General features: G+C 38.5%; 8 protein-coding genes and 2 long non-coding RNA genes across 16 annotated transcripts; 4 read left to right on the top strand and 6 right to left on the bottom strand.

The window, feature by feature from the left end:
• Positions 1 to 9,853: 9,853 nt before the first annotated feature.
• Positions 9,854 to 38,570, bottom strand: tle5 (TLE family member 5, transcriptional modulator). 2 transcript variants are annotated; one of them, XM_084417293.1, is made up of 7 exons: positions 38,191 to 38,570; positions 25,454 to 25,542; positions 18,677 to 18,740; positions 16,990 to 17,034; positions 15,058 to 15,120; positions 14,823 to 14,897; positions 9,854 to 13,742 (listed from the first exon to the last, which is right to left on the bottom strand). In XM_084417293.1, the coding sequence occupies exons 1-7, from the start codon at positions 38,215 to 38,217 to the stop codon at positions 13,512 to 13,514; spliced, it is 594 nt and encodes a 197-aa protein (XP_084273419.1). In that variant the 5' UTR covers positions 38,218 to 38,570; the 3' UTR covers positions 9,854 to 13,511. The 2 variants fall into 2 exon arrangements, with proteins under 2 accessions (XP_084273419.1, XP_084273420.1); XM_084417294.1 differs by having other exon boundaries at positions 13,367 to 13,739.
• A 513-nt stretch (positions 38,571 to 39,083) lies between these two features.
• LOC311295568 lies at positions 39,084 to 42,492 on the top strand. The gene is made up of 6 exons (XR_014628353.1): positions 39,084 to 39,532; positions 39,636 to 39,709; positions 39,811 to 39,896; positions 40,162 to 40,242; positions 40,492 to 40,601; positions 42,112 to 42,492. It is a non-coding gene; the product is annotated as an uncharacterized lncRNA (long non-coding RNA).
• Positions 42,493 to 44,090: 1,598 nt separating this feature from the next.
• Positions 44,091 to 73,682, bottom strand: LOC311296275 (guanine nucleotide-binding protein subunit alpha-11). 3 transcript variants are annotated; one of them, XM_084417964.1, is made up of 8 exons: positions 72,730 to 73,682; positions 60,679 to 60,863; positions 60,159 to 60,313; positions 56,747 to 56,875; positions 56,270 to 56,398; positions 49,344 to 49,473; positions 48,203 to 48,356; positions 44,091 to 48,040 (listed from the first exon to the last, which is right to left on the bottom strand). In XM_084417964.1, exons 1-8 carry the CDS (start codon positions 72,863 to 72,865, stop codon positions 47,850 to 47,852), a joined length of 1,209 nt encoding a protein of 402 aa, XP_084274090.1. In that variant the 5' UTR covers positions 72,866 to 73,682; the 3' UTR covers positions 44,091 to 47,849. The 3 variants fall into 3 exon arrangements, with proteins under 3 accessions (XP_084274090.1, XP_084274091.1, XP_084274092.1); XM_084417965.1 differs by lacking the exon at positions 56,747 to 56,875; XM_084417966.1 differs by lacking the exon at positions 56,270 to 56,398.
• An 8,893-nt stretch (positions 73,683 to 82,575) lies between these two features.
• Positions 82,576 to 94,326, top strand: LOC311295634 (guanine nucleotide-binding protein subunit alpha-14-like; the record flags this gene model as incomplete). The annotated part of the gene is made up of 5 exons (XM_084417101.1): positions 82,576 to 82,615; positions 89,883 to 90,141; positions 90,755 to 90,883; positions 92,379 to 92,505; positions 94,150 to 94,326. Exons 2-5 carry the CDS (start codon positions 89,885 to 89,887, stop codon positions 94,324 to 94,326), a joined length of 690 nt encoding a protein of 229 aa, XP_084273227.1. The 5' UTR covers positions 82,576 to 82,615; positions 89,883 to 89,884.
• A 2,191-nt stretch (positions 94,327 to 96,517) lies between these two features.
• On the top strand, positions 96,518 to 114,683 carry LOC311295553 (guanine nucleotide-binding protein subunit alpha-14-like). Its single transcript, XM_084417009.1, has 8 exons — positions 96,518 to 96,642; positions 97,633 to 97,791; positions 109,074 to 109,258; positions 110,904 to 111,058; positions 111,221 to 111,349; positions 112,497 to 112,626; positions 112,713 to 112,866; positions 112,979 to 114,683. Exons 2-8 carry the CDS (start codon positions 97,647 to 97,649, stop codon positions 113,179 to 113,181), a joined length of 1,101 nt encoding a protein of 366 aa, XP_084273135.1. The 5' UTR covers positions 96,518 to 96,642; positions 97,633 to 97,646; the 3' UTR covers positions 113,182 to 114,683.
• Positions 114,684 to 117,395: 2,712 nt separating this feature from the next.
• On the top strand, positions 117,396 to 135,624 carry LOC311296042 (guanine nucleotide-binding protein G(q) subunit alpha-like). Of its 3 annotated transcripts, none has more exons than XM_084417698.1 (8): positions 117,396 to 117,861; positions 118,630 to 118,785; positions 122,865 to 123,049; positions 123,622 to 123,776; positions 125,392 to 125,520; positions 127,200 to 127,329; positions 128,869 to 129,022; positions 135,003 to 135,624. In XM_084417698.1, the coding sequence occupies exons 2-8, from the start codon at positions 118,635 to 118,637 to the stop codon at positions 135,209 to 135,211; spliced, it is 1,113 nt and encodes a 370-aa protein (XP_084273824.1). In that variant the 5' UTR covers positions 117,396 to 117,861; positions 118,630 to 118,634; the 3' UTR covers positions 135,212 to 135,624. The 3 variants fall into 3 exon arrangements, with proteins under 3 accessions (XP_084273824.1, XP_084273825.1, XP_084273826.1); XM_084417699.1 differs by lacking the exon at positions 135,003 to 135,624 and adding an exon at positions 131,193 to 132,593; XM_084417700.1 differs by lacking the exons at positions 117,396 to 117,861; positions 118,630 to 118,785 and adding an exon at positions 120,694 to 121,138.
• LOC311296043 lies at positions 128,836 to 143,928 on the bottom strand. The gene is made up of 3 exons (XR_014628465.1): positions 143,705 to 143,928; positions 135,118 to 135,241; positions 128,836 to 128,967 (listed from the first exon to the last, which is right to left on the bottom strand). It is a non-coding gene; the product is annotated as an uncharacterized lncRNA (long non-coding RNA).
• Positions 143,929 to 175,390: 31,462 nt separating this feature from the next.
• LOC311295786 (C2 calcium-dependent domain-containing protein 4C) lies at positions 175,391 to 179,626 on the bottom strand. Its single transcript, XM_084417295.1, has 2 exons — positions 179,517 to 179,626; positions 175,391 to 176,811 (listed from the first exon to the last, which is right to left on the bottom strand). Exon 2 carries the CDS (start codon positions 176,769 to 176,771, stop codon positions 175,521 to 175,523), a length of 1,251 nt encoding a protein of 416 aa, XP_084273421.1. The 5' UTR covers positions 176,772 to 176,811; positions 179,517 to 179,626; the 3' UTR covers positions 175,391 to 175,520.
• A 5,129-nt stretch (positions 179,627 to 184,755) lies between these two features.
• Positions 184,756 to 198,146, bottom strand: cdc34a (cell division cycle 34 homolog a). The gene is made up of 5 exons (XM_084416146.1): positions 197,552 to 198,146; positions 187,432 to 187,518; positions 186,434 to 186,531; positions 186,116 to 186,250; positions 184,756 to 185,984 (listed from the first exon to the last, which is right to left on the bottom strand). The coding sequence occupies exons 1-5, from the start codon at positions 197,735 to 197,737 to the stop codon at positions 185,759 to 185,761; spliced, it is 732 nt and encodes a 243-aa protein (XP_084272272.1). The 5' UTR covers positions 197,738 to 198,146; the 3' UTR covers positions 184,756 to 185,758.
• Positions 198,147 to 198,613: 467 nt separating this feature from the next.
• ap3d1 (adaptor related protein complex 3 subunit delta 1) lies at positions 198,614 to 228,586 on the bottom strand. Of its 2 annotated transcripts, XM_084416885.1 has the most exons (33): positions 228,251 to 228,586; positions 222,477 to 222,572; positions 222,307 to 222,387; positions 221,894 to 221,974; positions 221,705 to 221,812; positions 221,493 to 221,622; positions 221,263 to 221,402; positions 220,427 to 220,500; positions 220,262 to 220,311; positions 220,116 to 220,165; positions 218,891 to 218,939; positions 217,054 to 217,199; positions 216,802 to 216,950; positions 214,992 to 215,222; positions 214,684 to 214,915; positions 212,869 to 213,014; positions 212,653 to 212,794; positions 212,491 to 212,562; positions 212,220 to 212,292; positions 211,945 to 212,141; positions 211,789 to 211,862; positions 208,925 to 209,087; positions 208,707 to 208,838; positions 206,901 to 206,954; positions 206,121 to 206,222; positions 205,404 to 205,568; positions 205,260 to 205,307; positions 202,613 to 202,802; positions 202,451 to 202,539; positions 202,270 to 202,355; positions 201,168 to 201,289; positions 201,000 to 201,079; positions 198,614 to 200,858 (listed from the first exon to the last, which is right to left on the bottom strand). In XM_084416885.1, the coding sequence occupies exons 1-33, from the start codon at positions 228,344 to 228,346 to the stop codon at positions 200,763 to 200,765; spliced, it is 3,744 nt and encodes a 1,247-aa protein (XP_084273011.1). In that variant the 5' UTR covers positions 228,347 to 228,586; the 3' UTR covers positions 198,614 to 200,762. The 2 variants fall into 2 exon arrangements, with proteins under 2 accessions (XP_084273011.1, XP_084273012.1); XM_084416886.1 differs by lacking the exon at positions 206,901 to 206,954 and having other exon boundaries at positions 228,251 to 228,584.
• Between the last annotated feature and the right edge of the window lie 335 nt (positions 228,587 to 228,921).

The following is a 228,921-nucleotide window of genomic DNA, read 5'->3' on the forward strand; positions in this document are numbered from 1 at the left end:
CAGTAAGCTATGTAACTATTGCTTTCCTACTGATACAGTAAGTTGACGTGCTACAATTTCTTATACAATGTTACTTTTTTTCTGTAAAAGGTGTAACTTACTTGTGGTAAATGCAGTGCAAGGATGCCCACAGAACGCGAGAACATGCTGCAAAGAGACGCCCTAGGTAAACTTGTAAAAAATATGAACTGTAGGGACTGCAGCATCTTTGAGGAGCAGCTTCTTTGAAAAAACGGCATTGAACTGAGCCTGATTGACGAAGCAGTCACTTGTGAAATGTGCAGAACAGACGGTTAAAGGTACAATATGTAATTTTTTTGCTTTAAAAATAGCAAAAATCACTATATCTATGTTATATTTATTTTTTTAGTTGTGTACTTACATTATCCCGACTGTTTCCAACAACTTTCAAAACTGGAGAAATTTGTAATTTAATTCGAAGACACGGACCGTTTCTTTATTTCCGTTTTGTCGCTGCCAATGGCGTCATATCCGCGTTCTCCCTGGTTTCCGCTCGTACTGCCATAGTAACCAGAGCCCTCTGATAGTAACCAAGGCGACAGACGTGGACAACTGTGTAGTTCGTAATGTCTATCTGCATGCTGTTGTTGTTTCGTTCAAACATTATGGACCATGGCAAGCAGACTTTGGATAAAAAAGGAGAACTAAAACGAGAATCAATATCAGCGCCGTGTTTTCGAGATGCCGAGAGCTCCACGTCCGAGACTTCGACCGCTCCTACATGTACTTTATTAAACAGGTGAGCACATTTACATAAAACTAATCAATGTTATATAGTTCAACAATGATAAAATGTTAGAATATGATCTGTATGTTATTCTAATGTTGATCTAGCTTACTGCTAGTCTCATACAGACAAACTAACACAAATTTCAACACATTTAAATGCAGTTTAGTGTGCTAGTGTAATGTTAGACCAAGTGAAACAGCGCTGCGTTACCTCACAAGTTTAATTTGTCAAATAAACTGACCTGTGAGTTGTAATTCTGCACTTGCGTGTAGTTCGGTAGAATGAAATGTCCATATTCCTTTTATATGCGCGGGACTCGCGTCGCGTGTGGAGCTGATAGCTGTCTCTTAGCAATCCCGACCTGCTTCAGATCACAGTCATGATAAAAACATCAATGTATTTAACTTACTCATCCATAAACATTATTAGATCGGTCGGCTTGACGTTGACGACAAGATCCATAATTCTTAGCAAATGTTGCGTCATCAAACTACGCCTTTGTTATTGTAAGAGGTTAGCGACCCCTAGCGGCGAAAAAAATTACATATTGTACGTTTAAGGTTGAACTAAATTGCTGTGGTATTTCTGAATAAATAAACATTAGCCACTGTTCTCTTATATTAATGTTGTTCGGAAGCCTGTGCAATGATGTAGTTTCCTGATGGTGGGCAGTGCTCGGGGTGGGACTGAAGCGACTGAGCAGTTCTGACGTCACATTTATACGGAAGTCACAACGGCTCGTGAAAAGGCACAGCTACTTTATGCAGGCTGTGTGCATTTGTCTGTGGATTGACTGTTTTGAAACTTATATGGTAGTTACATAGCCCCTAGACCTCTGTTATCATGGGAAAAGCCAGGAAATTTCAGTTTTGTCAATATGGGACCTTTAAACAACCAAGTAGATTGTACTTAATTTAAGGCAGCAACTATAACTAATTACTGTGCTTTTATTTTATTTATTTTTTACATTTAATTTTATTTAATTATAAATAGTGACAATAAGAGTTCATACCTTAAGAAACTATCATATCATTTGATGTTTATGCACATTGGTTGTGCCACAGTACCAGTTTAGAAGACAAAGGTTTTTCAATATTTATAATATTAAATACCGACCCACACTTTGTACATATTGTGTACATCCAAGACGTCAGGGGTTGTTAGCACTGTGAGGTAAATGTCATCTATACAGTATACTATAGTATACTGTATGGGCCTGAATAAAATCTTATGTTAATATATATACTATATATTAACATAAGAACAGAAGCTTTATGTGAAGTGTACTGAACCAGCTAAACCATATGAGCAGAGTCCTTGAACTTGGCCAGGCTCTCCGTCTTACTCAGAAACATTACCACTCCAGGCCGCCTGTGACTGTGACACAACCACTCCAGCGGTGTAAACAGACCACACAATGACCACATGCCATTAACCCGGCCTCTGCTTATTGGCGGTAGCAAAGAGTGCAGCCTTGTGGGAAACCATTTGGAAGGAGAGGCGAGGGCGAGGTCGAGGCGTCCAGTAGGGATTTTATTCAGGCCCATAAGCCCCTCCCATCATTATTATATTCGGCACATGAACCTGTCCAGTAAAAGTTAGTCAGGCTTTTGTTGTATCAGGGTTGCGCACCATCCAGAATTGAGAATGACTCATAAATTGCAATTCAGAGAAAGTTGGGAAAGAAGGGGAGACGAGGTGTAAGAAAAGGAACAGAGAGGAGAGGTGAGAAAGAGTTGAAAAGTTGAAGCAGAGACAGACAGAGGCAGATGGAAAGAACAATATGGGAAAGAGTGACAGATCAGGAGAGGAAAGGATGGATAGATTGACAGCAGACGGGAGATGGAGAAGGGCAAAAGGGCAGTATTGTGCTGGTAGCCCGAGGTGTTTTCCTACTTCAGACGCCTGATGGATGGAGGAGGCGGTAAACGAATGAATAAAGAATGAGAATTTCAGATGAAAGAGCTCTCCAGGAATAACAGATTCTCCTCCATCAACACATCCAGGCCGAGAGAGAGAGGAAGAGAGAGAGATGGATTATAATAGTGACTTAGGCCAAAAAAAAAGCTCAGTTCAGTTCTGACTCCAGCTTCTACTACTAACTGATATAGGATTTAAAAAAAGATTTTATCCAAAAATGAAAATTGTCATGTTCTCTCACTCATGCTGTTCCAAATATTTATAACTTTCTTTCTTCTGTTAAATATGGGAGAAATTTCGAAGATTATTCACACGACAATGAAAGCAAACAGTTGATTGGTGATTGGTGAACTAAGTAACTACATCTATCCATTCCTCAGGTGTGACAGTCAGGCTCCTAAAAGTATCAAAGGTGTCATAAAAGTAGCCTAACTAACTAACTAACTAACTAACTAACTAACTAACTAACTAACTAAGCTTCTAGGACAGAAAAGTATCTTAAAAGTAGTCCAACCAACTAACCAATTAACTGACCAACCAACCAACTGATCAACCAACCAACCAATTAACTGACCAACCAACCAACTAACCAATTAACTGACCAACCAACCAATTAACTGACCAACCAACCAATTAACTGACCAACCAATTAACTGACCAACCAACCGATCAACCAACCAACCAACCAACTAACCAATTAACTGACCAAACGACCAACCTCAATCCATTCAGAATGACACAGTCAAGCTTCTAGGACAGAAAAGTATCATAAAAGTAGTCCAACCAACTAACTGACCAACCAACCAACGAACTGATCAACCAACCAACTGATCAATCAACCAACCAATTAACTGACCAACCAACCAACTAACTGACCAACCAACCAACCAACTGACCAACCAACCAACCAACCAATTAACTGACCAACCAACTAACCAATTAACTGACCAATGTCGTGGAAATTTTAAACTGTATATTAAACTAACCATGTTTCTAACATCTAACCTTATTTAACATCTAACAATGGAACAGGATGTACTGTATGAAACCAATGGAAAACTTGTGTCTTTGACTATGTGCGTATGTATGTAAAAATAACACAGTTTTGGGAAATGAAACTAGACAGTCTGTTAGAATCTTGTGATCACAGATGAAGTCACCACAAGATCAGAGTTTGCTTTACCTAGTAACAGAGGGGTTTGCATATGAAGAACCAATCAGATAGTGGGGAAATTATGTAATGCAGCCTGACATTATGTCATACCTCTATACTATAAAAACTGTTGTATATGTGTTTTACGGTGGGATGTCTCAATGGAATTTGTCTGAGATCCTCCGGCCTTGATTCTTCTTGGGAGAGTTTCTCTGAGAACTGCTCGAAGACTCTCCCGGCCATTATTAAAGCATTTAGAGGACATTTGCTGAAAGTCTGTCTGTTCATTTCTGCTGCGCAGCAGGTCAGTTTAGGGAATCAAGTAAGTTAGGTTAGTAGACTCGGCCAGTTGTCGACTGAAGACGCAAGAGCTAGAGTATAAAGGTTATTAAGTGTCGATTGTAGACGCTCTGTGTTGATGAGTAGACGCAACAGTTTTATTATTTATTAAGTGTCGATTAGTAGACGCTCTGTGTCGACAGTAGACGCAACAGTTTTATTTTAGATAGTCAGGTTAAAGGAAATTCCTTTACACCAACCAACTAACTGACCAAACGACCAACCAACCAACCAATCCATCGCTCTATCCAAGATGAGTGGCAGTCAAGCTCCAAAAAGGACATAAAAGTATCATAAAAGTAGTCCAACTAACTAGTATCTATCCATCTAAGACAAAGGGTAGTCAAGCTTCTAAAAAGGACATAAAATGATCATAAATGAAGCCCAGCTAACTAAGTAACTGACTAACTAACATCTATTTATACATCCAGTATGAGTGGCAGTCAATCTTCTAAAAGTACATCAAATATCACAAAAGTAGACCAACTAACTAACTAAAATCGAAAGAAAGCGAAAGATTCAAGCTTCTATTAGGATTGAAAAATATCTTAAAGGTCGACTAACTAACATCAATTCAACCATTCAGGATGAGGAATGGTAGTCCTTATAAAACAGAAAAGTATCATAAAACAATTCTGACTAATTAACCACTTAACTAACTAATATCTTCCTATACAAGACAAGAGGCAGTCAAACACCTAAAAGGACATAAAGCAATCAACCAACTCCAATAGTACTCCAACCAACTAGACCGCTAACTAATTTATCCATTAAGGATACGGGACAGAAAAGTATCATTAAAATAGTTTAACTAACTATGTATATAATATAAAAAATAACCATGTGCATCTAAAAATGCATCTTAGCAAAACCAACCCCAAAATTGCAGTTACCTTACTAGTGCATTGTGGGAAAGATGTGTGCAACCAGGAATTGATTTGATTCCAGACCAGTATATTTTAAGGTCATACTTCTCTCTGCAGCCTGATTCTATTGTTTAGGGGATTTTTCTTTTTTTGAGATAAATGCTCTCAAATCTCAGAGCTGTCGGCCAAGTAGTGCTTTCTATTTACAGGAGAGGTAGAACGAGAAAAGGAGGAGAGGATGGATGAGAAAAGAGAAGGATTAGAAAAACAGTCTGACAGTCCTACTCTCCCATGGCTCAATTCTGCAAGCAGTGAGTCAACGGAGAGAGAGAGAGAGAGAGAGAGAGAGAGAGAGAGAGAGAGAGAGAGAGAGAGAGAGAGAGATATCACCGGACAAGAGGGTGAAAAGAAAAATGAAGATTAAGATGAGTGCTCTGGCCATCGCCGGAAAGAAAGGAGGATGGGGAGGAAAAAAAAAAGAACAATGGGATGATGAGTCTGGTGTGAGCCTGAATGAAATAGAAAAAAAATATAACTGAAGACAGAACGAGAGAGAAAAGGATTCAATCATGATTAATCAACAGCCTCTCGTCTTTTAATAATCACCCTTTCGAGTTCCGCCCATCTCTCTTTCCATGCTTGACACAGGAAACCTGCCAACCTAAGCAGAAAATGCTCTAAGTAGACAGTCACTATACAGACGAATCTCAAGAAATGGGTCAAGAACATGTCCATCTATCTATCTATCTATCTATCTATCTATCTATCTATCTATCTATCTATCTATCTATCTATCTATCTATCTATCTATCTATCTATCTATCTATCTATCTATCTATCTATCTATCTATCTATCTATCTATCTATCTATCTATCTCTCTATCTATCTATATATCTATATATATCTCTATCTCTCTATCTATATCTATATCTAACTATATTATATATTTTTTTTTATATAATTTTTTACATAATGTGTTGATTACTTAACCAAATTAAAAGGCTGAGAAATTACCCCCAAAAGATAAAGTCATTATTGTGTTAAATGAGAAAAGTATCAAATACACATCACAAAAAGTATAGCTTTAGAAAGAAAATTTAATTTATTCAACATGGCATTTATTATGCAAACTTTTAGGCTACAACGGCCCTGCTTTTTTCATTTTTTCATTTTTTTCAGATGCTGCATCTGAATTGGTATTTAGATATTTTCAGACCATTTATTGTGGCTCAGAAATGGCATGAATGCATTTACACTGCAATTACAATTAAATAATTCAATGAGATTAATGGGTTTTAAATGGGTAGGAAAGGTATAGTTTATTGAAAAATGAAAATCTGTCATCATTTACTCACCTTCATGTCATTTCAAACTTATATGACTTGCTTTCTTCTGTGGAACATACAAGAAGATAATTTGAGAAATGTCTTATATTTGTTCATACAATCGAAGTCAATGGTAACCAAAATATCTTTTTTTGTTTGTTTTTACTTTTAAAAAGTCCACAAAATATTTCCTTAAAAGTATGTCCATTAAAGCCGAAGTGTGTAATGTTTTCAATGTCAGATCTTTTGACAACAATTATGACAATTAAGCACAATTATATAATAAAATATCAGTTTATTGCTTTGTTTATAAATAAATTATACTTAATTTCTTAAAAGAATAAAAATGCAATGACATATTTAATTTTATATTACTTAAACTATTTTATAGTAGCCTTTAATATATTAATTAGAATTTAAAATAAAAATATTACTGTAATAAAATTACTTTATTTCAGAAATAAGTATCTAAAGAAAAAATAAAAAAAAAAAACCTCAACAGTAACATGTCCAGGTGCGTTAAAGTTATTAAAACTAATTATGTAAATATGTTATGTTGTTTTAATATAATATATAAAACTACATTAAAGGCACAACAAATACTTTTATGTAAATTATATATATATATATATATATATATATATATATATATATATATATATATATATATATATAAGATTTAATTATTTTTTGTTTGATTGTTCTTTGATTTTAGGGCAAATGTAACCTGAACATGTAGCTCGTTTCTGTGAGATTCACCCGTACGCTTGCAACTTTATTTTATATTGTGATCCATTTTAATCTTTAAAGCTGGCTTGATCTCATTCCGCTCTGTAAATTGATCACAACAGCTTTTAAGCATTAAACCATTGTGCTAAACTCGAGAAAGTGAAGCGAAATAAACAAAACCCTGCCTTTCTGACAGCGTTCTGACAGAAAATAGGGCACTTTCATATTTATTTAAGCACTGGGCTCAGATCCAGAGAAATCCTGTGAGAGTTTGAGACAGAATGAGCGAGAGAGAATGAGAGAGAGAAAGAGAGAAAGAGAGAGAGAGAGAGCTGCCAGCCGCTTATACACAGAGACAAGGGCAGACTGTCATTCAAAAACCACAATCACGAGGGAGTGTGTGAGTGTGTGTACCAGAGAGACGCAGAAAAAAAACACACAAAAAAAACACACAGATCACACTGTCACATTTAGATATGACTGAGAGCTGACGGCGGCTTATGAAACCAAATCAGGCTGAGCATCTCCAACACCCTGATTAAAACATCATGATGTCTGGATTTCACAAATAAACACGATTCATAACGGGAAGAAAAGCCATCCGTCTGTTACTGTAAAGGAAACTAGACTGACATAGAACCAAAGACTGTAATTTTTCAATGAACAAAATCCAGAGGGGGTTTGATCTAAAGTGTTAACGTCAAATATAGACGTCATTTTAGTGAAACATCTGGTTAGCCACTGTGGAGAGTTTATCTCTCAATGATTCTGATCAGTGCTATAATTACTCTACTGGCAATTCATTATTTATGGTGATAAAATAATGATTAAAAGCATTTAAACCCAATTAAACTTGAGGTGAAAAACATCTTGCTCCGTTTGTTGAATACTCTGTCCCAGAATGGTGCAAAAATGCTTTTAAGCAAATAGCAATTTGCAATTATTTGCAATATAATTACATTTTGTTTTAAGAAACAAATTGTCATGACATAAAAAAATTATATATATACACTCACCTAAAGGATTATTAGGAACCCCTGTTCAATTTCTCATTAATGCAATTATCTAATCAACCAATCACATGGCAGTTGCTTCAATGCATTTAGGGGTGTGGTCCTGGTCAAGACAATCTCCTGAACTCCAAACTGAATGTCAGAATGGGAAAGAAAGGTGATTTAAGCAATTTTGAGCGTGGCATGGTTGTTGGTGCCAGACGGGCCGGTCTGAGTATTTCACAATCTGCTCAGTTACTGGGATTTTCACGCACAACCATTTCTAGGGTTTACAAAGAATGGTGTGAAAAGGGAAAAACATCCAGTATGCGGCAGTCCTGTGGGCGAAAATGCCTTGTTGATGCTAGAGGTCAGAGGAGAATGGGCCGACTGATTCAAGCTGATAGAAGAGCAACTTTGACTGAAATAACCACTCGTTACAACCGAGGTATGCAGCAAAGCATTTGTGAAGCCACAACACGCACAACCTTGAGGCGGATGGGCTACAACAGCAGAAGACCCCACCGGGTACCACTCATCTCCACTACAAATAGGAAAAAGAGGCTACAATTTGCACGAGCTCACCAAAATTGGACAGTTGAAGACTGGAAAAATGTTGCCTGGTCTGATGAGTCTCAATTTCTGTTGAGACATTTAGATGGTAGAGTCAGAATTTGGCGTAAACAGAATGAGAACATGGATCCATCATGCCTTGTTACCACTGTGCAGGCTGGTGGTGGTGGTGTAATGGTGTGGGGGATGATTTCTTGGCACACTTTAGGCCCCTTAGTGCCAATTGGGCATCGTTTAAATGCCACGGCCTACCTGAGCATTGTTTCTGACCATGTCCATCCCTTTATGACCACCATGTACCCATCCTCTGATGGCTACTTCCAGCAGGATAATGCACCATGTCACAAAGCTCAAATCATTTCAAATTGGTTTCTTGAACATGACAATGAGCTCACTGTACTAAAATGGCCCCCACAGTCACCAGATCTCAACCCAATAGAGCATCTTTGGGATGTGGGGGAACGGGAGCTTCGTGCCCTGGATGTGCATCCCACAAATCTCCATCAACTGCAAGATGCTATCCTATCAATATGGGCCAACATTTCTAAAGAATGCTTTCAGCACCTTGTTGAATCAATGCCACGTAGAATTAAGGCAGTTCTGAAGGCGAAAGGGGGTCAAACACAGTATTAGTATGGTGTTCCTAATAATCCTTTAGGTGAGTGTGTATATATATATATATATATATATATATATATATATATATATATCATATATATATATATATATATATATATATATATATATATATATATATATATATATATAACTTTTTTTTTTTTTTTTGATAAATATATAAATTTTAATGTTGACATTGAAATTTGTTTCTCACTTGTTACCATAAAATAACAACAAATTACTCACTTTATATTGTATTACAGTAATGGAAATTTGATTTTTTTTTGTTTTTGGTCATGATTTTTTCCCCCTCAAAATTAACATGAAACGAACAAAAAAAGCATAATGCAATTACCATAATAATACAACTGCAACAGTAGTATATAAATATATAAAATACTGACTTAATATAATTTGTCTTAATTACATTTCTTTGGGGCTTAAAATGAACATGACTTTAAAATTAAAGCTGTTGATAGATTCCAAAAAATAAAATAAAATAAATTCAGAAAAAATTACTACTTCATATCTAATCCCAATTCCCACAAGGACACAAACACAAATAAAAACATTGACATTTTCTACATTGATTTGATTGATTTTATTTGTAAGGCACCAGAAGCATTTCCTTACTGCAGAAATTTCCATTTATGTATAGTAAATGTTTATGTACTTTGTTTTAATATGGAATGAAGCTATTTTATAACACAATTATCTTTGCACTGTAGGTTGTACAATATACATAAAATTAGGAATTGAAAAACAAACAAACGAAAAGACTTTTATAAAGCACAGAATGCTTACAATGCTTGTAAGAAATGGCAAAAGGCAAGCAATGAATTCTGGAAAGAGAGAGGGCTGTCGGGGTTCAAGAAAGAAAGAAAGAAAGAAAGAAAGGATGATGGGGCGACAACCTGCTCTCAAGTGCCTCACGAGTTAAGAGTCCCCTAAAACACAGACGTATCATCCAACACTGACACGAAAGCATCCGTTTGCACATAAAGCTTTAGGGTCTATGTATAACGTACACATGCGGTAGACCTGCGGCCCACCTTTATAGCAAAACATTTTGCGTTTGGCTAGATCCGATTTTGTACTCTTAACGTTTACGCAGCGACGACTACTCTGTCCTTAAAAAGAAAAACGTCAACAGAATAGATTTGAGCATATGTAGCAAGCTACGAGGAGAAATCCTGGCACTTCTATCATAAATACACTGGCAGAATCAAACAGAAAACATTGTACTAATAAACACTGTGAGCAGATTTGTTTTGAAAGCACTACAATATCATTAGGAGGCCTTTCATTTATGTATTCTTATGTTGGCACTGCCATAATTCAGACAATTTAATTTAAAAAAACGGTGCACTGTCCCATTAAGACAAGTTTAGGAAGCAGCTTCACTCCTTAATCCAATACGGTTTAAAATAGTGCTTATAATCGTGATTAACAACATCTAACATAAAAGTTTGTAAATATGCGAGCATGTGTATACATACACACACATTATACACTTACAAAGTTTTACGTTAGATGCGATTAATTGCACTAGTTTAAATGCGTCTACGGTTTTGGAAAGCAAACATTTGGACAACCCAGATCTAAAGTCTCCACACAATGCCAGTAAAAAAAAAAGCATAGCGTTAGAAGAAAAAGACGTGTTAAGTCTAGTTTTCATTTCCAGAATACATCAAAATGAGAAAATGGGGGGGGGGTGACGACTATCTATGACTCGAATACTGCTATAGCTGCAAGTTACGGTTTCAATTCGACACAAATTGCAATCTAGAATAAATGTTAGACCGGTTATTTATTTTGCGGGCTTGTCAAAAGAAGCATATTTTATATCATATGTTTGCAGAAACATACATAGGACACCTAAAATAGCACAACTCCAAACTAAAGTGACCATGAGGGTGTTAGTGTGGACTTGCTATGGACTTACTGCCCCCTCTTGGTAGAATCTCATACTACAATATCACACTAGGAGATGTGACTATAAAAAAAATGCTTTTACCTTTACCTTAAGACCACTTAAGGAAGCAATGTGCTAAATTTCTTTTCTCTTTGCTGGGATCATTATACATATGATTTCACATACTTCCTGTTTCTGTAGTGCGATCAAAACAACGAAAAATAAATGTTCAAAGAAGGTGCTTCTCATTTTTCAAATACCTTTCTCTTACAACTAAACTTGTAAAGAAAACAAAATGACTTTCACCATGTAGACAATCAACATTACTATAAAAGAAGACCAAAAAATCTCTTTTAAACAGCATCCCTTTTCACTTGGTGAGCAGGTTAGCTAGCTTCTCAGAGGATTCATCTAATATTCTCTGTCTAAGACAGCACAACACAGCTTCCAAACACATTAGAAATCAGGCAAACGGGTATATAGATATACAGTACGTTGAAGAGCCTTGCAGAAATGTTCTTTCTTCATTTCAACACTATTCATCACGTTTCGTCAAGCAGTTTTGAAAGGACAGTTCACCCAAAAATGTCATCATTTACTCACCCTCATGTTGTTCCAAACCTGTATGACATTCTTTCTTCAGTGGAACACAAAAGGAGATGTTTTGAGCAATGTCCAGGCTGCTCTTGTCCACACAACAAAAGTGAACGGTGACCAAAGCGATCAAACTAAATTTTCAATAAATAACGACTTAAAGTATTCACGTTTCTTCAGATAAATAGCTTCAGAATATAATACAGGAGTCATATGGACTGGTTTTATGATGCTTTTTCCATTTTTGAAGCTTGACAGCTTTGGACCCCATTGACTTTCATTGCATGGAAAGGAGCAGCTTTGACATTCCTCGAAACATCACCTTTTGTCTTTCACAGAAGAAAAGTCAGACAAACAGATTTGAAACAACAGGAAGATTCAATCATCATTTATTCACCCTCATGTCGTTCTAAATCAGTATTACTTTCTTCAGTGGAACACAAAAGGAGATGTTTAGATGTTTTCCCGTTTAATGAAAGTGAATGGTGACCACAGCTATCAAGCTAAATTACCAGTGAATAACACCTTAAATTTCTCAAACAAATGGCTTCAAAACACTTGGAATGGAATACAGGAGTCATGCGGTGTAGTTTATTTTTTGGTCCCTATTCACTCTCAAGGAGCAGCATGACCATTCTTCAAAACGTCTTCATTTTGTGCTCCACAGAAGAAAAGTCAAACAGGTTTGAAACCAGATTTGATCATCATTTACTCACTCAAATGTCATATGTATGACTTTCTTTTGTTAAGTACAAAAGATGTTTTCTGTGGAATGTCGAAGTTGCTCTTTTCCATACAAAAAAAATAAATGGTGACTACGCTATCAAGCAACATTTCCAGTGAATAACATCTTAAATTTTAGTTTTACACACAAATGGCTTCAGAACAATTCAAATATAGTACGCAAGTCATATGGACTAGGATTTTTTTGTCTGTACCCATTCATTGTATGGAAAGGAGCAGTGTGAACATTCTTCAAAACGTCTCCTTTTGTGTTCCACAGAAGAATGTAGGTAAAATAATTTTGGAACAACATAAAAATAAAACGAAACCTCATTTTTACTTGAACTATCCCTTTAAGGTAGGATAGATGCAACAGCCGTGCCTTCGAGAAATAACACCGATCCTTTAAACTCTAAATGGATTATGCTGCGGCTAAGTTTTTAGATGCAAAGTTGCTTTTAGTCTCAGAGTTACTGCCTAGGGCCAAAGTGCTTTTGACTCAGTTATTGTAGATTGTAGCTTTAAAAGGTGAAAGATTTTAAGAGGAAGAGAGTGAGCGGGGGGAAAAAAAACAAAAAGGAATTATTACTGAAGGGTCGATGGTCCATTAATGGTTGCACCATTTTGTAGACCATTTCCACAACTAGCATAAGAAATATACAATTATATATACACATCTATATCTATATATCTATATATATATAGATAGATAGACACAGATATATATAGATATATACATACACGCAGGCAAGAAATAGTGTAAAGAAAATCAAATCAAGCATCCGTAACACAATAAAAAGGTGGATTGGTATCAATACATATAGAAAGCTGCGGGAATGAACCAGAACGAATGACGTTAGGCATGTGAGCACAGTAGCAATTTAGAGGGGAAGATAGAAAGATGGAAAAAGAGTGGAAAATGAAGGAAAAGAAAAAGGGAAACAAGTGCCTCTGCTCTACGTTGAGCTCTGGATGATGACCGGACGAAGGAACGGGTTTGGTGGCGGGGCGACTAGTCGGACTTGTCTCCGTCTTCCTCGCGGTGGCTGTCGGAGGTCTCGCGTGTGCTCTTGTCCTCCTTGGCCAGCTGGGCCTGAGAGGCCAGGATGCTGGAGAGGGAGAAGAGGCCGGAGCTGGAGGTGACGGCGGGGAGGCCGGCCGGTTGGCTGAGACCCAGAGGGAGAGGGGTCATGGGCAGTGCCAGCCCCTGCAGCTGAGAGAGCTGGTGAGCCTGGAGCTGCTGCTACACAACACACACATACAGGGATTTCTTACTTTTACTGTTACGCTTTCTTAGTTTACTTTGCACTTACAACATTATGATGAAATGCAGTTTCAACACAAAAGTTTGATTGGATGAACCTGCCAATTCTAAATTAATGAATCAAATCTACATACACTGAATCTTACTGACCCCAAATTTTAATGCAAGGATGCATTACATTGATCAAAAGTGACAGTACAGATATGTATAATGTCAAAAAATGACTTCTATTTCCAAAAAAAATGCTGTTCTATTCTAATGGCTGCTGAAAATTTAGCTTTGCAATCATAGGAATTTTACAATATATTAAAATAAGAAACAGCTATTTTAAATTGTAATAATATTCCACTATATTACTGGTTTTTCTCCTAAATAAATGCAAACTTGGTGAGAATAAGACAACTATTAACTGTGATTATTATTTATTAATAAATGTAATCAGTAATGAATTATTGAACACTGGTGTTTTTAGATCACTGCTGTGATTTGATAAAATATGGTCTTTTATGTTTTATTTAATACTCCTATTAATTGAGGTATGGCCTCTCATGGTTTTATTTTATTGGTTATGTCATTTATAATATTGCTTGTTTACTCCATTTGCACTGTGGTTATTTTTCTTGATTTTTGGATTGGATTATTTTGCGTTGTCACTGTACAAAGCAAGAGCTGCAAACGCTTAATGAATGTTGTTTTTGTCATGCACTGTAAAAAAATATATATATCAAAGATTACTGGTGTCCATTTTACAAGACAATACTATTCATTCTTTCTACTTACAGTTTTTGCGTTTAACCCAATGCGCTGCTTGCCGTTTCTTTGTAATTATTTGTGAAATTTACTAGCAATTTCTGTGAAAATTGTTTCTACACTAAGAGTTAAGATATTCAGAGAGCCATATAATTGCACAGCAACAATGCACAAAACTAATTAATCAAGCCTTTCTTTATACATAATTAGACTTCCATAAACTCATTCAGTTGCATTTCCATAAACAGCCTTCTGTATAAACCTGTGTGTCATCCACATGAGTCCCACACACACACACACACACTTTACCCGTATGATGGAGTTCATCTCTGGTGGGGTGACCTGTTTGGCTCTCTCTATCGCCCCCAGAACCTGCTGCTGGTGCTGAAAAATAATAATAATCTGAATCACAATCACATCTCGTGCTATATGCTCCTTAAGATCCCACATTCACATTAAAATCAAATCAGAATAACTGAGCGTTTAAGACGGAAGTGTAATGCTATAAACTAAATGCTGAGGTAGCGCTGCTATCTCTCTGTACCTCTTGAGACAGGTAAGGCAAGACTTGAGCACAGATCCCATTTAATCTCTTCACGATCTCTGCCTGCAGGGAGAAACACACACACACACACACACACTCAGCAAATTCTTCCCTTTTAAATGAGCCACAAATGGCCCAGTTATTCAGCTCCAAAAAATATAAACAAACATATTCCTGACTACGTAATTGACAGCAAAAATAAAAATACAGAATAAATAATAAATTATTATAACTTATAGATATATGGCTTGCCTTGATAACACTTGATGGCTCACAAGAAAATTTAATAAATGGATTATTTTTATATATATATATTATATATGCACACGCACGTATTTAGGTAAAAAAACCTTCTAAATAAAGAGATTGATATATAGATGAATATAGAGAAAGCTCATGTCAGTAAACGTGATTTTTCTGAGCACTGAAAAGCCTGCGAGAGCTTGAGAATTTGTTTTTTTGGAGAAAAAAAAAAACATGCAGTGGGACAAAGAGAGAGGCAACAATAACCCTGTTTCAATAGCCTGCCATGCTGACACTTCTTACAGCATGCAGAAGAGAGAGAGAGAGAGAGAGAGAAAGAAAGTGAAATGACTGCATACCAAACACTGGCATGCCTTATTCTTTGCATTCATGCCCTGTATTTCTCTTTCGCACACACTCTTCCGTGGCTGGCTGACTTTTTTAAAACATATTTCACCTGTGTCACATAAAGGGTCAGGGACTGATGAATTGTGTTCTCGAGACTGGCTGCAGCGGCGCAATGGCACGTGTTTAGATTTCGACGCCCTACTAACCACTAACTGTTCTGCAAATCAACACTTTTTGGAGCATTTCTCATTTTGAGGGGATAAAAAAACAATTTCAGTCACTGCATGATTCAAACACTCATTTATATATCCGTGATGCCAAAGCTGAATATTCAGCATCATTACTCTCAAGTCTTCAGTGTCACATGATCCTTCAGAAATCATTCTGATTTGCGGTTTCGAAATCAATGTTGAAAACTGTTAAATATTTTTGTGGACATTTTTTCAACACAAAGGTCAAAATAAATCTTTTGTTATAATGTAAAAGTATTTTGATCAAATCAATGCATCCCTCCTGAATTAAATTAATTTCTTTAAAAAAATTGACGTAGAAATGCAGTGTACACAAAATAAATAGATAGAGCCATTAAATATTAGAAAGGCAAGCCAAAAACAACAACAAAAAAAACAGGTAAAAATGATTCATTTCTATGGATGAATGGAGTTTTTGTGTCCCATATTCATCAAAAATCTCCCAGCTATCACAGCCTATAAAGTGTAGTCAAAAAGTATGCTGTGAATAAACCAGTTGTCATAAATTGTTAAAGGGATAGTTCAGCCAAAAATGAAAATTGTGTCATCATTTACTCCCCCTCATGTCGTTCCAAACCCGTAAGCTTTTGGTTCATCATCAAAATGAGGGTATTTTAAATGTCAATGGAGAGACAGAAATCTCTCAGATTTCAGTCCACTGAACAAAAACATAAATTCAATCTGTTCATCATAGAAAGCGATCTAGTCTCTTCAGAAAATTTGGACTAAACCGCTTGATTCATCTGGATTAATTTTACAATCTCTTTATGATCTTTTCGAAGCGTCAAAGTGGTAGTTGCGAAGACTGTCAATGGAGGGACAGAAATCTCTCAGATTTCATTTTAAAAAATGGTGTTTTGAAGATGAATAAAAGTCTTACGGGTTTGGAACAACATGAGGGTTAGTAATTGGGTGAACTAACCCTTTACTGCATAATTTGGCCCCCTACTGACACTTCTGTGTTTAGACAGTCTCAAACTAAAAGCATCAGCATTCAATACCGTTGAGCAAAAGTGATGAAGATGTTGATGAGAGTGTAAACTGGATGGGCGTAATTTCATCAGATTAGACGTCGAAGCGACGAACTCACCTGCTTGTGCATTTCGATATTCAGCCCATAGGACATCTCATAGTACTGCAAAGAAATAAACTTTTTTTAGTATTACAGCACTGAACATCTAGAACCCCAGTGTAACATGTGCGGGCATACTAGTGCGTACTACGTGTTAGCCTCGCTCATCATCCACACGTCAACGAGCAGCGTAACACAACCTCTGCAGCTAAACAAGACCGGGGAGCATCAGTGATGGAGCCAGAGTTGGATCAGGGTCGGCTTTGCCAAGCAGCAGTAGGTCCCTAAAGCAATTACCACCCACGCAAAGCAGACGCCCACCCTCCCCATCTTCCAGCGGGTGCGGACAGAGCGGGGGAACCCGATAGGCTATTAGAGGGAGGGAGGGCGCTCTGGCTGATGCGCGTGAGAGCAACGCCGCACAGATTAAATGAGATTAAGCCGCTCGACGGATCAATTAGAGGCGGAATATCAGACAGCAACACGAGGCCCGGCCCGGAGACAACGAGGTTAGAGTGGAGGGGAAGGAGGGAGGGGATATCATCGGGGGGATGGATGAGAAAAGAGAGAGCAGAGTATGGACAAAAGGAGGAATGGCAGACAAGGTAAAGAGGAGTGTGGGGGGGGACTAGAGAGGAGAGGGAAGACAAAGCATACATGATGCCTCAAAATCACGGCCAGATTCAACATGAAAGATTTTTGAGCCAAGTGGATTTTTAATGCAACTTCTTCAAACATTTATTTTACTTGCATTCTAGAAAATTAAGTTGCACAATTAGTGAAAGTTAAATATTTAGTGAAATATAAACTGAAGAATTATTGAACAAGTAAATAAAAAATAATATAATATCATCATTAATTTGTTTGTCAATAAATAAACACATATAATAAATATACATGTATAATATATAAACAAATAAATATATAATATACAAAACAAGTGAATATAATATATAAGAATGAGAAAAATAATTATGATAACCGCTAAGTTGTACCTAATATAACATAATAGATTAATATAAAATATAAAAACCACCAAGCTGAACAAATATTTATAAACATATAATATAAACACATATTTACCACATATAAGAACCGCTAAGCTGAAAAAAAAACCCTTTAATATAATAGTTTAGTTGTTTGTAAATAAGTAAATGCATACATGCACAATATATAACAAAACTTTTATATAATGTGGCTTTTCTTATATTAAGAATCGTGAGATAGAGATATTCATATATATACACACACACACACACACACACACACACTGTTGTTTGTAAACAACAAAAGAAAAGTAAATAATATAACAATCTTATAAGAATATAAGAACAATCAAGCTGAAAATTAATAATATAATATTATGAACTGCCAAGTTGTCAATAAATAATAAATGTAATATAATGTAATATAATATAATATAATATAATATTAGTCAAGTCTAATCTCATCTATGATACCAAGTAGGTCAGGTATGCCACTGGCGTCCCCTCAAAAGAGAGGTGCATGACGCCTCTGGGTGGACAGGAGGTAGGGAATGTTAATAGAGCAGCAGAAAAGACAGTGTTGAGGCAGACAGAGAATAAGACACAATGAAATCAGACAGGTGAGGGCTAGGTGAGTTTCTTGCGGATGTGAATATGTTCCGGCACATCCAGCCTAAGGCGCGTCCCTCTGGAGGAGAGTGCGTTCTGTGCAGACTTACCATGATATAATGACGTTGCATTTCTGACTTCTCGCTGGCCAGCTTGTCACATTCGAGCTTCAGACTGAAAAGAGGAAAAAAAGACTGGTCAATATAAAAAAAAAGAACAGACACTGACTAGACATATATTATGCAACAGATCAGTTGAAGAGTTCAGACTGCTTCAGAGACTTTTCGGACTTTTTCACATTCTTTTGGCAGAGTCGGTAGATGGGGAGAGGAATTTAGTGCTAATAGTCAGCTAAAAACACTCTTAAGGCCACTCCATTAAATGTCACATCTACCAATCAGAAAACTAGCCAATCAGAAAAGCTCTTTGCCTGCAGTATTTAACAGTAGCATTCAAGTAAGAAATTGAATAAACAAAATGTTAAAATAAAACACTACATAGACTTAACTGTATAAATGATACATTGATTCTAGGGCTGCACGATTTGGGGAAAATGTCATATTGCGATTGCGATATGCGATATAATAGTCAACTTGCTTGGTTCTCAAGGAAAATCAATGCACACACAGATTAGTGATAATCTGCCTAAAGAAAAAAGTTGTTTAGTCAAGAGCAGTGAGTGTTTTTCTCTGTTCCCTTTGCTCTTTGATTAACTTTAGCGACAGATATAATTAGTGGCTACTGTGTACTGTCCCTTTAAGACCAGCCGCTGCTGTCAGAGACGCGGATCTCACACGCGCCTCATTCTCTCACGAGTCACAACTCTTCACGTTCATCATAAGACTACTCTTATGTTATGAAGATACTCGACAAAAAGACATTTTGGCATAATTGTGTGTGTTATTGTTCGTTCAAGCTCGAAAGAGAACTGTATTCTGGCATGCGGTTTTGTGCGCACGCACGATATTAGCGCGAGTCTTTCTGTGTGTCACAGTCAGGACATTCACAGGCAGCGCGTTCTTTTTTGTCTCATCGCGCATGAATGGTTTAAAAGCATTTGCATGAATAAGAGCGGGATCATGTAACACTAGCCAAAGGATGGCAAAAATTAACAGATGCTGCGTTAATTGCGTTAACAGCGCTAATTTGTTTATTTAATATAAAATCGCAGCATTTTGCGTCATATAATCACGTAGGCTTGACATCGCGATTGCGATACGAACTGAACAACAACATGCAAATTAAATTAAAAAAAATTTAACTGGCAAGGCTTTAAAACGCATGCAAATAATAAACGTTCATGATTGCGAAGACCTGCAATGTCACTTGAGCGTAACCCTTCCGCTGTGTTACTAAACGTGATGTGAATGTATGTGGCATTGTACAGCATCTTGAGGTGCCAGAACTGCAACTGACAGCATGTGCACTGTAGCACGATACTACGGTATTTTGAGTTAAATTGATTTATTGGATGCAAAAATGTACATTTTGTTCAAAAATATTTGATACATTTTTATCATTTAGTTGTGGCATTGAGGAGAAAATGGCAGGAACTGGTTTATCACACCACGCAAACTGGAATCGAACCAGAATTTCCCACCATGCACCATGGCTCGATGTGATGTCAGCATGTGTACAAACCGCTAGGCCGTGACTCCCATCAAGACACATTATTTCATTTCTACCCAAAGAAAACAAAGTGAATAATCAACTAGTAATTACATATGAAAAAAATTAATTGGGAAAGCATCTGACAAAAGAAAGCCAAGAGAAAGCATCTGATCTCTATACAAATAAAGTGACACGACATACTAGAGGTTTTTGTTTCGTTGGCGTATGACAAGCATTCTGTCTCTTCATACCTCTCCAGTCTGCTGCTTCCACTTATCCCAAAAAAGGGGGAAAAAAAACTGGGCTGTTATGACTGTGTAACATATATTGGGTGTTGTCATGGTGACCATCCTCCCTGCTGCCAGGGTACCTGTGATTGGCCATGCCAGCCACTGATTGGCCGAGACCTCCTGAAGGTTCTAAAGATGCTCTCGGAGAAAAAAAAAAGACGCCAAAAAAACGACACATTGATGGAGTTGTATTGCCGTTTCTTTCCGCCTCCAAATCGCTCCTGCTGTCATCCTTATTTTGATTTATGTATTCCCTGATCTATTTATGCATTTGTAGAAGGGAGCGACAGCTCGGCGAGGCTCTGGGGACCGCCTGCAGTACATTTCCTTTAAAAGGCTGAACGCAGCACCAAAAAAAGCCCTTGTCTGTTGAATCTCAATTGAAGTCAATGGCGGTGAATCCATGCTCTGAATACACATACAAAAAAAACGTAGGGCCTATTCTTCTGTGAACCAGGGTTAAATGAGGGTTTGCTCGTTGTCATGGGAATAGGGAGGGAAAGACATGTTGCCTTAAAGACGGGACAGTAGCAGCGTCTTTGTGTCTTTAAAGAGTCTTCCGTCTCCATTTACAGGAGTTAAGGCATCAGACGGATCAGATCACAGTAGCCGCTCCGTGTTAATCGGCATGGGAATGAGGCACTAGGGGAAGCTTGTTAGAAGTGATAAAACAAATATGCCGGCTAATAGTGAATTTAGTCACACTGCTTTGTAGAGGACCACCCTAAGGAAACGGTTAAAAGGAATGTTGTTTTGAACCCGATTGGCTTGCTTTCTTCTGTGAAACCTTTGATAATGTGCTGGTTGCTCTTTTCTGGAGTATGAACTGGTTCTTTTAAGGAACTGGTGATTCCTTCACAGGATTAACTCACTGAATCAATCAGAGCAGCAACTGAATTAACATCTGACTCATTCACACACAAGTCATTACTTTCATTATAGCCGCGTTTCCACCGCAGGAACTTTCCCCAGGAACTAGGAACTTTGGGCTGGTACTCGATGTGTTTACACCGCAGGAACCAGGGTCTAAATGAAGTTCCGGGTAAATATTTCCCCCTCCGATAGTCCCTGCTCATGAGGTAGTACTTTTTCAAAGTTCAGGAACTTTCAGGGGTGGGACTTGTGCGCTGCACAAGCTGATTGGTTGTGTTCACGCCGCATTTTGGTTGGATGACTCCACGCAGCATTTTCTTTATTTTTAACCTCCCTTTTAAAAAGTGGCTTCATGCAGTAAAGTTGTCTGTCTGCAAATATGGAATTTAATAAAAAAAACTGGGGGACTGGCGACGAGTTTCAGGCTTTATTATTTGGGTATTTGTGGAAGAGGAAACTTTCTGCGCGTTCGTCACAGCCATCTCACGGCCAATGTCCGCAATAGCTGATAACATACAATTTTATATCTAACGTTAGCATTACGAGCTCTGAATACGCTTTATCAGTGCTCGTCTCTTTTCTGCCACAGCTTTTAATATTAAGTCATTATGTTTACACATTGTCATCTATTGCAAGGCAAACCATGTTACAAATTTACTAAAACAGGATTGAAATAGCGCTTTGAGGTTGGTAACAAACAACTATTTACAAGACTGTCACTATTTATGATTGATAGACGGGGTTCAGGCTTTTTTTAAGCGTATTTGCTTAAAAGGAAATTTTTGCGCGTTCGTCCCAGTCATCTCACAACATACCTTGTCTAATTTTATACGCATACGAGCTTTCTGAACACGCTTTAGTATCAGTGCTCGTCTATTTTGTTATGTTAATTACCTCGTTAGTAAACCAATAACTGCAGCACAGTTTGAATCTCCTCCATACTTATAAATGTGGCGCTCAAAACTGATTACTGTCCGTCGCAGACTGGGAGGAGCAGTTGCGCGCAGTTTACCTTCCCGGTACTTTAGACCGCGGTGTAAACGCAGAAAGCAACCGGTCTGGGGCAAAAAAGGTTCCTGGGAAAAAAGTTCCTGGGACAAATTGTTCCGGGTAATTTTGGTGGAAAAGCGGCTTATGTCATTACTTTTTGACTTGTAAGGTTCTGGTTGCTCTGTTCTGCTTCTGAATCAATCAGAGCAGTTACTAAATAGGTCTTTATTAGACTTCTGTATTCGAAAAGCAAGAGCTTAAAATAGTAGCGTAAAATTATTTCTGTTGTAGCCTGTATCAATGGAAGTGCCCATAGCACAGGACTGTTGTGATTTATTGATGTACAGTTCATCATAGATACTTCATCTATGGCCCTGTTTACACCTTGGATGCATTTTGGTCGATCAGATCACAAGTGGACGACTCTAAATACAGGTGTAAACCGGGTCTAAAGCGTTTTGAGTTTGTCCACTTTCGACCACTTCCAGAGGTAGTCGAAAACACATTCGACCGGATTGTTTACGTAGTGTAAACGCTCATGTGGTCGAACAGCCACAAAAGACAGTCTACTCTCCGCCTACTGACCTCATGCATACATATTATGGGAAGCGCTCTAGCCAGACGGGATTTAAACTTTTTCGGCTGAAGTTTGATTTGAAGATGAAAAACGTACCATGCACTAGGGTTGGGCGGTATTACGGTAATATCGGATACCGCGGGATCTTAAAATAGCACCGGTATCAGTTTCAATACCGTCATTACCGGCACTTATATAGCCTATAATATATATAATTTATTTATTGCCTAAAAAATGCTTATGTGTGGTTGCAGTTTGGCAATATTTCTGGTTCCAACCGAATGAGAAGGGAGAGGCGGTAAATACTGACGAGGCAATTTGTATATTGTGCAATAAAAAGGTGACCGCGAGAGATGTAAACACCTCTAACCTAATGTCGCATCTCCGAAACAACGCCCACTCACTGCTGCCAGGATGCATTTTGTTCTCGAGTTCATTAAATAAGCCCATTAAGTTTCGTATTTGTTAAAATATTATAATGTTATTTTTTCCATCTTTGTTGATTATGAAAAGTGAACAGCACAAATAAGATGGGATGCATCGGGAGTCAGACGATTTGACCACTTCAATAAATTTCGTTTTGTAAAAGGCCTCTTTAAAACGAATTTCGTTTTGTGTAAATTGTATCTAAATTTTAATACAATTTTCATCAACCAATTGCCTGGATTTAATATAATCATGACATGATGGGCGCTGGCATGCCGCGGTCACTTGCATTGAAATCTCATAAATTAACCGAAACTCAGTGTAGGCTATGCCTCACAGACATGACAAATATATATAAATAAAGCTTGAAATTTCTTTAAACGAAACAATTAAAAACGAAAGAAATAGGCTACTCACTGATTAGGCTAAGTAATCCATGATGTGCATTTCTCTCTAGGCGCGTTCATACGGAGATGCGATCGTCAATTTCATTAAACGAAACAATTCAAAACGAAAAGAAATATAGTCTGATTAATCAATGGTGTGCATTTCTCTCTATAGCGTTCAGTACAGAGATGGCGATCGTCAATTTCTTTAAACGAAACAATTCAAAACGAAAAGAAAAAGGCCACTCTCTGATTGTGTAATGATGTGCATTTCTCTCTATATGCGCGTTCACTACAGAGATGGCGATCGTCAACTTCCATCTTTGCAGAAAAGTTTTATTAATAAAAATCAATGGACACGCGTCACCGGATTACAAAGGCACTTCTTGCTTGTTGCACGCACACAGATATTATGTTGAATAATGCGGGCTCGGGCTCATAATAACAGTTAATGCCGTCGGCCGGACTCAGACACAACGTGCAGGGGTTGGGCTTGTTTTTTTTGTTTGTTTTTTTTTGCCCGATCTGGCATTCAGTTTCTGAACGGTGTAGGCACAAGCCAACAGTTTGGTGACGCCGTCTGAGGCCATTATGTCATAATTTTTAATTAGTCACGTAATACCATATACCCCGGTAAAATAGGGAGGAGGTTTGACGGTATCAAAATTCGAATACCGCCCAAGCCTACCATGCACAATGTTCTCTCAGCATTCCTGATTTCTAACACGCACTCACAGCGTTCGCCGTGGTCAACACCGGCAGCGCTGACAATGGCCTCGTTGCACATTAAAATGGAAGACGACACAAATGGCAGGGTATCATGTAAGGCTAAATAAACCCATTTGAAACATCTACAACTAAGTGTAGTGTAATTTTCTTGTCAAAACTGGCGATCGTCCATTGACAATAATGAAGGCGGGAATCCAATTACGCTACTAATCAGGGAAGTAGCCTATATGACAACACGCAGACTGTGATAAAGGTCTATTGACATCTGACTAACTCACTGAATCACAAGTCATTACTTTTCTACTATAGTCGGATTCAAGAACAAATGAGTCTTATGAACGGTTCTTTTAACGAATAGAACTACTTATGAGTTATGGGTCTGAATCAATCTGGCAATTCCCTCACAGAACAAACTCAGTGAATCAATCAAAGCAGTTGACTACATCTGACTACTTTCCGAAACATACTGTGCTGGTTGTTTTTTTCTACTGTAATCTGATTCAACAACAAATGACTCAAACAAATTATTTTGATGAATTGCACAAGACGACTCATGAGTTATGGGTCTGAATCAAACTGCTGATTCCTTCACAGAATGAACTCACAGAATCAGTCAGAACAGTTACTAAATTAATATCTGAACGAGACATTGTATTTGCACCTAAAGCTTCAAAACGGACGCAAAAGCAACTTCATAAAGTATCATAAAACAGGTCCATACAGTTTGAATGTTAAAGTCGTTAAATTCAATAATTTTCTCAATTAAAAGTACTAAAATAAAACTGAAATAAAGCTACAAAGAAATATAAAAAACTAAAATTACAAAAGCCAGAATAAATGACTCAAACTTAAACTAAAATTAAAAGGAATTAATAAAATATACTATAATAGTAAATAAAATGGCTGCCACAGAAGAAAGTTTTGAACGACATGCGAGTAAAGGATGACCATTTTCATTTTTTAAGTGAACTATTCCTTCAAGGTGTTGCAAGTGTGAGCGCATACCTGTGGTATTGTGCTTGAAGGAACTGGAACTCGTCCTTGATGCGGTCGCACGAGTCTGACGTTGTGAACTTCAGCTGCTGCGATGAAGCCTGGAACGAAAGCAATTTACGGCGGTCAATTGCATTATTCAGAAAGCGTGAGTCGCAGCATCAGCTGGGCATCCAGGGGACGGAGCATCACAGCAGCTTCAATGCCAAGAACAGAGAACTCCGGCCAAAACAGATGCAGCTTTCTAAACAGGAAATTTTGTAATCAAGAGTGAATTCAAGTGTACTGTATAAAAATCAGCAAATAAAATCTCACAGGGCTTATTGCGATATTCAAAACTCATCATTTAGAAGGCGTCAGTCATGTCTGGAGCTCGACATCACCCAAGGTTTTTGAATTACATGTATTCGGCTTGCAGGTGAGCTTATTTCCCTAGTGTGGGGGCCACACCTGCAGGGAAAATGCAGATGTTATTGGAACCATTTTGCGCTTTTCAGGGTAGATTTTTCCTAGACTTGGTGATATGTTGGCGGTTTCCCCAATAAGCAACTGCCACACTTGAATTTTGATGAATGCAGACCTTCCAGCTGTAATTCTAGTAATGCTGAAAAAAAAAAGATCTCTGCTATTAACAATGTTTCAGATTCTGGCTATTGAAAATGAACTCTAAAAATGGTCATTTTGACTACTTCGACTGTTCTCTGGGTAGAATGAGGGTCGACGATGAGCAAATTATTTTATTTTTAACCAGTCCATGTAGACATGAGTCAAATCAATTTGAATCTTTGGTGAATTAATGTGAATGACTCACTTACTGAACCACAAGTCATTACTCTCAGACTCAAAAACGAAGCGAAACTTGAATTATAGACAAAATGTCCTGTGGTCTCTGTGTATTAAGTTTCGTTAAAATGTGTCAAATGTCATTTAATTTAACAATCACTTTGCAAAAAGCAGGGCTTAAAAAAAAAAAAAATTATAGACAGAAATTGGGAGATATAGACAGTGTTCCCACGGGTCCTTGAAATCCTTGAAAGTTTGTGAATCTGAAAAAATGTGGAAAGTTTTTGAAAATAAACATACATAGAGACAGGTCCTTGAAAGTGCTTGAATTTATTTTGTGCAATAAGTTTTCTGGAAAAAATTCCATATTCACTCCAGTCCCCTAATGTGTTATTTCGCCAACACTTCATGGCCTATGCATACTAGTTTGCTTGATTTACGCGTTACGTTAAGTGTTTCCCGCATGAGGTACTTTGTGTTGTACGTTGCCATGACGTTCACGCGCGCATGAATCTACGATGGTACCTCAACGTTTGTTGTTGGACACAACAAATGTGTCCCCACATTAAGTCCTTGAATTTGAGGGTATTGGACCTGGAAAGTCCTTGAAAGGTCCTTGAATTTGAAGTTAACCAAGGTGTGGGAACCCTGTATAGAGTTAGGGCTATACATTGTAGGGCTTGACTAGGATTCAGGGGGAAAAGAAAAAAATTTGCTTCTAGCCCTTAGGGTTCCAAAGTTATGACCCAAAACGCAAATCACCTTATTATAGTGCCACCTAGTGTCGGACGATTGTGTGTTTGTGCGGCAAGATTAGAACCATTCTGCTAATTTTGGTGTCTCTACGGTTTGAGGTCTCTGACGTTCACACACTTTTAGGGCAGAAAGACGAAGAAGAAAATCAGTACAAACACAATGATAATAATTATGTTTTCATGTTTGATCTTGTGGTCCTACAAGTAAAAAGACGAAAGAAAACAAAATTCAGACGCTAGTCATCCATCAGCATGCTGGACTCTGTTGGGTTTTATTTGACGCTCTGATCTCTTCTGAACAATCTAGCAGCTAATTCATCACGTTATTTTCCAAATTGCCAACCCGTTCTTGACTCCTTTCGAGTGTTTGCGTTTTTCCGTTTCAAAAATCCTGTGCCGCTCTGCAGGGTGAGAGCTCGGGGCATGAAATTCTTGAAACCCATGGTACGAACGGACCAACCTTTAACACAAACTGTGTACTTAGCCCGAGAGCTCTGTGCTCCACTGCATATGAAAGAGAGGCTTGTGTCAACAGCGAGCACTTAGTGCCCAAACAGTCAATCTTTTTCAGACGCCGCTAACAGTAGTCCTCACATTTCTGCGTGACCACTGGAGATACGGTTTCCTTAGGGAATGCTGGGGGAATGGGGCAGATCGGGAAAGTTTTCGAGTCGATAGCCCCTGCCGGAGTGTCCGGCGACGGGGAGATCACGGGTGTTACGTACGCACAATACTTGCTTTCAACAGAGGCCATTGCTGACCTGCTTGCTACAGCATAACGTCATCCATGCGGTTTAAGCAGGCACTGAACAGTGTTAGCTGTGTGCTAAGCAAAGAGAGAGGACTTTAAACCGGTCTTTAATACATTAATACAAGTGTGTTGAAACTGATTTAAACATGCTGCGTGAATGAAAACGTGCTTTAGAGTCCTAAAGAAATAAATACCGAGCAGAATTATGGTTCTTTTTTCATAATGACTGAACTTTGCTACTTTGACATTTAAGTGATGTGTTTAATCAAAGCAACTTCAAGAACACTTACAAAGCCAATCTTTATATTGAGTATCCTGGAGTTAAATGCCTGGACCAAGTAGGCAATGGTGATTTAGCTACATTTACAGAAACGTAGTCACTTAAAATGTAATATTTTAAATATCTTGAATGTAAGCTTTAGCAATTAATCAGGTTTTAATAGTGATGCCGAAGTTCATTTTATTTTATTTCTACAAAAAAGTAGAAAATGTCAGTATCATCCCATTTACTTATCGGTCTAATAATTATTAATACTCAATACCATTTTACCTTTAGTGTCTTAAACTTGAGTGGTCATGTGCATTAGCATTATACAAGTAAAATATTTTTTATGTGTGAATTGAGCAAAAGAATCACAATTTATGATGCCATTGTTGTCAGATTTTAGTGCAAATTTGAAATATGTTATTCAAACAAACATTTCACACAGGAGATTTCTGTCTTTTCCCATTAAAGTAGATATGAGCTGTACGTGTAGAACTGGAAATAGCTTCTCAGAAACCTTGCAAAAATAGCCACTGAGTGATCTGACTTTTTCAAAATGACTCATGGCTCTTCTCTACAATTTGAGCTACAGATTCGGTTGTTGAACCGCAAGTATACTTGCAACCTTTTGGTTACCAGGTCAAATCTTTAACCACTAAGCTACACCAGCCTTAATGAAGCGATGGAAACCTTCAGGGTTGCGAAGCTTAGTCTAATGATTTTAAGCTTTAGAGCAAATCCCATATTCACTTAAAAAAAGAAAACCACACACAGACGCACTCATGCAGCACAAGAGCCAAAATATGGGACAATCCCTAATTTGACTCTGCCTCTGTGCGCTTCTCCTTTGAGATGCAATTAAACCATTAAAAGGCTTTATACGCTGGTGGGCAAATTGTGAGTCTTCTGTGGCTAAATGGGATTCATCATTCCAGTAATTTACAGTTGTGCCTCCCACCCCACCGTTTAACAGAAAAGGAAATGTTCTAGAAAAATCTTTCAACTCTAACGTTGGCAGTTTTTTTTCCCCCATCCCAAGGGATTACATACAAAGACCCAGATGTAGTTATCTGAAGAGGAGAAGAGAGTTTTTATACTTGAATTACAGCGAATGCGGTTCGGTGAAATGCCGGCAAACCAAGAGCCACTAGGATAACTACAGCCAAATCCTCACCCCTAGTCTTCCTGTAACTGATGCTATGTTTGGAATAGCATACTACTTGTACTATTTCTGTAGTATATAGTATATATATACCACCCAGAGTATACATAGTCCACTGGATGTTGTATATGACATTAGTCAAACTGTGAAGTATGCAAAACAATGCATGCTGTGAGGAATACAGTATCCCACAATGCAATGCCCTCAACTTGAACTTCAATTTCTTGATATTAATTATTTGACCAAAAATGGTCAAAGACTCCAGACTAGTATAAGGCGATGTTCACAGTCAGATAATTTGTTTATCCGATTGGAATGTGATCTGAAATTATTGACTGCCCACATTGTGTATCACAAGCAACTGTTCAGATCCAATTTGTGTGTCCCATGCTGCCCTTTCGTTTTCCGGAATATCTGCATTGGTGTCTATGGCAGTGACATTGCGTTGGTATACGCCAAAAACAACCACCACCACCACAACAACATGGAGGGGCAGGCAATACAAATGTTGTCTTATTTACAACATGACAGAGTGTAGCCGCCGCGCTGAACAACTGCGTCTTCTGAGGCAGCGGCAGAACCATAGGTCAAACATGTCTCCTATTTCACCATTTTCTGCGCGTCCTACACTTTGTATTAGGGATGCACTGATACTAGTATCGGTATCGGCCTGATACTGAGCTCACGTACTCGTAAAAATGCTCCGATACAGTGCGTTTGTACAGTGTGTGTGTCCAGACAAAGAAACACTGACAACAAAGAGTATAATGGGGATAAAAAAAGAAGGCATTCTATGATGTAAATGTATCTTATTAGTAGAATATTAAATGAAATATAGAAACACCTATAGCTGTGGTGACTACAAATGTGCAGTGGAATGAGCGCGCAGCGGCACAGCTGGTCGAGCGCATCACTTTTTAACAGACGTCAGTGGAAAGTTTGTAGTTCAGTCAGATCACTCGGATGTCAATGGCAAAGAAAGTAAAACGAGAGAGAGAGAGAGAGAGAGAGAGAGAGAGAGAGAGAGAGAGAGAGAGAGAGAGAGAGAGAGAGACTTCTGTTGAATGCTCTTGATTGCTGATCGTTCACTCAGCACGTGTTATTTGGATTAAAACTAAATTGTATATGCAAGTAAAACATGAACTGTTACCTGATTTATAACGAGTGCTTCCCTACATTATTACTTACAGGATGTTTGCAGGCCAAGAAGTGTCACATACAAGAAGTTCCAAAGCGCGCGCCCCGAAAACCAACGTATCAGACAGCGCGAATACTGAATTGAATAATTTTAACGTCTTGCGCTTGAACTGACGAATTCACACAAAATTATGTAAAAAAAAAAAAAAAAAAAAAAAGGATCTTGGCAAGTATCCTAAACAAAGTCGGTTATATCTCAAGTGAACAGACAGTATATTCAAACGGGGTCCGTGCGTTCGGTCTTAAAGGGGCAGCAGTCTAATAAACCTGCTGCTATGTTTTAATGTTCAAACATTGTTTAATGTTTAATCAAACAAAGGACAAATAAATTACTCACTGCTCTTGACTAAATAAAAAGTGTGAATGTAGCTCGAAACAGACTAACAAAAATCGTATTTCATGTGATTTTTTTGCCGTTTACACTTTCTAAATCTGATTGGATTTCAATCGGATATATACACAAAATTAGATTTGGCCTAATAGCCTAAAAGTTGTACAGATAGAGGAGGGCCTGGTTATTATGGTGATATTAGTGTATTTATTGCACCAAAAAGTCCATTTAACAATAATAAAGCATGATTTGACCCATAAACACAGACTAAATACTAAATCACTGACTTGTTTCTCATTTTTTACTGAAAATTTGGGGTAATTTACTGAGGTTCAGGTTTTAAATTGCACATTATTCATAATTTTTTTTAAACTTAATGGGACCATGGTAACCACAGGTAAAAACCACACATGAATCCCCATTACCATAGTGGGATGTAAATTTGGTTTCTCTAAAACAAACTTTGTATTTGTATTCCCACTGAACAAACAATCCGAACACAAAACGAAAAACAAAACAACAGTTTAAAAGGTTAAGGCTCCTAGGTTTATGTAAAGTTTGATTCATTTGAGGTTCTGACAGGGGTTTGTAATGGAGATTTCTGTGCCAAATTTCATGCCACACCACGCTTAAAACTGGTTCCACAAAAAAAAACATCAGGGCAACTAAACATTTTGTGGCACCAATGGGAACCAGTTGGAAAATGCAACTCAGCAATGTAAGAACTTGATGATTTAACAAGAACAGACCTCTTACTGTATCCAAACCTGTATCCACATTAGACTTAAGGTACAGTGTTTCTTCAGACAAGGCAAAAGCCTCATGGGGGCTGGTGAACCGGAAGCCACGCTGCCAAATGATGGCGGCGGCTAATCACGTTAAGGCAGGAAGTTGATTTGATGATTATCTCTTCGCCCATCCTCAGTCACTGCAAACCCTCACCCCCTTTCACTTTAGGAGAAATGGTGTTATCCCACTTCCCGGCTCCAATCCATCCTCATCGAGTCGTTTGGAAGGGAATTATTCAACTTTTATCACTTCAGGCGCCGCACACTCCCAAACACAAGCTTCCTCTCGCTGGAAAGGCTGACGGTGGCAGTCAAATTACAGACAAATAGCTGTCACACAGCATAAAGGATACACAACACAGCGGGTAGGGGGTAGTGAAAGAGAAGGAGGAATCAAGAGAGCGAGCGATGGGAACGTCAGTCAAGAAGAGAGCTCAAACAGCACAGCGGCTCAAGACTGGAAATTAAAAGCAGGCGGGTCAAGGTGATTGCGAGATTACAGATGGAACAGTAGCGATCGTGATTGATGCCTTGTTGGTAAAGAGCTCGGCATGGGTCAGAGACTCCGGAAGACAGCCGATTACTCCCGACTCTGTAACAAATGGCACAGCTATGGGAGGCGAGCGGCTGCCCACAAATAATGACCCCTTGGAAAGAACCCTGGAGACTTATTCACTTCACGTTTCACAGTTAAACCAAAATATCATATAAGATTGGTTAACATTCTACTGCAAGTCCATTTATTTTAGGTATATAAGGGTATTTTGAATTAGCTTTTAGTTTTCATTTTAATGACAGTTTAAGGTTTAGTCAATTTGTTTTGTGCTTTTGTTATTTTCATAATAATTTCATTTAAATAACGAAATTTTTTATCATTTTAGTTTTGGTTAACAATAACAACACTGATGCAAGTTAAGTACAATCCCAAAACTCTGTGCAAATTCTGACAAATACCAGACAATGGAAAGTGTGTTTGCATTAGCGCACGTATAATTGAACAAAATATATAGTCTAATAGACTAAACTGTAAAAATCTGTTGTAAAATTTGAATCAGACATGATGGAAAGTTTCGGGTAGAAACGACAACTTTGTCAAAACAATCCCTGTACACACGGATCTGCGAAAATGACTAAAAACGCTGAATTTATACCAGGCCAGTAGTTAGCGATGTCACTTTGTAAAGAAACGCTGCGCGCATATAGACTTAACATTTAATATGTATGCACATGACATCACCGTTTGCACAAATTCACATTTTTGTAGTTTACACTGAGACGATATCGTTTTTAAAAACTTTTCACTTCACGAAAGTTTGCGTTTTCAGGCCCCCAAAACACCATTGTTGTGTAAATGAACGCCCAAAATGTATTAAATGGGTACATTGTGTAAATGCCGCCGAAAAAAAAAAAAAAAAAAAAAACTTCAACTCGACAACGCATGATGCGAATATCGCAGCAATAGTGTCGCCCGGAAAGTGTGTTTACATTAACGCATGTATAATTTAAAAAAATATATAGTCTAATAGAGTAAACTGTAAAAAACAGTTGTTAAATTTCAATGAGACATGACGGAAAGTTTCGGCTAGAAACGACAACTTTGTTGAAATGACTAAAAACGCTGTATTTAGCCTATATCAGGCCAGTAGTTAGCGATGTCACTTTGTAAAGAAACGCTGCGCGCATAAAGATTGAACATTTAATATGTATTGCACATGACATCACCGTTTGCACAAACTCACATTTTTGTAGTTTACACTGAGACGATAAAGGTATATCGTTTTTAAAAACTTTTCACTTCACGAAAATTTGCGTTTTCAGGCCCCCAAACCGCCACTGTTGTGTAAATGAACGCCCAAAACGCATTAAATGTGTACATTGTGTAAATGCCGCCTGGAATAAAAATAAAAAAAATAAAAAAAAAACTTAAACTCGACAACGCATGTTGCGAATATCGCAGCAATAGTGTCGCCCCAATTCGCGTCGCCCGGCGATTATTTACATTGACTTCGTATGTATGTATCTACTCACGCAAATAATTAAATTCGCTTTTGGTGTGCACACACCATAAGAAGAGAGCAGCTCGTGTTCTTTGGTTGTAGAGGCGGAAGCACTTTAGGAAGGGTTCTTCAGCCCGGTGTGTCTGTCGACAGGCAGGTCTGAGCGAGGTGCTGCCACATTAAACAGTCCCCCACCAGGCTGCTTTGTTCCAGACCGCTGCTTTACTCTGGGGCGCAGCTTTCCCACAGCGCAAGTCCATCACTGCCAGAGAATACTGATGCAGCCCGTCTGTCTCAGTGCACACACACACACACATCCAGAAACATGTGTGCAACATACAAAGCCTCTAAGCCACAAGCAACTGGCAAAAAACCTGCGCTAGTAAAAATAATCCTGCGACGCAATTATCCCAGCACGCGTCCTTCACACCAAAGGCCAGGAGGAACACAAACAGTCAGACAAGCTAATTAAGCCATCCGTGCCTCGTCCTTTCACCACAGTACAGGCCGAGCCCATTCACGGCGGATGCCGTATTGTCAGCGCCTCTTTTGAAGCGGCCTGCATTTTTCATTTAATGCTAAAAATCAGGGAAATAAAGGAGTCAGTGACACCTATGGGCACTCTTTTTCTTTGTCTCCTCCACATACACCTTTTCAGTCCAGAAAGGTGTTCGAAGGCCTATTTGCGATGCTAATGAGCAGATTTGCCATCAACAACCAAGACATCTGCTCAGGAGTGTGTGTGTGTGCGTTACAATTTCAACCTGCAGAAATGAACACTGAATTTGTTGCTGCCTATTTACTTAATTGATCAAAGACTATTAGTCATGGTTGCAAAGGCAAGAATTAAAATTGCTACATGTTCATTAAAAATTTCTATATTAAAGATTATATTTATGTTTTTATATATTAGCAGTGCTTGTTAAGGCACAAATTATTATTACTATATGTTAACATGCTTGAATTATTTAAATGACTTTATTTATTATGTGTGTGTATGTGTGTGTGTGTGTGTATGTGTGTATATATATAAAAAAAACTAGTGTTATAATATAAAATACGCAAATATAAAAAAAAATTGTGCTGTACATGAAACATTAATATAGTATCGCCAACAACCTCACTATACGATACAGATTGCAATACATATGATACATGTATTTACAATATGATTGAATTAACCTATTCTATTTAAGATATTGAGTCACATCTTAAACTGTAACTCTCGCAACTTTCACTTTATTTTTGTCGAGTAGCACATCTAAATGTTAATTTCAGAGTTTATTAATTTAAACGACCCACTTTTAATTGAACAGAGAAATTACACCAAAAAAAAAAAAAAAGATTGAGGGAAAAGCCGCAATATAGTGAAACATATTTGAAGCACATTTTTGTCCGAATTACTTCTTTTTTATTATTCATATACTTGTTACTTTAATATTATTTTTATTTGCTTTTCCTTTTAAAGGGACAGGAAATGAAAAAAATACTAAATCGGCAAGTGACGTGAGCCAGATTTAAACTTTCACCACTATACAAGCAAATCAAGTCATTTTTTTAATCTTAGCGTGGCAAAAAAAAGTACTTGCAGTACGCAATACATTTTTCGGCGTGCATGCATCAGCGAGTGTGTGTGTGCGTGTGTGGCTGTGAGTGTGTGTAAGAAACAGAGTTTATTTAATGAGCAAGATGTGGGATTATCCGCCGCGTTGAGGGATCTGGGGAGGGAAAGACGGAGATCTGTCCTGCTCACTCGACTTAATAAATCTGACCCGAGTGCCCCACCCAAAGCTTCAGGTCGGAGCAACACACACACACATAGGTGTGTGTTCATTTCTGTGCCAACTCTCGCTTCTCTTTCAAGCCATTACCGCAACAATGGCTTTCAGAAATGACTCCTTGAAAAGCCACAATCAATGGCGCACTCCAATTCACAAATCCCCACCATTATGACATCACTCGTCTGGATCTCGACTCAACAAACAAAATGGAGGACAAAACGCTATTAAGTGTCATCAGGCACACAAAAAACGAGATATGTTTGCAGGTACTTACTAGAGTAACGTTAGTACAATACAATTTTAGAGCGCACACAGCGGGATGCGTTTCCCATATGTAGGGTTTAAATCTGTAATCCCTGATATAACTTGGTGCATTGGGTCTTAATACTCCAATTTAGGAGGGTAAGGTTCGAAAACGTCGTCACGAGAACACAAACATCATTAGATGACCTCGGAAAAAACGGTCGCGGCGGGCTGGCACGATTAAAAAGGCTTGTGTGCGCAACTACACCGGGGTGAACAATTGAAGTCATGAACTGTTCAGGCTGGTCAGAGTAAACACCTTCTGTGTCAAGTCTGGTGAGAAGTCGTTGCTATGGAGTCACAGCGCCGTGGCAACAAAGTAGTGCCGACTACAACTGGGTCCACATTTTCACATGCTCCCCGTCGGCCCTTCATTATCAGACTGTAAAGGAGCCGTTCAGTTCATCATCTCCCAGCTCAAACACCTGGAAAATATATGATATGATATAGTTGGATGAGCTATTCATCCAACATTCAGCCAATGCAAAGAAGTCCTGATGTTAGTCAACATCTAAATTTACCCCATTTACTTTCTTAACGGGTCAATGACATGAAAATGTAGTTTAATACAAGTGCAAAGTTCTTATGCTCTTCACGTTCACGTTGTTTCGAGATTTTCAAGAAAAGCTTTTCAAAGGATTATTTAATGACTCAAAAATTAGTCTTTTTTTTTTAAAATCTATTATTCAAGGACAAAAGTTTACTTTACACATTTCAAATTAATTAAAAATCCTTTTTTGTGTGTGTGTGTGTGTGTGTGTGGGGGGGGGGGGGGGTCGAGCCACATGACATTTTACAAACTAAAATAACCTTGACTTGCCTTAAAAAGGTAAAAATATGTGAATTTTATGTGATGCGAGATAAAAGACTTATATGACGCACAAAAAAAGAAGAAAAGGAAACCTTAGCCCCTTTCACACAGAGATTCCGGAAAATACACGGATAAAGTGACACGGGATTTGACCCGGGTTCATTTGATTTTGGTTCATTCACACTGCCAGTGATTTTCCGGAATCAGAGAGCGCGTTCACATACACCCGTGTATGTCCCGGACAGACACGTGACATCGATGTGACTTGTACTGTCTCAGCAGCGTCTTCAGTTTGCTTATGAACTGCGATTTCTCTCTCGAGAAATCACGCTTGTGCATTTATTTCTCTGATTCGATCATAAACTTGCGCATTACGTACCGCTTCACTAGCTGGCGAACGATCCCGCGCTTCAGCGTCATCACTACGACACGGCATTATTACGGCTTTTGTTCACACAGCACGCGTTCCGGGACTGAACACGGCAATGTTACCAGGTCCCCAACCCGGCATCGATGCCAGCATCAATCCCGGGTCGTGTTTGCGTTCACACAGAAGATGTTCCGGCAATTTCCCGGGTTCAATGCGCTGTGTGAAAGGGGCTCTTGTTATCGCTGTTGGAATCTTGTTTGACTTCAAATAAAAATGAAACATGCTCATCACAAAAGAGATGTATTTATTATGCATTTATTTTTAATAAATTAATAGGCACAAAAATAAACATCCATGTGTTCCTGGTCTAATCTAAATCTTTAATCAAAACAAACCGCTCCGCCACTGAAACGACTTTCCTCTCCGCATGACATCACCAAGTCCACTTCGCACCAACCAATCAAGTGTCACCCTACATTTTTGCTCATTTTTACTTCATTATTGACATAAAACGGGATGCCACTATATGTTTATTTTAAGTGGCGATCAAATGTAACAAGATCATTTTAAAGCAAACCAGATCATGCAGCTCATCGACATCTAGTTCCTTACTATTTCCAGCCTTACGGCTTTAATCAAGAGCGCCTAATCAAAATATCTGTCATATTAGCTCATTAATCAGTAACAGCCAGCAGGAAACTTAACATGTGATGAGGTTTCACAGTCTGGGCATATTGCAAATACTCTAAACCCACTTTTAAATCACTTACCTAGGTTAGTCAGGCTGATAAGGAAGCAACTCGTTATGTGCAACTCAATCATAAATGAGTTCTTAAGTAGTGATAGAGACACACACACACACACGTTTGCTTTGCCGCAGGGAAAACATCTTGCATAATGCAAATGCATGTCATTACAGATTTACACCTTTGGTTTTTGGCAAAAGTAAAAAAGAAAAACAAAAGAAGTGTTAGTTAACCGATGGATCTTGAGCCACAGGCAAAATGATGAGAGTTCATCAGAAAAGACTGAAAGATGTCAACATAAACATCTGAAATCTCCTAATTCCATGCGTTGTGGCAAAGTACAGACTAATAAAGAGATATGAACGGTTATCCATCACATTTATGAGGTTTGAGAGTGAAGTTGAATATAATAAAACACAATTCACCAACTGTTAAATGTCACAAGCACACAACATCTACATTGTTCCCATTTGCGAACCCAGTTATGCCCTGCCAAATCACGCATTAGTGGATTTTTAAATCAGAAACGTGTGGTTTGGAAATATAAAAAGGTTATAAGACGATATTATGAAATATATGTTACATTTTTAATCTTTGCGATAAGTTTCAGCATACACACACTTGCACGGATGTCTCTCCTGCCAATGCTAAGCTCAAGCCAGCTAACAACATCAACACAGCGCCAGCAAACAGCTCGATTTACACTCACCGAGTGCCTGGATTGTGGAAACATCATGTCAGTTTTGGTCTTCGAGGTCTTGCCTTCTCCTCCTTAAAGAACAGGGAAGCAGTTTGCTCAGTAGACGTGTATATTTAGTGAGTGTTTCCTTTGTTTCGTCGCTAGCTCCTGTGCCAGCTACAGGCAGCTCGCGCTGCTGCTATGGCAATAAAGCACAGCCTGATGATGTGTGCCGCACTGAGCGCGCTCTTTAACACGCATTCGGCATGGGAAATGATCCGTAGATGATTTGCTGGAATCTGGTGATTTGATATGGTATCTTTCCCGTCCTTTTCCACGTTGGGAACGAGCTAAGACAAGGGCTGGTGTGTCTCTCTCCTCCCTGGTTGGAGGAAACCGAGTGGCTGTGCAAGAGCTGAAGTGGAGTTTGGGAGCTGATGGCTGCTGCTGTTTTTTTCTTTCTTTCCATATGTGACGATATAAAAACGGAACCACCAAATAGCTCAAATATATATATATATATATATATATATATATATATATATATATATAAATAAAATAATAATAAAAAATAATAAAAAATATATATAGCTAATATAATAATATTATCAAAACAGCTCCAGCAAATAGCTAGTATAAATATATAAAATTTTATATGATCTACTTTTTATTTACATAATTAATAATTTATACAAAACTGTTTTAATACATAACAATATTAAAACAAACCACCACATAGGTTTGTATATATGTATGTATATATATATATATATATATATATATATTGTTAGTATATAATTAATATATGACAGTATCCAAACAGCACCAGAAAACAGCTCATATAAATATATAAATATTATAAAAAAAAATGTATATACATTCTATTTACATAATTTATATTAAAATATTTAATATGTAACAGTACACAGCAAAATCTCCAGTGTTGAAATCCTGGTGTTAAGGACTCTTAGAGTAAAGAGTTCAATTTCTGGTGTTGAATTTCAAGGGATTAACACTGCTAGTGCAAACCGCACCCTCTGGCTGGTGTAAATATGTAGAGTTACTAAATTTACACGGAGAGAGTGTTATTAGTTACATCCGGGACATTTACGCGCTGGGCGCGACGAAACAACCTGAAACTTTTTTCACAGACGCCATTTTCTTTGACTCGCGATGCAAGGCATACGAGGAGGGAAAACGCAGATATGAAGTGTTTTATCGCATTTATATATGCATTTTATTACATCATATTGTTTTATTACAATATGTATGTGCTGTGAACGGCTAAATCGTTCTCAGAAAGGCATTTTCGTTGACGCGCGATGCGGAGCAGACCAGGATGAGGTTGCTTTTAAACAGAGAAACGACGAAAGTAAGTGTTTTATCTAATTTACAATATGTATTTTATAACATATTGATTTATAGAGAAATTTAAATGTTCTGCGTGTTTAAACGAGCCGAAACCTTTCTCAAAGGCGACATCTTTGACTCAATACGGAGCTGACGACGAGAAGGTTTGCTTGTAACGTCAACAGGGAAAACACCCAAAGTAAGTTAAGTGTTTTTAACCTAATTTACAACATGTATTTCATGGCATTATAATGTTTTATAACGATATTTATGTGATGTGCGCCTAAACCTTTCTCACAGACTAACATTAGCTGCTGCCCTGCATCTTCTTTGACTCGTGACGCAGTGCAGACGCGGAGTTTGCTTTTTAACGGTGAAAACACAGAGTAAGTGTTTTAACTCATTTACAATACGTATTTTATAATGTTATTTTGTTTTATGACAATGTTTGTGATGTGCAAATATCATAATGTGTTTATCCTCAAACTATCTTTTACTTTCATTTTATCTGAAAAACAAACTTTCTTAGAATGTGTAAGTACTTCTTTAAGATTATGTTTATGAAAATGTATTTATCAGATTCAATTTTGGTTGATATTTGAATATGCTTTCATGTTTAAATGTACTGATTGTGTTATTTGTGTTTGTTAGGAGCATTTCCATGCTGGACCAAGTGGCTAAGGCTAACCAGGCTTGGTCTTTAAAGGCTGTAACGTTACAGACTAGAACCTGGTGAGGGTCAGATTTTACAGATAACATATGAGATAATCATGTGCATAAACATTTTTAAAAAATTATAGCTTTGTTGCTAATTGGTATAACGTTAACTAGATTTTTTGTGTTTCATAACAGTCATTTTGAATTTGTCCAGTCAAATTACTTTACAAAAGTTACTTTTCCTTTTCCTTAAATAAAATTAGTTTTCAAACCAATTGTTTTCATGATTTGACAGGTAGATGTTTTCTTGGTTTTTAATTTTAGACTCAACTGATTGGGAAATCTCTGCCCATCACCTGCCTCCGACATCACAAAGCCACAAGAAGGGAACGAAGATTCTTCTGTCAGCTGACTATTTAGTGAGGTTTCTTAAGGTGCGTGTCTAAATTTATTCCTAAAGGGTTAGTTCACCTACAAATGGAAATTATGTCATTACTTACCCTCATCTCGTTCCAAACATGCAAGACTTTATTTCATCTTCACAACACAAATGAGGATATTTTTAATGAAATCTGAGAGTTTCCCGTCCCTCCATTGACAGTCCACGCAAATACCACGTTCAAGCCCCAGAAAGGTGTAAAGGTACATCATTAAAGTACTCCATGCGACTCCAGTGGTTTAACATACATTTTATTAAACTATGCAAGTGCTGTGTTTGAAGCAAAAAATCATTTACCACTTAATTTATAAAATATTAATTTCCAACATGCGTTGTTAAGTGAGCGTGCATCGAAGATTAATAATTTGTAAATGAAGTTGAGTTTTTGTTGTTGTTGTTTTTTCGTGCAAACAAAGCACTTTTGTTGCTTCATAAAAAATTTTGAAGTTAAACCACCTGAGTCACATGGATTACTTATGATTTCCTTTATACCTTTCTGTGGCTTTGGAAGTGATAGTTGAATAGGCTGTCGATGAAGGGACAGAAATCTCAGATTTTATAAAAAATATCTTAAAGGGATAGTTCGGCCAAAAATTATATTTAACCCATGATTTACTCGCCCTCAAGCCGTTCGAGATGCATATGTCAATCTTTTATCAGACGAACACATTTTCAGTTATTTTAGAAAATGTCTTAGATCTTTCAGTGGTTATAATGTGAAGCAATAGGGTCCACCTCCTTCAAGTCCAAAAATGTGCATGCATCCTTCACAAAAGTAATCCATCCGGCTCCAGGGGGATAAACGAAGGCCTTCTGAGGGTAATCCGTGCGGTTTTGTCGTAAAAATATACATATTTACTGGCTGCGCTGTCACGTTCGTTTTATGTCACAACGCTTCCTACGCTATACGTCCTACGTCATACGCCAGCATCCATCTCCGTAAACGCGCGTCGACCGTTGCCGGAAGCCAGTTATTTTCGTTTATAAAGTTTTAAATATGTATATTTTTACGACAAAACCGCACTGATTACCCTCAGAAGGCCTTCGTTTATCCCTCTGGAGCCGGATGGATTACTTTTGTGAAGGATGCATGCACATTTTTGGACTTGAAGCAGTGGACCCTATTGCTTCACATTATAACCACTGAAAGATCTAAGACATTTTCTAAAATAACTGAAAATGTGTTCGTCTGAAAAAAGATCGACATATGCATCTCGAACGGCTTGAGGGTGAGTAAATCATGGGTTAAATATCATTTTTGGCTGAACTATCCCTTTAAGTGTTCCGAAGATGAGCAAAACTCTTACTGGTTTGGAACAACATAAGGGTAAATAATGACAGAATTTACATTTTTGGATGAATTAAGTCTTTAATTTACTTGGAAATCAGAAAAATTCAAGTCTTAATCTAACCAAAATAGTTTATTGTTTGAGTCACCTTGCTGTATTTATAAAACACAAATAGTATTAATTGTAAATGGTCTGGTTTTGTGTTGTCTACTCTAGGGAACCAGCACTCCAGGATTTTGAGAAAGTTGGATCTGCACAGCCTTTCCTGCTCTGTGAAACAACTAGGCTATGCACTGAACTTTACTGTCAGCAACTGGACACAACTGATCCACTCATATCCTGCAACTGTTTTTCATCTGTTGAATGTTGTTGCTGTACTGTTGCAAAGTCGAAGGTATTGACTCAACTTCACTGACACAGGACTTACATTCACTGACATGTACAGGACTTGAAGTATTACAGAGATACAGACCATTTGATGAGCAGCTTTCACATAATTCTGATGACAGAAATGCCTATATTTTGCCTTCATTTATTTTAAAAGTTAACATATGTAAAGGGACTTGTTCGTTAATAAAAACTAGCTTGTTAAAACAACTGTTTGCATTTTGCCTTTATTTTTAACTTTACAATGAACCGAATTCTAACTTTCTGGATTGTTTTGATGTGCATTCAATGTTATCAATAGGTTAAATGCTTTGCTTTTATTTCTGAAAAGATTCCTTTTGTCAAAAAGCACATCTCATAAATACAAACTCAATTTGAGTCAAATTTAACACTCCTGAAATGTATATATGACTCCCTCCATTTTGGAGTTAAAATAACACTTTTGAAAGTGTGAAATATGCACATTACTCACGGAGTACATTTTAAACACTGTAAGAGTTCAAATGTACTCCATGAGTAATGTATATTGACTCAAATTGAGTTAAATGTACACTGGCTTTTTTGCTGACATGGATTTTTTGCTGTGTACCTTAATAAAGAGTGTTTGTGACATTTTCTGCCATTTGTCTTTAGTAGGAATGGAAGCAGCTCTAGAGGTAGCCTATTGGTATTGACACTCAATAATGTTATTGCTGAACAGTATTTTAACACTTAATGTTGTTGTATTCACACTACACTGGTGTTGGTGTAAAAATAAAAATGTTACTCAATAACACTGTAATTTAACACTAACACTAGTGTGGTGTAAAAACAACAATGTTAAGTGTTGAATAGTGCTAACTTTTAACAATATACAGTGTTGAATTAACAGAAAATTAGTGTTAAAAAATTAACACTTTCAAAAGTGTAAATGTTACATTGTGTAGTGTGGACACATATACACACTTTGCTGGTGTTAAATTTGACACTGTAGGTGTTGATTTAACACTGGGGATTTTGCTGTGTATTAAAACAGAATTTTTTTATTATATATATATATATATATATATTGTTATATATTATCTGATATCAATAATATTATTGAATAATGTAAAAAATATATTAATATCAAAACAGTGGCAGTAAACAGCTCACATAAATATATAAAATAACTTTATATATTGTTTTATTTTATTTGAAATAATTTTTATTTACACCTCACAATTTATAAAAAATATTTTAATATGTAACAATATTAAAACAGAACCACCTGGAATATTTATAGAAATACATTTTTATATTTTAATTTCATTTTTATTATATATAGTTTTATGATTAATATATAACAATATCAATATATATCTTAATTTCATTAGATTTTTTTTTACATAATTCATTTATGCATTATGCAAATATATTTTTCAAAAAAATAAATGTTTATACTGTATATATAAACATTTATTTTTTCGTTTTTACTCAATGTGCTGACGAACATTAATGATTTTTCCAATGTTTACATAAATTAAATAAGCGCATGTGACAGTCATCCAATAAATATGCAGAAATGAGACTCAATGATATCTCTGCAGCTGAGGTTATATTATAACATGAGATCTGTCGAACAGTGTGTGAATCATTTTGTCATCCATTTAATTCTTCATGAGAAGGAAGGGTAATACCAAGCTCAAATATGGCATTTTGGTGAAAACTAGGATTATCGTTACAACTACAAGGACTCTTAATGTAGTTCATATTTCACCAGGAGAATCATCTACCTTGTTCATCTCTCATGTAATAAATGACAAACAAAAGCTCAACACAGACCCAAATGTATAGGAACAAATTTTATTCCAATTTAAAATGGATATTTTTTTTTCTTGAAAGGAGAAGGCTATGAAAGTCATTTTCATGTATGAATGAGGTTCAGGCAACAGTGGTTGAAATGAAACATACAAAAAGAGAAATATGTCTAAAATACTGTAAATGAACAATAATTAAGCCCCTTTGTCAGCAGGGTTTTGCGTTAATACGGTTTCTCCTTTACCTAACCCTCTCCACCGAAAACAAACACATGCAATTAAAATGTCATTTCTTTTTAAAAACAGCAGTTTGTCATCTTTAATCTTAAATACAGAATAAAATTGTCCTTTTCCTGTTGCGCATTTACCATAATCACATACTTAATGTTTATTTGTTTTTAAAAACCGGACCATAAAATACACGAGTCCTTTTTAAATGATTTCCACAACATTGGCACTTGTAAAGAGTCTGGCTCTACAAATCAAAGGGATTGGCACACTCAATATAGTACATCATTTACATTTGGTATGCTTAAAAATAAAAATAAAATAAAAAGAAAGAAAAAAAAGAGCAACCAACTGAACAATACATTACAAAGTAATACAATACTTTGATTTTATACACCACTACACAAGTTTATTTTTACCGGTTTTATCAAAAACAAATGTATTATATTAAAGTGTCCTACATACAAGTGTTCAGGTAATGCATCGACGTCAGAAGAAAAAGAAAAAAAAAGTAAAGATAGCTTCATATTGTACGCATCCATCACGTCAGTGTGGACCTCAAGCGAAAGCGTCATTTCTATTCATTAGTGTCTGCATCTCTCAGAGTACCAGGAACAAGTTTGGAGGAACAGATACATCACATGAGTGGAGTTAGTTTCATTACTGCAGAGTAGGTTCAGTGCATTGACCCAGGGAGGAAAAACGTATCAAACTTCATCGCAAATTGTTGAGGACAAAAAAAAAAAAAAAAAATACCTTAAACACCAGTTGAATAGCATAATCAAAGCTATTTTTACCATCAGCACAACATACGATGTTTTGGTACTTTTGTACTTGATGGGTACGAAATGAATGGCTGTAGTGTTTTAGCTGGATAAAGAAAGAAAGAAAGGTGTTTCTCAGATTAGGCCTAGCCCTTTAAAACGAAAGCTGTATGTACAAGCTTCAAACGTTCACATGTTCAAAAATGCCGTCATAATTTGCAGGTCCACTATTTGTACAACAACGCAACCGTTTGAAATTGGCATATGACGACTGACAGTACCATCCCACCCAAGTAAACATACAGTTTAAAATGAATGAAACCCCGCCCAGAAGCATGACGGTATGCAAATTCTGGATGTTTGAGAAACGAACAAAATCGAAACGAAACAAAAAACAAAACAAAACAATGAAACAAAGCAAAACAACAAAGCGATGAAACAAAACAACAAAACAAAACAACAAAGCGATGAAACAAAACAACGAAACAAAACAAATGAAACAAAGCAAAACAACAAAACAACAAAACGCTTAACTGGCCTGGCACGGGAGGATCGTTTAGTTAAACAAAAATGTTTGTTTTTTTTCGCAATTTGGCAAACAAGTCTTACAATGCACCAAAAGGTCCAAATGTACGTAAAGAAGGCTTGCAGGATTAAACGCAACAAAACAGCAAATATACAGCTGCGGTTGGGGGGGAAATGCGTATAAATAACACCTTCAAAAGCCTTGTGCACTGACCGACACTTCCAAACTCTAGAATTCGTCACAAATAGAGAAACCTCTTAAAATACATTCAATTACAGGTTTAAAACAAAACAAAACAAAAAACTGCGGCAATAATTGTGATTAACGTGAGATTTCGCTATTTTCGCAAATTCCAACGAATCAGGTTCTCTCGAGCTATTTTGTTTCAATAATACAAACAAAAGCCAATAAGACTGTACGAGTGCTAATGTGCGATAAATTCAAGGTGTGCGATAAATGAGTAAACGGGACTCAAAAGCGATACCGTCATGGCCCCCGAAACCAAACATGGCAAATAGAAATGTGCGACACCACCGCCACCGAGTAAAACAGTTAATACTTCATCCATCAACTTACAGAATCAAAACAACCCATCCAAAAAGTCGCTTAACTTACGGCAAGAAATAGCGTACTTTTTCCGAGGATCACAAGGGCCACACAAAAGGTGCTCCCTGGATGCACTGCAAGTCGAACCTACGGAAAACGGCAACTCCTGTGGCGTCACCCGCGCTGTCCCTGATTCAGATACCCACTTCGGCGTACCTATTGCTCTATAGTCTCCATAGAGTCGGTTCATTCTCCGCCCACAATTAGCCCTTGTAATGAAAAGTATGAAAACTCACCTGAATTACATCATAAAGATCCCAAAAAAGCCAGCTAGCTATGGAATCCAAAAAGCTAAATCAAGTGAGAACTAAGATATGATACTACGAAACCAAGAGCGAACTCTCAAAAAAAAACAATGCAAGCAGAGACCAGTTAAGAATTCAACCACTGATAAAATTCTCAATTTCCTATTTGCATAAAGCGACGTTGATGAAATGGAAAAATTCAACTTCCCATTTTCAAGCATTTCAAATATTCGGGAAAAAAAAACAAAAAAAGAACAGAACGGTGACAATCAATTTATCAATACCAAAAAAGAAAAGATCACTTGCCAATGGATTTTTTACAGCAGTAGAGACTCAACCCCCGCTTTCGTTGTAGTGCGCTCATGCGGAAAAGTGAGTCCGATTACATATCTGGTCCATAAATTACATAAATAAAAAAAACTAACCGATTTCACCCTATAGAGCACTTTTGTGTTGTGCTGCGTTGAGTGTTTACGAACATTTCAATCACTGGATATTCATATTTTTATAATGTAATACGGAGTAAAGTGTATATGAATCAGCTGGGAAAGGCGTTTATTTGATTCCTTCAAAGATTCAAAACTGATTTGTGTCGAAGCATGTAAACAAATCACAATCTTTCGGTTAATATCTTTGAATACTAGCTGGATCCATTTAATTATACTGATTAAACACCCAATACTGCCAACTACTGGACTGGAGGAAACAGTTTGGCGCCTACATGATAAATTTTAGCGGATACAGATGAAACCTGGGAATTAATTTCAGAGACAGTTGAACACAATTCGATCGAAATCACACATTTCAAATCTGCGGTGGCTCTCGTTACTCATTTTATCTTCCTCACATCTCGGAAAAAAAAGTCACATGGTCTTCTCCAAGTACTCAAGTAGTGATGGGAAATCTCTATACATCACTCCTAAAATAGTATTAAATCAAATCATCCAATCACCTTCACCTCTAGTGTTATAGCATGTGATTGCACAACTAACACCTGGTTAAATTCAGTGATGCGAGGTGTAAAGTCTTTCAAGAATGTCGCCCACTCTTCGTTTACGGACACGTGCGCCTCCACCGAGTGTTTCCGTTAAGTTCGTACCTCAGTTTCATTCAGGTAGAGCCCACCTACAGCCCATCTACAGAGCAAACGAATGCTCTTTATCATTAGGCACCGGTTTAGCGGCCCAGCCCTCGGGTTTGAGGAAGAGTGGATGATAAAGCTATCAACTGGAGGGGGTCGACACTCAGGAAGAGAGGAAAAAACAGGCAAAGAAAAGGACTACATGAAGATCCAGTGCCAAATGGGAGTGAAGGTGTGTCCGCACGGTTCCCGTGCGTGTGTGTTTCTGCGTGTGAGGTGTGTAGTGCTTTCGGCCGTATGTGGGCTGCAGGTGTCTCGCTCTCTTTCGGTCTCTCTCTCTCACACTAGGTTGTACTCTTTTAGGTTGTGCTGCAGGATGGTGTCCTTGACCGCCGCGAAGACGAAGCGGATGTTTTCGGTGTCTGTGGCGCAGGTGAAGTGCGAGTAGATGATCTTGTCGCTGTCCGGGTTCAGGTCCACAAACATCTTCAGGATGAATTCGCGGCCCGCCTGGGCGTCCCTCTGTGGACCTGCGGAGTCGGTGGATGAGGCAAGTAAACAAATCACTGATTATGGAGACAAAACAGGCTATGGAAGTAAAACAAAATGTTTTTTTTTGGAAGTGGCTGCAGTTTACAAGTCTACCACATGGTGTCAGTGTAGGCTTCATCTGAATTTTAAGAGGATGTTACCATCAAATTCAGGGAAGTAGTCCACTAGGTGAGAGTACATAATCTTCTCCTCCAGAAGGTCTTTCTTGTTCAGGAACAGAATGACTGAAGAGTTCTGGAACCAGGGGTAGGTGATGATTGTGCGAAACAGAGCTTTGCTTTCCTCCATGCGATTCTGCAGATTTCAGAAACAAAAATACCACAATGAAAGGGCGGCCCAGCTTCGACTGCGCTGAGGACTAATGCATTACTGTCAAGCATCATTAAACATGGTTAAATGCACTTCTAACTGTTCCATGAACACCAATTAAATTAATTGACGCATTTCCGAATATACTATATTGTAATGTTATACTACTCTATAATGTACCATTTAAAAAAAAAGGAAAAAGAAAAAAAGACTTTACTTCAAAGATTTAACATTGCTCTCAAGATAATCCAGAGCTAAATGTGGGGTCAAATTTAAGAAATGTTTAAGTTGACGGAAAAGGGCCTTCCCATCATGCAGTTGAGCAATTTATTAGAATGCATTTGAAAGAAAAGAAAAAAAATTATGAAAAATTAACAACTAAAAATAATAATATACCATTTTATATTATATTAATGTACATTTAATATGTTTATACATTATAAAATATGTAATAATATAATAATAATAATAATAATAATAAACACATTAAAAATCTTAATGTAAACAACAAAAATATAAAAATATCATTTTAATTTACAATTGTATATTATATTAATTTGTTTTAATATTTGTATACATTATAAACCAAAATAACCTATAATAAATAAATTAAAAACCTAAAAAAACAATGACAAAATTAATAAAAATAATAAAATACTTCATTATACATATATATAACAGTAATAATAATAATTAAAAAAAAATTATATATATATATATATATGTGTGTGTGTGTGTGTGTGTGTGTGTGTGTGTGTGTGTGTGTGTATTATACTCATACATTATAAAATATATATAAAGTAAATAAAAATAACAATAATAATAATAATACAAATAAAACATTACAAAATATAAATATAACAATAATAAAAAAAATGATATGTATATTACACTCATATATACACACACATACATATATACAAAATAACACAAAATACACACAACAACAAAAAACTAAATCTAAATAATCACCTCATTGTCAGATTCAACAAGGACCTGGTCGTATTCGCTCAAGGCAACCAGGAACATGATAGATGTGACATTCTCAAAGCAGTGGATCCACTTCCTGCGCTCTGATCTCTGCCCTCCGACATCCACCATCCTGAGACAGACGCAACAAAGTATGAGCAGACATAAACAATGGTTTGATGAGGATGACAATGAAAAAGCAGAGAAAAACAAAGGCTACATATATAGTCCTTTTCCACTTGCATAAGGTGACCAATCTGGACATTGAATTAAAATTACTAGTCCTTAAAACTAAGTTTTGTTGGTCGTCGTGAAAAAAAAAGGACTCAAATCTCAAAAAAGAGATTTGCTCTTTCTATACTTCTCGAAGAGTAACAATATGACCCGTTTATTAAATCAAATTACATCTAGTGGCCCTGCAACGGCAGCAAAATAAATGGGCACTTCAGGATGGGAACCACTTGTCATACAAAATTAGATGCACCTCAAAAATCACATGTCGGTTATCATTATATTAACATTTTGGCAGGAAAATCATGAGGTTAATCGCATTACATCTGGAATTCATTCTCACAAACATGCACAAATTAAGTCGTGACACTGCACGGTTTCCAGGTATCAACTGTTTGGATAAAACGTGAACCGAACAAGACCAGCTCAAAACATGACAGCAGAGGTAAACCCTTCCCAATTTAGTACAAAGAATTACAGGAGTATCAAAACAAGAAAACAAGCGCGTAATTATGATTTCATCATGCGACTGGAGAATGAATCTATGGTCAAGTATGGAGCCGGCCGTCTTCAGTTCAGTTCTGAAAGAACAGTGACATTGTTTCACAAAGGAAGCAAAACTTACACACAAACACTTATAGATGCGCCACAAACAAAAAAGAGAAGTGTAGAGTTTCAGATGCACGCTGGGATTAATAACATCCATGCAAAGACAATGAGAAAAATGGACATGACGGATGGGGTGGATGAGCGAGGAAATAGCGTGCTCAGACTTTGGCACTGTGTCAGTAAAGCCCCCGGACAGATGGAAAAACAGATACGCAATTATGAGGTGCTCCAGGAATAAGAAAAATGCTTTAATGACACGCTAAAAGCTTATTCAAGGGCGATTATTGAAGATAAACTAAAAGTATATTCCTAGGCCTTGGTATATCATGGACAAAAAGTAATATGATGACGGAGTGGTTGTAGATTTTTCTTAGAAACCTCACTGACCAATCAGATGTGAGCTTTTGGCTATGTGGACATTTCTACAGGCTCTTTTGGCCCTGTGGACTTTATAAAATTAATAACATTAACACACTAATTTAATAACATCATGTTTCATCTTAAGCAAGCTCTTTAATAACACTTTTAGTGTATGGTAAGCAAGTACCCTAAAAAAACATTCATGGGGGGGGGGGACTGTTCGGCGTGGTGTAAGTAATGCCACAGTGGGACAGTCGTAATTAATTTATTGGTAATTAATACAAACAATAAATAAATAAATAAATAAATAAATAAATTTAAAAAAATAATAAAAAAATTATATATATATATATATATATATATATATATATATATATATATATATATATATATATATATATATAATTATTATTATTATTATTATTTTTTAAGTCACTTAAAGGTATAGCGGAGGATTTTCCCGAATTTTAGAAAAGAACCGCCCTCTCCACTTTTTGAAAAAATGCACATGCGCAACACTCTACCTGCTCCCGAAAGGGAACGCCTATTAAACGTGTGCACGAGAGAGCATGCACGAGCTAATCATAGCTTACATTAACTTTTACTAGCAGTGATTTTAAATGGATTTCTCCAAATAGCATGCCAAACTTGACCTGTCAAGTAGAAACTTCGCGACGGAGGCATCAGTGGGAAGCCCAACCTGTGTTTTGAGCGCACGCCATCGCGTGAATCGTGTGCACGAGCACGTACGACGGCCTTACGTAAACATATCACCAGAATGATTGACACTTAGGAGGACCAATAGTCTTGATGATCCACCCGGAAAAAGAAAATCCTCCGCTATACCTTTAATTATTTCGATTTTATTATTAACACTATATTACTTAGATTATATAGTTTGAAACATGAAAAAAAAATCATTTATCTGCAGATTTCTATATTTTAGTTTAAAAAAAAATTAAAAAAAATAAAAATAAAAAGACATTCGAGTTTTACCTCAGATTTTAAAGGTGATTTGAAGGTTTTATTAAAAAAATATATATATATTATACCTCAGAAACTATCAGAAATATGTATTTTTTTTACATTTTATTTCAAGTAATTAAACTTTTATCATCATTAAATGCCTCATGCTAATCTGCTAATACATTATTCAAATCAAACGTTGTACGTGATGTTATTTAATGGACCTGAGCTAACACTAATAATGAACATAACATTAACAAATGTTAACAAAGATTTATAAATACTGTAACATAAGAACTGCTCATTGTTAATGTTAGTTAATGCACTTAACTGTTGTTAACTAATAGATTACATATTCCCACAATGGCAGTAAATTATTCATAATTTACTGATTCTCCCTTTTGGGAAAGTCCTGGCATAATGTAATGCTTAAAGCATTCATGTTCATAAAGAATGGAACATATTTTTTGTATTCATCAATATGGTGCACAATCCCATTCAAGTGATGAACAAAGCGACTGACTACATTTAGATTACTTTTGACCTAATTTACCTGAACACATAACCTAAAATGAGTAATCATTACATTACTAATCATTTTCGTCATGTAATTTGTAATCGGTAACGGACTACAATTAGCAAGTAATCAGCCCAGCACTGATTATATCTTGCGTTAAAGCAGGCGAATGATCAAACTGCTTTTCTGTGTCACTCTTAATGTGAACAGACCTTAACACTTCGCCTAAAATTACAGCACATTACAAGAATATGGGCCATTCCCAGCTCAGCAGTCGGGTAACGCTCACTGCTCCTGAATTAATGGAAACGTACGGAGACAACTCACAGGAGATTCCAGCTAAAACAAGGGAATAATCAGAGCAATTCTCATCTGTGCTATTTCCCCCCCCCCCCCCGGCCGCCCATCACACCTGCACTCAGGCTCAGTAAGGGAAAACATTAGAGAAGGGTTTTATTTTATGTAGGCAACACAGTCTCGCTAGCTCAGTCTCTAGCGGCCAGGCGTAAAGCTTTGATAAATGGACTCCTTCAGGAGCTACAACCTAAAATAAAGCCTCTTCAGCCAGCCTCCATTCCTGCAGGAGGTACAGCTGACCTACTTACGAGGATAAGCTCTCTTACTCTGGAGGACGAGGAAGACAACTCAACCTTGTTACAGAATGTTTTAACGGCTGGGGTTGGGTTAAGAGCGTAACCATGTAGGTTACTTAACCAAAACACTTCACCTGTATTTCGTAACATCGCTTACAGGTTATTTGCATTTTGTAATATGCATCACCTAAAACCACAAGAGGCCTTTGAAGGTACTAGATCTACCTCAACATTTACCTGGAATGTGCCCCAGCCACCTTTCCTGAGCCGTTTAGACGTGTACGCACAAATAAATACAAAATAAACATTCACAAATACGTTATTTGTACTTGTCAAGCAAGATCAAGAGGGAACCTTGTTGTAAGTGAAGTTATTTCTGGCGCCAGCGTGCGTAGGAGGGGTTTGACACGCTGGCTTCCAATCGATTTGTGGGCTTTTGTGATCACCTCTCTTCAGAGGAACTCTCTCTCTCTCATCTCGGCTCTAAACAGGGGGGGGTTGCGGAGGGTTTCTCGTATCCGCATCACCTGCGGTTCGGAAACGTTCCCCCTTCACAGGCCTGAGCTCAAACTCCTGCCTGTGCGCTAATGTGCTCCTTCAGTTGCAATGTGTAAAAGGTACATTTGATTATTGTCAAAGAACTCTGCCGCCTGGCCACCGTGAACTTCAAAACAAGATCATCGCCACTATTAAAGCAGCGATACCATGATAGGATTTATACGGATTCTGTAGCATGAACTCACTCTGGTATCTGGGTGATAAAATTACAAATCTTACAATGGCCAAATTTGTCATTATGCAATTAATAATTAAGAGCAAAGTCTTTATTAAAAGTAGACTTTATTAAAAGTAGATGTGCTTTCTGAGCTCACAGACAAAAAAGAAAAAAAAAAATTTGTGGGCATTCAAGACCGTCAGACAAAAGGCAAAATTGAAACAAAACAAAATAAAAAACAAATGCTTTAGAAAATTATTATCACCGCATCAAAAAGAGACTTTATATTACCTGTTTATTTGAATTTGATTGCTAAACGTTAATTAGGATTTAAATACTAAAATGTTATATTCAAAACAAAAACAAAAGGCAAACCAAAACAAAAGCTTTGGTATCAAAATGTAAAATAGATTATATAAAATAGGCCCCGCTTACACCCGGTATTAAGATGCGTTTTGGTCGATCGGATCACAAGTAGATGTATTTCAAGTATTTAAATTAGTCTCTTTTGTCCACTTTCGACCACTTCTGTCCAGATTTGGGGAGGGTTTATTGGTGGGTAAATGTATGTGTTTTTTCAGATCTTTCAATCTAATGGACGAAATAAGAATTTAAATATGAACGCGCCCGGAGATGACGGAGAAACATACGTGGAGCAGCAGCTTTAGTATCTGCTCTGACAGACACAAGACAACGCCAAACGCTGAGAGTGTGTTCGAAATCAGAAATGGTGAGAGAACATTGTGCTTGGTACATTTTTCATCTTCAAACCAAACTTGGGACTTCAGCAATAATTGATGTTTAATTAATGTAATCCCATAATGTTGCAATAGGTCAGTAGGCGGAGAGAAGACGGTCTTTTGTGGCTGTTCGGACTCTTTGGACAACATAAGCGTTTACACTGCGAAAGCAATCCGGTCGAATGCGTTTTCGATTACCTCTGGAAGTGGTCGAAAATGGACAAACTCAAAAACGCTTTATACCCCCGTTTACACCTGTATTTAGTGTCGTCCACTTGTGATCCGATCGACCAAAATGTTAATACCAGGTGTAAACTAGGGCTGTCAACGAATATTCTAAATTCGAATATATATTCGAATTAGGGCTGCACGATTAATCGCAATTTCCATGTAATCGCACTTAAATCGAGATCGCTTATCGCGATTTTAAAATCGCAAAGGCTGCGATTATTTTTTATGCGCAGTTTGTCATTGATGTACGGCTCTGTAAACGCTGCTCCATCTGAAAGCACTGTGAGTTTGAGTCACTTATAACGTGCATTTGAAAAAAACAACACGAGTCAAATATCTTTCCAAACACGAGAATCATTTATGAACCTCGTTTTAATAACATGCAACATTTAATAACATGCATTTACTCCAAACTCACTTCATAAGGACAGTTGAGCTCCTCCTTCTGTGAGATGATGAGCTTCTGACACAGAATAAGGCAGTCGTGCATTTATAAGACATGTTTAATCAAAGCGTTTCAATCTTCTGACTATTCAGCTACAGCGACAGGGATTTCCTGGAATGATGCGCCGTTATTGTACTTCTGCGGCGGGGCATATTTAGCGTGTTTGCGTGAGAGCGCCCTCTGGTGTTCAAATGGGGCAGTGTTTACTACCGATCAGCCGCACTCCACTGACAAGCTGCGCTTAAAATAATCGCAGCCTTTGCCAAATCGCGTGCGGTTTTATTGCGATTAATCGTGCAGCCCTAATTCGAATAGTTTTAAAAAACAGAATTTCGAATGTGAAAATTAATATTCAAATGTGGAAAAACGCCCGCACTGGTTTGATTATTTACCGTTTCATGTCAAGGAAAAGTTCTATGTTTACCACAGCACAGCTCGCTCGGAGCGTTCAATGTCGGATTCGCGTCTAGTTGGATTCTTGAACATTTTAAATCCATTCGTGCGTCAAAAGCAAAAGTTTGAAGCGAAATTGACGCGCGGAGAGCGTGACGCTTCATTCGCGCCGCAATACCCCCAGACACGCGTAAACGCGTCTTTACATTGACTTAACATTGAAATCACTCGCGCCAGACGCTCTATTCGCGTTTGGTGTGAACGCAGCATGAGCGTGAGGGCGAGAGAGAGAGAGAGAGTGCCTGCGAGCGAGCGAGAGTGAGGTCTGCGGTCTTGGCCATTAGGTGATTTACTTGTTTTTGTGTAGGTAATACGTTGTCAAATATGTTTAAACTTAAATAAACTACCTATACAAGTAGTTATGTCTCTTTGTATTAATTTGTCCTGTTATTGACGTAATGCGCGTCATTGACAAAATGCGCAACCAGATGTTCAAATAGTTCGAATATTCGTGTGTTTTTTAGAGGGAATATTATAACGTCATTTTTGAGCAATTTTGACAGCCCTAGTGTAAACAGGGTTTAAAAGACTTCATATCACCTTGTTTCTTAAATTAAATTTGATTGTTACATACAGCTAAATATATTTAAATAAATATATTTTATATTCAAAACAAAAACATTGGTACCAAAATGAAAAAAAAAAGTTGAAAAAAAAAGTACATTATCCTTTTTTAACTCGATTGCTAAATAATGCAAAATATTTAAATAAATTTATTGTATAATAAAATAAAAATGAAAGGCAGTAAATTTGGCATTTGACCCAAGAACCTGTTACTAGTTTAAAAAAAGAAAAGAAAAAGGATGACCCCAAATCATTCTACAATCCCCTCAATTTCATACGATAAAGACAAACAAACGGATGAATGTTAATGAAGTTAATGATGCAAAGAGGTTAATGACTAACAAGGACATTAACAGCCAATAACGTCACAGAAAAGTGGATGAACCTATCGAACCTCGTTCGTTCAGCTGGCCGCAATGGACCAGATCAACGCACTGATTTGCAAAATGTTACAAACATGGAGACATTGAAACGGGGAGGAGTCCTCGCCGGCATTATAATCTACCTGAAAATGATGCTTTGCAAGTCGAAGGGATATTCAATAATCCCTGTGGTAGGGATGCGAACCCTAAGCACGTCTTGCTGGGTCGGCAGATACGACGGCTCTGCGATACGGTCCAAATCGCTTAGATAGCTAGAGACAAGGAGAGACGGAGAGAGAGAAGGAGGAAGAAAACAAAATAAAGCATGGCAGCAGATCCCTTTTAGAGCTTGAGAGCTTTGGAAAAGCAGTGAGAGAATGCCGCTCAAAGGATCCTGGGATGCGACGGCACAACCTTCTGCTTACTCCGGTGAAGATCTCTACCGAGTTCCCCCGAAACAAAACTCTTTAAGAGTAGCAAAGAAACAACAACAGAAATAGCTGAGCCCCGGGTGGGTGTGAGAATGCGATCAGGGAAGGCAGCAGTGCAGTTGCAGCAGCAGGAGGTTAAAGGTCAGGAGACAGCGGCGGCAGTGAGGGTGTGCCGTGGATTGGCGATACCTGAAGATTATATTCTCTAGGTCAAAGGGATACTCTATGATGCCAGTAGTGGGCACTCGGACCCTCAGCACATCCTGCTGGGTGGGCACGTATCCCGAAGTTGATATACGCTCTAAATCATTAAGGTAACTGTGGGAATGAACCGGTAAGAAACAGTACATGTACATGTGCATATACAGAACTACAGAAGTAGACCCACATGGAATTCACAAGCTTTTCATATTTTCCAGCCAGTTTTGGAAAAGCTCACCCTCGTCATTCCAAACCTGTTCGATTTTGTTTCGTAAAACAGAAGGTTCAAGGATTTTTCATGCTGCTCTTTTTTTCCCCATTCTGACTTACCGCGACTCATTCGGTTACGAGCCACGCAAGAGTCGATAGCAAGTCAAACCTGACACAACGGGTTTTAATATGAGATTCAAGGGGATTTTCAGTAGTGGTCGACCGATATATCAGCATTTTTTTTAAATATCATCCTCGGCCGATAACTTTGGAATGTGTTGGAAGTGGGACTTTTATTTTGACGGTCTTTAGTTACGTTTTGGTACGTTACTAGATATAACTGTTAAGCAAAGTAAACTGTGTACGAAAAAGTTTTATAGCGTTTGCTTTTATATTATTAGTAACAAAGGCAATCCAGCTGATATTCTGAAGTGCGCATTTGTAGCACGCGTTACTCGGTGCGTGGCGGTCGGTCCGCGTGAACTGAATGCGGACAGGAGAGTTCAGCTTCACTGGAGACACACGATCGACAAACTTCAACCCTTGATTTCAAATTATGCTGTGCTATATTCAGCTGCCCATTATGTCATATTAATGTCATTTTCACTGTGCTGTATGTAAAATTACTGTTACTTTGTCTTTATTTGAAAAAATATGATTCCCAGAGTGCACAAATTTAGAGTGCCGTATTGGTTACAGTGTTGACACTATGTAATTAAATGTCTTTATTTGTGAAAAATACTGAAATATGACAGAGTTAATTCAGAGACTTATTTTTTAATTCATTTTCAAATGATTTATTAAATATTAATTCCAATAAATTTTATATATATATATATATATATATATATATATATATATATATATATATATATATATATATATATATATATATATATATATATATATATATATATATATATATATATATATACAGTGCAATGCATAAGTGAATACACCCATGCTAAAGTTGACTAAAAAGAGGAATAAAAAAATCATATTTTGGAAATTGAACTTAATGCCTTAATTTAAAAAATTAGGAAAAATCCAACCTTTAAGGACACCAATTTTCTTTGTGAATGAATAATGTATCGTAAATAAATAAATGTTCTTCCTTAAAATACATGGTGCATAAGTGAGTACACCCCTATGTTAAATTCCCATAGAGGCAGGCAGATTTTTATTTTTAAGTATTTTTTTATATATTTTTTTAGGATACTATGCATCCTGATAAAGTTCCCTTGGCCTTTGGAATTAAAATAGCCCCACATCATCACATAGCCTTCACCATACCTAGAGATTGGCATGGGGTACTTTCCATAAGATCATCTCTCAATGCAAATCAAACTAGCTTTTAGGCTAACTGAAATAAAACCATGCCAATCTCTGGGTATGGTGAAGGCTATGTGATGATGTGGGGCTATTTTAATTCCAAAGGCCAAGGGAACTTTATCAGGATGCATAGTATCCTAAAAAAAAATATAAAAAAATACTTAAAAATAAAAATCTGCCTGCCTCTATGGGAATTTAACATAGGGGTGTACTCACTTATGCACCATGTATTTTAAGGAAGAACATTTATTTATTTACGATACATTATTCATTCACAAAGAAAATTGGTGTCCTTAAAGGTTGGATTTTTCCTAATTTTTTTAATTAAGGCATTAAGTTCAATTTCCAAAATATGATTTTTTATTCCTCTTTTTAGTCAACTTTAGCATGGGTGTATTCACTTATGCATTGCACTGTATATATATATATATATTTTTTTTTTCAGCCACTCTGTTCTTTAAGTTCAACCTGTTAAAAAAAAAAAAAAAAAAAAAAACTAATCGGTCGATCACTAATTTTCAGATCTGTAGTTTGTTTAATTTTTGTGTAATTAGTGTATTAAACATTTTTAATACAAGTCTCAATTGAGTAAACTGTCCTCTCATTGGTCAGAAGTGTGTCATTTATAAAGATATTGGTTCTCTGGTCCGTTGAGTCAGACTTTCTGACTATACGCGAACTACTCCAGAGTTAGTCTTCATTTGGCCAGAAAACACCTCGTTCAGGTGATCTTGGACCAACTGGTTTGATGCGTATTTGAGTGCAACTGCCGTGTGCGTATATACATCAAATTTTAATTTAAATTTAAATAATTTTTTTAACCAAACAAGCCAGGCGTGAAAACACCCTGAAGCCACAGTCACACCAGACATTACGCACATAACATTTCTACAAACGCAATAGTCGAAATATGACGTCAAACTCTACAATTTCTTTTAAAAAACAATTCCATGTATAATATATCCATCAATAATGTAAAATTCAAACTATCTGTCTTCTATTGGGCACACATTTTCACGCGATACAAATTCTACATGAACTTTGGACCGCAGCAAATGCAGTTTTCCATCCCCTGTATTCGCATACATGTAGATAGAAGCTAATATATTCAAAAAGCGCAGTGTGACCTTATGAGCAAAGATATCATATAAATTTAGAAGACATTGCTCACAATCACATGGGCTTCTTTTATGGCATATTCTTGAATCCTGACAGCCTGTTCTCATTAGGAGCTTTTTAACGTATTAAGAAAAAGAGCAGCGTAAACATTCTTCAAAGTATCTTCTTTTGTGTTCTACCGGGGTAGAAATATTAATTTCACAAGTTTTTTCGGAAGAGCGTAGATTCCATGTGGGTGTAACAAACTAATTATGCCATTTGTGATCAAAATAAATTATACTACTGTATTGTAAAGGGCCGTTCACACCCACACCAAAGATGATAATTATAAAGAATATTCTCATTCTATGAGAGTGGAGAAGCCCACACCACAACTATAACGATAACGACACAGAGAAACAATATTTTTGGAATCACTTTAAGAATGATTTAAACTGATGAACACTAAAACCTTGACAGCCAATCAGAATCCACCTGACTTTGAAGAGCTCAACCATTTAAAGTGGCAGGCAACATAACTGCAGTGCGCGCTTATAATAAACAGAGCATAAGTGCTTGTTGATGTGGATCAGTTATACCATTGTTGTTGATGTGAACGGGCCTTAATACTGCATTCATACATGAAAAGAAATATGCTTCTAACTGACCTCAAGGATTCAAAAGACAGAGCATTCAACAACTCATTTAAAAGCAATGAAGTTAAAAGGATCTAATGGCTAATGACAGCACACACACTTACTATTTAGTGGAGTCGGAGAGCTGGTACTCTCGCCTGCGGTCATAGGCTTCCTGGATGCCTGGATCCGCCCAGAGCATCTTTATTGCATTGATATAGGGCTGTTCAAAGGAGCAAACCTTCTCCACATCAACATCTCGCACCACCAGAGCGTTGGACTGTGGATAAAGACACAGTACACAGTAAACAACCCAGTTTATGACTTAATGGCAGTGTAATACTAATGACTTCCAGAGGGGTTTAGAACCAACTAGGTCACAAGTTGTCGAGTTAAAGTTTAAGGATCTTCTTTAGGAAATATTAACTGATTCTGTAAAAGCAAAACATGAGAATAATTAACCCGTAATCCTTCACAGAAGAAAGACAGCTGACCATGGTGTGACAGCAATAAAATTTACAAGTGAGGCTCGCAGTGCTTTTTATAGCCACGTTTATGGCCTATCTGGGTTTGATTTGCATCTCGACGTGCACTCTGGGCATCAAATAGATGATTACGGCGCAGTGACGGCGCAGGGATTGTCACCTTGTTCTCTTCGTATTTGAATGGGATCTTGAGGTGCTCGGTGGCACGGATCATGGCCTGCATGGAGGTGAAGATGTTCTGGTAGACGAGTTTGGTGAAGCCGCGCTTGTCCTCGTCGGTGTAGCCTGTCCCGTGAATGATGCGCATCTGTTTGATGAACGTACTCTTGCCGCTCTCTCCCGTGCCTAGAGAGAGAGAGAGAGAGAGAGAGAGAGAAAGAAAAACACAAATTTCGGAATAGGGTTAGATAATATTTTGGCTTCAGTATGATAACAGCCTCTTATCATCATTACTTTAAGGCAACAAATTATTAAAATGATAATAATAATAAAAGACAGCACCCCAAACAAACTACAATAATATATTTACTACATTCATTTATTATTATTGACAGAACAAAGATCACTAAAGCCATTTAGGCAAATATTGATTTGTTAATTGTTTATTGAAATTTCTACACTCATTAAATTAATAAGTAACATTACACACACACACATTTAATAACAGCCTTGCAAAAGTATAAAAAACAGTGTCACAAACAAACTACAATACATTTATTAATATTACATGTATTACTATGATTATTATACATTGGATTTTAATATATAGTAATGTGTTAAACTGAACTAAGATCCCTAGACACTTATTGGTAGCAGAATGTATTTAATAAGCCATGTTGTTAAAATATTGTTTTCTACACTTAAATAAAATGAATAGAAATAATTATAAACATACACATATTTAATCACTTAAAAAGACACCTTGAAATTGTTTGATTCACATTTAAGATTACTAGACACTAACCGGTATCAGAAAACAATTATCCAAAATGTTTAATAATAATATTAATTAATTGTTTTTATATTTATGTGTGTATGTGTCCTTATTGGTCTTTACACTTTCTACACTTAACAACACACTGCCTGAACTGCGAAACTGCAAAATCATTATTGTACAGTAACGAGTTATGCAGAACTTTAAGTTGATATAATGACAATCCTATATTGGAATTGCAATATATATTTAAAAATAAAATAAAAAAATAAAGTATGCCCCCCCTCCCCACAAAATCAACTTTGAGGAGATACAAACTTTTATTAATTCAAGTTCAGGATCTAATCTTGCGGTAAACAATATTAACATTGTGTAAACACATACAGCACTTTAAAACAGAAATCCTATAAAAAAAGACCATCTCCCCGTAAATTGCTTTGGTCCTGATGACTCAAGCCAATAAAAATGTTTTAGCCATCCCCAAAGTTCAACAGTATGACTTCCCTGGAAACTTGGGAGGTCTTGGACCGGCAGGGGGAAAAACAAGTCCAGTAACTGTTCCAGTTTTCAAAATTTATCACGTTCTTGACAATACAATGTCAACAGTTTGGAAAGTCACGCTTCGATTGGTATGATAACCAGTTCCACAAGTTTTATCTTGGCGTTCATACGATTGACATCCTTGACAACTGCCATTTATTTAAATAAACAAGTTAAAAAAAAACAGGCCTATCAATATTTAATTGCTAGAACCCACTTTTCAGGTAAGGAAACAAACGATTTTTACATGGAAAAGTTGCCTGTGATGTCATTTTTGCAACTTTAAACATGCGTTTCAGAGGAATCAGACATTTTTTGTTGTTGTGAATTTGTAATTAAATGCACCATAGTTCTGGGTTTCTATTCAAACAAAAGGTGTTCTGTCTGGGCTTCAAATTTCATGAGTCACAGACACAAGCTTTTTTAAATTATATTAGTCTCAACCAGGCTTTAGAATTCTTTTCTAGAAGGCAAGGCCGAACGGTTGGTTCACACGCTCGAGATGCGCTAAACCCGTAACGGGTTCGATTTCCCATCAATTTCCTGTCCCATCTCTCCCTTAGCCGAGTCATGGGTAGTTTTAACTCCAACAGCTGGACTGTCATGCTCCGGCCTCCCTGCTGACTGTCTGCTCCGTCTTCATCTCCGTCTGCCGGTGGTTTGCTGACAGGGGAAACCCAATAAAAAAAGCCTGGTTGCATAACCGCTGCACTCCTGGCTCCCTCAGCTTGCCAAATAGCTGCACCTCCCTGAAGCTTTCCAACAGTTGCTCCGTAGAAATAGCACCACAACTGTTTGAACATTACTGGAGCACCTTGATATCAGGTTTTCCTCCATATTAGGTCATTTTGAGGGTAACAAACACACTACAGTTTGGTTGAATGACAATACTAAGACCATAAAAAGAAACCGGAGACCTGGTAGTGAAACCGATGCATGCGCAAAACAAATAGTGAGTTTAATTTTACAAAGTAAAGAAATAATAGATGGATATTTGTCACCGTAAATTGCTGTTTGCAACCAATTTATTTCCGTAATTAGATGCATTTAATCGAAACGTGATGGGCAACATGGTGAGGGGGGAATCCTACATTTTATCCTTTGGGAATTGATTGGATGGCGAAAATACATACCCAAATGGAGGCTAACTGATTAGGAATTTTAAAACAATGGCTAAAAAGCTGTCTATTGGTTAAATAGGCTATTATCCAAACATTAACCAAGTGGCATCAACAGAGAAGATAAAAATTTTTGGCTATTAATAACACCACCACCAACTAATTTTAAAAGATTTTACTTAATATGTACACTACCAATCAGAAGTTGAGGCAGTAAACATTTTTTTAGAAAGAAATAACACTTCAATAAGGACAAATAATATATTTAGATAAATTAAGAATCCTGAAAAAAAATGTATCACGGTTTCCATAAAAATAAATTAAGCAGCTCAACTGTTTTCTACATTGATTAGCATTGATTAGACTGGAGTGCAGATGCTGAAAATTCAGCTTTGCCATCACAGGAATAAAATACATTTTAAAATATATTCAAACAGAAAACAGTTATTTTAAATTGTAATAATATTTCACTGTTTTTACTATATTTTTGATCACATAAATCCATCCTTGGTGAGCGTAAGATACTTCTTTCAAAAACTTGTACAGACCCCAAACTACTTAAAATGTAGGCTAGTACACGCCACGGTAATCATTAGTTCCAGGCAAAAAGTATGATATTGGATCAAATATTATGAAATGAAAAAAAAAAAATGTAATAGTGTAAACGGATGAATTGTGCATAAGACCAAGAATATGTAACGTAAATGGTGCCAATTTTGATTTCATGACAGCAAAATCTTCTAAGAACTACACAGGCATTCTTAAAGATGACAGGTCAAAACTCAAGGTGACGAGGCCCATGGTCTCTTTATTAGGGAAGGACACAGCGTTCAACACCAGTGAGACTGGATCCATCCTATATTCAAGTCTGTGAGCTCACAGTGCAGCAAAGCAGGTTACCATGGCAACATTTTTAAAGCATTTACCACACAGCAATGATTCAAAGAGGAGCCATACATTAGCAAGCCTTACTCTTCTTCCACCATCAAATGTGTCAATCCACCAACAGAAACAAAATGGCAAGCAGGAATTAGCAAATCTGCAAAACAATTTCTACATTTCAGCCATGCCGGGTTGCTGCTTGCTACAAGATAATATATAAAGCCAATAAAATGGCGTTGCAATAATAGCAATGCATGTTTTGTATTGCGAAACACTACTGGACAAGGAAATGAGGTGATGGACCTATACTCAACTCCCTGACAAAACTTAATGACGAATATAGCTAAAAGAACAGCTACAATTACAATCAGTTATTGATTAGACTAAAGTGAAACAAGATTAAAAATAACCAAAAAATAAACTCATGTAAAAAATAAACTGACTATTTCAAAGACTGTTGTATGTGCCATACATCCTTTTAATACAAATAAAAAATTAATTTCACTTTACATTAAAGTAACTGTTGATTTTTAACCCGTTTTGAATTGTTACAATGTCGGTAATATATCTAATGTGATGTAAATGTACAATGTTTACATTATACTGTGTTAAAGCATAATCTAGAAATCATTTGGATGGTTAAACAACCTGTTCTGGTGATATTGGTGACTTTCCCCAGCGTTCCCAGGCGGAAAACCAACCTTGCAACTTGGGGACTACCGTCCCGGCAAGATAGAAATTGGAAGTCTCGTGAGAAGCGAGAGCGAGAACGAGCGCGAAACACGAATTGCTTTACGGCAATTCGACATAAACACACACTCATGTATGATGTATTACCCACCTCGGTAGACATAGCTCCACACGATACAGTTGGCTTGCTCCGATCATAACAAACCAGGGGGGCAGGGTTTCTTATTATTTTGAAGCTTCCCCGGGCGCCGCCATTGATTAGCGGACCCCCACCTGCTGTTAGCATTCCATTGACTCCCATTCATTTTGGCGTCACTTTGACAGCGAATAACTTTACATCTGAGGCGTTTAAAGACTCCATTTGTCCATTATTTATTTCTAAAGAAACACGAAAATGTATAAAAGGCTCCATTACCTTGTATCTTACGTTATGGCCCCGTAGAAGCAATTTTTGTAAAAATAGGACAACGATTGCGCCATAACCACGCGACTCTCTGTCGCACAGTAGAGAGATTACCGTATGGACAGGAGGAGAAGCTCGCGGGCAATCGGGGGGACGTGGAGGCAAAATGACAAAATAATTAATCAGAATACTTAGCAAAAGTTGCTCCTGCTCCTAGCTCATGGACAGCTCCTACTCACGCTCTCCGTCTCTGCAAGTTTCGGAAGGGAATGATTCAGATTTCTCTTGGCACAGCTACTAGAAGACAGACGGGTTACTCACTTCACATCTACGTCGTCAAGCTCAGTTTGAGTCTGCACAGTACGCTCAGCCATCAGGAAGTGAGAGCTTCTAATTGACTTCACTTGTCTCCATTGAATCCAATGGGGTCGCTGTGTCCAGTTTATATACTGTCTATGTAACAAACGCACATGAGCAGCGGTAGAGAGGGGGAGGAGGCCGCCGCAAGTGAGTTTTTAACGACAGTGTTGTGAAATATACGCCCCACAGCTGTAGGGGGAGCTCGTGGGGAAAACATGCGACAACAAAAGGGAAAATCAGCGAAAAACTGACTAGAGTTCGCTAGAGTTGCCGAGTTCTGCTTTAACTGGACAGAGAAATATTGGCTGTGATTGGCTACAGTCAGGAGTTAGATCGTACCATAGTACTGAGACAGCTCTCATTAAGGATCACAAATGATTTTGAAAGTCACGTTTCTAGTATCTGTAAAACCGCATTCTTCCATCTTAAAAATATATCTAAATTATGTCATATGCTCTCAATGACAAATGCGGAACAATTAGCTAGATTATTGTAATGCTCTTTTGGGTGGTTGCCCTGCACGCATAATAAACAAACTACAGCTAGTCCAAAACGCCATATTAGCCCGGTTCTGTCAACACTGCATTGGCTCCCTATTAAACATCGTATACATTTTTAAATATTGCTGATTACTTACAAAGCACTAAATGGTTTAGCTCCGCAGTACTTGAGCGAGCTCTTAACGCATTATAGTCCGTCGCGTCTATTGCGATCTCAAAATTCCGGCCATTTGATAATACCTAGAATATCAAAATCGACTGCTGGCAGTAGATCCTTTTCCAATTTAACACCAAAACTTTGGAACCGTCTTCCTAACATTGTCCGGGAAGCAGACACACTCTGTCAGTTCAAATCTAGACTAAAAACACATTTCTTTGACCTAGCATACACATAACACATTATAAACTTCTATAATTCACAATGTTAGGCTGCATAGATTAGGTCAGCCAGAACCGGGAACACTTCCCATGAATCCTGATGTACTCATTTCATCATAAGAAGAATGGCATCTACGCTAATATTATTCTCTCTGTTTATCCCGAGCTTTACCGCATCCGCCGGATCCGATAAATTCTGTATTATAAATTAAGGCCAGACAAGTAATTTGTTGAGGTCAATTTGTAAAGAAACACTACACGCCTGCACACATATTCTGTATACCGTCAGTGTTCTCACAGGTTTGCGTTGTTTAAGTTTGCACAGATATAATTCTATTTTTCTTTTTTTTCAAGGCTTGCACCTTGGAAGCTATTTCAAGGTTTGCGTTCTCGAGCCACCAGGCGCCGTTGTTGTACGAAAGAGCGGGCCGGAGCGCGTTAAGGGTTTTCTGTTAGAACGGTGTCGTGTTAGCGGCCCCTAAGTTAATAACTTATGATCTTTGCGACGGAAGTGAATCGATCAAAACTAACTTTAGCTGGACAATAACTTTATTCTAGAGCTGCTGTAAAGCCAAAACAATCTCTGATACTTAAATTTCCTATTATCACTGTAAAGCTGCTTTGAAACAATCTATATTGTTGAAAGTGCTATATAAATGGTGACTTGACAAAGTCTTAAAAAACATGTAAATAGAAACCTTTGACGCACTTCGATGAACACAAAAGCGACTGAAAGCAGCTGCCTATAAGTGGGTACCAAATACCAGGTACCCGGTACTACAGAAATGTTGGTAGTCACGTTTTCAAACATTTCAGTACCAAATAGGTACTTTTGACAACCCTAGGAGCAAGTTAGCAAATTTTGACGTACACCCACGAGTAGTGCACAATAAGACCAGGAACACGTATTAGAGTACATTTTGAATTTAATGTCGAACTTTTATTTTTGTACTGTCAAATATATTGGTATTATATTGGCAAAACTCAGATAACAGCCATGATGTATGGCAGCAATTTAACTGAGGCACATTTTGTAGGAAATTAGACAATTAAAATCATTTTTCATTTCAACCTATATTCTATAACTTACACAGCCATCTGATTACACTCCAAAATTTATATCAGTTCAATCAAAAGTTCCAGCTCTACATAACCGGTTTCCCCTGCTAGTGTAAAATGGCGGATAGTAAAATCAGCTCACATCAGCTAATACACCCATGTCGAGATACAAGTGTGTGTGGGTGCTTGCTAAACACACATACTGGAGAACTGGAAGCGAGGGTAAGACAAAGCTTCCCTATCAACAGATGTAACATTTGAATCTTGCAGTGAAACCAGATTCTGCAATGTTTTTTACAGCATATTTACCACTAAAAGTCACTATAGTCCAACAAAAGCACATAGAGATGCCTTCAGACATGAACTTACAATAAATAAATAAATAAGAAATACAATAAAAATAAAAAATAAAAACTCTGCTCTGCCAGTCCCTCCTATTTTAATTAAATTAAAATGAAAAAAACACAAACAATTATAAAAAACTAAGTAAAAAAAAAAAAAAAAAAAAAAACACTGGGTTTTATAAAAGAAACTAATACTACTTTGCCCTCCTATTTCACAGAATAATAAAAAAAAAAGCTAAAATAATTTAATAATAAAATTAAATAGAATTTATATATATATTTATACATAAATATATACATATACATATATATATATATATATATATATATATATATATATATATATATATATATATATACACACATATATATATTATATATATATATTAATATATATATATAAAGTCAAATTAAACACAAATTAACAACAAAAGGCACTGGGGTGATTTTAAAAGAAAACCAGCTAATTCTACTTTGCCGGTCTCTCCTTTTTCACAAGATTGAACCCGAAACCGGAGCATTGTTGAACAAACACAAACACTTTCTACAGCCTCTGCAACTCCAGCTCACTGGTTTGAACATGGAAATCATGAGGTGTGTATTAGCGGGCTATTTGCATGGTTTTAAACTTGCATGCAAATACTGAATCCTTATCGTCATGTGGTTGCAAATGTGAACCCGGCGTTTAATAAACACCACCACCACAGTGGTCAGATTGCTTCGCTTGAGTGAGGAGCAGAGTTTGAAACAAATCAGTTTTTTTTTCCGAGAGCAATTCATCGCGAGTGGGTTGAGTAATACTTAAAATTCGGATTCCGAGCGGTTCGTATAGAAGCGCTGAACGACACAAAAGGGCAACATGGACTTTATTTAGCAATAAAGTGAAACGAAAACAGGCCATATGTTGGTTGCATGAGAACAATGTCAGCTTTGTGCTAGGTGTGTCCAAAAACAAACATTCTGTACAATCTTTATGAGTCATCGAGCTCCTCCACAACACTCAGGTGTTATAGACTCTATACTCCAGCGCGCTTTCGACTCGGCTAGGTAAATATTGGCTAGAGCCGACCGTGTGGCGTAACAAGAAACCTGGAAGTCCGGCTTGTCATTCAGACGTGCCCGCGCCAGAAACAAGTTGCTTAGTAGCACGTTTTCGTGAATAAGGTATTCAAGTGAGTGACGGATGAGATCTTTTCCTTGCTTTCTTTCTCTCTGGATCTCTGCCTCCAGATCATGTGACACAGCAACAGCGTGCATTCATGTGTGCAGCAGAAGTGTGGGCTGAAAATGAAGAGTGGTTGCCCTCGGCTCAAGTCCCTCCAGCAGAGAACGCCAACACACACACAGGCTTCTCTCTGCCTCAATCAGCCTGTATCTTCGGCTCCTGCAGCAGAGAACAAAACGCAGCTCATACGCGCTGGGCCGCTACAACAAACCGGTCAAAACCATACAAATCGATGAATGAAAATAGCTGACGAGGAATGTTAAAGGTGATTAATTGGCTCTGTGCTTAAATTTTGGTTGCACAATATCATTGCTATCACGTCAGTTACAGATTTTTATTCTATTTATCGGTATATATATTGGATATAAAATAAATTAAATAAAAACTTGAATGACTTTTTCAATCATCTAGCAGTCATTTAAAATGAATCTTTAGCAAATCTGAAAATGAATATCCACTTTTCATACTGTACAACGCCAAAATTTTGTAGGATAATAATGTAGGATAATACATTTTTGCCTTTTGTAGGATAATTTTTTTTTATTTTACATAAAAAAACAAAAACAAATGAAAAACATCATTTTCGCAAACCATGAATAGTTTGCCTTTATTTTATTTTTAAAAAGTGCTAAAATGTTAAAACAGTTCAGTTGGGTCTGTGCATGAACGATATGTCGATACCATATCAGTTAACACTCAATATTATGAAATCTTTTTGATTTATTTATCAGTAGATATTGGATATTTGCACATTTCAGATATTGTACGTTTTGATTAACTCTGCCATAATATCCATTTTTCATACTGTATATTATAATGCTGTGATGCCACAATTCACTAGCAGCATTTAAAATAAGGAATTAGAATAACGGCCATAATTTATCTGCAAAAATTTCAATATCAGTTCATCCAATGTCAACACACACACTAGGAATATAGTTTCTGTTCAACGGCTGTTAATTGGATGAAGGCAGATATGAATGCGAACTTGCAGTCGATTGGAGGAAAGGAGAGTTTGAGTGGACAAAATGATTGGAGAAGTCCTGCATACATCACCAAAGAGAAGTCTGTCATTTCAAGACAAAATCGAATTTTAGTCCAAAATTTTGATATGGATATGAGATCAATACCACGGTGAATTTTCATTTCATGCCTCATTTAATTATCAAAGCTACTAAAAGAAACAAACTAAAGTAAATGACTAAATATTTTACACATTCCAAGAAATGAGCATGGAGAAAACACTGACGGAACATTTAAAACAAATCACAAAAGTAATCTTACGAATTGGTTTCTAGTACAATAAAAAGCGTGTTCAAACAGAAGGCATTTATCTTCAGTATTCCAACTAGTGTTTGAACAAACATCAGATCTCACATGAATGTTGAACATCACATGCAGCAAACTCTTCCAACACATTACTCTGGAAAGAAACGACAATATTAGGAAAGGTTGTCACGCTAACAAGCTGATCAAATATTCAGAGCGAGGTCAAAGGCTTCAAATAAGCCATATCATGTCTATTTAAGCACACTTTAAGAATCCGGTTTAACCAGACATCCAAAACAGACGTTTTTCTTGGAAAGTGGGGGGGGGGGGGAATCTAAGTGCTGGAAGACTTCTGAGGAACACAACACAATGAGAAAAAATTTTTATAAACCTCAAAAAGAAACTCAGCCCTGGTTTCACAGACTAAAAATGCATGTCAGAACTGTTTTAACTGAAAGCAACTTGCACTGGCATATCTTCAAATATGTCAGTGCCACTGTTTTGCCTCAAGATGCACACCAGTAATGTTTTTTTCAAAGGCACGTTTATAAAAGCTACTTAAATGTCCAAATTGATCCAAGGCCTAATCCTGGCTTAATCTAAGCCCTGTCTGTGAAACCGGGCCTGAGCACACAAGTAAAACTGAAATCTGTTGATCTGTGAGAACATGGTTCCCCCCCCCAAAAAACACTGAGAGATGACAACTTCCTGTCAGCTTTCAGACAGAGCGCTCGAGAGTCTACCGAGACAGAAGCAGGAGGTTAACAGCGTTCGTTGGTCACGCAAGGCCCTCTTCCTCCACCGAGGCGTATCTTATTGCCGTCTTTCCTCTGAGAGTCTCGGCACAAAGGCTGGTTGTGTTGCACGCAGCAGGGCCAAAGCTTTCTAAGGACATGCATTCTATGAAGCACTTTTACGGGTCAGCCCACACCACACAAGCGCCCGTGTGACCGTGTCTGTTCATCTACGCAATTTGAGGATCCCTTTCTGACCAGATCAGCCATTTTTAACAGCACCGGCTGCCAGTTTTTGCCATTTTTGCGAACCGGATCGGCTTGTAAAACCACAATCTGGTCACAATAGGTTTCATTCTCCACGTTAGCGCTGCGCGTTCTCGGGAGAGCCAAGTATCGGGTTAAAGATACTCAATCAGAAAAGATAAGAATCTGGACTCTCTTTGACTTTAGCAGCGATTAACTGGGATGCAAACACCGTCCTAAATAGATTTTGCAACCCGAGTTTCAAATTAAGCCTCTGATCTAATTATTTTCATAGTTACTGCATCTCTCCGTTCTGAGAATAATGTAAGGACGCGTGTTATTGAAGGGCTCTGCAGTACTGGAATATTCAGATACAATCTCTTAGGCTTAAATTGCTGACAATTTAGCTTTGCTTACAGCCACAAATGACCTAATGGCTCTGACACCAAAACGAAAGCAAAGAGCAGACTAATGGTCAGATCACGAGATGAATGTAAACTGACACTCATGCAACTCTAAAACACTAATGTTCAGTGCTAATAAATTAACATCTAGACTTTTAGTGAAAGTTTAACGGGTGAAAAAACACTGCAATTGTTGGGGTACTTTCCTACTATAATTTGGGAACAATTGAAATAGGATTTGAGCTATCAAATAGGAACTTTTCTGATTCTTTGAGGATTCACGTTTGATCCTTGGGAATGTAACCAAGAAAAAAAATACAAACACATTCCCTGTGTATTTGGAATAGCCTACAATTTACAATATTTTTCCCTAATATAACCAAGCAAAAATGTAAAAACACACTCACTATACATTTTAAAAATATTTTCCCTTATTTAACTAAATACATTCACTATATTGAATATATTTTAAAATATTTTTACCCATGAAGGCAAGCAAAAACTGAATAATTCAAAAATATTCCATTAAGTTCCTTCATATTTCCAGGTTTCCTTGACTGGGATATTGCGGAATATCACAAAAAAACACAATGCCTATAACACATAAAAGTCATATGAATGAAAAAAAAGTTATATATAATATTTTTTTTCCATTGTAGGCAAGCAAAAATGTAAAAACACTATTCATTTTAAACATTTTTTTTATATTTTCCCCATGTAATGAAGCAAAAACATTCACTATACATTTTTCCCCATGTAATCAAGCAAAAATGGAAGAAGAAAAGAAAAATCACTATAGAATATGCCATGAAAGTCCCTGATAGTTCTATGACCGTGGGAACGCCAGATCCTATTAGAACTAGGTCTAATTAAGATCAACATTCCATCAGCGTTCTCTGTAGGATTTTTGACAAGGACATTTCGTGGAACAATCCTCCTAAAAGCACAATGCGACACACGTGCATGAATTACATAAAGTGAAAATGTACACGAAGCAGTGAAAGTAGTAACACGTTCGCCTTTGATTTGGACTTTTCACCGCATGTCAGCATCACTATGCATTAGATCCACAAAGCAATATGCGTTTCTGCGTTCGCCATCAGCAGCTGTCAGAGATGCACTTACCCAGTAAGAGGAGTTTGAGCTCTCGCCTGGAATCTCGCTTGTCTCTCCGGAGCTGCTTGTCGATCTCGGCGTTGATTCTTTTGGACTCCTTCGCCTCTTCACTCATGCAACAGGCCATCATGGACTCCAGAGTCATCACCACAGCGTTTGGAGATCCCAACCCTGATCTGACACACTTCTACGGTCCGCTTCCCTTCGCAACCGTGTCGAAAGAGGAACAGGATGGATTTGGGGGAATGTTGTTTAAAAATGCAGCATGCGATCCAGGATGCCTTATGATGGTACACGTAAATCGATGAAGTAAAATAGAGCACCACAACCTCAGCCTGCTCATACAAACGGGTCTATCAAACAAGGCCAAAGACTGGATGAGATTGGAGGCCAGATGTGAATCCAAAGATCTCCCCACAATCAGACCAACCCAAGCCCTGTTTTTAATAATCTGCGATGACTACCAACTAGAGTCCCGAAGGGACAAACTAGCCTGCCACGACATCCGTGCTGTCCTTTGCTGTCTCGCTAAGCTAACCGCCCCACTGCCCAGAATCACCGCAACACTGTCCATCAGCTACCCGGATCTCTGGCTAACACACGGCGACAGGTGGCAGAAGACAGCCATATGCGCTTTTAAAGACGCTGTGTGCACATCCAACACTGACTACAGTGCAAACATTTGATTCTGAGCATACAAAACCCGATAAGTTAATTAGCTAAGCGCACTAACTAGCTTAATTGGGTGGGCTAACCTGCTAGCTAGCCGGAATCTTTATTTACACTACGCGCGCTGATTTCACCGCTCATTTCTTTGCATCCGATTGGGGTTAATGAATATTTAAAGACGAGAAATGGACGAAAAAATGACACAGGTGTGGGCTCCTAAAAAAAAATCGACGGAGTGAAAAAATTTCCAGATGATCGCACCGTCCAGTCCGGTGTGAGTCGCACACAAACCTGGAGCTGCGACAGCTGGAAAATGGAGCGTGAGTGACAGGGCGCGGAGCCAATCAGAGGTAGGGACGCGGGAGGGGGCGGGGCCCGGAATGAGGCAAGGTTGGTGGAGGAACGACTGTGGAGCTCGCGGGGCGTGTCTCGCCACAAACCCTGCTATTCGACTGAATGGACAACGCCCATTCCTAGTCAAACATATCTGGTTAAGTCCTAAGCCTCTGTAACACCTCTAATAGTTTCATAAAATATATAACGCATATATACAAATGCGTATTACTCAAACCACTCACAGACTATACACATGGTGCTTCTGTTCCGTTTATAGTTGAAGTGACTTGACTTGAGTGGTGCCATTGTCAAACTCTAATAAGAGAGACTCAACGTCCAGATTTGCAGATGATTCCTAGCTCTTTATCGACACCATGTGGAAACTGCTTGGAAGAAAAGAGTACTAGGAAATTGTATAATTGGGGCATTGTTAAAATTGTGTCCACCCCCCTGACTATGGGACGTTTTCATTTAAACGGAAATGTAACTCCTAATGAACAAGGTCCAAACAGTTTGTTCTCACTTCCATCACTTCATCAACTACATGTATATAACTATTAAAATGATATTTATTATAGTTGGAACCATTTAAAAGCTGCTACTGAGCCTGTAGTTGCATGTAACCTATTTCAGCACTTGTCTAGTCAAGTCAAGTCAAGTCACCTTCATTTATATAGCGCTTTTAACAATATAGATAGTTTCAAAGCAGCTTAACAGTGATAATAGGAAATTAAAGTACTTTACAGCAGCTCTAGAATAGTTATTGTCCAGCTAAAGTTTTGATTGATTCACTTCCGTCGTTTATCAAATAATTGCTTATAATTGCATTTCCATATTACTAGTAAAATAACAAATTAAATAGACTAGTTGTCACATAATTGACTCCATTGAATATTTCTCAGGGAAAGTGTTTTGTTTTTTGTTTTTTTGAAAATCTGCACTTCTTAAAAGTCTTAACCAAACCCCCCCAAAAATAATTAAAGTCCCACTGAAGTGCCTTGAAACGCGCAGCATTATTCAATGTGTTGACATAATTTCCACTGAAACAGGAAAACGGGGCGGGACATATCGAACAGCTCCTCCTCTTTTTTAAAACAGCCAATGGCGTTTTGTTTATATCACAGCTCAGCCAGAGCTGTTGAGCTTTGTAAAGCCGCAGTTTCCGCGTAATCTCCTCCATATCACTTTAAAGGGGTCATGTGACGGTTCTAAAAAGAACATTATTTTGTGTATTTGGTTTAATGCAATGTGTTTACGCGGTTTTAGGTTAAAAAAAAGTAATTATTTTACACATATCTTACATTATTGTTGCTCCTCTATGCCCCGCCTTTCTGAAATGCGGTGATTTTTACAAAGCTCATCGTTCTGAAAAGCGCAAAGTGCTCTGATTGGCCAGCGATCCAGTGCATTGTGATTGGCCCGAAAACCTTAAAGGGGTGGTTCAGGATTTTCAACATCGGACCTCATTTTCAAGTGAGCCTGGTTGTTATTCATCAGTGGAGACAGTTTTCAAAAAAATTCATCCAGTCCTTACTTTTGGATAGTTCGCCGGTGCTAGGCTAGCGCGAGTCAACGGTGCACGCGTTAGCCTGCCATTAAAAACAGTTTTACCCACTCCACAGTACACCAAAAGCAAATAAATTATAACGCCAGACTATCGATGTAAATGTCTGTTGAGAGAATAATGTTAGAAATCAAACTACCCTTTCATCACATTGCATTAGTTATAATTTGTTCCCTGTATTTATAAGCAGTCTACAGCAGCGGCGGAGTTATATTTGGTTACCTAGGAAACCGAGAGAGCCACGGTCCACATAACTATCACGCAAGTGTATTTACCTGCCGCTGACAATGTGATGAAAGGGTAGTTTGATTTCTAACATTATTCTCTCGACAGACATTTACATCGATAGTCTGGCGTTATAATTTATTTGCTTTTGGTGTACTGTGGAGTGGGTAAAACTGTTTTTAATGGCAGGCTAACGCGTGCACCGTTGACTCGCGCTAGCCTAGCATAGGTGAACTATCCAAAAGTAAGGACTGGATGATTTTTTTTGAAAACTGTCTCCACTGATGAATAACAACCAGGCTCACTTGAAAATGAGGTCCGATGTCGAAAATCCTGAACCACCCCTTTAAGCGTGTGACGGAAATCAGCTCCCCAGGTGATAATGTCAGTACTACCTTATCAATTCGAGCCTGAATCTGATCCGAAAAATGCAGATGACCAAGCTGATCAATCAACTTTGCCAGCGCGACTGGACTTGAACGTTTTAGATTGTTAAGGTTTTATTTCATTGGGGACATAATTAATGATTATAATGACTTATACTGTCTTTTTACCCGTCGCGCCGCGCTACAGGGGGGAGAACACTATGTAAACATGAAACATCAAAACTCGTGTTTGAACAGTCAGTAGCAAATTCTTAAAACATGAAAACATACTTACAGGCCTGTGTCTGTGAGTCAGAAGCGCCAGACTATACTTGCAAAGATGGAATTTCCCCACTTTTTAGAATCAGGCTTTGTGTACAGCCGGCCTTGTAATCTCCCAGGTTCTGGAAACAGTCCTCTGAAAAATGCGCAGCACACAGTCGAATATTTTGGTTGAACTGTTCTGGAATATGGCAAGCCGTTTTAGCTTAAATTGTACCCAGCGTTACTCGTCGTAATTGCATTTTTACTAGTAATAATTCAATTACAGAGCTCTCTAATTCAATTCTTACTAGTAACAATTACAATTAGAGAGCTCTACAAATGAATTTTTACTAGTAAGAATTACAATTAGAGAGCTCTACAATTGAATTGTTACTAGTAAGAATTGAATTAGAGAGCTCTGTAATTGTAATTCTTACTAGTCATAATTGAATTAGAGAGCTCTCTAATTGTAATTGCTACTAGTAAGAATTGAATTGTAGAGCTCTCTAATTGAATTCTTACTAGTAAAAATGCAATTACGACGAGTAACGCTGGGTACAATTTAAGCTAAAACGGCTTGCCATACTGGAACAGTGTTGTAAATAAAGTTTAACCACTGTTTTCTAATTGTGTCCTCTTTTGGAAGGCCAAACAAGGTAGTTTGGCTTTCGCAACGAAAAACACATCGTCTCCACAACATGGCGGCGCCAGCAGCAACAATAATACATTTGGACCGGTGTTATGAAATTGAAGCGTTTTAGGAAGGCGTGGCTGAGCCTTAACTTTTACAAAGAATATCTCTTTGCGTTTGAGACTTTGAGCTTTGTAACTCTGCAGATCTTATACACGCACAAGCAGCTACATAACACACTAAAGAAAAAGGAAAACAAGAAATCGCATATTATGACTTTAAAATATAGCATTCTGTGCCGAATTCAAATGGATCCGATATGTTTTGTGGTCTGCACCAACTCGCACATATGATCCGCTCTGTGCTATGATCGTGTCTCTGGACTGGAGCAGACTGTGTGTGTGCAGACTTCATTCGCCCCAATGGAAAGCATATTTTCACTGTCTGAATTTGTTTCCTATCCCCTATATAGTGCACTATGTGCCATTCAAAATACTATTAACCATTAGAAAATACTAAATGTGTGAACAAGTGACCGATTTTAGCCGCAGCTTCAGCGTCCAATTATAGTGTAGGGGCGGGACACTTCAGATTCTAGAGAGCATTTGACTGGAAGGAAAATCTTATGAGAAGATGAAGTGCAGAGTGATGTCATCAAAGTCATTAATCCATATTGGCGGCAGTGAAAAGACTCTATGTTTTGAATGCTTATATCTTCTAAATGCAAATTTTGTCATTGTTTTGGAGCACACTTGCTTATAGATAACAGTAAGGCTAACATATTCATACTAAAAGCACAAAACACAATTTTAATTTCATGTGGACTTTAATGCTATTGTGTGCTATGAGAAATAGCGACCACTTGTGATCGGATCACTGAAAACGCAGGAAACAGGGCCTGCCACAACACAGCTTGTAATACTTTTCTGCTACATTTATACAGTACAATAACATAAAACATAAATAGCCCGTTTAAACTACAGTAAACCATTGTTCTGATCAGCAGAAAACGTAATTAATAAATAGTGACAAACAAATGTGACAATCAGTCCCGATATACTATAGCTATAACTTCCCTGTGTGACATCTGTGTGACATCTAGCCCGGTTCTCCCCTACCAAGTAATCTAATAAATGAACACAAACAGATTCTAAACATTATGGAAACAGCTACTTTAAGTTGAAAACTAGTGTCAGTCACTTTAAATGTCAGGGCACATTCCAGTGACTTATTCCTATCTGCTCTGCATGACTGAAACATACCCAGCATACTATGCACTTTCGGGAAATTCAACTATTTGTCTTTAGTGACCGAACGTGACGCAATTGACAGAAAACTGCATTTGGAAAAACTCCTTCACAGCCATTGTTTATTTCAAGGAAGATTTCGCCATCTACGCCGTAGGTTTTATGTAGTAAAGTGATTCGCCTCTGTTTTCTCAGTTTAAATTGTGATATTTGTATATAAGCATATTTGGGGGGAGCGGGTCTATATTTTACCTCCCGCTCAAAGCGTTCTGTTATCAAACTCCACACAATGTTTCCTTTTCCAGCTCCCCGCATACTAGTGCAAGAAAACCAGACTGTCCGGATTTGCATTTAATGAAGGAATTACTTTTTGGCAGTTAAACTTGGCTCAGGGAACCAGACTGAGACCAAATGGTCGGATTTGGGCGAAAAAATGTTCTTGCCGGTGCGAGTAAATTTTGTTAGAGAACCGTGCACGTTGCCCAACTGATAAGAGAATATGAATATAATATGAAACAGAACTCATTTCTGAGAGACTGTTTCCCGGCGCTGTCTGCACACGTGAAGCCCGCTGCTCAATGAGCGAGTGTGTCCTGACTTATTTGTGCCCCTTTATTGGCCTTGAACAGCTAAATACACACTTGTAGATGTCAAAATGCCTGTCTTTGCAAGTATCCTAGTAAATACATTCATTTATGTCTTAAGTGAATGTAAACACAGTTGAGAAAGGAAACGCATGTGTAACAGTATGTTGGATCCGGGAAGCTCTTAAAGTGACAACAGCCTAATATTCCTGCTGTCTGTCATTCATGTTAAAGGGGTCATTTCATATGACATTTAGGCTATAGGCCTATGCAATTATTTGTTAATTATATTAAAATATGTAGATTACTTTTACTATTTATATAAGCTGCATATACTATTTATGTAAACTGCTTTTATTTATATTCCATTGAAACTTTAAACAGGTCTAAGGAGTTTGTTGTTTTCATGTAGCCTTGGCAACTAGCCGGCCTGAATAATATGCACATGAAATGAAACTTGTTGAACTCACCTCAACATGTCTTTTACAATAATGGGAAATGCTGAAGTCAGTGTTACAAACTGTACAGTGTACAAGACTGTCATTATGTTTTACTCTTGTAAGACAGGGGTACACTTTCATGTAGTCTGGCGTAAAATGTGTCTTATACTTTCGTTTTTTGTGGCACTCTCCCTCTGCCATGGCGCTCCTGTTTCTAGTTACACTGAACTAATTCATTCGGTTCTAGAGAAGAGATAAAAGCCCACCCACACTGACAATTGATTGGTTGACTTACTGAAACAGGCCAATCAGGATGCTCTCTGTCTTAAGCTTCATGAGGCACACACGCAAGGTCTCTCGCTCCCTCTCCCTCTCTGCCGTGCGCGCTACGCGGTTTTTGGAGCACAGTCTCTGTCTCGCATGCGCGCTCTTGCTCGCTCGCTCTAGATTCCGGGAGATTTTAACTAATTTTCGGGTATCAGGGAGCCGCTATCAATATGCGGGAGACTCCCGGAACTTCCGGGAGACTTGGGATGTCTGCTGTCGAGTCCATATCGTAAAAGCCTGCAAAGCCTGCGCCGAGTTTGTGGACTGATTTACCAAAGAATCCAGTGAAATGTACCGAACACGAATAAATAATGTTCAACTGAGACAACCGAGACACCCTGTGCTCTTCTCTCTTCCTCATCTCACTAACGCCAGTGGGCAGGGCCTAAGTTGATTTTCTTCCAGAGGCAGTCTTTCACTACCTTATTACGTCATAAAGAGGCACATAACCAGGACGAAGCGTTCGCTGGGCCTGGTAACAATAAAAGCTGATTTTGGACTAACAAGGATGTTTTCAGTTCTAAAACTTGCAGGATATTATTATAATATGATGACCTCTTGTATGTCAAAACCTCAAGGTAAATTTGATTCCTCAGTTCATGACCCCTTTAATCAAACAACAAAGAAAGAAAATCACTCACTTTGTAACTTTAATAAGAACAAATGTATATTTACTTGACTTGACATTTTATTATCTCTGTGGGGAAATGTTTGTTGCTTGAGTTTCAACATGCGTACACACAAAGAACCAACAATGTACATAAATATAAAAACACAAAAGCACACATTATAAAAAATATATATATAGTTTTAGTTTTTGTGTGGAGTTTTAGTTGATTACTTTATACATTTTAGGTAGCATTTCTTATTCTTATTTAGTTTTTCAGGTCTATTTTAGTTGTCTTTATTCTATTGTTGTTGTTTTTGTCCTATTGCTTGTAATTAGTGTATTTGTTCTTATTTTATCACTGACTGTTTACATGTCTTCAGTAAATATGAAAACCTTATTTAAAGCAAAAATGGCTATATCGTGAAATAAAATTATTCATGTCGTGATATAAGATTTTTGTCATATCGCCCACCCCTGCAAACATATGGCTGAATTTAACCAATATTTACAATTGCCAGCATTTACTACAATTCCAATTGTAGCGTTTACTACAGTTGACCGAGTGGATCAGGTAGTCTGAGCTGGTGCAATTGAGCAGAGGCGGGGACTATTTGCATATTCATTGATCCCCATCTACTAAATGAAGCAAGGGTGTAGAATTCCTTTCAAGCTATTTTAAGGCGTGAAGAAATGTTCACAGGAAGAAATGTTTAATATGTCGTTTTGATTATCAAACATGAGTTTAAGGGATAAAATGATTGACTGCAGGGGCAGTTTACTTTAAAAGTGTAAAAGTGTTTCATAAACTAAGAAATGTGCTACAAGTATTTCTATTAACCTATAGTATACCTATAAGTTCACTTGTAGTTGCAGTACAAACTAAAAATGTAGTTGTAAACTAGGTGTGTACTCCGCTTACTGTTACACTTAAAATATACTTAAAAGTATACTTTTATACACTGACTAAAAAGTAGGACAAGTTAGTCCCAAGTAGTATTCAAATAGTGCACTTATGTACACTACTAGTTCATTGATATTAGTATACTTACTACATAAAGTATATATTATATACTGTATTCTAGAATACTTTCCTGAATTTAATGGTAGTTTGATGCACATTAAATTTAGTTTAAGGAAACATTACAGGTGCTTCTCAAATGGAAAGATGCATCCTAGTAACGCTGTGTATTAAGAAGAAGCGATGCGATAAGATTTCAGCGACATACATTTTTGTCTGTCCACATCAAAAGAGACAATACTACAAGAGACAACAAAATAATTTCCAAAAAAACAGTCAGCCAATCAGAAGAGCATGTGTGCTGTGCTGTAAGAACACTGCTGCCTCTCACCCGCAACAAAATGGTACATTGGTAATGGTAAAATAAATAACATATTACAGCATTCATTAGCAATTGACTATAAAACTGCAATAACTGTGACCATGTGGGTAGAATTATTTCATTCTAGCATTCAATAGAGTGCTGCAGTGATGAGTTTTTGATTAAATGCGTAAAATAAGGTATGTGGTGAACTCAAGCTCAAGATATATTCACGTTTTATTATACAACATAAAATACATCAGAGACATTATCAGCCGAACAGGTAAACTAAACTCATCTACTCACTAGTCCACTTTCATAGCCTCGTTGTGTTTATAATCACGCTCTTGCAAACTACTATAACTCGAACTCTCAGGAAAATATTTTTAAACAAAGACTGAAAGAGTTGTCTGAAGCTTAGTGATGGTGGCGTTGAAGTCATGTGACCGTAGTGTAGTTTGTTTAGCTTTTTACTTCTGCCGATTATATTTCAGCTTCAAAATTCATAAAGGTTGTATTCATTTGAGAAGATTATGTGACTTTTTTTTTTTTGCTATGCCTGACTTTATTTGTTGTCTATAGAAGAACTTTCACATTTGCATTCCAGTAAGCTATATTTTATTAGAAACAATCTGAATGTTGATTTTGAGTGTAACATTGTTTTCATACATCAATTAAACGAGTAATTACTATCAAGTCAATTCATTTTCAGACAAAAACTGGCCAGAGAGTATTATTTCTGTCACCTGGCAACGCTAAAACCGGTGTGGATAAGCATAAATGAGTAGAACCTGCCGCTCAAAGCATTCTGTAATCAATCTCCACTCCGGGTTTTCCTTTTCCAGCTCCCTGTACATTATTGCTAGAAACTCAACTGTCTGAATTTGCATTTAATGAAGGACTTACTTTTTGGTTTTTATAAACTACGTGTTGCAGTAATACAAATCTCCTACACTGTGTTAAAAATAGTGCTAAATATTGATGTTTTTTGTAGTTATTGTATTTCTGAAGGAGAAATGGGGGATTACTACTACTGTGGATGTTGCATCTGTTGCTTGTCTAAAAAAAAGAGGAACGCCATTGCCAAAAATAAGGAAATCGACCTCATCCTGGCGGAGCAGAGGAAAAGTGAATATAGAGAACTCATATTGCTTTTATTGGGTGAGATGATTCTGTCAGTCCTTTATCAGAAATGTCATTAAAACTTCCAGACAATCTCATTCATGTGAAGTGATCATGTGTGCTTATATTTGCTTTCTCACAACAAAATAGATTCCTCCCATAGGGACAAGAAGTGAAACATTTTGAAATAAGGTAAACTTAGGGCATTATATGTTATGACACAATGCGGTTAAATACCATTTTATGTTTGTTACATCATCTTTTGAGGGGACATTCATGACCTGTGATCATCAGCTGAATATTCCTGTGACTCTCAAAACTAAATTCACTCTTCTCATAGTGGATGTATGACTTCAGTTCCCCTTCACTCAGGTGTTTCATGCTCAATAAAGGCTCAGTATGCTCAAGGTTATATATACAGTATATAGTAGTTACAGGCAGTACTGTGAAAGTGAAACATTTTGTTACATAATTGCTTTTCTTATTACTAATATGTAGTTCATCATGTCATCTTCAACTTGCTTTTTATCTTTCCAAACACTAAAGCCGGAACATTTATGACATATTTTCTGATTCCCTTTCAGTCAGTCACGTTCGACGTAGTTGACATGTCGACTGATTGGGAGCCTGTCATCTTTGAGTATTGTAAAAACGAGCTGAGGTCACGATAGATGCATCACGTGTTTGGGCTTACAGCACACTGATGCAGCTCTCGTGGATGATTCATGCTCTCACTGTGGGAACATGGTCATCTCAGTGTTAAGATCGAGACTCGCCTTCGTTAAACGGGAAGGTGGAGTCCCCACTCCTATGCCCCGCTCTAGAGCTCCCTCTGGGTCAACTTCACAGGGGAAGCCTGAAGTGCTGCATGGTTTGGGTGATCTGAGGATTACGGTGAGGGGGACCCGCCCGGCAAAGCCCCGTGGATCCCTCCCTCCTCTCTTACACCGCAGCCGGTAGCGCTCCCAGAGGAACGTGCTGGTCCCTTTGTAGTGGATCGACCAGCCGTTTCGTTTGGGGGCCCCTCCAGTCTGGAATTCTCCACCATGTCCCAAACCATCTCGTTTGGTTGATTGGTTTCTCGGGGCGGGAGGGGCTGGTTCTCAGCCATACCTTTCTTCCCTGAAATGCATGAGGAGCTAACTAGGTCGTGGACGGCACCTTTCTCTGCCAGAAACCGCCTTAGTAGTTCCGCCTCCCTCACTACCCTTGATGGAGGTGCGGCTAAGGGTTACGAGGCTATCCTTCCAGTCGCGATGCAACTGTGTCCGGTGACCAGTACCTCATGGAAGGGGGATCCTTGTCTCCCCTCTAAGGCCTGTAAGTTTTAGTCCGGCCTTATGGGTAAAACTTACAAAGCCTGTGGGCAAGCTGCATCTTCACTGCATGCTACGGCATTGCTTCAGGTCCACCAGGCCCAAGCACTCATGGATATGCATGAGGGTAGCTCAGACCGTGAGCTCATGGATGAGTTCCACACTGCAACTGACCTTGCCCTCCGGGGTACGAAGGTTACAGCTCACACGATCGGTCTGGCAATGTCCACGTTGGTGGTCCAAGAGCGCCATCTCTGGCTCAACCTGGCGGATATGAGGGAAGTGGACATGGTTCGGTCCTGGACTCCCGGTTTCTGTCCAGAAGCAGACGGAGGCAATCCAGCACATCCTGCCCCGGCGGCCCGCTGCTGCCTCCACCCGTCCGCCCGGGGCAGATCCTCCGCCTGCTTGTCGCAGAGGGCGTCCGTCTGCTTCCGCCTCTGCTCCCGCTGAGTAATCGCAGCAGCCTCCAGGTGGCAAGCGCAAGCGCTCCTGAAGCGGGCCCCTCAGGGATGGAGTAGAGAGCTCTTGGAGATGGTCACCGATCCACTCCCTCCCACCGGTGGAGGACCGGGAGGAGTCTTTGTTTGTGTATGACTGTTCCACCGCTGGCTCTCGTAAAAGCGGAGCCAGTGGTACCTACATTTTCAAAGAAAGAGCAATTTCCTCTGTTCCTAAGTCCATAGAGGTTCAGGCTGTTGGTGTGCGACCCTGTACAGCCTTGCAACCTTCAGCTACCTTCGCCAGCCAACAGTTGGGTGCGGTTCGAGGACCCGGTTTCGCCTTCTCAGGAGGTCTGAGGTCATCTAGAGACAGGTAAGAATCGCACTACAAACTCAGACCCTGTTTCGGGCCGCCTTCGGGCCTTCCGAGCTGGTTCCGTGGTTCTGCTGCTTCGCTCAGTTGTAGCACTACATGGTGCTCCTGGCTGATCCAGAGGTTCCCACGTACCTACAGACTCGGCTTCATTAGCTGGCATTGAGTGCGTTCGAGGACCCGGTCACGCCTTCTCAGGCATTCTCTGCCTCTACCTAAAGACAGGTGTTTACAACTCAGACCCTGCTTCGGGCCGCCTTCGGGCCTTTGCAGCTGGGTCCCTGTCTCTAACCCGCTGCCTCACTCTGAGTACGTCTCTGATACCTTGGGCCCCCTGTGTTGGTCCATTGTAGCACTGAAAGGTGCTCCCGATCGACTCAGCCGGTTCTTGTATCATCAGACTCAGCTAAGACGATTCAGTTCGTCCGGCACCCTCCCATGTGCAGCGCTGTTTGTTACACATCTGTGTTCCGAATTGTGCTGCCGTGTGTGCGGTCGTCACTTCCTACTGGCGAAGGTTGCGATCGAGCCGTTCCTCCAGCCGATATGAAGATAGGCTTCTAAGTGAGACCTGTTCTTCATTGTACTCAAATTATAGTGAGATAGACCATCAGGGATCTGTGTGCTTGATTCGGGCCCTTTTTCAAGCCTCCATTCAAGTTACTACACAGTACGCATTACTAATGCTCATCCCTATGAATGGTCAGTAACATGGGATCTGAAGGACGCGTACTTCAGATATCCACTCCTCCGTAAACACGGGCCATCCTGTGTCTTACGGTGAGGGGTCGAAGTCTCAGTACAAGTCCCTCCCTTTGAGTGCTACATAGCCAGTTGGGTTTTCAGGTCAACTGTAGAAGAGTAACTCGTCTATAGCTTGTTTGCATATGACGTCGCGTTACTGCGTTGCCATGGCGCGAAATGCAGATGGAGGGCAGGAAGTGATTTGCTACATTTAGAACCACTATAACAAACTCAAAATGCCTATGTTTTGCGTCGTTTATGGTTGCTCAAATCGATGAAACCACGAGGAGTTTTTATCGAGTACCAAAAGTTGTTGTTCATAAGGGGGAAAAAGGCAAGAAATTGACCGAAAAACGCCGGAAAAAAATGGCTTGCAAACCTACGTCGGAAAATGCCTGTGTGTGCAGTGATCACTTTGTCAAAGGTGAATTAACTTATGTGGCTATGTTTGTGTAACGTACCAGTTTCTGAACTTCGTAAAGTGAAAGTAATTGTTTCTTCTTTTCTTTGAGTTTGTAAGTTACCCCTGTAACTGAAGACAGACTCGTAACGTTACAGGCAAAATCTTTCAATTCAGTTGAAAAATCGCTCCTCTTCATAACGTAAGGATCACGTCCAACATATGTTTTGATTTTTTGTTGTATATTTCTCTTGTAATAGCGTCAAAAGTAGTCCAGTACGGACTTTCCGCCATCTCGTCCATTCCGCTCTTCACTTCCTGCCCTCCATCTGAATTTCGCGCGTCATCAGAATCACGTGACTGCAAACCACCTATTGACTGGGGAGCTTTTTTCCAGTATGGAGGTGGACTTGGTTTACACGTTTCTCAACTGGAATGTGTCCGGTCGGTGCTTAGAGGTAAGAAAGGGTCACACTGAATAAACTTCAGAGGCTCCTGGGGCATATGTGAGACGCAGCCGCATGTAAACAGTTTCCTCCATATGATGACCGCTTCAGCACTGACTTCATGACCAAGTCCCTAGGTGGCCATGGCAGAGCAGCATGCTCCGTGTGTTAACAACACCTGGTATGCTGCCAAACTCTAAGCAGTGTTCAGACCTTTTGTTTCTCTGGGCTAATCGCTCCTAGAACAGAAGTGTCTACAAAACACTAGCTCAGGGGCCATGTATAACGGGCATGCAGTAAGAAGGGCTTGGGCATACCTCACACTGCATTGGCATTCAATTGCCTTGAGTTTTTAGCAGTTTCCTTGCTTGATGCCGCTGCTCAGCAAGATGCACTGCCCAGTACAGCGACCGTTGCTCATACGCTTCCCTCGCATGTCACAACTCGCCTGCCACCTCCTCCTATGGAGTCAGAAGCTTCTGAGGTCGCTTCTTCCACTTTCAATTCCAGCCTGCTCAATCGTGCCGCCCATGTGGCCTCACGACAGCCTGTTGCCAAAGAGAGTGGAGACTCCATCCCCAGGCGTTCCAGCTGTCCGGGATATCTTCGGGGCCGCACATTTACATCTGTTGCCGCTCTAATCTTGTCCCCTTGCCAGTTGGTTACTCCCTTAAACACGGAGACACTGGCTTACAGCTGATGCCGGGGCCAACGCAAAATGCGTTAATTCCCCAGTGAGCCCTCTTGCACATCACTGTGTTAAGTCAGGTAAGAAGGAGCAGGTTCTTTTAGTTGCCCCATAATGGCCCAACTAGGACCTCGTTCCCTAGACTCATTCATCTGAGACTTCTCAGGGATGGGGCATCGTGGGCACCCGCATCGAACTGGAGAAATCCAGGTTCCGTTGCGGTGGTTCAGCTATCTACCTCTGAAAGAACATAGATATTATTACTTCTGCGAGAGCTCCCTCTAAAGAATGAGGCTTGCTTATGATCTGAGGAAGAACCTGTTCGTTGTTGGTGTTCTTCTCACGAGAGGACCCCTGAGAGGGTTCGCTCACTTCTGGGCTTCCTTCCTGCAGAAGATGGGTCGGAGCGTGGCAGTTCTGCTCCATCCTCAAAATGATGTTGCCCTTAAAGCACATCAGGATGCGGTTTAGATATAGGAAGTACGACATGATCGTCAGGTTCCTGAGCAGTGCAAGGAGTTGAAATCTCTATACCTTCTTGGGACCTATCTCCAGTGCTACTGCATTCTGAGACCTCCCCTGAGCATTACAAGTAGTTGAGTTAAACATCTGTTTTTAAAGAAACAGTTCTCCTGCTTGCTTGCTCTGTCAAGAAGGTAGGGGACCTGCACACATTTTCGGTCAACAAATTGTGCCTGGGTTCGGGCCGGCTAACTCTCACTAATGTGAGACCCCAGCCTGGATATGTGCCCAAGGTTCCTACCTCTCCCTTAAAACGGAACCAGTTGCACCCCTTTTCCACCAAGGAAGAGCTGGTGCTGGTTCGGAGCCAGAGCCTAGTTTCAAATCGGTTCTTTGTTTTTCCACCGCCAAAGCACCAGCTCCGAACCAGTAAAACTGGTTCTTAAGTAGCACCAAATCATTGCAGGGTCTAGAACGGAGCCAAGAAAGAACCGCTTGCGTCAGAGGCTGGGGGCGGGGTTACCGTGGCCAACAAGACTGAAGAGAAACTTGTGACCGCCATTTTCAAATAGCAGCTAATCGAGCTAACAGCAGCTAAACACGATGGACGCGATCTAAAATATAAATCTAAGGCTAAAGTCGGCATCTTATTGTTAAAAATAAATGTTATGTACATGCCGTTACTCTCGCTTGTAATCTCCGTCTGTACTAATGGCGAGCCGCGCGAACACGTTGGATCCGCCGTGTTTGGATGCCGATGTAGGTCCGCAAAGCCATGAACATCAATAGCAAAGCAACGTGCGCCATTGTTGATGATGTGTTTGTGTTTGGCGCCGCCGCGCTAACGTTGCTGAAAAGATGAGACGTAGCTGTGTCGTAAGACCTGGCTCTGCGTTGGCTCTTTTAGCCTGTGGAAAAGCAAACCGGTTCTTTGGAGGCTCGTCAGTCGAACCAACTCCGAACCGGCACTAGCTCTAGCTCCGAACCAGCACCTGGTTCTTGTTGGTGGAAAAGGGGTATTGGTGAGCCTGCAAGCACTGCCCCGGAGGAGGCAGACCTAGCCCTGACTTTCTCTGTTCTTCCCGCCTTGCGGTTATTCAGAACATAATGCAAAGTCACAGGACCTCTCCACCTCTCATCTGTTTCGGAAACCAGCAGAAGGGAAGGCAGTTTCCATGCAGAGGTTGACCCACTAAAAGATTAGTGTTGCCATCATCTTGGTGAAGTTCCCAAGGTGCACCGTGCCCACCTGGGTAGTGAGCTCCTCCAAAAAGAGAGTGTAGCTCCTTCCTGGGCGTTGACACGAGTGCCTTGCTGACAGATTAAGAGCTGTGAACTGGGCGACACCAGCACATTCACTAAGAAATTAGCCTATGTGTCGAGCCAGTTGCTTCCGTAGGCTCCCTTCACACGAAGCCAGCTTCACCTTAGCCCGGTTTGTAGTGATTGCTGCGCCATCCCCCTCCTTTGGACTGGACAAGTGCGCCTTTTTGCTCCAGTTGAGTTCCCTCTTCGAACCCTGTTGAGTTCCTCCTCACCCCATTGGTGTTCGACGTGGCGGAGCATCCGATGCTAGACCAATCACTTGTATGCTTGTGTAACTTGTGTTAGGTGGGGTCCATTTGTTGTGATCCCTACGGCGATCCCATATGTGTATTCTTCCACACTTCCGTGTCTTCCCTTGGCAGAGCCCGCTCTGCCGTTACTGACCGGATGCGTCTCCCCCCTGTTATATGCTGGAGCCACCTCAGTGACATGCCATATATTGTCCTGCTCACTAAGTCGCTCAGTCCATTTGTGTTTCTCCACATGTTACCTCCTTCGGGCAGGATGTGGTTTCCGCAGCATTTGCCTTCCAACGAAAGGTACGCTTTCCCAGTGGTCCTGTGGAACAGCAGTGACTTTCCTGGCCTAAGCCCTGTCCTGTTCACTCAAATTGCGGGAAGATCAGGAGGCTTTTGTCTAGGCACTGGAAGGTGGCAGCACTAGTGGTGTCTTAGTAGGGATCCCAATCAGTCGACACGTCGTGTCCGACTGAAAGGGAACGTCTCGGTTATGTATGTAACCCTTGTTCGCTGAAGGAGGGAACGGAGACATAGTCCCCCAGCCACTATTGCTGTACCACCACTGACCGGGGCCCACTCGGCTCCTCAGCGAAAAACAACTGGTGCGTGCATCCACTTCCGTATTTTTACCCGCACTGCGGGGCGGGGGCGTGTGATGCAATTCACACACGCCAATGTCCATTGGCTCGTTTTTACAATACTCAAAGATGACAGGCTCCCTAGCGTGATCCCAATCAGTCGACATGTCGACTACGTCTCCGTTCCCTCCTTCAGGGAACGAGGGTTACATACGTAACCGAGACGTTTCATACAGCTCAATGAAGAGCTTTCTGAAAAGACAATTCAATTAATACACAATTAAGACATCAATTATTCTTATACAGGACAGATTGCATAATGGCAAATTACTATTTTTAGAGCAGTGTAAAGTTATGTAATCCACAATTAAGCGCATTTATTTTCAGGTGTCCAGTCAGCAGGTTTTCAATGCTGAAGCACATGATTCTTTTGCTTTCATTTAGGCATGGGAGAAAGCGGAAAGACAACGTTTACGAAGCAGATGAGGATTATTCATGGCAAGGGCTTCTCAATTGACGAGAGGCGTAGCTACTCTAAACTGGTTTTCCAGAATATCTTCCAAGCTATGAGTGCAATGATAAAAGCCATGAACACGCTAAAGATTCCCTACTCCAACCCACAGAACGAGGTGACCAAGAGACTAAGTGTGTTTCTGTTGAGCCTGGAGATTCATGAGGAACTATCATATTGGTGGTGGGATTGGTGAGATTTTATAAAAAATATAATATATATATCATATTGATGTTTATTATTATTCATAATCTAATAATAATCTAATTATAATTATTATAAGAAATATTAAATAATTATTACATTATTTGTACATATACACTAACAGTAAAAAAAAATATCTGCATGCTTGCACTAATTTAATAAAGATTGAATGTTGTACTGTAATGTTTTTGCAGTCTCATGAGTTATGTGATATCTGTAGATTTATGCCCAGCGGTTCCAGGATCAGGACATACATCAGATAACGCATCTGCAGAGAAATTACATAGAGGCTATTCGTCACCTATGGGGAGACCAAGGCTTTATGATCTGCTACGAACGGCGCAGAGAGTATCAGCTACTAGACTCCACTAAGTAGTAAGTGTGTTTAAGACAATTCCTGTCCATTCCTGTCTTTGACTGACTTCCTGCATGTGTCTTCTCCCTTCCTGATGCTACTAAATGAATGTTATGCAAGTTAGTTAAGCAAATAATGCCTTCATAAGCAATTCTACGCCACACATGGTTTTCAATCAAAGTGATATTTGTTATTGCATTATTTTCACATCTTTTATTAATAATAATAACAAATATGTTTTTAAAGCTTTATTGAACACTTGGACCGCATCACAGCCAAAGACTTTATCCCTACAAATAAAGACATTCTACGTGTCCGATGTCCCACCAACGGCATCACAGAGGAGCGTGTTATTATCGAGAACATCACTCTGAGGTACGCCAATGACCAACCAAGCTTATGCTGGCATTTAAAAGGACAGTTCACCCAAATACTGTCATTATTTTTTTACTCAAAATCAAATGTTAGAAGAAATCAAGTGAGCCGCTATGTGTTTCAGAAGACGACAGGTGCAGGGCACCAAAATACTCACCCAAAACCTCTTTATAAACTGAATCAATAATAAATTATATAAGTGTTCAGCATTCTGCAACAAATATTTTTCAGATTCTTGTCTGTTTTAAAGTCAGCAGGATATATTAAAATTTAGCCCATGGATTCGGCAGGCATGTATCATGACACTAAGCAAGGCAGTCGGTCTTGGAGCCCTCACCAGCTCTACAGCACCCCACAATTTTCCTATGTAAATCTGTGGTGAAAAATGGAACTGCAGTGCACTTTAATTGAGAGCCATTGGGGCAGATTTCAGACTGCCCCGCTTATTTTCACATCACCTTATGTAAACCTCGCAATAAGTAATAAATAAGTATAAATACTTTAGATAAAATTTGCTAATGTGAATAGCCTTTATATACAGGGGTGCACACAACTTTTTTGGTCTGGTCCTCAAGGAAGCTGAAGATGCTGCTTGGTACTTCATCACTTTCCTCCTGACTGCGCTCCTCACTATAACACTATCTGTTCACTTTAGAAATGAAATACAGGTTCATCTTTGTTAAAGCTGTATTTTTATTTTATTAACATTAATGGCACAGCCATCAGCAGGAATATTATGCTGCTGTCACTTTAAGACCGAATGCATGGACCAAATATACTGACACACATCTGGTTTCGTTCTTAACTGTTCACTTATGACATAACCGAGAATACTTGACAAGACAGGTATTTTTGACATAATTTTGTGTGTATGTGTCTGTTCAAGCACAAGTAAACGCAAAAGAGTAATCAATTCAGTGTTTGATCGCTGTCTGAAATGAGCCACTCATTTCAATGAGCCAATCCATTGCACCCCTAATAATTAATGAACACACTTATCATCATGATTGCTTTCTTACCAGAAAAATCCTACTCCAGTAAGTAAACGTGTCCCTGTCCCCAAAAATGTTGGTACTCAAATGCACTTCCTTCCATGTTTTCTGCTGCTCATCGTTTATTTTTACCATGCATGCGCATCTGCGCACCAGTTATGTGCACCCCTGATTATATACTATATTATATATAGTTATGTTGTGTTTGTTTTATGTTTGTTCTGAGAATAGAAATTACTTTCTTTTCCTCACCGGAATTCCTCCACAACTTGTAACATTCTAAAACAGTATTCGGAGACAATAAATACTACATTAAGGCAAGATAGCATTCTATGCGTGCCTATCAATCAACATCAGGAGCCGCTACTGGAAGACGTTATGAAACATGACAGAAAGAAAGTAACAACTTATAGGGACAAATCCAGGTCTGGTATGAATGATCAAATAATAAAGTGGATGAGATGACTAAACTTGATTTCTGGTCTGTCTGTCTGTCTTTTCAGGATTGTAGAAGTCGGTCAGAGGGGAGACAGAAGGAAGTGGATCCATTGCTTTGAGAATGTGACGTCACTCATATTTCTAGCCTCCCTCTGCGAGTACGACCAATTTCTGGACGAGAATAACCAGATTGTATGTTTTTGTCTCTCTCCTTCCCCAAGGAAAGTCAGTTTACAGCAGCCATATATTTCCAAAGCTTCCAGGAATCTATTTCAGCCACACTCACATTTAAATAACATTTCAAATCAGCAACAAAATTGAAAGTGAACTGTCCCAAAAATGTTGTTTCTTATGGTCAAATAGCAGGTGCTTCTGTGGTCTCCCAGCGGTTTACATTATGCACAGTTTAGCATTATGTGATTAATTTACAACAAAACAAAACAATGGCTTCATCTCCAAAATATTTGTTTTGTCTTGCATTATGTTGTGAAATTGGACATTGTCCATTCATTCGCTGCTAATTATTTTTTTGTGAATTGGAATGTGTGCAAAGGATTGTGGGTGTTTGGAGGATGTGATGGATACACTTGATGCATCCTTCAAAATAGGCCAAATTAAGGACGCAAAACCAGGGCTGCCTTCAAAGGATCCTTTAAATTGAGACATCCTTTGACGGAGCTTGACGATGTGGCAGCCGAGATATGCAGCCTTAGGACTGAGAAACAGCCAGCGTATATTTAAAGTTGGTCCAGCCAATGCGCATGTGCAGTCCTAAGTGTGCGTCTCAGGACACTGGTTATTTATATGGCCACTGGAGCTTCTAACGGCAGTTGCTCTTTCTCCCATTGACAGTGGCATTCCGAAATTCTGATCAAATAAAGATCATTTTATTAGTCAAATTTCAAGTTGAGTGTATTGCATTGTGTACACTTCACACAAAATTAAGCCCATAATTCATATGTAATGAGGTGGCAATCCTACTATTTATAAAAAAAAAAAAAAAAGTATTCCGCAATCAGTACACTAGTATTCCATTCCAAAAATAGTCACACTCTGAATTCTGAATAACATACTAGCATACTATAGGAGTGTAACAGTCAGGTTACGGAAATAAAAACTTGAGGAAATGAAATTGATTTTGAATAGCAGACTTACAGTTGGAGGGAAGTGGTAAAGCCTTTTCAACTCAAGCCGTCACACTGACAATATAGGAAAAGATTTTGATTAAAGATTACAATGACAAACTATTTTTTTCGAAAAATATTTCATGAGGACTTTAAATGCTTTTATATATATATATATATATATATATATATATATATACATATATTTATATATATATGTGTGTGTGTGTGTGTGTATATTTTACAATACATTTAAAATCAATGTATTGTTTTTATACATATATAATCAACATTTGTAAATGAGTAGTTTTATATTTCTCCATCATTTTTAATTCTACTATGCTGTTCGCAATGCTTCATGGGATTGTAATTCTTTTCCTCCCAAAAACAGTTAAGTACACAGTCTTGTACCTTTGTATTTTGGTCCAGTTTTCAAAAACTTTTTTGCTTCAGATCAAAGTTTCTATTGTTGTGATTCACCTCATTACAAGTTGGCTTGGTTCATGGCTTATAACTCTTTAACAATGACTATTTTAAAATCCCTTTGGGAAAAATGAATGCAAAAAAAAAAACTTCTGGAACCAGCGCTGCTGAAAAAGGGGACGAGCAATGTTGCACTCTACCTCTTATGTCAGTTTGTTCTCATATGTCTCCTGTCCTTCCTGTGTAATACATATGTTAATCTGTGTACCCTTCCTCTCTTTGGCTACAGAACCGTATGGAAGAGAGCTTGTCACTGTTCTACACTACCATCCACTCAACATGGTTTGCTCATTCCTCTATCATCCTGTTCCTGAACAAAATGGACATCTTGGCCGAGAAGATTCTGCTCTCGGATTTGAAAACATGCTTTCCTGAATTTGAAGGTATTTTGGTGCACATTAAATGAAAGGAAAGGCTGCATTATCTGTGTGATCTATGTTCTTTGTTGTACCTGATTCACTCTTCCTTTACCTTCCTTTGTGGGTCGGCGCCACCTTCAGGCAAACGCCGGGACATTGAAGATGCCAAGCAGTTCATCAGAAAGTTATATACACAGAAAGCAGTTAGCAATGAGAACTCCAAACCCATTTACTCTCATTTCATCTGTGCCACGAACTACACTGACGGCCGGATACTACTCAGCTATGTGAAAGACACTGTGTGGATGCAGTATTTGATTAAGTTTAAGAATATAATATAAAGTGCTATTATTAGCCCAGAACGCACCTTCAGTTGCACTCACTCAGTCTTCTGCACAGTCAATCTGCATTTAAAGACACTACTATTTTATAAAGCAACATTTGCATGATCAACGTTTTAACATTATTGATGACAGAGCATGCTTGAAAGAAATGAAATTAAGGTTTTCACTAAACTTTTGTTAAAAAAATAATATATATTTACATGCTCACACTTTTGGGGTCCATTTGCAGAAGCAGATCTATTGTATATCTATAACCTCATAGCCTATATATTCAACATACTGTAAAATGAAATAGTAATGCGACAAAATTCTGAATTTCACTAACATCAATAAGGGTTTCTTTATTGAAAACCTTCCATTCCAATAAGAAAAAAAGGTTATTTTTGATTCATGTATTTTAAAATATTATATTATTATTATATACTGTATTATTATAATTTTTTACATGTGTATTATTGTGTACACGTAAACAGGTCTAGAAAACGTGTTCTCATTTTAATCAATGTATATAACTAATATTTTATTGTACCAAAAATATTTTAATTGTTGCTAGCAACTATTTAAAAGTTGCTACTACTGACCTGTAGTTGCTATTAGTACTGGGTCGATCATGACTGATTTGTTCATTTTAAACAAACCTGTGATATGACTTGGGAACAAGAGGCTGCATCCTTCAAAAGGGCACAGACTTCAATTCTACGAAGGCCATGAAGGTCTAAATGAGCACTGTTAAATGGGACAGTCTAGCCTACTGGGGATTGTTCATGTCGCCTAGCAATTGTGACAGCTGCCTTTGAGTGACTGTAACGTTTGTACTGGACTTTTTTGAAAGTTATATTAAACTGTCTGAAAACAAAACAGTGTTCACAAACTGTCTAAATATGTTCACCATGGTCCTTTTCTGTATATAATTAAGAGTATAGACTATAATCGCATCTTAGTAAGATATGTAAAAAGTTTCTTTTTTATTTTTACATTTATTTTTGAGTAAGTTGAAACCCAATACTTACGTTTAAAAGTGTAATTCGGCAATTTCTTTCAAAAAAAATCCTGTCGTCACTGGCGAGCAATGAATTCTGGGGTAGGCAAGGCAGCGAAGGATCAAACTGTTGTATCCTTCTTTGCACGGGAAACGAAGGACCCATTTGAAGGAGCCTTCGAATAGATTGGTGCAGGGATGATGCATTTTTGTTGTCCAAAACCTGGAAAAGAGTTAGCATTTTAGCATTTCCAGTTCCATAGTCCCGAAGTCATCAGTTTTTTTTTAATGAGTTTTTGGTTAAATGGCTGCAATAAGGCCTGTGAGCATAACAAGCTCAAGATGCCTACAAGAAAACCCTTTATATTTCCACCATTATTGCCAAGGGGAGGAGAGATCCCCTGATATGATTGTAAATCGATTTCGGTGTACAGTAGCTAAAAGCCTCATTCATTCATTCAAGGGGAAAAAAATAAACAGTTCAGTAAACAAAGTTTTTAAGACTTTTGTGACATGCCCAAATAGCGGTGCTAATAAATAGCGACCACTTGTGATCGGATCACTGAAAACGCAGGAAACGGGGCCAATGAGATAAAAACCTGTAGGCTAATTAATAAATTGTGGCAAAAAAAAGAACAGAAAAAAAAAGTGACAACCAGTCCCATGTAGCTTTTAAGACTCCCTGTGTGACAACTAGCCCCGTTTTCCCCTAGCAAGTAACTAATAAATCAACATAAACAGATCAACAATATGGAAAGAGCTACTTTTAGTTAAAAAGATGTGTCAGTCACTTTAAATAAAAGCTGGGAGGAATAATGCCAGGGCGCATTCCACTGACTTCTCATTGGTTCTCTTCTGCTCTGCAACATACCTGGCATATCATGCATTTAAGTCAGACTTTCGGGAAGTGCAACTGGTTAATCTGAAGTGAACGACCATGACGTGATTGACAAAAAAACTGCGTTCAGGAAAACTCCTTCAAGGTGCCACGGACACTGTTTGTTTCAAGGAAGATGAAAAGCCTGCTGTTGTGAATGAAGGTGAGTGATTCTCTTTGTTACCCCTATTTCCCTAGTTTTTGCTGTTGTCAAATACGATATATGACTGTTTAGCCTACTTGTTGTCCACAGAAGAACTTTCAATTTTTCATTTAAGTCAGAGACTACATTTTTGAAGTGTAGCCTAATATCAATTCCGTTAATAATTTTAGGCCATAGACTACCTGTTGTAAGTAGGGGACAAAATAATGTTTTCTTGTTCTAGTTTGGGTTTAAGGATTAAAGTTCTAGTTAAATAATTTAATTTCCGTTTATGTATTTTGTCATGTAGGCTAACATTTCAAATTGCAAAATGCTCGGCTCACGTCAATTATATTTTCAATTCAAAACGGCTACATTTAAAAACATTTAAAAACAAAACGTGTAGTTTGCTTCACTAAATATTACCGTCGTCCATTTAAAATTGATATCGTTAAACAATAGGCAAATATTAAATGTTTAGCAACCTCGGATCGCACTGGCCGTTAAAACTAAACGGTAGAGCGCTGAATTCGCGCGCTGCTTCTGTTTACAGTAAAGCCCGCCTTCTTGGATTTTACTGGTCATCCAGTCATTTTAATATTGACGAGCGCTGTTAGACTAGACCACCCTAAAATGTAGCTTTTTCAACCTTTTCTAAAGAATAATCCGAACAACACACTATGGTGGTTACAGCCCTTATTTCGAGTTATACAGGCTTAAATTACGTGTCACCTGGCAGCGTACAAACTAAAAAACCGGTTTGGGTTAAGAGTGGTTTACATCTCTACAAAACGTTTTGTAATTACTCCGCTCAAACTCAACTCCGGGTTTTCCATTTCCATCTCCCCGCACGCTAGTGCAAGAAACCTAAACTGCCAAATTTGCATTTAATTAAGAACTTACGAATATGGTGGATTCAGGTGGACTGCGTCACTTAACAACAACCTGCATTCACCCCAACTACATGTTCAAAATATAGGCTAATGCTGGTTTTTTTTTTTTGTTACTCAGTTTCTGTTGGAGTAATGGAGCAGTACTACTGCTGTAGATGTTGCCCCTATTTCTTGTCTGAAGAGGAAAGGAACGCCATCTCCATAAATAAGGAAATCAAACACATCCTTGCAGAGCAGAGGAAAAGAGAACGGAGAGAAATCAAGTTGCTTTTATTAGGTGAGATGATTCTGTCAGTCTTTTTTGATTTATCTGAATTGTATTAAAACTTATAAACACGTTGATTCATTTTAAGTCATCATGTGGAAAAAGTATAAAATAAGCACCAAAAAATTCTTTATTTGACTATATTTTTTTCTCTGAAAGTGAAAGTAAATTTAGTCAGAGCATGAAAAGTGGTTTTTAGTAAATGCCATTTTGGGCCATTTCTCTTGAGGGACTTTCCTGAAATGTGATTATATAAGAGCTGATTAGACCTGTGACTCAAAAGTAACTTTCCTGGTCCTGAGGTGATGTTTGTCGTCAGTTCCCCTTCACTCAGGTGTCATGACTTTTTTTTTGTGAAATGTTTTGCTTGAAAAGTGTGCTTATGATGTCTTTCTTTAAAATCAATGGCAGTTAGTTTGATATTTTGTTATATTTTCTAATGCAATTACGATCATACACTTTTTTTTACCCTATATTATAATTAGGCTATTGCTATTTTGTTTACCAATATTATACAACTAGAAATAGTGTAGATATGCTCTATATAGGTTATATATTTAATTACACTTTACTTTAAAAGGTCAAATTTATTTTGTCTCATCATCTTTGCATATTTACTGTAGTTCAGATTTTTTTTGTCTCATCATCTTTGCATATTTACCCTAAAAAAAAGAAAAAAGAAAACCCCTGTTTTTACCCTGTGGTGAACATCAAGTTTTTAATGTTGTTTATATGTCTATGTGGTGTTTTTATAATATGCTTTCAGAAAAACCATGTGCAAATTCATAAGTCAACACCATTGCTGAATATTTTCTCCTTAAAGGTGCAGTGTGTGAATTTAAGCGGCACCTTGTGGTTTGGTTGCGAATTGCTACCAACACCCCCCCACCCCCCCACCCCCGCTCACCCCTCCCTTTCGAAGAAGCTACTGTGGCCAAAACAAACATGTTGTCGTCTGAGACAGCAGTGAGTAGCCAGTCAAGCAACGAGGTTTCTTTACAAAAATAAGAAATATTGGCCACTGACAGATAGCCAAGAGTGTGTACCATTGTCACTGTTTCTGTACCACAGAAAGTGCTAAAGTTGGACTAACTTACCTGTCCAGCAGAAAACAGGCAACTTCGCTGTCGTTTTTGAAACATTTTTCCTGCTTCAACATCTTCCATCTGGAAAAAGCCCCACCGATGTTAAAACGCGATTGATGCCGCCATATGTCCCGACTTCGCCTGGCTGCATCGTGTTTTCTCTTCTTTGCCGACGAAGATTGCCTCTCTGTCGGCTCTTGTGCAAAATGATACGTGTGATCCTCCATTTGTTAAAAGTTCACTACTTACAATTGTACTTCGTTACTACTTCTACTAACGCTAATACGCTTCTTCGTGTGTATTCAATGTAGTGACGGTGCAAGTTGCCTCTAAAAACACCAACAAAGAAGAAGATAAAACAACAGAGTGACGAAACGTGCTCTGTAGAGAAGTTTGTCCGTTTAGGGCTACTGTAGAAACATGGCGGCGCAAAATGGCGACTTAACATGTAAGGTGACCTGCGGTGTATGTAGATAGAAATGGATCATAGATAATAAAAACATAACGGTTCATTTTGTAAGGTCTTTATACACCACTCTTATTATAATGGATTTCTGAAAATAGACACTCATAAATTTTACACATTGCACCTTTAAAACTGCAGTGAAACAAAGACAGTCTCAAAAACGCAGTTTGAAATCGCTGGTGTTTCTGACATCTTAAACTACCGTGTAACCAATCATGTCAACGTGTGATCATAAACGACTGGATCTCTGAGCTGGTGCGAGTGAGTGGAGGTGGGGATAATTTGCATATTCATAGAACCGCGAATACTAAATGAGGCAAGGGTGTTGATTTAAATTCAAGTTATTTTAAGGCATGATTTAAGGCTTTTAAATATGTAATTTGTTGATCAAAGATGAGTTTTAAGGGATAAAATTATTGGCTACAGGGGGACTTTAAAATCTTTGCTAATCTTTGCTAAGCAGGAACAGCATATTTGTAACACAATACATAAAGGCATATACACAGATGAGCCATTACATTATGACCACCCCAAGCCTAGAGCAATCAGCAAGCCTGGCAAACTGCAGGTGCAGTTCACAGATCAATATACAGTGCATCCGGAAAATATTCACAGGGCTTCACTTTTTCCACATTTTGTTATGTTACAGCCTTATTCCAAAATGGATTAAATTCATTATTTTCCTCAAAATTCTACAAACAATACCCCATAATGACAACGTGAAAGAAGTTTATTTGAAAACTTTATTAAAAATAAAAAACAAAACAAAAATCACATGTACATAAGTATTCATAGCCTTTGCCATGACACTCAAAATTGAGCTCAGGTGCATGCTGTTTCCACTGATCATCCTTGATGTTTCTACAACTTGCTTGGAGTCCACTTGTGGTAAATTCAGTTGATTTGGAAAGGCACACACCTGTCTATATAAGGTTCCACAGTTAACAGTGCATGTCAGAGCACAAACCAAGCCATGAAATCCAAGGAATTGCCTGTAGACCTCCAAGACAGGATTGTATCGAGGCACAGATCTGGGGAAGGGTACAGAAACATTTCTGCAGCATTGAAGGTCCCAATGAACACAGTGGCCACCATCATCTGTAAATGGAAGAAGTTTGGAACCACCGGGACTCTTCCTAGAGCTGGCCGCCCGGCCAAACTGAGTGATCAGGGGAGAAGGGTATTAGTCAGGGAGGTGACCAAGAACCAGATGGTCACTCTGACAGAGCTCCAGCATTTCTCTGTGGAGAGAGGAGAACCTTCCAGAAGAACAACCATCTCTACAGCACTCCACCAATCAGGCCTGTATGGTAGAGTGCCAGACGGAAGCCACTCCTCAGGAAAAGGCACATGACAGCCCACCTGGAGTTTGCCAAAAGGCACCTGAAGGACTCGCAGACCATGAGAAACAAAGATTGAACTCTTTGGCCTGAATGGCAAGCGTCATGTCTGGAGGAAACCAGGCACCGCTCATCACCTGGCCAATACCATCCCTACAGTGAAGCATGGTGGTGGCAGCATCATGCTGTTGGGATGTTTTTTAGCGGCAGGAACTCAGTGGGAGACTAGTTAGGATCGATCCTTGATGAAAATCTGCTCCAGAGCGCTCTGGACCTCAGACTGGGGCGACAGTTCATCTTCCAACAGGACAACGACCCTAAGCACACAGCCAAGATAACAAAGGAGTGGCTACAGGACAACTCTGTGAATGTCCTAGAGTGGCCCAGCCAGAGTCCAGACTTGAACCCGATTGATCCTCTCTGGAGAGTTCTGAAAATGGTTATGCACCGACACTCCCCATCCAACCTGATGGAGCTTGAGAGGTTCTGCAAAGAAGAATGGGAGAAACTGCCCAAAAATTAGGGGTGTAACGATACGCGTATTCGTATCGAACCGTTCGGTACGAGGCTTTCGGTTCGGTTTTCGGTACGCATTACGTACCGAACGGTTCGTTGGACCATTTTTTCTGCCGACCAAAATTTCAATTTTATTTCAAATGAAGGCGCGTCGCGGGTGGCAAGCGCGCTCATAGAGGTTGGCGCGACCACAACATCAACTGGCAAATGCAATGTAAGGAACGAAACGGAGCTACTCTTATTGTGTTTGTGTGGACCGTTTATCAGTTTTGACCTGTGAAGCGGGACTCGCGAGCCCTATGCGCGAGCCTGATTAAGCAACACTACCACACAGCGCTAAGAGATCCAGACCAGTAAAGAAAGCATTTGAATTTCAAATGCTTTTTGAATTCACCACTGAAGTAATAACATCGCTGCGAGATCTAGTGAGAAACATGCACATTTCTCTGTTATTAACGGATCAAACAGCGCTGACGTGGAAACCAGGAAGAAACATCATGCCATGAATGAATGAACTGACCGGTATCCACAGATCATCTGTCATGACAAATCACTGGAAGCAATAGCAGGTGAACAAGTGTTTATTAGGACTCAACACTCAATACAATGAATATCACTCAAAGTCAATGAGGAAGATCCTTCTCAGGTTGAACTCGCGAAGATGCTTCTCTGGCCACAGGGCTGACGGAATACTCAGGGGGATGACGCTCAGGCTCGGTCACACAGGGACTTCGATGGTCAGGTGCTCGGTGCTCAGTGCTCGGTGATCGGTGCTCGGGTGCGGTGAAACAACAGGAAAACATCCACAGCAGAAGACGACAACAACCCGGAAGACGGCACGAACAACACGAGAGACTGCAAGCAACGGATGGACACTGGAATGGAGAGATGAGTGAGTATATGTAGAGAATGGTAATGGGAAACAGCTGAGGAGGGGAAATGAGATGATTGCAGACAGCTGGAGCACTGAACAAACACGCGAGCGGGACAACGCCCACTCACGCAAACTCACAGACATGTAAACAAACAGTGACACGCGACACAGAGGAAACAATGAATTATCAACCGTGACAGTACCCCCTCTCCTAGGAATGCCTCACGGCATTCCCAGACCTCCTTACCTGTCGATTGTAATCATCGATAAGGGAGTGATCCAGGATGTCACGAGCAGGAACCCAACTTCTCTCCTCCGGACCGTAACCTTCCCAATCCACCAAGTACTGAAATCCGCGTCCCCTCCGCCTAGAATCCAGGATGCGACGGACCGAATAGGATGGTTCCCCGTCTACGAGTCGCGGCGGTGGGGGAACTGGGACAGGCGGATTAATACGTGAAAAAAACACAGGCTTAACTTTAGAAACGTGGAAGACGGGGTGAATCCTCCTGTACGCCGGAGGAAGATTGAGGCGGACTGCCACCGGACTAACAATCTTGGTGACAGAAAACGGGCCAATGAATTTAGGAGCTAGTTTATTCGACACGGAACGGAGAGGAATGTTCTTGGTAGAAAGCCACACTTTGGAACCGACGACGTATACGGGAGGCCTTGACCGGTGGCGATCGGCCTTGGCCTTGGTGCGCTCCCGCACTTGGAGGAGTGTCTCTCGGGCCCTCGTCCAAGTACGGTGACACCTCTGGATGAAGGCGTGGGCAGAGGAGACCGCAACTTCGGATTCAGCACTAGGAAAAACAGGTGGTTGGTACCCTACACTACACTCAAATGGAGATAGGCCCGTGGATGACACTGGCAACGTATTGTGGGCGTACTCCACCGTAGCAAGTTGTTGACTCCAGGAGGAGGGATTCCTGGAGACCAAACATCGTAACGTTCTTTCCAAATCTTGGTTGGCTCTCTCAGTTTGACCATTGCTCTGGGGATGGAACCCAGAGGACAGACTGACCGTCGCCCCCAGCAATCTACAAAACTCTCGCCAAAATCTGGACACAAACTGGGGTCCCCTGTCAGAAACCACGTCTGTCGGGAGGCCATGTAACCGAAAGACGTGGTTAACGACTGCCACTGCTGTCTCCTTGGCTGAAGGTAATTTAGGCAAGGGAATAAAGTGGGCTGCCTTCGAGAATCGGTCCACCACGGTCAAAACTACCGTGTTACCCTGGGAGGGTGGGAGGGCGGTGATAAAATCTAGAGCGATGTGGGACCAGGGTCTCGAAGGCACCGACAGCGGTTGAAGTAACCCATCTGGGGGTCGATTGGACGACTTACCAGTGGCACAACTAGAGCAAGCCAAAACAAAATTGTGAACATCACGAGCCATAAGAGGCCACCAGAATCGCTGCTTAACAAGAAATATGGTACGACTCACCCCTGGATGGCAAGCTAGACTGGAACAATGACCCCACTGGATAACGTCTGATCGTAATCCCTCCGGCACAAATAAGCGGTTAGGTGGACACCGGATCGGAGGCGTTACCCCTTCTGAGGCCTTCTTGACCTTCGATTCGACCTCCCAAGTGAGCGCAGAGATAATTAGGGTCTCTGGAAAAATGCGCTCGGGAGTAGATTCGTGTTCGGGACGATCAAAAATACGCGACAAAGAATCGGGTTTGATGTTCTTGGAACCCGGACGATAGGAAAGAGTAAAATCGAAACGGCCGAAAAAAAGTGCCCACCGAGCCTGCCTGGAGTTCAATCTCTTGGCGGTTCTAATGTACTCCAAATTCTTGTGGTCAGTCCAGACTATAAAGGGTACCCCTGAACCCTCCAACCAGTGACGCCATTCCTCCAAAGCTAGCTTGACTGCCAACAACTCACGGTTACCAATGTCATAATTTCGTTCAGCAGGAGATAATCGATGTGACAAAAACGCGCAGGGATGCATTCTGTCGTCTGAAGGAGAGCGTTGTGAAAGCACTGCACCTACCCCCACCTCTGACGCATCGACCTCTACCACAAACTGACGTGATGCATCAGGGGCAATTAAGATTGGAGCTGAAACAAAGCGGCTCTTGAGTTTGGCAAACGCAACCTCAGCTGCGTCTGACCACCTGAACGCAGTTTTGGGAGAGGTCAAGGCAGTCAGGGGTGCGGCTAGTTGGCTGAAATTGCGAATAAAACGCAGATAGAAGTTGGCGAATCCCAAAAACCGCTGCAGGGCCTTGCGGGAATCTGGGATTGGCCACTCTACCACAGCCTTAACCTTGTCAGGATCCATCAGCATACCTTCAGCCGACACAATGTGTCCCAGAAAGGGAACCGACTGTGCATGAAAAACGCATTTCTCCGCCTTGACAAAAAGCCCATTCTCTAACAACCTTTGAAGCACTAGTCGTACATGTTGCACATGTTCCTGGAGAGACGAAGAAAAAATCAATATGTCATCCAGGTAAACATATATGAATTGATCGATCATGTCTCGCAACACATCATTGACTAGTGCCTGGAAGACTGCGGGACTATTGGAAAGCCCAAAAGGCATAACCAAATATTCAAAATGCCCCCTAGGGGTGTTAAAAGCAGTCTTCCATTCATCCCCCTCCCTGATGCGGACCAAATGATAAGCATTACGCAAATCCAATTTTGTGAAGAGTGAGGCTCCCTGCAACCTCTCGAAGGCTGAAGACATTAACGGCAAAGGATAAGTATTCTTTACCGTGATGTTATTCAACCCTCGGTAATCAATGCAAGGTCGCAGAGATCCGTCTTTCTTCCCCACAAAAAAGAACCCCGCCCCCGCTGGAGAAGAGGAAGGGCGGATGAACCCGGTTGCCAGAGAATCAGAAATATATTTCTCCATAGCCTCCCTCTCCGGAACTGAGAGCGAATAGATCTTGCCCTTAGGCGGAGACTTACCTGGCAGAATATCTATAGCACAGTCATAGGGACGATGCGGAGGGAGAGAAGCAGCCCTTGACTTACTGAACACTTCACTCAGGTCCCGGTACTCCTCGGGCACGTTTGATAAGTCCACGGCTTCCTCCTGAAACACAGGGACAGAAACAACAGAACAAGCAGACACTAGACACGACTTCTCCAAGCTGAGATGGTTCTGCCTTTCCAATCGATACGTGGGTTGTGCAAGCTAAGCCAGGGGTGTCCTAAAACTATGGGGGTGAGTTGTGAGTCCGTAATGTAAAAAGAAATGGTTTCGGCATGATTTCCTGATGTGATGAAGGTAAGTTTTTCGGTAGCTTGAAAGATGGCAGGTAGAGTTTGTCCGTTGAGCGCATTGACAGTAATTCTCTGGGGAAGTGTTCGGAGGGGAATCTGTAACTGTAGTGCAAACCGGTGATCCATGAAGTTACCTTCGGCTCCAGAGTCTATGAGTGCACTGCAGTGGTGATCCTGGGTAGACCATCTCAGTCTTACCGGGAGGATGGTGGAAGTGGATGAGGTCTTTCCTGCGGAGATCCCACCCGATAGTAGCCTCATACTTACTATCGGGCTGGGCCTTTTACCGGACAACTATGAGCAAAATGTCCGGCGCCACCACAGTACAGACAAAGGCCCTGGGATCTCCGCCTTTCTCTCTCCTCCCGGGAAAGCCGAGCTCGCCCCACCTGCATGGGCTCGGGATCGTGGGGACCGAACGCGTCCAGACCACTGGACCGCTGGTTCTCCATCCCGCCGCGAACCAGATTGGGTGACGTCCTCTGACCAATCCGAGACAGTCGGGCGTCCACTCTCAAGGCCAGATCCATGAGCTCGTTGAGGGAGGATGGGAGGTCCAGGGCGTAGATCTCTCTCTGGACACGTTCGGCCAGCCCATGCAGGAAATGATCCCACTGCGCCTCCTCGTTCCAGCGACACTCGGCCGCCAGGGTCTTAAACTCGATGGAATAATCCGACACGGAACGATCTCCTTGGCGTAGATCCGCCAAGACCCTGGCAGCTTCCCTTCCCGCGATGGCTCGATCGAAGACACGTTTCATCTCCACCGCGAGTGCCTGGAACGAGGAGCAGCACTGGTGTTGGTTCTCCCACACTGCAGTTCCCCAAAGCGCCGCTCTCCCAGTCAGCAGCGTGAGCACGAATGCTACCTTAGCCTCCTCTCTCTCAAAGGTTCTGGGCTGCAATGAGAAATGCATACTGCAACGTGTTAGAAACGAACGACAAAGGTTAGGCTCACCGGAGTACAGCTCAGGAGTGGGCAATCGAGGCTCAGACTGGGAGAGAGGCACAGCTGGTGTAGGGGGAACTGCAAGTGCTTCCAGAGGTGCTGGCGCAGTGGGAGGTTGCAGCTGATGGAATCGCTGGGTGAGCTCGGACACCTGTGTGACAAGAGCCTGAATCGCACGTCCAGTCTCCCCCTGGTTGCGATCCTGTGCATCCATCCGGCCGATGCACCCGCGAATGAATTCCTCCAATGAAGCAGATGAATCACCCGCTGCTCCCGTTTCTTGGTCCATCCGTTCTGTCATGACAAATCACTGGAAGCAATAGCAGGTGAACAAGTGTTTATTAGGACTCAACACTCAATACAATGAATATCACTCAAAGTCAATGAGGAAGATCCTTCTCAGGTTGAACTCGCGAAGACGCTTCTCTGGCCACAGGGCTGACGGAATACTCAGGGGGATGACGCTCAGGCTCGGTCACACAGGGACTTCGATGGTCAGGTGCTCGGTGCTCAGTGCTCGGTGATCGGTGCTCGGGTGCGGTGAAACAACAGGAAAACATCCACAGCAGAAGACGACAACAACCCGGAAGACGGCACGAACAACACGAGAGACTGCAAGCAACGGATGGACACTGGAATGGAGAGATGAGTGAGTATATGTAGAGAATGGTAATGGGAAACAGCTGAGGAGGGGAAATGAGATGATTGCAGACAGCTGGAGCACTGAACAAACACGCGAGCGGGACAACGCCCACTCACGCAAACTCACAGACATGTAAACAAACAGTGACACGCGACACAGAGGAAACAATGAATTATCAACCGTGACATCAGCAACATTCACCATGGATTTACTGTAGTAACACTAACTGCAAGGTATGGAAGTTTGTCAGGAATAGTGGGCTATAATGTTTCTAAGTAACATTACGTCGGTTTTATTTTGACATTATGAATACAATTGCTGCCCTCAAATGTTACTCTGAACTAAAATAAACCTTTGTTTAACTAGCCTACTATTATAATATTACATTTCATTTTGTCCAAGGAGCTGTTTTGTTTTATATGCTCATAAGAAGAGTCAAGCTCCATTATTACTCAGTAAAAAAAAAGCAAAAAAAAAAGCAAAAAAAAAAGCAAAAAAAAAAATCATACTTTATAATGTTAGTTTCATTAAATAAAAAATAAAAATAAAAAATTATTTCAAGGAAATTTCTCTGGGATTTATTTATTTTTGCTGTATGGAAAACGTACCGAACCGAACCGTACCGAACCGTGACACAAGTGTATCGTATCGAACCGAACCGTGAATTTTGTGAACCGTTACACCCCTACCAAAAATAGGTGTGCCAAGCTTGGAGAATCATACTCAAAAAGACTTGAGGCTGTAATTGGTGCCAAAGGTGCTTCAACAAAGTATTGAGCAAAGGTTACACAAATACTTATGTACATGTGATTTTTTATTGTATTTAATTTTTTATAAATTTGCAAAGATTTCAAACAAACTTCTTTCACGTTGTCATTATGGGTATTGTTTGTAGAATTGAGGAAAATAATGAATCCATTTTGGAATAAGGCTGTAACATAACAAAATGTGGAAAAAGTGAAGCGCTGTGAAAACTTTCCGGATGCACTGTATATACCACCAGCGGATTAGTCAGTAGAGTGTTCAGTGTCAGGGAGTTTGATAAAGGACAAATTGTAAAGGCATGGTGCCTCGGAACTTCGATCGCCTTGTGGGTTGTTCATGTGCCACTGTAGTGAGTACATATAAAAAGTGGTGCAACAATGGCCAAACAATGAACCGTCATCCAGCTGTGTGTCGTCCACAGCTCATTGATGCCAGAGGGGGGCAGAGACTGTCGTGCATTGTTCACAGCGACCACAGGGCCACAGTGCAACAAATCACCAGCAGCTACAACAGTGGTGACCATGGCAATGTGTCACAGCACACAGTTCATCGCAGCCTTCTGCATATGGGCCTGTGTAGTTGACGACCCAGCCGGGTCCCCATGCTAACTGCACGCCATCACCAACAACACATGAAATGGGCCCAAGATCATCGAGATTGGATGATTGGAATAAATTGGCCTGGTCTTGCGAATCAAGATTCCTGGTGCATCACGTCGACAGCCGAGTGTGGATACGCCGATTTCCAACAGAGGCTATGACACCTGGATGCACTGTTGGGCGGACACAGGCCGGATGCGGCGGTGTTATGCTGTGGGTGATGTTTCCTTCCCAATAGCACAATCCCTGACAGCTGTCAGGTATCTGAACATTGTTGCGGACCAAGTGCACCCATTTATGGCAACTGTGTTCCCTGCTGGTGATGGCCATTACCAACAGGATAATGCGCCATTCGAGGAACCACTGTTAATGCCTTGGCCTCCAAGTTCACCTGACATTTACCCAATCGAACATTTGTACTTGGAAAATTCGACTTGGAAAAGCAGGTTTGCGCTACATAACCACCGCCCTGCAATGAATGGGAACTGGAGGACCTGCTGTTGACATTATGGTACCAGATACCCCAAGAGACATTTCGCCACCTCGTTGAATCAATGCCTCGCTCCTTTAGGTCCTAAAGGAGGTCCTACAGGTTATTAGGTAGGTTGTCATAATGTAATGGCTCATCTGTGTATTTTCTGAGTTCATAAAACTTAAGGAAGAAATATCAAAACACACTCAGCGCTGAGCTTTCTGAAAAGACAATTAAATGAATGAAAAATTTAAAAGAAATTACCAAAAAAAATATATATATATATATTTAAAAGAAATTTAAAAAGAAATACATTTTGCTTTCATTTAGGCACGGGAGAAAGCGGAAAGACAACTTTTACGAAGCAGATGAGGATTATTCATGGCAAGGGCTTCTCAACTGACGAGAGGCGTAGCTACTCTAAACTGGTTTATCAGAATATCTTCCAAGCTATGAGAGCAATGACAGAAGCCATGAACACGCTAAAGATTCCCTACTCCAACCCACAGAATGAGGTAATCAAGAGGCCGAGTGTGTTTCTGTTGAGCCCAGAGATTCATGAGGGCCATTTTATATCAACTATCCTGTGGGTAGTAGTGGGTTTGGCAAATGTTAATAAATTACAAATGTAAATAAATTACAATTTATTTTTTTGTATTTATTATTATAGATAAATAATAAAAGATTATAAAAAATATTAATTATTAAATAATTTATACATATATAATAACACTAAGAAAAACTCACAATTTTTAGATGCCATTTAGGACAGGGCCATTGTCTCCCAAAAGAAAGAACCGATTCTGAACTGCCTGAAATGAGTCGAGTCGTCAGTAATTAGTTCACCCAAAAATGAAAATGATGTCATTAATGACTCACCCTCATGTCGTTCCAAGCCCGTAAGACCTCCGTTCATCTTTGGAACACAGTTTAAGATATTTTAGATTTAGTCCGAGAGCTTTCTGTCCCTCCATTGAAAATGTATGTACGGTATACTGTCCATGTCCAGAAAAGGTAATACAGACATCATCAAAGTAGTCCAAGTGACTACAGTGGCTCAATCTTAAGTTTATAAAGCGATGAGAATACTTTTTGTGTGCAAAAACAAACAAAAATAACGACTTTATTCCACTATTCATTTCCTTCTCTCTGGGCCTCGAGTTAGTTCACGTAGTATAACTGCGTAGCGCTTCTGGGTTGTACGTCACACGCATCACACACATGCCCAGCGTCGGCCAATAGTGAGCCTACGTGTGACGTACAAAACAGATGCGCTACGCAGTTATACCACGTGAAAAGACTCGAGGCCCAGAGAGAAGGAAATGAATAGTGGAATAAAGTCGTTATTTTTGTTGTTTTTAGCGCACAAAAAGTATTCTCGTCACTTTATAAACTTAAGATTGAGCCACTGTAGTCTGGACATGGACAGTATACCGTACATACATTTTCAAGGGAGGGACAGAAAGCTCTCGGACTAAATCTAAAATATCTTAAACTGTGTTCCGAAGATGAACGGAGGTCTTGCGGGCTTGGAGCGACATGAGGGTGAGTCATTAATGACATAATTTTCATTTTTGGGTGAACTAACCCTTTAAATATACAACCATGTTGAATTTCAGCCCATAAAAATGCAAACCCTAAAAATACAATGCATTAAAATGCAAGCAATGCATATTTTTTCAAGTAGTGCAATTCAACAAGCTTTTTTGTTTCAAAAACATTTGTCATTATTTTACTTCCATAGGCCCAGTAGTGCACAATACAATGCCAATTTTAAAAGCAAATATAAGTTTACTACACAACAGAATCATGCTCCCCAGAGTAGACCAATCACAATAGACCAATCAAAACAGACTGGGCCATCTGACCAATCAGAGCAGAGTAGACCAATCACATAAAACTGGGCCATCTGACCAATCAGAGGAAAGGATGGGTTTAGAAAGTACGAATCCTTTATTGAACCGTTTCAGACTCAGTGAGAAAAAGGAGATGCTGCAATGTATTATAAGAAAAATTCAAGTTTTTGACCTTGGATGCATGTAAACCTTTTTTGGAGGAGAAATTTAGGAACCTTTAAAATAGCATAATAGGGACGCTTTTTAATAAAGATCTTGCACTGTAATTGAATTTGCAGTCTCATGAGTTCTGTGATGTCTGTAGATTTATGCCCAGCGGTTCCAGGATCAGGACATACATCAGATAACGCAACTGCAGAGAAGTTACGTAGAGGCTATTCGTCACCTATGGGAAGACCAAGGCGTTAAGGTCTGCTATGGACGGCGCAGAGAGTATCAGCTACTAGACTCCACTAAGTAGTAAGTGTGTTCAAGACAATTCCTGTCTTTTATTGCTTCTTTATTGATATTAATTCCTTCATGTTTGTCTATGAATCATTATGCAAACAATGCCTTCATAACCAATTCCCAGCACATGGTATGGTTTTCAATAAAAGTGTCTGAATTACGTGTTTCTTAAAGCTTTATTAGTGACTTGGATCGCATCACAGCTGAAGGCTACATCCCAACAAATCAAGATGTTCTTCAAGTCAGATTCCCCACTTCCGGCATCATAGACTATTGCTTTGAATTGGAGAAGATGACTCTCAGGTACGGCAATGAAAAACCTGTCTCAACATTATAAGTTATGTGGGCATTGAAAGAGACAGTTCACCCGAAACTGTCATGACTTTCTTTCTTCTGTGGAAGTAGAGGTGAGCAATATATGACCAAAATCACGTTATGAGTCATTTTATAACACAATAATGACAATGTATCACGGTTTCCACTTAATAAAATGAATGTATACTTATTTTTTGAAAGAATACTTAAGTAAAGTTCAAATATATTTTAAGTATACTTTATGTAGTAAGTTATACTGATATCAGTGTACTATGTATACTTGTATGTGTACTATTTCAGTACTAAGGATTAAATTGGCCCACTTTTTAGTGTATAATAGTATACTTTTAAGTATACTTTAAGTGTAAAAGTAGTCAAATTTGAGTACACAACTAATTTACAATTACATTTATCATTTGCACTGCAACTACAACAAGTGAACTTATAGGTATACTGATAGTTTACTATTTAAATACTTTTAGCAAATTTGTTTAGTGTATGAAAGTACACTTTGAAGTATACTCTCAGTAAACTACTAGTTTAGTAGTTTTACACTGCACATAAGTTTTCTTGAAGTGAACTTAACATCATACTTATAGTTTACTATTTATATATTACTTTTTGAAATATACCTTTAAATGTTTATTTAACTCTTTCCCCAGCGTTTTTTTTTTTTTTTTAAGTTGCCAGGCAGCGCCAGGATTTTTCATTTTTTTCACAAAACTTTTATCGTTGGAACATCAGAACGATGATCAAAACATAGATGGAGTAGATTAAGTCCATCAACATCCCCACATATTCCTGAGGTGTATTCCAGAAAGCAAGGTTATCTTACAGTCAAACATACCCTGAACTCCCTTGTTTACTCGAGGTACGCGGGTTCCAAAAACATGTCCGGGAGTAAGTGTTTTCTGGAATACCCCCCAGTATCTTGTTAATTACCTCATTTAGTCCCTAGTGTTTCTGTAAATAAAAAATCAAGGTGAGAAGCCATCTAATTCAGAAGAAATGTGATAAAGGAATAAGGAACAGATTTTAGGGACAAATCTAGGCCTGGTGCAAATCCACCACACCAGATGAAATATAAAAGTGGATGGGACTAAACTTGATTTCTGGTCTGTCTGTCTTTTTTTAGGATTGTAGATGTCGGTGGTCAGAGAGGACAGAGAAGGAAGTGGATCCATTGCTTTGAAAATGTGACATCGCTCATATTTCTAGCCTCCATCAGCGAGTACGACCAACTTCTGGAGGAGAATAACAAGGATGTATGCTTCCTAATACCTCTCCTGTCCTTCCAGTGTAAAATTTATACATTTCTTAATCTTTGTTCTCTTCCTCTCTTTGGCTACAGAACCGTATGGAAGAGAGCTTGTCACTGTTTTACACTACCATCCACTCAATGTGGTTTGCTAATTCCTCTATCATCCTGTTCCTAAACAAAATCGACATCCTGGCTGAAAAGATTCAGTTCTCAGATCTAAAAACATATTTTCCTGGATTTGAAGGTAGTTTGGTGCACATTCAATCAAAGTGAAAGGCAGCATTATCTCTTGTTTGTCATACCTGATTGACTCTTCCTTTCCTTTCCTTTCCTCTGTGGTTTGATGCCACCTTCAGGTAAACGTCGGGACGTTCAAGATGCCATGGATTTCATCAGAAGTTTATATCTAAACAATGCAGTGTCCTACGAGACAAAGATCTCCAAACAAATCTTCCCTCACTTCACCTGCGCCACGGACACCAAAAACATCAACAAAGTCTTCACCGATGTGAAAGACACTGTCCTTGTCAAGGCCTTAGAGGACTTTGGAATTATCTAATGAGCCCTAAACGCACCTTCAGTTTGCATACTCATCAGCAAAATGAATGTTTTATAATTATTTATAACAGAGCATTCCTGGACAAAAATGTAATTATGAGTTAGTTTTCTATTGGTCTGTTTGTATGCTTGGGCTGTTGGAGAAAATGTAAAAAATGACACAAACAAAAATGATAACAATACAATAATTATACCTGTAAACAGTCAGCTTAAGGTAGCTACAAGTATGTTGGTTAAGTATGTGGTTAAATGTCAAAATAACCTACACTAGAGTTATGTGGGGTGGGGGTAAATTAAGCACGATCTGCTGTGACTTCACAACCGTGTTGCATTGTGGTCTATGAAGTGTTGCTGCGCTCACGCCATGTCGTAATTACCATAATTTCGAGATGACGACACGTTACGTTCTCGGACTGGGAATTATTTGTTTCTATGGCAACAATATCACCGCCTAAATAAATCTGCAGAGGTCAGGTGGTACAAGCTGAAATCTATGGTAATTATGAATGCACCTTATACATATTGAGTAGACTCGCTCCCTCAGTCAAAATCGAGGGGTCGATGGTCTGTCCAAATAAACTTCCCTTGCCTACTTAACAAAGTTGAAAACACTTCAAAATGGCAGCAGGGATTCCCCCGAGGGGAAGGTCTTAGGAAAGTTGTGTTTGTTAAATGCAATCAAGGTCGCATTTTGCAACCTTTTTTCGTGCCAGTGTGACTAAAAGGTGTTTGAGGACTATGCACTATGTCGGCCACAAAAATAGTTCCAATCAAATCTGACAAAACACAATGCAGGTCTCTTACAACAAGCAGATACACATAAAAGATAATATATGGTCATTAGTGAAAACACAGTGTTTTCATTACACAAGGGTTAAATAGGCAAACATGACCGAGATAAATCACATACAGGTGGCAGGAATCAGAACATAAGTCCAAGCAATGAATCATGGGAAATGCAGTTCATGGTATGATCAAGGAGACAGGAGGTGTGCCCTCTGGTGGCTATCATCGGCACTCCATCTGACAGACGTGACAGTTGCTCACTATTACTGTCTCATTTCGGAGGCGTCATTGAGGATGCTTCATTTCAGTAAACTGACCACTACATTCCAAAGTCATTAAGAAATTACAACAATTTATGCTTCACTAGGAATAACGGAATTATTTTTATAAGGTTATGGTTCTGAAATTATTTATCTTGTAACGTTATTTATGCAATTATAATCGCTGTAAATGCATGTAAACACTGTAAACTTCAGATGCAGCTTCTGTTCCATCTCTGCAGTGCAAGCATGGATTGTGTTGAACTTGATACTGATTTCATTTGATTGGTAACAGCCCTAGTAGGGCCGGACTGGGACACAATTTAAGGCCGGGAAATCCTACACCCATCCAGGCCATCCTATGCACCCAAATAAAATGTAGATTTTTTCCTAAATTACATTTATTGGTCTAAATCCTTAGCCAGGGGCCGTGTAAAATAATTAAAGGCTTTCTCTTGAACGGTATCCTCACTTCCCTTTTCCTTCTCTTCATTTACCCTAATATCTCTCTGTCTCTCCCTTCCACCAGTATCATCAGCCTCACACACTAAGTAAAGTGGAGTGTTATATATGTATGTATGTATAAAGTGTGCGTATTTTTCTTGTACCTGTCTCTTCTTCACCTGTCACTTCTTCACCTGTCACTTGTTCTGGCCTCATGTTACAAACAGAACTGTCTCCACCTTGGTGTAAAACAACCACCTTATTGTAATTTGTTTGCCCAGAATCTACATTTATTTTAGTAAAAAATCATAGTATTATATTTATGACAAAATGTTGTTGTTTTTATCTTAAAATGACTTAAATATCCAACATTTAGCAACACTATATTTCATACAATATGTTAAAAAATATATATATTATTTTGCTTCTACATGTCATCTCACTCCCTGGTTGAAATGTGTGATCATTGCACCACAGCTAGTGCTAGGTTGACTGTCTCCACCTTCATTTGATAAAAATAAAAAATAAAATAAAAAGGAAAGGAAAGGAAAAAAGTTTTATACCTCACAAATGGGCAGACATAATTTTCTAAATTGTCTAATAAAATGTTATTGCATTCTTTTTGTTGATGTCTGCACTATCACTCCTGTCTCCCTGCTCCCAGTACCACATAAATGTTAATATTTGTCTGCTAAATTACTAATGTAACTTTACACTAAATAATATTAATCTCCTTTAGCATAGGCCTACAGTATTTTGAATGACGATAGTAATAGGGGCGCTATACACCGCTTAGATAGCATTTCAGTTAACGAAGAAAGAAGTAGGGGCCTACAGTATTTACAGATGAAACTGACCTGCACTTGAAGCCCTGAACAGGTCATTCATTTTGCAACATTTTGATGCTTGTTCTCTGAGTGCTTTCTTTTTCTTTGTCCTTTCCCTCTCTGCTCCACCTGGCCGTTTTCTGTCCATCATCGGGTGATGCTCGCATTTTCTGTGTAACCGTTTGGCTGAGGCTTAAAGTCAAATCGTAGCCTTGCCAGTCAAGACTAACAGATTCATGATTTTTTTAATAATAATAATTTTATTGAATGACGAATTTGAAAATGATCACTGGTAAAGGTAGTAGTAGCCTATAAAAAAAAAAAAAAAAAAAAACGCAAATTAGTCGCCAGGCTATTCTGGAATTCTCCCGGTGCTCCCGATGGCCAGTCCGGGCCTGAGCCCTAGTGTCTTATTATTCTAAATGAATTTGATTCCGTTTAAGAATCTGACATAAAAAATGGCAGGTATAGGCTACATTTAATAAGATGAGTGATACAAACAGTGAAACGTCCTAGTGCTGTTAGAACACTGCTCAGCCAATCAAATTCGAGAAACCAAAACTAACTGTTTTATAACAGACTGTAGCACCAGTGTGACACTGGACCAGTCAAAAATGTTCAATTAAATACAATGTCAGGGATTTCCAGGAACCCTACACATACACATTATCACACTATCCTCTATTCATAGGGCAATAAGGACACAGTGTCTTTTTGTAACCAAAAAGCCACAACATCTCATGACCATTTAAATCTATAACGCAAAAATAGAGGATACATTTCCCACTGAAAATAGGCCACTGAACAAAAGCAAAAAAAAAGTCATACATATTCTTGTAAATCGAAGCACATGTTTCGATTCGATGTCATTTAAAGCAGTTCAACAAATCCAACACATTTGAATGGTTTTAGTATCAAAGCTAAATAATTCTTGAATGCCTGGATCAATATTGCATTGCATTTGGAGGGAATAGCAATTCCACAACTACAGCTTTCACAACAGATGGTGCAAATATGCTTCACAAATAGCAAGCTATACTCCAAAAAAGATCCTCCTCATCCTGGAATTGAAATGTATTTTTATACTATTATATTATATTAAGATTAAACTGAAAGTAACAGCATGCTGACCTTTACAGGGCACAAAGCAGCCAAATTTCCTCTAAAGTGTGTTTTGATTCTACTTGCATGAATGCAAGCTGTCATCTTCCTTCAAGTCCTTTCCAGGTCACTTGTTCAGCTGAGATGTTTATATAGGCTATATATATATAGGCCTATTTAAAAAAAAAAAAAAAAAAAAAAGTTAAGTGTAGCCTACTTGAAAATGAAATATATTGGCATGGGACTATTCTTAGGTCTTTGATGGCACCATGTGGCAACTGCCTGGAATAACAAAACTAGAAATAGGTGCCAATAGGTAATTTGCCAACAAATGGTTGCTATAGATTATCTGTTTAAAAATATAGGCCTACCGAAATCATTCTGACTTTCTCCAGGACTTTGACTTACTTACCTGGTTCCCATGGCGATATGTGGACTATAGGCAATCTCGATATCTCACAACACTGCGAAAGGCCAGATAAACCGGTTCTGCCTGCGAAGACAAAAGACTGACATCCACAGAGCTCGAGAGAGGAGTGTCAAATACCTACAGCTATTCAAGAAATTAACACCACTTGTGACTTAGAACAGGTTTTGTATAATCTAGAGCCTTATGTAGCCTATATACTCACCTTCTTGGGTCAATGTCAATGTCAATGGGTTAGTATACAGCTTTTAGGTTTATGGTCACTTTAGCGTTCATTCCACTTATTAACGGATGTGTTTCAAAACTTAAGATGCTGTCCACTAAGACGGCATTTCTGGGCGATATGATGCCTAAAAATGCTGACTGGTGCACGCCTAGGGGGGCGTTCACACCGAGCGCGTACTATACGCATGCGTCAGACGAACCTTGCGTCGCGGCGGCGTCTCGAGCGTTTTTCGTCGAGCTAAAAACTTTTGAAATCGCACCTCGAGACCCCTCCGTTCTGTTCCGTTTTGCAGCATTTAAACACAAGAACGCTTGCTGCTAAATACCTCAAACCGCTGTCTAAGTAGGCAGCTGATTTAGGTTTTGAGACAGCACATATTCACAGAGTTCAAGAAGGACTTTCCTGAATTGCAGGTAGATCTTTCTGAAGCCAGGGGGGGAAATGATGTAACGTTTACAGATAAATCTGGATTTTTTCATGGGGGAAAACCTCTGAGAAACCTTCTACAGGAGAAAAAAGTTGGTTCAAATCCAGTTCGGCTCAGGGAGGAAAATGGATCGTGTTTCGTAAAGGCATAACTGACTCCGTACAGGTGTGTCGACGAATGCAGGTAAGTGATTCAACGCATTTATGTTGTCTCTATTTAATTATATTCCCTTTTTTCTTTATAATTATAATTAGGCTATAATAAAAGGCACTGCCCACGTAATTATAACTATTAGGTTTCATATTTTTCTTCTTAGGGGAAGTCCGAGATTGTAAAATGTATTTCTTTCAAATGGAGCTTTAAAACAATATCATAAAAAACAAGAGTTGATTTTCCCCATAATAGTCGATTAATACATAGCCTAAGAATTCATTCGAATAGAATTTTATACATTTAAGGGTAGCCTACACTAATGATGAAGTTCGGCTTATTTCCGCGAATCGGTTCTTTCGAGCAGTGTATAAAACTATTAAGTGATTCTTTCATGTCACAACGCAATTAGCCTACAGTCTCTAGCACATTTCAAGCTCGTGTGTCTCAGTTCAGTTTGTTGCAGCCAACATGGCTCTTAAAAACAAAGTACATTTGTACGTAAATACAATTTTATATAGGCCTAATTAATTTACTTCTTATTTTTTAGCTACAAACATTTCTGCACTTAATGCTATTTACTTACTAATCAATCATTAACTGAAGAACCGATACAGTCATGAACGAATTGTTCAGACGGTTTTGTGAACCGGTTCAATTGATTCTTTTTGAAAGATTCGACTCGCAATCGTAACCTATACGTTGTAAATTTCTTAATTCCCCCTTTTCTTAAGAGCCATTATATTAAAAGGGGAACTGAAATCAAATGCGCTCTTCGTAAAGTTGAATTCTGTCCTATAGGAGAGATGGGGAGCTGTTGGAGATGGTGCTATACAACGTGCACCTGTTGCATGTCTGAAGATGAGAAGAGCGCCTTGGCCATTCACAATGAAATAAAAAAAATCCTTGCTGACCAGAAGAAAAAAGAACGGAGAGAAATCAAAATACTTTTATTAGGTAAGATCTTTTTACCTATTAAAATATATTTAAAAGCGCAACTATGGACACTGAAGAAATCACTCAAGGAGATGAGATCAGGTGAGTGGATCTGGAGTCATCTTAACTGTAAAGGGAGTAAACCATAATTTGGAAAATACATGTTTATGCATGTTCTTATTGACACGGTGAAATGGGCATTTTGAAAAAAGGCTAGGGCCTGTATATATATATATATATACTGTCAAAAAAATTTTTTTTTGGTTTAACTTAAGTAAGTTAACTGGTTGCCTCAATTTTGAGTTCATTGAAATTAAAAATGTTAGTTAATACAATGAAGGAGATTACAACATGCAGTAATATGTTTTTTGCTATAATATTGATCATTCTTAACTGCATTACTGTTGGATACAATCACCAAGCAAGAATGGCATATTATTGTTGTGACTAATTAAATGGAGGTAATTAGGGTGTTGTAAAGAATATCACAGCATGACAAGTCATTGTTGTTGAGCCACCTATGGAGATAGTTGTCAATAGCAAGTTAGTATGAATGATATCAAATTTGTCTCGTGATGTCTTGAGTGACACATTCTTGAAGTGCTCAAGAACATTAGAAGGACATGCCTGAAATGTGTTTTCTTGTTCTGTCGATTCCCTTGCACTGCTCACACTGATTTGATGATGTTATGTGTGATTGTTTGCCTGTCAAATATTTGCAGTTTGAGTTACCGATAACTAGTTAACGCTTATCTGCTCAAATCATCAAATGAAAACAATAAGAGAAATAGTTGTAGACTTTACAGCAGAGAAAGTCCCCCGATGGTGAAGGCATCCAAACACGTCCGGCCACATGCTTTCTGACAGGGCACGTCTCCAAATGTCAGTCTGAGATTCAAACATCTCGCTTTGTTACATGACAGATAACATTCCTTTGTGCATGAGAAAAGCCTCAAATGCTATCATCTGCACCTTGAATTCTTTTCGGTTCTCTTTTTGTCATGCCGTGACCTGGTTTCAGTACTAGTGTTTGACATCCCTTTTCTTTTTCATGTAATATTTACTTTTTTTTTTTTTTTTTTTTGGCCTGACTTTATATTAGGTGTCTTTAGATACTATTGTACTTATGTCAATGCACTTATTTTTTTCATCTTGTATTGCGAAACACTTTTGCCACCAGAGTGCAACGGGCGGGTTCCGGAAGTAAAATCTCCATTCATTTTCTCCATAAGAAAATTGATTTTGAAATTAACGATAATTTATAAACCTTTAAAGACAGACCTACAGTGAGCCACGAGGTTGTTAATCCATGGTATTTGCTTCTGCTGAAGCTGCCAGCCAGCATTATTTCAGCTTATTTTTAAAATAAGAGTTTAACAGTGGAATTCCTGATGAAAAACCACATTGCCCATGATGCTGTACAGAAAGCTCTAAAAAGCTAAACGCGCCAAAAGAGCTCTTTAGCTCTGCCCACTCCCATGAGGCATTGCGAATGATGTAATCGAGTCGGTCTCCTTGAACTCTCAAAATACTTGATCCCCCTTCGCACGGATCCAACGACTAAAAAAGCTGTATTCTGCTGCCAGGGCCAGTAGTTGGCGTTGTCACTTTGTAAATAAACACTACATGCATATACTTACTACTACTTATGCAGTCCATCGATTTCGAAGATGACGTCACTTCTAGGATGCGTTGTTGGAGTGTTGAGGCAACCGCTGCTGTCGGCGGTGCCATTGAAGGTGGCTGTGAAGCCCAATCCGGGAGCCACATGTCCTGCCGCAGTCTGGACATGTGAGTGCTGAATCTGAGGATGGGTGCAGTTGTGGCTGGACGCAGTTGTGGCTGGACACGTTGGTGTCTGCGTTGACATAGCACAGTTCTGTGTTGGGACTGAAATACAGTCACAGCGCGCTGTGATTCGATCTGTTGGGCCCCCAGACCACGTGCAGAGCTCCATGCCTGGCGGTTGGCAGCTGTTGTTTCCAGGACTCCAGGGTTGATGCCGCAGCTTTTCAGGGTCGACTTGAGGTGGTCCTTGTAGCGACGCTTCTGACCCCCAGGTCTCCTGTTGGCTGCGTATATCTGCCCATAGAGGACCTGCCGGGGTAGGCGGTGGGAGGGCATGCGGATAACATGTCCAACCCATCGCAGTTGCAGCCTAGCAAGGGTTGCCTCCATGCTGCTGGAGTTGGTGCGCTGTAGGATGTCCGTGTGGGGGATTTTGTCTTTCCATGTGACACCTAGTATGCGCTGGAGGCATCTGATGTAAAAGCCCTCGAGACACCGAATATGCCTGCGGTAGGGAGTCCAGGCTTCTGCACCAAACAGCAGGGTGGAAACGCAGACTGCCTGGTAGACAGCCGCTTTGGTGAAGGTACGGAGATCTTTATTAACAAAGACTCGAGATCGAAGTCTACCAAAGGCAGAGGAGGCGAGGTTTATGCGTGCCTGGATCTCGTTGTCTATGAGGCAGGTGGGTGTTAGGATGCTTCCGAGGTAACAGAAGTGCTGAACAACCTTTACTGGTGTGCCATGGATGTAGAATTCAGGAGGTGTGGGGGTGGGGACCATGGTCTGTGCAATGATCTCAGTCTTTTTGATGTTGACTTGTAGGCCACAAGCTTGGTAGAGATTTATATTTTCGACCGCGTAATGGGATGCCTTGACGACAGCGGTGGGCCGCCCAGGAGTGTAGGGAACAGGTAATGTTTGGGTCACCTTTTCTAGACCCTCCCCCTGGCAGGGGGTGAGCAGTGCGGACCCTAAAGAGGGCTGCTCAGTCACACAAGAAGCTGCCGAAGGTGGACGCTGTTCCAACCCATCCACACAACGACCATCACGCATGTGCCGCCTCCGTGCAGGGCTCAGGCTAGAGGCTGCCAATCTGATCCAAGACCTGCCTCTGTCACATTTACCCTGTCGCCGAAGGGCTTGTACGGTGAAGTGATAGCATACGCAGAGAGTGGATTAATGTGAAGAGAGGGGGGCGCAGACCCTATCTCCACAGCTTCACTCCAGAATCCAATATCCAGTGGCAGGAGATGAACTCTAGACAACCAGATGGACGGTGGAGTTGCAGGGGGCTGCCAGGTCTCTGTCTGTTGAGCCTGCCTCTCGCGTGTCCCCAACGCGGCCTTGTCTTGAGGAGACGAGATGCTCACGGAAGACTACCCACAGAGCAGTGGAGGCAGCAGTCTTAGTTGATGGCGGACTGTACTCGCCATGTCGAGGAGTATCATTGGCATAAATGGAGTTTTTGCAGCGGATCTAGTGATGCCACTCAACTAGTCCCTCCATACCTGATAGACCTCCGCTGTTGGTCCACGACTACTTATTCGTCTGGGGACCACCGCACAGAGCCCCCAGCTTATTTCGTAGCTTACCTTCATATCTGAAGGGCTGTCCATTATCCGCCACCGATGGACGTGGTTGGTAGCAGTCAGCTCTCGCATATAGACTGAACACTTAATACACAAATTAAGTGTTTTCACAAATTTATGTTTTTGTAGTTTACACTGAGACTACAACGGTATCGTTTTCAAAAACGTGCACTTTGAAACCCGTTTTCAAAAGTTTGCATTTTCAGGCCCCCAAAACAAAGTTAAACGGCCAAATGAACGGAAAAGGAAATGAACGGCCAAAACGCACAAAAAGTTTTCCATTTTTAGTTGAAAACGGTGTCATATAAACACCCCCTTAATCAACATTTGTAAACGAGTAGCTTTATCTCTATCGTATTTAATTTAATTACGCTGTTCGCAATGCTTCATGGGATTGTAGTCCTTTCCCTCACTTAAATCCGTCAAACACACTGTCTTGTACCTTTTGTATTTTTGTCCGATTTTCAAATACTTTTCTGCTTTAAATCAAAGTTTGATTCACTTTGTTACTGGTTGGCTTAGTTCATGGCTTATAACACTTAGTAAGGATAGGGTCAACAGTATAATTATGGGTGTAATTACAGAATTAATTACAGATGTAATTACATAAAACATGTACACAAATAACTGCATTGTATCAAATGATTAAAATAAATGTTTGTACATAGTAGTTAAAGGCATTTAATATGAAGTAGGTCCTTTTATTCTTGTGGATTTCAGGCACTGGAGAAAGCGGGAAGACGACTTTTATTAAGCAGATGAGGATTATTCATGGCAAGGGCTTTTCGGAAGAAGACAGGCGTGGCTACACTAAAATGGTTTTCCAGAATATCTTCACAGCTATGAAGGCTCTGACAGTGGCGATGAACACCTTAAGGATTCCCTACGCTAACCCACAGAACGAGGTGAGCTGCCAAAGAAAAGCTCTAATTGTTTTTGAACCTCTCCCAGTTACAATATACTGTAAATTACTTTTTTACTTTATAAAAATGTATAATAGTTATTGTAAAATGATTATAAATTATTGGTATATAAAGTATTAGTATTACTAATATAAAATATTCATATTTAAATTAATTGTGTAAATATTTAAATCAATCTATATAAAATATATATAAATATAAAAAGGTATAATCATAATATAATACTATAAATATATATGATACACTTGTATTCATGTACAGTATATTGAAAAAAAAAATATATATATATATTATGTATATTATGTACATAATGTACATTAAAATAAAAATGATGAAATCCTATAAAAATGATGTAATATATTTATACATATAAAATGTATAAGCATTAAAAAATTATATATATATATATATATATATATATATATATATATATATATATATATATAATGTTAAAACAGAATAACTGTAAGAGTTCTCCTTTCCGACAGACCAGGATTACAAATTACAACCACATTATATTCTTATAAACAAGCCTCAATTGTTTATATCCTTAGGTATATGGGCAACAGTTTCAGGAAGTGGAGATACGTCAGATAACACATCTGGACAGAATGTATGTGGAAGGTATCCGTCGACTTTGGGCTGACGCGGGTATCAAGGCCTGTTACAGTCGCCGTAGAGAGTACCAGCTTCTGGACTCGACAGAATAGTAAGTATCTCTAACAAAAATTCTACTTGGACAGGGTGATCAGGACCCTGACATGAAGTCTTATATCATTCTGAAGGGTTTGATTTTTAAATGATGACCAGTTGACTGTACATTAGCATGTTTATTACATGAAAATAAATAAATAATATGGCCATGAAATATTAATTTAAAAGCCAGCTGTCACACGTATGCTCTGTTTTGTTTAGTTTCACTTGTTAGTCTCCCTGGTACTTAAATAGTTAACACCAGTTTTGTTTTAGTCAGTCATCCTCCATGTATTTAAACCCTGAGTTTCCTGTTTTTCTTTATCTGGTATCATCTAAGTTTAACGTGGATGTGTTTGTTTATTCTCCTGCGATCTCCTGTGTGTTCCCGGTTGGATGTATTAAATATTTTTGACTATTTTTGTTCCGTCGTCCGCTCTTTACAGCCAGTTCGTGACACCAGCAGAGTAATGCATATTTGTAAAACATATTGACCACAGAATGTGAACAATACTGACCTATCAGAATCAATTATTTCAGCGAGCTGTGAAAAAAATCTAGACATAATTATTAATATAAATAATTAGGATATGAATTATTGATATAATAATCAATATTATACTAACCTTTATTAATATATTATTATAATAATAATAATAGTTATTTTCTAATATTAAATTAATTAATAAAAAAAATCTATTTTATATGCATTTATTAAATTGAATATGCATTATTATTTATTCAGTTTTTACTAAATACATTTTTATCTAGATTTTTAAAATTAGAATTATATTTACAATATTATCTCATATATAAACATTAGGTCATTTGTTTTTTAAATTATATTATGATATTAATTTGCATTTATTGAATATTAAATGATTACGTTTATATAATTACATTAACTAATATATTTCTAACATATATATATATATATAGATATATAAAAATACTGTTATTGTATCAATAGTACCATATAATGTTAATAATAAAATGTTGATATTAACAATAATTTTGACCGTTTCATTTTAAATTGTCTAATTAAAAAATCACTTTAATTTCCCAGTTAAACCGAGCAAGTAATTTTTGTGTCAAAAGCATAAAATGTTGAAAAAACCCTGAAATAGTTTGTGCAGATCCAAATGGCACCATTGGAGGGCAATACAGTTATATCTTTAGACAAGCATGCAGGGCAAGTCAGTATTTCCCTCCATTCTCTTATATTGACGATTGATGCTTTGATGCTTTTCAGTTCTCAGATTGTCATAGTATGTTTTTTTGTTTTTTTTAATGCCGTTGACAGACCTGAAGCCCTTTAAATTAAGTCAGTGCTGCATTTTGTTAAGCAAATTTCCTGTAAAGTACATCAGGGTGTTCTTGTTAATCGTTACCTAATCACTCCTTTACACAGTTCTGCATGTCCTTCTCATTCTCTCCTCCTGCTTCCCCGATCCTGTTTTCAGTTCTACAAACCTGGCCGTGATAAGAAACACAAACAAACCTGGACGTTTAATTAAACTGCCGTTTAAAGCACAAACACCAATAAAGCAAAAGGCAAACATCATGGCACTTTATCACACTCGCACAGTTCTGAAATGTAACGCTCAAGTATGTTGCGTTTTTTTTTTTAGCTATATGACGAATTTGGACCGTATTGCGGCCCCAGACTACATCCCATCAGCCCAGGACGTGCTGCGAGTCCGATTCCCCACCACAGGCATCAACGATTACACCTTCAGCGTGGAGAAGATCACCCTCAGGTACCGTAAGCATATTTCCCCCCAGTTTCACAGACGAGGCTTAAGCTAGTCCCAGACTAATGCATGTTTGAGCTGAACTTGCTCTGACATATCTTAAAATATCTCAGTGCCATTGTTTTGCCTCAAGATGCACACCAGTAATGTTTTCTCAGGCACGTTTATAAAAGCTACTTAAATGTCCAAACTGAACTGAGGCATAATCCTGGCTTAATCTAAACCCTGTCTGTGAAACCGGGCCTTCATATTTATAAAATATTTAAGTTTTTATTTTTCAAATTATTTATTCATTTTAATTAAAAATTTGTATGATTTAAAGTCACCAGGAAATTAAAATGGACAATTCTTATTTTTGTATGGAATATTGTGGTATTTATTATAATTGATTTATCCACATAATTTTTTTTTTATATATATATATACATGCGCCCTCGTAACTGTTTACTGAAGTGTTTGCTGTCGAGAGGGCGGGACAACATGTCACTCACATGAGATCGACCAATAGCAAACCACAACCATCCAATGGGCAAAATCAAGTCCCACCCAACATTTTGTATTGCTCAAGAAGCCATTTCATAAAAAAAAAAAAAAATCACAATAGGGAAGAAAAGACTGTTGCAACTTTGCAGAATTTATAGCTTTTCATAAAAGGGATAGTTCACCCATAAATTACCCCATGATTTACCATAAAACTTTTGATGGCCAAACAAGATTTTGAAGCCCAAAAAAGTGCATCCATCCATCATAAACCTACTCCACACGGCTCCGGAGGGTTAATAAAAGCCTTCTGAAGTGATGCGTTTGTGTAAGAAAAATATCCATATTTAAAACTTCAAAAACTAAAATAACTAGCTTCCGGCATACGCAAGTCGACTTACAAGTAACCCCTGATGCGATGTATGACGTAGCGATGACGCCTCTCGCGGTTCAGACAAACAGGGCTCGGCAACAAACTCAAGCTCCTCCAGCATTTCTTTTTAAAAATCCTCGTTTTAGACTTTTATTTTGTGACCGGTGTTTTGTTTTGCTCTATCCTCTGCCTTTATTAACCCCCCGGAGTCGTGTGGAGTACGTTTATGATGGATGGATGCACTTTTTTGGGCTTCAAAATCTTGTCCTCCATTCTCTGCCATTATAAAGCTTGGAAGAGCCAGGACATTTTTTTTTTTTTATATCTCCGATGAAAGAAGAAAGTCATATACACCTAGGATGGCTTTAGGGTGAGTAAATCATGGGCTAATTTTCATTTGTGGGTGAACTATCCCTTTAAATCGTGAACCCCCTGCAGTTCCGTCACAAACCTCTAGGGGTCGCAAATCGCAGTTCGGGAAACCCTGCTGTAATAAAAATAAGATGATTTACTTTCTGCCTGGCAACCACCTATAAAAAACACCTTAGCAATAGCAATGATTTGACAAGCTTAGTGAATATTCTAGCCTTGTTGTGGCAAGTTTCAGAAAATGTAAATTGTGTTGAAAAATGTGAGTTTTATAAACAAGACGTGAGTTGATTTCCTGATGCTGTCCAGTATATTTTGAGGTAGACAGGTTTGATTTATGACAGCAAGGAAGTAGGAACAAATCAATAGGGGTTTACAGTTAGTGTTGAATGTTTTTGGTTTAGACAGAAAGTTTCAAGAATAAACAATTTAATCTCGATCTTACCACTTTTGTTCCCCGAAGGATTGTAGATGTTGGTGGCCAGAAGTCAGAGAGGCGGAAGTGGATCCATTGCTTTGAGAATGTGACATCGCTCATATTTTTAGCCTCCCTCAGTGAGTTTGACCAGGTGCTGGAGGAAAATAACACAGAGGTGAGCATCTCCATCGCCCCGGTCTGTCTGTATCTCTCTCCTTCCTTCTCATACTAATCAATGGCTTTGATTAGCATATCTTGGGTCGGTTTCGCCCGAGTCCCGAGTCATATTTCACATCAAATCCAAAGAAAAAAAAAGAATGTGCATAACTCTCAAAATCAGTGTTTCAACTGCAGAAAGAGGTCAATAAAACGGCTGGAGAACAATGTCACTTAACGTTATTTACCTCAGGAAAGCCATTTAATTACCATAGCATGTTAGTTAGCTAGAAAAATTAACTATATAGAGGAGTATTTTGCTAAGTATATGCACTATATTACATATTATATTTTCACTCATATCATTAAAAAGTATTATAATGTTATTATTGTAAAATCCACATCATATTAATTTGAGCTGTTAATTTGAACCTTTAATAATAATGCCAGGTTTCACTGTTTGTTTAGAGCATTAGTTGAGAGATTTTTTTTCTTGAGAAAAATTAATGTAGCTACTGTACCCGATATGTATCCAAATTAATCGATATTGAATCAAGATCGGAATCAAATCGCAAGCTTATGAATTAAATTTGTGTCAAGCACTAATAAAAACAGTAGCCTACCAGTCATTGTACCATGTAAACATTGTGACATGTTGTCACTAAACTTAATGAAATTCCATGAATTCCAAAATGTTTTGACAATCACAATACACTTATTTTAACCCCCCTTTCCTTGTTTCTCACTCCAAGCTAAACTCAAAAGTTGGCAGCCCTGTATAAATCAGTACTGTTAACTAAAACAACTACTGTTAACTATACAAACTAATATTTTGCTATTAAAAATAGTTTTTGTTAATTCAAATAAGGCTGAAATAAAATTAAATACAAACATTCGATGAAAAACTTAAAAAATAATAATAATTAAAATTACTAAAACTGATATTAAATAAAGCTAAATATAAATATATAAAAATGACGAAAGCACACAACAAAATGACTAAATCTTAAAAAAAATTAAAAAATGTTTTTATTAATATATTAATAAATGATATAATAGTATAAAAATACTATACATTAACATTACTTTAGTATTATAAATAATACTCAAATAACACTTCATAATCTAGTCTGGACACATGATTTTTTTCCCATGATAAATTAAATAAAAATTCAGTACAATAAATATGAATGTATTTATTTTATTCAATTAGAGTATCATTTTCTTATTTTGTATGGAATACAAAAAACAGGCTTCATTTTATTTCAATCATGACAACTCTCTGGATAGATTTAAAAAGCATTTATTAATTAGAATGGAATGTACATTGGTTTAGTCTTGGCAGACTAGATCTGCTACACTGCTGCTGCATGAGTGAAGGCTACTGCCGAAACATGCAAATAAATACGGTGAATAGAATGTGAGCTGCTGCAAGGAAAATAGGGAGAAACCACTAGCAGATCTAGGCAGGTGGTGCTGGGGAAGGTGGAGGGCTAGGAAAATTCCCATGACGCGCTGATTAACCTTTGCTCTGAACGCTTCCTCTCTCCGGCTCCAGAACCGCATGAAAGAGAGCTTGTCGCTCTTCTACACCACCATCCACTCGCCGTGGTTCGCCAGCGCCTCCATCATCCTCTTCCTAAACAAGATGGACATCCTGGAGGAAAAGATCAAGACGTCTGACTTAAAAAGTTACTTCCCAGGCTTTGGAGGTATGGAAAGAAGGGTTTGCGCACTAACAACTTAGTAAATAGGCCCTGACCTGTCCTGCCCCTTAGGATGGGAGTATGTAGGAAACAGAATTGATAGAGCCGTTGGAACAGGTTTTGCTTCACAGGAGATGGGTAGGACAGATCTCTAGCCAATAAAAATGCTTAAAACTATTACCTCAAGCTCCATTTACAAAAATGGAATGCGAAGTTGGCCTCTTATCCATAGCCATGACCACGTCCATATTCTCCTCTTTCACTTCCTCCTCTTTTTTTTCAGCGCACATTAAAAACCACAAGTGTGATTCATCTATTTGTTTACCACTAGTGCATGCTGATGACATTTTATCCTTCTATACTAATTTGCTTTGTAGTCTACGATTCAATGGGTGTCATCATCGTACAGTCTACATACATGTACCCAAGTTTATAGATCCATGTCGTTCAGTGTGATTTGTAATGATCTTATAGGATTGCTGAAATCACACATTTTTGTGTGAATTTGTCCATTCAAGCGCAAGACTTAAAAGAGAACTTAATATTCTGTCTGAGACGCGGCTTTCCATGTGCGCGCAGACACAAATCTTTACACAGCACGAGTTCTCTTTTGTGTATTCTTGCGCTTGAATGTTTAAATTGGCGAGGCTTAATATATTTTTGGTTTAACTTAAATAGTTGAGTTACCTGGTTGCCTTTATTTTGAGTTCATTGAAATAAAAACATTTAGTAATGGAGATTGGTTCAATCAACAGAAACTCAAAATATTATGTTATCTAAACCACATTAATTAAGTTGATTTGACAAAAGAAAAAAAAGTTGATAATCATGAAAATAATTTTTAGTGTAGTAATAACAGTAAATTATGCATAATAACAAGTAACCCTAAACCAAACCATAACCGTAATGCCGCTTTTCCATTACCAGTACCAGCTCAACTCGACTCGTCTCGGCTCGGCTCGCTTTTCGGTCCGTTTTCCATTGCAGATAGTACCGCCACAATAGTACCTGGTCGTCATAGCGACGCCGCAGGAAACTGCCGTGACTTAATCTTCTACGCGACACACACCCGCTACCCACACACACAGGACAATGGAGGAAATCGAGTGTATGCTGTTTTTGGATGTTTTTGTTTTTGTTTTTGCTGTTTTTTTATTCAGGATACTCCGTCTGGCGCGTGCAATGATGACGCAGTGAATAGTGACGATTCTCTCTGACCAATCAGCAGTCTGCCGTGTTTTCACGTCACATTTTAGAATCGCCTCAGCTCGCTTAGAACCTCGCCGGAGGTGATACGAAAAAAAGTACCTGGAAGCAGGTACAGGTACAACTTTTACACAGTGGAAAACCAAACAAAGTCGAGTCGAGGCGAGCCAAGGCGAGCTGGTACTGTGTAGTGGAAAAGCGCCAAAACTCTGTAGTAGATAGCAACATGTGCTGTTCAGGTCTCACCTGCGCTCGTGCGCTATCAACACCAATTGATGACCATAAATGACTGGTCATATTAGAGTATACGGCACGCCTGTTGAACAAAGTTTACAGAGAGTGACTGTTTTGTCCACGTTTTTTTGATCATCGCTGTTGTAGTGTATTGGGAAGCCAGAATGCGAATGTTTTTTACTGAGAATCATTGCACCCCTAATATATACATATATTACATGTTTACAAACTTTTATTAGATGTGATTAATTGCGATTAATAGATTTTATATATATATATATATATATACACACTGTATAATTTTGTTTTTATAAATAATTTTATATAATATTATATTACAAATATTTTTTGTGTTATATAAATAAAAATATATAAAATATTTTTTCACAATATTACTGATCAAATAAAGAAATAATCCAATTATTTTTTATCAAAGAAAAGTCAAATTAAGATGTATAAGGAAAGCATTTTCCTTTTTGAGTGAACTGGCCCTTTAATACAAACGAACTTTGAGCTCCACTGACTCTAAAAGGGTTAAATATTAATTTTCAAGCAGAAGCTCTTGACAATAGTGATTTTAAAAATGTTTGCCTAGTCAGATTCTCTCTCTCTCTCTCATCTTACCTCATTCTTCCCCCTTCTTCAATTTGCTTGTGCTCCTCCTATTTCAATCACTCATATCTTTTCATACTCGTACTAACCCCTCCCCTCCTCTGTGGTTTGGTGCCACCCTCAGGCAAACAGCGGGACGCACAAGACGCCAGGAACTACATCAGAGAGATGTATAAACAGAAGGCCGTGAATACAGAGTCAAGGGATTGCAAAAACATCTACCCTCACTTCACCTGCGCAACGGACACCAATAACATCCGGATGGTTTTCACTGACGTGAAAGACACGGTCCTGATCAAGTCTCTGCAGGAGTACGGGGTGCTTTGAGCGGCCCGTGAAGCACCAGTTTTTGCCAATCTAATAAATGACTTTGGAGGGATGCACAAAGGATGGCTTGAATTATTTTTCCTTGTGCATCCCCTATGCTTTTCTTTGTCTTTCTCTTCATCTTTTCTTATATACCTACTTCTGTTTGTTTCATCATTTTGGTGGATAAAAACATCTGCATGTTCTTACGGTGTGACACACTTTCCCCTCGTTCCAACACTGACAGTCTGCTTAAAGTGACATCACTCTGAAAGTATGAGGATTTACACCTAAACAGCTGACGGATTATCAGCGAGTTCTAGTTTCGAGGAGGCGGCGAGGAGAATACAACACCGTAGCTGCCAGCGAGACTGACCTGAGACTGATCTGATATTTGACTTTACTGATCACTTAAATAGAGCAAGAGTCACTGCACTGCTTTCTTTTCGAAATGAAGCAAAAAAAAAAGTCCTTTATGTAATATGATCTACTATTTTTACCACACAAGCAAAAATGGTAGTTAGTGGAAATGTTTCTATTTTGCTTATTTTGGTCATTTAAAACAATTATATTATTTTAGAGCAATATAGTCTCAAAATGGAGCTTATACTGTTACTTTCCTGTCATGCAAGTTTAAGTTGTGACTTTGTGTATATATACAGTAGGATGGGTTACACTTTATTTTAAGGTGTCATTGTTACAGTGTAATTAAACATATAGCCTAAGTACTGAGTAATATAGTAATATATGAACTATAGGGTTTGGTTCAGGGTTAGTTGCATGTAAATCCATAATTTATTGTAAAAACTCAAAGTAAAAAGTGATTAGTTGACTCAACTTAAAAAAATTGAGGAAACCCTGTTGCCTTAAAATTATTAAGTAAATAAACGTCATACTTAATCGAAAAAATGACGTAACGTGGAATTGTCAAGTTCACATAACTTAATTTTTTCAATTAAAGGTGCATTGCGCAAGTCTCTGAGTTTTTGCAGAACTATGCCCCCTTCTGGTGACACACGAAACTGCAACCAGAGTTGTGCACGCGGTTACGTGGAGTTTGCGTTGGAGAGGCGAATCCCTCTTATTTATTTTACTGTACAGGATTATAGAGGCAATCACAGTGATCATAGAAGGGCTCATTCAGCCCATCAGGCAATTGTTTAAGCATGTATGGGTTAGAAAAACGGGTATTTTTAACATGAAAAGTTGCTTAATGCACCTTTAAGCATTACGTTTATTTAAATAATGATAATTTTTTTAAGTTAAGTCAACTGATCACTTTTTACAGTACGTACATGTAACAAGGACTCTGTAAAATAAAGTTTTACCGTATGATATATATATATATATATATACACAGTGGTGGTCAGAATTAATGGCACCCCTGGTAAATATGATAAAAAATGTCTGTAAAAAATAAATCTGCATTGTTTAACCTTTTGATCATTCATTAATTTTTTTTGTGCAAAACTCTAACCTTTCATTGAAGTAAAAGAATTGAAAGTGTGTGGGGGGTGGGGTGGGGTGGGGTGGGGTGGGGGGGGGATTAATCATCCATCACAATGAGTAATAACATTGTACAATTTAATATACCGTTGGATCTTTAATGTTGTGGGCATATGTTTTTTGCTGGAGGTCCTGGACATCTTGTTCAGATACATGGCATCGTGGATTCTATCAAATATCAACACATAAAAAATCGAAACCTGACGGCCTCTGCTAGAAATCTTTAATGGGCCGTGGTTGGATCTTCCATCAGGACAACGGTCCAAAACAAACATCAAAATCAACACAAAAATGTGTTACGGAGCACAAAAGGAAGCTTCTGCCATGACCGTCCCAGTTCCCTGACCTGATGAGTGGAGTGAACTGATGAGGAGAAGCACCAACATGGATCTGGGAATCTGAAGGATCTGGAGAGATTCTGTATGGAGGAATGGTCTCTGATCTCTTGTGAGGTGTTCTCCAAACTCATCCGGCATTATAGGAGAAAATTCAGAACTGTTATCTTGGCAAAAGGAGATTGCAAAAAGTATTTAATAAAAGGGTGCCAATAATTATGGCCAACATGTTTTGGAGAAAAACTTTTATTTCATAATGTGATTTCCCCACCCCCATTTCAATTGTTTTACTTCAATGAAAAGTTAGATTTTTGCCAAAAAAATTCATGAAAGATCAAAAGGATAAACAATGCAGTTTTTTTTTTACAGCCATTTTGGATTATATTTACCGGGGGTGCCATTAATTCTAACCACAACTGTGTATATATATATATATTAGTATAGTTCTGCTGAAAGTTCTGATGGTTTATTTGTTGTGTATAAACAAATGCAATAGTATCTTTAAACATAAAACTCTTATTAGTTCAACCACACTGGAATATATATGTATTTATTTAGTATTAATACATAGAAAACTCTACTAATTAGGCAGGGTTAGCTGTTATTTAAGCAATTAAATGAATCGAATCAGTCCATCTGCTGTTATTAAAATTAGAAATCATTTCTAATATTAGTGTGTTCACTGTGAATCGGTCAGGAAAGATATATGCCATCTGTTTATAATTACTGATAAATAAAAGAAAAAACATGTTATGTCCTGAATTATAATAACAAAAACTGGAAATGCAACAAGTCTAATATTTATGCTTATAATCATCACCAGCATCAAACTAGAAATGAGGCATTTTCCATGAATAGGGTATTCAAATATACTAATACAAATACAAACGTTTTTTTGTTCCTCAACAAATGGTTGATGAAGGAGGTGGTTAATCTTCAGAAAATACTTATTGTGAACCTCAGAAGGTAAAAACTACATTTTACATTTTTATTGTCTATTCATTTTACATGTAGTTTGCCATTTTTGCAACCCTGTTACCAATAAATTATATTTAAATTGTGTCTAAAAACGATTTGAATACAATTTGTCGCTGCAATTTCATACCAATAAGCATGAAATAAACATAAAAGAAAAAAAAGGGTCGCACTAAATGTCTAAATGAAGCTGTTACTCAGGAGCTACATTTTAGGTACTGATCAACATATTTCCCATGAATCAAATAAAAATAATTTCGCACAAAAATTTGGGTAACAGTTTTGTGCTTGATGATTGAAGTCAACACTACAATTTGTATACAAAATTTGATCTCACTTGCTTCTCTGCATGCTGTAGAAAGACTTAGATGTGTTATGTAAAAACAAGGTTACACTTTAAGGTGTAACAGTGTAATTATACAGGACTGAGTAACGAGTAGTACTAATTAACTTGATGTACTTATAGAATAAGAGTTTGTTTTAGGGTTAGTTGCATGTAAGTATGCCTAATTTAAAGTAATTATAGTAGCTACATGTGTAAAAAGGACATTGTAAAATAAAATAAAGTGTTACCAAAAGTTACTCTAATTATGTTTCGCCTCTAATGCAAAAAAACAAAAACAAAGTGTACCTTATACATGGAAACTGCCTTTAACTTTAACATCATTAAACTGGTTTTCTATAGTGAAATGTTATACCTTTTGTTTGTTCTTTTCCTTTTTTTCAAATCCAAATTTCGGTTGAATTTTATTTCCCTTTTCCTTGTCTTTTTTATCTCAATGTTCTCCAACTCCACCCTATTATGATGCCAGGCCAAAAGCAAAACCAGGATGAAGCGATGGACTACATCAGTGATCTGTACCTTAAAGAAGCTTCAAGCCGTGAAAAACGAAGGCAAGAACGGAAGCAAATTTACAAACACTTTACCTGTGCAACCGACACTGACAACATCCGCAAGGTCTTCTATGATGTCAAGAAAACGGTTCTCATCAAGGAACTGCAGTCTTACGGTATGCTTTAAGATACTGAGGGGCTTCATCTGAACTGCTTCCTGGAAAGACAAAGAAATTGTGAAGCTCACCAAATAAGTTATAGGTTGAATGGATATGCCTATGAATGGATACAGCTAATTTGAACTCTACTGACTGATTCATTGCATTCAGCAATATTTTGTGTCATTTTTTGAACCATTAAACGCAAAATGGGACTGTCATTACACTGAAATAAATTAGTAATATTCTGTTGAAAAAGAATATCACAAAATATCAATAACTGAAAATAAAGAGGCACTACTGGCTATGCGTATAAGACAATATGACAAGGATTTCAAGAAATGGACAAAACGTCCCCTTTTTATGGTATAATGCTAGATTGTCCCTGAAATGTATATACTGCAAGTCTCTTTGAATAAAAACGGTTTGCTAAATGACAATTAATCAAGTATTCCATGCGTTTATTCCATATTTGCACACAATAGACCCAATATTGCACACTATAAATACATCTATTTCAGTTGAACGCATAAAGAGGGTCAGATTGACCTGGCATGCAGTGATTTCTTTTAATATTTTATCAATGAAAACATTTATTTACTTGGTATTCCATGAATTCTTCAAAAAAAAAAAAAGGGGGCCTTTTTTTTCTGGCCCTCATCAATATAATTTTCATATTTCTTGGTCATAGGATGAGGAAAAAATATTTTTGTATCATTACCTCAAGAATGCATAAAGGGGGTCTAATTGACCCGTATTCATTTCCTATGAAATTTTGTCTCATCATTATTTTTGGCTACATTTTTGTCAATGATAATATTTATTGTCTTAAAACTTTATGGATTACTTAAAAATCTGTTGGGACTTTTTCTACTCTGAGCCAAGAATGTGCCTCAGACACTAACCCTGTCTCCTTAGTCCTTCCTATATACACTATAAAAATGTGTATGATCTATAAGTTCTGACAACATGTGTTTTACATCTCTTTAACTCATCAAACTAAGTTATTCCAGATTCAACTCATTTTAAGTCAATTTAATGTAATTTAAGTTGAAATGACTTAAACATCCAAGTTGATTGTACTTAAACATTTAAGGCAGCAACTTTTTTTTTTTTTACAGTATAGTAGGTGAAAACCAGAATGTGAAATGAGTTGTATGTCTGAATTCACATTATTCATAAAACAGTATAGGGTAGTAATAAGTATCCAGATGACCTACTACTTCTGACAGGATTCTGGTTCATTTCAAATCCAAAAGGATGCAAAAAGTCAACATGTTGCATTGTTTGTTTGTTTGTTTTTTTATTTCAAGGAAAAATAGAAATAATTTTCACACAATAAATATTAAAATTAATTATTGGTAGTTTACGCAGCATACAGGATATGTCACCAGATAAATAAATAAAAAGTTAAGTCATCCTAAATTAAACTTTTGATCAAAAATTTTAAAGTATGACATGACGAAAAAAATGAAACAAACAGCCAGGGGGGAAAAAGCCAGAAATGTATGCACCTCTTGATGGAAATAAATGTTGTAATGTTGTTTCCATCAAAAGGTGCACATTTTTGATTTTGTATTGTCAATGCAAGAGTCCAGCACTCTGTAAAGTCTCCTCCAGCACATCCCAAAGACTTTCAATGAGTATAAGATCTGGACTCAGAGGTGCCATTTCATGTGTGAAAATGATTCTTCATGCTCCTTCCCAACCATTCTTTCACAATTTGAGCCTGATGAATCTTGACATCTTGGAATATGGCCATGATGTTTCTTCCAACATGGTTTATTAAGAAATGAAAAGCTACACACTCCATAATTTAGGGTTAGATGAACTGTTGGCAAACATGCTAGAAACATAAACACTGCAATAATGATCCAATCATAGAATCTTAAGCATTTGCCTATTTAAATACACACAGTGACTTTTGCATAAACGCACACAACCATTCAAAAGTTTGTGGTCAGTATGATTTTATTTGAAAGAAATCAATACTTCTATTCAGCAAGTAGACATTAAATTGATCAAAAGTGACAGAAATTGTAGAGTAATGATTCTGAAAATTCAGCTTTGAATCACAGGAATACATTTACATTCTGAAACAGTTCTTTTAAATTGTGATGATATTCCACAATATTACTGTTTTTACTTTGTTTATGATCAAATATATGCAGCCTTGGTGAGTATAAGAGACTTCTTCAAGCACATTTAAAAAATCTTATCGACCACAAACTTTTGAACGATAGTGTTGGCCTATATATCATACAATTATATAGTCAGTATACCTATATAATATTAAAGAAGTGTAAAAGTCTGTGGAATAGCACAACAATTTATTAATATATGATTTAAAATGAACGTATGTCTTGAGACTACAAGACAACAGAAATAAACACCTGTATTAAAGGATAACTGTCACCAAAATGCAACCTAGGGTATTTTTGTTAATCTACCCGAGGCAAACTTTCGTTTGAAAGCATAATTAGGATGGAAACGCCACTTTTAAGTTTGACCGTACTTTCGTTTTTGGTCAAATTGCCTTTTGAATGGGAGTGGTAGGGGCACTACTATGATAGCATCAAAAATAGCTATTTTTAAAACACTAAGAAGGCTCGACACAACATGAAACTTTACTCGGAGTATCACCAGGGGCTCTACACATGAACTCGAGCATTGAGAACATTGTTTGTGTACACAGAGTTTACTAAAAAGAAATATTTTGAACAAATTCACTGTAGCTGTGTCCGCCGGCATTTTGACAGTCAAAAATAGTCGATCTCCGAATGCGAATGAACTGACGCTGAATTTTAGTATTGTTTCTTATATGAGCATCCTTTTTCAAATACAAGGTCTATATTGATTTTCACTAACGACAAAACAAAAAAATTATCCGTGAATTTATATGGAACTAAGGTTTAGGAGCTTTCCATCTTTACTCTCCTCCCTGTTCCGTTGCATTCGGAGATCGACTATTTTTGACTGACAAAATGGCGGCGGACACAGCTACAGTGAGTTGCTCAAAATCTTTCTTTTTAGTAAACTCTGTGTACACAAACAATGTTCTCAATGCTCGAGTTCATGTGTAGAGCCCCTGGTGATACTTCGAGTTTCATGTTGTGTCGAGCCTTCGTAGTGTTTTAAAAATAGCGATTTTTGATGCTGCCCCTAGCACTCCCATTCAAAAGGCAATTTGACCGAAAACGAAAATACGGTCAAACTTAAAAGTGGCGTTTCCATCCTAATTATGCTTTTAAACGAAAGTTAGCCTTGGGTAGATTAACAAAAATACCCTAGGTTGCATTTTGGCGACAGTTATCCTTTAATACGGAAAGTATCTGCGTGGTCTGTTTCCAGAGGGATCCGTTCAGCTCCATCATAAACCACTCAAGCTTGAGGATATTCTTGCTTCACTTTCTCCTCTACACTATAACTTCCAGAGCCATAACCTATATTTGCAGAACCTACCAGGGGTCCAAGTGCTCTCTAAGCAATCTACAAGCTCTTTTCTATGGGTTTTAGACAGTAATAACAGGGTATAGGTTGTAGGTCTTCAACTGGAATAACTGGAAAAATGACATCACACCAAATTTCACCTCTTCTCCTCTCTATTTATTTGATAAATGGGTGAAAGTACTTGAGCGCACATGGGTGGTTTGATATTCATTACTATAGAGTCCACTTGTCACACTTGTACAGGCTCTTTGTGACCCGAGTGAGAGAAGAGCCTCTAATTGCTTATAATTTTAGCATGATGTAGAGCACAGTGACATTCTCACATGCTTTTAGAAGGTGTTTGAAAACAGACACTCACACTTGCTGTGATTCACTACTCTCTATTTGTCTGATATGAATGTCTAACAAACATCACAGGAGAATTTTGTCATTCTGAAAGCCATGAACATCATCATTTTGAGCATATCTCAAATTATGTACTTGTGTTTAATAGCATTCTGTAGTGGAAATAACGACGATAGAAATTTCATTTTTTGAATAAAATTATTTTTTTTGCGCTATGTTGGCTTTGCAACCTGCAAAATCATGCTAGCAACATGTTTAAATCATGTTAGCAATGTGCTAAATCATGCTAGCAACATGTTTAAAACATGGTAGCAATGTGTTTAATCATGTTAGCAACCTGTTTAAAACATGTTAGCAATGTGCTAAATCATACAAGACACATGCTCGCAATGTGTTAATTCATGCTAGGAAAATGATAAATCATGCTAGCAACATGTTTAAACATGCTAGCTATGTGCTAAATAATTCTGAAACATGCCAGCAATGTGTTAAATCATGGTAGCAACATGTTAAATCATGTTAATAACATGCACACATGTTAAAGTCATGCTAGCAACATGTCAAATCATGCTGCAATGTGCTAATTTATGTTATAAACATGCCTGCAATGTACAAAATCATGCTAAAACATGTTAGCGACTTGAAACATGATAGCAATGTGATAGAACGTTAACAAAACTTCTTTGAGAAAAACCTTCTATTTTCAAGCTTTAAGTTATTTTAAGGCATTGTCAAGCCAACATCAACGTTTTTCACCAAACTTTACTCATCTAGTCTTAAAGCTAGTGTTTTATCTGCCCTAAATACACAAACTATTGAATAATATTTAGAAAAATTTTGCATAATTAAAATTGTTAGTTAATGCAATGTGACCTTGCATGAACATTTTTAAACTAACATTAACAAAGGTTAATAAATACTGTAAGAATATATTATTCATTGTTACTTTAATGCATTAACTAATATTAACAAATTAGACCTTATTGTAAAGTGTTACCAAAGAAATAAACAAACAAAAATTAATTATGACAGTAAAAAGTTTCCAAGAGTGTGATATTTATATAATTAAAAGAAAAACATTGAAATTTGTTTTTGAAATTAGATTTATACTTTATACTACAAGACATTAATTATTTAGCATTGGAAGAGGTGCTATTTAACAAATTGAACAAAATAAATATTAAATAAAATAAATTAATAATAAAAAAATCAATAATAATGATGCAAATTTCAGGAACTTTTGCTTGTGGCAAGTGAAGCTCAGGTCAGTTTAGACAAACATACAATTGTATTTTTTCCTACTCAGTTTCATCTCCCACTGGGTTGCAATCACTTTGAGACCTCTAAAGAAAACGCTACAGATTGGAAATGCTCAGTGTCATTTTTCTAATGAGCCGCCCCATACACTGATTAGCTCATCTGGAAATGCATTCCATGGCCTGCTGACAATCACCCTAAGCAAGCTGTTCAAGCTCATGTCTAGAATCTAGATCTTTCCTAAATCCCCAGACCCAATTTAAGATGAAATTAGGTGAGAGAGAGGAGTCCGAAGATGAGAGCAACGAGGACAGCAGTTCGGAGTGAACATGGATGTCTCGGCTGCTTTCTTGGGTTTGGTGAAAGCCACACAAAGGATGGTCCACAATCTTGTTGAGTATGTCAATTTTTCTAGCAAAATATATGGAAGATGAAAAGTGTAAGCCAAATTTATGTAAAAACAACTGAAAAGAATGACAAAGGCTTTATTGAAATATTACTAATTTCAGCACATCAGCCATATAGTCGTGGCCAAAAGTGATGTCCGGCCTAAGAAAATGGACATCTCCACCCTTTATTCTAATATTATTAAAAATGAGTTAAAGATGTTGTAAGCATATTGCATAGTTGTGCTTGAAGTCAATTGTTGTATTTATTATAACGCAATAAAACATACCAAATTGAGCCGACATCATTTTTGGCCAGGCTGTCATACAAAGAAAATATGAACACACGCAAAAAAAAATTAAGAGAACCAATGTAATATTAATAACAGATTATGTTGTGGTAATTATTATGTTTTTCAATGCAATTTTGCATTGTAAAAAAAAAAACCTGTAGCTTTGGTTTGTCTTTTTGCCAAATAATTTTGTCAGATAAATAAATACCTTAACCAAATAGAATTTTTCTTTCTTCATATATAGAATATTTCTGTCATGACAACTCTCTGAGTGTTTGGCGTGGTAAGGGTATGACCAGGGTTTGAAAATAACACCTGCCAACCCGCCAAATGCGAGTAAAGTAAAGCCAGTAAAGTAAGCCAGACATGCGCAGATTCTGCTAAATACGCTGTATTTAATATATCATGATGACTCGCGAGTTGAGTATTTGCGCAGATTTGGATTACACGAACTTCCCCAGCAAAGTGAGTAAACATAATAAGTAACAGGCCAAATTGGCAAGTGATTTGACAGCGTTACCCGCCACAGCTGATTTTGACTCGCATTTGGCGGGTTGGTGGATGTTAATTTCAAACCCTGATTGCAGCAGCTGCTGCTGCTTTTATTCCTTATGCTACTATAGATTATTACTGCTGCTGCTTATATTGCTGCTGCTGTAGATTATTGCTGCTGCTGCTTTTATTGCTTCTGCTGCTGTAGATTATTACTGCAGCGGCTTTTATAGCTTCTGCTGCTGTAGATTATTGCTGCAGCATTTATTACATTTTAGTCTTGCGGGATCTCGTCACACCCCTACTGCATATTATTCCTGCTACTGCTGTAGATTATTTCTGTTACTTTTATTGCTGCTGCTGCTGCTGCTGCTGTACATTATTGCTTCTGTAGATTATTGCTTCTGCAGATTATTGCTGATGCTTTTATTTCTTCTGCTGCTGTAGATTATTGCTGCTGCTGCGGCTTTTATTGCTGCTGCTGTAGATTATTGCTGCTGCTGCGGATTTTATTGCTGCTGCTGTAGATTATTGCTGATGCTGCTGCTTTTATTGCTTCTGCTGTAGATTATTGCTTCTGCTGTAGATTATTGCTGCTGCTGCTGCTGCTGTAGATTATTGCTGCTGCTGCTACTGCTGTAGATTATTGCTGCTGCTGCTGTAGATTATTGCTGCTGCTGCTTTTTATTGCTTCTGCTGTAGATTATTGCTGCTGCTGCTGCTGCTGCTGTAGATTATTGCTGCTGCTGCTGCTGCTGCTGCTGCTGTAGATTATTGCTGCTGCTGCTTTTTATTGCTTCTGCTGTAGATTATTGCTGCTGTTGCTGCTGTAGATTAGATTATTGCTGCTGCTGCTGTAGATTATTGCTGCTGCTGCTTTTTATTGCTTCTGCTGTAGATTATTGCTGCTGCTGCAGTAGATTATTGCTGCTGCTGTAGATTATTGCTGCTGCTGCAGTAGATTATTGCTGCTGCTGTAGATTATTGCTGCTGCTGCTTCTGCTGCTTTTATTGGTGCTGCTGCAGATTATGGTTGCGGCGGCTTTTATTGCTTCTGCTGTTGTAGATTATTGCTGCAGCTTTTATTGCTCCTGTTGTTGCTGTAGATTATTGCAGATTATATATAAAATCATATGTATATTTACAGCACATATTCTATTTAGTATGTATATACAGTAAGTTATATTGCACCTTGCTTATGGTTGTTCTTTAATTGGTTGACATTAAGTTGCTAAAAAGATAGAAAGAAAATTGATCTTGCAGGAGCATTCAACATAAAGTGCATAAAAACACAGGTAACACTTTACAATAAGGTTTCATTAGTTAACATTAGTCAACTACTTTAGCTAACATGAATTAAGAATGAACAAGACTTTTACAGCATTTATTAATCTAAATTAAAGTTAATTTCAACATTTACTAATACATTATTAAAATCAAAAGTTTTATTTGTCAACATTAGTTACTGCACTGTGAACTAACATGAACAAACAATGAATGACTGTATTTTTTAAACAAATATTAACAAAAAAATAATAAATACTGTAACAAATATTATGTTCATTGTTAGTTAATTTATTAACTAATGAAACCTTATTGTAAAGTGTTACCAAAACAGCTATAGAAAATAGGGTAACACTTTATTTTACAGTGTCCTTGTAACATATGTTACATGTTCTTACCATAGTAATAACTATAAATTATACATAATTACATGCAACTAACCCGCAACCAAATCCTAATCCTATAACCCTATAGTAAGTATCCTAGTTGCTTAATATTTCTCAGTACTTAAATATATAATTACACTGTAACAATGACACCTTAAAATAAAGTGTAACCGTAAATATTAAATAGGCTACACTGAAAACGTCGTTTTCTTTCTTGGTCTATTTTTTAAGAATTATCTGAAGAAAACGCAAACATAATGATCACATGACAGTGCACGCCTTGACTTTGACTCACTGGAGCATCTGCAATCACTCAAAGTGTCATGAAAGATTTGCTCAGCCGATTAGCATGCGAATGTACCCAAGGAGCAAGTCAGACCAGCCTGAAAATACTTCCTTATTGATTTATGAACAGAAGATCCATTTATTCTGAAGCGCTGTACAGCGTTCTGCCAGAAACGCACCTAATTGCATGTTTACAGATGTTTAGGGTGATATTTGATACAGCCGATTATTTTTATCATGGTAAATGTTCAGTAGTTTATGCCAAAATACCATAGCCATGGTAAACAATTATGTGTAAAGCCTAATAATAGGCATATTCGCAGACATGGCACCAGTTTACCTACCCACGCGCACTAATAGACAGCGAGCCGGAAACGCGCACTGAAGTGCGTCTTGATGTGTGATCCGGCGGCACTGGTGACTGTCATTCTCCGTTAGTTGAGCTGACACTCTCCCCGCTGGGCACCTCCTGTGTGCGTGTGTATCAGCTTCCTACAAGCGACAGCCGTGGCACAGCCAGCCTCACTGGCCCTGTCAGAGCTCAGGACGCCTCGTTAGATCTGCTTGCCACTCCGACAAACTCTGCTGCCCTTCTCCATTGCCTGAGATCAGGGTAGATGTGATAATAGTCTGAATTTAACAACGTGGCTTAGTTCAAGAGAGAAAATCTGTCATCATTTACTCACAGTGTTCCCAACCTGAGCATTCTTTCTTTTGTTGAACATAAAAGAAAATGTTCGACAGAATGTCCAAGCTGCACTGTTCAGTACAATGAAAATGACAAGCACAACAACAATACCATAACATTAATATTTCATGTGTTTTGAAGCTAAGCAAAAAGGACAAAAAGCTAAAAAAAGTATAATATAAAATGTCAATTATGACATAAGTCACAATTGACATAAAAGACAATAATGAGATTGAAATGATCAAAAGATCATTTTATGATATAAAATTCGAAATGATAAAATTTTACATGCATAGAAAAAAGTCAGTATTATGATATGCAAAGTCATAATTATGACCAAAAAGTCAAAATTATGAGATAAAAAGCTACAATTATAACCAACATTTCAGCGTTTATGACTTTTATCTCAATTTCGACATTTTAAGTCAATTTTGACTCATCTAATAATTGAGTAGGCTATGTCATAATTTCAACTTTCTATCTCATTATTATGAATTAGGGTACGTTTACACTACAACAATGTACTAAAACGCAAACATTTTTCCTTTGCGTTTTTCGTGTACAGCGTTTTTGACAAAATTTTGACAGTGTCAAAACAATCCCTGTTCACAGGGCTCCGCAAAAAAAAAAAAAAAAAGCTAAAAATGCTGTATCATTCATGCCAGGCCAGTAGTTGGCGCTGTCACTTTGTAAAGAAATATTACACGCATATAGACTGAACGCGCATGACGTAACCATTTTCACGAATTTGCGTTACACAGAGACGACAATGCTATAATTTACAAAAACTTGCACTTGAAACCCATTTTCAAAAGTTTGCATTTTCAGGCCCCCAAAACGTAGCCTGGAAATCCAGACCTAAATCTGAAAGATTAAAGGGTAACTAAACCCCTGGTCAGAGCCTGACTCCACCCACTGGCAATATTTGAAAAATGCTAGAAAAGTGGGCAGACCCCAACGGAGATAGAGGGGACGAACCGTGAGCGGAAGGGCGTGCACCTGAGAGTCCTGCTGTCAGACTGTCTAAAATGGAGAGTTTGCTCACAGGGTCGCAAGACGACGTAAATATGCATCTGATGAGTTTTATCGAGTTGATGTCAATAGCGCGCGCTCTGTATAGGCATATTCATATTTTGCAGCTCTGTGAAAAAATCCAGCAAAATGCGCCGACGCGTTTGTCGACCCCACAGGATTAACTTTAGCCTAACCATAAATTGTGATTAAAATATATATGATCACTCACATCAAGACGCCGCTGCGGTGGTGGAGTCCATGCAGGATCGAGGAACAGCGTTTGGCACTGCGTCGCTGTTCAGCGCGAGCTGTGTGGAGAAGCCAATTTCCACCTCTATTGCGTTGGAAAAGCAATTCCGCGTAAAATGCAGGTTTTACACTCACGGTCTTCCAGGCCAAGTGCATGCAAACACTGGCGCCTAATTTCCAAGTCTGCTGGAAAGCTATGCAGTTGCACCCAGCAACAGTACACCTACTGTACTAAAATACAGATAAATCTACGCTAGCTCATCCAAGGGCGTGGTGAGCTCGTACCAAGGGAGGGCGTGGTGAGCTGGAACCAGCCTACGTCACGCAGTACCGTTTACGTCACGCAGTACCGCAACATCCAATAGGAAAATTCAACTGCAGTAGCCACCGTTCAACCTGAAGAGGGCAGCACTCAGACGTTTTTACACCATATATTGTAGAATTAAAACACTTTATACCCAAACGTCAAAAAAGTTACTCGAATCAATGAACAATACTAATAAAGCCCCATTCTTACAGATCATTAACAAAAAAAAGTTGGTTTAGGGTTTAGTTACCCTTTAATGATCTGGCGTCGACTAATGAAAATCGGCCAGCTTGAGGGGCGGCACCAAGCATGCATTTGAAAATCTCACTGCACGCAATTGGATAAAACTACGACCAATCACAACAATAAACCCCATACGCTTAGCTACCAGCGGAGCTAACTGGTAGATTAGACTCTTACCGTATCCGGTCGGCAAAACAGCAAAAACGCCCTTCTTGCAAAGGAACGATTTGAGCGCCGTCTTCTGTTCCTGTTTTAGATAAGTCTAACTCGTTCATTGTAGCGGCCAAAGCCGTTTCAAACAACTGGTATTCATCCATAGCCATCTTGCAATGTTTACTAATGACTTCGACATCACAGCGCTGTCGTCATCTGTTTAGCTCGCCTCTGGCCCACCTATATCAGATAACCCGATGTGATTGGTGCAGCTCAGATCGAGGGGCATATTTAATGAGCATCATTACTGGACACCAGAGTAACTCGCTGAGCAAATTCAACTTGTGCTCTCGCGAGAACTCTGGATTACCAGGGTATACCAAAGCGCTGGTGTCGTGTAAATGAATGGCCAAAACACATACAAAGTTTTCTGTTTTTAGTTGAAAATGGAGTTGTGTAAACTGCCCCTTAGTATTAGCCTGGGTTCCCCCATGCTGCCTTGCGCGCAGCGCGATTTTATTCACGCTGCTAAGCAGCCTGGACACCATGGACCAGATTTTCCCCTCAAAAAGGGAACCAATCACAGAACGGGGAGGGAGCAGCAAGACGATGACGACGTCTATGCGACACACCGAAGCAATTTGTTTATATCTATGGATCCAACATGGCAGCAGACGCGAAGTTACCTTTCGATGCAGCCTTAGATAGTGTTCTAAGTAGTTTAGTCGCTGAACGCCATCGTGTACACATAAATCTCTGACCCATCGTCTTCTTCCTCGTCGAATTTCTGTCGCTCTACATACGTCATCTGGTATAATTGAAACGATTGGCTATGAGCTACGTACAGGCGCATTTGATAGACATTCGTAGCGCCCAATAAACGGCTCTGGGCATTCGTAAACCACGCCTCAAATACGAGAAAATGAACATGTGGTTCCCAGACCACGTCTCAATGAGACGAGGTCTGACGTTAGCCAGGCTACCTTAGTATCTCATAATTTCAACTTTTTATGTCATAATTATGATTTACCATAGCATGTTTTTTTTGTGGTAGAAACAAAGATATTGAACAGCTTAAAAAAAACTAAGTAAAAAACTTGATTGAGATTGAGAGCTGTTTGGACATTTTGCTTATCTTCTTCAAGGTGATACAGGTTCATTACTGCAAGAGGATGAGAAAATACTGAGAGAATTGAAAGTTTGTGAACTATCCTTTTTTAAATCTTCTCTCTGTCGCTCTTTAAATATTTGTGCCAAACCTGTAAAACCCCAAGCCAAGTCATTTTGAGACTGTGCTTGCACCAGGTTTGATTAATCCCAGGGTTACTTTGGTGCCTATTTAAGACTATCAGACGGTTATTATCTGACATTTAGAAAGATTTATTCATCTGCTGCATGAGATTGATTAATATGGCAGGTTTGTGTGACCGTGGGCTAGACCGAAGATTTCCAATCTCATTTAAAAAACAATTATTTAACCAAAGCTTTCGTTGATTTATTGAGCCAAACATAACATTATAAACCCAGTATGATAGCTCACCAAAAATGTAATTAATAAAATACGTATAGCGTACTGTGGCCAAGCCGCTGGAGTTCAGGTAGCTTTAGAGTGTGACTTTGCAGAGATGCTGTCGCATTAGCTGCATGGGCGGCCATGGTGTCAATGTGGCGCGGACTGCATTTGCTGATAAGACGCTGCCAAATCCGTCCTGCCTCACACACACACACACACCTACAGGAAGGTACAAGCAATTTAGGAAAAGAAATAAACTGACTAAAGCTGGTTTTTGAGGTTCCTCTGTGAATTTATCAAACAGTTTCTGACTTCACTGATGTTTGGAAAGTGTCTTTCCACTTCAGCTATATGTTCTGACCACCTACTGTATGCAAAATATCAATATTCGACTGGTAACGCAGTGTCAAAGTCAATGTTCTACGCAAATACCTGATGACTATCCTCATGAAACCTTAACTGTCCTTTATTCGCATGAAAATGCATCGCTTTCCTCCTTTTCTTCTTACATTAGCGGTGCAGGCATTGTTGTTGTCCAAAGTGAACTGCAAAACAAACAAATATTTATGTTATTAATACTATTGCTCATACTCGAGTCGAGGCCCTATGATGTCTGCGATGCGGAAAACGCGGGCGGAATCTTGAAATCCAGTCATAAAAATGTTTTAATAAATAAAAAATGCGGCTGTACACTTATTTAAATTGTGATATGGACTAAAATTAAACCGCAAAAAGACTATTTAAATATTAAGTCTGCATGTCTTCACTACAGCACGCCAAAATAAAAGTTCAGTTTAAGTTGAAGAAATTATGACAGAAATATATTACTATTGTAGAGTAGAATGTACTTTTCAATGTAATAATAACAATAAAAATACAGTTTCATAAAACATATTTTTTTAAGAAATATCACAAAGTTTCATCCATGTTTTCATTTAAACTGTAAACCTAGGCACTTTGTTTGCAAAAAATAAATAAAAATGAATGGAATTTATTCCATTTTAAGATTAATTATATGTTTGAGGTTTTATGCATTCATTTCATCACCCCAGTTTTTGACACAAATTTTTTATTAAATCATAAAACACTGAATCACAAAAAATGTAAACAAACAACAGAATTTCTTAAGAAAAAGAAAACATTTCATAAGGCACTAATATTGTTAATAGTTTAATAAATTATTAAATCATTAAAGTTGTATCAATTCAGTTGATTAGAGATCCTTTTTGATTACTAAAATGTAATTATTAAAAAATGGAATCCAGAAAATTGAAAACAGAATTTTTTTTTATAGGGCCCCACAAACTTAAGTGTTAAATTTCTCAAATCAGTTTCACTTGGTTGGCCTTAACGAGCGAATAAAAATTATTGAAGGAGGGACCTTCATCATACTTAAAGGTGGTACTTTTGACTTTGCCAGTACTAACTACCTAGTAACCACCTTGAGCCCCCTAGCAACCACCCAGAATACCCTTGCAACCACATAGCAAAGCTTGTTTCGCACTGGCAAGTGCCACTCACATTTTCTCGTCGTGAAATTCTAAAAATCTAGTTTCTACTCTATTTGTCTTCATTTAAGACCCAATCTGTCTGTTCTGCTCTCGCTGGAACACACACAGAGACGCAAATGCACCTGTTTTGAGGCCATTAATTAGATTGAACCAAAACAGCTCAGGGCTTTTAGATTATTAATGCTGAGAAGCACCAAACACAAAATGTTCCCAATTAAAATGAAGATGAATGGCAGGGCATGTCCTCCTGTTGAGCCTCTGCGTCTAAATTATCACAGTGCAGACAAACCATTAAACACACAGCCCTAACCCCGTCCCGACAGACTGCGTCCACACCACCCACTGCGATCTGTCTTGTTTTTTATTTATGTCTCTTTCAGTCTTTCAGTTACTATAGGTGATAAGCCAGCAGTCATAACAGCTTAAATAAAACACTCATGTTTTGTAAATGAGCTGCATATAAAAAGACTAGATGGCTAACAAGAGATAAACAGTGTAATAAACACCTCAGATCGATAATGAGTTTAAACACCATTTATCTCAAACTTGAAAGGATATCAGATGAAAGGACACCTGACTGAAACTCTTTTAAAATACAAAAGAAACTTCAAATAACATCATGCACAAGGAACCTAGTCAAAGCACAAACTTTAATTTCCTTGATCTTTTCAGGGCAGCCACAATTATGTTGCTAAACATCCTGTTTGACTCTCTGTACCACATCCTGAAAGGTGCATGAATAAACTATCCAACCAATCCAAGGCTAGTTGTGAAATGGTTGCGGAGAAACTGTTATGTTGACACAAGTGTCGTTGGAAAAGCAAACATCACGAGAATAAAATGGTGCCACCGAGACGTTCAAACACCACATGGAGGCGGGACAGTTTTATCTGTCTCTCTTTTGCCTTGAGGCACCGAATCTGTTTTTTTGCTAATGTAACTTCTGATAAGTGCAGAGGATAGGACTAATATTGTAAACCTAAGCTTGTGACATAAAACAAAAACAAGTAATCTGGTTATTCAATGCATCGCATTCACCTCTGGTTAACAGAACTACTTTTTGTATTCACCAGTGTATTGCAAGATAACAGCCAGAATTTATATATAAAGCAATATGTACTGTATATATATATATTATTATTATTATTATTTAAACTTTTAATAATTTAATAATTAATAATAGTTTACTTTTATGGAAGACTGCTAATGTTTTCAAAAATGGCCTATTTATTTATTTATTATTATTGTGTCTTATTATTATAAGATTATTTGTGTCAAAATATAAATTTAAATACAATGAAATACTTAATTTCACAGAACTGAACAAAATTAGAGCCACAACTGAATGACAAAGGTCATTTGTGTAGAATGTAAATGAGCTAAATAATCTGTACACAATAAACGTTGAAAATAAATGTCAAGTATTAAAATGCAATAATATTTCTATAGATTAAACTATAAGATTTTCATAGTTTGAGACATAAAGTGCATATATAGTGGACTATATTTACTATACTGTCTGAACAAATGGTTCAGTGACATAAATCCCTCTCTGGAAATCAGTCCTGGTGGGTGGTCAAAGCCGAAACTGCCTTTGGTTGGAAAGAGCGAGCTCTCGTATTTCCATATTGAATATTAATGAGTGTTTGAATTGAAGGGGTGAACGAGACTGACCTTTCCTGCCACACTATTCCAGTGATGAATCCCACAGACATGCAGAGACTCTAATTGTAATGGAGAGACACCCAACAGGGACACACAAACAAAAACATGCGATGGATTTTGGGCAGTTTTAAAATGAAGATAACTACATGCACACAACACGGTTTTTGGGCATTTTCACCCAGAAAAACAGAAAACAGTTTGGCCAAGCTAGGAGACCAGTTTAATCCAGCTAAAAACCAATTTAGGCTGGTTTAAGGTGGTGAGTCAGGTTTTTGGAACTTGGTCGATGGCTTATAAACTGGTAGACGCCCACTAGTCTAAACCAAGATGATCTACCAGTTTTAATCTTGATTAAGGTTGTGTTCACACGTGGCAGGTTGGGTTCAACTCTGGTGCGACTGATCTGTTAGTGTGGTCTATTTGAATAAAGGTGTGTTCACTTGTTTCTTTTGGTCCGGGCCAAAAAAGAAAATTATACATTTAGTCCTGGTAACCTCAACGTAGGTTTGTTTTAAGACCGAACCTAAAAAAAAAAAAAAGAAGTATGACGTATATTTCACAATGGAAATATCATAGATAGAACATCCAATAGAACATCCAAAACAATGTTGTGTGCTGGACTAAATGTGCTTTTTGTATGTGCGTACATATGATGGTATACCCTGGTAATCCAGAGGTCTCGCGAGAGCACAAGTTGAATTTGCTCAGCGAGTTACTCTGGTGTCCAGTAATGATGCTCATTAAATATGCCCCTCGATCTGAGCTGCACCAATCACATCAGGTTATCTGATATAGGCGGGCCAGAGGCGAGATGACGACAGCGCTGCGACGTCGAAGTCATTAGTAAACATTGCAAGATGGCTATGGATGAACACCATTTGTTTGAAACGGCTTTGGCCGCTACAATGAAAGATTTAGACTTTTTATCTAAAACAGGCACAGAAGACGCCGCTCGAATCGTTCCTTTGCAAGAAGGGCGTTTTTGCTGTTTTGCCGACCGGATACGGTAAGAGTCTAATCTACCAGTTAGCTCCGCTGGTAGCCAATCGATAACTTGTTGTGATTGGTCGTAGTGTTATCCAATTGCGTTCAGTGAGATTTTCAAATGCATGCTTGGTGCCGCACTTCGAGCTTGCCGATTTTCATTAGTCGACGCCAGACCATTAATCTTTTAGATGTAGGTCTGGATTTCCAGGCTAATGATGGTATGTGATAGAGCTGAGAAGTCGTGACAGGCTTTTAAAAGCGGCTGGAATCCCTCCATCACACACACAAACAAAGACCCGTCTTTTCAGTGGTCTCGGTCCGCTTGTTTGGTGTGCACCAGGGTTCGTTCGGCAGCGTTCACACTTATTCAAATGAACCGCACTAACAGAGAAATCGCACCAGAGTTTGTTTTAATCGAACCAAACCTGTAAAGTAGGAGAGTGTGTTGGTGCAACTGTATTTTGGAACATAATAAAGTTTCTAACTGGTTCGAGCTGGTCATTTGCTGGTCAACCCATATGAAAAAAATTATTAAAATTTTCCAGGCAATGCTATTGATGCAACGACACAAAATTAGCAAGCTCCAGTTATAATGAACTTGTTTGCGATGTAGACCATTTTGTTGATTTCAACAGAAGCATTCTAATGTTGATGCCCGCTTGCTGACTTAGACACAATGTATAAAGAGCGCGAGGGCGCACACCATCACGCCTACATTTAGAGACCGATATGGACAAAAAGCACATAGATATGTATTTATACACAGAAATATGAGCCCACACAGACTTTAAAGCAGACACCGAACAGAAGAGAGTGTTTTCTAATGTGTACATCGCAAGTAATTTTCTTGTTGATGGAGTTCCGAGGTGAGGTCAATCTGCCATAATGTATTCTGTAATTTCAAGGCTGGTTCTGTCAGCAGGTCTACAGGGAGGCTTAAAAGCCTAGTTGACCTTTCCAATAAGACATTAGCCAGCACTTAAAGTGATGGGCCGCAAAATCAGGATAGTTTATAGACAGGAAAAGGAGATCTTTTTCAGCCTTGGGGCACTGAGGATAGCATGAGGCTAATGCTAATGGATAATTCCCTACAGTCAATGCCATTACTGGAGTTGTACAACTTAATGTTGTTGTGCTAAGAGGTTAAGACAAGGGTGTTTGGGCACAGGTGTTCTCAGATACAACATTTTTGTCATTTATGCTTTCCTGAACTCTTTTGTTATGCCAGAAATGCATTCTACGCAAGTGTAAATGCTAATGCTCAGCTAGTGCATTGCATCTGTGCTATTAAACAAGATTCAACTTTTTTAAAAGTCAGTTTAATGTAATTTAAGGTGAAATGACTTAAACATCCAAGTTGATTGTACTTTAAAATTTAAGGCAGCAACTTTTTTTAGTGCATGTTATTCAAGTAGCTATAAACTTGTCAACATTAGAAAAGCTTTTGAAAATGTTAGCGACACTATAGGCTGCTAACAATAATTCGCTAACTACAATGAAACTACTAATATAGTAGTTAACCACAAAGAGGGGCTTTAAATGATGCACAAAGTCAAAAGTGCATATAGATATTGCATTCACATACAACTCCGCACCGCTCACATACTCTGGCCCGGTGGGATGATACAAACAATCCCAGCGTTGTAACTAAATTATTCATGAATTGTATTCTGTGAAATTCAAGTTAATACCATCTTGATTCATTAAACTTTGCAAATAGAATATGATCAAATTAAAAGCATATAAATGCATCTAATTAAACCCCCAGCCATTAACAATTATGGGGGCAATCATCAAAACTGATAATGTGTTATAATTAGAATTTCCATGAGACTATTGTAACTATAATTTTCCACTCTTGTGGCTGATATTCCCCAGTAGATTATCCTTTTTCCCCTCCAGAATGAGGAAGCCATTTGATAGTGTGATAATGAGCCAAACACACGGAGACACACACACACTCACACAAAGGCACTTTCATCTCAAGAAATCTAATTAGTCAAATGCTATTTGAGTGGAGAATTGTGGCGAGTCTTCATCTTCCTCAGGCACAGAAATCCTCACCAGCACTCCCACACTGATTTACTCGGAAAATGGAAAAATGAGACCAATTACAGCACAACAGAACTGAAAGATGAACATTTGCGTTTTCTAAACCCGAACGGCGTAAACAAGGCCATCTAAAGACCAAACAGAGAAGGAAAAAGAAAAGAAAAACGCTTAAAAAGCATCAACAAAGGCCCAGACTACAGGGACTGCTGCAGAGATAAATAGCCCGGCTTCTACGTCCGTCCATCCATCTCTCTCTGATCTTCTCAGCCTTTATGGAACCATCTGTATAGTTCTGATGTCCTTTACTGGTGACCATCCTGAGATGAGAGAAAAAACCTAGAGTGTGATGATAGGTACAAAGAAAAGTACAACCCAAAATTTCAGCATAGCCCAAAAAAAACACCTCAAAACATATAAGACAACATAATGTTATTATTAGAATATTATTAGAAATAACTCAAATATATTCAAAACGAATATGGTTATGGAATATGGTGATGGTTTCCAGTGAATAATAAATACAGCATGTTGCAAATTGTTGCACAACACTGTGTCCTCCTTTGACCCGAGGCAGTCTCTCTTTTCTTCACGCATTCTGCCTTCACTGCCGCCCATTAGAGCTAATGAAAGCAACAGGGTCTAGGAGGTGAAAAAGAGCTTCATTAGCCGTATTAGATTATAATAAAGATTTAAAATCACTTCTCGAGCGTATTCAATTGGTCATGCCATCCTGGAAGCATTCAGCATCTAATGCCTCTTGCTTATGTTTTAGACTGAGCTTCGGTAAGTGACAGAAATCCAGCGGCGGGAGCTTGGCAGAAATAGAGTGGATGGGGAGAAAGATAGAGAATGTGTTTTGAGAGATCTCTCATTGAGATTTGCTCTTTTCGCTTTCGAGCGAAGGTGGATCATGAGATGGCGAAGCAAATCAGGAATGAAATTAAAGTTGGACCCGGAGGAGGACGCGTTGAAATGATTGGTGAGAGGGATGGAGAGAGGAACGACAGGGAATTGAAGAAGCAGGACAGAACAATCCGGGGGAAAGTATGTTTTTTTATTCCCCTTTTGGTATATTAAAGGGTTAGTTCACCCAAAAATAAAAATAAAAACTGTCATTAATTACTCACCTTCATGTCGTTCCAAACCTGTGAGACTTTCGTCCATCTTTGAAACACAAATGAAGATATTTTTAATGAAATCTGAGAGATTTCTGTCCCTCCATTGACAGCTACGCAACTACCACTCTGACGCTTCAAAAAGATCATAAAGAGATCGTAAAACTAGATCGCTTTATATGATGAACACATTGAAAATAGGCTTTTATTCACATATTTATCACTAGCACATGAGTCTTAATGGCTATTTTTATGTTTTTGTGATGCTTTTCTTGAAGATGTGTGGATGATAGTTCAAACAAAACTGTCAGAATTGGCTGCATAGTTCCAGAGCGTTTTCAAAGGTACCTTTTGGCATTTTTGTACCATTTTGTCCCAACGGAGGCAGAGAAGAAGAGAAGTAAAGATGAAGGACGATCAAAGAGCAAATGAATGTCAGAGAAGCGACAGGTGAGCAAAGAGGAAACAACATCTCGGCAGTTACCTTAAAAGCACAGCTGTGAGAGCTCAAGCACACGTCATCAGACTTTACCCCTTGAGGAATCACTACAAGGAGCAAAGCAAACACATATTTTCTTTGTGTCGGGTGCAATAAAAAGCCGAGCTGTTATTGGCCATTGGCAGGAAATCACAGAGAATGGAATGGAAATCAATACAGCTGCCAGCAGGGATTTCATGCGGCCAACAGTCGGAATCTGAAATAAAGCTAATCCTCTCACAGCCGGCCCAAAGTTGCTAAAACGGGACAAGAGATTTCAAAGTGAGATTATGATCGACACAAGAGGGAAGCTATGATAAGAGGGAGATTAAAACGCAAGGGAAGCAAAAACTGACTGAAAAGTTCACCCAAAAAGTTCACCTTGGCTGATAAAATCAGGGGCGGTTTACTCGACGCTGTTTTCAACTGAAAAACGGATTAATTTAACTATTGAAAATGCAAACTTTTGAAAACGATACCATTATTGTCTTCGTGTAGACTACAAAAACGCGAAATTGTGGATACAGTGACATCATGCGTATTAGGGATGTGGCCGAAGCCCGAATACTATGTTCGGAAAGAAAATGGCGCATTCTACGGAGTCCTGAAAGGGACATGGTGATGGAAAAAAATATGAGATGGGAGGAAAAATATATTTCAATGCTTTTGCATTAATTAATATTATCTATATTATTACAAATAACAATATTAAATATTAGAAAATGTAATTTTATAATTAAAAATGTTATTTACAACAAAAAAAATTACACTGACCGATTGACTATTGTTAAAGGGATACTCCACTTTTTTTGGAAATAGGCTCATTTTACAACTCCCCCAGAGTTAAACAGTTGAGTTTTACCGTTTTCGAATCCATTCAGCCGATCTCCAGGTCTGGGGGTTCCACTTTTAGCATAGCTTAGCATAATGAATTGAACCGGACAAGACCATTAGCATCTCTCTCAAAAAAAATTAACAAAGAGTTTCGATATTTTTCCTATTTAAAACTTGACTCTTCTGTAGTTACATCGTGTACTAAGACTGAAAAAAAATGTAAAGTTGCGATTTTCTAGGCTGATATGGCTAGGAACTATACTCTCATTCCTGCGTAATAATCAAGAAACTTTGCTGCAGTACCATGGGTATAGCAGGCGTAATGATATGACGCAGCGCCTGAAAATAGGTCTAATAGGTTAGACAAACTTAGTCCCGGTCACGTTGGAAGTTACCGAGCTGGGGACTATTTTCAGACGCTGCGTCATATCATTACGCCTGCTGCACCCATGGTACGGCAGCAAAGTTTCTTGATTATTACGGATTGAATGGATTCGAAAACGGTAAAACTCAACTGTTTAACTCTGGGGGAGTTGTAAAATGAGCCTATTTCCAAAAAAAGTGGAGTATCCCTTTAATATTCATTTAAACTACAGTTGCGCATATCTTAACTTCACACAAGCTTGTCAATTACAAAAAGAGTTTCTTTTCAACTGTGACATAGTCGCCAATGTCAGCACCTTGAGGACAAACTCATTGCAAAAATCGTGTACAATCAAGAAACTTTGCTGCAGTACCATGAGTCCAGCAGGCGTAATGATATGACGCAGCGCATGCCGCCTGATAATAGGCTACCGAGCTGGGGACTATTATCAGGCGCTGCGTCATATCATTACGCCTGCTGGACTCATGGTACTGCAGCAAAGTTTCTTGTTTGTACATGATGTAACTACAGAAGAGTCAAGTTTTAAATAGGAAAAATATCGAAACTCTTTGTTAATTTTTTTGAGAGAGATGCTAATGGTCTTGTCCGGTTCAATTCATTATGCTAAGCTATGCTAAAAGTGGAACCCCCAGACCCGGAGATCGGCTGAATGGATTCCAAAATGATAAAACTCAACTGTTTAACTCTGGGGGAGTTGTAAAATGAGCCTATTTCTAAAAAAAGTGGAGTATCCCTTTAACATTGATAAATGTCCACAGTTACGATTGTTATGGTAGACTATGGTAAAGAAATTCATACTTTTATTCAGCAAGGATGCATTCAATTGCTCAAAAATGACAGTAAAACATTTCAAATGTTACAAAGGATATCAATTCAAATAAATGCTGTTCTTTTGAACTTTTTAATTATCACAGAATCCTGAAAAAAGTATTACGGTTTCCACAAAAATTTGATAGTAATGAGAAATATTTCTTGATCATCAAATCATCATTAGACTGATTTCGGAAGGATTATGTGACACTGAAGACTGGAGTAATGATGCTGAAAATTCAGGAATAAATTACATTCTAAAATGTATTCAGATAGATTTAAATTGTAATAATATTTCACTGTGTTTTTGATCAAATAAATGCAGCCTTGGTCAGCATGAGAGACTTCTTTCAAAAACATCTCAAGATATGCAGGGGAAAACAAGAACACTGACTGACCTCATATATGACGGCACTTCAGGCTGATCCGGGCCTGTTGCCTGCTCTGATATTGTCAGCTTGCCGAATCATCTGGGAGTAACAGTGGGAAATCGATTGAGCAAACATTTGGATTTCTGGGATTTAGAGAGAAAGGAAACAGACAGGAAATCAGAGGTTGATGAGAGGATCTCAACAGAGAGCTTGACACTGTCATGTTCTTCTCCCATGAGCGCTGTGAGTTGAAGCTCTTGGTGTGTTGCGATGCTATTACGTGCTATGTGAGCCGAGTACAGATTCCACTTGTTAGTGAGATGAAAACTGCACCTGTGGCTTCAAGCATTTGGGCTCCGTTTAGTGGGGAAACTCTTTTCGCTGATTCTCATGGGCAAACTTGCTCAAGGGACCAAGTTGACTCTCTTAGGGGCCGTTTACACGATGTTGTTTTCAACAACAACAACAAAATAGTTTTTGCCATTCATTTACACAACAGTGGTGTTTTGGGGGCCTGAAGACGTAAACTTTTGAAAACGGGTTTCAAAGTGCCGTTTTTTAAAAAAATAATACCGTTATCGTCTCTGTATAAACTACAAAACCGTGAATATGTGAAAACAGTGACGTGTTTCTTTACAAAGTGACATCGCCAACTACTGGCCTGGCAGCAGAATATATATTTATTTGTATAATTTACAATTGATTCAAAGAGCTAAAGTTATCCATGGATTACTCAGAGTTTGCAAAAACACATAACACCACAGAATTAATTAAATCCATTACTAATACTTACTGTGTTTGTTTTGTTATTTTCCCTCCAAAATGATGTACTTCCTGGAGGATGTCATGAGGGAATTTTATTTATTTAAAGGGATATTACACAAGACTAACAGGATGGAAGGAAACTGTTTTAATAGATAATCAATCAAAAGAAAATATTCCAAATAGAAAATGTAGAAATGTAGTTTCTACCCGCTAAATTGTAGCATTCTTCACACGAAAAATTATATTAAAAATTCACAGACAACATATGTTCACATTCATGGCAAAATTCAAACGGCACCAGAAAATAATTATTTTCTCACATTTACTTGCATTGACGATTTTTCAACCTATGCTGCGTTCCAGTCCAAAATTGTCATGCCCTTCACTTGCTAACTTCCCTCAGTCTCGTTCACTCGGATGTACGTCATTGCGAGTGCCCACTACTGGTGGAAACGGCAATGGGCTGAATTGGAACGTCCTAAGCCCTTGATCACTTGGAATCAGCTATGTAGTTGATTTATCATTTACATTTGTTTTCCCTTTAAGAATTTGTTTAATGCAGCATCCAAATGTATATGGTGTTTGGGTTGTTTCCAATTTAAAAAATTGGAATTAATATATCATAGAGTTGTTTGTTGTGGTGGTGATTAGACGAGATATGTGGTGACGTCACAATCGTACTGCATTGTGGGACATATAGGTGCCTGAAGTGTACATATGAAGTAGACTCGCTCCCTTGGTCAAAATCGAGGGAAAGAGGGTCTGTCCATCTAAACTTCCCTTGAGCACTTCCAAATGGCGGCGGGGATTCCCCCGAGGGGAAGTGCTTAGGGAAGTTCGCAAGTGCCTGTCTAAAAGTGGACTGGAACGCAGCACCTGTCTCTCTCTTGAAACCAACACGGAAGTGAATTAAACGGCAATTCATCAACTGGCCGCTTGAGGCTGGCTGCAAAAGTGAGTCAAATCTGCATCTCCCCCATGTTAAAATGCCCAACTTTACAGCAGAAAAAAACATGTTTACAGCCTGGAGCAAAAAGTGGCTTTGGTCTATACAGCTAATGTTGCCCTTCATGACAACTGTGAGGGGGGTGAATTTTTTTATAACTCATCCGTTTAAATTATATTAAGCCTTAAATTTCTGCATAATTAAGGGTGTCCACTTTTGAGTGACAGGTGGATTCCCGCTGCAGTGGTCATTAGTCATCATTAGCCGTTTGTCTGCTGTCTGTTAGCCGTCACGTTACCTCAGCTAATTGTCTGACTGTAAAAATAAATAAATTCGGGAGTGACGCGCTACCAAGATGGCGACGGTCGGCCACGCCCACTTTAGGCTTCAAAAACGGTCTTCAGAAACCTACGGGTGACGTCACGGACACTACATCCATATTTTTTTACAGTCTATGGTTCAAACATTATGGACCATGGCAAGCAGACTTTGGAACAAAAGGAGAAATAAAACAAGGATCAATATATATTAACTTTACAAAAACGCTATTAAGGGTAAACTGGCGGAAATCACACCACAATTGAGGGACACAAACCATAATTTGTGTAAAACTGATATGAATAATTGTTAATAATAAATAAGGAAATGGCATATGTTTATTTCACTCTTTATTTATCATATTTGATGGATAGATAGATATTTTTTATATTTGCAATTGCAAGGACAAGGGTAAAACAAAGTAAATACAGTTTTAAAGTAACATGTATATCTTAAATAAAAAGTAAATGATAGTTTCAATAAAAATCAACCCTCTTGGACATAAATGTAGTTTAACATACTGTGCCATGTATGACCTATATAAACTGCACAAACTATATGTTGACCTTTCCAAGATTGCCATATTCGGATCAGGCGAATGCAAGTTATTCATATCCATGAAAGTCCATGTAAAGTCACCACGGGTCTGAGGAACTGTTATGCTGCTCACCGAGAGCATCTCCCGCTAACACCGTCTTTGTTGTGTTAATCACTCTCTCGGCATGAGAACGACCACACTCTTCAGAACCACACACACACACAGACACACACACTCATTCTCATAACACAGACAGGCAGAGCAGAAATTAGCCTCTACAACAGCAGAATAATGACACGGGGAAGCAAACATCTCCCGTCTTTTCAGCAAATAATGAACATTTCCCCTCACAAACACCTTTTCATTTAAATGGACTATTTTTATTCAGATACAGCAGCAATTTTGGGTTAATTAAATTTGTTTTTTCCTCCCCTCTCTCTTTGCTAAATGACTGCTAGTTTTAGCAGCTGACATCAAATCCTCAGCCCCATTTGCGCATCATGATTAGTTGTTTTTGTCAGTAGCTCATATGAACTTGTTGAGAGCAGCTTGTTTTCTTTCTATCTTTAGATTCAGGTTATTATAGAATGGGTATGGATATGATGTTGGAGGCTAGGTCATCGCTGACGCTATACAGCGTGTGATATTGTTTTCATGCTATTGAATGTAACAGCTGCAGAGACTCCAATAAAACCAATTTTCTTGGAACACGACTGGAATAGTTATGCTCTCCAGAGGAGGCTGTGCTCCTTGGTGCTCACTGTGCACAGCTGTGGTGTTTTCCATAAAAGAGGAAACGTCAGGACTTCATCCTGCTGATGATCATAGCAGTAATAATCTCAGTGTCATGCTGATTCGTTCTGTTGCCTCCTTCTGGTGAGCTTTGCAACGTTGTGCAATGAATATGAAGACACTTTCCACAGTGTGGAAAGTATTAGAAACACAAATGGTTCCCATGTTTTTGTTTATCTGACATAAAATGAACCTAACTTGAAATGACTGTCTCCAGCAGTCAAAATCATTAAAGAGGACCCTATTATGCTATAATGACCTGACTTTTTTTTAAAGGGTTAGTTCACCCAAAAATGAATATTCTGTCAGTAATTACTCACCCTCATGTTGTTCCAACTCCGTAAGACCTTCGTTCATCTTCGGAACACAAATTAAGATATTTTTGATGAAATCTGAGAGCTGGCTCACTCCTCCATAGACTTCTAGGTGACCGAAACTTGCTGGCCCAGAAAATGTATTAAAGAGATCGTTAATATAGTCCAAGTGACTACAGTGGCTCAATCTTAAGTATATCAAGCGACGAGAATACTTTTTGTGCGCAAAAAACAACAAAAATAACGACTTTATTCCACTATTCATTTCCTTCTATCTGGGCCTCGAGTTAGTTTACGTAGTGTTTTTGCGCATCGCGTCTGTGTTATGCGTCACACGCATCACACACATGACCAGCGTCGGCCAATAGTGAGCCTACGTGGTGACGTGTAACACTGACGCGCTGCGCAAAAACACTACGTAAACTAACTCGAGGCCCAGACAGAAGGAAATGAATAGTGGAATAAAGTCGTTATTTTTGTTGTTTTTTGCGCACAAAAAGTATTCTCGTCGCTTGATATACTTGATATACAGAATTTTCATTTTTGGGTGAACTAACCCTTTAAACTTCCTTTAGTGTATAATGTTGCTGTTTGAGCATGAAATGGGTCTGCAAAGTTACAAAGCACAAAGTCCACTTTTGAGTTTTCTACCGGGAACAAACACGTCACAATATCCCTAATTTAAATAATTCCAGCCCAAGACCTTCGCAAAAAAGGGGCGGGGTTAATGTAAGGGGCGTGGCTTTTCCAAAACACATTTAAAGATGTTGACCAATCACAACACACTGGTGCTGCCGACCAATCAGAGCACATTTCACCTTTCATAAGGAGGGGCTTCATAAAGACAGGAACTAAACAGAGTGTTACTGACAGACTGGGAAAAGAGGCGCTGCAACAATGAAAAATATTTTTGAGCATTCAAGCGTAAAAACCTATTCAAGTAAACCCCAAAAACTAAATCAAGACTTTGTAAAAGGGCACAATATAGCCTGTTGAACTGTCTATTGAACTGATATTCAATTAATTATAGTAAAAAAATAATTTAATTAATTAGTAATTTTGGTAAACATTTTTTTTTTTTTAATTACCATTAAGACTATTAGTAAAGTTTTCATTGCTATGTTATATTTCATTCATTTATGAGAACTATAAGTTTAATTTAGGCCAAACAACAGCATATATTTAATAATTAATTTAATGATTTTGTATTCTAATTTAATTTAAAATTACAAATGTAAAATATAAAATGTAACATAATTTATTTATCAATTTAAATATTTATATTTAATATAAATGATTTCATTTTGAGTCATTTGGCCTTCCATAAAATGAACGGCAAGTAATACTAAAATGAAATATAATTTGTTTTGTAATAATTTGTAGTGATTTAATGATTTTATGGTTTATTCACACTTTAATTATATATTTAATAATGAATGTATTTCTACAGATAGATAGATAGATAGATAGATAGATAGATAGATAGATAGATAGATAGATAGATAGATAGATAGATAGATAGATAGATAGATGTGCTGACTAGAATTATGTTTCATATAGAATTAGGATTATGCATTCTTAAAGGGTAAAACTATTTCTCCTGTTCTCTAAAGTTAAAGCTGGATTGTCCACCAGGCAAGTCAATTCACAAGATTTCACGTATATGAGATATAAAGAAAAACGCATTTTTCCAACTCAGCTGTCCTCCGTAAAGAACAGCTCACTCTTGATAAGAGGTCGGAGAAACACCTGTCGCTCTTCCTGGCGGATGCAGTGGAAGTTTCCATGTACTGTATATCGCACATGACGTCAAAGCAGCCTGTCACAATAGCCTAGCCACAAATAAATCCCATTCACTGGATTTTTTTCAACAAAACCTCTGAACCCCAGATGCATTGTGGACTGATTCACGGATCCGCAGTACTGCGTCAATTTAGAGCATAATCATGGGATTTGCACATAATTTCATGCTTCTTAAAGGTGCAGTCTAGTTAACAAATATTTGGTGAAATTTCTCAGGAAAAAAAAGGTCCATTGTCTATTGTCGATATTGTAGCAATTTATGAAGCTCAGCTAACACAGAAGTCACGGTCAAAACAATCAGCTTTCTGTCAGACCAAACTTGAACCTGGGGCGAAATTTGCATGAGGAAAACAAACATTGCATTCTTGATTTCCGATCACGTGATTTCCTACATAAATTACTGGATTTCACCTGCGAAAATCCCCCCCAACAATGATATGTAACCAAACGAATGTTTAGCATTTAGCTGCTTTCAAGTTCAAAACTGGTGAACTCTGACCTGCAAATTACGTACAAACTGTGTTACCAATAGAAGATCAATATGTCACGGCATGACCTCATAGCTTGTATGTTTTCAAATTTTGGATTCATTATTATTTGCTATGCAAAGAAATTTAGCATGCTCAAAGTTTAGTGGGACTGCGGCTTTAGGTAACGCCCTAGATGTAATGAACACCGAACGCTAGCAGTAAAATAAAATATCACTGCTCACATGACGGAGATTGAATGTGCTACAAATTTCAATATATTTTGGTGTTAGCGTGTTGCTAATCTACACTTTGTCCACATCGAATTAATTAGCCTATTAGAATATTCCTCTCACTTTGTCCACGTTTTGGATTTTCTTTACAGCGCTAAAAAAATACATGCGATAATGCCTAATGTAGCATTTTGCTAAGCTAATGATAATAACGTGATGTTCTGAGCATAAAAATATACAGCAAATACAAATATTGGTAAATAGTCCATTTTAAATTAGATTGACTATTTTATACTTTCAACGGATTTAAGTCAAACTTTTTCATCATATTCACTATCAAAAAAAAATTGTGCTTAAAGTAGGACTACAAGCAACTTGGATGTTTAAGTCATTTCAACTTAAATTACATATACTGACTCTTGAATCTTGAAAAGTTGAATCTTGTATAACAAAAAAAAAAGTTGAAAATTGCTTAGCTTATAGTTAAAGCAACGTAAAAACATGTTGTCATAACTTATTGATCATATCATTTTTTACAGTGTTGGAATCATATTTTGTTTGCCACAATGCATTCTGGGATGGACTTCTTCACAAAGTATGTGACAATGCCTTAAAGTGATAGTTCCCCCCAAAAATTCTGTCATTATTTTCTCATCAGCAAGTGATTCATGCTGTTTTGAGCCATTTGTATGAATTCTAGGAGGTGGCTAATTCGTACGAATTCAAACGACCTCACTCGTACGAATTCGTACGATATTTGCTAAATCGTACATATTTTACGAATTGCCCAATTCGTATGAATTCATACGAATGACCTACCCTGACCCCGCCCCTAACCTACCCATCACGTGGGTTTAGACAAATCGTACAAATTCGTACGAGTGAGGTCGTACGAATTCGTTCGAATTAGCCACCTTTTAATCACTCGTACGAATTCGTACGAATTGTTCGTGAGATAGCGTTGAAAGTTCTTCCAAATATCTTTTTTTTGTTTGTGTTCCATGGAATAAATAAACTCATACAGGTTTGGAACAACTTGAGGGTGAGTAAATGATGACATAACTTTCATTTTGGGGCTTGTTATCCCTTTAAAAATATCTTCGAAGGCAACATATCTGATAATCCTCATAGGTTTTGGAACACAGCCATCAACTTCACACAAGGAGCGAAAGAAGAAACTATAACTGAAATCATAGATATCTTGGTCTTCAATTCGCTCTTAAGAAGAAGACCGCAGACAGACACCTGGAATTAACAGAGGTGTTGGTATATTGTGCGCGTCTTGAATAACATGAAAGATTGAGAGGATATAGCCTTGGCACTTTGTGGACACCTGTTCAATTGTGAGATAATTCTCTTTGATTTTATGGAAGCAGTGCGTTAAAAGGGATGCCAAAATCCGTTTCACCGTTTGTCATGTCCCCCGCCCCATACTCTAATTAAAGCTTCGGCTGTTGTTGCTCGCAGGCAGGCGGTTATTAATTCACAGGTGTCCGCGTCGACTGCGTCTCCATGGCAACGGCTAGGTATCCAATTAATCCCCACACATTTTATCAATGCTGATTAATCCCGACCGCAAACAATGACTGCGAGCTCACCTCGCCCCATTTCTTACTGGAAAATGAGAAAGAGTTGATTGCAATTTGAACGCATTCACGTGGAAAGAGTGGAAGGTTTAAATACAGTATTGGGCTGGATTTTGATTTGCATTCTCGTTATGATGTGTCAAATATGGAATGGCCTCGTGAAGCTAATATTTCAGCCAAGCCTGATTAGGATATGCAACAGTGCATTGAACCCTGTCAAATCAAGTGAAAAGTCCAAACAACTCTTTTAGTCATAGTTCACCCCATTTACTCACCCTCATGTTTTTCCAAACCTGTATGACTGTTCTTCTTCTGTGGAAAACAGATTAATTTTGAAAACATTGTCGATACAATGAAAGACAGTGGGGTTCAATGCTGTTTAACAGTAGGCCTAGTAATGGCGTTCTTAAAAAATATATATTTTGTGTTCCACAGGAGAAAGAAAGTCATACACGTTTGGAATGACATGAGGGTGAGTAAATGATGACAGAATATTCATTTCATAAATTAAACCTAAATTGTATTGAAATAATAATTGAAATAAAAGCTGCTTTTTCAAATTATTAATAAAAACTAGGCTATAGTAGTATATAAAGAATACTAAAAACACTGGCATATAGCTTTTATTTTGCCATTTGCCATTAAATGTCAAATTTTAAGTGACATTTAGAATCTAAAACTCTTTATTAGCATTGTTCCTCCACTGGCATCTCAAATACACACACAAATAAAATGTAACTGTGTTAATGATGCACTCGAGATTGACAAAAATGTGTTATTTGGAGACCCTATTAAAATCTTAAGCATTCAAATTAGTGGCTGTTTTTTATTTTTATTTTATTTTATTTTAAATATGACCATTATGAATTTAATTTGTATGACCTGCTTATTAAATAAATAAATAAACCAATACGACTATGATTTTCTTCTAGCAAATGATAATTTTGGTTAAAAAAAATGTAAAAAAAAAAAAAAAATCCCAACCATATCTGAGCGCACTGACACATGAGGATATATTTGTCTTGTCTAAACACTAGCAACCAAATAAATAAATATGTTCACTCATTTCTGTTACTCAGCATCATTTTCTATGGCTGCACATATGGCACAATCTTCATTAAAGAGAGAGGAGTCTTTCATGGAAACACCACTCCAGGAATTGCCTATCAGAATGATGGGTTTTTGTTTTTTTCCCCACAGGCTGTACAGCTCAGAGTGATTTCTCTAGGAGTCTCTTTTATCACAACAGACATTGTGTTCCTTTTTTACATCTCAGTTGTAAGTGTAGGGCTGCTGTGATCTGTACTTTAAGTGATAAGTACATCATGCATGACTAAACTCTCTATTGACCTCTCAACCTCTCTACTAACTCTACTATCGTCATGCATAAAAACACTATTAGTGCACATAAAAATATGAAAGTTTAAGATGTATTTGAACTCACTGCCACAATGTGTAGTTGCTAAGGTATTTTGAGTGGTTGCTAGGGTGGTCTGGATGGTTGCTAGGCTTGTAAAATGCTTAAAGCTGTTGCCACAGTATCCCGTTTTTACCATAATGCTGTTTAAAGAGTAGACAAAGTACGAAACAATTTTCAGTGATAAACCTGCTCTGATAATAATAACTGTTCTGTTAATAACCCTCTGCCGATCAGACTGATTGTGGGCGGGGACAAAAAAATGCGGAAATATATAAATCTAAAGTTTTCACAAAAGCACTGGAGCGTTTATCATCATACTTTTACTGACAGATAAATGTTAATTTCTCCGTCCAACACAAGGGACGAGTAAACATTGTTAATTTACAAATAATACCGCGACATTGTAACGATACAAAGCGAGTTAAAAATCCGTGAAGTTACACTTGGTGCGATCACATTTACCGTTTGTTTGGCAAATTTGAATGGGCGATATCCAGTGATTTCAGTAGGAATCCACGTGATCAGGAATTTAGTGTGAGGCTGAAAATTTTAACTACCGATTCATGGATCGACACTTATAAATTTGTTTGGTTTGAAAGTTACTTTTTTACGCACAAAATTTCGCAAATTTGGTGGACACAACTAGAAGCCACACCCCAGACAGCAACATAATGTTGGCCCAGATCCGGGCCACATATACATGTGGATTACACTTGTACCAGATGTGGGCCAGATCTGGGCCGACACTATGTTGTTGTCTGGGTCAGAACACCCTGGTAACCCCAAGCAACACCCTGGCAACCAAGCAAAACACTCCTGCAGCATGGCAACGAGTTTTGCATGGGGAATTTGAGACCCAGCTGTGAGACCACATATTCATGTGCTTCCCTTTGGTTTCAGGGAGCAAAAGGTAAGGGTTGTTATTGGCTGGGGGATTGCTATGGCAACAACAGAGTCGGGGAGCAAGTGAAGGGGCTGCTGTCTGTCCGTTATGCATGTGCTGGAATGAAATGGGGAGAGACGGTCGTCCAAGAGACTCCGACAAATCATGCAGGAAGATCTGCAACAGAACAGTTTGTTCGTTTTTCTGCAACATAACAGCTTGTGTAGTTTTTCTTTGATGAATATCAATGAATTATAAAGTATCGTATAGAATACAGTATAGAAACCTGCCAACAATGTCTGTATATTCAGCACTTGCATACTGTGAAAATACAGTGGCCCAATTGCAAAAGCCAATAAGATTACAGTAAAAAACTCTAAGTATATACACATACTCTTCCTCCTCTCCCTCTTGTATTGTTTCCTTCCATTGTTGGTATCAACATTCAGTGCAACATTTTGAGTCATTTTTGGCACTCTGAACTGAACTTGTATTATGTACAATTGGTTTGGTCACACCATTAGAAATAAGTGTGAACAATTTTGAGTCATTGTGTTTTATTTGACAAATAAGAAAAACTGTATTACATGTTGCATGTGGAAAAAAGTTAAAATAGTGAAACAAAAAAATTATAGAAGTTTAAGTTTATTATTATGAAAAAATGCATAAAATTAATTTTATTTTTATATGAGATATATATTTTCTAAAACACTGAGAAAATCAAAGCCTTAAATCTAAACAAGTTTTGTTCCAAATTTGAGGTTGATATCTCAAAAAATGAGTTTGGGCGCAGTACCAAACCTTGCCACTAGATGAAATTTGCTTCCCTTTCATTCCCAATGCGATTTCCAAATCACAAACAGTAAGTGTGACTATTTCCATGACCATTTCCATGATTTGTGTGTGTTTGTTCACATAGCAAGAGCCAAAACCTTTACCAAGTTCCGTACCATTCCGATGAAGTAAAAACTTCAAAAAAAAAAAAAAAATCAAAACGTACAATTTCTTTTTCACTCAAAAATGATTTAATGATTATTTCATTTTTTATGCCTTTTTATTGTATAATTTTACAAATATTTTATATTAAATTAATAATTCAATCCAGGATACAATATTTACCATGGATCACATTACAAATGGACCATTTACATGGTCATTTCTGATATGTCCAATTGTCTTTCTTGACAATCTTTCCATGACCTTTTAAGATGACCTGTACCATCTTAGATTGTCTTATCATCCAGCGTGATTAATGAAGCTCACTCCAGGGATCCTCCTCACAGTTCAGGTTTATTGCACCTACAGGCATCAACCGGCCAATGGAAAGTTCGAGAATGGAGAGTGACGTGCGTTCCCATGGAAACCCCAGGAACATCTGCACCCGATGATAACAGAAGAAAAAACATATGGCACAGGTTTGATGATCTGATAAAAAATTCCAGATTTCTTGTGGATGCTTTCCAAAAGCTAAAATCGCCCCCACCAGCAAGTATTCCAACAGGAGAGATCACTTATCATTCCGTTATGAGCCATGTGAAAAACTAATTCCAGCAGATGTCAAAGAGTTCATGCTGCAACAGACAGTATATTACCCCCAGCTTCCAATATAATAAAACAAAAAATCAATTTCTGAACTGTGTGAGAGGGCATTTTCAAAGAACATCATGTCAGATTTAGAGAAAGGCTGTAATCCTACACAAATGTCACAAGTCTTGAACAAATCACCATGTTGATAAGGAATGAAGGGCTTTTAATCTCAACAAATGGTGAGGAAGTAGTTGTCGTCTGCACCTGAATAATGTGCCATTTCTGGTGACAAATGAAACCGTGTCTTCTGAGACGTCTTATCAAGATTAACACTCTACACACAAATGAATGTACGCATCAGTCAGGTTTCTAAATGAAGAATTTTACAGAACTGATTAATTATTTCACAAAATACATTCCCAGCTAACATTTTTTTGTTCCCTGAACGTTATTATTTGGTTTCCAAAAAATATCCAAATGTGCAATGATTTTATTGAGTGATAATGATTGAACATTATTCGGTAGATTACTTACCAAATAAATAAATAAATGATTGAAATATTGATCTGAGTTGAATTGGTTTTATAATATTACCTGTAGAGTATTTAAAAGCTGATTCTGAAAAGTACAAATATTTCACTACAATGAACAAAATCAACTAGATGAACACTGTAATAATATAAGCACAAAATCGAATACTTCCCTACTATATAGCATGCGAAAACAGTACGCCAACAGAGAAATATGTCTGAATACATATTTGAAAAACAGTATAGGTAAAAAGTGCCCGGATGACCTACTACTTCAGGCGAGATTCTGAGATTCACCGCAAATCCACGGTGTGATTAGCCTGGAAATCCAGACCTAAATCTGAAAGATTAATGGTCTGGCATCGACTAATGAAAATTGGCCAGCTCGAGGGGCCAATTTGAAAATTTCACTGCATGCAATTGGATAACACTACGACCAATCACAACAAGCCCCATACGCTTAAGCTACCAGCGGAGCTAACTGGTAGATTAGACTCTTGCCGTATCCGGTCGGCAAAACAGCAAAAACGCCCTTCTTGCAAAGTAACGATTCGAGCGGCGTCTTTTGTTCCTGTTTTAGATAAAAAGCCAAGGCCTGTTCACACCGGGACGAATTTCGCGCGCGATATTCGCCGACGTTTAACACATTGGCGTCGGAAGAAAAAAAAAAGTGGGTGGGTCCTCCCCCAGAAAAAATGTTTACTGGAGTAACTGTTAAATACCATTTCATGTATTCTGGTGCCTTTTAATTAAAACAAGTAAACTAAACTCCACTTCACGTCAGGCGGTTCTTTGCCTCCACGTCGTGCATTAAATGCACAGCTATCCGTGGATTATCCCGCTAATACCATGGTCATTTGCCAGCAATGACAACTTAAAGCTGTTATTGATGTTTGCAACGCAATATTTGACTGGAAGGGTACAACGGGCGGTTACTTTCGTCAGTTGCGGCTCGTTGAGAAATATAATGTAGCGATTCAGCGGAAATGGAGTTTAATCTATTAGGGAATTCCTCAAGTGGAAAGAATTTGACTGACGGCGCTATGAAAAGAGAAATGCGCTGAATCAGAGACGGTAAAAGTAAGTGGGTCCAATATCATTGGTCTTAAAAAGTGGGTGGGTCTTGTCCCACCCATATACAATGGTTCCGACGCCCATGGTTTAACGCCTCGTGACTAAACAAAGGGCGCCAATGTGAGTGTGCACTCCGATGTGAAAAACGGCACGCGTAAAAGCGTCATTTTTAAAAAAATGCCTCGGGTTTGTTTTTTTGGTTTGACGCGCCGCGTCAAAAACTATCCGACCAATGAGATTGGCGCTTTTGCTCACGTGTCTGGAGCTTCTGAAGTTACAGTAAAACACAACTTGGGGGCGCTCAAACACAAAACGGTCTTGCCGAGCACACATACGTAACGGCGAAGAAGATATATACGCCAAGTAGCGTCTACACTGCCAGGAAGAAATAAGACGAGGAAGATGCAAGGCAAGATGAATGTAGAGCTGCTGGTCTCGTTGGTGTCGGAACATAAAGAACTATATGACAAACGCGACAGCGGAGTATTTCTGTTTTACATTAAGCGCCATCTAATGTCAGGGAATGAATTTGCATGTTCACTCGGCTCATCGTCAGCGAAAATCGATTGGGTGTGAACACAAAAAACGCGTTGAAAAACGCTGGCGAATAACGCGCGCCGATATTCGTCCCGGTGTGTACGGCCCTTAACTCGTTCATTGTAGCGGCCAAAGCCGTTTCAAACAACTGGTGTTCATCCATAGCCATCTTGCAATGTTTACTAATGTCTTCGACGTCGCAGCACTGTCGTCATCTGTTTAGCTCACCTCTGGCCCGCCTATATCAGATAACCCGATGTGATTGGTGCAGCTCGGATATAAGGGCATATTTAATGAGCATCATTACTCGACACCAGAGTAACTCGCTGGGCAAATTCACCTTGTGTTCTCGCGAGAACTCTGGATTTCCAGGGTACGGTGTGATACGAGAGACATGAAAGTATAGCGACGGTTTCAGTTACAGTTAAAGCTCTGTGATCAACAAAAGTTTATGATACTTACACTTCAGCTTACTGCTTCAAAATATCACGAGTGGGGTAATACTGATGTATGTATTTTATGTCTGAGAATAAACCGTGAAAGTGTCTTGTGCTTGTGTTCACCACAGACCTTATTTCAGCCATTTAACCAAAAACCCATTGAAACAACTTTGGGACAATGGAACCGGAGGTGCTAAACTTCGAACTCTTTTCCACGGTTTGGCCTACAAAGTGATGTCATACCTCTGAATACAAAGTGATGTCATACCTCTGAATAAGATCTATGAATTAGTATTTTTTAGTAACGCTTGCTAAGGGTTGGCGGCGGTTTCTCATTGTTAAGTAGTGTTATTTCTATGTATGTAATGTTATTTATAGATGCTACTTTCGGTTTCTGTGAATATTGTATGAACCTCTGGATTTCCATATCAAGTCTAGTGAAGAAAAGAGGCAGAAATGGATAATATTATGTATGGCCATCATAGAGACAGGCTCAGAGAAAGAGGGGTGAAACTATGGATGGCTCATTTGGAAAAACAGGTATGCTCTGTTACCTCTCAGTCTTTCTTTCTGCTCTACTCTCGCCCTCTTTTTTCCTCCGGCCTAATGAGGTGGAGGCCAGGCGGACAGCGAAGACAGATGACCCACTGCTGTTATCTGTTTACCAGAAAGAGATGTCTGGTATTTTCAGCCCCCTTTGAACCTTTCGGTTTGCTCAGAAACCTTTCTAGAAGCCTCAGAAACTTTTGGACAGGTTTCCCTTGGTGACCATTGACACGTACTGCATTAAACTTTGCCTTCTCATAGCACAGAGTTCACATTCTTTTTAGGGGACAGAGAAAAAGTCTCAGATGCACATATCTATCACAATGGCAAATAGCGTTAGAAGTTCCATGAGTGTTGTTGAAAACAATGAAATGAACAAAAATAATTATAACAGAATTAAATAGCCTACATTTTGTCGCATAAAAGATGTCAATTTTCTGACAATTATCAGAATATAAGACAATGTTCATTTCCCCATTTATCACCATGATATTTAAATGGGTTATATTTTAACTTTTCCCCCTAAAATTTGTTTTTACCTCTTTATCCCCAATTTATGGTTTAACCCCATTTTGCTGTGATATTTCCTCTAAAATAAGTTGATATTTCTGACACCATATTTAAGAGTTTATGATAGTTTTGACCACATGGTTAAACTGAAGTACATTGATCAAACAAAATGAAATAAAATTCAAAATGGCCACAAAAGTTTTGTTAATTTTTATTATTTCTTTCATGACTTGCAAACTTTGTCCATCTAAGATACAAATACACCAGTTGAACATCCATGCAGAGGTGCAGAAAAAACACTGAAATTTCCATCAAACACTCACACTCACAAAAATATTATTGATTGATTACCACAGTGAAAATATTATCCATGCACACAAGTTACAAACACCAGAGTTGACGGGATCCACTATGAAAAAAGCATACTGAACGCCAAGTTAACAGTTCACATCCATATCAAGTACATAGGATTGGCACTTTTTTTCATACACCTGTTAAAACAGGAAGACTCCAGCATTCGAGTGGTTTAGGATATTAAAGACTTGATGAGACACCTGAATATAAATGAAAAGCTTTGTATGCTTTATGCACTCCAATAATTACTGCACAATCCACAGGTCATAAATATAGAAACATTCTTGCCCATTCCCTGCTTTGCTTGTGTAACCAACCAGCAATTAGTTAGTATCAATGGGGCCATTTGTGATGTTTTTAAAAAGAAAAAACATTTTAATGAGCAATAGCCAGAGATCATTACCTCAAAGATGCCTTTTCTGCTCTTCTTCTATAAAATGGAGCTAGGAAAGGAATAAATGCTTACTAAATTTATATAATTTATTATGAAACATCAAAGGAGGCTAAATATTTCTTCCAATAGCGTAATAGCCATTTGCCAGATTTTACTAGAAAAATAATATCTCAAGCCAAAAAGATCCATGCATCCATCCATTATCATACTCATGTCATATTTCATTCTATTCATACGGTTTCTGTTTGTTGAAAAAGCACATTGCACATCACATCACTCAGTTGCATAATGAAACATGCAGCATATATACCTCCATTTCCTTTCCATATGAATTTCACCTACAATTTGGCTGTTGAAAGATTGGACTACAGATGGAATGTGGCATAGATTGGCATTTAAATCTTTATATAACACAAATATTAGTTGATATTTCACTTAGTACTTTCCTCTGGGTAAGTAGTGTGCATGGAAAGACTTTCAAAGAAAGTGTTTCATATGGACCATGTTGTAGTCCAAGCCAAAACACTCATTTCATTTGATATCCAACAAATAGATACAGATAATGACACTTAGTCAAACAATGATCCAGTTTGAGCAAACCTAAACATGCAAAAATCGCTCTTTAGTAAGGCTTCTGGGTTTCACCAAATGACATTCTGCACACTGTTGCAAGAATACGTCATCACATTTACAAGTTTACGCAAACACATGCAGTGTGACACAAGATTGTTCAGTCTTTTTATTTATCCCTCAAATTAAACAGCAGATGCATCCAGGATCAAAGCTAACATTAGCACAGAGGGCCATTGTGTAGCTTCAAAGGACTGCGTAGCTCTGGTGAAAAAAGTATTTACAATCAAAAAGGTAAACACTTGGTTTTAATTAGGCTAAATGAGTACAACCGGAATACGGAAGGCAACATACACAAAGACTTTGTCATAGTTTCTTGTCAAAGACTCTTTTATATTTACAGGCAAAAAATTCAAAGCTATGCTAATACCTTGATCTATCATTGGCGTAACTTGGTTTGAAAAAGTGGTTTGGACAGGTGTGTTGGGGGGTGGGGGCTTGGGGCTTGGGGGTTGGGGGGTTGTTAAAACAAGGCTATATATCAAAAATGTACAATAACAAATGCGCAAAAATAACATTAAAGTTTCCAAAAATCAATTTCAATAGTGCACTGAGTTTAATTTATTGAAATGAATTAAACCTATTCATCCTACACCTATTTGTCTTTAGAGTGAATATAGTGAATATGTGAATATATATATATATATCACATATAGAGTCTTTATCACATAGTTTGCAGGTGATGTTCATGTGTCAACTGCCTAGTGGTAGAATTTTGTTAAGCATGTCGAAGGTTCTGGCTTCTAATCTGCCCTTTTTCTCATTAAAACCAAAGACGTTCATCAGTGATATCAAGAGCAGGGACGCGTTTGTGTGCATTTTGTTTTGCGATTTCACCGAAACGAACAGAGTCTGGATTTCAATAACAACACATTCCAGTGCCAGATTGCCTCTTATCACACAAACAAACTAAATTAATACTTTGGAGTTGTTTACTTTGTATTAGGTACAACTGTGCTGGGAAATGTTTCAAAAAGTGGTGGGGACAATATCGACCCCCCCCATCCCACCCGCAAATTACGCCTATGTTGATCTTGAACCGTTTTTTTTTTTTTTCTGAATTTGTGAATATTATATCAACCATAGTGTTAGGCCACATGAAAGACAACGAAGCAAATAGTACAGAAGACCCCTTTTACCCTATTGAAGACGGTGTCCCATTGTCCCATTATGAAGGCCTAAAATCCAGACAAGAGCTTGCACAAAGGGACCTCCCGTTCACCTAACAGCATGTCTCTTTTCAGGCTAGTGCCTTTATTCACAACCTTGATCTTCAAAGCTAGGTTCTTAACCTGAGCCGAAGTCACCGAATCAAAAAAGAAGTCCTCGTTGAAGATGGGATTGCGGCTGTTCTTGATTATCGTGCTCCTCTGCTTCTGCAACTTGCCTGGATTGAGGTAGAGCGACACGCAACAGTTGATGCTCTTAATATCAAACATGGGATCATACAGGTCCTCAGCCGCCATAATGCGGATTCGCAGGCGGGCTGTACCCGCGTCGTAATCTGCACAAAGTCGGACGGTGCCTCCTTTGTGCATGTTGATGGTGTGCTCCTTGTGTTGAAGATGCTCCAGAGCTCCACCACCTTGCAAGGAGGAACAGTGGCTCCGTCTAGGAACGTTCGGGCTGGGCTCCGCCGAACTGCACTCGTCTGTGGACAAGGAACTATGCCTGGCAAATGTCCGCTTGCCTTTTGCAACCTTGGCCTGTGTCTCATGTGTGAAGATCTTGAGTAGGGAGGCGGAACGGGATAGCAGTGGTGAGCTAAATGGGGAGGACTCTGCCGAAGAGCAAGTGTCGCTCTCGCCACCGCTAAAGTATCGGTAGGGGTTTATGTGCGAGCTGTTGAAGTCCGGAGGGTTGAGGTGATTCCCCTCGTTGGTGCTCTTGCTTTGGGTCTTGCGTTGAGTGTTGGGTGACGTTACTGGGCTGGTGTGGTCACAGTGGAACAGGGATTCTTTTCGCCGGGTGTGGGGACTCTCCATCAATGTGGCAAAGCCATAAGAAGTCTGAGTCTTTGGAATGTAAGGAAGTGACATGGCGGTCTGGGATTGAGGGTCGGCGTTTGTGTCACCTGCTACAACGTCGTCCGCACTCTCGATCTGAATGATGTGGCGGTTTGCCGCCCTAAGCAGGTTCTTGGTGTCTCCTGCCAACTTGCTGACCAATCGTGGGCTACGAGGGCTACTGATCTTCTTGTTGTTGATGGTTTGCTCAGACGTTGAGGGTCTCAGACTTTCTTTGGACTTGACGTCAGAAGCTTCGGTCTCTGGTGGGCAGCTTACCAGCTTTGGAGGAATGAAGAAATCTGGAATCTTATCAGGTGTGAGGACATTGCTATAGACAGGCCCCTTCCCCTTGTCACCTGCCTCTCCTTGCCGGAGCACGTTTGTTTCAACTGAGTCCCGGATCTTCTCCAGAACCCACATGATCCCTCTGGGTTTAACCCACTGGGTGATGCGCCGTCGCCTGTAACAAGTAATAAAACGTTCAACAATGAGCCTTAGATACCCACAGCTAATAATAACTTACTGTTTACCATTAAAACAACAATGTACCATTATATCATGAACAATCGTCCCACATATGTAAAGTTGTAGGGTGACATATACAGCAATTTTCAGGGGGGACTGTGAGGTGGGTGGAGGTTCAAGCCCCTGCTTGACTTCTTGACTTGAATAAAACAACATGCTAGTACATGAAGCTCATTTACAGTATATAGACTTTGTGTGACATGGCATTCAAAGCAAATTATCTGACAAAAGAAATATCAAGATCAAACAAATCTAATGATATTTGAAAAACTATGACTGTAGACAGAAAATCGAAGAAAAAAAAGTGCCTGACATTTTTTTTCTGGCACCATGCAGATTATATTTGTTTCTTTATTGTTCTCAGTCCTGGTCCTGAATTACTCAATCATAGGACATTTTGTCCTTATGACACACACCTGATTAATATCATCAACTCATGAGAGGCTCTGAAGAGACCTTTACTGGGTGCGTCAGATAAGGGCATCCAAAATAATGTGCACTGGGGTACTTCGGACAAGAATTGAGAACAACTAATTTAGGTAGATAAAAAAGTCACCTTTATATAGCTTATACAATACAGAAGCTTTCAAAGAAGCTTTACAGTGATAACAGGAAAATTATGCATTTCGGCTGTCAGTTCAATGTTGATTCAGATCCGTTGTAAACAGTGGTGTAGTCTACGTGATACGCAGGTATACGCCGTATACCCACTAGAAAAGGCCAAGGATTTGCGTATACCCACTTAAAAAAAGCGTGAGGATACGTATCAACTTCGTTTTGTGTCAGAACTTTCACACTTTCATTCATAAATTCACCCCGTCTGTGTTTGCGAAGCGACGGATCGAATCGCGGAATCCAGTCACAAATGGAACTTGATATATAAAGCAGCTAGACCGTCACGGAATTAGGCTATTTTTGAATGAATAAATCAAAAGTAGCTGCTGTACAATGAATCAAATCTCGATATGGACTAGTGTCTATGAATATTAAAGCTAAAAGAGACTGCAATTGTTCTACGCGTCTCTGGGAATGAGCGCTCAGTGTAGCCTATGCTCCACTAACCTACACACACACACACACACAGAAGCACGCGTGACTCACGCTCGTGGTGTTTTCAGCGTTTCACTGTATTGAGACATGATGTAAGCTACACATGTGCATTTCATCGCAGAGCTGCTATGAGAGTCACTTGATGAGAATTTCACCATTTCATTTGATAAAACTATCGTCATTCATTCGTTTCATATACACACAGAAACTGTTATGTCTTTACGACAACCTGTCAAAATAAAAGTTCTGTATAACTTGAAGAAATTATAACAGAAATATATTACTATTGCACAGAGTATACTTCAGGCCTAATAATAATAATAATAATAATAATAGTTTATTAAAACACACAGAAACTCAAATGTCTACAACCCACCAAAATAAAAGTTCGGTCTAACTCAAATTAATTAGAAAGGAATTGCACAGTAAAATGTATTTTAAAATAACATTTTTTTCAAAAACACCATTTCTAAAAGTAAATTTGTATTTGTGCCTATAATGTTTTTTTTTTTTTTTAATTGTTGATAATTGTCAACTGATAAAACCTGTGCTTCAGGGACCATATTCATATAACAAATAAATAAGTTGATAACACTTAGTATTTCATAATGCTCTCAATTACATGTCGATGCATACCGTATGCATTAGTGAGTGTGGTGGTGCTTATGGGGTGACGCCCTGGGCTGGGTGAGTATGCGGCGGCGGGGGGGAGCTGGGGGTGTTATATTAGAGTATACTCACTACAAAAAACTAGACTACACCACTGGTTGTAAAGATCATCAATTATCAAATTAGTTCATAGTTCATCTATAAAGCAGTTCTTCAGAAAACAGTGATGTCATCGTCCAGCTCAGTTCAGTTCTCCTCTGGTCAACGAACGAACACGGTGCGATTATGATTCAGGCAGCATTACAAGTCAGAATTCAGATCAGGATCGGTAGCATTAAAATAACAGCAACGTTTGGACATGATAAGCTGTTAAGATTAACACATAAGTGACTCAATCATGTTGATTATTCTTATTTATTAAATTTCCAAAACTGAGACTGAATGCTCAGGGATAGCAACAGGTTGCACTGAACATGCTGATGGTTTGTCTGATTCATTGTTCGCCTTCTCTGACAACTGCCACTCACTTACAGCAGAATTAAACAGAAATCATTTACAGAATTTCTCATTTAAAAAATGGTGCTTGAAAATCAAAATGACATTTAATTTAAAATATGTAACATCCACAACATCCAACTTTTCCTCTACAAAAGTACAAAATGAGTAACCAGATGGTGAGAGTTGTAACAGTTTCAAATGTACCTGTATTAAAAGGACAGTGAAAGCATCATAAATGTGTATTTTGACTTAAGCATAACTATAAATTACTGGAAAACAAGACAGAGACAACAGCTTACGATAAGAGTTTCAATAGACTATGAAATAATTTCTTGAAGGTCTAGGTGTATCCTTTTTTAAATGTAAAACAAATCACTAGTTTCTAATTAATCGTCTAATATAGCCTATCAAATAATAGCAATTCTTAATTACAATGAAGTTCAAGAAAAGTCAACTTTTAAACCTGTTGCATAAATTACTTACTGGATTTGTTAATGGTTTTCCTCTCCGTTGCGAATCCTCACACGGTTTTCACCTTTACAGGCACTTGAGTGTTCATTAGTCTGTGTGCTGCAGTGTTTCCCCAGCCCGCGGTGAGAGAGGTGCAGATCCGCAGGGCTCCTGTTGCGCTTATATAGTCCGACTGCAGACGCGCGCGCGCCTGAACGAACCAATCAGAGGAAACGATGCTCTTCCGATTGGAGATGAATCGATTCAGCGAAGCCGAGGACTGAAAACTAAAGCTAAATAAATGCTGGGGTTAAAAAACACACACACACACACACAGTAGCCTACTACTGTGCCTGTTTGATTTAAAGATTATGGTTTCAAATATTGTTAAAAGGATATGTATGTTGATTGATGTTGTAGTACCTAAAAATTCAGGGTTTAGCCTACTGTAAACGGAGAATTCGGAACAGTTTCCGTTAAAAAAATATATTTTTAAATTATTTTATGTGTCGGTTTCCTTAACGTCATTAAAGTCATTATAAACAATATTTTGTCTTATATTCTGGATTTGTTTTTTAATTAAAATTATTTATAACTATGCTATAATATATTTGTTCTTTTCTGAATTTGAAATGTTCTCATTAGCCTACCAGAATCGTTCAAATCATCATTAATTTGTTAGACATAGTCGCAACTGAATAGCTTTAGTAATAGCAATAGGCTTCAGACAGTAGGAGTTGATTAAATCTGTTCTCATAGAAGAGGATGTGCAAAATAAGTAGGGTAGAGTGGGGGAAAACGCCCCCCTTAAGGAAAATGTGACATTACAGTGAAACAAAACATAAATGTGACTAGAATTGCCATCCCGGTTTTGAGTGACTATGGCAGGAGTTATTCACCAAATATAAAAATTGCTTAGCCTTCATAATTAATTAGCATTTTGACTGAAAATATTTTTGTACAAAGGGGGCGTTTTGCCCCAGCGGTGGGGTAAAACGCCCCCCAAGGTGGGGTAAAATGCCCCCTTTCTTACAAACCAGTTTGCTTGATAGATCAACAGCAAAATTAACAGACAATAGTTTTTAATCTCTAAAAGTAAAAGGCAAGTAATGTATCAACATGTATATATATTAATATTTATTTCAGCAATGTCCAAAATAGCCAAATTTAACTACCTTCCATCAGTGAGCTAACTTTGCTAGCAAGCTAGCTAGTTAATGTTCACTTGAGGTAATTTTTTCATGTTTTGTTCAAATATTTTGATTTTACCACCTAGTTATACTGCATTAAGTGTAAAACAAAGGATTTGATAGACAGAAATATTTTATTATAGTAATTATGATAGAGAGAAACTATGCTCCCAGGGGGGCGTTTTACCCCTCAGCGTAGGGGGCGTTTTACCCCACAAGCTATGACTTTTTTTAAAAATGTTTAATTTTTTTTATATAATTATATTCCTTATAAATAACATATGATCTCAAACTACAGACTTCACTATTCATCTATCATACATCACTGCGATATCCTGCAGAACAATATTCTCTTAAACACTTATTTACTAATATCTGAAAATTATAGCATTTACCCTGTAATCCTCTTCTCTTCAAATGTGTCGCTGGTGTCAGCTTATCCATAGAGATTTGTATATCCCCGTTATCAACGTAGTGCATAGCAACAGTAAAAACCTATATTGACTACTTTTAGTGGTTATTTTGGGAAAAACAGGTGGGGGGCGTTTTACCCCAGGGGGGCGTTTTCCCCCACTCTACCCTATAGGCTTCATCATCGCTTGTTAGTTGCTCAGTCACTGCTAAAATTGACTGTTCTGAAAAAGTGAAGTCAGCGGAGCACAAAAGCACTTGACTTAATTTAATTTAAATCACTTGCCAATCTTCTGCCGCGATCATTGGTTTCCCTGGAGACCTTGCCATATCTATGGCAACAAATAGATTTGTAGGCTACAGAAGCAGAAATAGAACAGGTTCCGAATAGTGACCCGTGGGGAAAGAAAGAAACCCCGGGGTGATGCTTTGGGGCTCCAGGAATAGATTAAGCATTGACTTGCATGTACTTTAACGAAAAGCTTAAAGCTCAAGAACTAAAAAATAAAATAAAAAAAGTTCACGTGATGCTATAGGCTATTTAAAATCTGAAGCCATACGATATTTGTGAGAAACAGAACACAACTTAAGTTTTTATTTACTAATGAAAATAGGCTGTTGATAGCCCAAATAGGCTAGCTGATTGAGAAAAGTAACGATGTCCATCTTCTGATTAAATTGTTACAATCTTTTCAGACAAAAATCTAAAATGTAAATGATTCGATCGGGAAGAGGAAGGACCGACTCAGCGGTTAACAGCCTACATTTAGATCGGTTTCTCTCACAAAGCTATAGTATGACTTCAAAAGACATAGCTAACGAGTCAAATGGAACATGTATATGAAACTTAAATGGTGCCTTTTGAAGTAAAACAACTAAAAAACTATTTACTATAATTGCAATGAAACAAAAATTACCAGTAGGCCTACATTCTTCCACAAAAGAATCTAAAAGGGATAGTCCACCCAAAAATGAAAATTCTGTCATTATAATTACTCGCCCTCGTGTCGTTCCAAACCCGTAAGATATTTTTTAATAAAATCTGAGAGATTTCTGTCCCTCAGCTACACAACTAGCACTTGATGCTTCAAAAAGTTCATATAGAGATTGTAAAACTAATCCACATGAATCACGCAGTTTAGTCCAAATTTTCTGAAGAGACTCGATCGCTTTGTATGATGAACAGATTGAATTTAGGCTTTTATTCCAATGAGGTTCATTCTCGTGTTACACAGCACGTTTGAGCTTCCGCAAGAATCAATGAGGTTCATTCTCATGTGTTACGCATCACATTTGAGCTTCCGCAAGAACCAATGAGCTTTGTTCTTGCAAGTACGGTATACCAACGTTAAGCTTCAGTTGATGTTTGCTGATCAATGTTTTTATGTGAAAAAAAGCCTAAATTCAATCTGTTCATCATATAAAGCGATCGAGTCTCTTCAGAAAATTTTGACTAAACCACTCAATTCATATGGATTAGTTTTACGATCTCTTCATAAACTCTTTGAAGCGTCAAAGTGGTAGTTGCTTAGCCAATGGAGGGACAGAAATCTCATATTTCATCAAAAAGATGTTCATTTGTTTTCCGAAGATTTGGGTTTGGAACGACATGAGGGCGAGTAAATGATGACAGAATTTTCATTTTTGGGTGAACTGTCCCTTTAAGTCGTGACAATGTTTTTTTTTTTTTTATGTTAAATGTAATCATAGACAGTCTGTTCACCAAATTCAGTACGAACTCATGTCAAGTGCCATTACCAAGTCGCACTGTGTGCCTCTATTTCAAGAGTTTGGATGGATGACTAGAGGACAGAAATAAAGATCCGGTATAACAAGAAAACAGGCTTGAACTAAAATGAGTGCCACAGTTGGACAGCCAAAAGGCTAAGAGCTCTTAGTGTTCTAACAAGTAATGTATGGTTCACATGGATTCATTTACGTTCTTTGACAAACGCAAGTGGGGAGAAAGGAAGTGAATAAACACCACTCACTCATTTCACAGTAGGGTTTATTGTTAAACTACATTGCCCGTCATTGGTTTCCTTGGCGACAGCGACACACTCATACCCTCCTGGGAGACTTCAAGTTTTTCCCATCAACCTCTTGTCTGAATCGCTCGACCCACCAATCAGCAACAGCGAAGAGTGTGTGAGAAGAACACTCCTGTCTGGAGGGCAAGACCCTGTTATGATGGGTTAAGGATGCTTCATATACAGTATTAAACCTATAAGATAGTTCACCCAAAAATGAAAAATCTGTCATAATTTACTCGCCCTCAATTTGTTCCAAACCTGTATGAATATCTTTCTTCTGCTAAGTTTCTACAAAACTTCACATATAACCACATTCTGTGTTGTGCCACAACTTAAAGGGACAGTTTACACAACAATTTAAATTCTGTCAGCAATTTCTTTCTTCTGCTGAACACAAAAGAAGATATTTTGAAGAATGTCAGTAACCAAAAAGTTACATACTATGGAAGTCAGTGGGGCCTGTCAACTGTTTGGTTATTCTTCAAAATATCTTCTTCAGCAGAAGAAAGAAATTGCTGACAGAATGTACATTTTTGTGTAAACTGTCCCTTTAAGTTGTGGCACAACACAGAATGTGGTTATAGGTGAAGTTTTGTTGCGTTTCAAGATAAGCTAAAAGGTTTTACAGGATTTCCACATCATTTGACCAATTACCAAGTCATTTATGATTACTGGATAAGGATTTTAAATCCAGTAGAGATTGCGGTCACAAAATACAATATAAATATGGAATAAAAACATCTACTTTTTTCCAGAACATTGAGTTTTTTTATTCATGCATTATATATTTTTTAAATGTTACAATTAAATGTGTTTTTAAAAAAGGCCCCTGAATTATAAAATGTTGTCCTGGCTCTGTGAATTTTAGCAATGGCTCTGGCGTGACAGATCAGAGTCGCAGATCATCAGTGCCTTATGCCGTGGTCATGCCTCCAATCAAAGACCTTTCAGTTTAGCAGACCTTCAAGGTTTGTCGGCGTCATAGATGTGCAGAAAAACTCCAGACTACAGTGACATCTTGACAAAGCCCCTTCAAAGTGGATCTTGGCATGTGTGTGAAACTCCATTCACTCCTTGTTCCATGAAAGGTCTGCCACCTACGATCAAGACTTATACCTTTAAATAGCAAATTATTCCTTCACATCTATTTAAGGGATGACTGTCTAGCATAAGCCTTTTCTTCACTTGCACTGTACTATAAAGTATGGTGCTTTATCTTAATATATATACACAAGGGAATCAGCATGTCATGATCCATGTTGACTCACTCACATATTCCATGCACTGGTATTGAAATATATAAATGTCATTAATTTTGAGCTGCTTTAATTTGAAATGTAGCAAATTTAAACCAAATGCTCAATTTTGAAAAAGAAATGTCAGGTAGATAAACACATTAACCTATTAGCTATAGTTAGGCTAGGTTGACAAATGTAATGGAATTACAATAAGAAGCCCACTGCTGCCCTCTAGTGGCACAATTGGTACCAGTTGGCACAGTGGCACCATCTACAGTTGCTTTAATTTCATTTTTATAAAAAAAAAAATTACATATTGCAGTGTAGAAAGATAATTTACTATTCATTATATAATTGGATTTTATTATTTGTTTATTCATCAACAATTGAAATACAGCAATTCTAATAAAGACCTTTATTCAGACTTTAAATAGATTTACAAAGCATACCAAAAAGAAAAAAAAAGAAAAAGTACAAACAAGAAGGGAAAGTGGCCTAAAATACCCCTTTGTGCATATAAATCAGCTGAGCGGGTTTGGAGAGTCTGTTGGGGTCAAAAGGTGAGCCACAAACACACCAATGTTTTCCTGAGGAGGATTTTAGGTTCCAAATCAAGTCACCACAAAGCTTTAAAATGAATAAGGATATACAGAATAACAAAACTAAAATACCCTCAAATGTCAAAGAGTAGCTAAATATAGCGCAGAATCAAACTCAAAAGATTCAAACTACCTCGCAACCCCCATAAAATCGAAAACAAAACACACATAAAGACAGGTTTGTTTGTGGGTAAAATGACACATATTGAAGTCCCAAAAGGAAACCAAGCTTAGAATGGTGTGAACTGTATGCGATGCATCAATTTATCAAACGCCTTGCCGAAATCCTCTTCTGGAGAACATTTATCGGAGAAGCTTGTTCAGTCCTTGGCTACAGAAGCACAATATAATGCATTGTGGTGTAAGAAAGAGAAGTAGCCCTGAGAATATGTATTAGCTACTTTCCCCCCTCCCCACTCAAGACGCCAATACTGTTAACTCACAGAAATGGAAAACCTGAGATCAGGTGCCTTTGAAAGGCAAGTTAGTTGTTTATCAAGGACCAAATAAACATGAGCTGGACTGTTTCGCACTGATTGGTTGAACCAAACCTGCCCCCCAAAAAACCAGACAAAACAAAATGTAAGAAATAAAAAACAAACCCTCAAAGCGTCTGGGTTTGGAGTTGACTGCAACTGTCAGTTGCCGTTCGAACAGAAGTACAAAAACAGTTCATCGGGATCAATAACCTCTTGCCCTTTGTGACGTTAGGGAGCTCAGGATCTTCAAACAGAAAATTATTCCTTTTCCTTGATTTAAAACCAAACGGAAACCAGAAGTGAAGAGTTCGGAAAGCTCGGGTCGTCAAGAGTCCTCCGTCCCAGAGTCGTCTTCGTCATAGCGACAGCCCTCACCTTCCTCATCATCGTCGTCGTCGTCTAAATCCTCATCATCGTAGTAGTCATCGTAGAATAAGGTGGTGCCCTCGTCGGCGGGTGGGGCGCGGGTACGGATGCAGTATTCCGCCAGTGTGGTGGGCACTTTGACCCCGTCCCGTTCTGCTTCGGCTTTGGTGGCTAAAACCTGCTTCCTGTGAACCAGGACCAAAACATGCAGTTGAGTGCAACCCTCAAAATACAACACAAATTATGTACATCATGCATGTAAATATGCAAATATGTCTAAGCATGACTGCAAATGAGTGAAAGGTTTTTTTTTAACCTGATGATCTCTGCATATTCGCGGTCTTTCCCCTTACTGTCCCTCCATTTGCGGTACATGACAGAGGCGTCCACGTTGGCTGGCGAGAAGGTGTTGGGTTCATTCAACAGCGAGATAACGCTCAATAAGATCGTTCTGAAAGGGAAGTAGATATCATCTGATTAAACGAAACCAATTACGACCATTTGGCTTAATTATTAATCTCAAACTGTTGAGGTGAACTGAGAGGAAGAGGAATTGTGTAAACATCACAAGGGAAACTGTCAAATATCCTGCTGTAACATTCAGACAGGCTTTAGATTAAGGAGGATGTTGTACCTCACATTCTGTGTTGGGTTCCACCTCTCTGATGGCAGTTCTCCACTCTGGGGATCGTCCACTGGCGGGTGCAGGATGGAGATGCATACGTCGCCATTCTGAAATAATGTCAAGTAATGTTAAAGGGGCTGTCAATGCGTTTAATACCTAATTGTGCACAATCTATTGATTTTTTTTGTTTGTTAACTCTTTCCCTACCAGAGGTTTAAATAAAAAAAAAAAAAAAAAGTTGCCAGCCACCAGCGTTTTTGATCATTTTCACAATTTCATGGCCCCCAGAATATTTATTTGTATGAATATCTGAGGATACAATATTTTAAAAGAAAGAACAGAGCCTCTGCTTTAAAATAAACAAATGTTTAATTCTAGCTTTAATCCATTCTTTTTTTTTTCTGTCAATGGCAGGGAAGGGAAAGAGTTAATAAAAAAAATAAAAAAAATTATATATATATATATATATATATATATATATATATATATATATATATATATATATATATTTTTTTTTTTTACAAAAGTCAAAAGTTCAAGAGTATTCAAGAGTTCAAGATTATTATTATTATTATTAACAGATTTTTATTGAAAAGCTTTGAACCAATTTTTATAGTGCCATATAAAAAAAACTTGATTTGATTAGTGACCTAGAAATAGTTTGTTTTCAACTTTATTTAAAATAAATAAATAAATAAATAAAAAAAATAAAAAAAAGATATATAGACTTAAAATACCAGATTTTCAGTGTGGGCTTCTGTATAAACAGTGCATTTATTTTATCACACTCAGTTCCGTAAAAAAAAAAAAAAAAAAAAAAAAAAAAAAGGTCTGATGCAAAAGCAATTAGGATGGTCAAATTAGGTAAATTCCTACATTAATTTACTTTTAAATACAAAGGTAAAATTCATAATAAGTATTACATGTTTGTGTATTGAATTGAATTCATAAGTTTTAATGAAAGCCAACACTGATCAGGCTGTAGTTTGATTGGGTTTGAGTATAACCTCATAGATGTTGGGATGCCACATCTTGGTGAGGAATCTGAAGGCAGGAGGCGAGTACGGGTAGTCAATGGGGAATTTGATGCGTGCCTGAAAGAAATAACACATTTATTAGGGAACGGATGTAATAGCACATTGTCTTTCAACAATACGTGATGAGCTCACTCAATAGAGCAATATAACACCAACACCCAATCTCTACGGGTACTGTATAGCTTTGTCATTTAACAGCGAAATACACCTCCATGACACATTTAATGATCTATTCAATGGCTGAGTGGTAAAAACTGCTTGGGCAAATTACACAAATCTCTCATGCTCCAGACCACACATCCCTTTCAAAAATCAAGCACTACCCTTTGATACGTTTCCCATTTGAGAATATCTGATTTAGCTGAAAGCCTGTTACAAGTTAAGCTACCATCTGCAATGCAGCCAACAGCATATACACTGATTTGTGGTGCAGGCTGATAATCCGTCCCAAATTTCGACAGAAGACTCCAAGCATTTCATTGCGCTGTAGAATTACACATCCTCAAACATGTATAAATACTATCAGTTAAAAGCGTGAGCACTACTATAAGCTTCATGTGGGTGTTAGCAGGCAGAATTACCAAGACAAGCATGTACCATCTACAAGTACACTTTTCACAGGTAGAGCAGCAATCTTAAAAACAACTTGTGGATCCACCAGGGGTTCATGATACTAGATTGTGAACTTCTTACCTAGAAGAAACCTAAGAGCTTTATGAAAAGGGAAAATCAATTAAACACCAGTTCATGGACTATCGTTTACAACCGTGGGGTTGGAGGCACCATTTTATAGGTTCGCCGAGGTCTAAACTTGTTCACATTTTAAATTCAGTGATACGATTACACACTGGATCAGTGACATGCATATTCATGTATATCCGAGCATAAACAAACCCTTTATACACACAGATCCTTCACAATCTGTAGAAAGCTGAGCCTGGTGCCTTACAATACAGAGGGTGGTGGGCACACATGCATACGGACCACTCCGCAACCCCCACGCATACACACACACACACACACACACACACACACACACACACACATTTGCTGATTTGGCACGGTCAGCTGGTGTGTGCTTCAAAGGGCCAGCTCTCGGAGGGGAGACTGGGGGTTGGGAGAGCCAGCAACCAAACACACACACACACACAGTGCCACCTGTATGTATCAAGTGATACTCGATTCCTGAAACCGGAGTAGCGCAGGGCAACTTTCAAGCAAGCAAGCGTATTAAACCTCAAGTAGGGATCCGTGTAAGAAGGTAACGGTATTACGTTTCGCCAGAGGCAGCTTACAGGAGTCGCCGCTGCACATGAACCGACACACAAGAGCTCGTGACAGCAGTGTCTCTCTTTAGCTACATTATCTAACAACTAGACGAGAGGACTTAAACTTAAGGCACAGGGATGTACAAAACTACAGATTTTTGCGTACTAGCCAATACTTGAAGCCCCTGTATAAATAGGCTGTGTATGATTTTTACGATCATTGCTTGTGCAACACCAGCAGTCTATAAGACTGTATGATATACATCATAACTAAGAATGAGATGTACCAATCAACAGGTTCAAAGCTCAGTGAACAACTGCGCGACAAACTTTCTGATGCTGCCAGAAGTTTGTCAGAGGCTGAGATTTATTGCAAAGGCATCAGTGAACGTCACACTAGCTGACTAAAGACTGCCAATTTTTGGCCTACAAGGGAAATCTTTCAAACTTTTCCATAAATTTAACTGTTTTTTAATTAGTTGTTGAAATACGATTAAGTCAGCTTTTGTAATTTGTTGGATTAAGATGTATCACGTAGATAAAAAGGGGGTGTACAAAGACACTCTGCCATAAGAAGTCCAATATCAAGAAGTTGTGCAACTTTAAGCATTTAAAAACATGAGGTCAGAAGAACACACAAATTCAAGCAAAGAGCGACAAATCTTTTTGACACGTTTAAAAATTATCGTGAACTGTGTCTGCAGTAACCGCAGTTAACCATATTAACCCTCTGATGGTCTTCGTTTAGCAGTCACACTGGGGGCCTTCCCGGTCATAAATGACCGGACACCTAAAAATGAAACTTCCTCCATCCCAGTAAAATCCAATGCAATTTATTTTTGTTCTATAATATTTATTCTTTTTAATTTAGAATTTTGAGACAATTTGATTGAACTTATTAATATTTATGCAATATTTATAGTCCATTTTTTGCCATTTAAAATAATGTTTTTTTTTTTGTTTTTGTTTTTTTGAAAAAAAAAAAAAAATTCTATGCAGTATTTTCGGGTAAAATAGAGACTAGGCTTTCAGAAAAAAAATAAAATAAAAAAAAATTCATCAATTTATTAATCATAAAATTAAATAAAACATGTTATTGCATGGGTTTACCACTAGATGCCTGTATAGCTCTAAATGGAGATGTTTGTGAATTCTAGTTGTTTTTGGACCAAATTACTTACTTTTAAGATGTGGATTGAATGTATTTTTTTAGAAATTCTCAAATAATACTTTTTGCCAAGGTTTATAACATTTTCTTAATTATTATTTTAATAATTTTAATAATTATTATATTAATTATATATACATATATTAATTATAATGATTAATTATGTTATGTTTTTCACTCTTGATGTTTTAGAGCTTCACCCCTTCATTGCTGAGCATTTTTTTTCTGCATCGTGGCTGATTTTTAGAGAATTTTTGTGTTTTTGTCAATTTCCCATTCGGGGGTAATTTTGACCGAAGACCAAAATCATAACTAATTTTTTTACGACCACTTAGCATGCTCGGATCATGAACTCAATTTTTTTGTGTGTTCACATACCTAATGCCAGAAAAGTCACCAAGTTTCGTAACATTCTGATGAAGCTGTGATTTTTAAAAATTAAAAACAGATTTTTGTAATCTGAATTTATTGGTGTGTATGTGTATAAACGTGTGTTTGTATGTGTGTGTGTGTGGGTGGGTGTGAATTTTTTGCACTCTTGATGTTGTAGAGTGTCACCCCTTTACTGCGGTGTACTTTTTTTTAGAATCGTGTCCGATTTGTAGATTGTACAGACAAAAATTCAGAGAATTTTTGTGTTTTTGTAAATTTCCCCTTCATTTCCTATGGGTCGGTCATTTTTGACCGAAGACCACGAGTGTGACTATTTTTTTTACGACCACTTAGCATGCTCGGATCATGACCTCAATTTTTTTTTGTATTCACATACCTAATCCCAGAAAAGTCACCAAGTTTCATAGCCTTCCGATGAAGCTGTGATTTTTAAAATTTCAAAACAGAAAATTATTCGGTCAGAAATGACAGAGGACCATCAGAGGGTTAAATCATTTCTATGCAAAATCTCCCAACCACAACAATAAAAAACGCAATGCATTTGAGACCCTGGTATTAATATGTGTTTTGGTCGATCGGATCACAAGTAGACGAGGGAGACACAATCCCGTTTACACCTGGTGTTTTAATCCATCTCTTTTGTCCACTTTCAATCCCTTCTGTCCTGATTTCTTCAAGGGGAGGGTCTACGGGCGGGCAAATGTTACTGTATGGGGTTTTTTCAAATCTTTGTGCTTGGCACGTTTTTCGTTTTTCAAATCAAACTTGGATCTTCAGCCGACAAAGTTGAGATCCTGTCTGGCTAGTTCGCTTACCATAATGTTTAAGCATCAGGCGGAGAATAGACAGCCTTTTGTGGCTGTTTGAACACATTCGATCACATTTTTCAGACTACGAAAGCAATCTGGTCGAATGCGTTTTCGACTACCTCTGGAGGTGGTTGAAAGTGGACAAGCTCAAAACATTTTAGACCCCGTTTACACCTGTATTTAGCGTCGTCCACTTGTGATCCGATCAACGGAAACGCTTCTTAATACCAGGTGTAAACGGATATCTTACACCTCTAAATTTATCTCCCAAATTCTAAATACGATGAAGAGGAAGTGGTCGTTTGCATTATGATTCCTTAATGCTTGGTATCTACTGGCAAGATGAGAGTCATATGATGTGTCACAGCTCATTGTTTTTGGAACGGTTGACTCAACAGATGTTAAACTTTGTGAACGAGCCATATACAGCATTTGGTTTACATGAGAAACTCATTCTGCAATACACTCATATCCGTATATTTGGTTGAAGTGAAATGCAAATGACATTATGGGCATCTTGGAATTAAAAATAAGTTTTTGCTAGAAAAATCCCTGTCTTAGAGCTACCTAAATATAAATCTCTCTCCTACAATCCTATTTGAGTAAACGAGAATCCCACGGATATTGAGCTGGTAGAGGAAATAAACCAGGTCACTGCTGCTCTCCTTGAAAAAAAAAAAAAAAAAAAAGTCCTGTTCTCCTACACCTCTATCACTCTTCCTCATTTTCCGTTGCATAAACTCACTCCCTCCATCCCAACTGAAACATTAGAGCGGACGGGAAAATGGTGTCCTTGAGGGAAAAGTGTTAGGTCATAGGTAGTAAGTTGTTCTTTTAATTCCCACAGCTATATGATTAGTACAAAAACCTTCATTGATTTAGGTAAGAATGAGCAAAAACTAAAAAACAAGTCCAATCCAACCTGACCGTTCAGATGGAAACATTTTAGCATTTGAACCAAATGTGGTTTTAAAAATAATTTCTAGCTTCACGTCTCACATTTTCCGTCGTTTTTTTCCTCAGGAACTTTACACAGTTCGATATTCAGAAACATATTTAATGCTAGTTCTAGTTGTAACATTATTTGTTCCTCAGACATTCCTGTTTAACAGAAAAAAGCATCAGCTGTATGCAAAGTGACCCACATTTGGCTTTCGACCACTGAAAAGGTGTACAATTTACTCATGGAGCCACAACATCCCCATATCTCTGGGACTGAACCATATAGAGCCTTGAAAGTGAAGATATCAAAATAAAGTTTGTTATTACCCAAATCTAAGATATTAGATAAAGGAGATGATATCTTTAATACTTCTTGAGTTACAGGCTTGCAAGCTTTTGGGGGAAAACGTGAGGTGCTTTTTCCTATTTCTGAAATGTCACTATTGCAACAAGGATTGGTTTCACTTTATTTTGATGGTCCCTTTAACACATTCTGTTGACCATGTAACTTTGCACCTACATGTCTACTAACTCTCATTAGAGTGTCAGTAGACTGGTAGGGTTAGGGTTAGAATAAGTTAACATACAGTTGCAAAGTTACTTAGTCAGTAAAGGATCATCATAATAAAGTGTTAGCAGATATTAAGCAAGACAGTCTACTAATACTCTGTTGACTAAGTAACTTTGCATCTACATGTCAACTAACTTTCATTAATGTTCAAAAAGGACCATCCAAATAAAGTGTTACCAAAGAATTTACTAATACACCTAACCATCTATGTGTGAAAAAAAAAAAAAAAAAAAAAAAAAAAAAAATGATGCTGGCATCTCTATAAAAGTCATTTTCGCCCACCTTTTATCACGGCTGATACTTTGTCCTTTTAAAGAGGAATATCTGAACAACAAATTATGTTGAAACTGGAAATGTATCTTGTTTTTTTCCATAAACAATTACATAGAATATACCTGTATGAGTGCCAGAAATATTTTTTTCCCCACAGCTGGCGTGCCTGTAACTAAACTTATTAAAGATATCTTAATATCCTTATAGATTCTAATTTGGAATAAACTTTTCTTTTGGAATCTTCATTTTTAAGGCCCTATGTGGTTTGATCCGAGAGAAATTGGGATGTCAATGCAACGTGTAGTTAATGACACTGCATATTTAAACTCTTGGATGCTTCAGAAGCTGTTAAAATGAACTAATCCCTTGTTCCAAATATCCCTGAAACTGATTCAAACAGATTCTTATAAATACTCTTTTGAGAGGTATTTATGCCTCAGAGAGGTATGTGTTCTATATAATTATTTTGATAGAGGGAAACAAAATACATTTCTAGCTTCAACATTATTTATTCTTCAGACATTTCCCTTTAAAAATGCAGTAAGTATCAGTTGTGTGCAAAGGGAACCACATTTGGTTTTTAAATGGGTAAATTTAAAACAGATTTAACATGAAGCTGCATTGAGATCCCCATATCTATGGGACTGAACTATATAGGGCCTTAAAAGTGAAGGTTCCAAAAGAAAAGTTTATTCCGAATTAGAATCTATAAAAGATATTAAGATATCTTGAATACTTTTAGAGTTACAGGCATGCCCACTTTGGAAAAACAATGTTCATGGCACCCAGACAGGTGTGTTTATGCAATGGTGTTGATAGATACATTTCTAGTTTCAACTTTTTTCTTAAGATACTTCTCTTTAAAAGAATAAAGCATCAACTGTATGAAAAGTGAGGCACTGAAAATGGTGGTCAAATTAAACGCTAAAATTGACCAGTTTACTCATGGAGCCGCATTAAGACCTCCATATCTCTGGGATTGAACCATCAAGGGCCTTTGAAATGAAAACACCAAAAGTAAAGTTTATTAAGTACCAGAAAATAAAAGGATATTATGGTATCTTTGATACTTCTTCAGTTACAGGCATGCAAACTTAGCTTTAGCCATTTTTGAACTGTCAAACCGCTGGATTATAATGCAACAAAGATTGCTAAATTCAACAGATTTGACTAATAGACTTGCCAATCAGTGTTAAAAAAAAAAAAAAAAGGATTGAATAAAGATGCTGCAATCTTAAAGGTATTTTACTTCCGGGTGGATCACCTATACTATTGGTCCTCCTAATTGTCAATCATTCTGGTGAATCAATCAAACTTATTCAAAAAGTGGAGAGGGTGGGTCTTCTCAAATTCAGAAAGATCCTCCACTATACCTTTAAGTCATTTTACCCCCCTGTAATTTGGCTCCAAATCTCAGGTGAAGATTTACATTTTGACCTCCCTCTACAAAATAGTGCATTACTCAGTAAATATACACCAATTACATTTGATATTTTGTCTTTCACCCTTAGGCTACTTATGTTTGTCTTTCTACAGAAAAAAAATATTAACAAAATCTAAAATTTGAGCTGGGGAAGTGTCCGAAATTTGGTTGATTTGACATGGAATGACCCTAGAACACATTATATGAAGTGTACAAAAACCTTCATTCACTATTGAAGTAAGCATGAGTAAAACTAAGTCAAATCTGATCTGACCATTCAGCACACATCTTGAAAGAGTTAAACTGAGTTGTTATTATGGGCTGACTCACTCCAAACACCTTCCAGGCACAAAATGAAGCCAGAACAGGCACAGTTAGAGCATCAGCGTCTCATTTCTGTGACACTCCGTGAACGGGTAACATGACTCGAGTCAAGCCCAGCTCACAACACCTGCCAAAGGGCCTGGGCGTGTGCATGCTTCACTGGGGCTCAGGAGCCAACCCTGCTACCTGTCAGCTAAGCGCCACGTGTAAGAACTTGAAGCCTGCTTAAAGGGATCCCACTCATGAGAACTTAATGACTGTGCCAAATCTCTCTTAGCTGGAAAATTGAAGACAGAAACAGAGTGACGTTAGGGGTGGACGGCATGACCAAAATCTGACGAACGCGATATGAGTCATTTTATATTACAGGAATGATTCATCTTCCGATTAACATTACATTTTTGTCAGAAACTCAAAAAAGGTTTTATATAGCCTAAACTTTTTAACGGATTGTTCCGATTCAATTCTGAAAGGATGAGCAGTGTTCGTAGCCACTGTAAATTGACTACAAAAATACACACCCGTGACGGTAAATTCAATGGTAATACGTCAAGTTTGTTAAAATAATGAAAAACTTGACTGAGAATTAGTTTTAAACAACTATTTATTTTACATTTGTGTCTGTTGTCGCTGAGACACAGACATGAGAAATAGATAGAACGACAGACCAACAGACAGATAGACAAAGATAAATTGAACAACAGGTAGATAGACAGATAAATAGACAGATAGACAAAAAGATAAAAAGATAAATAGAACGACAGACAAAGATAAATAGACAAAGATAAAACGACAGACAGGGATATAGATAGAAAGACAGACAAATAGACAGATAAACAGATAGAACGACAGATAGATAAAACGACAGACAAAGATAAATAGACAAAGATAGAACGACAGACAGGGATATAGATAGAAAGACAGACAAATAGACAGATAAACAGATAGAACGACAGAGCGACAGATAGATAGAACGACAGACAAAGATAGATAGACAGACAGGGATATAGATAGAAAGACAGACAAATAGACAGATAAACAGATAGAACGACAGAGCGACAGATAGATAGAACGACAGACAAATAGACATACAGATAGATAGAACAACAGACAGATAAATAGACAGACAGAGAGAAATAGATAGAACAACAGACAGACATAAATAGACAGATAAATTAACAGACAGACAGATAGACAGATTACAGACAGAACAACAGATAGATAGAGAGGCAAGATAGACAGATACATAGAGCAACAGAGACAGACAGACAAAGAAATAGATTGAACAACTGAGAGTGATAGGTAGATTTTCACATTTCTCCTGAACTTCTGTAACAAGCCGATATAATTCTCACATTATGGCTGAAAAGAAGTGAAGATAATTCAATTTTATACCATTTTGTCTATATAAAGTATTATATAAAACAAAAGATAAAAGCTACAATTCTTCCTGTATAAATGCTACAAGTGAAATTAGGCCCCACAACATGGACATTGGTTTTCAGATTTCCATATACGTACATATATAGTTTTGTTGTGAACAATAAATGCCAAAAAACAGAATAAAAGGTCCATTTCAACAGAGAAAAACAAATGCAGAAGGGAAACCAGTCTGTTTCTGATGGGGTAGTAGTGTGCAGGAAGTCATGGTTTCTCATCTCTTCCTGTTGGAAGAGACTCTGAGAGGGGTCCCATGGCTGACCTGCTTCCTTCCTCCACAACAACAAACAGAAACACACACCGTTTTCCACATCAATGCAGGACAACAACAGGACTGAACCAAAGACTTTGACTGAACATGTTCACATCACAGCTATGAATCGTCTCTAAAGTTCAGACAACATGAAAAGGAGACTGAACTGGCATAATACATTGGTTTCTGGTTCAAACCAGGTTGTAGCCAATGTGCCCAGCCGGTCGGTGGCCACTTGCTGATGGCATGTGTGTGTGTGTGTGTGTGGAGGATGGTTGGCCAGCATGCAAGCCAACGACACAGGCATAGCTATGAAGCCAGGCTAAATATAACTCCACCATTGTTGTAGTCTGCCAGAGTGACTTTGCTTGGACACAGCACAAGGTATTTAACATAGGTTACATTACAGAGTAGCCTATATCTATCTAATATGTTACAGTATTTCAGGTTAATGCCTTGGATTATTTTTGTAAATAATTTGACTACATTTATGAACTCACATGAGTCATGAAAACTATCGACAGATGAAGCAATAAATATGACGGATGTTTTCCTGTTGACAGAAAACGTTCAACATGTAGAACAACACTAAGTGATACAGCTCCAAAAAATGAAGCAATAGATTGTGTCATTTAGGGTGATAGGTTGGCCCTGGAAAAAGATTGTTGTGGTTTATTATCTTTGAAATAAGCCTATACTTTGAACTTTAACCAAGTAAATCACATTGAGAGAACTTTACAACGTTCAGTCAATGTTCTAGACGAGAGCTGTGTGTAAAAAGTAACACTATGGGAACAAGAGCAAATGTTGGACGAGTGGAACGTTGGCGTTTAGAACAGTAGAAACGCCGAACCGCTGTTTTAAAGTGACAGTACAGCGAAAAATGAAAATTCTATTATCATCCACATGTCGTTCAAAATCGGCCTTTCTTCCGCGGAACACAAAAGGACACATAGGCAGAATAACAATGACAGCCTCAGTCACATATTTCATTTTGTGTTCCAAGGAAGAAAGTAAGTCAAACAGGTTTGGAAACACATAACGTCACTTCTTTAAAAAAGAATTTAATTGGGCAAAGAAACACAACGTTTACATCAGATGTCATAAACAATGGTAATAAAACAGAGTCACTGACCCTCAAAAATGACATTTATACATCATGAAAAACAATTACTCTACGTATAAAACTCATCAATTAAAATATAAGACAGTCAGCCGTCACTCACCTTAAAATACCCCCCCTCATAGTGCGTGTTTGGGGGTCCAAAAATCGCGACTTCCCAGTTGTACAAGTCCGACTCATCGACTAAAGTTATTTTAAAGCCTTCAACCGGCTCGTCCTGGAGACTTTTTAGCTCCAGCATTAAAGCCTTTTGGGAACTCGCAACATGGTGGTGTCTATGCTGAGCCATATTCCAAAAACAAACGACCAGGCATCCAAAACAACCCCGCAAACAAGTTTGCTTCGTCCGTTTCACAAACGCGCCGCTAGGTCAGTGGCAGCACACGCTGAAGTCGAGCGAACAAACGCGAGATAAATCACTCGATGACAATTTTCGCTTAGCGAGTACCAGCCCCAGCGGATTTGCTGTTCGCGTCGGGCATTTGAAGTCCCACGAAACGCACCTGCCGTCGATATTAAACGTGTTAAACTAATCAAGCGTTCCGCCAGTAAACAAACATGCAATGCGGGGCAGCTTGTTCGAGTCGTCTCGCTCCCTCCCCCAGCAGCGTCACGCGAGACACGGTGCCACCAGTAGACCACGTCCCTCCTAATATCCTCCTGCAACCAGTGGAGGGCATGCTGAGTAGCTTAACCCTACGAGTAAAACACAACGGAAGGAATATATTTTAACAACGCTTAAATATAATACTACATTATCAATAGAATATGGAAAATATTAACAAAACACGTTGATTTTTTTTAAATGCCCACACTATACGAGGTAATTTGTCACAAAGTAACTTCCATTAGACAGCCTTTTTAGAAATATAACAAAACAATTATGAAACACGTATCTATCTATCTATCTCATAGACCAAACAGCAAAACTAATTTGCTCTTATGTTTACATGCATAAGTATTCTAACGTTGTTCAGATGCTAAATATTAAAACTTAAGAAAAAAATTATAATCGTTCACACACACGATTAGAAACAAGAAAAATGTAGTTGTTCAAACAGAGACAGACATTTGGTGTACATGTATGAATTTATTGATACACACATTAAACTATAGCATCCTTCTCAAACTCTCGGGTGGACATCTCAAGAATGTAGCTTGCACATTATTGGTCATTCTTTTAGCTCATTTATTCATCTTAAAACATTATATTACATCATACAGTCGGAAAATACATATGAAGGAGTTGGACAGTACCTTCAAACGAAGAGCAATGAGAGTATATTTAATGAAAAGCCAAATCCAGCCATATCTGCACTATAACTTGCCAGAGGGAAAACCTTATTAGATTAGCTGAGCCACTTCACTTGAATCACATTTAACAGCTAAGTATCTATATGGACCCCCTAAATCCCCCCAAACCCCCTCTTATTGAGATTGAGATATATATCTATATATCTATATGTGTATATAATAATAATTTAATGCAAAATGCAATTTTTTTTTAAAAACATTCCAAGACATCTTTTGAAGTTTATGTACTCATAACAAATAAAAATACATTTTACCATCAAAAGGTGTAATATGGTGAAGCCAACTTTTACGTAAAAAAACTAACTAGAAAATAACTGCGACAATCAAGGAATGATGGGGGAATTTTCTATGCAAGTGTTCATGTATTAGTCAAAACCAGAAAAGTAGGCAAAAGTTTACATTCCTACCCATGCAAGTTATACATTTCAATGTGACTTAATGTGTTAATAAGTCGCTTTCATCCACGTCAGATGATTCAGTCTTTACACGGCCTGGAAACATCTAGAGAGCTGCTGTTTTTCCCAGAAACGTTCTATTCAAGTCACTTCTTGTTGGTGAACTTGCGCTTACATTGGAGAACACTTGCAGGGTACCCTCAGGATAACGTCCCGTGAGCAGATAACCGCTATTTTGGTTGCGTCCTTACAACCGAGCGCTACAGCGTGCTGGATCAGACAGTTAAACACAGGAATTACCTACAGCATGTGCCGGAATTAGTCAGTACAAGTTCATTAGTGTGGGGAAAAAAAAAAAGGCATTTAAGAGCATATAAAAAAAAAAAGTGATTCATTGTAATCTGCAAATGTACAAGACGGCAGTTCTAAGAGCTGAAGAACACATGTAGAAGCATGAGTTCGGATGATGTCAAAGCCACAGAGGCATCTGATGGATGTGATAGACAGGAAGTGCACATTTAAGTTTTCAGGCTCCCTTATAGTCTTAAGTTTTAGAAACAAGGGATGACTTTGATATAATACTGTCCAGAAACATGAGACACTGTCAATATCAGGAAATAATTTCAAAGCGCGCTTCAGTTCGTAACAAAACAAAGTTCACGTACACGCTCTTACAATTGAAGTCAATGGGGCAAGTGTACAGTTATAGTTGCTCTATAGACTTCCATTGTTCGAGCATGTACGCGATTGACTTCCATTGAGGAAGTGCATTTTTGGTGTTTTTTTCACAAACTGAAGCACAAATCAAAATGGTAAACAAGTAACTTGGAGATTTCAGCCTGATGAGACCGGAACACGGATTTGAGAGACATTAAATTGTTCATTTCGCCACTTTTATGACCCGCCATTATCCTGAGCAAAGGGTTTGTAAGTGTGCAGTTTTGTTAATTACATGCTATTGTAGTTAGCAGTGTAGTTTTAACATTAGGACTCAAATAGTAGTGGGCCATCACATGATATCGTGGTTGAATGCAACCAAGTACCTATAAGTCCTAACGAAACGTACAACTGCACTTGTGAGGCTCGGAGTGACGTTAGTGCTCAGAGGCAGTTTGAGTTGGAGATGTGGATCTTAAACCAGTCCTGCTAGCCTTCGAAAAGAGCAACATGAACCTGGTGGGGAACAGACACGCTGATGTTTAATGCAGAGAAAGGCGCTGATGGAGTTCAGGACAGAAAACAAACTCGGCAAACAACACAACGCAAAACACTTTAAAAAAAAGAAAAAGCACACAACTCAAGCATCGACAACGAAGAAATCCAGTTCTCAATCAAGATGAATGTCATGGACCGTTAAGACAATGGAAAGAGCGTCAGAGAGACGAAGGATGCGGGATGGAGAGTGAGATTCAGATGCACGTCGGAGGTCAGACACAGTTGAGGAGGGGAAACAAAGGCAAGAGACGGTCTTAAAAGAAGAACAGAGAACGACCGATTCCAATAAATACAAAGGTTCAGAGGAGGGACACGAGTCTCAGAGCAGGGGTATATGATTCTGAGCGTGTGGGGGTTCAGAGGGGTTACTGGGCCGTGAGGGGGTCACAATCAGCATTTCGAGAAGGTCTGCTTGATCTCGTCCAGCACATTCCCCAGCAGCGATGGCTCGTCGCACTTGGCGTCGATGGTGACGGTCTGATCGGACTGGAGGAGAGAGAGAGAGAAATGAGAGGTTAGCATGAACGAAGGAGCAGATGCATCAAGCAAAATCTTTAAGTACTAAAATAATCGTTTGGTGAAATCAGAATCGATTCCTTGGGATCTGTATCCCTGAGGCGCACTCACGGTTTTGACCAGCAAACAGACGTGGTGACCCTGGATCGACCTGCTGTACATGGAGGCGCAGGAGTCAATCCTCTCCACAACTGTGAAAACAGGAAAGAAGAGCACGAAAGATTGAAGGGTTTTCATATTATCAAACGCACTACAGGCTTCTTTGTGAAGTCAGCGCACCAGAGAAGTGATGGTGGAAGCAGATCCTGGCCAGCAGGTGGTGGAAGGGCATGTTGACCCCCTCTAGCCGTAGAGAGCTGCCCTTCAGGTCGCCCGACTCCAGCAGCTTAGCGTATGCGTCACTGACAAACACAAGACAAACATTAAGCTACATGAAATCACGTTTCTCAAAAGCATCGTGAGCCAAGTTGATCGTAGAGACCATTGGTGGAAATTACTCTACGATCTACTTAGGCGTACGATGCTTTTGAGAAACGCAGCCCAGTACAGTAAAGGTCCTTGCACACAGAGTCCGAAACTTTCGTCCGTCATAAAAAAAATTCGGATTGGGTTCGATTTTCTGCGTTTTTCGCATCCGTTTGAGAGGTGTTTTGACAATTCAGAGCCACCGCATGACGCATGCGAAAAAAACACATACGAAATATACGATATCTCCCAATATCAAACCCATCTCTGGATTGTGTAGTTGTGGCTCTGATCTCTGTTTTGGTCTCGGTTTGCACTTGAATATTGAGAGAGTACTTTGATTATGGTTGCACTTGCACTTATTGTTTTCACTTAATAAGACTAAGAAAAAACTGTTTTTATTTCTATGTTCAATTTGTGGAAATGAGTTAAATTATGAGGTCACACACAGCCTCAATCAGAAGTTCTGGAAGCTCATAATTCGTGTACAGTAAGGTCTGAAGAGACTCGTGTGAAATCATACAGGAGAAAAGCCAGTCAGTTGAGTTTGTGGCAAAACCTTTTACAGTGCTTGTATATTGTTGCATTGTTCAATGCATTTGATATGCACTTTATTCTACTCAAAGTAAAACTGAAAAGACATTCATTACAAGATTATTAGTTCAAACGTTTCAAAATGGAGACTATGTTTCTAGTCAAGATATTTGTCATTGAGAATTTCTATAATATTGTGCAAAAATCTTGTCTCGTTCTCGTGAACCCAATCTCGTGTCTCGTCACACCCCTACTCTATTTTATATATATATATATATATATATATATATATATGTGTGTGCGTGTATCACTGTATTATATATAAACGGAGCACTCCATATGTGTATTGATAGTGCTGTATTTAAGATAAGGTGTTCCTCACCTGTAGCAGGGAGTGGTGATCAGGTATGACGTGCATGTAAAGTGCAGTTTGAAGTCCAGTTTCTCGTGAGTGGAGGATTCTTCAGACTACGCCAGAAAACAATCAATACACACATGAACAATACTAACACTCACAACACTAGAACCATATAGAAATGTATGTGTTTTCATGTGTGTAGTACCTTAACTATAAAGGTGAGGGTTCCCTTTAGTTTCTGAGGCATGACGATACTCTGCACTGAGAAAACGAAGCGCGCCTCGTTTGAAACCCCTGGAAAAAGACCAAATGCATGAGTAAAATCTGCCTGGTCAATGGCACTTTTTAGGAGTGTCGCTCTTCTGACCTGGTGGCAGTTGGAAGGGGACGGTGAGGCCATCGTGAGGTCCGGCTCCGTCCGGTCGCTGTAGTTTGGAGTTGAGGGAATCCAGTACATTGAACTCCATTGACTTGAGGAAGCTGTCGCACTTGTTCTCAAAGATGACCGACACCACGACTTTGCTCTCATCCTGATGGTTGCCCTGGATATCGTACACCTGCAAAAAAGGGAAGATTTATCAGTAGGAAACGATAAAGAGGCCTAAACACGCAGATCATGCCAACACACGCAACACTTGGATCTCAGAGGTTAAATAAGGCCAGAAGAAACAAGCCCAAAAATCTGATCAAGAGAGTTAAATGTCTTAGGTATCATCACCTAAAACAAGGGAACATTTAATAACTGATGCTTCAAGTCCGAGCTCAAAGGCGATTGCACAGTCTTACAGCACTCAACAGACTTTAGTCACAGTAAACGCCATATTTCATTTGACAAAAGAAAACAAGGCAGTGAGGGATATGCTAATTGTACAATTATATAAATATATTTGTTATAAATTAAAACTAATAGTATAACTGTATAAAACTATATACACTGCTCAAAAAAATAAAGGGAACACTTAAACAACACAATGTAACTCCAAGTCAATCGCACTTCTGTGAAATCAAACTGTCCACTTAGGAAGCAACACTGATTGACAATCAATTTCACATGCTGTTGTGCAAATGGGATAGACAATAGGTGGAAGTTATAGGCAATTAGCAAGACACCCCCAATAAAGGAGTGGTTCTGCAGGTGGTGACCACAGACCACTTCTCAGTTCCTATGCTTTCTGGCTGATGTTTTGGTCACTTTTGAATGCTGGCGGTGCTTTCACTCTAGTGGTAGCATGAGATGGAGTCTACAACCCGACACAAGTGGCTCAGGTAGTGCAGCTCATCCAGAATGGCACATCAATGCGAGCTGTGGCAAGAAGGTTTGCTGTGTCTGTCAGCGTAGTGTCCAGAGCATGGAGGCGCTACCAGGAGACAGGCCAGTATATCAGGAGACGTGGAGGAGGCCGTAGGAGGGCAACCATCCAGCAGCAGGACCGCTACTTCCGCCTTTGTGCAAGGAGGAGCAGGAGGAACACTGCCAGAGCCCTGCAAAATGACCTCCAGCAGGCCACAAATGTGCATGTGTCTGCTCAAACGGTCAGAAACAGACTCCATGAGGGTGGTATGAGGGCCCGACGTCCACAGGTGGGGGTTGTGCTTACAGCCCAACACCGTGCAGGACGCTTGGCATTTGCCATAGAACACCAAGATTGGCAAATTCGCCACTGGCGCCCTGTGCTCTTCACAGATGAAAGCCGGTTCACACTGAGCACATGTGACAGACGTGACAGAGTCTGGAGACGCCATGGACAACGTTCTGCTGCCTGCTTTCATCTGTGAAGAGCACAGGGCGCCAGTGGCGAATTTGCCAATCTTGGTGTTCTCTGGCAAATGCCAAGCGTCCTGCACGGTGTTGGGCTGTAAGCACAACCCCCACCTGTGGACGTCGGGCCCTCATACCACCCTCATGGAGTCTGTTTCTGACCGTTTGAGCAGACACATGCACATTTGTGGCCTGCTGGAGGTCATTTTGCAGGGCTCTGGCAGTGTTCCTCCTGCTCCTCCTTGCACAAAGGCGGAAGTAGCGGTCCTGCTGCTGGATGGTTGCCTTCCTACGGCCTCCTCCACGTCTCCTGATGTACTGGCCTGTCTCCTGGTAGCGCCTCCATGCTCTGGACACTACGCTGACAGACACAGCAAACCTTCTTGCCACAGCTCGCATTGATGTGCCATTCTGGATGAGCTGCACTACCTGAGCCACTTGTGTCGGGTTGTAGACTCCGTCTCATGCTACCACTAGAGTGAAAGCACCGCCAGCATTCAAAAGTGACCAAAACATCAGCCAGAAAGCATAGGAACTGAGAAGTGGTCTGTGGTCACCACCTGCAGAACCACTCCTTTATTGGGGGTGTCTTGCTAATTGCATATAATTTCCACCGGTCGTCTATTCCATTCGCACAACAGCATGTGAAATTGATTGTCAATCAGTGTTGCTTCCTAAGTGGACAGTTTAATTTCACAGAAGTGTGATTGACTTGGAGTTACATTGTGTTGTTTAAGTGTTCCCTTTATTTTTTTGAGCAGTGTATATAAAATGTATTTGAATTTTTTTTATCTATATACATACAAAATAGAGCGTATCTGTATGCATGTATGTGTACACACACATTAATTATATATTTACAAACTTTTAAGTTTGACACAATTAAATCAATTTGACAGCACTAATTTATATATATATTAAATGTATAATTCACAAACATCGGTGTGACATGGTCTGCCCTCTTAACCTCTGCTTTTGTTTGTACACGGTGTCTATTGTGCCTAAAGTCTGCATCACACAGTTCTGTTTCTATGGTTACCTGATCAGCATCGTTCCTCATCTTTAAACATGCATGCAGAGACACATGGGACAATATATCATTCATAGACTAGAGACCGGAATTACTTAAAGCAATGAGTCAACTTTGATAAAAACAACAGTCGTGTCTCAGGATCGTTGGATCTCAATCACGGCTTGAGCTTCACGCTGGTGCAGGGAACACAAATAGATTGAGTCATCTCCAAATCACACTCACCATCTTGATGTAGGAGTTCTCGGCCAGCAGAGAGTAGTTGGACATGGGCTGAAACGAGATGGAGGTTGGATAAGTACAAGATGAAGTGCATTTAACAATGCATTTAAAGGCCTTCTCTGATTGGCTGGCTGGATGGATACTGACTGGCAGAGGCTCCTCGTCCTCCACGGTGCCGTTTTGCACCGAATCCTCCCCGCCGCCGTCACTGTGATGGCGATGATGGTGATGGTGGTGGTGTCGCTTCTTCTTTTTCTTCTCCTTCTCCTCCTTTTCTTTCTTCTGCTTCTTCTTCTTGTGTTTAGATGATTTCTAAGCAGGAAACCAATAAACAGTTAGCTTAATCTGGTTTCAATAGAGCATAATTTTGGAGCATACTGGGTTGTGGAAGTGTTTTTCTGTTGATTTTGTCAACATTACTGACATTCCTAACCTAAAAGTACATGAAAACCAAGGAAAAAAAGAAAGAAAGGAACATGTCATGTGACCTGTTCATCCCATTAAGCATTGCAAATGACTAAATTAAATCAGCAATCACAGTACAACGTAAAACAAATTATAATAAGTCAATGATTTTAAATATGAAATACAATTATATTTCAAGTCTATTGCAAAATTTTCAAACATAAGTCACAATGCATTATGGGAGTCCATCCATCCAATGTATACATGTGTATATATGTGTTTATTCTTTTGATCTTTCATACAAAAATCTAACCTTTCATTGAATCAAAAGAATTGAAAGTGTGTGTGTGTGTGTGTGTGTGTGTGTGTGTGTGTGTGGGGGGGGGGGGGGGGGGGGGGGTCACATTATGAAACTGAAAACCTCTGGAATGTGATCAAGAGGAAGCTCGTTAGACCCACCGTGTCCTCTGGTTCCGTGTCTTTAGGCTCATCAGGCTCAGATTCCGCAGCAGCCGCAGAGCTCGTGTCGACAGCAGCAGTAGAAGAGGGTGCCGTCACTTCCTGTAAACAAACATCCATTAAAATGTGTTAACATTCATTAAAAACATGAACTAAAAACCTTCCACAAAGACTGAAGAATGATCATCTAAACTATGAATCATGCAGAATTAACAATATCATGATTAAGAAGGGAAAGAAAGTTGAGTTGATGAAGTTGGATCGTCACAGTGGGAGAAAATGGTGAAAAAGTGGTGAACCTGCAGTGAGAAAGTGATGGTTTTGTTTTTCACTTTTAAAGTCAACACTCTGTTTGCATTAAGAGGTACCGAACTATGATGTTTGTGCAGGTACAAAAAAAAAGTCCATTCTGTCTCAGGTGACCTTCATTTGATTCATAGGGCAAATACTTGTGGATATGAGCTGTTTGACTGGAACCGCAAGAACTGTCAAGAATCCTGACCGTTTATGATGATACAGACACGATCATACAGGAGAAGTTTCTCACACCAGTCATTAAGACACATTTACACGTGCACACATGCATCCCTAACTAAAACAAGCATATGCAAACAGACAAAAAAAAATGTGCGAGACCTGTGAAAAGCAGCGAAAAGAGACAAAGAGAAGTCAAGAAACGAGAGAGTCCAGAGGGAAAATACAAAACAGACGCTCATTAACAACACGGCAGACTGACAGCGGTATGAGCAGAGGGGGAGGAGAGAGCGTGAGGGACCGGACCTGGGCGGCGGGGGGAACAGGAGCGCTAGAGAGCCAGAAATCCAGATCCGAGGCCTACAACAGAAAAGGCAGGGTGGGGAAAATGAGTCGAATCCAGTTTGACTCCAACAGAACCCCAAACAAAACGCTCTGACAACCTCAGAAAACAAAGTGAGCATATATTCCATCACCATGTTTGTTATGGACACTTCAATATTTATGTTCACTTTACATATCAAATTTAGATTTTTATGATTATTAGTATTCAATTAATTTAGAATTGTATTAAGCAAAATGTAGACATAATTTGTTTTCATTTAGGCGAAATTTTTTTGATTTACACTGCCCTCCCTTTTGATAGCAATTTTATAGTGATTCATAGTCATGATTAGAACTAAAATGAACAATCAATTCATTGTTAAGGTCAATACTGCAAAATATACATGAAAGAAACCTAATAATATTAATAATAGTTTCTTTATACTACAATTTAAATTAGATACAAACCGATATAAAAATTGACCGATACCGATAATTCTTTATATTTCAAAGCAGATAACCGATAAACCTGAATCCGAATTTTATGTCACTCATATGACACACTTGCACTGCTCATGTTGCACTTAACTGGAGTGATTCCAATCTTATTTCAAGCAATTCAAAACCATCATGGCGAACAGAGAGCATCTGAAGTGTCTCAGCTGAAGGAAATAATAGATTATTTATCGGTTTAATATATCGGCCAAATTTAATTATCGGGCCAATAACGATAACATTAAAAACGAACATATATCAGCTGATGCCGATATGGTGACCGATATATCGTGTATCCTTAATTTAAATAAGTGAATATTTTAATTCAATAAATGACATGATGTCTTTATATTGCATTGCAGGCAACACAATTCATACAGTGCAACCAGTGTTACAAACAAAGGAAATGTTTTTTTTAATCGGTCAAAACACTTAAAAATTAATCTCAAACTCATGAGTAACTGATCTGAATCAGTCAAACAAAATAAATAAATACATACTAAAAACATAAAAATAAACCAAAGCGCAAACAAGAACAAAACTACAATTTAAAAGCTATACTAAAATTTATACAAACAGATATTTTCTTATTAATAAACACATTAAATCATATTTTATTGTATTTACAATGTATTTGAACTCATTTAAGCTAATTTACTATGAAGTTATTTTATTTACCATTAATCCACTAGTTGATGTTAATAATAATAATATTATTAGTAGAATTAATATTATTGTTTTTACTATTTGTAAACAGACTATTGTTATATTAGACATGTCATTGTTATAACAGGTATTCTATTATAAAAACTACAAAAAAAAAAAAAAATATATATATATATATATGACATTCAACCAAAAAACAAAACAAAATAAAATAAATGTTTTTAACTTTGGACTACAGTTAAATAATAACATGTATGGGTAAAGAGAATAATATATCACTACATTTTAGGTGAGGATATCTGCATGCTCTCATGCGTTTGTGCTAAAATACATTTAGTTGATATAAATAAGCATGCTTGATTGAATTAACAATAAAAAAATAATTGTCCAGTAAACTAAAGGGCAGTATAGACTGCAGGTGGCCACTAAAACAAATGTATCTTCATGCTTTTTGTCTTGATATAGAAACGATGACTCTTGTGGCAGCCCAATTTAAGTTTCAACAAAGTAATGGAATATTTCAAAGCGGTTTAAATAAAGCAAATACCGAAAGTTAGTGATGAGGCGGTTATAAGACAAGCTTGTATCATAATACTTAACTTTACTATTCATTCAAAACAATCATACCTCAGCAGATGTGGGCGGGGCTGCCATCTCTTTAGTGTCCTCTGATTGGACGACCTCTTCTGGCTGGGACTCCATCAGCTCCTCCTCCACTTCTTTGTGTTTCTTCTTTTTCTTCTTTTCCTCTTTGCTCCTCTACAACATCAAAAATCATCATCATCATCTGAATATTTATGAAACTAATGTTATACAACTGCGTTTAAGCTCTCAGAACATCTCACCTTCCTGTCCTTCTCCTTGTCTTTCTTCTTCTCTTTCTTCTCCTTACTGCTCTTCTTCTTGGACTCCTGTGGGATGCTCTCGTTCTCTCGGTCCTCGGCAGGGCTCTTCAGCACCTCTGGACGGTGGGTCCTCACGGGAAGCTTCTCGCTGTCTGCAAGCGGCCTGGAAAGAATAAGAGAAAAAGAGATTAGATGGACAGAAAGAAAAGGAGACAGTGAGCGAGAGAGATAAGAGGGACAGTCACATGGAAGCTGGGAAAGACTTCAGCTTATTCGATATACGGTTCAAAAGTCTAAAGGCCTTTTTGCAACAAGTCTGATGTGACAAAGTGCCACAAAAAAGTATATTTCTTCAACTAACAACTTAGGCTGCACCAAAACAATCCACACCATTTTTTTTACAAAAACCAGTGTTGAGAATTGGTCTAATGTAACTAAAAAAGAAAAACAATAACAAAACCAATACTGGAACTGAATGATTTTAATTTGTTTAACTTCTACATTTCTACACAAATATGAGCAAAATATGGTTTTAGTGTGCAAAGGCAAAATAAATTAGGTTGCGTGTTTGCAGTCGGTCAAATTTAAACTCATTAGTTGATTGAACTGGTCAAACATAAAAAAAACAACAACAACAACAACAACAACAACATACTAAACATAAAAACAAACAAATCTAAACAAAAAGCAAAACCGAAACGAAAATAAAACAAAAACTGACCTAGCCTCCAAACAACACAAAAGACAAATAATTGAATTGATATATTTTTGACTGTGAAGGGGTTTGCTTTGCTTCATTAAAAATCATGTGGTGCATTTGTTTTCAAGATTCAGATTTGGTGTAAAGAGGCCTTTAAAGCAGGATTCATTGTCCTATACAATAAAGCTACAAACAGGAGAGGTTTAAAACCTGCGCTCAAGTTTCAAGAGAAAAATTGAAGCCAGGCAAGGCTGTCAACGATGGCATGTACTTGCACTACCGTTCAAAAGTTTGGGGTTAATTTGAGAGAGAGAGAGAGAGAGAGAGAGAGAGAGAGAGAAGAGAGAAGAAGAGAGAGAGAGAGAGAAGAGAGAGAGAGAGAGAGAGAGAGAGAGAGAGAGAGAGAGAGAGAGAGAGAGAGAGAGAGAGAGAGAGAGAGAGAGAGAGAGAGAGAGAGATAGATAGATAGATAGATAGATAGATAGATAGATAGATAGATAGATAGATAGATAGATAGATAGATAGATAGATATATAGATAGATATATAGATAGATATATATAGATAGATATATATATATATATATTTTTTTTTAATACTTTATTCAGCAAGGATGCATACAGTTGATCATATGTGTCAGTAAAGATGCTGTTCTTTTGATTTTGAACTGAAAAATATGAAGCACAATGGTTTTTAACATTGATAAAAATAAGAAATGTTTTTTTTTTTAGCAGCAAATTAAACTGATTTTTGAAATGTCATGTGACCCTGCAAACTGCAGTAATGGCTGCTTTAAAAAGTAGCTTTGCATCACAGGAATAAATTGCATTCAAACAGAAAACAGTTACTTTAAATTGCAAACATATTTCACAATATTACTGTTTTTTAAATCAAATAAATGCAGCCTTGGTGAGCAGAAAAACCACAATAATAAAAAAATCTTACTGACCCCAAACTTTTAAAATGGAAGTGTACAAGTTATAGCATTTTGACCACAGCCAAAACCCAACTAGCAGGTGAGCTGATCAGTCATGCATGACGCATTCTTAATAAATATTAACACTCCAGCAGTGACATACTGCAATTGCCAGAAAAAAAAAAAGGAGCAACGGGTGTTGGTAGTTGGGCAGTGGATTCCGTTGGGTCATGTGACCACAGGAAGAACTCACCTTGAGCTAGCACCAGATAGCAGACTTTCAGGAGGGCAGATGCGTGCGTGCATGAGGGAGAGAGAGATAGAGAGAGCAGTGTGTGTGAGAGTGTGGAGAGGAAACAGGAGAACTGGAGAAAGTTCTTTGATACCAGAACACGGAAAACCCAACAGATGCAAAAGACAACTAGAGTCGTTTCACATCTGTATGAACAGAGATTCTGGACTCATCGATCAGCATCAGCTAAAAGTGGTTTAAATTAATGACAGCGGAGAGAAGCGTGAAACTGAAAATAACTAGAAGGAAATCGATACTGAAAATTAAGTGGGAATTAATGTCCTCAGACTAAGAGTGTCTTGTACCAAACAATGGAGACAAATCAATGAGAATTCCTGAATTGGATAACAAGGAAATAAGAGTTTAAAGTGTAGCTAGCGATGCACCAAAATTGAGACAAGTTTGGGGAGGCCAAAATCATTAACCAAAACCATAGCATATAAAAAATAAATAAAAAAAAACGCTGGATGGAAATGCCAAGACATAAATTCTAAAAATACGAAAAAACGCATGCGCTCAATTCTCAATTGAGACATAATATGAAACTGTGATGGAAACACATTTACCAAATAAATTCCTTGATGCGCAACAAAAAAAACCTATGTGACTTTTCCCTGTAGATGTGATTGGATAAAACTCATGTGACTTTGCCTCAACAGTGGATGTGATTGGATAAAACTACAACAGGTAAACATGTCAGCAGTGTGGATGCGCTTCACCATGACCAAAAATTACGCTAGAGTAGCCATTTAAAAAATTAGTTTGGCTGAAATATCAGAAATATAAATTTACTACGACTCTGACCAGCTCTGAGCAGCATAAAGAGTTCAATTCCTCAAATTTTGGGGTTTCGGCTAAATGAAAACCTTAATTTCGGATTCGGTAAAAAAAATATTTTGGTGCATCCCTATTTGTAGCGCATATATGAACTGTAGATGGTGACGATGTGATACATACTTGTCCAGATCGATGTCCAGAGCTTTATGAGGATCATTGGGATCTTTATCATCATCGTCACTCGGTAAGGCATTCTGGGAACAGAGACACACCGACATTACTGCGGATAGTTTTGTGGATAACAGTTGTAAGCACTCCAAAGTGACAGCTGCCCACCTCTGGCATTTCCTCTGTGACTATGTCGACTTGTTGAGCGGGCGTGATGTCTTCCTCGCTCTCGGGACCCGAATCCGCCTTCCTCCCTTTCCCTCGCTTCTCCCGCTTTTTCTTCTTATCCTTCTTCTTCTTATCCGCCTTGTCCTTCTGCCGGCGCTCCTCCTCCAGCTTCACGTACTGGTCGGACATGGGCATCCCTGGACCAGAGATGAAAGAGTGTTTTTTATTTGGTCTGCTGAAGCGAATTAAACGTTAAGCGTTGTAGACTTGCTCACCTGGGACTTTAAGAGGCACGCTAAGGTCGATCTGCACCACCGGAATGTGTTCTACACCTGGCGCGTCAAACACCTGCAATTGCGGAAAAAGTTCAAGGAAGTAGTGATTTGAGAAACAAAGCTTTCTGGAGTTCTGAATCAATTTAACTAGATCAAAGAGTCTAGTGGCGAACCCTTTGATTTTTGAAATGTTTCAAGGTTCAAAACAGCATGATGTAAAGAAAGTCTCATTTGTTGAAATCACGACCGCAGAAATGATCTGACTGCATACCTTCTGAGATGATGGCGAGGCCTTGATGTAGAACGGGTTGTTGGCCTGTTCCTGCTTCCTGACTTCCCTCCTCTGTTTAAAATCAGGGAAGTTTATTTAGGTACAGTTAGGACAACTATATTTTTATATTTTCTGACGGTCTGACGGACTGCATGCACTTACCCTGGCCAACTCTTTCTCGTCCACCTCAGTGTGTCTTATTCTGGAATGTTTGGGTTCCTCTTTAGCGAACACCGCTTTGGGCTTCTCGTCCTCAGACTCGCTCTCTGACGGAGGCTCATTGATCCAGGCGTCCAAATCCAGACTGAAGGCGGAAAAACAACAGTTGTAAGATCTTTTCCTGTTGATTCCCTTGCAATACACTCAAGAAAGGCTCACCCTTCTGGTATAGGCACTTTCTTCTGGGCCTTGGGGGCCACGGGGTTGAGCTCTCCGGCGAAGAGAGCCGTCACTTCGTCGGCCACCTCCACATTCTTCTGCTGCAGCTTCTGGATGTACTTCACCAGCTGGAGGATGCAGGACGCCTGTGGAGGAACATCACGGTTAATGTTGCAGTATCTGTGTGAAATGATGTCATATTGCTACTAAGCATTGCAAATAAACAATATCACAGTGTGTACACGCAACTCAGTTTCAAAGTCGTATTATTGGAATTGCTACCCATGAACGGCATTTTGCTCACACTCAATTGATTCAAGTGGAGTTTGACATTGGCACGTTGCTAAGCTAAAAGCTCATTACTCAAACTAGACAAAGTTTAATGTTGGTTTAAACACAGACAGAGCAATAAAGACTCAAATAGACCATATAATAACTTTTCAGACCCCATTAACCCCCCCAAAACCACATTACACAGCATCAGACCACTTTAAAGGGATACTCCACTTTTTTGGAAATAGGCTCATTTTACAACTCCCCCAGAGTTAAACAGTTGAGTTTTACCGTTTTCGAATCCATTCAGCCGATCTCCGGGTCTGGCGGTACCACTTTTAGCATAGCTTAGCATAGATCATTCAATCGGACAAGACCATTAGCATCTCTCAAAAAAATGACCAAAGAGTTTCGATATTTTTCCTATTTAAAACTTGACTCTTCCGTAGTTACATCGTGTACTAAGACCGACGGAAAATGTAAAGTTGCGATTTTCTAGGCTGATATGGCTAGGAACTATACTCTCATTCCTGCGTAATAATCAAGAAACTTTGCTGCCGTACAATGAGTGCAGCAGGCGTAATGATATGACGCAGCGCCTGAAAATAGTCCCCAGCTCGGTAACTTCCAACGTGACCTGATTAGACCCATTTTCAGGCGCTGCGTCATATTACGTACACGACGTAACTACAGAAGAGTCAAGTTTTAAATAGGAAAAATATCGAAACTCTTAGGTCATTTTTTTTAGAGAGATGCTAATGGTCCTGTCCGATTCAATGATCTATGCTAAGCTATGCTAAAAGTGGTACCGCCAGACCCGGAGATCGGCTGAATGGATTCGAAAATGTTTAACTCTGGGGGAGTTGTAAAATGAGCCTATTTCCAAAAAAAGTGGAGTATCCCTTTAAACATTCTTCAGATGTCCAATAATCCACATTAGCACTGCTAGCTTGTTTCTAGATTGCTGTCATGTTTATCACATTGCTAACATGTTGTACAAATTTTTTGATATGTTTTAACATATCGCTTGCATGACTTGAGCATGTTGCTTGCATTAGGGCTGGGCGATATATCGCATGACATTGTTATGCGCCATCTCGTCAGTAAAGCCGGTTCCTTGATTAGTAGTAAATTGCCATCACCTGCTTTCAGATGGAGCGGCATTTACTACACAGAGCCGTAGTTCACTGACAAGCTGAGCCATATCGCATTAATTATCACGGACGTATCGCCTGCGATAATTAATGCGGTATGGCTCAGCTTGTCAGTCATCCAATCAATTCCAGTTAGACAAAATCAAGTCCCGCCCAGCATTTTTTTTCCGTTTCACTCTGATATACGTCACAATAGGGAAGAAAAGTATCTCAATTTCAGTTTCATGCTGACTTATCAATCTTTTCTTTCATATTGTGACATACATCTGAATGTAACAGATTATCGAGAAGAAAAAAAAGAACGGTGGGGCCTTGGTTCTCTTCATCGGTTGTTGATTGGATTTTGAGATTTGGGTGTTGAATATTCATTTCATGCTGAATTCCTCACCCTCTCCTGCACTTCCAGGTTGGCACTCTGGACGAACAGCGGCAGTCTTTCTATAAGCAGCTGGCTGGTCTCCTGCGCTACCTGGCTGTCGGTCTCCCCTTCGTGCTTCTGCAGCACGGTCGCGAACAGCTTGGCAGCATTTTGTACATACACCGCCTGGATGTGACCGGGCAGGGTGGCCACTTTGGGTCTCAGCATGGCCTCCAAGGTCTGCATGGGGTCCTCCAGATGCCTGTGAGGAAAGGTTAAACGTTAGCATTTTGTTAATATGGTTAAATCTTGAACCTTTCCAGATTATCACCACGTACTCCGAGAACTCCCCGCAGATCCACGCAGCGGCGTAGAGGACCTCGCAGATGCCGTTGCGCTGCGTGTTGCCGGTCAGCAGGTGTGCGTTGTCCAGCAGAGTGGCCATCTGAGCCACGGCGAAGCCCCGGATGGCTTTGACGCGGATGGCTACGTCCAGCATCTGAGAGGCGATTAGGTGGCCGTGCCTTGTGCCCTCCAGACGAGTCAGTTCTACCAGGATACTGATGTACCTGGAAGACAGATAAGGTTGTGACTTTGTATCTAACTAACAACATATTGGTTCAACGCAAGACAGAGGGCAAGGTCTCTTTCCCTCAAGGGCTGGTTAACACAGAACAGTAGAATGGAAAAAAGAAAAAGGTCTTGGGAATGCAATTGGGGACGGTTCACAGAGAACGTGTATTTTCTTTAAAAATGTGAGCCACGTGGCAGTGGAATGGGGGAAGAATGCAAGGTCCAATATTTAACAAATTGTATACATTTATATGTATTATATATTTTATAAATTAAATAAGATTTGAGGCATTGATTCAACATGTTCAATTATTCAATTCACCAAAAAAAATTTACTAATTTTAACTTGAGTGGCACATTTTTACATGTGCAAGACACTGCAAAATGTGAGGCGTGAATAAAATAGTCAAAGAGATCCGTCTTGCTCATGTTTACATAGAAAAACAATGGAAAAGCAGTTCAGTAGGCCGCATTTACACTGCAGGTCTTGATGCCCAATTACGATTTGACGACTAGATCAGATTTTTTTGATGACCTGCTGTGACCCATATCTGATATCTGCATTTGCACTATATACTTGGCGAAACAACCAAAGCTAGACCTACTGACCAAAAAACTTAGGCTAAAAAGGAAGTAAAAACGATGTGATTTGCAATGGATGTAGATAAAATGATAATACAAGCTTTTGCTTTCCGAACCGAACATCTTTAAAGGTCAGTAAAACATTTGGATTAGCCTTCATCCACCATTGAGCCATTGAAGAGTCATGTGATTGCAGTTGGTGTCCACCCAAGTTGATGTAAGGGCTGAACGATTAATCGCAATAAAACCGCACGCGATTTGGCAAAGGCTGCGATTACTTTATGCGCAGCTTGTCAGTGGAGTGCGGCTGATTGGTAGTAAATACTGCCCCATTTGAACGCCAGAGGGCGCTCTCATGCAAACACGATAAATATGCCCCGCCACAGAAGTATGCGCATCATTCCAGGAAATCCCTATCGCTGTAGCTGAATAAACAGAAGATTGAAACGCTTTGATTAAACATGACTTATAAATACACGACTGCCTTATTCTGTGTAAGAAGCTCATCATCTCACAGAAGGATGAGCTCAACTGTCATTATGAAGTGAGTTTGGAGTAAATGCATGTTATTAAATGTTGTCTGTTGTTGGACAAGAGGTTCATAAATGCTTCTCATGTTTTGGAAAGATGTTTGACGCGTGTTGTTTTTTCAAATGCACGTTATAAGTGACTCAAACTCAGTGCTTTCAGAGTGAGCAGCGTTTTCAGAGCCGTACATCAATGACAAACTGCCACAGTTGACGTAATTCGCCACCATCGCTTTTTCAATGGTGTACGCATTTGACAAAAATATCCGATCTGTCCGCTTACATGACGCAAATGCACGTATCCGATTCATATCAGATTTATTTCCACATGTGAATGAGGTCTGAAACCGATCTGACAAAAAAAATATCGGAATCCATGTTCCTGCTTACATGTTCGTGGGTCACATGGGAGGAAAAAAAATAATATATAAATCAGAATTGGGTCACCTGAACCGTTTAGTCTTACCATTCAAAGTTTGTGATATACTGGTAGTTGCTCTGGCTGCAGATGTCGATGATCTTGGTGAGCAACTCATCTCGGTAAGTGGTGCCTTCTGCTTTGTCCACATGCAGCATGAGCTTCTTCACAATCTCCATCAGGTTCTTCTTCGAGACCTAGACACATTTTAGCAACCCGTTATATTTGAGGTAGATCTCCAGGAACAGGATTGGGCACCCCTGAGTAAGAAGAACGTAAACAAACAATTGTCGAACATACCATGCCGTAGAGCAGATCCAGGGCTCTCAGGCGGATAGACTCATCTTTGTCGTCCAAACACTGAAGGATCAAGTCCTTGTGCGACTGAACGGACTTCGGGTGCGTCTTCAGGATCTTGGACATGGCCAGAAGACCCAAGTACTTCACTGCAAAACACCACAGTGCCTAAGTGACTCTTGCAATGAAGCGTAGCCTCTCTGTTCTCTAACTACAGCTGTGTTGCATTTATGTTAATTGTCCTTTAGCTCAGTTCTTCTATTTAGACTATTAAAGTCGCCATGTAATGGAAGTAGTGACAGACATTTTCTTCCATATTGAGAGACATCCGAGTAAAACAGATTATTGAAAAGATTTTAAAAAATGTAGGATGGGACTTGGTTCTATCCATCGGTTGTTGACTGGATGAAGGCAGATCTGAGGGGCTGTTTGTTTACATGACACCGTTTTCAACTAAAAATGTAAAACTTTATGCGTTTTGGCCGTTCATTTACACGACAACAGCGTTTTGGGTGCCAGGTTTCAAAGTGCAAGTTTTTGAAAGCGGTTTCCATGTAAACCACAAAAACGCGAATCTCTGAAAACGATGACGTCATGCACATGCCTATTACGTGTTCAATCTACAGCGTTTCATCTGCATCTAATGGCCTGGCAGCAGAATACAGCGTTTTTAGTCGTTTTCGCGGATCCGTGTGAATGGGGATCGTTTTGACAATCAGTCTGTACGCGGAAAACTCAAAGGAAAAACTTCTCCATTTTAAGCATATCGTTGCTGCGTAAACGTACCAAGCTTGCGGTCGATTGTAAGAAAGGGGCGGAGCTTGAGCACACTAATTGACTGGAGAAGTTCGACATACATCACCACCGATGTATCGTTTCACCGGAACATTGAGAAACATGTATGGAAGAATTGTTCACAATAAAGTGAAGTCAACAGTAGTCAATAGATAGGGTTAACTACCATTTCATGACGACTGCAGTCTGAAGCCTTCACCTAAAATGTACAGTATTTTAGAACTGATACCATTCTAGCCATTTACTACTTTAAAATCTGAATATGTAAATCTACATGGAGAAAGAAACAAACAAACAAGACAATGGGAAAAGAAAACACAAACACAAAAGGACAACAAACACACGCACACACCCAGGAACACTCACCCCCACAAGAACACAAACGGACTTCAGTTTTGTTTTACTCTGCCAGATTTTTAAAAGTTATGTGCATTATGCATAACAGATTAAATGCATATTTGATATAACTAATGTTTTAATTGCCCATAAAATCAAATCGACTAAATATAGATGCAAGACAGTTAGAGCCACAGTTCTGTAGTCTTGGGCCATTAGGACAGTAGGCATGTCCTCTACTGTTTAGCCTTGTTGATGCCAAAACAAAATGTACAAATACACTGATCTATTTAAGGAGCACAAGGGGCTTCAGGATTGACAGAATGCCAAAACATTCAGCTGGAAGTAAATATCAAATGGCCCTGTGAGGAAACTCAGCGGTTTTTGAGAAACAAAACATGGCAGTCCAGGATTCACAGAGCTACTCTACGGCCGGCATCACTGGGACACCGATAACTCGAACTCCTGCAAGATAATTCAGATTACTTAATGCACATGTCTTGAAATATTGAGGAATTTTTTCTTGAAGTTCCTCAAGCTAAAAAGTTACGAAGGACTCTTGCCAAATTCCTACTGAAGCACTGAGGTGTCTTCGAGTTATCCGAGATGGAGATCTACATGTACTCCATCTACAGGGCCAGAGGGGGGGACTCAGAAACACACAGACAATGAGAGAATGACACACTGCAGGCATTGACAGAAGGCTCACAGTTCTGGTCCGAGTCTTCAATCAGGATTCGCAGTTTCTGCACACAGAGCTGTGGAGCGGAGAGAGAAAGGGAAAACAGAAGGAGAGACAAAAGGCATTACAACCATGTTAAAAACCTTTCCACACCATCTTACATCAACGCCAAAGCCAACTTCAGATGGGTCAGGTGCTTGTTTGAAATCCACTAATACTCTATAAAAATCAGTAGTGGCTGAATGCTGATATCTAGAGACTGAGGTGGCCAATATATAAGTTAATTGACAATTATTCATTCATTCATTTAGCAAATACCAAAATGTATTAAATTGTATGCATCTGAAATATTTGTTTAATATTATAAAATGTAAAACATTGGCCCAAAATGTCCAATATTTGCTCGATTAAAATGTTTAATTATAACAATAATATTAATTCTTGTGCGTTAGATGATCTGCTTCATCATTAATTGGAAAATATATGAAAGGACATATACTACTAAATATTTATCAAATTGTATACATTTATATGTATTTTAAACATTTTATTAATTAAATAAAATTTTAGAAATCGGATTTAACATGTTCAATATTTATCCAATTCACACAAAATGTTTGTGCTTTAGATAACCTGCTTCTTCGTTTTTTCATTAATTGAACAGTACGAAATTAAATGAATAGAGTCATTAAACAATATTCATCCAAGGACATTAAATATCAATGTAACATCTTAATTGTGATATATCGCTATATGATTTTATCAACACATTCTTATTCTATAGCATCTCCATATTGGGCTTTGACGAATTAACACACTAATGCAATGTCAGGTTGGTATAAAGGTCTGTTCACACCAAGAACGATAACTATAAAGAAAACGATAAAGTAGTCCTAAAAAACGTTCTCAATGTTAAAGAATAGCAGAGTTCACAGCACAGCTATAACGATAACGGCACAGAGAAACAATATCATTGGAATCACTTTCAGAATGATTTTATCCAGCTGATGAACGATAACAACATTGACAGCCAATAAGAATCCACCCTGCTTCAAAGAGCTCAAGCATTTAAAGTGACAGACAAGCACCCGGTTAGAATAAACAGAACGATATCGTCCGCTGGTGTGGACGCTAATATAGCTATCTTTATAGTTATCATTCTTGGTAGTGAACGGGGCCTTAAATCTGACCGGATATTTCCGTGAACATATAAAAACTGCAGGTCATATTGAGTAACGTGACAATGGCCCACCTGTATGCTAGCACTGTGATTGGGCATCCCAGAGGACAGTGAGATCAGCACTGAGGTAAAACAGGAGAGAGAAAAGACATCAATGGTGTTGTTAAGAAACATGTGCTTGAGTACAACATCGGGTCACGGCACCAAATAATACTGACCTGCTATGACAGTGTTGACACACTCATACAGAAGCGACATGGCTGAGGTACTGAGAGAGGCAATGAGAGTAAGGACAAGAGAGAAAAAAAAGAAAAAAAAAAGAGATATTATATTTAACCCTAATATTTTTAGCCAGCTTTAGTGTGTTTTAGTATCACTGTTACCTGTGGATGAGGTTTGTTAGGGGCTCGATCAGCTTCTTTCCCAAACGAGGCTCCAAAGGAGTGAGAGCACCAAACTAATAAAATATATAAAAATATAAGCGTTGAATCCGTCCCCTTTAACCCTAAATGCATCATATTCAATATGCACAACTCCAAGGCCTCTAAATTATCAACACGATTAATGTACTACATGCCATCTGTCATTGATTGATAGTTTACAACTTTTTAAAAAGCAAAAGGCCTTTTAGTATCAAACTGCCCTCCGGTTGTGAAATTCGTGCCATTTTGTTGTGAAATCTTACATAAGAGGAACTATTATATTGGTAGTATTATTTCAACATGAAATCAACATAGATTTACTTAATTATCCATATATCATTTTTAGAAAAATCTTTTGATGAACATTTATTCGTCCATCATCCACATCATTGTATTGCATTGCATTGCATCATAAAAACAGCTTTGATCATAAAACTACACTTTAAATTTCATCTTGCTGAGACATATTATTGGCAGATATAGAGTGACCACTGATATGTATTGCATTTTATGCAAGCGGTCTGCTATGCTATTGTATATGGCTGTATAAAATATCAGCAACTGCGCCAAATCAGTTTCGGCCTCTGAATATTTGTTTTTCCTCCTCGACTATGAATGAGCTCCACATACTCCTATATCATACTATATGAGCCATAAAAGCCTGTTGTATCAAATATGATACTCAACTTTTTAAAAATTGTGTCTAAAGTTTCAATAAACCGTTACATTAAAAAAAAAAAAAATTATGACTACATCAGACTTTACAGGGTTAAAACCCGACATGTATAGTTTCTTACCAGCTTAATGATCTTAATAAGGACCCAGTTGTTGGTGGAGGAGGTCATGAGTTTGAAGAACAGGGGCGCCAGGGAAAGGTAGTTCTTGGGATTTCTTCTGGCCAGTTCACAGATGACGTTCACAGCCGCTGACTGGACACCTGGGACATACACAATCAAACGTTCAGGTGGAACGCCTGAAATATTAGCATTTAGCGAGCCACATTAAGATGATGATTCAGCATTTGTACCGGGATCTGGGTCCTCCAGCTTCTCCTTGAGTCGTGGGAAGGCAGGACGCAGGGACTCAGGGTACTTCAGGAACACTTTGTACATGATCAGCACCGCCTTCTTGCGAATGTATGGCTTAGTGTGGGACATCTGAGATGGAGGAAGGGTGAGAAGGAATGAATATGTGCTGAATGTCAATATTTGCCTTGCATAAACACACTGAATGCTTTACCAAAGTCATGATGTCATTGGCCAGGTCACGAGCCAGGTCTGGGGTCACAAAGCAGGAAAGGCCAGTCAGAGCCACGCCGGTGTCGTACTGGTTGGGACTACTGAGATCCTAGTGAGAGATGATGAAAGCATCCTATAGCAACCAGCATAATCAACACAAATGCAGGTGAACAGGAAGTTCAAAACGCACCTTGCGGATCTGATTGGTCGTCAGCATGATGACATCAGTGCCCTCATGAAAGCATTGCGATGCCGCAAGGTAGCCGATTCGCTGAAAACAAGAAGAAAAAAGGCATTTGTGAACCAATGTTGCTAACTAAAACTATTGAATTGTTCCCTTTATCAAATGTAAAGTACTAAAATAACAAAAACTGAAATAAAAATAAATGAAAGCCAAATATAAATAAATAAAAACCCAGTAACACTTTAGTATAAGGTCATATATATATAAAAAAAAAGAGACCAGTAAATAATAAATAATAGAATAAAAAAAAAAATTTTTTACATAAAAGCTAATTAAAAATATTCATAAATAGTATATAAATAATACTAAAATAAGTTGCGAATGAACGCAAATATAATTTTTTCGACGCTGCCTCTCACCTTGTAGGTGAATTTGGAGGAGCTCATCACCTCCACGATGTTGAACGCAGCCCAACTGACATCATAGCCAAGCATCTGCAACTGTTTGAAAGAGATATCAAAAGAATAAGTGATGGATTGAGCTTATTTTGAAGCAGATGGGAAAGGATATCAATGATTGGCGGTCTTACGTAGGTGAGCTTGCAGACTGCGTTGGCTTTAACCGCGATGTTGTCCTGTTTGAGTTCTTGTTTGATCTCATCGATGCATGTAGAGATGTATTTGGCCTGTAGAAGGAACAGGAAGTATTGTTAGAAAGAGTGAGACAAAAAAAACAACAACAATGCTCTCCATAACAGCCCTGGGCACCGTTTAGCTTCCTGTTGTCAACAGCATGTCAAATCACTGCCAGACCTTAATGGAGAAGAAAAGTGTTCAAATTAAAAGAGAGTGAGATTAAACGTTTTGCCTTGTCTTTACCTGACAACATGCCTAGATAGACATCTATCAAAGCGATATATAAAGGTGATTATCTGCCATAATCAGCATTTTTTCAAAGGTATAGTAACCTAAATGAGGTCACGTTCCAAATTTTCCCCCTGATAAACACAAAAAGACATATTTAGTAAAATGTCCAAGCTGCTCTTTTCCATATAATGAAAGTGGATGGGAATCAGGGACATAAATCTTTTCTAAAATTCAGGCAACTGGACATGAATGGAATGCTTCATGATTTTTCAGACATGTTCTCACATTAGGCTCTATATATATATAAGCCACAATCAAAGACACATTGTTGAAACCCAGAAGCTAAAAATAATAATAAAAAACATGCTCAAAACTAGGTCAGTATGTTTGTGCGTGTATGCGTGAAGAATCAATGGATGACTAAAACCACAATATCTCATGGCCGGAGACATTAAATTGTTAAATGATTAAATGAAAATATAAAAAAAAAAAAAAAGAGAGAGAAGAACCTTCAACCAGCACTCAAGACACACAGCACACACGCTCTCTGCATCTCAGGGACACACACACAAAGTGTTGTTGTATGGGGCGAGTGTGGTGGTCATGTGTCTTTAGTCATGAGACAGCCAGAGCAGTGACAGGAGGGGAAGAACTGAAGGGCTTAGAGAACCTTTACATGGGCATAACCTCTCGTTTACCACAGTGAAGGATAGCAAGACGTCTTCACTTGGGTAAAGAGTGCAAATGAAAGTTCTCCATAAGATTTCCACATCTTTTCAAAACCCTTGTGAATGATGCATTATGGGTCATTTAAGTGCAGAGAGAAAATACAAGGTAAACAAAGGTTCTCCAGAAGGTTCTTGTCACGTCTTTACAACATTCTTGTGAATGATGCATTACGGATAATTTCCAACCACTGAGACTGAAAAAAAAAGGGGATAAACGAAGATTCTTCTTCTGAATGGTGCATTATGGTGCACATAGAACAAATAAAAATGAGGTAAAAGACGGTTCTCTTGTCAAATCTTCATGCAGTTCTATGAATGGTGCATTATGGGTCATTTCCAACCACTGAGACAGGGTAAAAGAATGTCCACCAGAAGATTTTCCAGACCTCTTTACAAAACCCTTGTGAATGTTGAATTATGGGTACTTTGGCAAGAGAGGTTGAAATACAAGGAAACCAACAGGAACATCTTTACAAATGGGTGATTTTCCACTAAGCAATAATACAAAAAAAAAGAGGTAAATAGGTTTTCCTGTCAAATCTTCATGTAGGCCTAGTTTTTATGAATGATGCACTATGGGTAATTCTCAAAACCTGAGACAGAAAATATGAAGATTCTTCAGGTTAGTGACAAATACTCATGTTCTTATGAATGAAACTTATTCCTCCTTTCCCCGCCATTGACAGAACTTTTTAGCTTTCAGTGTTTAAGTGTTCTACGGTAGGGGCGTCATTACGCATCTTCCGAAAGAGTAGAGATTCTCCGGATCAAAACAGGCAAAAAAGCAGCAGAAACAGATGATAAAACCATTGATTATGCATGTAGTATGTTGTGTTATGTTGTAGCCTTTGACAGCTTTTTTTATGAAACTTACCCACATTCAAGTGTTAATAAAAGAATGCATGAAGCTAGAATAAAATACAAACAAAATATTATGGGGGCAATGACATTTTGTGTGAAAATTATCAACTTTTTGCAAGAATCCAACACACCGGTGGGGAGAGAGTTATGGGTAACTTTGACCCAGTAAAAATGAAACTCTAGAGGTAAACTAGTTATCAAATAGTCATGAATGATGCATTATGGGTAATTTCATCCCTGTAAGAACAAAACCATAAGGAAATAGAATGTTCTCCAGAAGATGTTCCTTGTCCCATCCTCATTCAGTTCTAATGAATCATGTATTATTGGTAATTTCAGCCCATCGCCAAATATTTGTGAGTTAGCCAAGAGTTGGATTTGACCAGCTCAGCAAACCATCAGTAAAGTATGAAGAACTCAATGTCCTTCTCAGGCAAACAAGAGAGCACAGTCTCAGGAAAACCTGAAGTCCGTCCATCTTTTCAAGCACTACCAGCATGTTCAAACATGCCTATGATGCCCCAAAATGAATATTCAAACACGCCTATATCAAAATTACTTGGCTCAAGCGCAGCTATGGTGTCCAAAAAAACCATTTAGGAGGGCAGCTCACTAGTTCTGAGACCCAGCGAGTGCTTTGGCTAAGTACACCCACCTCTCGTGGAAAACAAATATAGAGGTCTCGTATGAAACCACAGGCAGAGAGCAAACAGAGCAGTGAACACACATACGCACAGTCTGACAGTTCATTCAGGAGGCTATGAATATTTCACAGCATTGTCCGCTGTTGGCCAGGTAACAGACACGGCATCTAGGTACGCCGGTACAGGTTACATTGACGAAGCCTTGCTGATACCCGACTCCAGATGTTTGCAGATTAAACAGGGCCAGGAGACTAGAACTGGAATGTTAAAGCAATGAACAAAGCAAGTTTTAAGGATGTTTGTATTTGAACGCATGGCACGCGAGGTGTGATTAAAACATGGTTTGATATTCAATTGAAATGAAAGTAGGAGACCAAAACCAGTCAGACCAGAATCAAGATTGTAGTATGAAGTCAATGTAATAAGGTGCCAACTAACTACTTGAACAAGAATAATTAAATATCCGATATAAAAGTTTTCGAGAGCGATAACTCGGACAGCTTGCTATCTTCATAGATGAGTGGGTGCGATCATGATGTAACATTTTTTTGCCACAGACTCAAGGCCACGTCGGACAATGCTGGTTGTTCAAGAAGGTTCACACCGTCTTTTTAGCACATTAGAAACGCATGACATCATTGTCCAGTGTTTACTAAATTCATTACATTTCATAACACGTAAATCACTGATCTGATGTCTGCTGGAAGGTCAAACCGGTGACTAAAATCAATATGAATCTCCAAAAAAGGGAACAGAATACTGAAGAAGTTAAAGAGGGAAAGCCCTATTTGATTATAAATGCTCAGTTTTACAGCATCTTGTTCTCTTTTTCCCCAAAGGGAGGGGCGAGGATGGAGCATATTGCAAAAGAGAATTCAGCTTTGTCATTATAGGTGAACAGGAAGCCTGAGGCCTACTTCCTACTTTCATCTTTTTCAACCACAGATCACAAAATGAACGACAAGAAACCAACAATATTCATCCCTGACACTGTGGTCAAACCGACAGATGTGATTTCATATGCAAGACGACGGCTGCGTCTCAATACCTAGTCAGCTGCCTACCTAGACAACATTTTTGGGCATCTCAAACAAATTTGAAATCAAACATATTATGGGATTCGCCTATAAGCCCGTTCAAACATTTAAAATCAAACGTTTTTTTTGGGCATCATATGCATGTTTGAACATTTTGGGCATCATCTAGTGTTGTCACTATACCAAAATACGATACCTGACTAAAATACCAATACCGAATCGATACCATTGCAAAAAACTAAAACAACAGTAAAAGTAATTGAATAATACGACAGAACTTAAAAAATCATTGTTATATTAAAATAAAAAAATAAACATTATCACATTCGCTAACCTTTAATAATTCTGAACAGTTTGGGATAGGCCAAATGACCGTGACCGGATCAGAATCTTATTTCACGATATGAATAATTTAATATTTTTCTAATGCAATTTTATATCACAGTTCAGTCATCTTAAAATATATTTAAAATTATTTTATCTTTAAAATAAGCAAAGATGCAAATTACAATCAAAATGACAAATAGGCCTACAATAATAAGATACAAATGAAAAACAGTGCTTTAATATTTTTTAGGTACAGGCTACAGTAGGTCCATTTAACATCAGTAGCATTCAAGTAAGAAATTATAATCAAATTAAAAAAAAACACTGAATAGTCTTTAATCTATAATTTAACTATACACCTAAATAAAGTTATTTAGTCAAGGCAGTGTGTGATTTTCTCTTTTCTTTCGTTGCTTGATTAACATTAATCACATAGACGGCAGCAGGTTAATTACGCCTCCATCTCTTTAAGAGCTGATGCACGGATCCAATAGTTTGGAACACCACCGATTTCTTTCTTAACCAATTAAGGTCACTTAGACACACCGACTGTGTTTGCATGGATACTTGCCAGGCATTTTAGCATATTTTTGACCATTCAAGCGCAGTAATCCGTGAAAGAGAACTGAATTCAAGATCGCATTCTATCTGAAGAACAACTTTGAATTCTTTTTTGAGGCTAGTTGCTCTTAAAACCTCTTAACATCAAACACGTCCTGCGCTTTGCTATGCACACACATGTGCCGCTGTCACACATCAACTCAAATGATGAAAAACGGCTCTTATTAGAATGCTGTCATTCTTAAAGTTCTGGAACTAATAAAACGTGGAACCCATAATGTTTTTGATAGCATGGTAACGCAATACCTTTCTAGTGCCGGTATATCGTGCAACACTCAACTGAACATTTCCATTGGACATGTGTGGGCATCATAAGCACATCAGAGCATTCACATCTCCCACATATGCAAGTTACAATTTTTGACCTGAAAATTGTGCATGATGTAGGTGCATTTGAACATTTAAATTGAATCACATGGCTGTTGTTCAAATATTTTGATTACATTTTTTTAGGAATTCTATACGGGTTTGAACCTTTTGGGAATCATAAAAGAATCAGAACGTTCGAACACTCTAATTGAACATTTGTGGGCATCTTAAGCACAGCAGAACGTTCAAATCTAACACATCGTACGCAAGTTCAAACGTTTGACAAGAACATTTAGTTCATATTGTAAATGTAGGACCATTTGAACAACATATTTGGGCAACATAGGTGCATTTGATAGGTGTTCGAACATCACAGGCATCATGCGCGTTCGAATCTTTGAATCGAACATCGTAGAACGCGCCTATGATGCCCCCCGAAAAGCTGTCTCCTAGATAGGCTTCTAGATAGGTTTTGTGACACGGCCAATCTCATGACACGCATAAGTGAGGCAAGCTATAGCCTATTGAATTAACATCTTTCTTTTAGCGTACCGAATCGGTTTATCACATGCATAATTACACAAAGAACAAGATGGAATCAAATTTGTATTTATTTTAAAGAATATATTTATATAGGTGTCATAACCGTTAGCAATGCTAACTGGCCTCATACATGATAAACAAAACGATGACAGACTGTTCTAACAACATTAACAGCTGTCACTTAAGACACCAGGATTATTAAATCACCGAAATAATAATATTTCGTGTTTAATATATAAATATAGTTCGTTATCTAAGCACATTTGACAGGTTATAGCCGGTTAGCTCACCTGATATCAGGTGATTTGAAATCACTGACACGAGATCAACTTGATTCATTTATACCAGCTGCGTTTAAGGCATATTTACGAAAACATCCAATTCTGATTTTAATATAAAAGGAAATGAACTGATAGAAGTGTCTCACCTCATCTTCCTTATGGTTCCTAATGCCACGTACTAAATCCTGCAGGTTTTTATCGAACATCCGATCGATGCTCCCCTTTACGATCTTCAGAGCCATGATGATTTCCCTCCTGTCCGACCGGACCGAACCGCAAACACGGGCTTTATCTGAGTACTGACCGGCCCGCAGGAGCGCTAGTCTCTCATTCAGTCCCGAACAGCGGCCTGTGCAGGAGGGGTTTTGCTCTTTCTGTAAGTGCTGATCTGCAGCGGACCCGTCTAGGAAATGGCTGACAAAATGGCGGACAGGTCACCTGACTGACAAACCCATGCACACTGCTAGCGCGCGACGCGACGCACTAGACGCTTCCCTGCGTGTCGTTTATTGGGATTTTCACACTTCCTTCTTGATGTTGTGAAGATTTTTTTTTTTTTGCAGTCACGGATTCATTTTAATTATTTTTTATAATAATCTTAGCCAAGTTTCACATTGCATAAATAATTCTAATCAGCTAACGTTAATAGAAAACCTTACTTTCTAGACTAAGTTGAATCAAGCAGTGTTTAACCAAAAAAAAAAACTGAATGATTAATCATCAAATAACTCCGTATTCTTCTATTTCCTCTTTTCGTTATTTTATAATATCAAGTTACACTTTGAATTAAATAAATAAATGTATTACAAATAAAACG

The sequence above is a fragment of the Rutilus rutilus genome (assembly GCF_951802725.1).
Source record: "Rutilus rutilus genome assembly, chromosome: 8".
Classification (NCBI taxonomy): domain Eukaryota; kingdom Metazoa; phylum Chordata; class Actinopteri; order Cypriniformes; family Leuciscidae; genus Rutilus; species Rutilus rutilus.

Excerpts from the sequence above, each read along its gene's own strand:
- LOC311295553 (XM_084417009.1), top strand. The coding sequence starts at position 97,647 with ATGGAGCAGTACTACTGCTGTAGATGTTGCCCCTATTTCTTGTCTGAA. Across the intron at positions 97,792-109,073 it reads AATCAAGTTGCTTTTATTAG|GCACGGGAGAAAGCGGAAAG; the intron begins GTGAGATGATTC and ends GCTTTCATTTAG. Across the intron at positions 111,059-111,220 it reads CTACTAGACTCCACTAAGTA|CTTTATTAGTGACTTGGATC; the intron begins GTAAGTGTGTTC and ends TGTTTCTTAAAG.
- cdc34a (XM_084416146.1), bottom strand. The coding sequence starts at position 197,737 with ATGGCTCAGCATAGACACCACCATGTTGCGAGTTCCCAAAAGGCTTTA. Across the intron at positions 187,519-197,551 it reads ATGAGGGGGGGTATTTTAAG|GCACGCATCAAATTCCCCAT; the intron begins GTGAGTGACGGC and ends TATTTCTTTCAG. Across the intron at positions 186,251-186,433 it reads AACCCAACACAGAATGTGAG|AACGATCTTATTGAGCGTTA; the intron begins GTACAACATCCT and ends CTTCCCTTTCAG.
- LOC311296275 (XM_084417964.1), bottom strand. The coding sequence starts at position 72,865 with ATGACTCTGGAGTCCATGATGGCCTGTTGCATGAGTGAAGAGGCGAAG. Across the intron at positions 56,399-56,746 it reads CTAGAGAATATAATCTTCAG|CTATCTAAGCGATTTGGACC; the intron begins GTATCGCCAATC and ends CCTTGTCTCTAG. Across the intron at positions 49,474-56,269 it reads TTGCAAAGCATCATTTTCAG|GATGGTGGATGTCGGAGGGC; the intron begins GTAGATTATAAT and ends CGTCTGTCTCAG.
- tle5 (XM_084417293.1), bottom strand. The coding sequence starts at position 38,217 with ATGATGTTTCCACAATCCAGGCACTCG. Across the intron at positions 18,741-25,453 it reads CTTCAAGCACAATACCACAG|TCTGAAGCTCGAATGTGACA; the intron begins GTATGCGCTCAC and ends TCCTCTTTTCAG. Across the intron at positions 17,035-18,676 it reads TGCAACGTCATTATATCATG|TACTATGAGATGTCCTATGG; the intron begins GTAAGTCTGCAC and ends ATTTCTTTGCAG.
- LOC311295786 (XM_084417295.1), bottom strand. The coding sequence starts at position 176,771 with ATGTGGGTTCTGGAGAAGATCCGGGACTCAGTTGAAACAAACGTGCTC.
- ap3d1 (XM_084416885.1), bottom strand. The coding sequence starts at position 228,346 with ATGGCTCTGAAGATCGTAAAGGGGAGCATCGATCGGATGTTCGATAAA. Across the intron at positions 205,308-205,403 it reads AGGACGAGGAGCCTCTGCCA|CCCATGTCCAACTACTCTCT; the intron begins GTCAGTATCCAT and ends ATCTCGTTTCAG. Across the intron at positions 201,290-202,269 it reads ATCACCACTCCCTGCTACAG|TGACGCATACGCTAAGCTGC; the intron begins GTGAGGAACACC and ends TGTGTTTGTCAG.
- LOC311296042 (XM_084417698.1), top strand. The coding sequence starts at position 118,635 with ATGGGGAGCTGTTGGAGATGGTGCTATACAACGTGCACCTGTTGCATG. Across the intron at positions 123,050-123,621 it reads ACGCTAACCCACAGAACGAG|GTATATGGGCAACAGTTTCA; the intron begins GTGAGCTGCCAA and ends TTATATCCTTAG. Across the intron at positions 127,330-128,868 it reads TGGAGGAAAATAACACAGAG|AACCGCATGAAAGAGAGCTT; the intron begins GTGAGCATCTCC and ends CTCCGGCTCCAG.